Source organism: Sturnira hondurensis, unplaced genomic scaffold, assembly GCF_014824575.4.
Source record: "Sturnira hondurensis isolate 20B ecotype Veracruz unplaced genomic scaffold, ASM1482457v3 Scaffold0022215, whole genome shotgun sequence".
In the NCBI taxonomy this organism is placed as follows: domain Eukaryota; kingdom Metazoa; phylum Chordata; class Mammalia; order Chiroptera; family Phyllostomidae; genus Sturnira; species Sturnira hondurensis.
Window position 1 is genome coordinate 11,442,664 of NW_028094846.1, and position 204,664 is coordinate 11,647,327.

General features: G+C 45.5%; 2 protein-coding genes across 4 annotated transcripts; one reads left to right on the forward strand and one right to left on the reverse strand.

Moving 5' to 3' along the window:
* Window positions 1-1,469: 1,469 nt before the first annotated feature.
* On the reverse strand, window positions 1,470-18,571 carry SHCBP1L (SHC binding and spindle associated 1 like). Of its 3 annotated transcripts, none has more exons than XM_037035128.1 (10): window positions 18,028-18,571; window positions 16,412-16,561; window positions 14,480-14,694; window positions 13,623-13,709; window positions 13,333-13,551; window positions 9,540-9,645; window positions 5,409-5,562; window positions 3,801-4,051; window positions 2,844-2,966; window positions 1,470-2,017 (listed from the first exon to the last, which is right to left on the reverse strand). In XM_037035128.1, exons 1-10 carry the CDS (start codon window positions 18,418-18,420, stop codon window positions 1,769-1,771), a joined length of 1,947 nt encoding a protein of 648 aa, XP_036891023.1. In that variant the 5' UTR covers window positions 18,421-18,571; the 3' UTR covers window positions 1,470-1,768. The 3 variants fall into 3 exon arrangements, with proteins under 3 accessions (XP_036891023.1, XP_036891024.1, XP_036891025.1); XM_037035129.1 differs by having other exon boundaries at window positions 1,755-1,914; XM_037035130.1 differs by having other exon boundaries at window positions 1,856-1,970.
* Window positions 18,572-70,398: 51,827 nt separating this feature from the next.
* LAMC1 (laminin subunit gamma 1) lies at window positions 70,399-182,289 on the forward strand. Its single transcript, XM_037035347.1, has 29 exons — window positions 70,399-71,267; window positions 137,983-138,287; window positions 142,655-142,785; window positions 144,768-144,934; window positions 147,997-148,185; window positions 148,993-149,110; window positions 149,565-149,663; window positions 149,760-149,896; window positions 150,492-150,614; window positions 150,705-150,894; window positions 151,205-151,317; window positions 153,751-153,972; window positions 154,082-154,270; window positions 159,125-159,370; window positions 159,854-160,007; window positions 160,791-160,933; window positions 161,888-162,066; window positions 162,732-162,888; window positions 166,314-166,519; window positions 166,953-167,032; window positions 168,663-168,800; window positions 169,347-169,491; window positions 170,537-170,686; window positions 170,934-171,048; window positions 172,419-172,618; window positions 173,564-173,722; window positions 176,224-176,323; window positions 179,012-181,548; window positions 181,822-182,289. The coding sequence occupies exons 1-28, from the start codon at window positions 70,856-70,858 to the stop codon at window positions 179,266-179,268; spliced, it is 4,824 nt and encodes a 1,607-aa protein (XP_036891242.1). The 5' UTR covers window positions 70,399-70,855; the 3' UTR covers window positions 179,269-181,548; window positions 181,822-182,289.
* The last annotated feature ends 22,375 nt before the right edge of the window (window positions 182,290-204,664 follow it).

Below are 204,664 nucleotides of genomic sequence, written 5' to 3' on the forward strand. Positions count from 1 at the left end.
GGTGATGCAGCAGCCTCTTAGCCGACCTCTGCTGCCCGTAGTCCTGCCTGTCTGCAGCGCATCCTCCACTCGGCTGGAGGACACATTCCCACACCAATCTAATAGCCCCCCCGGCCCTCCTGGCCTAAACCAGTGGCGCCTGTTGCCTCCAGGTAAGGGCTAAACACCTTAGCTTCCACTTCTGCTCTGCACTGTTCCGCTGAACAGCCACGCAACTTCAAGCCTCGTCAGCGGACCTTGCCTTCTCTTATTATTTGTACATGTGGTGAAAACATGTCTTAAGCCTTTGGGAATTTAGAGGCTTCTCTGAGAATATGGTGGAAGCTATGGACTCTACCGAAAGGCATGTAACAAAATTTTCTAATTAAAATTTCGGGTAGTAGAGACTCACGGAACTTGAAACACCTAATTTGGTTCAGTCACTAAAAGTATACGTAGTTTTCTCATTTATCACGTTAATACTTTGGGAAAATTAAGACACCTGTCCTCGGGTTTCCTGCTTTCCTTTTTAACTGTTTAAGACAACATGCATGCACTTCCTGACTTGGGCGGGGGGTGGTTCTTTCTGCTCTAATCATAGCAACAGACAGGCAGAGGACCAGTGAGTGAGTTTGCTCACACGAGGCTGCTGCTTTCTGCTCACTCTCCAAGATCCTGTCTGGTACCTACTGAAGCCCAAACTGGAGGTGGAGGAAGAGGCCTGGAAAGGAAAGTCCCCACTCTTACAGCTCATTAAAATCACTATTGATCATTCTTGGTAAGGCCCCTGTGGACGATCCCTGGAATTAGCATTTGTGTCCCTCAGACTCAGTGAAAACACTGAAGGACAACTAGGCCCCACTCGGCCTCAGGAGATGGCGGCAACGCAGGGTCACTTTTGCTGGGTTACAAAGTCAAAGGCAAATTGAGGAAGGAAAATGTTTATTTCCTTTTATATTTAAAAGTCTACGTTCTACTTTGTGGAAAAGACTTTCTTAGAACTGAGCTCCCACTTACAGAGGACACACGGCCATCCAATTTCAGGATTGTATTTCCTACCTTATTTGCAGTTAGGTGTAGCCGGGTGATTGGACTGCAGCTGTGGAGAGGCGGGAAAGTTGAAACGACGTGTGTGCCACTCTGTGAGAAGGCCCTGTCCCTTCTGCCGAGCTGGAACTTAGACAATGACTTGAAGCCCCATGGCTGTGTTGGGCCGTGCGGTGATTTTGAATGGAAACCATGTAATGGTAAAAATTGCAATGTCTGGCATGGAACACCTCCGGCCAGCCCTGCACTGAGTAGCCACATGGAACATGAGCTAGCCCTCTACTGATGCCTCGGGACTGAATTGAAGGAGAAACACATCTTTAATCGTTCCCCTCTTGATTTTCCTCGTTTCCTGCCTTTGAACCGATCCTGTGTTATATGTATCACGCTCCCTTACTGTCTTCTTCCCATTCTCTACATAGAGAACACCTGATGACAGAGTATTTAAAACCAGGGTTTAAAAGCACATTTGTTTTTGGAATTAGTGATGATGGTGGTGCATCGACCAAAAACATAACTAAATACTAGTGAATTATATATTACACTTAAAAGGATGAATTTTATTGAATTACATTTCAAAACTTAAAAAATCTTAAGGATCATTCTATGAAAAAGCATTAAAATGTTTAAATATTTTTAATAAGTTTTGAATTTCATTAAAACTGCCATTTCTGTGGGAGACGAGATTTCCTGGACAGCTGTCCGTGTGAAACCCAGGACTCGTCACATCAGCCCGGATGCTCTAAACGGTGGCTATTCTGATATCGCCCTTTAGGTTGGCTTCTATTTTATTGTCATTCATCTCCAGGTTCAGATTGTGCATTACTTTGGAGAGCACAGTGTCATCTTTATTATCTCCGGAAGCAGCCCCTTTGTTGAGGGCTTCTTCTACAATAAAAAATTGTTCCGTTGGTTGATTAATGCTTACTCCATAGCCGCTGTTGCTGTAAATATGATTATTAGTCATATTCAATTTGGGTGCAGGAAGAACCTGTTAAAGTAAATTAGTTTTTCAGTTTCTACAAATATAGGAACTCATGAACATGTCTTAAACTCTAGAACTTACTGGGTTTACACAGTTCCTTAAGACAAGAGAATCTCAGTTTTGAACAAGTTCTTTTCCTCACACTGGATTATTATAATATTTACAAAAATGTTTAATGAGGAAACATTAAATGAGGTTTTCAATTTATCAGTTATTGATAACACTGATTCTAGAAGGGGTTACAGCAGTATCCCATGAAGCTGCTTTTAATAACATGAGAAATAGGAAAATATTGAATGATTTCAGATAATTTAAAATGATAAACATACATAATTTCAATTAATAATACATAAACTAGATTTCTGTGGAAAAACTTCATTACACAAGTCTAGAGAGGGACCTAGAAAGGTAGGAATTATAGAAAGTAGGAACAGGAAGGAATTTCACTTATAAGTTATGCTATCAATGTTTTAATTGGCTAGTTATTTTACAAAGTTTGAAGTAAGTAGAAAGTAAGAAAATACTTCTTAATATATTATTCTCTTAATTTGCTTTATTTCACAAAATGTATTATACATCTGCTCAATGAAGAGTCTAAAACATTTTTATAAGAGCTGACTTACCCACTTTCTCATATTCCAACTTACCTGCTAAGGGTTCAAGTTGAAATCAATTATAAAACTAAACTTGTTTCCTATCAACCATCATTTAAACCATATTATAAGTATTTGGGCTATTTTCCAAGGCAATGATAATAACATTTAGACTAAGTTTTAAGACTAAAACTAATATTTTAGTATATAATTCTCTATGAAGATATATACGGGAGTACCTTCACACTAACTCCACCTGAGGTGCTTTTGGAACTGTCACTGGTTCCGAGGGTGTTACAGTGGTGAATTTCATTCCTCTCCAGAACGGCCACGCTCCCAGGATACAGTTCAACACCAGCACCCTGTAAAGAAAAAGCAGTGAAACTATCTGTAAAACACACCTCTAAAGTTTTCTCTAGATTTCAAAGCACTAATGCTATGTTAGCCATGTAAACACATTTAAGTTACGTGAAAACGCACAATAGTGCAAGCAAGTGTATTGTATAGATGTCCTAAAAACGTGCAAAACTAAGTACTGTCTGTTAAGAAACTCAGGCCTAGAAGGAGGGCTGAAGTCATATGGTCATTGCATTGCCGTTGCACCCACATGAAGAAGCCTCTAGAAAGAGAAACTTCTTTAAGCAATTCTCAGTTCCAAAAATTTGCTTAAATGTACTCCGCATCCCTCACAAAGCTGCTAAAGTATTTCCTCACTTTAGTGGAAAGGAAGAAAAGAATCATTCTATTGAAAATCCTCTTATTTTTCTGCTGCTTTTAATCTTGTTTCTCATTCACTTTTCCAGTCCTTTAATGACCTCTGTGACCGTGACCTGAAGACTAGAACTGTTAGGAGTTGTCACAGTACCTGACAGTGATGTCTGACAGCCTGTAAGTCCCGTTTATTAACCATCAGGTAACTGATTCATGATCTGCTTTACAGCCTCTCAGTGTAGATGCCTACACTTTTTTTAAAATTCACAACACAAAGCTAAAAATTCTTTACTTTGAACTCAGGCGGTTCACTTGTCTTAAGTGTACTGTGACATCGTTGTCCTCATTTTGTGTATTTTTGTTCATTTCTAAGCTTGATTATAATTGAATTCAAAGATGAAGTAATCGCCCCCCTTTGTTTGCACGTTAAGGTCACACCAAGTCGTCTACAGTCATAGAAAGCCGTCGTGGTTAAAGTGCAGTACCTGGGCGCCGGTTATCTCACTGTCTGTGAGTGTGAGAGCAGCCCCCGTCAGGACGCACACGCCTGTCCCTTCACATTTTAACACACAGTTCTTTAGAGTCATGTGGCCAGACTCCACCACCACAATGCCGTCGACTGTCCCTTGCTGTATCAAAGACAGATGCATTAATTCCACATTCTCAGCTTTGGACACCACAAAGCTGTCATGAGAAGGCTCAGAAGTAATTCTAATCTCCTCTCTCTTCCCAATTCCTGCATCATAGGAGCAAAGAGACATAGAATTAAATCAGTAATCCCAAAGTTTGAAGCCTTTGGTTATTCAGTAATAATGTTTTTCTTTTCACACAGTTTTAAAAAGTAATGTGTAATTATTCCAGTGCTAACTAATTAGATACCGATAATGTATTCTTTTGTCCTTGTTTTGATGTCAGATTTTTTATTTATACTTAATCTAAATCTACTTATGGTATTTAACATACTCTTTCCGCTGCATATTTCCCTAAATTATATAATCAGCAGTCATGTACAATATGTTAAGACACAAAAAGTACCATATAATAACCTAGTTTTAAAACTCTGGTAGTTTCCCATACTAACAAAGACTGGCAGAGAATCCTGAATTGGGTTACAAGATTAATGTAATCAGCCCTGGCTGGTGTAGCTCAGTGGATTGAGTGCAGGCCTGCGAACCAAAGGGTTGGGGTTCGATTCCCAGTCAGGGCACATGCCTGGGTTGCAGGCTGGTTCCCGGTGAGGGACTCACGAGAGGCAACCATACATTCATATTTCTCTCCCTCTCTCCTTCTCTTCCCCTCTAAAGATAAAGAAAAAATAAAATCTTTAAAAAAATTAATGTAATCATACCCGCAGTTTTGCTATAGAGTGGTCAAAGCAATCATCTCAATGTAACCTCAGCCCGAAAGGGTTGAATCTTTGAGAAGGCTACAAAACTTTTGAATCACCCATATGATCTTATTATCCACATAGTAACAAACAGTAATTACAGTCATCAAAATCTAGTGAAAATTGTGCTGTTTTTGCATAGACAGCCAAAGTTTAAGTTACTTGTTCTTTTCTTTTGCCCAGACAGAGCAGAATTAAGGTTACTAAGTATGTTCAGAACCTTAAGAAAGAGTAAACTATGCTTTTCTACTTCTATTTTAGTAAGTTTTCATGTGAATTAACTTGAGAAAACGCTGAGTACATTTTAATGTAGCCTTGCATTTGGGTTTTCCCACTAAGATGATACGAAGTGCAGTGGGGATAGACAAGGAGAAAGTTATTCAGTAGAAATACAGATGATGCTAACAGGAAATATTATGAGCAGGTTTTTAGTTTTCTGGTTTGGATCTGTTCTGAGAACCTGCTGTATTGTTGGGGGACAAGGGTCTCATGGACACACTCTGGTCCAGCAGGTCCAAACGGGGTATCTGGTGCAGAAAATGGACGCATGAACAGGTGAGAGAAGCCTTATTTGTGAAAGGCACGTAAGGGGTTTTTGTGAAAAATAAACTGTTCTAATTTCTAGTAATCTGATAAACCATGTAATAATAATCGAATTTGTGAGTACACATTGCTATACAAAGATGGCAAAGAACACCCCGCTAACCCTTTATAACGATGTCATCCGTCAGTAAAGCAAGATTTACAGCTTGATATTCTCCTGGAAAAATAACCACAGTGTCTCCACTGTAGCAGCTGTCCAGAGCCAAGTCCAGGTCGTCGTGCTGCTGGAGGAATGTGTCGGAGGACAAGTCCTTCACCTGCAGAGGAGGAATGAGACAGCGTACCTTCAGCAGCAGGTCAGGCCAAAAGGTCATTTTAATCAGTAGCTTCCTGATAACAGCGTGCTTTTCCCAAGATTTACCTGGTACAGGTAGTGCAGTGTAATCATTACACGTATTTACGTTTGTTAAGTGTTCTGAGTATCAGTCCATCATTTCAAGGAGTGATGAAAAGAGATTTCCTTTATGATCACCAATAATTTGACAGCCATTAAACACTGTGCACCAGAAGCCCTACTTTGAACTTGACCTATTATCTCCTAAGCATCGCAACAGTTCTGCGAAGTAAAGTGTTGTTACCTCTTCGAAAGGTTAAGAAATTGGAACGAAGTGAGTTTACCTGGTTTGGGGTTTTGTTTGAGATGACGAAAATGTCTGGGCACTAGAGAGAGATGGCGGTTTGCACAACATTGTGAACGTACTAAATTTCACTGAACAGGCCACTTTAAAATGGTAATTTTATGTGAATTTCACCTCAAGAAAGGGGGAAAAAGATACAAGAAAGAACACATTGTCTTTGAGAAGTCAGGAAGCAACAGACTCAGCAGTACAGATGGAAGGAAAGTAAATTCACCTTTGTACCTGGTACATTGTCAGACAGTTACCCATTTTGTAGCATTACAGGGGAAATCTGAGCAATGATGACACATTATTGGGATATGAACTACGAAACAGTAATAATAGCAGCAGTTGGTATTTTTGTGGTAGGCATTTGCTAAAGGATTTATATAAAATCACGTAAGCCTAACAACCATGCAGGAGAGACCTCATTACTCCCCTTCCCAAATGAGGAAATAAGAGAAAGTTTGTAACTTATCTAATCTCACACATATACGAAGATCTCACACATATACGAAGAAGCAAACCTGACTCAAACCCAGGTTTCTAGTTTCTATTATTCCCAAGTCTGTGTTCTTCACCGCCACACTCGCTCTCTGTCCGCAGCCAGACGAGGACCAGCGGGGACACTGCTGCTTCTCCCAGACCCGTGGGGAGGACGCAGGTCTAACTGTAGTGGAGGCCCTGGAGTGAGTACTCTTGTCCTTGCCAAGAGCGAGTCAGAAGCCAGAGTGGGCCGACACCCAAGGCGAGCCATCCCAATCTGAGACTCTGGGGAACGAGAGGAGGTGCAGCCTGACACCTGATGTGGTTGGCTGGAAGGGTGTTTCTGGCGTTAGAGAATAGGAGAGGACAAGGAAGGGCTGTGTACAAACAGAAGTTCAAAGTCAGAATGGCTGTATGTTAGTAAGATATCCAGGTGAAGATGCTGAGAGGCACCGGTAGTGACGTTGGCCAGCAAAGGATAAAAGCAAGATGAGAAAAGGCAGTAAATTTACTGAAAAACCACTGTGTTAGGCATTGCTAGGGATTTTATACATTTCACGCTCAAAAAACCCTCGAAGGTGGTGGTACTTACTGTGTACTGGGGGCATTATTCTAAGCACATGACAAATATGAACTCATTTAATATTCACAACTCTATAAACAAGGAACAGAGGATTAGCCCCGTATTACAAGTGAGGAGCTAAAGCACCAATGGGCAAATACATAACTTGCCAAAAACCACACAACTAGTAATTGGCAGAGCCAGAATCTGAATCCAGGCAGTTTGGCCCCTGGGCCACGTTCCTAATCGGCCCGGCTCACGGTTTTCACCCTCCTCTTGAAAGCACCCTGCCAGTGCGGAAACTGAGGTGCCAAGGTCGGGCAGCTTGCCGAGATTACAGAGGTGGTAAGTGGTCTCAGAGAGGCTGCGTGAACTCCTGCCTGTGTGACCACAAGTCCATGTCTTAATGCTATTACTGCATGTGAGGGTCACCCACGTGGAGATGATGGGCAAGAGAAAACTGTTGAAGGAGAGAGGGCAGTGGGAGGAACACCGAGGAAAGACTCCTCCAGGTTGAGCAGGTTGCTGGGGGCTACGTACATAGCTGGACCACTACCAGCTGTTCTGTCAAGTGCAAAGGTAAACAGACTCAAAGATCTAAGCGCGTGGGAGTTGGTGGTGTCTTCTCTGGGCAGTCTTCCCCTCATTACCCTGGCCACCCAAGTTCATGGATCTTCCCTTACACAGAAAAGACAGGGCTGCAAAGCACTGAATATAAAGTCAAGGAAACGTCTCATTTTTATGTAGTAGAATAAAGTCAGAAACATATTTAAAACAAAAAAGAAAAAGTAAAAATAAAGATGATAAGGCTGAAGATAAACAAAATCTATCACCTTACTTTTTATAAAGATGTTGCAAAGATAATTGGTAATTAAGTTATTGAATGATCTAATGCAATAGGCAATGAAAAGGAAAGTTAAATTTTGTTGAAAATAGTAAGAATGGGCCCTGGCTGGTGTAGCTGAGTGGATTGAGCGCGGGCCTTCAAACCACACGATCGCGGTTCGATTCCCAGTCAGGGCACATGCCTGGGTTGCAGGCCAGTTCCCAGCAGGGGACTCACAAGAGGCAACCATACATTGATATTTCTCTCCTTCTCTCCTTCCCTTCCCCTCTAAAGATAAATAAATTAAAAATCTTAAAAAAATAAGAAGAATGGGTAGAGCAGCTGACCAGACCCATCCAACAAGTCAGCTGTATGTCTCACCACCTCCTTGCTGGACTTCTCACAGTCCCTCCTACACACCCCACCCCCCGTCGGACATGCACATTGTCAATTCCTCCAAAGCAGTCGGCACCTACTGTGTGCCAGGCAAGTGTCAGGCTAGGTGATGGGTGTACGGTAAATATATACTTTTGCTTATATTCTAGAAAGAGACAGGCATTCAATAGACACCAGCCGAAAGTATTACAGACAGTCCTGATGAAGGCAAAGGGCAGGGTGCTCGCATGGTACCAGCCGTCCCGTGGTTTCTGGAAGGTTGAGAAAGGCTGGGCAGGCTGTGCAGCGGCTGAGTGAGGCCGCAATGCTACACCAGGATGCACGGCAGTGCAGAGGGCAGTGCGGGAGGCAGTGCGCATGTGGAGGTGAGGAGGGACGTGAATGGGAGCATTCTCAGAAAAGTTGTTAGCAGCTGAGTCGATGGTGGTACCATTTACTGGAAGAGGGAACTCTGTAAACAAGTCTGAATAAGATCAGGAATTTAAACGTGGATGTTTGGGCTGAAGTACTTGTGAGATGATCAAGTGGTGATGAGCAAGAGGCAGCTGGACGGACAAGGTCGGGGCTCAACAGAAATCTGGGCCGTGGGTGCACACTTTAGATTTCCAGTATATGTGACTGAAGTCCTGGGTACAGGTCAGAGAGGTTGCTCATGGGGACATTATAGTGCAGAAAAAAGTAACCAGCATTTAGAGCTTAGGAAGGAGAGGGGGAAGCATCTAGAAAGAATGAAGACCAGGAAAGTATAGTAAGGCAACAAAAAAGAATGTTTCAACGTGACAGCTGTGAAGTGTTGCTAAGAGGCTGAGATGAAAATATTTACATTTTGATTTAGAGCATTTTCCCCTCCGGCTGGTTAAATTTAGAGCCTTCCTTCAGGTCTCGACTTGAGTTATTTGTTCCAGCCAGTACTGCGAGAATTGACAATTCTGGCTTATGTGCTCATCGTATGTGCATCCTGGACATGCTCCCATTCGAATCATTCGAGTTGTAATTGCCTGTTTACTTATTCCTATCTCCCCGTATTCAGCCTTGTAGGACGTGCGAGGAAGCAAGACTTCTCCCTCAAATGAACATTGCATCCCCCTCAAATGCCGTCTTTCTCATGCTGGTCTCCCATGCTTTGCATACTGCTAGCAGAGTGCCTGACAACAAAGGTTAGTACTCAGCAAACAATTGCTGGCATTTATTCCTCGACTACTTACTATGCTCCAGTCACTGAGCTGGATGCAGTGGGGGAAATAAGGCATCCATATTGTCGCACAAGAACCCTACCTTCAAAGAGCCGTTTCTCTGACCGTGCGCAGCCAAACTGAAATGAGCAAACAAGAGCAGTGAATTTCTCACCATGTTCGTCGTCATCACTTTGGCCACAATGTGTGTGATAGTCTTTCCAAAATCTCTTTTTCCTTTCCGACGCCTCAGAATTCTTGGGAAAAATGGTCCGTGGACTCTGGAGTTGAAAACATTCAGGATTAACAATGAGAACAGATTCAGCCTGTATTTAGGAAATAAAAACTTGGTACTGAGCATCTCTGACAAGCAGATTTCACTAACTGTAAGCTCTTTGAGAGCAATGAGCAATTTGAGAACAATGAATGATTATAGTAGTTTAGGCAACTGAATGTCCATACCCTTGAACTCTAAAATCTCTTCATTTTAATGGTATGTACCTGAAGTCTGCATGCAGTGAATACCTCAACCCCATCAACTCTTTAATACAGTAGAAAATTTGCCCAACGGTACTTTCATGACCCACTGAACTGCGGAATCACAGAAAGCCAAGGTGGGTTATGCCTGTGATACTGAGCCCTAAGAATGTTTTAGGACACGTCTAATTTTAGATACTATGTTCAGTGTTAGATACAACATTAAAGACCATTCATTAACATAGATACGTAGATACCACGTTAACGGGCTGTTTCAAAGCCCAGGGTCTCATAGAAATGGTTAGCTGTGGGCTCCAGAACAATTCCTGTTTTTCTCTTAGTTGTTTTAGGTTGTTTGCTATTCGGCACTTCTAAATATTTCCAATCTTTCTCTTCTTTCTCCTTTTCTTTACAGTTCCTGTTTTCTAGCTCATACTCATTTCATTGTCCCCAAAAGAACGAACATAAAAATTGAGTGTAACTTTTACTATTACTGTCAGCTGGGGGGGCACTCCTTTTCCAATACAGGTAGATTTACCATGACTCTTCCGGGCTGGACACCTCTGGGTTCTCTGCAGCGCTGTGATTCTGCTGGGTGCTAACTGGGGTGCGGCTTCCGTACCAATACGTTTCATGTTATATTTCAATGCTCAAATATTTTCGTGAAGCTTACATTTTCAGGAAATTGGTTCTAAGAATTTATTTATGCAAGTTATTAAAATTTGAATTCCAACATCTTAGCAATGCCCTCCAAAGCAAAAATTTCATTTAACATTCCAAAATCAAACCCACTTAGCACTTTTAGACCTATTTAATTAAACAAGTGGCTTTGACATTGAGAAAGGGAGCCACTCATATATTACTTTTTCACCACATTACTATCACTCAAAGAGCAAAGACGCATCCTACATTCAGGAAATAACAGCAATCATGCGATCCTAGTTTTAAAATCAAATGTATAGATCAGTGTCTTTTGATCCAGTTTATGAGGATGTAATTTACATAACAGTCACTAATTTTAAGTGAATCATTTCAGGAGGTCTCACAAATATATACACCCATTGAACTCAATTACAAGAATCAAGAGACAGAACATTCCTGTCACACTCAGTGTTGTATCTAAACACCCGTTGCCAAACCCAAGGTCACCTAGGCTTCTGCCTGTGCTTTATTCTAGAAGTCTTACGGTATTGTTTTACATTTAGGCCTGTGGAGCATTTTGAGTTAATTTTGTGGAACCTTTTTTCTTGTAAGCATGGTTAATGATGACTCACAAACTCTTTACATGTTCGAGCTGAATCTGGAAATCCTTGGTTCTTTCTCTAGTTTCCATTCTCTGTTGAGATTTTCCACGTACTGATTACCACGGTGTTTTCCTTTCATTCAGTACCCATGTTTTCCTTTCATCCTTTAAACATATGTACCATAGCTGCTTTGAAGTCTTTGATAAATCCAGTATTTGGGACCCCTCACAATTAGTTTATACTTTTTTCCTAAGTAGGGATCTAACATTCTGGATCCTTTCTGTGTCTAGTAATTTTTGGTCAAACTCTAGAAGTTTTGGGTAATATATTTTAGTAACTTTGGATTGTTATGTTCTTCTGAAGATTGTTATCTTGTATTCTACCAGGCGGTTACAATGCCAACTCCTCCCCTCTTGAGGTGCACGGCAGCTGATATCTTGGCTCAGTTCGCTCAACCTCCAACTTCCTTTTGAGCACGGCCCCCAGCTCTCTGCCCCTCTACGCCAGCACAGTTCATTCAGTGCTCAAGCAGGGACTTGGACCGGCAGAGTGCGTGCTCAGTTCGAGGATCCAGCCTTCCGCATCTCTTTCAGTACATCCCACCTCAATTTCCCAGGGATCTGGCAGCCCTAAACGCTGTCCTTTCTCGCCTAGAAATAGACTTTGCTTGCTTTGCTGCAGGAGCTATGAGAATTGATCAAAAAGCCACAAATTCCCATTTCTTACCCATTCCAAGGATAAACCCACTTCAGGGATAAACTTCCCTTGTTGCTGCCTGCTTTTGGTCATTTCATAGTGCCTTAAAATAGTTGAATACTTTTAATAAATTCTGTCCAGATTTCATAGTTGTTATCGACGGAAGAATTTGGCCAAGTAACTCACTCCACCGCTCCCAGAACTAGATTTGCTGTGATTCTAACTTCTAAGATGGGAGAACTCTGGGTTGCCCTATGCCATTGGAATCTAAAGTCTAGTGATAAAAAGTTATAGTCAAATTCAACTTTTGTTGAAGTTGCCTGTCTAGATATGTGGATTTCAAAAACCGTATCTATATTGATTTCCCAAAGTAACCCCAGGTTTTGTTACACAGGAATCCCAATAACAAGGAAACATCAAAAATAGTCACTAGAATTGGATCCTTAGTGATTGAAAACTAGATCAAATTTGGAAGAAAATACACACAAAAATTTAGGCTCACAGTCAACAGGTAAGTAAAATGTGGCTCAGAATTCCTAAGGCAAAGGATGAGTAAAGGGAGACCAAAAAAGAAAGGGTACAACAATTTAGTATGAAACGATCAGAAGTTATCTGGCTCCATTCCAGATTTTCCACTGATTTGGAGACCATGAGAAAGAATTCTTGTTTCCTCTCTCTTTAAAATGAAGAAAGAAATCTATATTTTACTGCAGAACAATGTAAAAACATCTCAACACATGGAAAGTAGTTTGGAAGAGAATGATGCTGATTAAATCTACATTGTCTTATTTCTCACCAAAAACAATTTATCAATTTATGTTGGTTAAAAAAGCAGAAATTATGAGGCAGCCAAATCAGTCAACTCTCTTTCCTATGCATACTATATGTGGAGGTGTCTACTTCCTTTCTTATGTTTTGGCCATAATCAAGAAAGTAAAGAGGAAAGATAAGAAAAGGACCAGATTTATGAGATTGTTTTTACATTAAAAAAAAAAAGTCCTGGCTGGTGTGGCTCAGTGGATTGAGTACCAGCCTGAGAAATAAAAGGTCATCAGTTCAATTCCCGGTCAGGGCACATGTTTGGCCCCCAGTTGGGGTATGTGAGAGGCAACCAATGAATCACAAATCAGTGGTTCTCTCCCTCTCATTTTCCCTCCCTCCCCCTCTCTCTAAATAAATAAGTATAGTCTTTTTAAAAAAAAAACCTAAAAACTGCAAAGAAAAAACACTGACAAATTTTAAAAAAAGATTGCAGTTAATTCAGCTAATGTAAAAATGATTTTCAGCCCTGGCTGGCGTAGCTCAGTGGATTGAGCGCGGGCCTGCGAACCAGACGATCGAGGTTCGATTCCCAGTCAGGGCACATGCCTGGGTTGCAAACTGGTTCCTTGCAGGCTAACTACCAGCAGGGGATGCACAAAAGGCAACCATACATTGATGTTTCTCTCCCTCTCTCCTTCCCCTCTAAAAATAAATAAATAAAATCTTTAAAAAAAAAAAAGAATAACCATGTCATCTTTTTGTTTCCATTTAAAATACAGCAGTCATTACCGGAGGCGCAAGTCTTCCCACATTTTCAGCAGTCCACAGAGCATCACTATCTCATAGTACTTTTTCCAGCATTCAACGGCCTCTGCTGCCGAGGGGTCTTCTTTAATATTGCTCTGATACTCAATGAGCTCAACGCGCTTGTTTTTATATTTCTCCAAGGTTTTTTTGAAACGCTGCGCAATAGGGCCTGGTATTGTTCCGTCCTGTATATCACACCACCTGCAAAGTGCCGATACAATTACAATGTTTATCTTGTATAATGTGCTGAACAAGCTTTTAAGTGTACTTACAAATTAATCCTTTCTTCAATCAAAGCAGTATAATTCTCAGAATTTTCTTCATCATCCCAGTCTCTCCAGAGGAAGTCATAAAAAAACCTATGATCAAATTAAGATGGAAGTGGTCAAATGCAGTGAGCAACCACATTTAAAATGAGAAAGACATTCCGATGTCAGAATTGTTTATATGAATTTTAACTCTTAAGAAAACATTTTTAAATGATTTCAGAGCTAATATTAGGTAAGGTTTAAAAACCTGATTATCTGGATTCTCTTTTGGTTACTACAGATAAGATAATGTTCTTTGAAGTGGAATTGTAAATGGCAGGTTTCAGATTTCATAGATTTGGGTTATTATTTTGTATACAAAAAGCCCCCTTAAGATATCATCAAATTTGTGTATTGAGGGGAAGAAAGCATTAGAAAAACTAAAAACATGCCCCTAAATGTTCTGTATCAAGTTTATGGGTAGCTTCCCGCACACTGTTCCCCATGGTAAGAAGCAGTCATACTGTGAACATCATCTAGTGTTTGTAATACCCTTCAGTGTGCAAAGTGAATTCTGACATATTTAAGATGCTTAAATATGCACAGAATTTAGTATTACTTATCACTGAAATTCTTAATTCAATTTTTGTAAAATGTAATACTGAAAAATAGCAAACTTTTATTGCCTGTGTATACCACTTCACAAGAGAATATTTTAACTAGAAGTTACAAATGTGTTCATTAAAAATGGACAAACTGGATTCAGCAGTAAGTAAAAATTAATAAATGTTCATGAAGTACTTGTATAAATAAAACTTACATATTAAATCAAAATTTTGGATATGACCATTGAAACTTTCAGAAGGAAGACGCTCTAGTACCTGACAACTTCCAAGGCCAAAGCAATATCACGTATTTCAGAATCTGGGCCTTCAACAGGGTGCACTTCCAAGAGAGGCACACAATGCTCTAGCCCCTCTAAGGTCTCATCCACCAGAGCCCTTGGAATATTCGCAATATTAGAAGAAAAAGGCTCGGCAACCGAAACAGTCACTTTGAAACAAGATGTTGAGCTTTGGTGTGGTGTACAAGTCACCTACAATAAATATTATGAAATTTGTAACTACAAATGAAAATAAACCAAAGTCTTTTTTTCTCATATGTTAGCTGCTTATAAAATTTTTAAAAAAATTTATGACTGCCCTGGCTGGTGTGGCTCAGTGGATTGAGCATTGCCCTGAGAACCAAAGGGTTGCTTGTTCGATTCCCAGTGAGGGTATGTGTCTAGGTTGCAGGCCAGGTCCCCAGTAGGGGGCGTGCGAGAGACAACCACACATTGATGTTTCTCTCCCTCTCTTTTTCCTCCCCCTCTGTCTAAAACTAAAATCTTAAACAAAATGTTATGACTTCTCTAACAAGCAATATATAGGATAATTATAGGTTAATATTAAGTAAAGTATCAACATAATTTTTGAAACCCCACTTCTTAAAGACATTAGTTTTCAAGGTTCATGAGAGGAACTGCATGTCTCCTACATTATTTATTTCTAAGTTTGAGTTGCCAGCCTTTTGGATTTTATAGAACAGTAATATTCAAAGTTTTTGGGGGACTAATTTTGCCATAAAAGAATGTTTTAAAAAATCCTATTTGTATTACATCATTTGTAAAAGGCTATTCAAATACAAAATAAGTAAAAGGACATAATCAAAGAGTAACTCTTTAAGTTGAAAAACAACACACTATGCTGTTTTACTTGGCTCATTTTTTTTAAAGATTTTATTTATTTATCTTTAGAGGGGAAGGGAAGGAGAGAGGGAGAGAATATCAATGTATGGTTGCCTCTCATGGGTCCCCTGCTAGGAACTGGCCTGGTATGTGCCCTGACTGGAAATCAAACCATGATCCTCTGGTTCACAGGCCTGTGCTCAATCCACTGAGCTACACCAGCCAGGGCAACCTGGCTCATTTCACCACAATATAGTGATAACCCCCAGCACTTGCCTGACAAATCAGTGCTTGAGAACCACTGAAGTGACAGTATTATCTTCAAAATAAGTAAGTATCAACACAAAACTTTAAAATTAACAGAAGTTAGCAAAAGGGTACACTTTCCATTGTAAGATGAAAAAGGTTTGAGGATCTAATGTATAACATAGTACCTATGGTTGATAACATCATATTGGATAATTAAAATCTGTTAAGAGAACTTAAATATTCTGCCCCCCTCCACAAAAAGTAAGTATGTGTAGTGATGAATAAGGGAATCAAGTTTATGACATCAGATATGCCACAATATGTAACCTACAGCCATAGAAAAGCAAAACCTTATCAGATGAAGGCTTGGAAGCTGATATATTAAAAAGGGTACTTTTCAGTAAAAAAATTTCAAATTATATTTATAGTTTCCTGATCCATTTTTTTCTTTCCCTATCTGAATGTCATAATTGAGATAAAAGAAGGAAAATGATGGGGAAAAGCTGCAAATTTGTTAAAGCCTAGAAATGATTAATTTTTAAGAAATATACTTTTGTTATTTTTATGTTATTTTATGATATTTGAGTAATTAAAACTAGGCTAATAAATACTACCTGATACTACTGGATTACATTTAATGATGTTATAGGTAAATGTGTGCTAATCTACCCTCTTACCTTCTTTTTACACTAAGTTACTTACAAACTTAAAATATAAGTAAGTTTTTATCAACTTCTGTTTAAGTATAAAAGCCCCAAATTAATAAGGTCACATTTTGGTCTTAAAAAGAACTGATAATTTCACTCAAAAGAATCAAGATCAGGTAAAAATTACTTACCTCAACCAGTATACCAACAAAAGGGATAGAAGCTTCTTCATATTTCACAAAGAATAACTCAGGATTTGTCTTCCAGACCCCAAGCCATCTGTCTTTCAACTTTAATTTTTCTGATAGGTATTTACTCATAGCCTCATCAGCATCTTCTGCCTAGCAAAAACACAGAAGCACAAAAACCATACGTAAAATTATAGGAAATTTCAGATGTGTGTATATGTTTACTGATCTCTATTTTAAACATGGCACCAATAATCTCTTAAATAATGAAAAGCCCGGAAAAGAACAGACTTGAAATGAACCTATATTTAATGGAAAATATGAACATAGTAATTATCAAATTTAAAAAGTTATTTCTTCTGAACTTTAAAGATGTAAAGACTTTAACTATTCAAAACATACGCAGTACATAGAAATTGAAAACAGCACTCCATTCTCTATAACAATGGCATATGTTCAACATTCAATAAATATTTCTCCACTTGATTTTTTAAAATCTAAAAATCCAGCTATCTCAAGGATGACAGTGTAAGTTATTAGGAAACTCAGTCATTAGACCCTGTTTGAATGACACAATAATAATAATCTATATAGATGTTTTCCAATGTCTTTAAGAAGCCTAGCCTTCCCCAACCCTCAATATTAAAGTTAGTCATTAACACTGTCCCAGTTTTATGATAATGGAGTTTTTAAAAATACTCTTCTGGACTATAAAATATGGTTAAGCTACAGAAAAATCTGAAAAATACAAAAAATACAGGGAAAACAAAATCACACCTAGTCTTCGCAGCCAGGATACAACCACTGTTGATAGTTTGGTGTATTTCTTTCCAGTCTTTTTTCTATCCATATATTCATCATACATATGAATCAATGTTTTGTCTGCTCATTTTCCTACTTAATGTTATAGCATAAGCATATCTGTAGTTATTGAAAACATAATTTTCCCAGGTGCACGGTGTTCCATTATACGATGCCACAAGTTTTCACTGCCCCAGTAGTTGGAAACGAGTTTCTAATTTTTAATTATTATAAATATCACTGCAATGAATATCCTGGTACATAAATTCTTCTTCTATAACTTGTTAAACAACAAAACAGGTCAGAAACATACAATATTTGCTCTATTCACTATTACCAGGTGTAAGTATATCTTCAAAACATCATTCCACACCCTCGACTGATGTGTGGGAACCTTCTTAGGGTGTAAACATTTTTAGTATTGTAGGGTAAAACTCAGGGCTACGGACTCTTATCCCTAGGTTTGGGCACAAATTATTAAATGCAAACACTGCGATGGGTACGCGGGCACTGATGAGGCCTAAGTTTTTCAGAAACTCTAGGAAAACCGGAAGAAACGACGAGCGCTGTCCCCTTAACCGACAAATTTTCGGTTTGATGCAAATCGAATGGTCACTCCTTTAGGACAGGGCCTGGGCAAGCCCGATAAGGTGTGAACCGCATAAATGTTGAGTAATGTGATTTTTCCGGAATGCACGTTTCCTTTGGGCCCTCTACGCCCCCATCTCCCTGGGAGGTGGACCCGAATTGCCCTGGTCACCCCCACCTTCCCCTTTGCAAGGAGCCCGTGCTGGATTCCGGCCCCTTCTCACGCTCACCTTACAATCCTGCAGCACCTGGTCGCAATACAACGCCACCTTTTCGTCCCGCCACATGCCCCTCATGGGGGACACGCAGATGGGGGGCAGTGGCCGCGCCTCGGCCTGCGCCTCCTCGGGCGCGGAGGGAAGGGGCTCCCCTTCCTCCTCCGCCGCCCCCTCGCCCGGGCCCTGGGCCTGGGTCATCGGCAGGAGCTGCAGCCGCCGCCGGGCCGCCTCCCGGCCCTCTTTCGCCTTCACTGGTCGAGGGGAGGCCACCACCGACCACGTCTTGCTCTTCGGCGTCCCCGCCGCCGCTCCGTCGCCGCTGGGCGCGGAGACGGCCTTCTCGCCTCGCCTGCCCGGGCTCCCGGTTCGGTCCTCGGGCTCCGCAGCCCTGGCCCCCGATGCCATCTCCGCACCCCGCGGGCCAGCTGCAGCCGTTAGCACCTTTCCCGCCCGGCGCCGCGCCGGCCAATGGGTGAGCTGTGCCCTCGGAGCCCGCAACGAGCGCGGAGGCTCGAGGGGGTCCCGCCGGAGGCGAGCTGGGGCTGGGGTTGCTGGGGCTGGGTGTTGGGGATCGATAGGGATGTTGTGGGGGCGCGGCCCAGCGGGGCGGGGCGGAGTGGAGGGGCGGTTCGAGCGAGGCGTTGGGGCGGGGCTCTAGGGTGGGCGTGACGGCGAGGGGCGGGGCGGAGGCAGGGCTCTAGGGCGGGGCGTGATGGCGAGGGGCGGGGATTCTGAGTGGGGCGTGGTGGCAGGGCGGGGCTTAGGCCTGAGATGTTGAAGGGCGCGGTTCTGGGCAGGTGGGAGGAGTGGGATTAAAGAGTGTTGAGCTCATTGCGGTGTCCCCAGCCCTCTCTCCTGGAAATCACTCAGTGAGAGAATTCTCAGCCCACGGGAGAATTTCTTCGGGTCCCCACACTTTTTGTGGGTGATCGTGAGTCCCCCTACAGGTCATCATGGCCTAACAAACGGGCCACCTACAACTACACACGCCTATCTGCCCAACACAGCCTTAAAGAAAATTTACGTTTATACTGGGCGACCATAGTACTTGGAACCCTCCGGTTATTCCTAGGGGAAGCCCTAGTGACAAATGGAGCGACCTAGAGTTTCCCCAGCCTATTACATGCTTCCCGAAATAAAATGTCCTTTCGTTTGAAACAAGACAGCCACTTCCTGCCAAGAGAGACAGGTTACTCTGTTTTCATGTCTCAGTTGTGTTGCTCAAAGTTCTCACCAAAAAAGAGACTATATTATGTAACTTTAACTAGACCCAAACTTCCAGCTAAAGAGTAATTAATGTGTGCAAACTGTGCACACTTTCACAATAAAAGTCTGCTCCAGATAATACTTTTGGGAGAAGAACCGAGACCACTGGCTTCTGCTTTTTCACTCTCCATGCACAGGGAGCCAATTGAAGTGACTTTTGTTTACTGTCTAGCTGGGAAGTGCTGTCCACCCCCCTCACTAAAGCCCCCACCAGAACTGCCTTGGGAAAACACCTGCCTCCCTCCCTGATCCTTTGGAAGGACAACATGTTAAATTTGGAGTTTATTTTGAGGAAAATATTAGTATTAACATTGTGTAACTCTAGGTCAGGGAATCATGACAACATTCATCATGTTTTGACTCCAAAGTTTTTTCCTTTCGTCAGGAGTCCTGAATGTTCTTTAAAATGATACCTAACTCTAGACTTCACTCACCAAAAGTAGAATCTATTATTCCAGCTTTTTTCAGAAGAGTTTGGTTTTTTTTTTAAATAAACTGTGGGGGTTTTATTCTTAGGTTCAGAATAACAAAGACCCCTTGTCCCTGTCAAAAGTTCAAAAACAACCCCCCCCTCCCCAAAGCAAACAATTATTTGTTAGGAACCTGCCATATGGCAGACAATTCAGAGATGCCAAAGTTATGGCAATAAAAGACAAAAGTCCCGTTTTCATAATCTCAGGGAAGGGTGCCGATGGAGCAACAGATTATTGCACTTAGTAAGGACCATGATAAAAATGATAGACATACTTTAATCCACATTGGGTGGGGTGTGCAGGAGGAGGGGAGGCCCTTTCCCCCCAGGAGAAGGGCCACCTCAGCAGAGACCTGGAGGATCCGCCTTGCTTGCTTCCCTTTGAGAGCTAACCTGACTTCAGGTGAAAAGATGGGATCAGATTCAAGAGGAACTGGGGGATCCCGTGAGGCAAACCATTTGGGCTTCCAAAGTACGGGACAGTTTGTTCATTTTCCAGACATGTATCGAACACCTGCTCTGTGTTGACATGGTATTAGGGGCTGGGGATATAGCAAAACACACAAAAACCTCTGAGATTGCATTCTGGGTGGGGAGACGGACAATCAACATGTTTTTAAGAGTAAAATTGCCAAGAGAAACAAAATCTTATAAATGAATGTTTAGAGCAGCATTATTTATAACAGCCAAGAAGTGGAAAGAACCCAGATGTTCATCAGCCGATAAACAGAAAAAGGAAATGTGGTCTATTCATACAACGGAATATTAAATGGCCATTAAGAGAAATGAGTACTGACCCGTGACCAGTGTCGCGCAGTTGGTTGGGCATCCATGGTCCTGCAAAGCAAAAGATCATGGGTTCGATTTCTGGTCAGGGCACATGCCTGGGTTGTGGACCTGGTCCCTGATTGGGGCATGTGTGAGAGACAACCAATCAATGTTTCTCTCCTTCTCTTTCTCCCCACCTCCCCTCTGTCTAAAAGAAATAAAGTCTTTAAAAAAAGAAAGAAAGAAAAAAATGAAGTATTGATACATGCAACAACATGGAAGAAACTTGAAAACCTGCTAAATGAATGAAGTCATGGAAGTCCACATAACATATGATTCCATTTATATGAAATATCTAGAACTGGCAAATCTAGAGAGACAGGAAGTAGGTGAGTGATTGCCTGGAACAAAGAAGAGTGGAATGTTTTGAGAGGGCATGGGGGCTGACTGGCTAATAGGTTCAGCAGATCTTTCTGGGGTGATAAGAATGTACTACAATTGATCATAGTGATGGTTGTACCAAAAACCACTGAATCGTACACGTGAGATGGGTGAATTGTATGATACATGAATTATGCCTCTATTTGAAAAGGTAAAATTATAGTACATTCAATGGTGGTAAGTGCTATGGAGAATGATTAAAATATGAGGAAGAGTGAGCAGGGCTGGGGGAGTTTTGGAGAGTGGGCTAGGATACAATTGTTTTTATTTTTAAATATATTTTATTGATTATACCATTACAGTTGTTCTGTTCCCCCCTTCATTCCCCTCTATCCGCACACTCCCTCCCCCACCATTCTCCCCCCTTAGTTTATAATCACGTGTCTCAAGTTCTTTAGATTCTATATTTCCCCCACTATTCTCGCCCTCCCCCTTATCTATTTTCTACCTACTGTCTATGGTATTTTCTGTACCTTCTCCCCCCTTCTCCCCCTCCCACCCCCCTGTTTCTAACCCTCCATGTGTTCTTCATTTCTATGGTTCCACTCCTGATCTAGCTGTCCTCTTGGTTTGCTTTTGTTTTAGGTGTGGTTGTTAATAACTGTGAGTTTGCTGTCCATTCACTGTTAATATTTTTCATCTTCTTTTTCTTATATAAGTCCCTTTAGCATTTCATATAATAAGGGCTTGGTGATGATGAACTCCTTGAACTTGACCTTATCTGAGAAGCACTTTATCTGTCCTTCCATTCTAAATGAAAGTTTTGCTGGATAAAGCAATCTTGGCTGTAGGTCTTTGGATTTCATGACTTGGAATACTTCTTTCCAGCCCCTTCTTGCCTGTAAGGTCTCTTTTGAGAAATCCGCTGACAGTCTGATGGGTACTCCTTTGTAGGTGACTGTCCCCTTATCCCTTGCTGCTTCTAGGATTCTCTCCTTCATTTTGGTCTTGGCTAATGTAATTATGATGTGCCTTGGTGTGTTCCTTCTTGGGTCCAACTTCTTTGGCACTCTCTGAGCTTCCTGGATTTCCTGGAAGTCTATTTCCTTTGCCAGACTGGGGAAGTTCTCCTTTATTATTTGTTCAAATACGTTTTCCACTCGTGGCTGTTTCTTTCCCCCTTCTGGTACCCCTATAATCCGGATGTTGGAACGTTTAAAGATGTCCTGGAGGTTCCTAAGCCTCTCCTCATTTTTTTGAATTCTCATTTCTTCATTCCTTTCTGGTGGGATGTTTTGTTCTTCCTTCTGGTCCATTCCATTGATTTGAGTCCCAGTTTCCTTTCCATCACTATTGGTTTCCTGTGCATCTCCCTTCATTTCAATTAGTTTAGCCTTCATATGTTCCTCTAATTTGTGACTATGTTCCTCTAATTTGTGACTATAATCTACCAGTTCTGTGAGCATCCTGATAAACAGTGTCTTGAATTGTGCTTCTGAGAGGCTGGCAATCTCTCGGTCGCTGAGAGTTATCGGCTCTGGGACTTTGAGTTCTTCTTGTGCCATCTTTTGGGCTGTTCGTGTCTGTTACTTAGCAGGATCGGAGTCTTAGGTCTTCACCAGAGCAGGGCAACTCAGTCGCTGGGTCATGACGCTGTATGTGGGGACGGGGTCAAAGAGGAACAATGGCGGCCCGTCTGCCACCTACCGCCTCGGCCCCCACAGGTGCCACAGCTGCCACCGTCACCAGAGCCCGCGCGTTTCGTCCCACTGCACGCGAGTGTGCCACCGCGGTCAGCCCTCCACCACTGGGTTCGCCCCCTGGGGCCTGTGTGGTCCGTCTCACCGTGCGCGAATGTGCGACCACAGTCAGTCTGCCCCGCACCCTGACTGGGTCCTGGCTGCCTGCGTGCCTCGGTTGGGGGATCTTTCCTGCCCGACCCTGCTCCGCTGCTGGTTCCGCCCCTCTTACCGATCCCGGTTGAACGGCTCGTTGTTGTCGGACTTCCGTATAATTCAGTTTTCTGTTCTTTGGCTGTGTCTTTGTTCTCCAAACCTTTGTTGTATTCAAACTTGGCTGTGGGAGAAGGCACAGTGTTTCCACCTATGCCTCCATCTTGGCGGAAGTCCTAGGATACAATTTTTATACAGGGTAGAGAGGGCAGGTGGCGTTTGAGTAAAGATCTAAAGGAGGTCAAGAGGAAAATCTTAGATTTGGACAGTTGCAAGGGAAGGAAAATTTTTTCCATGGACCAGTCATTCCCCGAGGGAAGTTCAGGTATAAGGAGCACAGGTCAATACAGAATAAGTACAGTTTTACAGTGTCCTTAATACTCCTTACAAATTATTTTCCTATTTCCCTACATGGAAAATGTGAGTATTTAAATAAGGCCCATGTTGGTCAGAAAACACTAAAGGAGAGCGTCTGGGGATTCTGGAATTTTAGAAGTTTCGTGTAGTGGAGATTGGGTTTTTGCTGTTTTGGGGGCGCACACACAGAATGCTGTGAAAATGTAGTTGTGTTTGTTTGCCCTTTTGGTTTTCTCAGTTGAACAAATAAGAATTAATAAACACACCAATCTGCCATTTATTCCCAAGTATCTTAGAACACTAATCCTTCCCTTTTCCGTACACTTTGGCTTAGTTTTGTAAACAAATTCTCTGAATGGTGGGTGCACACGTGCAGTGCTCTTGAGAGCATGCATCTCCTCATTTGGACCAGAAGAGGGCACTGGAGAGCTTTGGGGATGTTTAAGCGCCCGGTCCGAAGGGCTGGGTGGAGCCTGAAGCAAGCTTTTACTCCCTCCAGCCCCAGTCTCTGACTCAGAAGCAGACTGCACACCACTCTGCCAAAGGACAAGTTCAGACACATTGTTCTAACGTCTAACACCTTTTTAACCTCAAACATGATGTTCTGCTAAATCTTCAAACTTTGGCTACGTGTGGCAACTCCCTGACACTTGCTTTGTGTTGTTTCTGTTTTCAGAGGAGATGCAAGATTGTAATTTCATTTTTCAAAATCCACACAAAAAAGAATCACCCGACATGGTTCAGGGCACATGAATTCTACCAACACGAGGCAGCACAGGGTCTGAACACGGCACAGCCTAACCCCGCTGACTGGTGGTAAAAAGTTAATAGCCCAAACTTGCCTTAATAACTATCAGAAGTCATACACACTTCTGTCTTGGCAACAAAGGGCACTGGGAATGACAACGGCTAATTAGCCTACCTTTGGAAGTGTGCATAGATACCTACTGCTACAGCAAACATGAATTCTTTTACATTTAAAAAATTTTATTTTTCAATTACAGTTCACATTCAGTATTATCTTGTTTTAGTTTCAGGTGTACAGCATAGTGATTGGACGATGACGGACTTTCTAAAATGACCCCCTCAACATTTCCAGCACCCACCTGGCACCATACACAGGAATTACAGTATCAGTGACCATATTCCCCATGCTGTCCTTTACTTCCCCGCGACTATTTGTGATTACTAATGTGTACTTCTTAACCCTTTCACCCAGTCCCCCAACCCCTCTCCCCTCTGTCAGCCACCAATCTGTTCTCTCTCTGAGTCTGTTTCTATTTTGTTCGCTTCTTTATTGTGTTTGTTAGATTGTACATAAGTGAAATCATGTAGTATTTGTCTTTCTCTGTCTGACTTATTTCACTTGCATATTATCCGCTAGGTCCATCGATGCTGTGGCAAATGGTAAGATTTCATCCTTTTTATGGCTGAGTAATACTCCATTGTGTAGCTATACCACAACTTTTTTATCTACTTGTCTATTGATGGGCACTTGGGTTGCTTCCGTATCTTGGCTATTGTAAACAGCATTGCAATAAACAGAGGGGTGCATATATTATTTTGAGTTAGTGTTTTGGGGTTTTTTAGGTATATACCCAGAAGTGGAATCCTTGGGTCATAAGGCAGTTCCATTTTTAATTATTTGAGGACCTTCCACACTGTTTGAGTCGTTGTGTGTTTATTTTTGTGACTCATTTTTTATTATCAGTCTCAAGGTATCTTCTTTTAAAGATTTTATGTATTTATTTTTAGAGAGAGGGGAAGGGAAGGAGAAAGAGAGGAAGGGAAACATCACTGTGTGGTTCCCTCTCCACTGGGGACCTGGCTTGCAACCCAGGCTTGTGCCCTGACTGGGAATCGAACCAGCAACCCTTTGGTTCCCAGGTCCACACTTAATATACTGAGCTAAACTAGCCAGGGCTCAAGGTATCTTTTGATTTCTTCCTTAATCTCAGTGTTAACTGATTCATTGTTCAGAACCATGCTATTTAGTCTCCATGTGTTTTTCACTTTTTTTTCTTGTAATTTCCAGTTTCATACCATTGTGGTCAGAGAAGATGCTTGATATGATTTCAGTCTTCTTAAATTTACTGAGACTCGTTTTGTGGCCAAACATGTGGTCTATCCTGGAAAATGTTCTGAGTGCCCTTGAACAGAATGCGTATCTTGCGGCTTGGGGTGAAAAGCTCTGAAAAGGTAAATGGAATCCATCTGGTCTCATGTGTCATTTAAGGCCGTGTTTCCTTGTTGCTTTTCTGTCTGGAAGACCTATCCCTCAATGTCAATGGGGTGTGGAAGTTCCCCCTCGGTCTGCATTTAGGGCCTCCTACGCTGGGTATATGAGTACTCACTAGGGTTGTGTCCTCTTGTTGGGTGGATCACTCTATCAGTATGTAGTGTCCTTCTCTGTCTCTTTCTATGGCCTTTGCTTTAAAGTCTATTTGCCTGATACAAGTATTGCTACCCCAGCTTTTCTTTTAAATTTCCATTTGCGTGAAATCTCTTTTCCGTCCCTGTACGTTCCGTCTGTGTGTGTCTCTTGATCTGAAGTGGGTGTCCTGCGTTTGTGTCTGTGTATGAGGTAGCTCTGATACGCCTCCCTTGGCAGGGTGGCCTTAGGAATGTAGTAAATGGCCTGTGGGGCTCAGAGGCACAGTCTCCCTGATCGCCCGAGCTAGGCGCTCCAGAGCACCCCTTGTGTGTGTTGTGTGAGCCCTCCCGCTGTAGTTGAAGATTGGTGTCCGTTGGGCCGTCTGTGGGTGGGGCTGACCCTCAAGCTGGCTCACTGGGAGGCCGACCTTGACCACAGTGCAGGAGCTGCTATATGGGTGCTGACCCGATGAAGCGGGGTTCACCCCCGCGGGGTCTGGTGCCTGCAGAGACCCCGCTCTGGGTGTGCTGCTAGTGGAGCTAATTGAGTCGCGCTCTAATGGGGTCTGAAGCCGGCCACCAGGTGTGTTGGCTCTGGAGCATCTTGGAGGGTGTGGGGGCGACTTTGCCCTCAAGTCCCCCCGTCTGCCACGGATGAAAGTGAACACTACCAAGACATGGTCTGCCTGGAGGGGAGAGGTGGCCAGTTTCTCAGACGAAAAAGGCCAGGAGTCCCTTCCCCCAAGGGCTTTCATTGGGTTGTAATCCACCGGAATACAGGGCAGCAAGGATCAAACAGTAGATAACATTTCAAAGAAGTCTGAGGGCTTAGTCTGAGTCAGAGTCTGTCAGGAAGGGCGTTTGCAGAAACTTCAGGGTTTCCTGCTCGGACCTTTATCATATGAATGAAAACACTCTTAGCAAAGCAGGTTTCACAGGATTTTTAGGAATTCTTTCTGATGCCAGATTTCTCCCCAGATATTGCTCTAGCAAGGCAAGGAGCTGCACCCCTCCCCATCAGGTATTCAGGCTCAAGTGGATTAGAGCCAGGAAGCGCTTCTCCCAGAGGATGTGGGTATTCAGGCTGTGTCACATAGCTGGGGGGCAAGGGTGCATTGCTCACTCTTTATTGCAGCCCCCCGAGTCCTTTCATGATGGCCTCCCAAGTGATCATGTCTGGCTTAGGTTGCCCCTCTTTCTGTGAGGAGTCTTACCTGTCTCTGACTTCCAACTGTGCTTTGGGGGCAGGGGAGGAAGCTGAGGCAGTGTTTGCTACCAGAGACAAGCCTTTTCTCCTGTGGCTCACATTCCAGAGGTCGCTCACTCATTCTTAGCCATGGAGGGTAGTTACAATTTTTGAAACCAGGCAGAGTGGTCCCCAACAGGAGGGACTCCAGTCCAGGTCAATGCCAGAGGCTGCCTGCGGGGTACACTTCTCTGGGGTGCAAAGTGATCCACGTAGCATCTGTGTTGGGTCTGGGGGTAGGTAGGAGGAGTCATGCTGCATACCATGGCCAGCTGCCACCAGCACCAAGCCTGTGGCCAGTCCATAAAAGGTCCAGGGTGCCCCAAGAAATGCTACTGCCTGCCTGCTCTCTATGCATTAGGCTCAGCCACTGAAAGAGCCTCAGATGGCATGAGGCAGGTTCTCATTGAATCACCAGGTAGGAATGAGTTGTGTTCACCAGGTTAATACATATTCAGACTTGGTACCAGTTCTGGGTCTGAGGCCTCTCAGCAAAAAAAAGCCTCTGGTATATTGAGACCAGGAGCCATCTGGGGGCCTGCGGACCTTTGCGGTAGGGAAGGGTCTCAGGGAGTTGTCAGGGCCGAGCCAGTGAAGTTCACTGGGCTAAAACAGATTAAGACTTGGCCTTGTGGAGGGAGGGCTCTGCATAGGAACAGTGGCACTTGTGGGTGCATGGGAAAACGTCCCTTACCTGAAAACCACACAACTCAGTCTCCAGTACCCACCCCCAAGGCAGCCTGGAATTCCAAGAGTGTTTCAGGAAAGACTGCAGCGTAGCCCCAGGCTGGTGGTTAGCTGCAGATCCCAGAGCTGTGTGCAAGCTGGACAGGGCAGGGCTGCAGGGAGCTGGAAGGGTGGGGCTAGTGTAGCCCTCCAGGCTAACTGCTGTGTGGATGGGAGTGTTTGATCCAGGAAAAATGGTATCTGTGGGTGGTGTGGGAGAGGGACTCAATACAGGGACCTTGGCGACTGTCCCTCCAGCCTTGCCTCAAAGCCACATGACTCAGTCTCTTCCTGTAGGACTCTCAGCCCCTCTCCTCTGAGCCACTGTCCCCCACCAGAGTCCCCCACCCCCCCATGGCTGCCTGCAAGTGACATTCTGCATGCTGTCCTTTTAGAGGGTGCCTGAGTTTCCAGCAGTCCTCTAGCAGGGAGGACAGAATGCCTGCTGATTTTCACAGCCAGGTCTGATGCGGGCCCCTCTTCCCGGTTCTGGTGTTCTGGGATGGGGAGCCCAGCATGGGTTGAGGCCCCCTGGCTCCTCAGGAAAGGTCTTTGCCCCTGAGAAGTCCCTCTGGATTCTTGACTGGGCAGCCCTCTTCCCGTCTCTGCCCTTCCTACCATTCTCAATGTAGCTTCTTCTGTGAATCCTTAGTTATGAGACTTCCGTTCAGCGAGTCTTCAGATGGTTCTCCAGGCTGATTGTTCTATAATTTTGTCGTAATTCTGATGTGGTCTGGGAGGAGGTGAGTGTAACTTCCACCTACTCTGGCGCCATCTTGGATCCTTCCTCCCAGCAAACGTATTTAAAACTGATAATGACCAGTATAAACGGGTGCTTTCAGCCACTGTTGATGGACGTGGACATTGTTAGAGACCTTTAGGTAGGTAGGCAACTTAACAGAAACTTTCAAAATTTTCAATGTGTTTAACCCATAATTCCATCTTTAGAAATCGGTCCCCCAGAAATGCGTGTATATATGCTCATGAAGACAGTATGTATACTAATTATAATAATTATGATAATAGACAGCATTTAGCACTTACTTGGTGGCAGACATGGTTGAAGAACTCTACATCTGTTGACTAAATTCTAAAACAAGTTCAGCGACCCCACTTTGTTGATGAGGAAACGGAGGCACAGAAAGGTTAAGTCACAGCGACGCAGGGGAGGAGCCAGATTTTAAATGCAGCCAGTCTGACTCCAAAGTTCATGCTCTCGCCCCCGTGCTCTGCAGTAATGGGCCGTCAGCCTTGGCATTGGTCGTAGAGTGTGAAACTGGGCACAGCCTACCGCTATCGCTGATGCATCCACTTTATCAACAGGAAGTTAATCCAGCTGCCCTGACTCCGAAACAGCCCCAAAGACATACTGTAGAGAAACGGGAGGAAGGGAGAAAAATAATTCTCAGAATAACACACGCTGTGGGACCCCATTTATGGTTTTCAAAATGACACGGTTGCAAGTGGACATACATACAAGCACGGAACCCACAGACACCAAACGGCCGTAGCCACAGCCTTTGGGGAGGAGAGGGGTGCTGGGCATGGGGTGGCCGCCGAAGGGGACTTTTGTGTTTTACCCTGGCTAATTCTGTGTTACTTAAACGTTCCACATCACAATATATTTATGTACTATATATAGTAAACCTTTCAAAGAGAGAAAACGAAATAATGTAAAAAGAGAAGAGAATCTCAGCAAGCCGCAGATGAAGAAGCCAAGGTGGTGGGAACGGCGTGTGCGCTGTCACAGGAACAGGGGCTGAGCCCGGGGAGAGCCCGCCGGCCTCGCGTTGGCCCCAGGGTTCGTGCTGTGACACCAGTGAGCCTTCACCCTGGCGAAGCTTCTGGAAACGAACTATGCACTATCCTCATGTGATTTTACGGCTACATTTTATTTCAGAGAATTCAGTTCCGTGGCCTTTAAAAAGCTTTGGAGGGATATGTCAGCCGTGCAACCATCCTAACTCTGAACACTGCGTCTCTGGAATTCTCGTAGGGAAGGCTTCTCGGAGGGCACTGAATGGAAGTGGGAGGTCTTCTGTCACGTTGCTGGGGAGCATCGAGTGGTGCAGAACTCAGGGGCAAGAACATCAGCAGCTGGTAAAGGCCAGGGGACTGGCCACCCGGCTTTGGAAATCACAGCTGAACCCCCTTGCAGCTATGCCACCTTCAGAAAGGTACTTGCCATTCTGAACTTCAGTGTTGCCACCTGTAAGTGGGACCATGTCTAGGAGTTACCTTACTGGGGTGGTCATGAGAATTGAATGAGAAAAAAGATGGAAAAAGCTTAAAACGGTGGTTGACATATACTTGGGCTTGGTGTATGTTCCCCGCTGCTCAGCGTGGTAGCAGAACCTAATTCTCACTTCCCATCCCCCCAGCCCACCCGCCCCCGCAGCCCACACACATCCAGGCAACCTCACACTAAAAAACACTGGCTGTGTGTACTGTAGGGAAATGTCATGAGAGCTATTTCAGGCAGTCATACAAATCAGCTCATTTACCTAACAATTGGGCTGAAACTAGAAGAACACTATGTATTAAAATATAATAATAAATAACCAATAATGGAAGGACTCTGTACAAAAATGACCATGCAGGAAGAATGCAGGAAGTCTTAGCCCTTGAGTGGCAGGTTCCTAAGAAGTAAAGACTTGGGTGCTCCGGTGACATGTGAGCAGCAAAGAAGGGACCCCCTGGGCATGGACCGTGAGGCTATCCATGGCACCCATGGTGACCTGACCCTGACTCATGGTCCAGCAGCAGAAGTTCGGTGCTTCTGCGCTTTGTCGAAGACTCTGCCTTTGTGTAATAACACAGCACCCACTAGATTTAAAGGCAAGTAAAACAATTCATTAAACCTGCGTTGAAATCATAAGATCATTTTCTGACAAGTAGCCCTAGTGCTGAGAGTCCTCTTGGAACAATAACAACAACAAAAAAAGCCAGCTTGGGTGCAAAGCCCGCACAAGTGAGGACAGAAAGAAAGGCAGAGCCCTGATCCAACCACGCCTGAAGCTTAGAACCACCTCTGGGCTCTTCAATTATATGGGCCAATAAATCCCTATGTTTAAAAAAAAAAACCCTCAATAATGGATAGTTTATATTGTATATATTAGTGAAGCAAAGAGGTATGCAATAGCACAAGTGAGTTTCCTATTCTGGTTTTGAGTCCTAGGAACAAAATTTATGGAGCCGGGAGAGTCACGCCAGAGTTGTAACAGTAGTGCGTTTGTTCCCTATCTCCAGGAATGCCAAGCTCTATTTCTTTTGGAATACTTCTTAACTCAGATTCATTTCATACCTATTAAGAGTCCAAGCCATAGTATGTTTTCCTGGGGAGCTCATTTCATAAGTCAACTTATTGGCTGCAGGTTTGGAAGGCTCACCTCCTGAAGGGATCACTTCTGGCTGAGGGGTGCTGGAGCCCTGGACAACCCGAGGTGTCTGCCAGGCCTGGCTGCCCAAGGGACTCAGGGCCCCAGGGAGCTGTGTGAACAGCCACGTTCCCGGGAGCTGGGCCTCCCTGACCCGTTCGTCTATGGGTTTGTCACTGGAGGGGACACACCACACACTAAGGAAAAGGGAAACGAGCTACATTTTAAATAAGTGACTGCTTGACTTAAACAGAATTTCTCCGTATACTTCTCTTTGATCTCAGAGAGGGAGATAGAGGGAAGAAGCATGCAAGTCATGTCTCTGCCTCATAAATGTTGAAAAACTTGAATTACTGAATACTTGGAGCTGCCTTTCACCGTTTAGACAATAAAAACCACCTCTAGGCAGCCCCGGGGATGAGTAGTAATGGGGGATTGGAAAACCCCAAGTAGGCCAGTTCAAAGCAAGTTGCAAGAGACTCATAAATACAATCCACTTTATCTTATAGCCCTGAAGAGTTAGTATCTCTCTAAAGAACTCACAATCAGAGGGTAAACTAATGGACTAGAAAAAAAAATGCCATGGTTTGGGGTAGAATGGTTGGGAAGGGCGAGGGCACCCTGGTACAGAGCAATTGAAGATTTCGTTGCTTAAACAACAAAACAAACAAGCAAGCAAAATAAAACCAAAGACACTGAAATAGGGAGCAGGCTGACAGGGGCCAGAAGGGAGAGGGGAGGGAGTTTCAGGGAAAAAGGAGAAGAAGGATGTACGGGAGCAAGTATAAAGGACACATGGACAAAAACTAAAGGGGGTGGAAATGGGAGGGAGGTGGGGAGCACTGGGGGGGGTGAGCTGGGATGGGAGTAAAAGACAGAAAACTGTACTTGAACAACAATTAAAATAAATATTAATAGTAAAAAAAAAAAAGCTTTTGTTGCGTTCATGGTCAAGGGCAGCTCCCCAGCCTAGAGTGACAGCACTGCACAAACTGGGCCCTGCTTCCCTTTCCAGCCTCATCTCCTGCTCAGGTTTCTTCATCTCACACGACCCTTGTGACCCTTTTATACCATTTCTTCCCTTTGGGCTTTTGTTCGGGCTGCTCCATTCCAGCTTGAAATGCCCTCCTCCCCCTCCCCCCAGTATCTGCCCATCAACTTTATACTCTTTGTTTAAGGCTTGGCTCAGACCTGGCATACGCAACCCAAGTGACTCACAGGTTCTGGCAGGAAAGGCCGAATATGCTAGCCGCTGTCCGGCATATTTTCATGGTATTTCGTGTATACCGATGTTGTGCACTTTGTTGTCATCTGCCTTGTATCCGTTCTGCATGTGTTTACCTCCTATACTTGGTTTCCAGCTCAGAAGGCCGGGGCCTCTCACCGTTGGGCCCCTACCTGTGAACTGGGCCCACACTGCAGGGCTTACAGACTCAGAGGGTTCGCATTGCCTTCTATTGACGGTACTTCCATGCTTCTCATAATGACAGCTCGCCTCTGTTCATTCAGGCACTGTTTTAAGAGCTCTACAGAGATCTCATTTGGAACACACCACACAACACTGCTATGAGGTAGGTCAGCATTACTATCCACAGTTTACAGTCAAGGGGCTGAGATGTCACCGTAAGTCGCCCCAGGTCACACAGCTAAGGAGCAGGGGAGCTGGGGTCTGAATCCAGAGATTCTGGTCCCACAGTCATGCCCTTAAGACAAAAAAATGTACATAGAGTCACCATTCATCTTTTTTAAAAAATATTTTTCTATAATATCAGAATCTTTGATATTCCTTTTTAAAAGATTTTTAAAAATTTATTTTTAGAGAAAGGGGAAGAAAGGGAGAAAGGTAGGGAGAGAAACATCAATGTACGAGAGAAATATCTATTGATTGCCTCTCGAACGTCCCCAACTGGGGATCCAGCCTGCAACCCAGGCACGTGCCCCAACTGGGAATCAAACTGGCAACCTTTAAGTTCGCAGGCCAGTGCTCAGTCCACTGAGCCACACCAGCCAGGGCAGAGCTGCTGTTCATCTTGATTATTGTATTCTTTGGGGGAAACCAGAGACTTTGATAAGCCACACACTGTATGTGGAATTTTAGAGGTCTGATATCCTAAGAACTAGATTAGGAAAACTTGACTGAACACTGAGTAAATCCACTGAAAATGAAAAGCTGTTGAAATAGACATTGCTTACACTTTTGGGCTGCCCTGCATTTTCTGATCACTCTCGCTATATCTTGGAAGACTGTAGGGGTCCTGCTTCCCCAAGATAGAAATCTAGAAAGCTCAACCCCCTAAGATGCTTTGCAGCTGGTGCATAGGCAGGCGAGGTTTCATTTCGGAAGTTGTGCAAGGGAATCGGACTCTGGAGAGATCCTCCATTTTCGCAGACAAGGGCAGGGGCAGAGGGGATGACTCTGGTAGGTCGAGTTCTCTCTCAGGAGTTGCCTTTGGTGCCGGCCAGGAGTATGGGCACCGTGCAACCAGTTCCTGGCACAGGGGCCCTGGTGTGCCCTGCCTGGTGGGGAGAGTGTGGCCAGGAGCAGCAGGCTCCTCATCGGACTAGTTCAATGTCATGGTTTTCAGTTTTGTCCTTGGAAGTGTAGCCTCGTGCCTGTTCTCTCCAGTCCTCCCATCGCTTCTGTGAGCTTCCCTGGCATACTGTCATGTATAATAAATAAATATTTGGTCTTTGTCCCAATGATGATGGCATTAAAGATGTCTTTTGACCTGTTAATGAGGTGACGTTTGGAAAACCCCTAGGTAACCTAAGCGGGGGTGCTGGTTGCTGGAGGAAGTAACCACATGATTAAAGGGTTAGAGATTTTGGTGTCCCCCAACCCCCAGAGCCCCCTCCACCTCTGGGGAGGGGCGAGGGGTAGAGACTGAGTTCAGTCACCAATGGCCAATGATTTAATCAATCATGCCAATGTAATGAAGCCTCCATAAGAGCCCCAAAAGGATGGGGTTCAGGGGGTGTCCGGGTTGGCGAACACCTGGAGATGTGGGGAGAAATGCCCCCCTCTCCGAGAGCGCGGAAGCTCTGCACCCCTTCCCACACACCTTGCTCTGTGCCCCTCCTCCCCGTGCTGGTTCCTGACTTGTATCCTTCCCCGGCGAACTGGTGACCTGGTTGAGTAAAGTGTTTCCCCACGTCCTGCAAGCCACTCGAGCGGATTACTCAAACCCAAGGAGGGTGTCTTGGGGGCCTCGGATCAGGTGACAACATGGACTTGGGACTGGCGTCTGCAGTGTGTGCATAAGGACAGCTTGTACTTGTAGGACTGAGATCTCAGCCTGTCGGGTTCGACCCTCCGTCCAGGTTAACCGCTTGGCAGTGCTGAACAAAACACACCCTGGACACCCGGGGTCCGCCTTTTTTTTTCTTTTACGGCTTTATTGAGCTATACATACCATCATCTTCACTCAATATCCTTTGAAAGCTTCTTTTAGCAAACTGTTTAAATATCTAGAGTCAGGTTCTGTTTTTGTAACAAAAAACTTTGAGTTGTTCGTAATCCTAAAGTGACATAAACAAAACATCCTTTGGGATGTCTTGTTCCCGCTTCCGTTATCAGCACCGTTAGGTCATTCACGAGTCTCAGTTCATTGCGTTTCTCTGGAACAGTTTACCACACCCACAACACATTTTTAATTTAAGCAATATCATAGAAATGGCTAAGTGAACGTGAATGTAGACTCTCTTTTGAGGCCCTCCCCCTCAGTGACCCGCCTGGTGCCCACAGCACCAGCTCTGTGGCAAAGCCGCTCCGCTCTGCCCCACAGCTTTGTCCTCAGGCCTTTTTGTGTCTGCCTTACTTCCTGCTTCACCCACATGCACTTCGACAACTCAGCAGTTTGACCTTATTCGATTTTACCGAGTGTTTCCAAGGTATTCAACTTCGTTTTCACAGAACTAGTTTTTATATTTAAAAGTCTAAATGAAACTATGTAGCCCTGGCTGGGTGGCACAGTTGGTTAGCGCATCGTCCCGTACACCAAAATGTTTCAGGTTCGATTCCTGGTCAGGAGGCACACCTGGGTTTGGAGTTTGATCCTCGGTCCGGGTGCGCACGGGACACACCACATTAATGTTTCTGCCTCGCATCAGTGTCTTTCTCTGCCTCCCTCCCTCTCTAAAATCAATAAACATATTCTTGGGTGAAGATTAAAAAATAATAAAAATTAAAATATGTAACTAAAGCCCTGGCTGGTGTAGCTCAGTGGATTGAGCTCAGGCCTGCGAATCAGAGGATCGCGGTTCGATTCCCAGTCAGGGCACATGCCTGGGTTGCAGGCCAACTCCCAGCGGGGGACTCATGAGAGGCAACCATACATTGATGTTTCTCTCCCTCTCTCCTTCCCTTCCCCTGTAAAGATAAATAAATAAAATATTTTAAAAAATATTTAAAAAAACAAATAAATAAAATAAAATATGTAACTAGATAAATACAGATGGAAATGTCACAGCGAAATGTTACCAACCAGGAACCCCCCTCTCTGCGGCTGCTCCTGCCTAGGGCCAGCGTGATGCAAGGTGAGGCGCTGCACCCCTCCGAGTCACATGCCAGGACCACTCAGAAGGTGCCTCTTGCTGATCCCCACAAGACCAGCTGAGATGAAAGAATTAAAAATTAACAGACACAGCAAAGGAACGACCAGACTAATATCTAAACAACAGCGGGATTATGTCAGAAAGGAAGGAGCTCCTGGGGTTCTTTTTCCTTTCTTTTTTTCTTCTTTTTAAAACCTGAGGTATTGGGACATGTTAAATATTAAGTCAGTTTGATTAAACGTCTTGCATAAAAGTGGGTTGGGATGAATTCAAAACACAATAAGACATGGATAGCATCTTCAAGTGGTTTTTTTTAGGTAAATCTAGCCATGCCTCTTGAGCATTCAAAATGCAGCCTAAGTCTCTAAGAGAGCCCGGGAGAGAATGGACGCTCTCTGGAAGTTCTGTCTACTCAGAGAGTCAAAACCCTCGAACAGCGGATCCTGGCCGTGGTATTTTTTTGGATCTGAGCTGAATACAGCGAGGCGTGTGACCACACACAATTGCTTCCAGTTCACGAGGAGGTTTGGGGAGGAGCTCCAGTTCACTTTCCCCGCTAGAGCACATTTGGGAGGAAAATCGGTTTCCAAGTTTATTCTTCTCCTTGCAAAGTTTAGCTGAGATTTTTAAGGATACCGTGGCTTCTCCGGGCGTGGAGGCAAAGCATGCGAGTCCCTTTCCCTGTGAGTGACAGGAACGAACCCGTGGTTCTTAGAAACGCATGAAATAAGATTGCCTTTGTTGGCAAGCTATTAGGAATAGACTGTTGACTAGAGAGAGGTCTGATGTGTAACTTCTTGAAGGAAACACCGGCAGGTCATGGTGGCGACAATGTGTAGACCTTCACGCCAGGTGTGGGGCGAAGGCACTCATGGCGCTCTGCACGTCTGACCGAGGTCCTGTGTCAGTCCCCGTGTGGAAGGGTTGAAAGTGAGCTAAACTTTCAATGTCCTCGGCCTCTTAGATTCTACACTATAAATTCATAATAATTTCAAGAAAAATACTTACAACTTCACAATTTCAATAGGAAGCTGTGGCTTTTGAGATGGAAACGTTTGCAGCGGAAAAGCACGAAATCTGTAAAAACACTTCAAGTTTGTTAAATTTCCAGCACACAGTAGGAGCTGAACCATTCTAGTAGTTGCTGGGTTTCTGGAAATAATTACCTGCAGGCAGATGAACGCTCCTCCACTCGTTAGTGGCCCGCTCCACACTATTCTCTGTTGGTAAAGGGGCTATTCATTCAGGAAGTTGGATCCACTCAGCCAAACAAAGAGACTCTTGGGGACTGCGCAAGTGGACCCCAAGCCAAGAAAAAGCAATTCCCTCATTTCCTCGAGACAAACTTTTGATCGCTGCTGCATGGCCAAGCTAAAAAGTTAGAAGGGATTTTAAACAAGGATTAATGGCGTGTTGTAAGTCACTACCCAACATCCTCTGCTAAGGAAGCAAAGTATCAAGATGGATGGAGTCATACAGGAATTTATTAAGGAAATCCACCTCTATTTGTTCAAAGATTTTATTTGCTTATTTTTTTGGAGACAAGGGAAGGAAGAAGGATAGAGAGGGAGAGAAACATCAATCAGTTGCCTCTCACACTCCCCCAACCAGGGACCTGGCCCGAAACCCAGGCACGTGCCCTGACCAGGAATCCAGCCCGAGATCTTTTGCTTTGCAGGCCAGCACGCAGTCCACTGAGTCACACCAGCCGGGGCATCACCTCTGTTATTCCAGCATGTGCAATACTCGTTTGGCATACGTCAATGCTGGCGAATGTTTTACAGATCATTATAAATCATTCACTTGGGCAAGTCCGAGAGTGTGATATGTAGTGTTATTCACAACTATCAAGACTTTAGTGACTAAAATGGGGTGGAGTTTGCAGGAGGCTGGGGTACAACCAAGACTGAAAAAGCACCTGGTCCCAGGGACCTTCTCTTCCAGTACTAGAGATGTAACCAAAATGCAGGTCCAGCTGCCTGCTGACATGGAAGCCAAAACTTGAGAAGCTGGTGCTGATGTAAAGGAGAGTGGTTTTGTTCGCTGCTGCTGGCCACCTGGAAGATGGGGGGCTCGTGTCTCAAAGCCCGTCTTCACATCTCAGAGGCCCAGGTTTTCATGAGGAGGGAGAGGGGAACAGAGCAAAGAGATCAAGGGAGACCAGCACAGTCCATTCCAATAAGGCAAGGGATGCTCCGGTGTGCGTCCTCCCGGTCTAGTCGCCGCGGCTTTATGTCATCCGGGTTCCACAGTTGAAGGTCAGCGAATCTTCCTAAGCTGGGAGGCCTGAAGGTCGAAGCCTGTATCTTTTGCAGTTAGTTCCCAGGATTCTCATTCAAATATTCTGTTCATTTACAAACTACATATTAGTCAGCGTCAGCACTCACAGAAACAATGTCAAAAGAATGGTGGGGTGGGTTACACTTTCCCACCGATACAATTTTCCACTGTTACAGAGACAGACCTTAAACACCTTTGAAAAATAGTGTCAAGCATTGTGACTAGTGTTTTGAAGGAAATGAGATACTGAGAAGGTATGAACAGTAGGGAAGTATCTCAGTAGGATGGTTGGGGAAGTCCTCTCTGACTTGGGGACTTTTAACTTGGGCCTGGAACCATGAGAAGGAGCCATCTAAGGGAAACCTGGCAGAAGGAGCCACGAAGGCAGGAGCGTTGCAAGTAGAAAGGCCCCGCGAGGTCAAGGGGCTGGCAGTGGTCCAAGAACCGACACAAGGCCAGAGTGACGGAAGCATCAGGACCAGAGAGAGTGGCATGAATTGAGGTTGGAGAGAGAGGTGGCTGCAGGTTCTGGAGGAAGCTTTTCTAAAAAAAATTTGACCATAACTCACAGTTAGAAATGTATTTGATATCTCACTGAGCACTGCTAACAAAATGTTGACACAAAACAAAACCTACCCTTGTATGTGTTCACCTTTCTATTGTGTTCCATCATTTCATTTCAAAATGCTCATCATTACCTACGAAATTGATGTCCTGACCAACTAGTGGATGTTTGCGAAAACATCAATAAAGTTCCTTGTCGGCCAGGGTAAAGATTCCGAAAACTTCTTAGAAGTCTTGAAGGAAGAGGCAGCGTGATTTATAAATGGAATCATTTTAGCTGCTGCAGAAACACGAAGGGTTACGCGAACAGAAGTGAGGGGCTCGGTCAGGGTTCTATCGTAGAGGTCCAGGGGGAAGATGGGGGTAGCTCACGCTGGGCTGGTGGCCATCTGGGGGAAGAAACATGTTCAGATTCGGGATATATTTAGAAGTAGGACCAACAGGACAGTGAGGGATTGGATGGGTGGGGTGAAGCATCAAGAGCCTGCCTCGAGCTCCTGGTTTTATAACTGAGAGCCTGGTAGCGATATTTACTGGGGTAAAGACGACTGGAGCAGGACAGGATGTGCAGAGGGGAATACGGAATTCCACTTTAAACACACTGCATTGGAGATGACTCTGAGCCATCTAAGCAGTTAATGATAAACCTGAGATCGAAAGAGGAAAGCCAGGGATCCATAAAATTAGGGTCTACAATAAATAAATGGTATTTAAAGTCGGGGTTGATGGTGAAGGAGTTTACCTAGAGAAAGTATGGATAGAGAGGAAAAAAGAGGGGGCTTAGGAAAGACTTCCAAGGAACCTCAACGATGAGAGGTGAGATCAAGGGGATGAGGAGGAGCCGGCGAGATAGATGGGAAGATGCTGTTGCGGGAATTCGGGCAATGCTGGCAAAGCATGCACCGTCCTGAGAGCCCCCGGGTGGAGTGTTTGAAAGAGGGGAGGCTGGGTTGAGGAACAGGCGCAGTGAGAACAGAAAGTTACCCGCTTGGCACCGTGGGCACCTTTAGTAACTTCGACAAGGATTTTCAGTGTAGTCAAAGGGCCATTAACTAGACTGGACCTGTAACCTAGAAAGCCTACCCCTCGGTTATTGGAAACAAGACACCCTTGCCCAAGTACATGGAGAGACTCACAGGTGGTGGTAACTGCTTTGTTCACTGGAATAAATACCTGGACATCACCCAGGTCTGCATCCTTAGGAGACTAGATACATAAATTGTGGTACAGCCATCGAATGGAGTCGTGTAAAGTAATGAAAGTGAATGTTTCAACATGGGCAAATCCCACAAACTTAATGTTGACAAAAAAGGTCAGAGAAGAACACCTGCGGTATGATTCCATTTGTATAAAATTTTTTTAAAAAATGAAGCACTAAACAATGCATTGTTTAAGGATAGATACATAAAGAAGGGAATGGAAAACACAAAATTCAGAAGGGCTGTGTATTACCTGGAACATATGGGAAGGCTCAAAGATTAAACTGTATATATGTGCTACACCTACATTTTTAGTGTCTATGAAATATTTCATTAAAAATGGCTGCCTAGCCATGGCTCAGTTGGTTGGAGCATCATCCCGTGCACCAAAAGGTTGCGGGTTCACTCAGACGATCGCGGTTCGATTCCCAGTCAGGGCACATGCCTGGGTTGCAGGCCAGTTCCCTGCAGGCCAGTTCCCAGCAGGGGACGCACAAAAGGCAACCACACATTGTTGTTTCTCTCCCTCTCTCCTTCCCTTCCCCTCTAAAGATAAATAAATAAAATCTTTAAATAAATAAATAAATAATTTTAAAAAAGGTTGCGGGTTCAATTCCTGGTCAGGGCACATACCTAGACTGGGGGTGTGATCCCCAATCAACTGATTTATGTTTCTCTCTCACATCAATGTTTCTCTCTTTCTCTCTCTCCCTTCCTTTCTCTCCCTCTAAAGTCAATAAATATATCCTCAGGTGAGAATTAAAAAACAAGGCTGCCTAGCTCTGCCCTCTAAGGAGGCCGAAGTGCATTAGGCAACCCAGCAGCAGTAAGCACGGCAGCCTCTCAGCGTCTGGTTTCTAAGCCTGCGACTGCAAGGAAGGTTTAGGCAAGGGTTGTGTCAAGAAAACTCAAGGCAGCCAGAAGAAAATCCCACTAGCAAAGACGGAAGAGTTTGAGCATAAATGAGGATAAATATTGTGGCGGATTAAAAACATGTCAGATGAACTTACCCTACTGATATAAACTATTACTATTGTTTATCGAAATGGTAAATAAGGGAAGTTCCTCTTAATTGTGTTCCAGAAAATAAACAAAGTAAAAATGAGGAAACATGACCATTTTGCAACTTGTAATAAGTTAATAGATTTCTCAGCAACTGCTGCTGACAATACAAAAAGAGAGAGAATCAGACCTTATGCATCTCCCGATGGAAGAACTCAAGCCAACGGTGATGTCTGGCCAAAAGCAACCAGGCCTGAATCGGATCGGCCTCTAGATGCAGCTGCCGATGAGTAGGAAATGCAGAGGGCAGGGAGCAGCCTCCTGGACTGCACCATGTGGGTGCCATCTGCAAAATCCACACCGTGGGAAGTTCTAAAAGACAAACAACTTGTGTTTTTTTTTTTAACAACAACGATAAAACTGTATTGAAAAAAGCAAAGGAAAATAAAAAGAAAGAGATAGGAGTGGAGCTTATTGATTCAAAGAGATTTAAAAGAGATCTCAACCAGTCTCAATATGTGGTGGGCCTTACCAGCATTCTGACTCACACTATTAAAAATTTCTGACCTGGCTGGTGGAGCTCAGTGGATTGAGCTCGGGCTTGTGAAGCAAAGGATTGCCGGTTCGATTCCCAGTCAGAGCACATGCCTGGGTTTCAGGCCAGGTCCCCAGTAGGGGACACATGAGAGGCAACCACACATTGATGTTTCTCTCCCATTCTTTCTCCTTCCCTTCCCCTCTCTCTAAAAATAAACAAAAAATATATTTTTTTAAATTTCTAAGACGTGTGTGAGACAATGGGAAATTTGAATACTGGCCAGACACTTAGGATAATAAGAAATCATGGACTACTTTCTTTGCGATTAAGGTATTATGGTTATATTTAAACTTTACATTAAAATGAGTTTGGTTTGGAGATGAAATTAATTATAAAAAAGAGCTAAGTGGGGCTGGAGAAAAGAAACATTTAGCTGAAATAGCTGATTAAATGCACTTCTACAGCTGCTTCCTCCTAAACAAACTAAAACGATAGAAAACACTCTATCACTATATATATAAAGTTTATGTGTATATAAAGTTTATATGAAATTTACACACTATATATAAAGTTTATATGTATACACCATAAGGTTTATATGTATATATAAACTTTATTTTTTTAAAATTTTTTTTAAATTTTCTTTTTTAAAAAATATATTTTATTGATTATACCATTACAGTTGTTCTATTCCCCCCCTTCATTCCCCTCCACCCGCACCCGCACACTCCCTCCCCCACCATTCTCCCCCCCTTAGTTTATAACCACGTGTCTCAACTTCTTTAGATTCTATATTTCCCCCACTATTCTCGCCCTCCCCCCTATCTATTTTCTACCTACCGTCTATGCTATTTTCTGTGCCTTCTCCCCCCTTCTCCTCCTCCCACCCCCCTGTTGCTAACCCTCCATGTGTTCTTCATTTCTATGGTTCCACTCCCGATCTAGCTGTCCTCTTGGTTTGCTTTTGTTTTAGGTGTGGTTGTTAATACCTGTGTGTTTGCTGTCCTTTCACTGTTCGTATTATTCATCATCATTTCCTTATATAAGTCCCTTTAGCATTTCATATAATAAGGGCTTGGTGATGATGAACTCCTTGAACTTGACCTTATCTGAGAAGCACTTTACCTGTCCTTCCATTCCAAATGAAAGTTTTGCTGGATAAAGCAATCTTGGCTGTAGGTCTTTGGATTTCATGACTTGGAATACTTCTTTCCAGCCCCTTCTTGCCTGTACGGTCCCTTTCGAGAAATCTGCTGACAGTCTGATGGGTACTCCTTTGTAGGTGACTGTCCCCTTATCCCTTGCTGCTTCTAGGATTCTCTCCTTCATTTTAGTCTTGGCTAATGTAATTTATATATAAACTTTAAAGTCATAAATCTGGAAGTATAAAAGATAGAGGGAGAGGAACAATGGAATTTTGGACTTGGAAAGACGGGGCTGGTGGAGGGAGGGTGGGTACACAGTAACAGTGACAGGGAATTAATCAAAGTGTCCCAGGTCCATCCAGTTTGGAGAATGTTGGTTTTAGCACTTTAATTTTACATTTTCTTGATCAACAGTGAGGTTCATTGTCTTTACTACTGACCACTTCTTTTCTTTCTGTGATTTGGCTGTTTATGTATTTTTCCTATCTTTTTATTGAGTGGTTTGCTTCCAAATATTCTGAATACTATCTTTTCCTTGGTCACATATGTTACAAATATCTTCTCTGAAGTGGCCAATCAAATTTTTAACTCTGTTTATGCTATCTTTTATCGCACAGATATTTTAATTTTTAAGTAGTTCACTTTACTGATATTCCCCTCCATGACTTATGGTTTTTGTGTCTTGCTTAAGAAAGCTTTCCCCTTCTAAGGTTATAGATTTTCTTATATCTTCTTCTAAAAGTTTCACCTTTCTTAAGGTGAAACTTAAGAAAATCATCAAATTTGATGTGTAAATCATCAAATTTGAAGTAGAGATCTGAAAGCTTTTTTTAAAAATGTGAATTACCCGGTTGTCCCAAGATCATTTATTGAGTAGTTCATCATTTCTCCATAACTTCAAATAGCTTTTTTCATCCCGTACCAAATTCCCAAATATTCATGAATCTGTTTTTGGCTTTTCTGTTGCATTTCATGGATCTCCTTGTCCCCTCATCTATGCTTCTTTGTTTGCGTTACTGTAGCATCAAACCACTTCCTGTTACACGGTCGGGCACACAGAATAGGGCATTGCTTTTTTAAAGTGAAATCAAGACACATTAGAAGAGAAAAGAATTGGATTAAGAAAGGGGGGAAAAGCCCGTAAAATGCTACACTTAAAATCATCTGTAATGGCTCGTGGTCATGTTCCGTCTTTGGAGGAGACCTAACCACGTGCTTTTTTACAAGTAGGATTTGTTCTCAAACAAACTGGACATTTGTGTTGCAACGAAAAACAAACAGGTAGTCTATACTAGACAAGACAGGAAATTGCCCCTTTGTGACTAATGTGTTTATGCCTGACTTAATTTTCATCTACATACTGATTAGATACTGGTTTAGCTTTTGTAGGGAATGAACATATTCTGCGTAACGCATCTAAAAATGCTTAAGTACAACTTGCCATAATGAAGCATATACAGCACCAAACTGTGTTTCCAAGAAACAGAGATCATCTGTTTTGAAAGATTTCCAAATCAATAGAATTTATGACTTCCATGAGTGGTTCTTTTAAAAGTTGTCTCACAGGCCCTGGCTGGTGTAGCTCAGTGGATGGAGTGTGGGCTGCAAACCAAAGGGTTGCTGGTTTGATTCCCAGTCAGGGCACAACCTGGGTTGCAGGCCAGGTCCCCAGTAGGAGACATGCAACAGACAACCACACATTGATGTTTCTCTCCCCCTCTTTCTCCTTCCCTTCCCCTCTCTCTAAAAATAAATGAATAAAATATATTTTTAAATTGTCTCACAGAAATCTGAGATATGATCTCTATTTGAAAAAGTAAACCCCATTTATAAGCATAAAATTTTTTGAAGATTTTTATTTATTTATTTTCAGAGAGAGAGGAAAGGTAGGAGAAAGAGAGGGAGAGAAACACCAGTGTGTGGTTGCCTCTCATGCAGCCCCCTGCCGGGGACCTGGCCCACAACCCAGGCATGTGCCCCGACTGGGAACTGAACCATGCCATCTTGGTTTGCAGACCCATGCTCAACCCACTGAGCCACACCAGCTAGGGCCATAAGCATAAATTTTTAAAGGGTAAGGTAGTTTAATGACAAACTAGTATGTCATAAACTGATAACCAAAGTAAAGAAAATTTGGAAAAGCAAAGCCAAAAATAATCACCTACAATTTCAATGCCTTAACACAACCTTTATTATTATTTTAGTGAACAACTTTCAGTATATTTTTCCACCCATATATACTCTACTATTAACTTTTTATTGCATTATACATAGGCGCATAAATGACTATTACGAAGCTAACATATGCTGTAACACCACCCAGGGGCAGAACACTGACAGGCCCTGGAATCCCCATGTTTGTGCCCCTTCCCCCGCCCCACTGGTTAATACCTCCTTTCTCCTGAAAGGAGTCGCTGAGCTGCCTTCTGAAGCCTTAGATGTTTTCATCTATTTTTAACTATGATGTTCCCCTGCTCTGCTCTGTATCACTGGGGATTAAATTTCCCAGGCTCCCTTGCTACCAGCTCGTTAGGTTTATCCCAGTGGAAGGCACTGGCAAAAGACTGGAAGGCGGGAGGAAGGAGACGCCATAGCACCGTGTTCATCCCCATTCTGCTTCAGGTGACACACCCAGGGACCTGTCCCGCCGTCACCGGGCCTTCTCTGTGGCTGCAGCTCCTACCGGATGCCTCTCTCCTCCGGGGTCCCAGCACACACTGGGCACTCCCTAGTAGGGTTCTTCCCCTTGCTAAATGGACTTGACCTCCAGGCTCTGATAAGAGGCCCCCATCCCATTGGCCTTGCTGCTGATGCCTGTGCTGCCCCCCTAGCCCTGTGACTCTTCTCAGGGCTTTCGTCACCTACACACCGATTCTTCATACCAAAGTCCCTTTGTTCATAGGTCTAAGCGTCCCTTTTCCTGAATGAATCCTATTATTATTATTATACTCTGCAAAACACATTTTCTCCACAAGGCACAGTATCAAGAAGATAATACATAGTTATTTTGAAACAAGATCCAAAAAGAGGAATGCAGTAAGGCCCGTGTTAGTTTTAATTCTTAAGAATGGAGTGGGTTGATTTTTGTTTTATTATAAACCTAGGAAACCCCAAATCAGTGTTTGCCAAATAGGAAAAAATAAATACATTGGTATTTAGGGGAAGGAAATGTTATTTTCAAGAGTCTAAGCTACATATTGAAAACAATAGAATGCTTAAAAAAGAAACCCTTAAGAATATATAAAAATAAGCCAGTTTCCTCTGAAATACAGTCAATAACTATTTGTAAAATAAAAATATTCAATTGTGTTTTTAAATCAAGTTTAAATTTATTAAAAATTTTCATTTCAATTAAATAATAAAAAGCGTATGGGGCACCTGCTATGTGCTTGGTAATTACTATGACGCCTACAAACATGAATAAGAAAAAAATACTTCAAAAGACAAAACAGGAAGATGATACAGGTCTGAAGGTGAAGTCCATTATAAGGTGACCCTTTACTTCAGTCAAGTGTAACTCACATGTATATAACATGTATTGTGTTTAATCACCAAGTCAGGACAAAGATTTAATATTAGGTGAGTAGTGACACAATCCTGATTTCATCTTCTACCACCTTCCCTTTTGCTTCCCCCCACTTCCGCTATCCTGGAGTTATCGCTATGCCTTGAACAAGTTAAGCATGCAGTAGAGGCAACGGGAGATAACATATAAACATAAATAATAATACAAAACACAACAACCATATTAACAATAATGGGTGCCAGCTTCCTCATTTTTTTGGAGAAGGTAGTTACCGACATGAGAGAGAAGAAAACTATAATGAACATTTTTGTGTTGGATTAAAATTAGAAGTATTGGTATGAACTCCTGGATTTCAATGTTATAGAGACATGTGGAAAAATAGATGTAAGATACATATATTACCTCACTCTAGTCTAGACCAGCAACCCTCTCAATAGCAGTGAGCACACCAAGTGTCCGGAAGCTGGCTTCTAAATACCATTCACCACTACAAGGAATCAGGACTCCTTTATAAACAGCTGATTTCAGAGTTGGTGCAGGGACATTAAAAGATGAGCCTTGGATAGCTTATTGTGCCAGACCAAAAAATAAATACTCAAAGAATGATGGGGGCATGTCTAAGGGACACAGAAGCCAATTTAAAGAGAGTTCCCATGGGTCAAAATGGGGACTCTCTGAACAACAAGATAATGCTTGTAACGGGATATGAACTCGTGGGTTCGCACTAACATAAACGTAGAAATTGAAAGCTTGATGAAACTTTACATAGTTTCAAAGTACTGCTTTACAAGATACTCATTAATGACAAAGAGAAAAAGGGTGTTATAAAGTGGAGAAGGTGGGCGGACCTCAGCTTAATCAAACGATCAGCGTTAAATGGAACAAATACAAATCCTTCGTGCGTGCACGGGGTGGGATGAGACCAGAGCACTGCCTGCGTGAAGCTCCTGACAAAGGTGCGACCCCTGAACTGGTGAAGAAATCTCGGACAAATCCAGGTTGAAGGACATGCTCCAGACTAAGTTGCCAGTGATTCTTAACAAAATATCAAAGTCATGAAAGTTAAGAGAAGACTAAGGAACTATTTGGTACAGAAGGAATCTAAAGAGATGTAGATGAAATGGGTGATTCTAGATTAAATCTGTTTCCTGTAATGGACATCCTACATGTTAATTTTCTGATTTTGATGATTGTATTATGACTGTGAATTCACAGGTTTGTATGAAATATTGGAAACAAATGAAATATCTTTTGATAGACGATACAGGTTATGATTTTTTGAGAAATGAACACCACAATATTTATGATGCAGGTGTTCTAGGAGGGTCCAGAGGCCCAAGGGTCCGTGACCTACTGTAGGTTCTTGGCTTCTTGCAGGAAAAAAACTTACAAATGAGCCAGAAGTGAGTTTAGAGTGAAAGTGAGTTTATCGGTGAAGCAATGAGTCAGAGAGTGGCTACTCCACAGACAGAGCAGCTCCCCATTAGCAAATTCGCTTCTTTTATTGAGGTCTATTTAATCGGTGGGTGGGAGTATTCAATAAGGGGGAGAAATAGTCAAGATCTTGCTGGGGGGAAGCGGTGGAAATTTCTCAGAGGGCCTCCATATGCCATTTTATGTCCTTTATGGTCTTTCTGTTTCTAGCCATGGTGACTTGGGGTGTGTAGCAGGCTAATGTATTACGAAGAGCCTGTAATGAGGCTCGGGGTTACTGTTAGGTGAAATCAGTCCCCACGTTGGACTGAGCTGGTCTTTGCTGGGTTTAAGCCATAAATTTGGTGGTGGGGGTGGGGGTATGGATTTTCTTCTTGACCGTTTCCGTAGTTTTTATCAACGGCAGCTGTTCCAGCACATACCCTATCTCATTTAGTCTTCCTATCCAGGAACATGATCTTTCTCTCCATGTGTCAGATTGTCTTTTGTGTCTTTGAGCAAACTTTTGTAATCTTCTTCTTTTGGGTTGTGCCCATGTCTTTTTTTTTAAGATTTTATTTATTTAACTTTAGAGGGGAAGGGAAGGAGAGAAGGAGAGAAGTATCAATGTATGGTTGCCTCTCATGAGTCCCCTGCTGGGAACTGGCCTGCAACCCAGGCATGTGCCCTGACTGGGAATTGAACCACGATCGTGTGGTTTGCAGGCCCCTGCTCAATCCACTGAGCTACGCCAGCCAGGGCCCATGTCTTAATAGATTTAATCTTTGGCATTATATAGATTTGGGGATGCTTATTTGGTTTGCCATTATTTATTTTTTCCATTAATTTTGTACATAATTATTACTGGTACATAGTGCTACAAATACAAACCATTTTGTCTATTTCATTTTCAAGTTTACACTTCATTTTTCTTAGCTTATTGCAATGCTTAGCACCTCCAGGGCACTGCCAATACTCTCCATCTTTGCTTTTCCCGATTTGAATGGGATAGCATTTAACATGTCACCTTTAAACTTGATGTTTGCCATAGTCTCATAGATCACTTTTATCAGGATAAAATCCTAGCTTCTAAGGGTATTATTAGACATGGAATTTTTGTTGAATTCTTTTTTCACCTTTTGGGATGATCACTTTTATTTAACTTCAACCTGTTAATGTAGTGAATTATATGCTCAGATTCTGTAAAGTTAATGCATCTTTATATTCCTGTGATAAGCCTAAAAATTAGATAAAAAGTATCAATCTGTTCATACAATGCAGGATCTAATTTGATGGTATTTATTTAGCATTTTTGCCTCATTTTCCATTAGTGAGACTGCTTATCATTTTCTTTCTGGTATGCTATAATCATATTTTAGGATGAAAACCATGGTTATGCCAGATTTATACAATGGGTTGGAAAAAGTTTTCTGAACACATGTTTCTACAACATCAAATTTTTTGAAACTACATGAAGAAATTGTATAAAACTGGTTAATTTTTTTAGAGTGGTCCTTCGACAGATTACAATTTCTACTAAGGTTTTAATGTAGTCATTGTTTTTATCTCTTCTCTGGTCAAAAGTAATATTTATATCATATTTCCTAGAAAACCACCCTTTGCAAACAGTTTGTCATATAAGTTTTTTATACTACTTGACAATTTCATCTGAGAATGTCTAATATTGTGTCCTGTTCTTGTTTTTGATGATGTTTCATGATCTTTACTCATTTTTTCTTGATTAGTCTTACCAAAGGTTTTTTCTATTTTATTGGTGTGTATTATCAATGAAGTAGCTTTTGGTTTTCTCAATTAAGACAATATTTTTAGTTTGGGTTTGGTTCTTATTTATCAGCTCATTTCTTTGTTCTTATTAATTATTTCTTCCTATTTATTTGGCTATAGTTTGTTACAGTTTCCTCCAACTTTCTGTATTTTATGTTAAAAAAATTAAAATTATTATCAAAGTAAATATACAAACAGATAAATTATCAAGTAATATTAGAGGCTCATATTAAGCAAGAGTCTTCCCTCTTTCTACCACCGAATGTAACTCCCTAGGGCAGAGTACTGTACTATCTTCCACTCCTCCCCAATTTTTTATTGCAATAGCTAATTTATATTTGTTCGATTTTGTAAATATGGTTTTCTATGGAACCAAATAGTGTACTCTGGTGATGTGTCCTTTCTGTAAATTTTTTTTATTCTCCAACAAGTAATAATCACCTCCTTTTTAAAAAAAGATTTTATTTATTTATCTGTAGAGGGGAAGGGAAGGAGAGGGGGAGAGAAATATCAATGCATGGTTGCCTCTCCTGCATCCCCTGCTGGAAACTGGCCTGCAAGCCAGGCATGTGCCCTGAGTGGGCATCAATTTGTAATCCTCTGGTTTGCAGGCCCCTGCTCAATCCACTGAGCTACACCAGCCAGGGCTAATTGCCTCCTTTTTTATTTGCTTAGGTTTTTTTTCCATACCTAGCTCCAAGTTTTTTTCCAAACGCTCCTGCCATTAATTTTTTCCAGTCCACCCAGCAGTAATTTTTCCAAATGCTTGACCACTTTAGGTTGTCTGTGAGTTCCGTTTTTATTTTGCTGGATACCTTTGTCCCAAAATCCACCATCTTCCAACTCTGATATGAACTGACTGGCCTCTAGGCTTGGTGTGTAGTCTGAAGATAGAACATTTCTTTATTGTTCTCCTGTGACAGGTCTGTTTTCTAGCTTCCTTGATTGTTATTATAGATTCTCACCCGGTCTAGACAAGATACGGTGGCTAGTGTAAGCCCAAGGGAATTTATTTGACTTATAGGATCATCGAAAGAGCCAAAGTCACGTCACGGAGCCAGGTGGTGGCTGACGCTATCACGATCCAAAAGCCGCTGAGTCAGGAAGCCGTTTCCACAATGGCCGGCACCAGAACCAGGCCACCTCGGCCCCATCAGAAGCCGAGATGTGCATGGGAGGTGAATTGGCGTGCCCACATTGTCTCCTCAGAGTGAGTGAGGGTGTGTGTGTGTGAGTGACCCTGCAATGGAAGGGTGTCCTGCCCAGGGTGGGCTCTGCCTGGTGCCCCCAGGAGGGGCAGCCAGTTTAGGCTCTGGCCACCTGTGATCCTGAATTGGAAGAAGAATGTTGGAAAATCTGTATCTTAACCTATTTTTATTAAGCTTTCTGAAATGTATGCATAGCTCACATTGAGTTCAGTGTTTAATATTAGGAGTGTTTGGATCTTATTTAGAAGTTTGGTGATTTTTTGTAACTCTCATTTACATCAATTAGCTTATGGTAAATGGGTTTTGTTATATATTGTTTTGCTTAAAGTCACAGTTTCTAAGAACCTATCGACAACGCTGAGTGAGGACTTATTGTACTTCCACAACTCATTCCGCGTTCCTTTGGGTCTCAGGCCCTCTGCCGGTACAGGCGGTCACCTGGTAGGGTGACTTAAACCCTTGTTCTTGAGGTGTCTGTGCCTTTGGCAGCCCTTCCTGTACTGAGTTGCTTGTTTTCCCATGAAGTTTTAGCACGAGACATATCCGTATGAGATGTTCCTGAGGGGTCTCCAAGTTCTAAACATGGTTTTCCTTGGCCTAACAGGTAATAATCACGATCAATCACCTCAGCCAATAGAGTAAATCCCCCATTGGCTTATAGCCCAGTGGCACGAAGAGGCCCGAATGGCCAGGGAGGAATCTCGAGGTCCCACTCACTGAAACTGTTGGTGGAGACATTTCCCTTTCTGGCCCTAAGATGTCTAAACCAGCAGGGCCCAGAGTCGTGGGGGTAAGAGGCAAAACTTTTACAAGTGAGTTATTAGGTGTCATACTAAGGGGCTACCATTGTCATTTCTTGGGCTCCTGGGGCCATGTACTTTGGCTGTGGGCGAAGCCACACCACATGCTGACCACTTTTTAGACATACGTGCCCTACGCTTACAAGGCATTGTCTCCTGGCTGGGGAGTAACTGAATCTTAACCAGTCCTCTCCACTGTTCTGTCAGGTCAGCTGCTTTGGAGACATAAATATGCGGGAGATACCTTTTGTCTACCTTAGCAGCTCATTGTCTGCTCCTTTTGCTGTAGAATGAATGATTTGGACAGAGGCAATGTTGTAGGAGCGACCTTGATGGGATTAAGATGTTCTGTAAACCCACAGATAGTATTGCGGGAGAAATCAGCATTCAGAACAGCTGTTCACTTTCACCCTCACTACGGAGGAAAGCATTGCACGTCGGACCCCTGAGCGTGTGCCATTTCGGGGTCCCAGTGCTGAGTTCTGCAGCACTGAGCATGGGCAGGTGCCCTGGTCCCTGAATGTTCTTTGCTTTATCCAGCGATAGAGGGTTTTCTGAGCTGGTCACACGGCTAACCAGGATAAAGACGACCTTTCCCAGCCCCTCTTGCAATTTGACAATGAAGTTAAGTTCTGTCTTGTTTGGTCTAGCACTTTACCAATACCTGTTTCATCATTTTGAAAAGATCCTGCCAGCGACCACGGTACTGCCTGTAAACTTTCATCCTCAAACAACACGTCTGCATCAGGCTGCATTTGGGGCTGTTGTAGTTAAGGGGTTCCACATACAGCTCCAGACGTGACCGCTTTGCTGTGGCTTCTAGTAGAATTGTGCCTAAGCATTCACACACTGAAATAATGAAATAATGCTTTCCTTTTACTTCTTTTTGTTACGGTTAGAATATTATGTTGAGTAAGATAATATATGTAAGTAGGGCATATTAACTATGAACTTAACTTGGGAATAAAGGATGTATTACCAAAAATGATAATAAAAAAGGGGGCATTGAGTCTCACAAGGTTGAGAATCTAATACCAAGGAATTTCTGTTATCTCAACTTAACTAAGAATAGAACACTGTTGAGACTAACAGAACTATTCTCAGTGCTTGGATTAGCTCACCGAATACAGAATCTCTCATGGATACAGGCCAAATGATAAATCCAGCCCAATCTAAAGTCATGTTCCCGCCTCCTGATCTAACATCCTTAGAACTAACGACCACACATGTTCACTCTCCACAGTTCGGACAACGTGCGTCCCCACTTGGAAGCAGCCAGCCGCCTTGCAGTCTGACAGCCTTCACCCCTTGTGGACCCACCCCGCCCCCCACTGAAGATGTATTACAACAGACATGACATTCGCTGAGACCTTGCCTTCCATAGACCTTCCTTCAAGGTCATCACAGGTGCGAATTTAAGTGTTACATCACTGTTGCATGGTCTACTCACGTCCCATCCTTTTCTCATTATTTTCTGATACTGTTTCATAGAGGATATGCCTTGCATTTCCTGGAAGAGGTCAAAAAATGAAAATTTTCTTCTGATTAATGGTCTAGATGATTTTTCAGAATTTCATTTTACCCACTTCCACCCCCTTCCTATGGCATTATCAGTCAACAAATATTTACGGAGAGCCTGCCACACGGGAGGCGTTAGGTAGGTGTCAGGGCTGTAAGACTGACATTGTCCTCATTCCCGTGACATGTTAAAGATACTGTTCCCCTTCTCTTGTTCTGTAAAATACTTTCATGGTCCACACTTAACTTTTAACTCTTAGTAATTATTCATGTATTCTTTTTTTCTCTATGAGGTGAAATCTTTACGGATATTATATTTGTCTTTGTCAATAATGATGACAGCTGAATGGCTCTTTTTATCTGATTTTGGATTATGACTGAGTGTTTTCTAATTTGATTCAAAGAGCAGGCATTTGCTACACACAAAACACTGTGCTGAGAAGTGGGGCCAACAAGAAAGCACACACCATGGGGCATCATAGTTACAGTACCCAACATTAAAGCGAAGGAGAGAATCTCAAAAGCAGCAAGAGAAAAGGAGACAGTTACCTACAAAGGAGTTTCCATCAGATTGGCAGCTGATTTCTCAAAAGAAACCTTATAGGCAAGAAGGGGCTGGACAGAAGTATTCAAAGTCATGAAAGGCAAGGACCTACATCCAAGATTACTCTATCCAGCAAAGCTTTCATTTAGAATGGAAGGGCAGATAAAGCACTTCCCAGACAAGGTCAGGTTAAAGGAGTTCACCATCACCAAGCCCTTATTATAGGAAATGTTAAAGGGACTTACCTAAGAAAAATAAGATGATCAAAAATACAAACAGTAAGACCCTGACTGGTGTAGCTCAGTGGATTGAGTATGGGTCTGTGAACCAGAGTATCACGGTTCGATTCCCAGCCAGGGCACATGCCTGGGTTGCGGGCCAGTTCCCAGCGGGGGATGCATGGAAGGCAACCATGCATTGATATTTCTCTCGCTCTCTCCTTTCCTTCCCCTCTAAAAATAAATAAATAAAAATCTTAAAAAATATAAACAGTAAAAATGAGAACAAACACAACTACCAAAAACTGAACCTAAAAAAAAAAAAAAACAGAAACAAAAAGAAACTAAGCAAACAACTAGAACAGGAACAGAATCACAGAAATGGAGATCACAGGGAGGGTTCTCAGCAGGAAGGGGGTGGGGGGAGAATGGGGAAAATGCACAGGGAATAAGAAGCATAAATGATAGGTACAAAATAGACAGGGGGAGGTTAAGAATACTACAGGAAATGGAGAAGCTGAAGAACTTACATGTTCGACTCATGGACGTGAACTAAGGTGGGGAGATAGTGGTGGGAGGAGGAATGCAGGGTGGAGGGGAATAAAGAGGAGAAAAACACTGGAAAACTGTAATAGTGTAATCAATAAAATATATTTTAAAAATTTAAAAGAATGGAAAAACAAAAAAAGTGTGGCAAAAAGAAAAGAAGCATGGCCAAGAATAACAATAATGATTGCTAGCACTTACTGAATGCTTAATAAGTGGCGATCATTTTTAAGTACTTTCATATATAACTTGTTTAGTTCTCAATGACTCTGTGAGATGTTGCTATTATTACTCCCACTTTACAGATGAAGAAACTAAGGCATTAAGTGGCTTACGAAGCTTGTTCAAGGTCACATGTCAGTAATGAAATAGAGGCGGTCCCCATCCAGGACCAATGTTTTTAACCACTTCCTTGGGATGAATAAGATACAAAGTTGAAAAATATTACTTGCTTCAAACAACTTGACATCAAGGGGAAGCTTCGAAAATTACTACAACTTATTAGTAGTAGAAAAAAGAATCACTGGATAAGATTCCTGAAAATTTTTTTGGAACAGCTCTCTCAGGTAACTTTTTGGTTGATTTTTTTCTTTTACTTTGTTTTTTTAAAAGATTTTATTTATTTTTTAGAGAATGGAAGGGAGGGAGAAAGAGATGGAGAGAAACATCAATGTGTGGTTGCTTCTCGCATGCCCCTAAATGGGGGACCTGGCCTGCAATCTAGGCATGTGCCCTGACTGGGAATCAAACCAGTGACCTTTTGGTTCACAGGGTGGCACTCAATCCACTGAGCCACACCAGCCAGGGCTTACTTTATTTTTTTAGTCTAGTGATTCGCTTGACCATTTATGAAATTGTACTTCTGTATGTTGACTTTTTGATATCTTATTATTTATCTTCTCTAGTAAAATAGAGAATTCCTTGAAGGTAGGAGCCATATATTATTTTTTATCTTCAACACCTAACATACAATAGAGAATCACTGAATATAAGGACTAAGTAGGTGATCCTACTCAAAATAAATAACAGTAAGTAGTCATACTCAGTATTTACAAATACGCTTCATCCATGGGAACAACAATGTTTTAAAGCCTCTGATTGAATAAATCCCAATAATATCCTCATAGGAAAAGTTAAATGTTATTATCCTGCTTCCTAATCAAGGGCCTGATTGTCAAAATGTCCTGAGCCTTACCACAAATTATTAAGTCGGTCAGTAGAGGAAAAAACAGAATCTAAGAGTCATCACAAAAACATCATTCCCCCAAAGTTAAATAAACGTGCATAAGAATACAAAAAAAAAATCATAGCAAACAGAATTTATCAAAACCAAGCAACATTTAAACACAAATGTTACCTTATGTTAACTTTATTTGAGTAAGTTATTTTGAAAAACGATTCTAAAGCTCATGTGCAGAAACTTCTCTCCACGCTATTTTTGTTTTCTACACATTTTTTTAGGCATAAGGGTTATATCCTCCCATGAGATCGCCAGGGCGGATATGAGATAAGCCACGGCCGAGTTAACTTGTTTTGGCAGCGAGAAGGAAACGAGGTGCTCCAGATGCTTCCATGCTCCAGGTGCATCGGGTCCAGGAGGCGGTCGAAACTGGACTGAGACGCAAAGACGGGGCCGGTTTTAGCCCATAACAAAATCGGCCCCCTCAGCGTTTCCATAGACAAGCCCTTGTTTTAAAAGGAAAATATGATGCAACATGTGCATAGATTAGTCCTTGGTGAGCAAACTGCTACAAAGGATGACTTTAAAGTCTTGAATTTGTTCTGATGACTGTGTTTTGCCCACCTCTGTGCATGGCTTTGCCCTCTGCTGAACTGGCCAAGCTGGAGACCCCAGATTCATTCCCCCCAGCTCCTCCTCCCTCACCATCACCTGCCAATGGTTTTCCAAGTCCCGTCCACTTTATCTTCTCAGTAGATACCTCTCCATTGCCTCTTCCACGAGCCTCCTCGCTTCTCCTGCCTTCTCGCCTACCTCCAGTCTCTCCTCCTTCTAGTCATTGTTCCTCACCAAGCTGATGAAGTTATTTATTTGTCTAGAAACAATGGCTCACCCTTGACTACAGGTCAGACTACAACCTCCTGAGAATGATATTTATGCCTTCCCCAATTTTTTATAATCACCTATTTTCTTCTACTTCCTCCCAAACCCTCTATTTTAATTACAAGCTGCTTCTTGCCATTCCCAACACTTGCAAATCTCGAGCTCATTCATGCTCAGGAACACCTTGGGAAAGGTGTTCCCTCCGGCTGCAGAGTCCTTCCTCCATGTTCATCTCAAGGTCCCCCCCCACCCCGAGATTCCCTTCAGGTCCCAGCATAAGGGTGGCCTCCCTGTGAACGATTTCCTGACTCTCCCATATAATTCATCATTCTCATTTCATGTCTGTAGCAGAAGCTCTTGCTTCTCACTGAATAGTCGTTTGGTGCCCACATTTCCCAACTTTTGTCACATAATGAGGTACCTGTGACTTCTTCTGGTCTAAGAGCTGTGAGTGGAACTGAGATGTTCCACTTCCGGTCCAAACACTTAGAGTTGGCATGTGACCCCCCCAACTCTTTCTTCTTGTGGCAGCTTCGGAGGTCCTGTGACAAGGTGACAGAACCACAAGACAGCAGTAGCCTAGACACGCCACACGGGGTGTACTGCTCTGGAAAGTCCTTAGGACCACGGTAGAGTTCATGTAAGCACCATATGAACTTTGGTTGGCTAAGTCACTGAGCTTTGGTGTGTATTCATTACCATGGTGTAACTTCACCTACTTCTACTAATTCAACATCTGTTTAGCCTTTTATTATGCCGAATTATAATAATGTGTTCGTTATTTTTCTCCCATAGTGTGAACCTTTATTTTTCATCTGACAGAGTGTTATAACCTAAACCAAGCTTGTTGAAAATTGAACAGCATCTTTAAACTTGATCCCCAAGCCTTTTCTGCTTCCAGTGTTTCCCATCTCAGGAAATGACATCACCATTAACTAACTCAGCCGCTCGATTCAGAACTCGGGAGTATTTTTCTCCTTGTCTTCTCAACCCTAGAAGGCACTTACTTCGCCTCCATCTGCCGTGAATCTCCATCCCTCATCCATTACGGTTTGTCTCTTGTTGGCACCGTAGGCGATGGGAGAGGGCCCATTGCTCCTTTGTGATTCCTTTTTTCATCTGCAATAAGAGAAGTATGTTTTAAGAATCAAAATATGATCATATTACTTCCATGCTTAAGTAACCTCCAGTTACTTAATTTTTCTTTCAATACCTTTCAATATTGTGTGTATCATATGCCATCTTACTTTATTCTAATTATTATTTTTTAAATGTTTGCCCTCCCCTTAGGGGTGTTCCAAGACACAATTTTCAACATCACAGAGATTCCCTGCACCAACAAACAATTCTCAGGCCCCAGAATTCAACTCAGTTCTGACACCGTCTACCCAGATACCGCAGCAGATTCCACAGGTTAAGGGCTCAGTCCTACAAGGCTGCCCCTACTTCAGACGCCAGTGGCAAGGCCAGGCTGTTACCTGGGCTTCTGACTGACCAGTTACAGACCGGAGGTCCCCACAACCCCTCCTTGGACTTCACACCTCAGTCACAAGCCCAGACGGTGTTTTGTACTTCTGACCAACTGGCTATTAATCAGAGGTCCCGACAACTCCCTCTTCAGGTTTGATGAATTTTTCTATAGCAGCTCACGCTTCCACAGCTTCCCCAAGTGCAAGTGCACCCCTGCCCCAGCACCCCCGCCTGTTCCACACCCCAGACGCTCTCCTAACCCCGGTCCTTTCGGGCTCTTATGGAGACTGCATTCGACAGGCAGGACCGATTAAACTGTTGATCGATGCTGCTGCTTGAACGTTTTCTCCAGCCCCTCCTTCCTACTCCAGAGGTGGGGATGAAGGAATTGGAAGTTCCAACCATCCAATCACATGGTGGTTCCACTATCAACCAGTCTCTCTCCTGAGATGCTTTCCAAAAGTCACTTCACTCACGTAATGAAAGACAATTTTATCGTTCTCAACACTTCAGAAATTCCAAGGGTATTGGATCTGTGAGCCAGGGACTGTGGATGAAGACCAAATGCATATGAGAAATACTTTTGGTCCTGAGAATTTTACATACTTATATTTCTTGTAAGTCACAATATTGCACCTCTCCTTGGATTTCAAGTTTATTCACCTTGAAAGTGTGTTTTGCCTTGTCTTTCACTGTTGTGTTTCTAGCTTCTGACACACAGCAGGCAGTAAAAAATATTTGTTGAATAAGTGAATGAATGAATGAATACTTGATAAATAGAAGCACAATTGACATTTCTTGGATAGAGTAAAAGCCAACTACTCACGTATACTCAAGCAAATATGAATTTCAATGCATTCTAAAATGCTTTATTAGTCCATATTTTAAAAATATTTTAGTTATTTATTTTAGAAGAGAGGAGACAGGAAGGAGAAAGAGAGGGAGAGAAGCATCAATGTGTGGTTGCCTCTCATGTATCCCCTAATGGGGACCTGGCCTGCAACCCAGGCATGTGCCCTGACTGGAAATCGAACCGGCGACCCTTTGCTTCACAGGCCCGTGCTCAGTCCACTGAGCTATACCAGCCAGGCTATTAGTCCATAACTTCCAGTACCTTCTCTTCTTATGCCAGCCCACAGCCCTGCAACCTTTACAATTCTAATTCATGGCTCATTTATTCACTCTTTTATATGGGACGGAGGTTCTTCACACATTAATTCTTATGCATTTATGTATTCGAGCTATGTAACATTTAGAAGTTTGTGTTATTTTGTAAATGTGCTTGAATAACATTTATGTTTATATACTCTATCCTCTAGACTGAATTATAAAGAAACTTAGCATCAAAACCTGAGCGCTGTTCGTTTTGAAACTCTTGCCTCCCCCCACCCCCCTTCCTGGTGCCTAGCACTGCGTTCTGCATAAGAGGATCTCTCAGTAAGTACCAGGGACTGGATGGGCAAGGGTTAGCCTACACGGGCAAAAAGGGGACACGAGAAATGCCCTGCAGGCAGATCATTGGAATGGGTTCCTGGCTTTGCATCAGGGTGAGGCTGATTCCAGGTCTTGGGTCAGAGATACAAGGTACCTGGTATTTATTGTCTTAATTTCATTAGGCTCCATTGCAAGATGCATTTTTTCCAACTCAGTGAATTATGTTTAATGGCCTCATATTAAGTGCAAGACATTTTCAAATCAAGAGGCAGAGAAGAAAATTAAGTTTTCCTAAAGTCCTTTTAAATTTATTGAAAACTTTCTGCCCTGACCAGTGTGGCTCAGTTGGTTGGAGCATTGTCCTATAAACCAAAATTTCGCAGGCTTGATTCCTGGTCAAGGGCATGTGCCTGGGTTGTAGGTTCAGTCCCCAGTTGGGGTACATATGAGAGGCAACCGATCAAAATTTCTGACACTGATGTTTCTCTCCTTCTCTCTCTCCCTCCCTTGCCCTCATAAGCATATCCTTGGGTGAGGATAATAAATAAATAGATAAATACATAAATACATAAATGGCAAACTTGCAATTTCTAAGGTAAACTGCATTTCTTTAGTAGAAATTAGTTAATGTTTAGCTCTAATTTGTCTTTACTTTTTTTTCTTACAACCATCCTTCCATCTCTCATTGGTATCAATCAATAGTTAAAACAAAATGAAACAAACACAAAAACCTTGGTTTTTAATTTCAGGTGACCAGAACACTAAAAGACACATGGGCATGAATGAAAACAGGTCCATGTGTGAATTTATTCTGAGCGTGTCACTGGCCATTGTGTGACAGGTAGTGTGCTCACAGGGACTCTTCCCTTGGCTGTTCTGAGGCTCCGGTGTGCTGTGTAATTAGTATCTCCAGTAAGGGGACACGGCCGGTAGGGAGGGCAGCCTCACGACAGTGATTCTTTTGTGCACTTGACCGACATTCATGTGATTTTTGTAGAGTGAGCTGTCTTAAGGTGGAACTTCCCAAAGAAGAAACACTCCAGTAATTAAGAACAATGCAAAGCTATCCCATTGCTTAGAACAATACAATGTGGGAAATGAGGCATGATCCCAAACATAAAATGAGGGGAAAGTACTTAATTCTTAGTTCTTACACTTCACCCACGTGAAAATGGTAGGATATGACATAGTAAGTGAAGGGAAGTTCACTCCTAAAATCACTGAAATTAAATTTTAAATACTAAAATCATGTAAGCTCTCACAGACCTTAGAGCTACAAGCAGACAGGATTTTGGTTTCTTTGACTACATGAGCTTTACTAAGGAACTAAGGAGTGAGCACTTTTATTGGAATACTTTAGAGGTCACTGGATTTAGACCCCGACACACGTGGGCATGTGAAGATATGACGTGTTCCTATTTGGGGTTCCACAGCTGACCAGGAACAAAAGCACCTTTAGCGCACACACGGAGTCACAATTTCCGAGCTACAGTAGGCTCACTGTGTGTGTGCTGAAACTGAGCGAGGGCGGTTTCTAAGGGCCCGCTCGGGCTGTCGGCACAAACGCCGGAGATGGGGTGGGGACGGCTTTAACAACAGACTTTGATGTTCTCACCGCTTTGGGGGTTTGAAAAGCCAATTTGGTTTCTGGTGAGAGCTCTCTTCTTGTCCTTGCAGACAACTGCCTTCTTGCTGTGGCCGCATGTGGCAGGGAGAGAGGAAGGGCGATGGGAGAGAGGAAGAGGGGGGTGGGGTTGGGAGGGGAAGAGAGAAAGAGAGAGCAGAGGGAGAGAACGCAGGAGTACACGTGCTTGCTCTCTGGTGTCTCATCAGAGCACCGGCCCCATCAGGCCGAGGCCCACCTTCACGACCTCCCAATAACCCTGATAATCTCCCCACAGTCCCATCTCCAGGCCCCGTCACACTGGGATTTAAGGCTTCGACACACGGATTTTGGAGATGGGCACAAACATTCAGACCCATAACAATAATGTAAAGTTTGCTTTTTTTTCTTAAAGCGCTTCTGGCTCTTGGGAGTTGCCATGGTGCCCATTTCTAGAACGTGTTCCTTTTTTTTTTTTTTTCACATTCTGCTAGTTTTTCTTTCCCAGATTTTAGCCATTTGCTTTGACCTTCGCGTGGTGATATACCGAGAAGAATACTTAGGAAGCAATTGTTTTCTTTTTCTGCTTCGGGAGCTAGATGGGATATTTTCCCTGACTTGCCTTGTGCAGTGATTATATTGTGTTCTCGCTTTAGAGCCTGAAGTTTTTCCTTTGTTAAAAGTCGGTGATGTCCCAGAGGTCCCTTGCATGCGGACTGTCCTTTCCACAACTCATTCCAGAATGAGTGACCAATGCTTCCAGTAGCACGACTGTGCGGATGCTATCGAAACAAAACAAGCGTGCCTTATGCCTGAAAAAGCCTTGACATGCCTATAAACGGGACAACCGAAAAGACCATCCGGCTCTTTGAGAGAAAATGGTGTTCTTGGGTGCAGTGACTACTCTGATGTCAAATTACTTCCTGGAGTGACTTTTTCCTAAAATCCGCTCGCGTCGCTGTTAATTCTCGCTTTGCAAAAGCACATCCTGGGTGGTTAGCAAGTGGGTAGAATGAACACACACCAAAGATCAAAGGTGAGAGTTTAGGAAAGAGACCAGTTATGACTTCCATCAAATATGATTGGGGAAAGATTTTAAAGCCCTAGTCCTAAAACCGTGGCATGCTATCACTTAAAAGCGAATTAAGGACTTTAATTACTGTCTAGTTTACCGGACAGTTTAAAAATTATCTCGTGTGGCGAGAGGACTGTGCGGCTCTGCCGTCGGTAAGCTTAGAGGGCTATTCGGGGACTGTGTCTCTGGACTTGAAGGAAAATCGGACCCCGTTCCCCTTCATGTGGCTCTAACGCCACATAAGCCTCGTCACCACAGCACCATCTGTGGAGTCCTCGAGGGGCTTGACGTTAAAGTTTAACTTTTAAACTCTAACGATTCAGGTCAGAGCCATGGAAAACATAACCCGTGTGCGTAACCGAAGGCAAACTGAAGTTTTCTTTCCTTCAGCCGATCTTATCTATAACAGTCATTTCTACTTGTCATAGAACTCAAACTAAAAATATAATCCGTATTTCTGTGCCGTGACACTTGTCCCAAACTTTATGGCTTGCTAGTTATTTCTGTGATGGCTGTGAGTTATGTTTTCAAATGGTAAAAATTAGAAAGAACTTTATGAAGACTTTATTTATGAGCAAAACATTTATTCAGAAATAAATGTCTCATCATTTCTGACATAATTACCCCATCTTCCGTGAGTCAGTTTAGTTCAGGAGGCAGTGCTACCTAATGGTGAAGACAAAGACTCTGCAGCTAAGCTGCCCACGTTTGAGGCTCAGCTCTGTGGCTTTCTAGCTCTGAGATCTGGGGCAAATTACTGAGCCTCCTAGTGCCTCCATTTGCTCATCTGTAAAATGGGATGATAGTTGAAATGCCTACCTCACAGAGGTATTGCAAAGATTACATGAGTTGATCATTCAAGACGTAATTGATACCTAGAAAATTCCAAATAAACATTTGCTCTTAGGCGTAGCAGACAGGAGTGTTGGCTCTAGGAACAGATCTCCTGAGTTTAAATCCAGGCTCCACCAGCTGCTGAATGACCTTGGATACGTTACTTAATATCACATGCCTTCATTTCTTCATCTGAAAATGGGGATAATGACAGAAAGGAGGACTAATTGAAGTAGGAGAGGCAAAATACTTAGAAGAATGCCTGGCACATGGCAAGTAGGGAGTAAATACTAGCAATGGATTTTCTAACCACATTAGAGGCACTAAAGTATATTCATGTCTCTTAAACATCGAGTGAAATATGAATGGAAAATGTTATATCCTGTTTCACGAGCTTTGAGAATCACTTAAGGTCCATATTTTTAGTAGTACTATGGCTCTGAACACTCATCCTGTATATTATGGGAATATCTTTTCTTCTCTGGGTTCCAACCCCCACCCCATGTCATGGTCAAGTCCAGGGACCCAGGGGCTGTTACTCAGTCTTGGGGGTCTGTTCCGACGCCTGTGCTCTGCTTTGTAAAGGCCATTGCCACTTCTGCCGTTCACCTTCATGGACCCGGGTCAGGGAGGTGCTGGTGCCCACCCTGCCCTTCTAATTCACTCAAACGACAGAGTCCTCTTTGTCACCTCCCTAAAGCACAGCAAGGGAAGACTCCAGGACCCAAGGGAGACAGTCGCAATAATGAACAGTATAATTCCTAAGGTCCTAGTTATTTAAGTTTAAATAACAGTATAATAGCAAACAGTATAATAACAATGATAACTAAAAATTCCCCCAATGTTTGGAAATTAGGCAACCCGCTTGTAAATAACCTGTAGGCCAAAGTAGAAATGGCAACAGAAATGACAAAATGTTTTGAGTTGAATAATGATAAGGCATATCAAAACCTCATGGGATGTAACTAAAGTGGCATTTAGGTGGTAATTTTAAAACATATTTTAAGGGGAAAATTGCTGAAATTCATCATCTAATATTTCACCTCATGAAGTTAGAACAGAATATCAAACTCCAAGTTGAAAGAAGAAAAGAATAAAAACCCAAATCAATAACATAGCAAACAAAAAATAGAAAAAATTACAAGGTCCAAAGCTGGTCATTTGTAACAATTAGTTAAACTGATAAAACATAGTAAGAAAAGGAAGAAAGAGAAAATACCAGTTTCAGGAGTGAGTGAAGTTCCTGCCAGCGTTAAAAAGAGAATAAAAGTTAATTATATATGTCTCTCTGCAAACACATTTGAAATTTAGACGAGGTTGACAAATTTCTGGTGAAACACATTATTAAAACTGATTGTAGAGCCCTGGCTGGTGTGGCTCAGTGGATTGAGCACAGGCCTGTGAACCAAAGGATCATGGGATGGATTCCCAGTCAGGGCACATGCCTGGGTTGCAGGCTGGGTCCCCAGGAGGGGGCATGCAAGAGGCCACCACACATTGATGTTTTTCTCCCTCTCTTTCTCCCTCCCTTCCCTTCTCTCTAAAAAATAAATAGTAAAATCTTTAAAAAAACTGATTGTAGAAGAAATAGAAAACTTAAATAGTTCTGTATTTATCTTAAAGTTGAATCTACTATTAACAAGTCTTCTCCTCTTCTTCTGCCCAGGCCCAGATGGCTTCCGGGTGAATTATTTCAATATGTAGAGATGATATAACACTTAAAATAATTATTTCAGAGAATAGTAAAAGAAGGATACTTCCCAACTTGATTTGTAAAGCCAGCTTAATGTTTTTTTAAAGGTTTTATTTATTTCTAGACAGAGGGTGAAGGGAGGGGGAGAAACATTGATCCATCACCTCTCATGCACCCCTTGCTGGGGATCTGGCCTGTAACCCAGGTACGTGCCCTGACCAGGATCCAAACCAGAATCTTTCCTTTTTCAGACCTGCAATCAATCCACTGAGTCACACCAGCCAGGGCAAGCCAGCTTAACCAAATCCTAATAGGCATTTTTAGAAAAGGAATGTACGAAGGCAATTTTGCTCATTTATATAGATGAAAAAAATCCTGAATATTAATACAGTATTAGCAACTGAATTTAGTGATAGATTAAAATAAAATAGCAGAACCAAGTTGGGTTTATTCCAGGAATGCAAGGTTGGTTTAGAATTTAACAATTAATTCAGCCCATGAACAAAATAATAACATACAGTATGTATAGTCGAAAAGTCACATAAACATTTCAATAGATGCTTAAAAATCAGAACCAATTCCAACATTCATTCATAATTTTTAAAAATCTCTTCTCAAATTAGGAGTACAGGGGTGGGCAAAAGTGGGTTTACATTTGTTCGTATGAAAAAATACGACACAAGAATAAATAACAATACAAGAATAAAGTCTGTGTTTCACGTACTCACAATTGTCAACTTACTTTTGCCTACCCACTGTATAAGGGAATTCCCTAATTTGATACAAAGTAAATATACAAGATGTACAACAAACATTATATTTAATGGTGAAATGTTGAAGCGTTTTCCTCTGAGATCTAGAACAAGATGAAGATGTCTACAATTGTGCTGCCTGGGAAGCTCCGTTGGTTAGAGCTTTATCCCGCTGTGCCAGGGTTGAGGGTCCGATCCCCGGGTCAGGCGCCTACAAGAAGCAACCAATGAACACATCAATAAGTGGGATGACAAATCGACGTTCTCCTTTCCTTCCTCTCTCCCTCCTTTCCTCTCCCTTTCTCTAAAAAGAAAAAAATAAACTAAAAAAATGTCTGTTATCATCATTTCTACTCAATAGTATATTAGGCGTCCTAATCAGTACAAACTGAGAAGAAAAAGAGCTAAGAGATATTAAAAAAGAAAAGAAGAAACAAAGTGGATACTGTGCACAGATATCCCAATTTTGTAGATGGAAAATCGAAAGAATTCACAAACTATTGGACATCAGCGAATTTAGCAAGGTTGTTAGAAGTAAGGAGAGATGCTACCTGTAGGGAGAAGGAGGGGGTTCTGATGGCCGAGGGGCGGGATGGGGCTTTGGGTCAGGGTAACATTCTATTTCTGGACCCGCGTGGTGATTACACAAGTGTATGCACTTTGTGATACAAACTATCAAACTATATGCCCTTGGAACTTGTGCATTTTTTTCCTGTAGGCAAACTGTACTTCAGGAAAGGATCTCTATTAAAACAAAAGCATCTTATGGGACAGGAGAGGGAATTCGGATAAAATAAAAAAGTCATGTTAATATAGCAGAATTATGGAAGACATTTTTAAAGTCTTGCTTTAATGTGGTTGTTACAGCCCTGGCTGGTGTAGCTCAGTGGATTGAGCGCGGGCTTACGAACCGAAGCATCGCCAGTTTGATTCCCAGTCAGGGCACATGCCTGGGTTGCAGGCCATGTCCCCAGTATGCAGTGTGCTGGAGGCAACCTTACATTGATGTTTCACTCTCTCTCTTTCTCCCTCTCTTCCCCATCTCTCTAAAATAAATAAATAAAATCTTAAAAAATTCTGGTTGTTACAGTAAACAGCACTTGGGTGGGAGGGTAACGTACTCCAGCTTTAATTGAAGTACATAGATATAAACAGGAGATGCAGGCCCTTGAGTTCTGTGCTGGGACCATACCAATTTCAGCCAGAAAAACTTTTTTAAGCTGGTATAGTAACAGCCTCCTGAAGAGTCTTGCTCAAGGGCTGTGAACTTCTAATTTTGAAAAGTATAATTTCCAGGCACATCCTCAAAAAAAAAAAAAAGAAAAGAAAATACAATAACAACACAAAACCTGTTGCAATTTATATCTAACCAATTGAACGAGATCATGAACCTATTAGGCAATTACATGTTAGGAGAAAACTACCAATAGTAATGACTTTCATTTTGATTTGAAAGAATTACCTCTCCCCCGCTTGTTTTAGAGTTCATTTAAACAAACAAGCAAAAAAACCCCTGAAATATAGCCCTGGCTGATGTAGCTCAGTGGATTGAGCGGGCCTGAGAACCACATGATTGCGGTTCAATTCCCAGTCAGGGCACATGCCTGGGTTGTAGGCCAGTTCCCAGCAGGGGACTCACGAGAGGCAACCATACATTGATATTTCTCTCCTTCTCTCCTTTCCTTTCCCTCTAAAGATAAATAAATAAAATCTTTTTTAAAAATTAAAAAAATAAAAATAAAAAACCTGAAGGTTTTTTATTGGTATAACTGATGGTATAACTGATCTATACCATTAGTTTCAGGTACACATCATAATGATTTGATTTTTGTATCTGTCACCACACATAGTTTAAAACCTTTCTTCTCGTAATGAGAACTTCTTAGCAACTTTCAAATATGCAACACAGTATTATTAACTATAGTCACTAAGCTGTTACCTGCACCCTTCCTAACAATATTTAACCATTCAGGGTCAAAACCTCAGGGCATTCTGAGTTCCCACAGTAAAACTTTGTCACCCAAATGTAAACGATTACCTCTCTCCCTGACTGGACAGCGGGGTGCAGCCCACGTCTGCTTAGGAGAACAGTACGGTTCTGGAGATGTGCAGTGCTCTGTCCTTTCCCTGGGGCTATTTTCAGTCAGGGAGGGGTTGAGCTTTACTCCTCGCTTGGGGAAATAGTTCCTTTTTTATTGTCTTTGTAATAAACCTCCAGTTTAAATTGTATGAATGACTGTATGTGTCGTTTCCTCTCCCTTTTAAAACTAGCACGCTGTGGTCAAGGTGGCTGAAGTTGGGGTGTGCGGGGCTGGGTGGGAAGGAAGGACTTGACCTCATACAAGAGGAACACTGTCTTTCTTTACCTGAGCAAGGCCACTAAAGATATCTTATCTTGTTATGCTTGGCCTTGCACCAAGGACCTAGGCAGGATCTATAAACCTCACACAAAGAATCATGTGTAGTTACTGTCACTTGGAAGACGAGTATTGTAATTCTCTTCCAGTATCACATTAATTTTCACCTAATTACAAATTCCCATTTGATAACCCAAAAACCTGGGAAGCTGGAGGTAGCTCTTCCTTTACCCTCTTCTTCACCATGGCCTTTATACATCAGGAGAGGAAACAGCACTGGACAGGGTGCCAGGAAGGTAGGCTCTCACCTTGACCTTGCTGCTTGCAAGGTTACAGGAATAGTACTCCGTCTCTTTGAGTCTTAGTTTTCTCAACACTACATAGTCGATATCCCCTGCTTCAGAGTTATTACTCTCTGAAAAGTGTGAAACAGAATTAAGGCTGACATCATTATATCATTAGTAGCCATGGCTATCTTTAGTTTGCATTCTAAATATAAAAGATAAAGGATATAGTACAGTGGTGCTTAGGCTCGGGAAGAATACAGGGAAATGAGGTCAGAAAGACTAAGGAATGGAAAAATAAACACATTAGTATTTCTTGAAGCATTAAAAAATAGGTAAAGTTGCAACCTTAAAAGCCCAATGCAACCTTTTAAATTATTTTTCTTTTTTTTTGCATTTTATTTTTTTCCTTTTAAAAAATATATTATTTTTCTAATTATATCACACATCTCACTCTTGATATAGTAGACATCGGTTGTCTTTTTTTCTGCCTTATAACCCACCCTCCTTGGAGCACTGCTTTCCCCAAATTCCATGGTTTTCTGGTGGGTTGCTTCATCATGTTATGAGCGGTGTGTTCAGAAGTGGGATGCCCAGGGCTTTGCAAATGACTCAAACCAGGGAAATCAGCATCCTTCCTTGAAATTGTTCATCTATTTCCTGATGGGGGAAATCTCGTTTCTTTGGAGTTCTAAGTGGGATTTTTTTTTAAATGTGGGGGCTCTTTTGTCTGTGCAATCCCCAGCTACCTCCCTTCACTCTCCCTTCCTGGCTGTGCCGATGCAGTCATGGCTGGGCACCAAGACCATCTTCTGAGGCATTGAATCCGTTTCTCCCACACCTTCACAGCCTTCTTCTAAGCACCCAAGGACGGAGTCTCCCAGCAGTTAAGTACAAGTTCGGGAGGGCTCTGGAATTAGCAACCCGATGCAAAAGAAAATCCCACACACTTTCACTCAAAAAGAAAAAATAGCTCATCAGGTCTATGTGGTCAACAGTGGCATCTCCAGGTAATTAAAATACTTATTTTGTTATCGCCAAATACCTAATTCATGTTCAAATTTCCCTCATGGTCCTGGGATTTTTGTTCTAACCTTTGGTTTGTTTAAATTCTGAAACAATGGAGCAAAGTTGCTTTTTTATTTGTAATCATTCAGCACACTGGCTGGTTACATTTTACTTCTCTTCAGAATAGGTATTTCCTTGTCCCTCTAACTCGTCCCCACAAATGACAGAATTCAGAAATTAATTTAAAATCTTTTTGTGTACTTTCCAAATACCAGATGAGGTTCTGGCAGTGAAATGATGGTGTAGGGAAGCAGGAGCAATGTTTGAAGGTACCCTTGGACAAAACCCAAAAGAGCAATGATGGGCAAACACGTGTTGGTTTTGCAGCCTGTGGGGTCTCCTTGCCTATTCGCAAACGTCCCTGCTATTTGCGAATATCTAGTAAAATACTGAAAAATTGTAAGGCAATGCATTCATATATTTATTTAAAATGTCCGTAGCTTCATTTTCAACAAGCACTCGTATCTTTGTCTTGTAGGCCCTCGTTCATTTTCGAGGACAATCAAGGACCAAATATCACCCCCTCTAGGTATAAATGAATATATTTATTTTGCTTCCACTTAAGCATGAAAGGATGAAAACATTGCTACCGACCGCCCTATAACTTTCTTCTCCCAAAGAGGAGGTGCCAAGGCGTGAAGAGTTAGAGACTTGCAGCCACGCACAATCTCCACGCATGTCGTGAAATAAACGAACAGTGTAAGTGATCCACCCAATTGCTGAACAAGCTCAGCATTTTGACAAACCCTCCGGATCCCTCTCCTCCCCAGTCGGACCATTCGCCTTCAGGTCTCCCGGAGTTAACACTGACCCCACGCGTAGAAACCACCCATTACAGATTTCAATATTTTAGATCCGCACTATCTGTCTGCCAACAGGGGAGTTACTGGGGCCAAAACTGGGTGTGGTTCCCCGCCGCCCCACCGGGTCCAGCCCCGTGTGATCATCGTTCTCATTTTACTATTAAGATCTTGAAATGGTGTGTTTTTAAATCTGTCACAGAGAATCCACTAGGTGCATCCACTAAGCCCGGGCGGCGGCACCCTGCCCTCGCTGCCTTTGCTGAAGGCATCAGCCCGGCCAAGTGCCCGGGTTCTGATTGCGGACAGAACGCATGATCTTTTGGCTCAGGTTCTGTGAACTGAGTCATTCTGGCACGGAAAACATTCCGTGACTCAGCAGGCCCCAAAAGGAGGATGTCAGATCCAGATTATTTCGAGTCTTTTAAAGGCAAACTGGAGAACATAAACAACACAGTGGAAGAATTTCGCAGTGGGTGCGTGCCCAGGGGAAAAAAGTCATTCCATTCCCAGCCTTTCCACTTCCTTCCCTGCCCCTGCTGGACGGCTGGTTACACTTTAATTTAGGTGCAGGAAATCACTCCACAAAACTCATTTCGATGCTGCAATCAGGCCCTGTATTCCCCGGGGACTGGGCCAGCCCCCCTGGACACCCCGGGCCCTCTCCCGGGAAAGGGCTGGAGCGGACCCCGCGCAGCAGGGGGCGTTCTCGCGGCGGCCGGCCGGGGCCAGGAGCCTGCGGGCCGCCCCCACTGTCGGGTCCCTCCTGTGCCGGCCTCCGGGCGCGGCCCCGCCGGATGCGAGGACGGACACCTGGCGGGCGGAGATCCGCGCTTCGGCGGCCCGGGTTGCAGCGGGCCGGAAGGCCGACCCCGAGCGACCTCGCTGACGCGGCGCCGCCCTTTTAAGGCCACTTCCACCGCCCTTCCCCCCACCTGGAGTCCTCCGGGCACCCGGGGTCGGGGGTCCCCGGGGTCCGCCCGGCGCGCGGAGCGAGCTCCCCACGGCCGCCCGGCCCTCCCAGCATGCACCGCCCCGCCGCCCTTCCCTCCCCTCCCCTCCCCTCCCTCCCCTCCCTCCCCTCCCCCCGGCCCCGCCTCCCGCTGCCCCCCACCCCCGCGCCCCTCCCGGCCCCGCCCCTCCAGCCGCGCGCCGCGGGCCCGAGCGCGAGATGCTACCGCCCCCGCCGCCGCCGCGAGTCGCCCGGGCGGACGCGCAGCCCACGGCGCGCCGAGGGCGGGGGAGCAGCGACGGGGCCCGCGGGCGCTGCGGAGAAAAGGCCGGGGTTGGGCTTGTTCCTCGGCCAGACCCCACCCCACCCCGCCGACCCCACCCCCTGCTCCTTCCTCCCGGGGGCGCGCGCGCGGGCTCGCGCTCGGAAGTCAGGGGTCGGCGCGGAGTGCGAACAGTGTCCCGGGTGGGTGAGGGCGGCGCGGAGGTGGAGCGCCGGGCAGCGGTCAGCGAGCCGCAGGGTCCTCTCCAGCGGCGCCCATCGGCCGGTCTTTTCCGCGCGATCCGCCGCCACCGCCCGCCCCGCGAGTCCAGCCCCTGGGCCCCGGAGCTCAGCCCGCAGAGCGGCCTCCGGGGGACGCCGCTGGGCGAGAGGAACGCGCCCTTGCCTCTGCCGTGGCCCAGCGCACGGGCGGCCGGATGAGGGGCAGCGAGCGGGCCGCGCGGACGCTGCGGCCCCGGGGGCGGCTCTGGCCGGTGCTGGCCGTGCTGGCCGCGGCGGCCGGCTGCGCCCGGGCAGCCATGGACGAGTGCGTGGACGAGGGCGGGCGACCGCAGCGCTGCATGCCCGAGTTCGTCAACGCCGCCTTCAACGTGACCGTGGTGGCCACCAACACGTGCGGAACTCCGCCCGAGGAGTACTGTGTGCAGACCGGGGTGACCGGAGTCACCAAGTCCTGTCACCTGTGCGACGCCGGGCAGCCCCACCTGCAGCACGGGGCAGCCTTCCTGACCGACTACAACAACCAGGCCGACACCACCTGGTGGCAAAGTCAGACCATGCTGGCCGGGGTGCAGTACCCCAACTCCATCAACCTCACGCTGCACCTGGGTAAGCGGTGACAGCCCCGTCCCCTACTACTTCTTGCCCGGGGCCACCTTCAGCCCGCAGCCCAGCGCCCGGGCCACCTTCAGCCCTGGCCTAGCCTGTGGGGCCCGCACAGCCGCGTGTTGGCTCTGCTCCCCGGGGTGGGCCACACGGAGACTCCCTTCTCCAACTTCTAGACTTAGATCTAGCAGTTACTGCCCTGCCACGGCCAAGATGCTTCCCGCCAGCACCTCTGTGTGCGCCTTTTTCCCATTTTTTTCTAACTCAACCTGATTCTCGTTCCTTTGATTCTTCATCATTTCGGCTGGTTTGACCCCTGTTTTTCTGAAGCATGAATCAGAAACCGCCCTCCTTGCTTTTCTCTCTTGGATCAGGCAGGAAGGTCCACCTTATGCACTTCTGCCTGGTTGAAATGTCTCTCCAGGCTGGCGGGTGACTGCTGCTTGCTCTGCTGAATAAGCTAGAATGGAAAGGGGCTGAGATTAGGGAACTGGAGGGGAGCAAATGCCTGTACAGACGACACTGCTGTGTGTAACTAGAGTAAATACTCACTTTTAAAGTTACTGTTCTGTACAGTTCTTCAGCTGTGAAGCTCTTTAAGACCACAAAGCTATTTCACTGCTAATCCTAGTCCAGGGGAAAGAAAAGGGAGCGTCTGCACTCGCTGGGCCCGGTGTTGTCCCTGGGTAAAAAGGCTCTCCTTACTGTCTAACCTTTTGCTTTGATGCAAAGCAAGTGTCGGAACACGTACGAGTGACCTTTTAGAAGTCAGGAAAGGGATGTATAGAAAACTCATTGCTGGGAGAGGTGTATGAGGATGGACATGTTTTTCTTAAAGTATCAAACGTCATGTTTGATCTAGGTAAGTTTTCTTCCTTATTGAGATATATAAACAAGCAGAATGATTTGTTACTTTGTGTGACAGAGTAACAAAGGGGTGAGAAACTGGAATTTGATTTGTAGGAACTCTAAGCCCCATTGCACTGTACGTCTTGATTGTTACCGGTAGCTGGGAGTAATGCCGTTCCAGAGAGGATGGGGCACAGGCCATTCCTCTGTCAAAGCAGGACAATTCTGTAAAGCAAATGACATGATTTGGGGGCCTTTGAAAGCAGCTTTTTGTGGGCAGATGGTTCTTTTGGTCCTGGTTCTTTTTCTTTGCACTGCTCTCTGGCACACTGAACTTAATGCAAGTGTCAGGATGTCAGGGAAGGTCTGTGACATACAGAAAGTGCTTTGAAAAGTGCAGTGAAATGACCGTGTACGGAGTTTTAGAAAAGCAGTATTTTAGCACCTGTGGCGTAATAAATACCATTTTTTTTGTAGTGAAGGCAGTAGGAAGATGCAACTTTTTGAATGTAAGTTGATAAGGTGAAACTTTGAGACCCCTGTTTCTCAGAGAATGGAAGAAGGGGACCCTCCTCAGCCCCATTTTTGGAGGTGCTGGACACTCATAGAGACAGCAGTGTCCGGGAACCACGTGTCTTTCCGAAGACACCGAGGGACCCCTGAGACTCCAAGATGGCTTGCTCTCCAGCTGGTTTCTCCTCTGTGTTGTAGCTTTAAATGTGGCCAAGATGACTTTAGAAATTTATATCCAACTATTTTTTGTTTAAGTTTTGACTTGTCAGAGTTTCTGTGTTGAATTTTTGAATGTCCGCAAAATCTTTTTTATCTATTCAAATGTTAAAAATTTTAAAGTCTTGGCCTGAGTTTTCCGCTGTGGGTGCTGTGTAGCAAAAGGTCATTTCAGGTGATTGTAGAGGTGGGTAGATTACTCAGTGATTACTTCTCTCTTACAAAGGCAGCATGGTAGGTAAGACAGTATCAGTCCAGTTGCTAATATTGGGAGGTAGGTATGTGAGCTCCGGGTCTTGGTGATTAAAAGGTCAAAGGAGATTTTAGAGTTCACCTTAATTAGGACTCTAACATGGCCTTTCACTCTAAAAATAGCGTATGTTTGGACTTGTTTTTACTGCATTTTTTTTTAAGTTTTTGATAATATTCTTGGTAAATGCAATTCATAGACTATGGGTTTAAAACTCCCAAGTTAAAATAAAAAGAAAAACAACAGCTACTTAAGATAGTTCCATATGAGTATTGTGATTAACTATGAAGACATTTACTTTAAACTTTTCAGACAGACAGTCTCTGAAAACTTGACCAGAACTTATTGTACTTGTTCTTGGGTTAGAAACGAGGTCCTGGAGGAAATTGTGAATGGTGGGAAGGGGAGGGAGGTTTGTACGTAGTAAGGTTGACATCTCAATCAGTATCTTCCCCCTCCCCCTCTTTCTCTCCCCATTTCTCTCTCCCCTTCCTCCTCCCCCGCTCTTTGTAAATGGCAGGATCTATGTATGCATGCATGTTATGATCTGTAATTTATGGCAAACGGGCGAGGCTTTATGATGTTCAGTGCACTCTCCCTCCCTGACTCCAGTTACTCCATGGGCTCCAGCTAACTAATTATTCCCACGAATTCAAGTACCATGACTGTTTGTGCATCTATTAACCCTCCCCTCCAGTTCGAGTTTCACATACCCTTAAACAAGTGATGCATATTGCGCGCTGCGCTCCCAGAGCCTGTGAAACGCCAAGTGAGCAGTATGAACGAGCTAGTTGTAGCCACCGCTCATCTAGGCTTCCTTTTAATGTCCAACTTCAAACGCAGTGAACTTTAAAATGAGCAGAGGCAGATTGCATTGGAGTTGTCACAGGAAACAGACGTGCTTTGGCACAGACCCCTCAGTCATTTTTTAATGTAAAAGCAACAGGACGTGGTGAATGAAAACAGTGAGTATAGTGGCAAGTGAGTGTCTTCATCTCCTGTTGCTTGGTTGCTGTGGAGACCACCCTGCGTGCTTTCTCATGTAACCTTCCAGACCCTTCATGCACACCCGTGTGTGTGTAAAATCACGGGTCCGTTTGAGCTGGTAACTTTTTGGGGGGAAGGCACGCTTTAACAGATGAGAGTACAAATTAGATCATGGTACAATTATCATCACTTGTACAAAAGCCAGGAAAATCAGCGTGGACGGTGAAAGCAGCTGTGTCTCCAGCAGAATGAACGGTGTTCGAGGGTGCAGGGCAGCGTGCGCGGATAAAATGAGTTCAAGTTGCGGGGGGAACCAGAGCTGCATTTTCTGCTTGTCGTGGAGAGAAATCCCAACCAGCACCCTTTCCTAAAAAGAAGTCTTTTGTTTTTGTGTGTGTGTATATATATATTTGCCTTCAGCTTCTGGATCTTCTCTTCTGACTTCTCCATGGATTATTCAATTATGGTTTCTTTGGCTTTTGTGTTGTATAATAAGTCATAATAGGTTTCATCAGTATCAGGGGGGTAGTTGATAGTAAGACTATAGCTGAGGATCTGCCTTTTATTAAACTGCCTTTTTAATGAACTTGATAGTCCCTGTAGAGGGACACTTGGCAAGCTGGGTCTTTATCTTGGGGGAAGGTAGCTTTCTCTGTTTCTAAAAACAATTAGATTCAGGGAGTGCTTATAAAACCAACTCAATCAAAGTTTATGGAACTCCTAAAATTTACACCAAGACCAGATTTCTTTCCAAGCTCCTCACAAGCTTTAGGAGCAAGTAGTGATTAAATGATGCTCTTTTAGCTTTATCTAAATATCTTTTTTTTGTGTGTCTAACTTAGAGCACTTGATACATAAGGATATTAAAATTTTATTCTGTGTGGTCCTCTGAGTGTATATTTAGCATGAAACAAACAGCGATTTTCTTTCCCCAGGAAAATCTTTGCATGGGAGGCTCTGACTGTGTTGGGGAAAACAGTTCACTCTGGTGACTTCACTATGGTATTTGTGCACCCCGGGGGGACACTGTTTTAGTTTGTCTCACAAAGGCCTGATTTACACTTGGCAGGTTTCAACTTGAGAGGCCGAGGAACTCTTCTTAATGGCCAGGGGTTTGAACACAGTTTTATAAAGCTGTTGTTTTCCGGTTCTGCCATTCACTGCTTTTTCTGTGAGTGCCTTCTCCGTGTTTCTAAAATATTCAGCCAAACAACGTGCACAGTAGGGGAGAAGTTGGATCTCCAGTGGAAGGCACCCACCCCCTCCCTCCCAGTAATTTTGTCATTGGCCGCATTTGTGGGAGGGATAGTGTTTGACTATTTCAATTCTAAATCCTTTTAGGAAGTAGCATATGCCGTCTGCTCTGCGTTCCTGCGCCCTGTGCATACATTCTCGTGTTACTGCCAAAGATTCTGCAAACATTTTTTAAATGCCCACTAAGTACACAGCACAGCACCCCACGGGAAGGTGTGGAAGATCGAAGGCCTGGCCTTCAGAAGTTTATACTCTGTTGGATGGAATCTTTATACTCAGTTGTAATGCCATTACATTAATAAATCAGGAATGCCTCTGTAATGCTTCACAGTTTCTGAAAACCTCTGGGGTCTCACTGATCCGATTTTCACAACTCAGTGCAGGCACAGATGAGGCCCCTGGGGTAGTGATTTGCCAAAAGGCAACTTAGAGAGGTGGATTTCAGCTCCCTGCAGGGTTGTCTAACCCATGGCTCTCGGGCCACATGTCGCCCAGGATGGCTATGAATGCGGCCCAACACAAAATTGGAAATTTACTTAAAACCTTTTTTTTCCTTGCTCATCAGTTTTTGTTAGTGTTGGTGTATTTAATGTGTGGCCCAAGACAACTCTTCCTCTTCCAGTGTGGCCCAGAGATGCCAGGAGGTTGGACACCGCTGGGAAAGGGACTAGCCCCTAAAACTCAGCTTCTCTAACAAATCTCTCAAAAGAATGAGTTTATTCCAGGGCAACTTCACGTACAAGTTCGTGTGCACACTGATTTAGAGATACCAGGCTCCCTTGGTTTTCTCCTAGTACTACTCACTTGTTTCTGGAAACCTTTTTTTTCCCTCCGTGCCACTCACTGTCCCTGTTTATCCCAAGGCTTCATGCACTGTTTGCAAATCGGTAAATTCTAAATTTGTATCTCCAGGCCAGCCATCTTTTTCTCTAGACCTAAGGACGCGCTGGACACGGTCAGTTGGGGATGTCCAGACACCAAGTCCACAGCTATATTCATCCTTCGTCCTCGTCTTAGCCAACTCAAAGCCGTGTCTTAATGAACAGGCACTCATGTTTACCTGTGAGGTTCACGATGAATTTTTTGCCAAGTCTATGCAAGATAACCAGCTTGACAGGCTCTCATGGGTGAAGATTACTCTGTTCGGTGACCAGATGGCCTCCTCTGCGGGGAGGTGGGTCCGTTCTGGCCAGCTGTATCTCCACCCCAACTTTCCCACCCAGCCTTCCTCCCGTCTGCCCAAGACTCCACTCTGGCCTCCCGTATCCAGCCACTGTAGCTCTTGATTCCTTCTGTTACTCTCCGCCTGACTGGAGCTCCCCACTGAGTTTCACCTGGATTCCTGCCCCAGCTTGCAAACTAACGGCCTCCAGGTTTGTCCCTGGTATTCGGACAGGGGCTCCACGACAGACTGAGGGATGGTTCCGAAATGCAAGTCCGATGGTACCATTGCCCAGCTGAAGATTGTGTGATGGTTCCTCAAGCCTGGAGGATAAAGTCCTTGGAGCAAAGGCACTTTGGGACCTTCTTAATCACTAGGCTTACGTTTTGAACTTCTAATGCTCAAAAGGCTGCTGCTTTGGTTTGCAACACTTCTTTCTGGTGCCGCCACCTTTGGGAATCCTTCCCCAGTTTCTCTCTCGCGCTGCTGCTTTCCATCCTGTGCTGCGGCCTGGATGAGCCTGTCCACTCGGGCTCTCTGTCTCCACTCCTAGGCCATGATGTCTTTGAAGGCGGGATCGGAGACGAGTCCTCTTTTCACCTCAGTGCAGCATGATTAACATTGATTAATTGCTTGCTAGGAATAAGGAATTAACCTGCCTCTTATCTCAAATGCTCAGTTTTAAAGGGTAAGGTTTCAGGATGCCCCTCCGGTGCCCTGCCTGCCCAAGCTGCCTGTGCTAAGATGTGAAGGGACCTGCTGAGGTTTGCAGCCATCTCCCTGGGAATTGATCAAGGTAGATGTTTGCTCATTTGGGTTTACATCGACAGCCCACTAAACGGGGCCACCAGAAGCCTCGTTTATAGCAACGTCCCTTAGGTTTTTAGAGCGTCTTGTGCCAGACTGTGGTGACACTAATTACGTGTGTCTGCTTTTCTTTCCATGGGTCCTTCCCGGAGGCCCAGCCTAAAATAACTGGGCCCAGTCAGCCTGGTGCCCTGGGCAGCTACATATTCATGAAATAGAATAAAGCAGACTTATCTCTCCCCGAGACAATGGCCCTCTCAGATCTCTGGTGGGAGGAGAACCTTGCTGCAAGGCTGGGAGATGAATTAGGGGATTTACACGACTCCTCTCAAACTCCAGGAGTTACATCCCCCGGCTTCCTTCTTTTCCTCCGTGTTTCCAGCTGTGTGGCCGCTTCCTGCTGGAGGGAAGGCCCCACTGGATTTTTGTTACATCCTCTTCCTCGGAGTAAATCTTCTTTGGATTATGTAATTCTTTGTTACTTCATCTTCCTTATGTTTTTATTTATGTATTCTTTTATTAGAGAATGAAAGTTGTCTGCATTTATCCCCGACCCCTTCCCCCCTCCCCCACCCTAGCCACCTCCCCCTGCCCTCCCTGCTTCCACTCCTGCTTGGTTTTGTCCATGTGCACCTTCTTTATGTTTTGAAAGTTCCTGGAAATAGTAATCCAAAATCAGCCTCCTTTGCTTTAAAAAAAAAATGCTTGAACTCAGAAATACAAATGGTCTTGTACAGAGTTCGCTGCAGGATGGTAAGTCACAGTGTGTGTGGGGCAGTGTCTGCCTGCCCAGCCAGAATGATTGCCCATGGCGGTGACCAGGGAGGCACCTGCTGCTGGTGTTTTCAGAGTCACCGTTCACGGTCAGTGTTTCCTTCCCTCCTCTCTAGTTCTGTGTGTGCTCTCTCTCCACTTGGGCAGAGGCTTCATGGCCATATGATTATGTGCAGATTCCGAACGGTGTGGTGCTTTTAGTGTGTGCGCACTTCATCGTATGCAAATGAATCTGCAGAATGAAAAATGAAGAAAGCAACCGTGATACAAAGTAGGTGATGTCATTTGTGTGTGTGTGTGTGTGTGTGTGTGTGTGTGTGTGTGGTTTTGGCTTAAAATAGGAGGGCACAGAACCTTCGGTTTAATCATCTAAGATGTATTTTTTTTTTTTGCTGTCTTTCTACTTGTTATCAGCGGTGGCTGGCGTTCATAGGTGTTAACTAACATTTGTTGAGTGACTGGACAAAGAAGTGCACCAGCTGTTTTCAGTTGAGATGCCGGCTGGTTTTCCTGCGAGTACTTGCAGAGTGCTTGCAGAAGAGCGTGCAGGCAGAGTCAGGGAGTGGAGTGTGGGAAGAGTTCTTTTCTCACCTACCTTTAAGCAGGTAATGGTTTTGTTTGATGCTTTGTGGTTTGCAATGATAAGATGGTAAGTCTGTGGTTTTTTCCTGCCCGTAGAGAATTCTCAGAGAATGCCTCTGGGTGGCGTGTGCTTGGTTACGGTACCTGCTTTTTGTATGACTTGTTTAATTTCTATGGTGAAAACGAAATTACTTGTAACTGATGTGAAGACCTCATTCATTTTCTTCCCTTTGACGTGTTCTACGGACATGGTGGCTTGTTCTCATGGAGCCCGTAAGTCTGAAGCTTGAATGGTGTGGCTTTCTGAGAGAAGTTTTGTGACATTTTGTGAAGTATTTACAACTATGTGAGAAGGACTGCCCACTCACAATGGGATGAGCTCAATGGAGTGGGATTCTGACCGGTTAGTGGACAATGGTCTTATGTAAATAAGGCAGCCGGTGAGAAAAAATTTCATTGATGCCCATTGTGGTAGGGAATGCAGGGGTAACAATAGATGTTGAAACATTATATCCTCCAGTAATTTGTAATGTGTTCGAGGAGATGAGACAAACACATTCATGTACAGGAAATCAACGGGACAAGATAAGCACCGTAAAAACAATTGAGCTGAAACTTTTTGACGTGCAGAGGGAATGCAGAGCACTTTGAATGGAACGTGTGGATTGAAGTTAGTCAGGAAAAGCTTCTTGGGTCTTGAAGAAAAGACCCATGTGGACACGGATGGAGGACTTTCCAGGAAGGGCAAGTTGTTGCAATCAAGATGTAAAAGTAACCAGATAATGGCGTAGGCATTATTTGTTTTCCACGGAGTGGTTGAGACTGGTCGGATGGGTTCTGGGGAGACGGGGGATCTTAAACTAGGTGGCAGAAGGAAGTAAATTACCTTCCACTGAGTACCTGCTGGTTACCTCTTTGGGTCCTTCACAGCGACCTTCAGAACCGCTGTTACGTTCCCTGTGGAATAATGCAAACTGATCGTGACTGCTCTGAGGTCAGACAGGCTGAGCTTAGGTAGGAATCCAGACCCGCTGTGGGGAGATTTTGCTCTTGCTACTCTGCCGCGTCAGAACAGACCTCGTAGGTGATAGGAGCTATAGGAAGACCTTTAACTGGGGACTGAAACGAACTTAAGACCAAGGAACTGTGCCTGGTTTCTCCTGCTCGGGGAGATCCGGATTGGGGCTGCTCCTTCTAAAAAGGGCTTTGCACTTCGTTGGCAATGGAAGAATTTTAGGTTCTGGGGGCTAATACTAATATTACACTATCTAGCTGTTAATGCCTGTAGGATTCTCTAAGGAATTTATTGAATTTCAGAATGAGAATCCTGGATTTTGTCAGTGTCTCCTGACAGGGAAGTGAATTGCTGACCCCATTTCCTGAAGGGTGGTCGGAGGAGTGGCCCCTTATCTCCCCGCTCCGTCACCCAGGACGCCTTCCTCGGGTTGAGAATTGCTGAATTTCGCTCAGCCGCGTACCTTATCTGACACCCAGGAAGATAAAGCAGCCGGGTCCATCGCCCAGTTGTGTTTCCTTTCCCCTCTGCTCCAAGAAAATCCTGACTCTCACATGGTTGCTTTTTTTCTTGTTTAAAAGTTTGCTGACTGGCTAGGTCTAATAATAAGCTCTTGTTTATTGATTGGTCAGTAACCACTGTTGTGCTAGGAGGTTTTTGTCCCTGTTGGAAGTGACTCCCTTCTCTTTGATTACTGTATAAGTTACTTGGTAAATTTCTAACTCTATCTAATGTGTCTTATCTATGTGCCTATTTGTTATTTAACGTAGACCTCCTTAGTTTCCCAGAGCATCACTGAGAGAAGGTTCAATCAGAGGACTCTTAGATACATTTTAAAAAGTGTGTGTGTGTGTATGTTTCTTTGTATCTGAAGAACAGGGTCACGTTCCCACTTGGATTTTGGATTTGGGGTTGCCTCCCAACTACAGACCGTCTGCACTTTACACGTGCGAGTTGACGGATTCAATTTTAGGTGTAACTGAATCATCGTTCTGCTTTCTTCATAATCTTGCTTAGTACACATTGCATTTCTGTGATTTCGTCGCATCCTAGTGAGCCGTGATCTTCGAATGTGCATGCTCAGTTTCCTTTCTGATGGGGAGGTCGGGCGGGATGGTGCCCAGTGCTGCGTTTGAGGGATGAGTGTTCCGCTTAAAAGTGCCCCCACCCTTTTATTGCCCGTGGTAAAATAATAGAAGCATAAATATTTTCTTGGGGCTTTTCCATTAGCTCTCTTCAAACAGAATCTCAAAGTCCTAACTATAGAGCCTTAAACCACACGGGTTTGAACTGTGTGGGTCCACTTACATGTGGATTTTTTGTCATCGTACAGTCGGCCCTTTGTACCTGCAGTTGTACATCCTTAGACTCACCCAACCACCAATCAAAAATGGTATTTTTGATTCCTGGTTGGGAATCCAGGGATGGGAACCTGTAGATGCTGAGGACCAGCTGTATGCATTGTTCTAGGCCCCTGCATATGAGGGACTTAAATGCACAAGTATTTTGGTATCTGTGGAGGGGTCCTGGAACCAGTCCCCCCTGCGCCCACCAGATACTGAGGGATGGCTATCGTTTGGTTTTGGGGGAGGCAAAAGTCATACACAGATTTTCAACCATGCAGGGGTTTGCACCCTAATCCCCCCTATTGTTCAAGGGTCACCTGTATTTCCAAGAGAGAAGCTCCCCCATTTTTTAAAAGGGGGCGGCGACAGCTTGACAGAAAAGAGTTGAGAAGTTGGTCTTTGAGCCTCCCACTCACAGGCAGCTGCCTTGGCTCCCGCCTTTCCGTACACCTGAGCCAGGTGCTGCCGTCCTCCCCGTGGTTTCTGCTGGTTGTGAGCCCTGCTCCGATAGGACTGAGACCTCTCCTCTTGTCCTGTGTCACTGAGTTTTCTGGCAGAGATGAACATCCTGGAATTTCCACTGGCACTGTGTGTTGTTTTGGGAGGCGGGGAGAAACGAGGGGCTAAGGATGAAGGTTACGAGGGGAGGGGGCAGTTGGAGGCCGCTGCACAGAGCAGTTGTTGCTTTATTGCCTTGGCCATGTGACTGCCTGCCTCTTCGTGGGAAGAGTTGTGTTCTGTGGGGTTGAGTGTCTCGGATTAACTTTTACAGTGGCCCTGTTCAGATTCGTAGTATTTGAGATAAATTCACGGAATAGAAAGTCTGTTGAAGACTGAATTTCTAAGACTGCACTACAGATTACGAAAGTTTGGGGGGACATCTGTAACGCAGCTGTGATGGAATTTGTTTACTTTACTGGGATTGCTTCAGAGGCTCGAACTGGTTTCTTTGCTGCAGTTTTCAGAGTGTTTGCCGCATGCGGAGAAGTAAGTCAGCATCGACTCCCAGTGGAGTTCGAGTCATTCAGTTTTGTGGTCCTTCTGAGATTTTGGTTTTAAACTCATGCCCACTTGAAAGCTTTCACATCCTGGCACAAGTCACAGCCGGCGAAACTAGGATATCAGAAGATGGCTCATTCTGGAAATTGACGGATTTTCCAGCTGTTCAGAGGCTTGTTGTCTATGCTACTTTTCGTGTGTCCGTGAGTGTGTGTGTCTGTGTTTTTGTAGGAATGCCCCTTGGGGAAGGGAGGATCTGCTTTTTGGATTGGGAAATAAAATAGGTGTTATTTATTTTTTTTTTGCAGAGACTTTTGAGCTGGTATTGCCCTTTCTGTGACAGATCCGTGGGGGAGCTGCTGGGAAGGGTGGGGTTGGGGGAAACTGTGGCGGTAATCAAAAACAGACGCATTCACATCTCCAGTGATTTTCGATTACGAAATGAGCCACTCTAGCTCTGAATCAGCAGCCTTTTAACCATGGCTGACTGCGTAGACCTTGCTTTTGAAATTCACAGCAGTGCCTCCATCCCTGCTGTCTTTTGTCCGTCTTGCTAACACACAGCTGTTTTGTTCATACATCACTTTGTGTCCAGCTGCCTGGCCGCTTCCTCGGGTCCCTTTTATGGTGAATAATGGACACATGGGAGCTTGAACACCCAAGTGTGTGGTTGTTCAAACAGGAAGTCTCAAGGAAGCACAGTAACGTCCTCCCAGGGACAAAAGGTGGCACGGGAAAGGCCGTGCGTGATTCGAGGCCTGGTCCGTCCGAAGGGAAGCAGCTGATGGTTCCCGGTATACAGACATCCTGCAGTTTCAAAATGGGATCCTGTCTTCGGGACGTGTTTTGTTTTTTAAAAAGCGTGTGGAGTCCTCCGCCCTAATCCATAAAGTAGAAATGAAGGTGAAAAAACTCACGGGGAAGCCCTACCTGTGGGGTATGTGTGGACTGTGGGAAAGAAGGTGCAAACTCTTGTTTACTCAGGTAACAGTGACGCTGTGCCCAGGAGCAAGGAAGAGGCGGGGCTTCCCAAGGGCCTCCAAGAGCCGGCGGGGTGGGGTCGAAAGGTTGTCGAGCACCCCAGGAATATGATATAAGGGAGAAAGTGGGTTCCACTGAACAGAAAGAGCATGCATTCTGCTGGGAGAGCAAGAATGTGTTGACCCACCAAACGTAAAGCGTCCTAGAGAAGGATGAAAACCCCATGTGACCGCAAAGCAGATCTGATCACAGCTGATCAAGATAGGTGGCTTCTCCGAAAATTTTACCTGGCGACTTTGTAGATTCCTACCAGCTTTGAGATTCTTTGATTATGTGATAGAGGACTTGTTAGAACGAGTCACATAAACCCTGATTTTAGATTTAAAAGTGAAAAATTAAACCTGTAGGTCAAAGGGAAAGCTTGGGGTTAACAGCAGACAGTTCATATTAGGCAGGTAGGGCCAGTGATTTTCAACCCTTTTCCTCTCATGGCACACAGAAACCGACTGCTTAAATTCTGTGCCACACCAAAAAATGCATTATATTTTTTGCCATTCGGACAAAAAAAATAGGGATAATTTTCATTCCTTCACACCCAACAGGTATTGTGTTGGCTCTTGGTCATTTTTTAGTCGGACAATCTCAGGGAAGAGAGGTCAGTGCCCTGACTAAAGAGTCCAGTATTGCATGGGTTAAATACTCTTGCGGCTCACCCGTTGAACATACTGAAGCAAGGTGATGCAGATACTAAAGAAAAGAATTCAGTCCGGGCTTAGTTAGTGGGAGCAACAGTTGTTCAAATGAAAGGGGTACTGGTGACGTTCACCTCGTGCTTGAAGCTCAGCTGCCAGTCCCAGCGCCAGTAAACACGCTCACCCCACACGGGGGCTGTGTCTCTTCGTGATTCCTTTTCTTTTCTCCTTGTTCGTTTGGTGGCTCCCTCCTCACCCTTCAGAGCCCATGGCAAACTTCAGCTCCAGGAAGATTTTGGAGGTTGCTGATTCCCCCGGGCCCTGCGCAGCACTCGCCATGATGTTGCTTGATATTCGTGTATTCATTCATTTCCAAAAGCCCATATAATAAGCCTAGTGCACGATGCCTGTGATGTAAGCGGTGCCACATTGCATCGTTTTCTGTTTCTGCTGTTAGACTGAGTTCATTGAGAACAGATTGAATGTATGGATTCACCTGACAAACATTTGTTGAGTGCCTGTTATGGAAAAGGCACCACAGAGTGCCAGAGACCAGGCTAGAAAACCTAAAGATTAACGTCTGCGTGAAGAGCATGCAGTGCTGAGGGCCCGTCCCAGGGAGGGTTTTCTTGGCTTTCTTATTTCTCTCAGCTTTGGTATCCCTAGTGTATAGCATGATACCTTTTACATAGGAGCTCAAGAGTTTGTCAAGTGAATGAACCCTATTTCTGTGGGGCTATGGCTACAGAATGCCGATGGAGGTGAGAAAGGGCCCTTGTGTTTAGATTTTCCCCAGGTGGGGTTTGCCATTTCATAGGGTCATCGAAATTAGGCAGGTGGGATGGGGTGGCTCGTGAGTGGCGTGGCCTCCTTACTGCCACTGTTAGGTGGAGACCTGCCACAGCAGCGAAGAGCCCCGACGATAAGGTAGTTCGAAAAGCAGCGACATGTGTTGCTCTTTCACGGGGTGGTGCCGAGGGGGGTGGGCAGGTGGGTAGCTCGACCCACACAGAGGTTCTGGGACCCAGACTCCTCTCGTCTTCACGCGCTGCCACCCCTGAGACGGCAGTTCTTCATGTGCGGTGGAAGCAACAGGCACCTCTGAGTTCCAAATGGGACTCAGATAAGGAGTGTGTGCTCCATTCTTAAGACTAAGACCCGAAAGTGGCACGTCATTGCGTCATCAGCCACCGGAGGGCACTTGGTCACCCGGCCACTTCATGTACGCCGTGGAGGCTGTGCCCAGCCACAAGGTCGTTTTGGTGGCAGAGAAGGAGGTTGATTTTGGCAGGTGGCTCTGGCGTGCCAGCGCTCCCGCTCTGGTGACGTACTTGCCAATTTCGTGCTGCAGAATCCTGCCTCTTCCCAGGTCTGGTCTTCCCGGAGCACCTTCTTCCAGAGGCTCCCATCCTGCTGCTCACAGTTTTAGCGATTGGATGTAGAAAAAACTAGCAAACTCTGTGGACGCTCCCACCCTGGGTCTCCGGGAGAAGAGGCTGTGGAAAGAAGGGGTACACGCTCACCCTGCTCTTCTCGGCACACAGCCTCTGCTTCCTGCCATCGCAGATTCATTTGTTCAGAGACTTGACCAGATTTCATTCCCCCATCCCCTCTTGGCACTGAGACCGCGTACTTCACACTCGCCGCGGCTCTGTGCCAGGTCCGTTTTGGAGGCGCCCCTCCCAGGTGGGGTCTTGACAGAGTTGAGGGTCCCAATCCTGTTTGCCTTCAGCCGGGATGGATCAGTCAAAGCTGTCGGGAAGGCCAGCTGTGTTGTAGATGGAGAATGCCACGTGCGAGAAAACAGTGCCTGTTGCTTGCACCACTTACTGGTCACTTGAATGTACAGTCTTGTTCCAGAATCGTTTTTAGTGTGTCTTTACCTTTGCCTTGAATGTGAGTTCACAGAGGGCAGGAACTGTGTTTAAACAAAGCAGCTGGGAGCTAGGTACCTGGCCTCGGGAACCGTGATACATTTGGTAAAATAGATGTGTGTGCGGAACGCCGCAGTGGCAGCGATGCCCCACGGTGCACACTTCCCTGTCCCTGCAGTGAGGTGCGTTCCCACTTCGGCTGGTTAGAGGCCACTAGTGTCTCCACAGGTGGAGGGTCGTGGGCTTGTCGTACTTACGTAAGTTACAGCACCTCTTCAGATAGCGATAGTAGAACGACTATAGACTATCTCAACTTTGGGCACCCAGTAGGCCTTTGATAGATTGATTATTATCTAACGAGATGAATAAAGCCCTGTGAATAGGAACTTTGATTTCATCAAGAGGATGCATTGTAATAGATATAGAGGATGCACTTTCACAGATATATTTAATTCTATGTCAAATTCTAGATATAGAATTTGAGTGGACGGGTTACTAAATTACAGTAAGAATATTTAGAAGTACAAATAGAGTAAATGTTTAAGAGGAGGAGGAGTGGCTGGACTATAACAAAAATACCTATTCTAAGAAAAAAAAACATTTCTTTGCCTCGTTTTTTGTTTTCGTTTGATTGTTTCTTGTAAAAATGTAATTTCATCTCCAATCTCTATGCATGCTTTTGTTAGGAACCCGGCTGTGCTAAAGCCATTCGTCCAAGATAACTTGAATGGGAAGTTAATTCGGATATTCTCGTTCTCGGAAGCAGGTCACGTCAGTGATGTCTGGGTCCTTACTCCGTCCTCAGTTTATACGTCTCCCTGCCTGCCTGCTTGCCTGCCTGTCACAGCTTTGTTTTTTCTTTCTGTCCAGTTATTTCACACCAGTGATCAGTGTCTTCAGGAATCTTTTTAAAAAAATCACGTGGGTTGAGATGAGCATGTAAATGGTTATTTTAATAAATGATTGCTTTTGCCTGTAGAGTTCTCTCAGCTTGATTTTTGCTTTCTAAAAGGTTGTAGTCTCCTTGAATTCTTAGTTTTTTTTCTTAGTCAAACTCATTGTCTTTATTTGCTCAGAGTCCTTTGCCATCATTCTTTGCCTAACATATGTCATATGCTCTGGGCTTTATTGCTCCAGGTTTTTTTTGGGGGGGGGTGGGGGGGGAGAAGGAATTTGCCTTGTCTGTAAGTCCTTTTCAACAGCCTGGGAGTGTGAGTACAACGGGGCTTATTGTGCCACTCATTGGCCACTTGAGAGCATGCTGTTTTATTCTGGAATCTTTTCCATGTGCCTTCCCTCACACGAGTTCATTGAGGACAGGAAGTACGATTTAAATCACTGGGTCAGCAACTTGGAGCTCGGTGCCTGACTTGTGAAATCACAGGCATTAGAATATTCTCTGGTCGCCTGGGTGAATCAGAAACCTCAGTTCTAAACTGATGGCGAAGCACAGGGCTGAATTGAACAATTGCGTGTGTCCCAAGGTGGCTTTGGAACAGTGTGTGAAGAGGTGTGTTCACTAACCTCTGGAGAGAGGCCACAGTGCTGTTTTTTCAGAGTTTAAGCCATCACCCCCACTGTGGACCAGGATACTGGAAGACCTGCCTGTTTGTTCTGATGGATTTTCTTTTAAGAACAGGAAAAGAGCTGAAACCAACTGTAACATTGTTTCTTTTTGAGAAGCCTCCTCTTCCTTCCCAGGATCCACAACGCCAAGTTAAATACCTTTCTTTTTTTAGGAGAGCGGACTTTCTCAGACCCAGACATGGAGAGTTTCTGTTTCCCTAAGTACAAAGCCCCGTAAAGTAGGTGTTTAAATTCCTCCTTCACGTCGTCGTTCGCACGTTGTTGCTCGGTCACACTTTCCTTGTAAATCCTTAACACTGACGGCCTGCAAACCCGGGGAAGGTTCTCGTGGAAGGAAATCTGTTGTCACCTGGGCCAGTGGGTCCCGAGTGCTCACCAGTGACACATGACTCATCTCTGGAGGTTTTTTGGGTGTGTTTTTTGAAATACGGTATGTGGATTACTGTGAAGTGTTGCTATGTATTTACAGTAAATACGAGATAAAAGAGATAATTACATTGTTTGTGCAACAGGTTGTCAGTCTCGGTGCACAGAAACCAGAGTAGAGTGGAAACTTCTCTCTGAAGTGGGCGAGTAACTGTAGGGGCACTCCTTCCACCCTCATATCCACCACCCCAGATTTTGTGTCTTACTCCCTTGCTTGAAAAAGAAGATAGTTTTATCATCCCTAGGTATGTTGCTTGTCTTTGAGTTTGTAAAGGTGGCTTACTCTGTGTCATCGGGTCTCTGCAACTTGCTCTTGTCACCCAGGACATTTCTAACATGTGGTTGGAATTCATTCATTTGCATCCCCGTGTAGGATTCCGTTAAGTGATTATAGCGCAGGTAGTTTACTGCTTATTGTGCTGATAGACTTTATGTTGTTGTTGTTAGTGCGAATAATGTTTGTGAGCATTCTCACATGTCTCCTGATGCTTGTGTGGGAGAGTCTCTTTCACTGGGTTGCTGGGACATGAGAAGTACTTTCAGTACTTAGGAGATTATGCAAATAGTCTTGCCGAGTGGATGTGCCTGCTGAATGCTCCCCAGCAGTGTGGACAGCCATCGATCCCCACGTGGTATTGTTAGAATTCTTAAATTTTGCCCATCTGATGGTGTGAAATGATATCTCAGTGGTTTAAGTTTCTTTTCACGTGTTCGTTGGTCTTTCATGTTTTTTCTCCTGTAAATTGTCTCACGTTTTTTCCCTTAGTAAGTCTTAGTATTCTTTATGTATTTTGTATACTAATCCTCTGTCAGTGACATATTGTCTGTATCTTCTACCAGTGTGTGATTTATCCTTTTCATATTCTTTATGACATTTTGGGGGGCAGAAGGTCTTCATTTTAACGGGATCAAATGTATCAGTATTTTCTCTGGCACTTAGCTCTTTTGTGTGTCTTCATATATTTTCTCCCAAGGATCTTCTAAAGTTTTAAGAGTTGCCTTTTACAGTTGATTGTGTGTTGTCTTCCTCTCCTCGGGCAAATCCCTTTTTAACTTACCCTCCTGGTCTGGTGATTTCCAGGCTGTCTCTGTGTCTCGGCTCTCCCCCATGCATTTTGGAATTGGGTCATCAAGCTGTTCAGTAACATCTATTTGGATCTTGGTGGAAATTACAGGGACACTATACGTCCATTTGGGTTAAAGCAACATCTTCACAATATTGAGTCTTTCTATCCGTGAACATGGGTAGAAAGTTTAATTTGAGGCCTTCTTTAATGAATTCCAGTAACGTTTTATAATTCCCTCCTTGTGAGCTTTGGCCTTTTCCTGTGCCCAAGAACACATTTTATTTTTTGTTGCTATTACAGTTTTTTTCCTAAAATTACATTTTTCTATCTCTTGTTGCTGGCACATAAAAATGTAACTGATTTTTGTGTTTTGATTTATAATCACTTAGTTCTCTGATTAATTCTGATTTTTTTGTGTTTAGAATCTCTTGGATTTTAGAGTCACCTGTAAATAATTACGATTTTGTTTCTTCTTATCAGTCCTTAACTCTTTTTTAATTTCTTTTTTCTTTTTTTTTGTTGTTGATTAGAACAATATACAAAATTTCTGTTTAAACATTCTCCTTAAATACTGTGAATTCACAAAGCTTTGCTAATTTGAGAGAGGAGAGATGTTTTTATTTTAGGTTGAATTTCTTTTGTAATTGTTGAGGCTATTTTTTTATCCTGTGGCGTAATGTTTATTTCTGTAAGCTACCTCACTTCCTTTTGTCGTAGAGATGTGATAGCTATACAAGAAATATTTTTTAGCTTAGTCCCCAACTTTTTTTGCTATTAAACCACTTTAAGGAATGTTCTGGGCGCAGGTTTCAGTGGATTGAAGTAGCTCTAAAATAGTAACTTTAGTAAATACACATTATTCACCTCCTTGGTAAAAATCAGTGACCAGAGTAGTTTGCTGTCCATATTGTTTGACATGGTAAGTGGTAATCTAGAAAATGAAAACAGTGCTATGTATAAAATTCACCGACGACTTGATTAATACATTTGTCTCCCTAAAACACAAAGCAGACTGTCCCAGTCACTGATACACGGGCCTGGGCTTTATTTTGGTTTCATAACCCAGCCACTCATGATCGCAGAGTGTGATGAATTTCTCAAGCTCCTGAGATGTTTCAGGGCCGCCTTCTTGGTTTCCTATCATGAACGTGGGTCATAGACTTTAAACTTTTTCTTCCTCTTCTCTTTAAAACTTAATACACTCTGAAGTCTTATTCGTATCTGAGAAGAGGATTGAACCTAAAGGTCTCAGAACAAAGAATGGGGAATCTGTGTGACTTTTTAGAAAGATTATCTTGTGTAACGTAACATTTGGTAAATGTGAATAGTTTTAAGTTCTTGGGATAGATAAACCCCACAGAAGTGGTTCTCAAAGGAGTGTGGTAATGTCCTCTTAGGGACATTTGTTGGGGGGGGTGGTTGTTACGGGGAGGGGAGAGGAAGCAGTTCCACTCAACAAATTGCCCGAATCCCGCCCATCTCTGGGATTTCTCAGGGGACATCTGTGCTATTAAAAACCCAATTATAAATATCTGAGCCTAGAATATCACTTTGTCTTCATATATAAACACAGAGGTTGTATAACATAATTTTATTAGACATAATTTCTCATGAATACGAGTAGCATGTCCATAAATATTTTTGAGCTGAGCAAGAGCTCACAGACTGCAAAACTCACTGCACCACCAGCGTCGCCCCCTGCCCCCCCCCCCACCCCGCCGGGTGCTCCAGGGGCCTGTGCAGCACGCACGTAGCTCACTCTCCCTCTCTGGTGCTCACACTCAGAGGGACTGTGTGTGCATTGCACATCTTAGCCTCTTTTCTAAAACACCAGGTGTAAAAGGCAAGTGTTGCAGACATTCCATCAAAATTTTGAAATTTGCCTTCACAGCCTTCCCCACACAGGAATGGTGGTAGCGTGTCTATCCTGCCAACGTTTACTTTTTCTTATGGAGCAATGAAATCACAAAACCGAAGTGCATATTTTGTCAGGAAGCGAGCTGATGCAGTTGGCAGAGGTGGAGCATTCCTCCTCCCGCTCACCGCCGCCNTGTGTGCATTGCACATCTTATCTCTTTTCTAAAACACCACGTGTAAAAGGCAAGTGTTGCAGACATTCCATCAAAATTTTGAAATTTGCCTTCACAGCCTTCCCCACACAGGAATGGTGGTAGCGTGTCTATCCTGCCAACGTTTACTTTTTCTTATGGAGCAATGAAATCACAAAACCGAAGTGCATATTTTGTCAGGAAGCGAGCTGATGCAGTTGGCAGAGGTGGAGCATTCCTCCTCCCGCTCGCCGCCGCCACGGCCCGCAATCTGCCCCGACATGTCACAGCTCCCCGGTGGAGGCCGTGCTGCCTTTACCCGAAAGTGCATGGCTGCTCTGCTCTGCTGTGACACCGACGTGCACGGCGGCGCTCACCTGTGTGTCTGCCCCTTCTGCGCGTCTCGTACAGAACGGCATCCGATCCTTTTCTCTAAATTCAGACCTACTCGTTAGAAGCGAGTAGGTACAGGTTTCCTATGGGTTTGTTACCTTCTACTGTAGTAACCCCCAAGCCTTTATCGATTGTTTTCTTTTAATTCTGCTTTACATCATAGTTAGGGCTACACACACGCGCGCGTGCGTCCACATTTGGAAGTTATATGTATTTTAGATCACATAACTTAGGGATTTTGCTTTGGGACAGTATAGTGGAGGGATTACAAAGTATTTATTAGGAAAAGGGGCAGGAGCCTGGTGGGCTTGAGCCTCATTCTGCAGCGACTCTCCCTCCCATACGTGGTCTGCTGCTTCCTGCCTCGGGGTCCTCCCCCCACCGTGTCACTTCCCCAAGTGTATTGTACCTTGTATTAACTTTCTGGTTAACGTTTGTTCGTGTGGAAAGTAATCCAATAATTAATTAATAACAGAAGAATAAGCTCTGTGTCTCACAGCTGTACACCTACTTCTGCCCCACTCGGTCCAGTGTCTCACCAACGGGCCAGCAGGGGCTGGGTCTTAAATTTCTTTGTATCTCCACCATTAACATCATTCTTTGCAGCTCATGTCTGCTCCGGAAGGATTTGCTGGTACTGTTAGTCTACCTTTCTCCCGTTACGGTGGAAAGTTGGAGAACGTTCTCCACATTTCCTTGCAGCTCTCCCTGGGCACCGCTGCTTTTTGAGTGAGTGTCGGCGGGGAGCGGCACCTGGGGTTTCCGTGGTGGCCGCCGTGCTTTCCGCCCTGGATGGAGAGAAGTCGCTCAGGAATGGAAGGGCCTCAATCCCGGGCTGATTGTGGTTGTGGTGTTAGGGGAAGATGTGGCAAAGGCATTTAAAAATGCTTTACTTTTCAAAAATCTGTTTAACTGTAATAAAGAAGTCTTGGCTTTAACTTTATATGAAAAGGCTATGTGACCATTATGTGGTTGAATTTTGTTTTGATGGCTGTTTTCTCCCATGTGGAGTTTGATTCATTGTGTGAATTTTTGTTTTAATTTCCTGGCGTGTTTTTGGTTTTGTTTCCTGGTGAGAGAGATTGTTTCTTTTGTCTCTAAACGTGCTCTTCCATTCTCCCGAAGTTATTCAAAAGTCATTCTGGACCCTCTGTCCTCTGTGTGAGTCGTGCGACTGTCCCAGCCCGGGCACAGCAGGACCAGGTGGGGCAGTATCTCCAGTCAGAGCTGTCGTGGGTGGCATCTTACGCGTGTTTCTGCGTGTCTTCCAAATTCAGTATCCTTGCCTTGTGGACTTAGCATCGTTTGTGCTGGGAATACCGTTCCCAGTCAAGACAGTGTTATCTACAAGCTGCTCTTTACCCATCAAACTTCAAAGTTGCTATTGATCAGACCAGAGCGTAGGGTTTTATTAACTATTGACTCTCCCCATGGACTTTAGTACGTTGTTTTATCTTCTCTTAAAAGAGGTTTTTGTTTATATGCATAGATTTGCCCCGCCCCTTGTTAGAAATGCAGATCATGTCTGCCCTGTGAGTATTGTAAATAGAGCTGTGATGTGTGTATCTGCCTAACTCGATGTGTCTCACTGGCGTTGAGTTCAAACACACATGTGTTTGGAAGGCCCTAGGTGTTTCAGCCTCAAACTCTGCTCTGGAATTTCGCCTCTTCTCCTCTCCTTTTAATGCGAGGTCGTCAAATGAATTTTTCTCCACCCGAGTTTTTACATTTTCAGTATTCAGTAATTAGCAAATCGTGGTTACCTTGGGTGCAGCGCTGGTTTTGGCTGTTACAGTGGGTGCAGGTGGCCACCAGCGCTCTGACACTGTGCCCTTGGCCCTTGGCCCTTGGCCTGGGACCGCTGGGACCCGCATGGGTAGCAGATGGGATGACGTGCCAGTTCCAGGCTTCCGCCTTGGTCTCCTGGAGCGTCACGGAGAAGTCCGACTGTCCTGCGGCCACCAGGCCTGAGAGGACGTGGGCAGGCGCTCTGGTGGGTATTCCCGCTGTGTCCAGCCTCCCACCCATCCCCACCACGGCGCCATGCGTGACCCCCCAGCTGCCTGATAAATACCACCAAGCAACTTCAGTCAACAGCGTGCGGAGCACACAAGTCACCCAGCCAAGCTCTTCTCGAAACCATGAGACACAAAAGTGGTTGTTGCTGTAGACCACCAGGCTCTGAAGTCGCCCGCCATGTAGCAGGAGACAGGGGGCAGCTGCTGGGTCTCTGGGCAGTTGCCGGGTTGGAGGGCCTACGCTCTCCTTCCCCAGGGGAGGTCAGCCTTTGCTCCTCCTTGGAATGGGGGCTGGAAAAGAACCTGTGGACGCCCTCGCAGCAGAGCTCGCACTCCTTGGCTCCAGCTGGAGCGCAGCGGGAAGGGAGCCAGGGCTGTCCCGAGGCTGTGCATTTTTGCGTGAGAACTGAAGCTTAGCTGAAGCTTCAGACCGAGTCGCTGCCACTGGGGTCTTAGTCGAGAGAACAGGCTCTTCCCTGGTCAGCATCTTTCTGTCTTTGCCCAGTGGGAGGCCAGTGTAGGGACCGCCCTTGAGATGGTCACCACTGAACCCTTCACCCTGCCTCCCACTGTGTCCCCGAAGGAGTCCCCCCCCAGCTACTGGCCCAGCTTTGTGTGGCACTCGTGTTCCTTTCTGGCTGTTCTGCTTCAGAGGCACCCCACTGTCCCCCTCATCCCGTCTCTCCCAGACACTGCCCATCAATAACTCTTCGCACTCAAAGGCAGATTCCAGAGGCTTTCTGTTTCTCAGAGTCTTTCACTTCTTTATTCTACCTGCTCGTGTCCCACCCTCTCCCCCAGCTTGAGCACAGTCCTTGTGGCTTCAGTGGGTGTTGGCCATCGACCTCTCAGTAAGGTATAAACAGTCTGAGGACAGAGAGGACCTCATTTATGATACAACAGAGTGTGCATTGAGTTATTTGCGGTAGGTGAGAAACCTTTTCTCTATTTGCATTTTCTTCTCTCTTACTCCAAGAAACTGTTTGCGAGTTCTCTCGAGGTCAGTGGCTAGAACTTTCGGAGTTGTTGTCTTGAGAGCACGTGGGTTTCCTTACGGAAACACGAGTGAGTGAGGCGGAGGCTTGCTCAGGGCTCGCTCCCGTCTTCCTAGCGTTGGCTGTGGTTGTCCGCAGCTCTTGTTTCCTGCTCAGGGAAGGACACTCGGGAAGGTACCTTTGGGTTTACGACACAGGAATGTTACAAGCCAGATTGCTCGTTGGGCTTTAGAGCGCGTTAACTGTAAAAGCTCGACAAATGGACTTCCTTGTCCCTTTTCAGTGGTCAGATCAGTTTCCCCAGGTATCTTTGACGGTAGCCTGTTAAGTGAAATACATTTTACATTCCTGCCTAGTCGGCACATATAACTGAAACAGGTTTCTCAAAACCTGTCGCACCCATTATTTCATCTATTGTACCAAGATATTTTCTCTTCTGCTCTAAGGGTACTGCTTTTAATGCTGATCCTGACTGAACTTTTATTTTTTCATTTCAAACTAGTGCATTGTTTTAAAAATGCTGAGATAATCAATGCTTGAATAGCAAGGGTCTAATACTGAGGCTCATCAGCTTCCCCGAGGAAGTGAATGTTTTTAAAGATCGCGCTGTGATGGACCCAATTATAAGGAACTCATAGAATTCAAAGCCTGCCTTGCACGAGCACCCGCCCTCACTGAGCCTGGTGTATGTGGTGTTCAACAGACAAGCATCCCATCTTTCAAGCCTGACTTGTTCTGTCTTTATTCTTGGGGTGTCTTCACTGCCCACCCCCCCACCCCCCAGCTCATCCCTCTCACCCTCCCTCCTGAACTCGTTAGGACCACTTTTAAAGGCACCTCCCAGACTTCAGAAGTCGTGGCCCGGGCACACCCACTTCTCAGGAGAAGAAACTGAGATCCAGGGAAGGAGTGATTGCCTAAGATCAGGCTTCCCACTTCTGGGCTGTCCTCTCTCCGCTACTCTGTGCGCCATCTCAGTTTCCGAGCCGCTTTTAAAAACAGCCAAAAAGCCAGGGTAGGAGGGCGTGTACGCAGACCCGTGCCTCCTGGGACAGAGGGCCGCCTCCAAGTGGACATCCTGCTCCAGTCTGTGCATCTCTTTTAGTTAGATGGTAGGTACAGTATTTGAGTCATTCTGTCTTATTTAAAATTGCACCATAGGATACATTATGAAGCACCTGCTATGTGCAAAGCTTTGAGGACTGTGAGCTTTGTAAGAGATTCTCTGGAGAGCTCACAGCCTACTGGGCTGTTAGCAAGCTGTGGGGATGAAGAGGATTCTGAAGCACGCCTGAATGTTCTTGAACTTGCTAAGGAGTTGTTTTTTTCACAGGACAGATACAGAGAGAGAGAGACACAGACCAGTGCTTGCCTAGTTCTCTCTGCTTCTCCAGGAGAGGGTGTTTGGTGGTGGCAGGTGTGGGTCAGAGCCACAGTGGCTTCCACTTCGTAGCTTTCTGGGTGCTGCCAGGCGCTGGATGTGGTCAGCACGCATTTCTTACCCCTCCTTAGCTACCTCTGATGGGTGAGTGCGTTTCAAGATACAGGCTGATACCCAGTTTGACTAGGTCGCCTATCTCCCTGGAAACTTCCTAGACCATCCCAAACCATGTAGAAATGTATTTAAATATTTTTAACAGCTTTTGAAACTGTTCCCTAAGCTGGAGGGGTTGAGAAGTTGAAAACATACATATGTATCACCCTCATTTAGTCTCTGTTAAAGTGTTTCTTTGTTTCTCCTCCCGCATAGAGACTGTGTGTCCTGTCTCAATGTTACCATAGTGATATTTTTATGTGCATTTGGACACCTACAAAGTAACTGGCTCGGAAGTGAAAGTCACCTTTAGGATTCGCTCTTGTTTAGCCAATATTAGCAGATCTCATCGCTTTCCAAATAAAAACTGTCAGTTTATGTCACTGAGTATATTTGACCATCCTAAAAACAGGCGTTCGCTCATTCTGACATGGGAGGACGTTTATTTATTTTTGTCTCCGATGTCGCTTTCCAAAACTTGGTCACTGTTGGCAGCTTCAGCGATCCTAAATTTAGTCAGTTCTTGGAAATATACTGAAAGACACAATTTAAAGGTGTTGTCTCAAGCTTGCCGATTGTGTGATTGAGTGAATGCGAGTTTATGTCTATTGTATATTATACCGATATCATAGGGATATTGGGGGTGACTGAATTTTATAATGCTTTGCAATTTTTACATCTTTTATGTCTTGAAATGAGGACAATAGTTTTTTGTGTGGTGAAGAATCCTCTGGTTATTTTAGTTTGTTTGGCTGGTGTAAATTTAACTCTGGTCTTGTCTCTTGTCTGCATTTATTATAATAGATATAATAGATAACAGTGAGCTATATTGTGGGGGTTTTTGTTCCCAGAAAACACTCATTGACAAGAAGAAAGATGGATTTGGTGATTTGAGAGTCTGGTGTGTAAGTGAATCATTGGAAAACACATCTTAAAGGGTTTGAGGTGAAGTTTTGCTGTTCTTACATATCTTTTCCATTTTCCTGTAACGTTTTCTTATGTCTCAATATGTCAGTATTTTCTTTTTATTTATATTAAGGTTTCTTGTTAACCAAGTTATCACCTAAGACTGTTTATATAGACTTGAAGTGCTTTTTTTAAATGTCTCGGGTGTGGGTGTTCTAAGTACGTCCCAGAAAACCTCCAGGAATTTTTGCCCACCTACTTGGTTTCCCTGGAGGGTGAAAGAAGGTGATTAATGAAGGAGGAAAAAAAAAAGCTACTAACCAAAAAAGACTTACATGTTTATTAAAGATAAAACCCATCAGCTCCAATCTCAGCAGCCAAGCGTTCGTCAAGTAAGGTAATAGCTATAAATGGTTCTGTTTTTATAACACACAACATTTTCTTTCCTTGGAATAAAGTCTCAAAAGATTTTCTCGAGAGATAGGTGCAGCAGGACAGGGTCTGTTTTGTTCTGTGTCCTCGTTTGGGGGAAGTTTAAGGTAGGTAATCGCCCCTGTCATGTTCCCTGCAGCTTATTGCCTACCTGTGACTTTTCCGGCATCGCCCTCTAGTAAGTGACCTCTCAGTCAGGCCTCCACAAGCAAAGCGTCCATGCCTGGGGAAGGCAGTTTCAAAATAAGAAACTTGTCCACAGGTGAGCGGGGCATGATTTTGCATGATTTTGTTAACTCGGGCTTGGCTTTCTGGTTTGAGAGATGTTCTGCATAAAGTTTGGTGGATGGACTACTCATAAGATCTGTCACCGTGGACCCCGGCGTCTCTGTCTCTCAGCCCAGGGACCCTGTTACACACCAGCATTTGTGGTGTGTATCAACCCCACGTGTGCGGTAGGAGAGAGTGAAGTGATCTGAGGGACCCCCTGGTCTGATTCTTCATTTAACCAAGGAAACGAGCCAGGGCAAATGACCCGCCCAGGGCCAGTCAGCAACCAGTGTGTGACAGCCCTAGGCGGAGAACCCAGTTCCTGCAGCAATTGCAGGACGGTGAAAAGAGGACACGTAGGAGTGAAGTGGGGAGAGGACAGGCGAGTGCGTGCAGTTCAGAGCTGCGTTCCGAGTGGCACAGTGGATGCAGACCACAGACTCTGGGGTTAGGTTTGAATGGCACCGACCACTGATACGCTGTGTGATACTTGGACAGGAAACTTGAGTGTTCTGGTTCTGAGTTCCTCTATCTTAGAGGTGTTGTGGGGAGTCAATAGGGTGGTGGTACAAGGAGTCAGGGACAGTGCATGGGACCTAGCGGTGTCCCAGGGTGGCCACTAGTGTTGTTCCAGGAGTTCGAGGGGGCGCAAGGAGAGAAGTGTGAGCGGTGCGGTAGCAGGGGGAAGTGCTCGGGCTCTCCACAGTGGGGAGAGTACGTACACGAACGAAGAGCTTTGTTAGGAGAAATGGGCTCACGCGACTATGGAGGCTGAGCACTCCCGAGACCTGCTGCCTGCTGGGATTCCCGTCTGATCCAGAGGCCCCAGACCCAGGAGCCAGTGCTGTTAACTAACCCCAATCCAGGGGCAGGAGGAGACACGTGGCAGCAGGCAGACAGGAAGGAACGAGCGGTGGGTTCTTCCTTCCTCTGCCTCTTTCCCCGAAGGCCTCGGTGGGTTGGATGATGCCCACCCATCCTGGGGAGGGCTTCAGAGTAATCAGTGTGTCAGTGAGTCCACCGGCTCAAATGCTGGCGTCGTCTGGAAACACCCTCACAGACGCTCCCAGGGGTAGTTTTACTCTGAGCCCCTGCTGGTCCAGACAGGCCGACTCAAAGCTACCCACCCCGAGGAGGTTCTGTTGATGTGGAAGGGAGCATGTTTTCGGAGCAAGCCCTTAGAAGCCTCACATCTGGTCATCTCACTGTCTACAACTCGGCCTTGGCTCCTCATCACGTATCTAGTAGTTTGAGTCTACGTGAATGTACCTTCCAGCTTTACTTCTTGTACTTTGTCATGCCAACTCTGGCAGTCCCTGGAACGTGGTTAAGCACTTGCATTGTTTTTCGTAAGTGGTTGTCCCTTTATCCTGACCCACCGCGCCCCGTTAGTCAGCCTTCAAGACTTCATGCACATTCCATTTCTCGAACCCTGGTTTCCTCGTCTCTCCTACCTTCCTTTATGGTGAGTCATTACCTCCATTGCGTTTCCATAGTAGCCTGTACACAGTGTTACAGCCGTTACTCAACTGTGTCCTAATGATATGCATCCATGTCTGACTCACTAAATAATCATTACGTTCCCTGAGGTCAAGGACCAGGCTTAGTCATCTTTGTCTCCATAGCAGCAGATCTGTGCCAGACTTGTAGTAGATTCTCATTAGGTGCTTGTACAAATGAATGAATGAATGAATGAATACACAAACTACCATAATTAGAGGTTATCCTAAGCTGATAGAATAGCCTGAGCAAAAACAAGGATGGAAAACTAGCATTATTTTGATGGGAAGCGTGAGACAGTTTAATTGGAAAGAAGGATTTGTGCTGGGAAGAGGGCTGTTGGAAACGAGAAGATACAATCACTTCATTTGGAAGATTTTAACACCAGGCAGAAGAATTGAGATGTCTGACGGAAGGGGGCCATTTTAGGGTTTTCATCAGAGGAGTTGGGTACCCAGTAGAATTATGGGAAAATCCGTCTAGGGGCGGGATGGTTTGGAATGAGGGAAAGTTTGGATCCCAGAATACTGGTTGAGTTATTGTAGCAATCCAGATGTGAGTTAACGAGGGCTGAGAAAGGCAAGAGTAGAGACTATCAAAACAACGGACCTCAAAACCCTGGCAGACTAGTTCATTTTGAGATTTCTCACGTTTTGGTTTGCCAGGGTGTTATTTTTTTCTTTCCCTCTTCCCTTCAAAAGGAAAGTCCTTTCTAGTTTTGTCTTTGGCATTAGTGACTAAAAACTCCACCTAAATCTGAAACTCTACGCTCTTGAGTTTTCAGAGGAACCAACGTTTTTTCTCTAATAACTCCTGTCTTTAGGGTTTAAGACAATTTATTTTAAATTTGTCTTCATTTCAGTCTAGGCTCATCTCTGCTGGGCTGTAGGCCCAGAAGGAAGCTTGGGAAATAATTTATCTGTTCCTTCGCCCTCGCAAGATGTTCCTATAGTCTCCTTATTACAGCACGGCTTCCGGACACTTTGTCATCGCTGTCGTTGACAGGGATAGCTGGAAGACAGCACCCAAACCTTTCTTTCTTTTTTTAAAGTGTCTGTGTCTTTTAAGTTTTAGGTTTGTTTGAAATATTTCTGTGAGGTCTTTTTTTAGGGGATTATGAAAAACGTCAACAGGAATTCTAATCAGAAGTCGGTTTTGTTCTGTGAACTTGTTCACTGAGAAATAGATGATCTAACCAAGAAACTTCTGTCTCCCACCCCCCGTTTTGCTGAGGAGGCAGACACACCCAGGCCGTCAGGAAGGGCAGGCCCGCCCCAGCCCAGGGCTTCACTGACTGTGCTGCATGCTCACGAGACCTGGTAGAGTAAGTGTCGCTAATGTAGTTTCCTAAGGAAATTCGGCTTTGGGCAGTTAAATGGGGTCACGGTGCATAACTGGGAAGTGGTGGAGAAGAAAGACCCATCTTTTTGAATATGCCCAGTTGACCCTGAACATGGGCAAACTTCCTTAATAATAGGACTCTTTATCCAATGAGATCGAACCCCTGACACCAGAGAGTGGATGAGGAAAGTGTTGTCATTTACACCGATTTCCATTAGGATACTAAATTTTATGTTGAGAGTTATGTTTCAGTCTTTAGTCTGTTTTGTCTTTAACTTATTCTGATATGTATTTTGCAAAGTAAGCATTCAAAGTCACATGGATAATTAATTCTAATAGCTTTTTTTTTTTGCTGCATCAGTATTTTTATTGTTTTTCTTGTCATAAAATGTTAAAAATTACTATGTGGATCTTTATTTTATTTTTAAAGATTTTATTTATTTATTTTTAGACAGAGGAGAAGGGAGAGAGAAAGAGAGGGAGAGAAACATCAGTGTGCTGCTGCTTCTCACACACCCTGAAACCCAGGCATGGGCCCCAACTGGGAATCGAACCAGCAACCCGTTGGTGCACAGGCCAGTGCTCAATCCACTGAGCCACACCGGCCAGGGCAGTCTGTGGATCTTTAAACCGATAGCTTCTTCAGTAGTGTGCCTGGCAGTGTCGGAAAACTCAAAGGAGAAATAGTGGGCATTTTGTTTTCAAGTTGAGCCACCAATGGTATGTCGTGATGTTCATGGTACTTATCAGTTCGGTTCACTGCAGGAAAGGCCCGGGGAGTTGGTGAACGCCTCCGAATCCAGTTTCATTGCTCGTCATCTGGTGGGAAGTGGTTTTCGAATAGACCTTGTATCACTCTGAGATGTTCACGGGTACTCCAGAAAAATCGAAGCCTGTCAGCTTTTCACTCACCGTTTCAGAGTAGTCACATTTATTTTGTTTTTGCTTGCGGAGTGCAAACTAACTCTCACCTGCGGTCCTTGGCGTAGTGAGATCGGCCCTTTTTCGGCAGGGCGGGCAAGTTGTTTAACGCAGACACGTTTCATTTCGGAGAGAGTTAATTTGTAGAATTTACCAGCCGAAAGGGGATTTTTACACATCTCATTAGAAATGTCCAAATCAGCCCACCACTCCAGAGCAAATGGCAAGCTGGAGTGTGAAGAAAAGTTGAAATTGCTGGGGGTGAGTTTAGACACCCCAGAAAAGGAGTGTTTCCATGGTGGCGCGGGGAGACGGACAGCTCTAGTGACCTGGTGGTGGCTGCCGCGGGGGTGCTGGGGGGGTGCTGGCATCTGGCGCATACTGACGACCACTCGGACAGGGCTTAGCCTGTGCTTTCCTGGGGGCCCTGCTCCTCTGAGGCCTCTTCTGTCACCGCCTTAAATGGGGCAGTGTAATGACCTGTCCGTCTTCTTTATATTTTTTTTTCTGCAGAAATGTGTTACAAAACCAAGAAAGACAGAGACACGTCTGTTTCATAAAATTCAGTTGTTATAAAGAGTTTAGCCAATTTCAGCCATGGAGTAAACTTGTCATATGCAAAGGATGTTCTTGCTTGCAATCTTCCCTGGGTGGTATTCTAAAATAAGGCTATTGATTTTATTTCCGTCATAGCGTGGTCATCCATCAAACTTGATGCTGAATTTTTTTCTTACTCCTCCTCCTCCTTCTTTGTCTTCTATTTTTAGATAATGTTTGCCTCTCGCATAGCTCATTTCTGTCATACGGTAATGGACTTGGAATGATAAAGTTCTTAAGTTTTTGTTGTCAGGTTATAACTGTAAAAGACAGTGAGATTTAAAAAAGTAAAATAAAAAGAGAGTAAGAACCTGACACTTTATATCAGTTTTGAAGTATTATGAAACAAAGTGGGTAACGTCTTTATTATTGTAGAGCCGACTCTCCCGCTGTGGCAGGTGCGGGGGCCCCAGGCGACTTTAGGGGCAGGCGACTTTGGGCTTCCCTGGGTTCTCAGTGTGGCACACAGGGCAGTGACCATGTGCGTGCTCTAAAAATCCTGCAGAAACGGACAAGCCCAAAAAGGAATTCCCGTGAAGACAGAGCAGAACTATAACCAGCCTAATTAAAGGCACACGTGTAAAACTTCAAATGCATCACGAAGACGGAGGAGAGTTTTTTCAGTGTTTGCACGAAAACAAATTGACTTGTCTGCACGCGTGAGTGCGTTTGGTGGTTAAAATTATGTATGTAATACATCTAAGTGCACATATAAGGCAGAGTTCTCCAGAGAGACAGAACCAGCTGGAGGTGGATATACATACACATACACAAACATGTCATTTGCATGTGTGTGCATAAATCAATCTATAGTAAGTACACATATGCATAAATATCTCCCCCCCATATATATATAAACTTATTTTAAGGACTTGACTTACATGTTTGTGGGGACTGGCAAGCTTGAACAAATCTGTAGGGCAGGCCAGCAGGCTGGAAATCGAGTTAAGGGTTTGTATTACAGTCTTGAATCCAAAAGCTGGAAACTCAGCCAGAATTTCTATGATGCAGTTTGGAGGCAAAATTCCTTCTTCTTTAGGGAGCTTGAGTCTTTGTTCTTAAGGCCTTCAACTGATTGGATGAGGCCCTTCCTTGTTAAGGAGGGTAATCTACGTTACTCAGAGTCTACTGATATAAAAATTAATTGCATCTAAAAATTACCTACACAGCAACACCTGGAGTGGTGCTCGACCAACCAGCTGGGTACCATAGAGTAGCCAGGACGACACATGAAATTAACCATCCCTGTGTGTATCTTCTTTTTTTTTAAGATTGTATTTCTTTATTTTTAGAGAGAGGGGGAGGGAAGGAGAAAAGGAGGGAGAGAAACACTGATGTGCGAGAGAAACATCGATCATTGCCTCTCATCTGTGCCCTGATTGAGGACAGACCCAAAACCCAGGCTTGTGCCGTGACTGAGAACCAAACGTGTGAGTGACCCTTCGCTTTACAGGATGACACCCAACCCACTGAGCCACACTGGCCAGGGCCACAGTGTGTATCTTTAATAGTAAGCTTTATAACATTATAAATATGTTAAAGTTTTTAAATCTTGTTCAGTGCGAGTACTTCTTCAAAAGCCAGCGCTCTGACAAGGTTTAGAAGTACTTGACTCTGAGAGGCAGCATGGTAAGAGCTAAGGGTTGGAGCTGGGCAGCCTGGGTTCAAATCCCAGTTCTGCCATTTATTATTTGTGTGATGTGGTCAAGTTTCTTAAACTTGAGTTTTGGTTTTTTCAGGTGTAAAATAAGGTGTTACTTCATCAGACAGCTTTGATAATTAGAGCAGAGAATGCTTATAAAACTCCCAGTAAAGTGATGGGTATACAGTCCATGATAACTTACCGTTATCATTGTGATGGTTACTACAGACTCACATTTGTATTTCATTTTAAAGTTTCAAATTTCCCTTCGTATCCTGTACATGGTAGCCTTATACACAAGTGTCCTGTTGAGTGTACTGTTGGGATCACTTTTGAGGAAAATGGAATAAAAATCTGGCATCTCTTTTTTTTTTAGGGATTTTATTTATTTATTTATCTTTAGAGGGGAAGGAGGGAGGGAGAGAAACATCAGTGTATGGTTGCCTTTCGTGCATCCCCTGCTGGGAACTGGCCTGCAGGGAACCAGCCTGCAACCCAGGCATGTGCCCTGACTGGGAATCGAACCGTGATCTGGTTCGCAGGCTCGCGATCAATCCATTGAGCTACACCAGCCAGGGCCAAAAGCTGGCATCTCTTAATTTTATCATTAATTTTTTTAATTTTAATTTTATTTTTTAAAATATTTATTTATTTTTAGAGAGAGGGGACAGGAAGGAGAAAGAGAGGGAGAGAAACATCGATGTGTAGTTGTCTCTCATGTGTCCCCCACTGGGGACCTGGCCTGCAACCCAGGCATGTGCCCTGACTGGGAATCAAACCAGCAACCCTTTGCTTCACAAGCCCGAGCTCAATCCACTGAGCTACACCAGCCAGGGCTCATTTTTTAAAAAAAATAAAGAATATTATAACTGAACAAAGGAAAAGAGAGAGTGACCTACAAAGGCCTTCCCATAATGACATTTGCTGCTTCTCAAAAGAAATCTTGCAGGCAAGAAGGGGCTAGACAGAAGTATTCAAAGTCATGAGAGGCAAGGATCTACATCCAGGATTACTCTCTCTAGCAAAGCTTTTATTTAGAATGGAAGGGCAGATAAAGTGCTTCCAAGATGAGGTCGAGTTCAAGAAGTTCATTATCACCAAGTCCTTATTATATGAAATGTTAAAGGGACTTACCTAAGAAAAAAAAAGAAGATCAAAACTACAAACAGTAAAATGACAACAAACTCAGGACTATCAACAGCCAAACCTAAGAAAACGGAAACAAAAACAAACTAAGTGAACAACTAGAACAGGAACAGAATCACAGAAATGGAGATCCCATGGAAGGTTACCAGTGGGGAAGGGAGGGGGATAATGGGGGGAAAGGCAGGGAATAAGTAGCGTAAATGGTGGGTCCAAAATAGGCAGGGGGAGGTTGAGAATAGTATGGGAAATGGAGAAGCCAGAGAACTTACCTGTACGACCCATGGACATGAACTAAGCGGGCAGGGAATGGTGGTGGGAGGGGGCTACCGGGTGGGAGGCGATAAACGGGCGGAATAAACATGGGACAATGGAGTAGCATAATCAATAAAAAATACTTAAAAAAGGTAAATGACATGGTCTTAAAGTGTCGTATGATGATAATCTGAGGCATCCTTAGGAGGATGTGCTGCAGAGCTGGGGACAGCAAGTTTTGTTTATTGCATCTTTTAGTCGGTGGTATATAATTTTTCTGAAGGCATAGGTTACATTTAAGTAAATTCCAGGAGTGCATCCAAAACTGAATTTTTTGTTTTGATACTAGAGTTCATTGTCTAGAAAATCTTTAAAGCAGGTCGTACTCTGAGAGATTTCACGCCGAGGACCCTGTTTAACTATTGCTGACGTACTGAACAGTGCTGGGGTTTTCCTCAGAATTCAGAATTAGTCTTGGATCTATAAAATTTGTGATTTTGTTTGGAATGCTTTTTTTGGTTAGTGCCTTCTTTGAGTCATGAAAGCACTCTCCTTCCGATTTGGACAGAACGAGCGGGGCGCTTCCTCCTGGAGGTGGCTGCGCGGCCGCAAACGTGTTCTGTCAACTTCCTGTCGCTGGCGTTCCATGCCGAGTGCTCTGCGGCTCGTCCACGTTGACCCCAGTGGTAATGGTGTCGGGAGTATCATGATGGAAGAGAGGACTTTGGAAAGATCTGTTATTGGGGTTTCGCATGGGTGATAAAATGAATGGGGGGAAAGAAACTGAACTGTGTGTTGTGACTTATTGAGCTTGAGACTAAATGCATCTCTACCCCACCCTGTAGGTGAGATGGTATTATCATCATCATCATCGTCGTCTCAAGTTCAGAGCAGTGGAATGTCATGTCCAAGGTCAGACGGCCTTTAAATGAGAAACGCTGGGGTGAAGCCCAGGTTATCCAGCTTTGGTGCCTCAGACAAACCCTCAGTATTTGCAGATGCAAAGGCAGGAGGGAGCTGTTGGAACGACAGTTGTTTAGTCTTGGGTGGAGGTGCAGTGTGAGGACTAGGGTCTAGAACGTGATATTCTCAAGGGCGGACTCAACGGCCGTCTTCCCTTTTGGGAACACTGTGATTCAGAACTGTGGCAGCTCGGTAAAGTTGTGACAGGTGGTGATGGACTCCCCATCTGGTGCGGCTGGGATGCTTCTGAGGGTCTGAACACTTGCGCCAGGGGTCACGCCAGAGCGTTGAGAAACTGCATCCCCACAAGACCCCCGCCAGGATGGCCTTGGGCCACACCACCAGCCGGAAGAACAGGCCACGGCTGAGACTTTTTAGAAAGTGGGAAGTGGTGGTAAGTTCAGTGGTGTGGCCAGCACCAAAATGCACCCAAACAAATGTGCCACTCTCGGCATACGAATAACCAAGGCAGACTTCATCATTTGAATGCGCACTTGTGCCAGGCAAACAGCATCTTCAAAAAGCGAGCCCTCCAGACAAATGGACCATTCCGAACCCGCTGAAGTCTCTGGATACAGATTACTGCAGGGCGCTGGCAAGCTCAACCTACGGGCAGCCTGATGCACAGTGTTGACTCCCAAACACACCAGACTCTCGGGCATCCCGACTTTCTTGTCCGAATAACGCTAGCATGTATGAGGAGTCAGGTGCCCACTTCGCTTAGGTAGGGGGAAGGGAGCCAGACTGGAATTTCTTTGAAGCCGTGTCAGACCAATTTATAAACTCTTTATTTTCTAAGGGATATAGCAGACATTTTATTTGTTTCAAGAAATGAAAGAATTGACCCACTTCCAAAGAGTTAGGCATCCCCGTGTTGAAACAGGTGGGTGGATCACCACCCTGGAGATGCGTTCTAGTCCATACCCACAGTCCCATGAACAGCTGGTGTGTCCTCCTAGACCCCAGAGAGCCGCAGGATGGCGGAGGGTCCGGGGAACAGTTCTCTCGGTTATGCGCCCCCCACCGGAACGAGTTCCGCACCGGCTCCTCCTCAGTTTTCGAGATCATCCACACGCCCATTGGGTGACGCTGAGGATGTTGTATTCCTGGGGGGAGGGGCTGCGTCCTTCCCCCGTGGGCTGCCCTGGTCCCCCCCCCTCCTTCCTCCCAGAGCAGTTCCATGCGATCTTAGGGTTGGCTTGTCCTCCCCCTCCCTCCCAGGATGGGAGGGTCTTTTGGTGGGAGTTTTCTCCTTTTCCTTTCCCTCCCTAAGGGTCTCAGCCTGGCGTTGGGAGACTGTCAGGCCTCCGTTCTGTTCACTCACATAGTGTTAACTCTATCAGGCTGAGACGAAGGGACCAGCTCCTGGGCCTTCCAAGGTCTCTGTACCATGGCTGCTGGCCATCTCCCCTCCTGCATCCACACTCACACCGCCCTTGGGTGTCACTGCCGCTGGCCCCGGTCCTGCCCCCTGGTCAGGCCCTGCTGGTGCCATGGTTAGGACAGATAGTGTGTCCCTGAGCACAGAGTATTTGCATGAAGCGTGCTGTTGGACACCTTCCCCACCAGCATAAGCAAGAGGTGGCCCCAAGACACTTCAGCGAACAGGGGGAAGCTCCTGGTGCTGAACTTAGTTCCCTTCTCTGTGGAGCTCGGCCTGTGCCAAGAGGAGAAATGGGGGAGTAGAGAAGAAAATGCGTAAGACTAGAAAGGGCTGTCACCTGTCTTCAAGAGCTTATGATTAGGAGGACCCTCGAAGTCACCACTGCAGTCTCCCAGTGGGTGCAGGAACCCCCCTGCGGCACGCCCACAAGGGTCGCTGCAGCTTTGCTCTGACAGTCCCAGGGCTGGGCAAGGCACGAGTGAGATTCACCAGGATTAACCACACTTTTACATTAGGCTCTTGTCTCGGCACATCTACAAAACAGATCCCCAAAGGGAGACCGTGGTCAAGAGTGATGTCCATTTTACATTCTGACAGCTACCACCAACCGTGCACCTGTGAGCAAAGCACGCAGCAGCGCCGCGGGCTTATGCAAAAATCCGTGCGTGGCTCAAATAAGGGAAGGGCTTTCTCGTAGTTAAAAATGCCCCACAGCAGGTCAGACTGCCTGAGTCGACAGGAGCACGTAAGTGTTCCAGAACAGCCTGGACGGTCAGGATGCTGGTAACGGCTCCACGGCATCGGGTAGGGGCCAGAGGGGCTGAGGTCTGAGGGGCCTCCCCAGTGCCGGGGCCTCCACACAGGGGCTTGTCTGGCCTGAGCCCTTCCTTCCACGGCAGCGTGTCCCCCATCAGCCCAGGGGAGCAGCCTGGGAGCCTCGGGCCCGCCTCTAAGAGTCTCTGGGAAACCTTACCGCTAGGCTCTGCCTGTCCTCTGCCTCCAGCACAGCTGTGCCCATCCCATCACAAGCTGGTACGGTGAGGGTACTGCTGTGGGCCTTGACTGGCAGTCTCAGGAAGAACACCAGGTCTCCCCAGGGTGCAAAGAGTTCTGCATCAGAAAGGGGGCATAACTGGGTAAAAGAGGGCCCATGGCCAGCTTCAAGGGGAGCTGTTTTCACTCAAGACCAAAGACCGACAACTTTATAGACTTAAGTGGGAGCAGCCTGGTCAACTCCAAGCTCCTCTCTGACTTGAGTCCCCTTCCCAGGATGTGGCCGTCATGTTTGGCACTGACCACACAGCTGACAGTCGGTGATGCCGGCAGCATGATATGAGACGTTGTGAGGTCAGGGCTGGTGTACGCGACGCCCACAGGGACCATTTGCACACTGCTGTGCACATCGGTCACTTTTGCTGATCTGGATGAAGTCGCTCTCAAACGCAGGAATGCTCCTGAACAGGGCGAACTCGCCCTCGCATGGCTGTCGCCGTGGCGTCCCATGGAGCCACGTGGCCGCTCTGGGCGCTGCCCCGCCAGAGACTTACTGCTGCCTGCGTCTCTCTCATTAAGAGCATGCACATCCTCCCTGAACCTCTGCTTCGGGCTGAACCACAGCCCCCCACGGGGGCTGCCTTTAGGCTTTTGCTGGCCATCGCGACCTGCAGTCAGCTGTCACACATAGCACTGTGCCCTCCGCCCCACAGCTGCCCCCGCAGGCAGGGGCAGCGTCCTGCTGCACACAGCCACCCCACAAGGGCGTGGAGAGGACCATATTCTCCTGTGTGTGCCATTCGAAACACAGGTGTGCTCCCTCAAGGCCCTCGTTTCCATAGGCAGTCACGGGAAAACGATCTTTTATTCATCTAGGAAGGCGATACGAGTAGGTGGCGGATCCTTAAGACTTTATAAGAACTCGATGTATTTTTGACCTTTTGCTTGTTTTCTTTTATCGTTATCCCAGGGTATCTGAGAAACATGACCTTCAGTCACCAGGTTGGAAGTTAAGGATGTGGGTGAAGGTTTGACAGGGAAGGCTTTTCTGAGAATCTCCTCATCCTTCTCAAACCTGCCGAGTTCTCGGTGTCTGTCAGCTGCGTTCTCCTAAGTTCACTTATTGGGCTGCTTCATTTTCTCCCCCCTGGAAATACTGAGTTTGCTGTTTGTTGCCTACCAGAGAACAAATAACTAAACTGCATTAACTAAACTGAGTGTGTGGAGTTAAACTGGAATTAATACATTGTGCAAGGTCAGTTCTGCCTTTACGTTTCAATAAAATGCTTCTATCTCAGAAAAAGAAGTCTTAGTGAGTATGTTTGCTCAGTTTCTTGTTAGGATGTTTTCAAAACTGTTTCAGTATTTCGGGTATTGACCTATGGGGAGAAATACACCCAAGGGCATAGAGACAGAGGGTAGATTAACGTAGCCAGGAGGTGGGGAGGAGGGAGTGGGGAGTGACCGCCAGTGGGTCCAGGTTTCTTTTGGGAGCTTTGAAGGGTTTTGGAATTGGACACTGGTGATGGTTGCACAGCCTTGTGAATGTACTAAAACTCACTGAATTATATACTAAAATGGGTGAATTTTGCAGTGTGTAAATTATGTATCAGTGAAAATTATGTATCAGTGTTCTCAGAGAGCACACCAGATATATTGCACTTGGCACACTCACCTAAATCTCTTGGTCTTTGTACATTTTTCGGTTTTTATAGTAAGTGTTGAGTTAATTCAGTTACGGTGTCCAGGGGATGGAGAAGTAGAAGGTGGAGAGGGCGTGCCAGGTGGACGGAGGAGCATGGGCAAAGGCACCGCGTCTGTCGAGAGAATGACCCACTTGAGTGGTTGTAAGTAGTGTGGGATGGCCCGGTGCCCGGCGCAGAGTAGACCGCTCGTAAGTAACTACCCAGAACGATGGCGTGTGGACGGATGAGTGACTGTGCAGGATGCGAGGTGTGTGCAGACGTAGGTAAGGGATAGGTAGACTTGGCCGCGAACGTCTTTGTGCCCTGTGTTCAGGAGCTTTTTGGAGTCCAGAGTGCATTGGGAAATGATGGGAAGATCTGAACAAGGGGATGAAGTGACCAGATTCGTATTTTATAAAATGTGGGTGATTTCATTGCCTAATAAATTGTCCTTCCATAGCCTTCCCACGAGGCACATGCAGAGTCTTGCTGTTCGATCCGTGATTCAGCCCCAGGTCATCTGATCGCTGGGCCTGTGTCCTCACCTGCGAATGAGGCAGTCAGACTTGGGAACGCTTCGTGCCTTCCACCTGAGGCCCTCTGTGATTTTAAGTAGAGGGACAGGGACCAGGCCTTCTGTGGGGCTTCAGAGTGGAGCTCCTCCCGTTTGGGCTCTTGGTCCTGGCTCTCAGCGTCACTCGGGCCTGCGGAAGAGTTCAGGGGACCAAGATGCTCCGTGGATGCTCAGCTGTTCCAGGGGTGCTTCCAGTTTGGGGGTGATGGTAACATATGTGTGCTCCTCCTCTGCCGTCTGGGTCATGATCTCATGTGTGTGCCACCATTTGTATTTATTTGGACATTTTGATCTTTGGGGTAGTGAGGCAAAAGCTCCTGTTAGATTTTTCTAAGTAGAGTAAATGCTCTAATTAGTAATTAGGGAACCCTTACTCTCTGGAGGTGGTTAGAGGACAGGAGTGTAACAATCACTGTAGAATATTAGTATTACATTTTTTTATTTGGGGCATAAGGAGAAGATATGCTTCTTGTTTAGAGAATTTGGAATTACTATTATTAGTTAAGAATTGGGAGTTTTTCCCAGACTTATTCAGTGGATTCTTACTGATTGTGATGTCCCCCTTGGTGAGTTTCTTCTGTTAACGTGGGAAGAACCGCGTGGAAAGAATCGCCGGCCAGGTGAAAGGGCAGCTGAGAGGTGGGCCGGGTGAGCGAGGGGAGGGGGGTCCCCCAGATGGTGGCGGGTTGGGGGGTGAAGATGTGACCTTGTGTGCGGATGAATCCCCTGCGGTGGTCTGCGGGTGTGTGGGGGTGACATCTGTTCTCATTTCCTGCCTCATCACACCCTGCCACCTGCCGTGTCGCTATACAAAGTAACAGGACTGTTCGATATCCCTCCTTAGGAAATCGTGTCGTACATGTCAGGAAGCCCGTGTTTCTGTTGTTGTTCCACAAAAGGCTGATCCAGGAAGTGTCTCTGAAGGCTCTAAATTTGACACTTGACGTGTGTGTGTGTGTGTGCAAACACGTTGTCACATTAGGGAGCTGGTGACGGATGGCAGAGGAGACTTGTGCCGGTATAGATGTTTTGTCTGCACGCGGGTGGAGGAACTTTCCCTTGTGTGCTATAGCTGTTATCCTGTGGGGTTCGCTCTTGAAAGTTGAAACTGTATCCAGATATGGCTGTGATTGGAAAAAATAATAGGGGTAGCACAGTCAGTATTTTTTTTCTAGACGCTGGGAAGACAGAGACCACACCTGTGCTGCTGTTTTGCTACAGGTGTAGACTCTGTATGGTCCGTCCTCACTATTCACGGGTTTGGTGTTTGCAGAGTTGCCTGCTCACTATTTTGTAACCCCAAATCAAGATCCATGGCATCTTTGCAGTTGTTCGGGGACGTGTGCAGAGTGGTGAAAAATGCGAGTGCCCTGATACACACGTCAGCTGAAGTTGCAGGGGACCACTCTCTGCCTTCTTTGTTCAGTTCCCATCCTACAAATGTGTCCTTTCCGTGGTCTGCAGAGTGTCATGGTTTGCACATCTTCATGCTTTTTGTTGCATTTGCTACCTAACATGGCCCTCAGGTATCTGGTGTCCCTAAGCATAAGAAGGCTTTAATCTGGGAGAAAATACATGTGTTAGATTAGCTTTGTTCAGGCATGAGTTTATAGCAACGTTGGACATGAGTTCAATGTTAATCAATAATATATATTAAATGAGGTATCCTAGAACAGAAACAGACATAAGACAAGGTTATGTATTGATCTATTGACATAATGTGACCAGAAGCTTGTAAGAATCTGATCCTGTATTTCTCCTAGGAGTAATGCTTCTGTATTTGTTAATTCAGTGTTTGTAGCAACTTGAGAGAACGTAACCACCAAGAGTAGTGAGAATTGATTATGTTTAGAGTATAAACTTATTGTTCCTGCTTACTCATGGTTCAGATATCTGAGTGAACATGGGGTACTTTTATGCTTTTTAAAAGATAAAACTATCTTAAAAATTAAAGGGAACTGTTTCATCTGGAGCTAAGAACAAATAACACACAGGTAAAGTCTGATTTCCTGAAATCTGTTATTTGGGGGCACCATCTGTGATAATGCGAACATGGTGAGCTTCTGAATGCAGATGAAATATTGCTACAAAGCATTCCAAAGGCTATGCATGAAGGCTTGGGGCAGTTAATTCATGGGGTCCTTGCAGGGTCCCCAGACAACTCTGTGCCTACCTTGGACTCCAAAGCGCACTGTGTTTTATCTCTGCTTCACCAGAGGTCCTGAGTGGAAAGCCAGGGAACCCCTTTCCAGTGGTTTTCAAGCACCACATTCCTTTTACAGAGACCAGGGATAAGCCCAACTTGGACACAATGCAGTGTCTTTTTTCCATGTTACCAAAGAGGAGCGACTGCTTTTGCCTCTGATAGTTCTCAGCTAGGTTGTTTCTTTTCCCCAGCACTTTTTTCTGAAGGGCAAAAACATCTCAGTGCTGACAAAATAGGTAAGAATTTCTGTGTATAAATTTAAGAAAAGGCAGGAATCACAGCAATAAGCCTGGAGGGCACTTTCCCATCTGAAAGAACTAGATGCAAAACAAAGGTTTTGGCAGCCTTGCAAGGAAAAGGGGGACAGTCAAAATTTAGGACCTATCAAAGGTAGGCTGTCTGATGACCCTCCCACACTTTGCAGCTGGTTCCCTGGGAGACTTTCATCTTCTGGGCAAAGGGACACGGAAATATACCATTCCGTGAAAAGACTTGAATCGCCTGGGCAATCGACAGGCATTTGAGCCTTGAACTTGGGTTATGGTTGAGCCACTTTGGTGTCACCCCAGGTGTCTGGCATAAGCAGTTGAACTTCCTTTTGTAGGAAGATACTAGGTCTCAAATTAGTCATACGTGTGTGTATGTGTGTGTGTGTGTGTATTTTTAAACACAATGTCTAACACATAGTCAAAGATAACTAGGCATGTAAGAAAATAGGAGATAATGAAAGAAAACCAGCAAAATAACAGGCAAGAGAAGCAGACTCATACATTTCCAATACTGAAATGGTTAGGCACAGTCTATAAAATATGATGTTTACTCAGATAAACATTTGAAGGTTTCTTCTGAGTGTGGGAACCAACAAAGAAAATGCAAGATTAGAAAACAATCACATAATTTTAGAACCAAATGAATGCATTGTTGGCTTGAATTTGCCGGGTGTTCTACATCTGTTCATAAGTGATAGCAGCCTGTCATTTTTCTTACTCATCCTGGCCCCATACGAGTTAGTATCAAAATTATACTAGTTTTATAAGATGAGTCGAGAAGTATTCTTTCCTGTTTTCTGGAAGTTTTCTAAAGAAGATTCAACTACACTAATTATGAAATTACTTAAATCAGATGCATAGTAACATTAGGCACGTGTCTTTTATAGACTTCCCGGTTATGGCCATTGAGGATGCTCAAATCTCTCTCGTTTACGTAGTGTTTTAATAAAGGAAAACGACTCATTTCATTGTGCTCCTTATGCTCTTACTCTTTTAAGCTCTGCAGATTTGCAAGTAAGAAACGACTGAGTATTCAGAGTCCAGGAATGACATTTGCATGTAGGACACTCTGGCTGCTGACTAAAAAGTGCACTCCTCCAAGTTTACCATCCAGTGTGTGGCTCACTCTTCGGTCACCGTGACAGGGCGGACATATGTCAAGCCACCTGAGCAGGGTGTAGGGCATTCCTTCAGTCTTCTCAGGGTCCGGGTTCCAAGTTGGCACCGTCTGGTTGGGAAAGGCTCCCGTGCACAGGGACCTCGAGGAGACAGGGTGTTTTCGGTGCGGACGTGGTTCTGCAACGCTGTGCACCCTGAGAAACGAGGTTCATCCTGAGCCACATGTGTTATCAGTGAAGAGGAGGCTCAGCCCTGGCCCACGAAGAGCTGAGCATTCGACTTCTCTTCCATCTTCTCCATTGTGGAGATTTGGACACTTTCTATATTTGAAAAAATTCTCTTTCACATTCCGATTGCACTTTATATTTTAATTCATGATCAGATCGGAGTCTACAAGCAAAAGAACCTTGGAAATTACCTATTCAGTGCTACAAGAGGGAAAGGTCAAACTTGACTTAAATATCAGGCAGCCAAACAGAAAGAATGAAAACCTCTTTCGTTAATCTGCCTTTGGATATACAGGTTGGACTTGGTCTCATTTAGTTTTTAAAAAAATTTTATTTCCTCTAAAATTCAAACACAATATCAATCCTACTGAAGTCCAGAAGAATTTTACCTGAAATAAGTTTTGTCTGTTGCTTCTATTTTTCTTGTCTCACGGAATGTATTTTCCAAAACAGGTTGTTAAAATTATAAGTACATTTGAACAAGAGTGAAAGGAATTTAAAATGAAGACCTGGACTCTCAGATTATCTCAAAGTCCCTCCACAAGCATGGGCTTTAGGGGCTGTCTGGCCCTAGGGTCTCTAAACTCTTTGGATCCAGCACACGAGGAATAAAATAGCTCTTGGCGTAGACCCATAATACATGTATATCAATTTATTTATAAATGATACACATATGTACCATTGTAATATATGTGTTGCAAGTATAACAAATGGCAAATTTAGGAAGCTAAGAGTAAGTATAAACAGAGTTTCTAGTTTTTTTCCCCACGCGTCCCAGTGGACCATCCTGGCTGCTTGGATAGCAGGGAGCTGGCCGCCCCTGTCTTCCCCAGAGACAGAGAATTTACAGCCTCTAGAGTTAGCCCGTTTCGGGTACGGCAGTGGTTTGTGTAGTACAGGGATTGGAATGAGTAGCTGCAAGGATTTGGCAGAGAATTCTCCTATCCTTGGAGAGTTTTGAATTTTAAAAAAGATTTTATTAAAGATTTTTATTTATTTTTAGGCCGAGGGCAAGGGAGGAAGAAAGGGGAGGAGAGAAACATCAGTGTGTGGTTGCCTCGGGGGGCCCCCCACCTGTCTGGCCCACAACCCAGGCATGTGCTCTGACTGGGCATCGAACCCGTGACCCCAGCGACCCTTTGGTTTGCAGGCTAGCACTCAGTCCACTGAGCCAAAGCAGCCAGGGCCCCTTGGGGAGTTTTTAATACTACATTTCCTTTAAAACAAATCCTCAGATTCTGAAATGTTTGGCTTGTGACTCCCAGCTGCCTCCTGTGGGACAGGAACGGGAAGAGGCAGGATGGTTACAGTGTCGCAATTGCTCAGCGCACCGGCTCCGTGTGAAACCAGTGCACTGAGCATCGTGGTGTCTGGCCAGCTCCCGTGAATGTTTCTGCAGCTGTCATAAACAATGTATCACAAAACCTCTTTCTGTCACTTTACCAGATCTTATAGCTATTACAAAGAGAGAACTTGCTTTCCTCGGCCAGTCCTTTCCAACAGCAAGTCTATAAATAGGTCTCCGCGGTGGTAAGAAGGAGGGGAATGAGGACGCTATTCACTAGGTAAAAGGCCACGTGCTTTTCAAGCCTCTTTGTGCTTGTCAGGCGCTCCTCCCAGTGATGCCTTCTGCTCCCTGGCATTCACTTCTATCCCAAGTAAGGAAGAAGGACATCTTGTCCAACCGAGCTTTGCCATTTTTCTTTTTTAGCAGTAAGGAGCAAAAGAATGCTGCTGTGGGACTTTGGATGAAAAATGAGAAACATGAGAAAAAACACCTCAGTTACATTGCATTCCACCCCCGTGTCCCAAGACTCCATTCACTTGTTCATCATGCTTTGCCACCTGTCCGTCAAACTAGGGGCCGTGGAGCCAAGCTGGGAGTCGGGGCGGGAAGGCAGAGGGGTTAACCTCCCTTCCTTCCTCCCTTGATCTGGGGTGGCTAAGAACCCGCCTTCACACATCAGCCTGTCCTTTGCCGACCTCCGGGATGAGACAGGGCACCTGGGCCAGGCGTCCTCTGTCCCACCTCAGAGCGAGGTCCCTCTCCACTCGTTTTTCTTCGTTTGCTGCCATCTCAGTTGTGAACTGATCATGTGGATGTACACTAACTAATGTTGTGAGTTTGCTCACTGGTTATTACAGCTTTGATAGAAATTTTCCCAGAAAATCATCTGGCATTCACAACATGTGTGTGCGTGCGAGAAATCACAAAGCTTTCCTGTTAGAGACCCCAATATGTTCCTCCCTGAAGCCTGTTGTAAATACTTAAATAAAGAAAATAATTTTAACCACATACCCAATGAGTTAATGAGGGGCCTGCTGATTTTAGTTGTTACCTAGTGACTGGCTTTTTCACTGTAGCTTCTTGAAGTACCGTGAAAGGCCGAGACTGGGCTTTTCATGAGTTCGTTTCAATAACTGGTGTAATTAAGAGGCACTTTGGGGAACATTGTGGGTTGCTTTTCTCCTAATTTAGAGAGAACAGAGGAAAGGACCTAACAATGCAAACAGACTTAAACCCAACTTGCCCCTCCGTTCATTTCTTCCTTCCTTCCACCACCCCCTGTTCTTTCTTTTGAAAAGCTGGTACCATTGCTAAAGTTTGGGGGAAGTGGGAATTCCTTTGAAGTACCTGGCCAAATAATTCTATAGCTTTTTTTTACATAGTGATCCCAGAGATAATCCGGTTGGGTCACTTTGAACTCGGCTCGCTGGAGATTGTGGAGCGGCCGACTCTGTGCGGGAATGCGGTTCCCTGGGTCGCCTCCTCGCCCGTCCTCTCTGCTCGCAGTACTGGTACTTGTGCAGACTAGCTCCGGCCAGTTGGCTCTCTGAGCCCTTTGCAGGTTAACTTGTTTGGGCCATAAAATTCTCTCGTAGGTTCAACTCCAGTGCTATTTTTTTTCTTCACCTTTAAAAGTTGCTTTGCTTTTTTGTTCATTTGCTTATGTCTTTGTACGTATATTTTCCTTGGTATTTTTGATATAGATTAAAATTGTGAAAGATACTGGTTCAGAAAGATGGTTCTTTTCAGGAACTTTATCACATTGTTTTTTACTAGCGGTGGATCCTATGAATTTTTGCATATGGAGACGGCACTAAATGGGAAAATAGGTATCACATTAGAATGCTAATTGTGTTTTTAAGTGTTTTTTAGTCTGAAAGCTCCAGCAATGAGATAAGATCCTCAAAGGGCCTAATCTGGAGTCAGGGTGAGAGAACTAAACCTTTAATACATGGAGTCATTTTAGCTCATTTTTATGACACAGGTAAAGGCAACATGGTGAGATTAAGGGGATCATGACTTGTAATTCATGTAAGAATCATAATAACAGAAGCTTTGGTGACGTGTAAGGGGTATTGTGAAAAGAGACATGAAGAGCGAACATTTCAACCAGTGTCCCATTCTCTGGGAGAGAGAGTGCCCTGATTTTTGGGCAGCTAAAAAGGTTCTCAGCCTTTCCCGAGAACCACCTCTGCACTAGAGGGGATGGTCTCCCTGATAGAACCGCCGCCCAGGCGTGTTCAGCTCCCGTTCGCCCCAGTTCCCTGCTCACCAGCAACCCCTGCTGTCTGATCTGGCCGTCCGTAAGGACACGCCCTGTGCAGGGTAGCTGCTCCTGCTGTTTTGACTGAATAGCTTTCATCAAAAATGAGCATGTGGTGGTTTATGGAATGTAAGTCCCTTTGGCTGAACTTGGTTAGCACAAGTCAGTTCCCAGGAGTCTAATCAGCGTTTGATGGACTGATAAATATTATATTTCTGGGTTTGAAAAGCTACAGATCAGATGATTTTTCTTGAAAAGCTAGCCAGCGTGACCCATCTTCAGAATAGATTCTGTGGAGTTCTACCGAACAGAAACATAAATATTTTTACTACTGTTGTCATCTTACAGTGGAGGAATATCTTACTGAGTAATGGCAGCACCATGAACATGCAGAAATCAAAACATTTTTTCATCGTATTGGCTGTTTTTTCCCCACAGGAGATATTTAAGGTACCAAGATCTTTTCCATAGTTTCTAGGCCGTAGCCTTCATCTTTGCTAATCCATCTCCAGAGAGCACTGCAGTGAATCGTGATAAAATGTACCTGGGTGAAGTGTGGAGTTTTTAGAGGATCAGCCCACCTTCCACCATCCCAGTGTCTTGCCCTGGCCCTCCCCACGAAAGCTAATGTCTCCCTGTTCCCTCCTTCCTTAGACTGTAGCCTTGGGACCTAGGAGCCTTGAGAAGACTCCTGACTATACTGGGGGTCATGGGTTAAGTCAGACCTCCTGGGGATCAGAGATTTTATTTCTCCCTGTTTTGTTTTTTTCCAAATTCAGTTGCTAGTATGTTAAATCTCAACCATTAAAGTTTGATGCTGGTGTTTTTAATACTGCAATTTAAGTAGAGAAATTTATGTTGCTCGCTGGTGTAATTTTATTAGTGTTATTTATGTTGTTAGATGGGCAAAATTTTATTTTTTAACACAATTTTGGCCTTGGCTTGCTTGGTCTTAAACTGGCCTCAGGACAACTTTTTGACAGAACAAATGGTCTACAATTGTAATACTTTTGGATGAAAACTGCTTTTGAAAGGATATGACAATGTTTATTTGGTTTCTAAAATAAGACTTTTAAATGAAATTTAGTAATGCTCTTCTTTTTTTTTTTTTAAATTAATGGGCTTTATTTTTAGAGCCATTTTAGGTTAGCAGCAAAATGAGCGGAAAGTAAAATACAGAGATTTTCCATGTATTCCCCACCCCACCCCCACCAGCCTGTGCACACACGGCCTCACCCACTGTCAGAGTTCTGTGCCGGAGCGGCGCATTCGTCATGATCGACAAAACAGCGTCGGCACATCCATGTCCATCAGAGTTTCTGCACAGTCTGCACTAGGGTCTGCTCTTGGTGTTGTGTTGTGTTGTGTTGTGTGGTGTATTCTGTGGGTTTGCTCATTGTTTGATGCCATGTGACTGTCATACAGGTCAGTTTTCCTGCTCTTCTCCGTGCCCTACTTATTCATCCCTCTCTTCTCTCAGATTCTTGGCAGCAACCGACCTTTTTACCCTCATCGTTGTTTCTTCCAGAATGTCCTGTAGTCGGAGCCGTACGGTCTGTAGCCTTTTCAAATGGGCTTATTACCTCATTTAGTAATAGGCGTGTAAGGTTCCTCCATGTCCTGTGGTTTGATAGCTCATTTCTTTTTATTGCCGAACAGTATTTCATTGTCTGGATGTACTACGGTTTGTTTATTAATTTACCTGTTGGAGGACATCTTAGTTACTTCCAAGTTTTGGCAATTATGAATAAGTCTGTTATAAATACCCATGTGCAGGTGTTTGTGTGGACAGGAGTTTCACCTCATTTAGTGTTAAACACCAAGGAGTATGATTACTGGATCATGGGGTAAGCGTGGGTTCAATTCCATAAGAAACTACCAAACTGTCTTTCAAAGTGACTATACTCCCACTAACAATGAATGAGCGCAGTAATGCTCTTTAATCCTAAAGAAATTGGTATGCTAAATGTAGGTGTGATGACTTCCTCGTGAGGATGTCACTTGGCAAACAGCTGTGCCGTTTGAAGGGTGAGGGCGCGGGCCGTGCGCACGTGCACGCCGGTGCCCAAGAAGGGGAGGCGAAGGACAAGGACTTCACATCGTCTTTGGTGTTACAAATTACCGCTGGCCCTCCAGGGGCTTCGGGTTACGTTTTGGAATTGCTTCTGGAAATACAGTCATGTGCTAATGTGGTTACAGTACTGTTGCCCCCATCCCATTAGTGCGGATGAACGCATCTGTGGCATTTTGGGGGTCTGTTGGGATCAGGGCCAACGGAATCCTACTGCTGGGAGTTGGAGCGAGAACTGCGACCTTGGACAGGGCCCTTTAGAGTTAGGGTAGTTTCCTGGCGAGGTTTCCCCAGCTGGAGCCTTGATGGCGGACAGTGTCATCATTTGTCCTGTTGGTGACCTCGTGGAGCAAGGGCTCTCTGGCCTTGGATGGCATGGCTCGTGCACCGCCAGACGCTCAAATGCCGGTGTGCCGGCTGTCCAGGCTATCGATTCTTCCAACGTTTTCGGCTTTCACCGTGACCCATGTGGGTGGGAGGACTTCAGAGGAGGCCAAGAAAAGTGACCATTTTTGAATGGGTGCACGGCTAGTGAGAGAAAGCGAAGGCTTTTTCCCTCTCTGTGTTGTTCTGTTACCGTTAAGGGCGCCTTCCACACTACCGTTTTCTCCTGAGCTCTGTGCTGTGTTCTTTCATTGTTGGTCACGATTGATCTGGTGTTCTTTCGTTGTGTCAGTGTTGGTGACGATTGATCTGCCCCTAAAGTTGGCTTTTCTTTCAAAGTCGGGATAAACTGGGAGGGGATGGAAGAGTCTGCAGCAGGGTATCCTTCCACTCGGGTGACTTGTGGCTTCTGTGTGGGAACATGCAGGGATTGTACCAGGACCAGTGGCCGGCCTGCCACCCACGTGCTGCCAGACCTGTCGGGGTGGCCAGGGACAGACACCGGTGTGGGTGCTGCTGTGTCCCTATTGAAGAGTTAGCGCAGAGACTCCTCCTGGAGGCTGCCAACCTCGTTCCTTTTGCGTTATAATAGCATGAGTTCACCGGACGTGTTAAAGACAACCGAGGAGATTAAGCTATTTCTTATTTTCCCATTTAGAAGATTTTTAAAAAACGATTTTTGCCAACTTGATGATGTAAACACTTTAGGGATCTAGGCAAAATAATCAGAGGTCTGTTTAAAATAATTGATTAATTTATGCGTTTTAGTAAAATAAAACATTAGGGTTGTGTTCCACATTCTTACATCTCATGGCACCGTCTTATCCTGATTCTTTACCTACGTCTCTGACTTTGGTGGTGGTTCCAGTCGCTTTGAAGCCATCGGCAATTTTCCAGATCATATTACGTACACTCATTTCCATGAATAAATTGTTTACTTTTAAAATGTGTGTGAGATTACTATCGGGGAAATTTGAACTTAAGCCATGTACACCGATTCATGTAACGTCAGTGTATACCTTTTCCGTTGTTTCCTATTCGGGATCGTTGCAATATAGCCGCTGACTCTGCTGCCGGTAAAGCATCCTTTAAAAGGCTTATTATTTACAGTATTCAGCACTTTTAGTTTCAAAGCCATATGGTTAGTTTCTATGCCTCTTGAAAAACAAACAAAAAACCTTCTATCCTGAATTCTTTTATAAACTTCCAAAACTTGCATTGTTTGAGGTCATTATAATCTAATTTGATTTCCCCACAGTAATCTGTGGTCTAAAGTAAGGTAATTGGGAGATGTAGAAAGAACTGGAATACAAAGCAGTCCTCCCTTTTCTGAAAGGAGAATTTAGGGGAGAAATTCTTTTATTTTTTTCCAGACCTGTGTTAGAATCAGTCTCTGCCCAGTGCATTCATTCAAGTTCTCTGTGGCTTCCTTTTAAAAATCCCGTCGTTGGGAGTGACCAGCCAGGCATTCTACTCAGTGTGATAGTCGTAAAATTCATACACTGAAATCTCTGGAAAAACACTGAAAGAAAATGCCAGGGAGGGTGTATATTATATGGATTGGTCTATGGTGCCCAAAACGCCCATTGTATTTTATCAGTTACTCAGAAAAAGAAATCTCAATTTATGCATAATTACTTTGTAAAAGTTCAGGAAGCCATCCGTGTGGGATCCGCCCGCCCCGTTTATGCCTTTGCGGAACCTGAACTCATCCTGCTCTGGGTGGTGCTTTGATTTGGGGTTCCACTGGACTGGGGACTTCTGGAAGGTGGAGAACACACCCTTACATGTTCTGTTCTGGCGGACATTCAGAACATGCTTGGAAAGTGATTCAGACAGTTGGTGCCACTATAAAATGTTTATAAACTTGCTGTATCAATTCCAGAGATACGGAAAACTGGTGAAAATTGATTTACACTTGTACTCTCCTTTCATCCTTGTTTTCTCCCACTTTTTCCCATTCTCATACACCTTTCGTTTTTCATACTAATTTTTCCTTTTCGTTTCTGACTGGACACTTAAGAACTTGAGATGTTTTGATCCTTAGCATGTGTCCACTTAGTCTTGCCTTTTAAAGGAGTTCTAAAAAGATTTGGAAACAGTGCTAAGCATAAGCAGGCAGGTTAAAAACATGTAATGCCCACATCTCTTTTAAAATACACAGACAGGCCCTGGCCGGTGGCTCGGTTGGTTGGAGCATCATCCCGTACACCAAAGTGGGTTGCAGGTTCAATCCCCGGTCCGCCTGGATGCATATTGGAGGCAACTGATCAGTGGGTGTTTCTCTCTCACGTCACTGTTTCGCTTTCTCCCCCTTCCTCTCTCTTCGAAATCAATAAAAACATATCCTTAGGTGAGGATTTAGAGTTTTAAATTAAAGTGCAAAGACAGGCCTGTTTCATGCTGAACAACGCATTCATATGAGGTGGAGGTCTTGCCATTGAATTGCTGTGGAAAGAAGGAAAGCGGGGAGAAATCCAGGGAAGGCTCCTTGACTTCCCCGGGGAATCGCTGTGAGCAGTGTGCTCCAGCACTGCGTGGCAATTCTAATCCGCCTACGAGCGGAAGTCAATGGGGCCTTTGTTCTAGGCTCGAGGAAGAGTGCAGGAGCCAAGCAGTGGTGGGAATGCAGTTTAGTTCCACGGTTGTGTGGACCGGGCTGATTTTCAAAGGGCTCCAGACATTTACTTTTACTGGGGAGAGACAAAAGAGTAGAAACTCCATTTATTTTCTTGCTGCTGAAGAACTTACTGGAGCACATCATGTGTCATCGGTTCCCTGTGGCCGGATGCAGACAGAGGCGTTCAGTTACTTGTCTAGAGCCTGGAGGTCAAACAGCTTCATCTTTGGTGCAGATAGAAACCAAAAGTCATCTTTTTCTCATCCAAAGATGAAGCAACCATTTGAGAACCTTGAGATCAGTCATTAGAAAAGTTTTACCCTTGAAAATGGAACTTTAAATTTCTGCTGTACTTTCTAGATTATTCAGTGTAAGCTCACCGGCAGCTGGCAGTGTAGGACTTGACCGGGCACGGAATGTTGGAAGAGCGTTGTGTGGGTTCAGAAAACTGCTTAAGTCCTGAAAGAACTGAAGGTGATTGGAAACCAGCTAATATTTTGTGCCTCTGATGTCATTCGTCTTTGTGAAGTCACGTCCTATGGCATGTCTCTGGAATGGACTCATAAGAAAAAGGATTTCGGATCTAGGGAGGGAGACATCCTTACAAATGTCACTGACACATCAGACTGCAGAGTCGAGCTTCTTGGAATTAGGTTTTAAAGCTCATTTTGTCAGAACTGCTTTATGGATGAGAACGTCCACACGTGGTCGCTCCTCACCCCCCAGTGTAGTTCTGCTCTCACTTTGTGTTTTAATCACTTGTGTCTTCCGTTGTAGATCAGATGGAATGCTTTCAGGACAAGGGTTGACCCTGGTTTTATCCATGTACCTTCAGGGCGTACCCCGATGGACATGCGGTGCATTTCAGCCTTGTGCTGCAGAATGAATCAGTCAGCGGATGAACACACCAGACTTACCTTGGTCCCTCTCTTTGTCCTATAGGGTTGCTGCTCATTTTATAAGTTAAATACTTCTCTTCCTTTAAAAGGCACCAACAAAAATGTACCTCAAAGTCAAAGGACAGCAGGAGACAAGTCCAGGTCCTCTTTACCTTCTCGAGTATATGTGTGTGGAGGGGGAGTGGGAGGGTATAAACCAAAGATGCAAACAATGAATGAGATGATTCCAGGTATCGAGAATTCAGTTAAAAAAGTGCCCTGAGCACGAGGCATGGAGCGCTGAGTTTCTCAGTAAATACCCGAATGTCTTCTCTTTAGTCGAAATCTCACCCTGCCCCCGGCCCTGGGCATCAGTGCATCCTTGCCGCTGCCCTGAAGGCGAATGCGTGGCAGGCTCCTGGTTGAGGGACTTTGGAACCAGAACTGCTAAACAGAACTTCTCTGGAAGGACTGGGTCGGGCAGGCTTGGTGGCTCCTGCCCCCCTAGGGGTGCCATCCTGATGAAGGGGGTTTTTGCCTTTTAGCTTTTGGAAAGGTTTTTTTTTTTTCTTTGATCTGGTTGGAGGCTGCCAGTTACAAAGGCTCCTTTCTCAATTGCTCTGTTTTTTAAATAATTAGAAGAAGGTCTTAAAAGCTATCACCTTAGACGTTGTCAGTTTCCAGGAAACATTGTTTTGTCGTAGACTTCTGACCTGCTGTAGGTAGCAGGGTATTCACCCTACAGTAAACAAACGTTTGCTGGTCACCTGTGTGGTGCCCAGAGCAGTGCTGGAGAGACTGCAGGGTAGTGCTTTCCGACTGTGGGTCAACAACTTCCTAGTCATAAAAGCCCCGTAGCGAGCCCTGACTAATATCTTCTAACAAATGAAAGGGGCACTAGAGTAGAATATCAGATTGGATCATGCTGTTGCATTGTTTGATCAAACCTGAGTTCCAGTGTGTGTGTATGTGTGTGTGCATGTGTGTTTGGGGTTACAAGGTCAAGTTTCTTTTTTACTGTGTGTCATGCTTGGAAAAGCTTGAAAAGAACCATTTTAGAGAATATCCGAAAAGTGTAGATAGGTTTCTTGCTTTTGGATAAGTTAAACTCTTGTAGGGGAAAAAAAACTTCCACAAAGCAGTAAATACTCAAACACGGAATTCGGGTAGTATGTGCTGTGCATGCTGAAGAGTTGAGAGGATGACGGAGATGACACCGGTTGGACATGTCGTGGGGACCGTGGCACCTGAACTAAACCTGGAAGGCTGGGTGGGGCTTGGAAGGAGGGAAGGCTAGAGAATGGCTTAGAAGTAAGACATGGGATGTGAATAAAAAGATGGCGAGACGGGCACAGAGGTCCAGGTTTTGTCGGAGTGTTCTGCAATCTGGTCTGGAGGTGGGGCGTGGAGCACGGTGTTTCCGAGTGTGGACACCCCACAATCCCACGCCTGGGGGGTTTGCACGGGTCGGGTGGCCTGCACAGGTTTGGGCACTGGGGCGTGTGGGCGTGTGGGCTTGGAGAATATTTTCCAACTCCTTCCCCACTCCTCTTCAGTTGTAGAGCTCCTGCGGGAATTTCTTCTAGGTGGGTGTGGGATACCGAGCCTCTGGCATCAGATCAAAGAGACCTGGGAAGGACTTTGGCTGCCGTCCAGAATGTAAATAGAAAGGTAGAGCGAGTCCCATTGTGGTGCCTTGGAAGCCCTCCCGTGGGTGAGAGCTGCCGCACTGTCTGTTTGAAATATGGAGAAGGATGGACTCGAAGAATGTTTCTTCTGATAGCGCCGCTAAATGTTTGCTCTCGGTGGAGAAGGAGAGAGCAGATAAGAGAGGAGGCCCCTGGTTTTGAAGTGCCGGGAACCTGACCCGCCTACCTGGGAGATGCCGTTCGAGTAATTTGCCATGATCTTCTCTTTGCCCTCAACGTCCCCTCACTGGACGGGGTATGTACCTAAGTTATAAAACAGTTGGGGGAGGGGTCCCACGAAGTTTTCTCCTCTCTGAAAAGGGGCGTTGAAACTTTTTGCTATCTTCCTTTTTTTTTTTTGTTTTTTGGGGCTTTTTTGAGAAAAGAAAACCTCCTCTACTAATTTAAAACACACAAGTTTCTGAAGCTTAATGTACATTAAAGGGAAAGTGACTTAAACTAAAGAAAAGGTGGCTTTAAACATGACTAATTAGAAAAAGTGTATTTAAACACAACTATTTTATCTGTGACAATAAATATATTGATCAATTCGGTTGACTTCTGGTTGGGGGTTTTGATTGTTTGTTGTAGTGGATTATCAGATGTTCTAAACTGAGGCTGTACCAGAGGGTATTCAGTGTGTAATTAGAGTCCTTAGGAGGAAAACTACACAGCCCCTTTCCTCTGGGCGTGCAGGACGGCTTACAGAAAACAGGGAGATCGCAGACGTCTCGGCCCTTTGGTGGGGGCATGATTTAATCAGCCGTGCGCCAGCAGGTCCGGGCGCAGCCCACGAGAGGTTGAAGGCATGCAAAGGACAGACTCTGGTTTCTAAAACATACTGTGTAGCGTGTGTGCTCCTATTCCTCTGCACAGAGCGGGGATGAATGAAAAATGCCAAAGAGGCTGTGTTCGTTTATACTTATCTCATGACATAAGGCATCTGCTCACAATCAGTCGCTTGTGGACAGAGTGACAGTTGGCAGCAGAGTCTCCATGCAAAACGTCCATCCGCTGAGAAGAGCAGAAGCACAAGGCAGCCTGTGTGAAGGACTGAATTCCTTCCTGCCCCGAGGACAAGGGAGGGAGGTTCTCTCTCTCAGAGATCTGAGTGCCGTCTTGCATTTTCCACTTTGTGGGTGGTGTTCAGCATGTCATTTTTCCTGCTACCCGAGTTTCTGAGGGCTGTTTGAATTGATTCATTGGGTTCCTTCCTTTCACTGCTCGTTACTGCTTTTGGGGCAGGGGTGAGAGGTGCACCACTGGAAAAACAGTGTGACTTCATTCAAGTGTCATTTTCCTTGTCTTTCTACTTGACAGCTTCATTTTTGTGGGCCACATAAGAGCTAAAGGTTATGATGACAGATTCGATTTTGGAAGTGAATTTGAATGTCCATCCACTCACCTTTTAACTGCTAATCTTTTTGCCTGTTCACTTACCTCTCTTCTGCAGGGCAGACCATTTTAAAATTTGGGCCGAGGAAATCAGAATTTTTCCTCCATTGTCACAAAAAATATGGAAAAAGGAGGAAGCACGCTCAGGAATTTTACAAGATTTATAACAATTCAAATACACTTGGTACCTAGAATTACCTATTATTTCATAGGTGCAGTTCGCCAGCCTTAGGTTCAGAACCATCAACAGTGTGTCCGAAGGCTCAAATCTGGAAGAAGACGCACCCAGGGACCTCAAAGTATTCCTAACATGAAAAATAAAAGGCCACTCTATAGGTCCGATGTGAAAGTTGTGAGAGAATTTAAAACCCAGACTATCGAGTCTGGCCTTTTGTTCTTCTGATCCTTTAATCAATCAGTCTTCCCTCTTCTCTTCCCTCCCCTGGGTCTTCCCCTCGGCTTCCGCTTCACCCCCTCTCTAATATCAGTATGAATGTCTGGTACTTGGCTCTTAAGCCTGTATGTATATATTTTTAAAATACATACCTGAAATTTCTTTTCTAAAAAGTAAATATCTCTACATCAGTCTTTAAGCGGCAGCATGTAGCACCCTCCCAGAAAATGCCAACACTCCCCGACGACAGACAGATTAAACAAGTCTCAGCTTCTAGACAAAGGAGAAAAAGTGCTTTCTTATCTTTTTGAGAGTGCCGAAGCAGAAGTTAACTCTTTGCTCCCGGACTAGTCCCCTGCCATTGAGAACTGCTTGTTTGTCTGGTGTCGTTTTTTGAAATATCAGTAATTGTTGGGAGGAGGTAGGAAGGAAAGGAACCAGAAGGGACCCAGACATTTGGTTGATAGAGAATCGTGACCATTGTCAGCTTGAAAAGAGCAGTAACACCCTCAAAACCTCCAGCAGCAGGTAGGTTTTCTCCAGACCAAACGTCTATTTCTACTTGCCTGGGAAATGGAGCCTTGAGGATACGAGTTGAATGACAGACGAAACTGGCGTGGAGAAAAATGGTGGAGAGTTTGGGTTCAGTTGGCGCAGTCACCCCGAGCCTCCTTGAATATGGAGTGAGCAGCCGCTGTGGAGTTTAACATCTGTGTGTGTCTTAAAGAAGATGAACTGCTGTTATCCTGGGTCACGGCTCTGGCCCGCGCAGTCAACACTTGCAGTAAATTTTACCTGGAGCTCCATGGCGTGTGAAAGTCAAAGTCGCCATTCGTGAGTGCCTCGGCTCATTCTGCAGTGAAACTAGCACCAGCCTCCAAAGCCTTTTCCTACTCGAATCTTCAAAGGGCGAGAGGCAGTGTGAAGAGTTTGCAGTAGGGCAGTATTTCTCAAATGCACATAAAAATCACCTGGAGTGCTTTTTCAAACACAGATTTGGGGAACTCCTCCAGACACTTCTGGGGGATCAGGCGCAGCCGTTGGCATTTCTTTCAGAAGCTCTCCATGTGGTCCTAACAGCCAGGCTGGATCCTTACCTTGGGCGGCATTATGGGAACCAGGGTAGCAGGGAAGCCCCAACCTGAGCTGGTCTACTGGAGAGGCACCCTGCAGCGCCTGTGGGTTTGAGCTGTTTTGGTACCAGATAACTTTTCAATCCAGATACTTAGGTAATCCTGCTAATTCCTTCCTTTTTGTTAATTCTATTATTCCTTTTTTTCCTTGAAGGAGGTCTTTGGGAAGGCTCTCTCAGAGAACTTCATCGTGGACCAGAGTGGGTCTCTTTTACCACCTGTTAATCCATGTGCACTGCCAGAGAAGATGCCCCCCGTCCGGTGCCGCACTGGACCTCCCCGCCGATGAAACACGTGCTGTCTCCCCACCTTTAGAGGCCGTCTCTCCTTGAACTCCCTCTTCTCCCCTCCATCCACCATCTCGTTTCTTTATGGAAAAATTACCAGGAAAGGTGTCTTTGTCAGCAGTCTCCAATCTCTGCCTTCCTCCCCCTACCCCCTCCCAAACATTCTCTGGCTTTGACCCCTCTCATTCTACCCAACCAGTCGCCAAGTAACCTCCAGGCTGTTGAATCCAGCGGCCAGTGCTCAGTCTTCATCTTTCACAACCTTTCGGGAGAATTGGACTCAGTCACTCATTCTCTCCTAGAAAAAAATTGTAACACTTGGCTTCTAGAATTCAACTCTGTTGACTCCCTGCTTTAGTGGCTATTTCTCTGGAGTCTCCTTTGCTGAGTATCCCTCTCTCGCCCCCCTGCCAATCTCTAAAACTTGGCCTGTCTCAAGACCCAGCTCGGGACCCCTCCCTCATCTGCGTTCCTCCCCTAGGTGTTTTCATCTAGTCCCGCGGCCTCTGGTTCCGTCTGAATGCTGATGGCTTCCAGATTTCCTTCTCCTCCTTGGACCGCTCCCCGACATCCAGACTTCATCGCCTACTCGACAGTTTCGTGAGCATCTCAAACTGGAATGTCCAGAGTTGAATTCCCAGTTTGCTTTTCCATCCCCACCCCCGTTCCTCCGTGTCCTTCACTATCTCAGTAAACAGCAGCTGCTTCTTTCTAGTTGCTTATGAAACAGCTTACACCTTACATCCATCCATCAGTAGCAGCGGTTTTCTTTACCCTCAAAATATGGCCAGAATCTGATCACTGCTCCCAGCTTCTGCCCTGGACCAAGCTACCTTTATCTCGTGTCTGGATGATTGCAAAAGACCCCTGACCAGGCTTCTTGTCTCTGGTCTTCTGGGTCGTCTTTTGTCAATAAAGCAGCCAGAGCAATCCTTTTAAAATACAAGTCAGATCATGTTCCTGCCTTGTAACAGAATCCTCCAGTGGGTGTTCATCTCACTCAGAGTAGAAGCCAGTCTTACAAGGGCCCATAAGGCCTATGGGATGGGCAGGCCCTGCTCCCCTCGGCTTCTCTGACCTTATCCCAATACATTTTGCCCCACCGGCCCCGTCACCTTCCCTGGAACTTGCCTGCAGGCTCCTGCCTCGTGGTGGTTGCATTTGTCCTTCCTGGAATGCGCTTCTCCCAGACGTGTTTCACTTCTGCCTGGTTCTTCTCAGGTGTCCTTGTCTACCCCAGGCCATCCCTGGAGACACTGGATTAAATGGCATTCTTGCCCCTTGGTTTCCATCCCCAATTTGCTCTTCACCGGGTCATTTACCATGTGACACACAACATTTTTGGTTTTGGTTTTGGTTTTGCTTTCTATCCATCCCTTCCCCACCTCCGTTCCTCCCTGTACCCTAAGCTCTACGACGTTGGGACCTTGTTTGTGTGATTCTCTACTGTAGCCCCAGTGCCTAGAACAGTGTCATAGTAGGTGCTCAATAAACGTTTGTTGAATGAATGAAAAAATTGGACTCGGAATTATAAAGACTAGTTACGGCTGTTAACCTTGCTTGACTTAATGGGTGGCTGTGGTAAGAAATTAAGCAATTGTGAAAGCTGAGAAAGACGTTTTAGTATTTAAGGCATTTTATGGTATTTGTAGTGATAGGATCTAGGGAAATAAGGGGCCAGGTCTGTTAGGAGTTAAAGAAACTGGGGAGTAAAAGGCATCCTAAGCAAAATGAAGAGCGGACTATTCTAAATAGCATGTCATGGTGGACTTTGGCTTAAATTTACGTAACACGTAAATAAATAAAAGCACACTATTGTTCAACTCTCTGGGGCTTCGCATGTGTGTGTGGATGGGACGGTTTATTAGAATTCACCTTAGTCTATTATCGCATCATTACATATAAGAATCTCTTTTTTCCTAGTAAGATTTTTCTCACTATTTTATGTTATTTACTTTTCTACTATGGATGAAAATCCACGTACAGCCATTCTTGATCGCATATGGGTGTTGCAGAAGACATAGTTTTTCATAAAATTGTAGTGCCTCTTTTCTTCTTACAGCTAACCAGTTTTCCATTTTTTTTGAAGTATGGGTTATAATTTTGCAGCTTATATTCCATTGCCTCTTTTTTCCTATAGTTTATTGCCTTGGTGTTGTGATTAACTTCTTTGCTTCCTTGAGGACTCCGCTGTATCCCACGTGTCGGTCAGTTCTCTGTTCTGCAGAGCGGGTTTCTTGCCTCAGCTCGGATGAGTGGGAGTGCGTGCTGGCTTCCTTCCTTTAGCTCCGCTCAAGGGCCTCAGGCATGCTCGTGACCTACTGGCCTGAATCAGGGCTGGTAGTGAGTCTTGAACGCATGAGGTCTGGGCTGAGAAGCTGTGCGCCCTGTTCTTGGCTTGGCATTTCATTTGGAAATCTTGTCTTTTCTGGTGGAGGTTTCAAGTAAAATGACAGAGGTCTACAAAGGAGGACAAACTTACTTTATGTTTTGATAGTGGACAATATCCGCAGCCTCTAACAGTAACATCCACTTTATGAAATCACTCTTTCAGGAGTGTGTGGTGTTCTGGCAGTTAGTTAAGAATTCACTCTGTTCCATAAGCTGTCTGATGGTCTTGTATTGAAGCAGTGTGTTTACCCAAATCAGTTTTGACCCTCCCGTTTGCTGAAGAGTATGTGGCATTTCTGCGTGCTGCCTTTGGGCAATACAGGGGAAAGATTTTATGTTTTTTAGGTTTGTGTCACGCTGCACTAGGTGACTGCCATGTCCTTCCCCGGGGATAGCACCACCTGGGAGTTTTGAGAAATGAGGGGCGAACTGTCTTCTTGGGCTTAACTTTAAATTTGGTGCTTTACGGAAAAACCTGGTTTCCCTAAGAGGTCACGGGTGTGTCCTCCCCGAATCATGCCAACCTACTCCCCTATGCCCTTCGTCACCGCCGTGCCATTATCTTTGACAGTCTGTGGTTTGAACGACATTCCAATGGTTCTCTTCACTGCTCTTTCTCTACCTGCTCTGTTACGTCCCAGCGGGGAGGCTTGGCATTGAAATGCTCCACACGCCAGCACCACTCACCTCAGCGCGTCTTTCTGTCACAACAGTGACAGGTGTGGCAGGAAGTGCCCACCGCGTGTGTTCAGGGAGTGCAAACCACTGAATCCTTTTGTTTATTCATTGGATGCGTTCTCAAATCGCAAATTCCATTGTATTTGTTTCAGTGAAAAGGACTATTTTATACCAAACTATAAAGGCTACTTTTCCTCATTTGTACGTTGTGTTGATTTAGACAGGTGTCCTATGGGATCGTGCCCTGGTACTGTTGGCATTTCGCCAACTGGGGGAGAGGCCATGATAAAGGGGATGTACAGGGAAGGGCCCGGGAGAGTAACTTTTCAAAAACAAGGGATTTTGAAGATGAGTTTTAGGCAGCAGTCACCAGCCTTTAACAGGCAAGTAGGACTGAGTTTCCTGGCAGTTGGATGACCCTCGGTGCCCAGATCACTGCGTGCGCTCAGCCATTCCCTCCCTCCCCGCCCATCTGTGTCTACTTAAGGATCCCACACTCGGCATTAACTTGGCCCTTGGTCATCTTGATTGGCGAGGCTGTATTTGGACAATCTGTCTGCCGAGGTGAAGTGAGAACAGCTGGAACACAGCTGTGCATGTCTTCCTGGGGGTGCTTCCTCGGCCAGCAGTTACGCTCACAGAGTGGAAAACAGTTTTGAGTGGTTGCTGTTGGTGACTACTGTGTGTGTTAATTGTTTGGAGGATCCCATTTCGCAGGCTAGACATCTGTCATCTCCATGGACTCTGCATACTGCAACCTTATTAAGGTTTTTATATTCCGGAGATTCACCTCTGACTGCAAGGAAAACAGTCATCTTATGACTCCAAGGAGTTTGCCCTTAGGAGCGATAGGGATTCACCGAGGCCTCGTTTCAGACTTCAGAGTGAAATCACTTTCTTTGTCTAATTCAGGCCCCTGGAGGGCATTTTGAAGTTTTGTGAAACTCTGGATGGCCACTGTCGTTCATTACTTCATTGTGAAGAGGGCGATTTTACAAGAAGCTCATGGAATTCTCCTGAGCTACGCACAACAGAGAGCCATTTATGTTCCCCAGAAGTCAGTCCTTGAATGCAGTTCTAAGACAGGAAGGGTTTCTTCCCTACTCAGCAATTAGAAATCCTTCACCACGTGGGAGGCTTAAGCGGAATTCTTGGGCTTGGCCCCGTGTGAACAAAGGCTGATTCTCATTGTGCTGGTGGCCCCCTCCCCTCCTCTCATTCCCTCACCAGCATGAGTTCAGAGCAGGAAGTATTAGTTAATTTTGTGTGCTTCCTTCTAAACATCTGCGCTTGAGGCTTTTTGTTTGTGGGAGGAATGTGGCAGGGGGAAGGGGAGGCAGTAGAACGTTCGGAAGCTAAACATTTTCTTGAGGGTGTGGGTGTCCGTGGTCAGTCTCCGTGCACGTGCGTGCGAGGGGAGGGGTACAGAGGTCCTGGTTGTGCCGTTGCTGGAATTCTCCTTAGACGTGTACTCATTGTTTTCTTCATTGTTTGCGTGGCCTCTCTACCTGTCTGCTTTGACGACCTCTCAGTGTGAAGGTAGTAAGGTAGCTGCCAGTGATGGGATATCAGGAAACCTGGCCGTGTTTTCTGTTTCCTACTCATCGGCCATTTAACGAGGTCTTCGTGCTTTGCCCGCTGTGAAATGAGGACGGACAAAGAGCTAGGAAGGGCAGTGTGGCGAGAGAGCACAGGCTGGGTCTGTTTAATGGGATAAAAAGTATCCCCTAGCTTTCCAGTTCTTCATTATCCGTGGTTGCAGGTAATTCTGGGTAGCACAGAGAACTAAGCCTTGACTCTTCCGCTTTATTTTCTCTATTTGCTTCCATATTCATTCAGAATCGATTCCAAGTTTCCTGAAGTAACGTTAGTCCCCTTATTTTGTCCCTCCATGGTACCCATAAAGGAGGTGCCAAGTGCAGCTGTAGGTAATCACACCCGCACAAAGGTGTCCGTGTGACGTCATGACCTCCGCCCTCTTCTGCAGTCTCATCTCTGCCCAGCAAGCTTTCTTCATCTCTAGTCGGCTTCCTTTGCTAGTCTGTCCAGTGGGTTTTAGGAACTTTGTACACTCTCTTCACATACCCCCGGCCCAACATGCTGCAGCCCCTGAGCAGATGCCCTTGATGTCCACTGCATGGAAATAAAAGGTCATCGGTTAGGATCCTTTCAAACTCCCCTCCCTTAAAACCTGCATGGTCGCTTCCATTGGTGCCCCGGTGGGAAACAAGGATGAGAGTTTCCTCCTTCCTGCAGGCGGTCTCTGCAGGGCACTCAGGCCCGCTCCTGTGTCCCTGCCCCGGCCTCACATTCCGTCTTTCCCTCTCTGCAGACTCAGTACAGCAGCAGGCAATGTGATCTCTTATCTTCCATTGGCAAGTCCCTAGAGAAAGAGAAACATCTCTCGAGCACACACTTCTGTCAACTGTCATCCTCTCCTCATTCTCCTTCCCCTTCCCTTTAGCCGGATGTCCACAGTCACTGTGTCCCCTGTCCCCCTATTTTCTACCATTCATGCTCCATGTCACCCATCTTGTCTTGCCCGTGGGACCACTCCCACCAAGAGCAGCAGTGATCTTTGTGGCTTGAAGACAGTGGGTGCTTCTGAGTCGCCTTGCTTGCCCCTCTGAGCAGATTGTAGACCATTCTGTCCTCTTTAGAAGTGTCCTCTTGGCATCTGTGGTATTTACACTCTTTCACTTGTTCTCTCCCTCTAGTGGTCACGGTTTCCTCTGTGTCTCACCTTCCGTCTGTGCTTCAGATGGTGATACTCCTCCGCATAAACTCAAACGTCTTCTCACTTAATACACTTGCCTCAGTGGTCTTGACCAGCCGAGTCTTCGTTATCTGTCTGCATACTAATGAATTCCACACCTATTCACCTAGCTCAGACATCTCTCTAGAACCCCTAGACCACGCATATCCAACTCCCTGATAGATGTCTCCTCTTGTCTGGGTGACCCGCAGACCCCTCAAAACCAGTGTGTCCAAAACTGAACTCATCCCCCCATCCTGCCCTCCGCCCCTGCCTCCAGTCCCGCTGAACCTCCTCTGTTCTCTGTTTCAGTGGGTGTTACTACTCTTCATTTAGTTTGTTTTAAATTAGAAAACTAAGTGCTATTTTTAATCCTCCCACCTTATGGAATGAGGAAAAGATTTGACCATGCAACAGAATGTCAACATGGTCAAAACAGAGGAGGCTCCCAGAAGTGGAGCCCGCTCCCCATCACCCTCCATCAGTTACCAAGTTACTGTTGATGTCTGCTGCCTACGTCTCACCCACATCCATTCGTTTGTTTCCATTCCCGCTGCCCCTACTCCTAGTTCAGTCAGTGTCATCTCTCCAGGATCACCGCCACATCTGACCCCTAGTCCTGTCCCTTCCATCCTAGGCCCCACACAGTGGCCAGAGTGATCTTTCTAGAAATCAAACCAGATCATGTATTTCCCGACATAAATCCCCCAGTGGCTTGCCATTGTCCTTAACCCAAAGTTGCTCTTTAGCTTGGGTTCTGGCCTGGCCTGTTCTGCCTCCTCCTTAGCTCACCTCCAGCTGCTCTCTCCAGTTCTAGCCGCACTCCCCCACTGTGATTCTTGCAGTGACCGCTCATTCCTCTGTCCTCTGGGCTTTCACACACGCCCTTGTGTCTGCCTGGACCACTGATCCCCGTTGGCTTAGCTGCCTCCTCTGCATTCCTCAGGTCTTGGATTTAGGTGTCATGTCCTCACAAGTCTGGATTGTGACTTTCCTCCATGCCCCCAAAACATGATGCGCTCCCATCACATGGAATCGCAGTGGTCTGGCCACCGCCGGCCTGCTTGCCACTCAGCGGGCAGTGCACGTGGCTGCCTCGTGGTGTGTGTGGCGAGTGCACAGATTGCCACAGTGGCTTTTCCTCCTCCCACTGTGGCTACAGGTTAGGATGAGAAAGGCGGCTCTGAAAACAAGGCTTGGGGAGGGAAGGCCAGGGCCAGCAAGCTGGGCTGCCTCCAAGTTCAGTGCTAGCCAAGTTGCTTCGCCAAAGGTGCCAGCAGTGAGTGACCACTGCTGTCCATTTCTTTCAGGGTGTGGCTTTGTGCTGCAGATGTTGGTCTGGAACCCAGGACACCTTGATCCATCTTACCTTCTCTCCTTTGACCCAGATTCCTGCCAGTTGGGTTGCTAAAGAGATGTCAGAAATGTAGACAGAGAGAGTAGAAAAGTGAGACTGATCTGTAGTCTAGAGATGAGTGAATACGCCCTTGGACATCCCAAGCCACCTGCTCCTGAGAAATGCTGAGTTGGTTTGCCACTCTAGAATGGCTTAGATAAGTGTAAGTCTCTGGACTCTCCTAGATACTGTATTATAACCTTGCTCTCATTCAAAGGTGACTTGACATTTTTTGCATAGTAAAGAGACAGGTTGAATTTGCGTTCTTTTAACAGGAGTGTTGTAAACTGTATTTCCATGGCCTGTGTCCAGGCGAAATGGTGTACCTCCTCCAAGGTAGAAGACCTAGGCTGGACTCACGCCCTCTGGCACTGTACCCGGTGGTCCTGGGACAGCCAGGCCCTTGTGTGTGCTGTGCAGGTATCCAGGATCATAGGTCAGGGATTTTCTTTTAAACTCTATTGTGTTAATACCTTGTATTTGTGTAGAGTTCTACAATTAATCAAATATGTACAAGATCTTAGTTTGACCTTGTAACTACTCTTTAGCAGTACTGGCTCAGGGAATAGCATCCTTATTTTTACAGAGGGGAAATAGGAGAGCAGAAGCCACACGGCCAGTCACTGAGTGGGGGCAGGGCCTGAACTCAGGTCTCACGACGCCCAGTGCTGTGTTCTTCCCACCATGCCACATGCCTTTGTGTGTTTCATGTACGTGAGGGACAGTTAATTAAGGCTCTCTTTTAAGATCAGGACCAGTTGAAAAGCAGTCAGATACGGCTCATCACAGCAGTTTTATTGTAAGTAGGCTGGATCGAAGAACAGATCCTAGACACCCAGCTTACGTGGACTTCCTGCTCTTACTCTGTGCCTCCTCTCCGCCCCCGCCCCTGCCCCGAACTCACCCACTAAGTCCCAGAGCCGTACTGGGACAGCGGCAGGCCTTCCCTGCATGGGGGCAGAGGTCCTGTCTCTCAGCGAGGAGTGCAGGAGGGAAGACGGACTCAGACAGGCAGCTGGAGAGGGAGCTGAGCCGTTTCCAGGCCGTCCGTGAGCGCCACCCCTGGGAATGAGTGGGCACAGGAAGTGGGAGGAGGGCAGGCGTCCGTCCTTGGCCCTTCAGGGTGCAGGGTCTCCTCTCCCGTGGGCTGTGTAGGGGAGGAGTAGGATGGGTCTTCTCGTGCAGTGGACTCACTTGGAGAGTACAAGGACCTCTGATGTCCAGCACATCCTGTCCCCGAACGTGTGTAGCGGGGGACTGAGCTTGTGGTCACGCCCAACAAATACTCATTGGCCAAATTGTGAGTTTCATTCCAGCACAGAGATAGCAAAGTAAAGACAGTGTCCGAGGTAGAAAGACCCAGTGTATGGATGAATGGTGATGGAAACCCGTTGCCCATGACCTCTGTTACCCACCTGAAGGCACGCTGGCTGGCAGGCAGCCACGGCGCCCTGGCTGTCAGACCTGGCTCTGGCAGTCAGACTTCACTCTGGCAGCTGCCGTGAGCTGCTGACCTGGTGCCGGGTGGCTCTTCTCCGGGAGGGTTGGCAGGCCACTGACTCCTCCCTTTGTCACCCTTCCCGATCGGAGCTCACCGCTCACGTATCCTCTTTTGAACCTGTTGAAACAGCTTCTGGAAGCCAACGTTCCCCGTTTTTCTTTCTGTTTCCCTGTCTTCGTTCAGCCGCTGGGAGAACCTTTTCCATCTTTTCTGCTCTACCCCTCACCCCGTGTCTCAGTCACTGTCCTTCTCCCTGTCTCAGATTTCTCTTTCTCGGCCTGGTAGAACCATAGCATCCTAGTGCTCATGATATTCTTCCTGCATCAAGAAACAATGTTGTGGTTAATACGGAATACGTTTAAAATTTTTTTGAAAGTACCCAGAATACCCATTTAGAAAGTCAAAATATGTTTTCTATCTTTTAATAAGCTTTTGCCGAGGCACCAGCATTAAGAATAAATGTGATTTTTAAGTCAGTTTTATTTTTAATAGTGTAAATACAGTATTAATATATGCTACAATTTTCATGGCAAACAACTTATGTCAAAAGTAGGCTTTTATGAGCTAACTTAGCACTGAACTATCACTCGTTATTTCTGTGGGGAGGCGTGCACTCCTCCAGGTTTAGAATAGCCTATGGGGCACAGCCAGTGTGTTGTGTGTTCTGGAACCTTCTTAGCCCAGTGTGCACAGGGTGACTTGTACACTCTTTCTCTGTCGAGAACCAAACCACACTAGGAAGAGAGGGGATTTCCTGGCTTCACACCTGACGTGAGAACTTTGATGTGCTTGTCCCACAGGAAAAGCTTTTGATATCACATACGTGCGCCTCAAGTTCCACACCAGCCGGCCGGAGAGCTTCGCCATTTACAAGCGCACGCGAGAGGACGGGCCCTGGACCCCCTACCAGTACTACAGTGGCTCCTGCCAGAACACCTACTTCAAGGCCAACCGCGGCTTCATCAGGACAGGGGAGGACGAGCAGCAGGCCTTGTGCACAGACGAGTTCAGTGACATCTCCCCTCTCACCGGGGGCAACGTGGCCTTCTCCACCCTGGAAGGGCGACCCAGCGCCTACAACTTTGACAACAGCCCTGTGCTGCAGGTAGGCGTCCAGAGGTTGGCTTTGGAGCTGCCTGGCTCTTCCATGTGCAGGATGAGGAAGACTGTGATAATGGGGACCTTGTGGTCCCACCTCTGAGGTTGGGGGTACACGTAGAGTCTACCCCAGCAAGACAGACAGCTCGACTCTGTTTTGCCTTCCTGTGCACTCTCACTAAGTAAAGGAAAGCAGTTTTGTTCCCGTTCCGAAGTTCATGTTTGTTCTTATGTTCTCATGCACTTGCTAATATGTCCTGGTTGATATAAACTTTACAGTTTTTTAAAAAGTTGGACAGGTTTAACTTTTGTGTTTGTACGTGAGGTGGAAACAGTTTGCTTCTGACCTTTTGAAAAGGGTATTTGAACAAATCTACCCAGTTTTTTTGCATCCTTATCTTTTCTTTGATTGGACAGAATAAAAAAGTTTTGGGTTGGCCAAAAAGTCGTATGTTTTTTTCCCATAAAATAAAAGACATGTATTTCATTTTCACCAATAACTTTATTGCTGTGGATATTTTGGGTATGGTAGCTATCTCCCCACAGTATAATATTGATTGTTCTCAATTAATGTCTCGATTTGATCGCTATCAACTTCAACTGGTCTACCCGTCTGTGGAGCATCGTTCAGCAAGAAATCTCCAGCAAGCCACTTTTGGCATGTTCGATCAGTCGCAGCACCTTCTCCATACACTGCACAAATCTTTTTTTTTTTTTTTGCATTTCAGTTGCATTTTTCTCTTTCTTGAAATAATAAGCATAATATGCCAAAAACGTTGCCTATTTTCTTCCCTCTTCACTATTAAAATGGCTGTACAAAAATTCGCCAATCTTGGACGTTCCTTTTAAACTCATGCTGATGTGGCAGCTGTCACAGTACAATCTGACGGAATTGTTTCGAACCAAGGAAAAGACAGCGAAGCGCTACTAGAGCGTCTCCATCTTACGGGAATAACCAAGTGAACTTTTTGGCCACCCCCATATTTTATTAGTAAGAGGGAACAGTGGAAGCAGGACAGTTAAGAGTGCCACCTCCCTTATTATTGTGCAGGGCAATTCTGACCGGGGCTTTTCTGGCACTGTCGTCAATCGTGAAAACTCGTCTCCTGAAGGCACTGGGGTTTGCGACACCATAAAAATTTAGATACCCCGGTCTAGTGCTCAAGCCTTATCGTAGAAACTGTTCTCTATTTAGCAATAGATAGTATTAAGATTCCTTTTTCCTCAAACTCTTTGTACGTATGTGGTGTCTTTCTGTGTTGCTTAGATTTCTGTGAGTTTTTTTTATGTTCTGGCTGCTTAATCATGGAGAGACTGGTGAGCCTCACACTGTACTCAGCACATTAAGCCAGAATTGGACACACTCCTGTCACATGGCCGAAAGTCACCCCTAAACGGGGGCATCCTGTATCCATCGACTGAAACGAGGAATGCCGGATGTGGGTTTGCAAACGCCATGTGCATTTTATGAAAAGCTGTCTCGATTTCGCAGTAGGGAATCCCCCACTTGGGGGAGGGGCTTCGTGCTTCTGTCTCTTCTCATTCTTTCTCTCTGGGACTTAGGATGTTCAAGACTCTTTTTCTGATTTGGGTGTGTGGTCTTGGACGGTGGCCAAAGATGAGCATATATTTCTCTGAGTCCCGTTCTTCCCTTCCATTGTATTTCTGGGAGCTGCTGCCTGGGAGATTACAAATCTTGATTCTGGTGAGCTTTGAGGTTACAGTGAGCAGTGAATATGTTTGCAGTGGTCTTTCAGGAAAGCGTTTCTTGCGTCGGCAAGAAGAGACATTGGAAGTAAAGGGCAGGAACAAGAGCCGACTTGGGTAGGTGCAAGATCAGGAGACTGCGTGCCTGGGAGAGAAGGGTCTGCACAGACTCTTTGAGTTGATCCCGCAAACATTGGCTTCGCTGCTTCCTACACACAGCTCTGGCTCCGAGATCCAGTTGCCAGTGGGGTTTAGCCAATGTGCCTTTCAGCTGAGCTGACAGTGAGGAGAGAAGCCAAGTGTCCTTCCCTCCTCTGTCCCCATGCTGCCTGCTGGAAGCTGTGGTCTCCCGTCCGGGAGAGGAGACCCCTCCTGGTTTCACTCTATATGAGTATTACTGGGCATGCATTGATTTAGGATAATACCGTGATTAGCATTTACTACAGCACTCAACTGTAATGTGCCGCAATGCTACAAGCATTGTTCTAAGCCCCTTAGATATATTAGGGTTTTTTTTTTAAGATTTTATTTATTTTTAGAGAGAATGGAAGGGACAGAAAAAGGGAGAGAAACATCAATAGGTTGCTTCTTGAATGCACCCCGACTGGGGACCAAACCCACAACCTTGGCATGTACCTGGATCAGGAATCAAACTGATGAACTTTCGCTTTGCAGGATGAAGCCCAACCCACTGAACCACACCAGTCCAGGCGATGTATTACATAAATTTACTCAGTTAACTCTCACAACAACTCTGTAAAGCAGACACTTTTATTATCTTCATTTCACAGATGAGCAATCAGAGAACCCAGAAAGGATAAAATACCCTGCCCCAAACCGAACCGCTGTAAGTGGCCAAGCTGGGGTTCAGAACTAGAAAGCCTTACTCCCGAGTCTGCTCTGTGGAAGGGCCCCACTGTGAAAGAACAGCCAGACAGCTTAGACTCAGCCCTGAGAAGCTGTCATTCGGGAGCGCTGTGATTAAGGGGGTGGCTGTAGGAGACACAGTAAGCGTGACACGCAGAGATAGGTTTAGCTGTTTACGTCACAGATGACGCAAAGGTTCCTAACCTTGTGGCCACGAGTGGGAGTTGTTATCGGAGTTCCAAGTTTGGGTGAACTCATCATCTCTTCTCCTCTAATTCTACTCGGAGGCCTCGTGGGGAAGAGCCTTCCTGAGCTCCCTGTGTTGTCCTGTCTGCCAGGTGTTTGGCGCGGTTTGAGCGGTGGCTCCTATCAGGGGTGTGCCTCCGTTGCCCGGGGAGCCTTCCCAGAGCACAGACCCCCCAGCTCTGCACTAGCTTGATACGCCTTTAGAGGGGATTCCCAGGTGCGTTCCCAGGAGGGGCTGGAAGGGGAGTGGTGTCTTTGGGTGGTTGTACGTCACGCGCCACTCCAAATGTAAGCGTTTTAAACAGCCACGAGCTGTTATTCCTCGCTCATTCTGTGTAGCCCTGGGCTTGCTCCTGGCAGGTGAGCTCGAAGCTGGGTTTCTCAATACCTGCCCCTGGCATCCTTTAAGATGCCGGACGAGGCTTCTGCATGGAACGGTGGGATGATTCCAAGAGGACAAGTCCCACACAAGTCCCTTGGTGTGCCTACCAAGCCTCTGCTGGTGTCACATTTGCTGACGTCCCCTCAGCTAAAGCAGGTCACGCGCCCAGGCCCAGCATCGGCGTGGAACAGGGCTACGCAGGGTGTGGGCACCGGCAGTCACGATTGCTCGGCGGTGTTATCATAACAGCCTACCCCAGATGTAAACATCTGTCTAACACTGGCTCAGTGAAAGGGCATTTATTATAAGGGCTTCGATCTCCTAAAACCCCGGGGAAAACTGCAGCCTCCATCCCTCCCCTTGGCCATCATGGTGCGCCTACCAAGTCACTCAGTCGGGGTTTCCTCAGATCCGTTCCTTTGCTCGGCAGATGTTATTTGAGCACCTCCTATGCTAGAGAAGCTGCAGTGAACAGAACAAAAACTTCCTGCTTGTGTGGGGCGTACAGTTTGCTGGTGATGGTGGCGGAAGCAGATGCTAGACATAAAATAAGGGAAATAGGGAGCTTGGGGGCTGTTAGCAATTTTAGATAGGGTGGCCAGGGAAGGCCTCAGGGAGAATTGGCATTGTGGGGAAGAGCAAGACAAGACCGACTCTGGTTGGTCGGGGCCACCGTGATGTCTTCCCCAGATCTGTCATGGTGGATTGGGTGTGGAGTGGGGGAAAGATGGTACCCAACGGGGAGGAGGAGACAACAGCCAGTGTGTCTCGCACGAGTGCGGCATCGCGTGGGCTGTGTGCTCGCATCTCTGACTGGGTCTGGGGCGTGGATGCAGGCTGGGGAGAAGGGGCACGTGTGTCAAGCGCCTGGTATACGCCAGGCATTTAGAAGTACGTTTCATTTAAGCCTCACAACAGCCTGTGAAGAGACTGGTTTTATTCCTGCTTGTGGGACTCTGAGCGGTAAAGTAGCAACAAAGATCGAAAAAAGGAAGAGTCAAGAAAGAAAAAATTCTTAAGAAACCAAAGGAACCCTCGAGGATTACAACGGATGCGATGCTGGAAGAGGACACGAGTTCAACGCCACATGAACTGTTCAGAAAACACTGTCGCATTCATGCCTCGTATCTTCAGCCCCTGACTTTTCTGATTTTGTTTTTGTTTCCTGACAGGAATGGGTAACGGCCACTGACATCAGAGTGGCTCTCAATCGCCTGAACACCTTTGGAGATGAAGTGTTCAACGACCCCAAAGTTCTCAAGTCCTATTATTACGCGATCTCTGACTTCGCCGTAGGTGGTAGGTAAGTAATCTGTTAAAAACTCTGAAAGTGATTGGGGCTTTGGTTGAGAAGTAAATGCAGCAACTGCTGAGAGTTATATTAATAATGTTGTTAGAACTCATTATCGTGGAAACAAAGTACATAATTAGGTTTTCTGAAACCTTTCTCAAATCAACACACTTAGCTAATTCTCACTGACAATTTAAGTACAAAGTTCTGTAATAGGCACTGTGAAGCCGTCAGGGAAGTGTAAGACTGACATGCACCTAACCGAGAAGAACTTGACCTTCCAGGATCCTACAAATGCCTGGGCAGGCAATGTGTGAACATGGGAAGAGCTAAACACTGGTATCGTCCCATGCGTTAGATGACAAGATTCCATATGCCCGAGAACACCACACAGCTGGCAGACTAGAGAAGCAAGTGGGCTGTCAGCTGGGTCTTGAGGGACAGGTGGGATTTGGCTGAGTGGGGAGGGTGACTGGGTCGAGTACAGGAGAGCGGGCGTGTCGTGAACAAAAGCTTAGAGTTGGGACAGTGTAAACCTGCTTGACTTAAGGAAAAGCTCTTACATGAACTTGTAGAGCCGTGAACCAGAGAGGGGGTTTGGTAGCCAGAGACCTGCCACAGCAGGAGAGAATCTTGGACTTGCATCCCCTGCATGGAACTATGAGGCCTCAAGAGTGGAAACATCACTTTTGTACGCGGCGTTCCTGGTGCAGACTGACGCTCAGAGTTGATGGAAGCTGCTGCCATGAGAAGTGACGTTGCGTTTTGCAGTCGGGCTGTGGTATCAAAACAGTGGATTAGAAAGGTTCCTGTGGGCATGTACGTAAGAGCAGAATGTGCGTGAGAGAATTTCTACTCTCGCTCTGATGCTGTGTGAGTGAGGAGGCGGGGGACATCAGGGTGGTGACTGTAGAACGGAGAGGGACATTTAGATGCATTGAGTTGTGAAGGAGGAGTCACCAGGATGTAGTCAACGGTGACCGTAAGGGTTAGTGAGCAGGAGAATGGTACCAAAGCAGATGAAGAAGATGAGTCCATTAGGGGAGGTCATGAGTTTGGTTGTAAACATGTGAAATTTAGACATAAACATCTAACTCTGTGCAGCGGTTCAGGAGTGTGGAAGAAAATGAGAGCTGGAGATGTCAGTCTGTGACTCATCCTGGTTGTGCTGTCGACGTTTCAGAAGTGTTTGGGTGTATTTTTAAGTGGTAGTTGGAGCTCGGGAACCGACTGCTGTCTCGAAGGGAGCAAGTGAGGGAAACGCCAGCGTCCCGGAGCACGCGCTACTTACTCCTGGGGGTCTCCACGAGTCCTGCGTCGATCGTTTCACCTGCAGCTAGGGGGTCCTTCAGGGATCCTTCCCCCAGCCCACCCGTGGGGATAGCAGGCTGCCAGAGACCCATCTGGTAGTGAGGAATCCAGTGACTCTTGGCGACCTTCTGATCGGAATACGTTAAAATCATTATGGCAGATAATTGCTGACCTAATTATTTACCTGCTATGTGCCCACACAACCCTGGGCACATACGTAAAGCAAATTCTTGATCCTCCCAGTAACCTTATGAAATAAAGGTCATCCTCATCCATATTTTACAGCTAAGTTGCAGGGCGGGGCTCGAAAACCAGGCCGCCTGGCTTCTGAATCCAAGTTCTTAACCAGTACGCTCTGCTGCTTTTTGACACACACACACTTGACCTTGGGAAGCAATTCTGCAGACGTCCTCAGACATCGTTAGGGGCTCTCTTCTCCTGTCTGGTTTATGCCCTGTCCCCTGTTAAGTAGACCTGCCTCTTTCGTCTCCCTGTTTAATTTTTCCTCACACCCGAAAGCTCAAGCGGCCCTTACTTGATGTTGCTCAGCTCCTCAGGTCCCAGTTTCGATTCATAAGTGCACGCCGAGGTTGTTGTGAGTCCCCCGTGTGTGTCCTTTTCCTGCATCCATTTCTGGGACTTGGGAGCGGTTTCCTATTTCTGAGCGTGTCTTCCCTCCGCAGGTGCAAATGTAACGGGCACGCCAGCGAGTGTGTGAAGAATGAGTTTGACAAGCTGGTGTGCAGTTGCAAACACAACACGTACGGAGTGGACTGCGAGAAGTGCCTTCCTTTCTTCAACGACCGGCCGTGGAGGCGGGCGACCGCCGAGAGCGCCAGCGAGTGCCTGCGTGAGTGCCCGTGGCGTCGGTCCGCTCGGTTACCGTGAGAACTTGCAGAGGTGGAAGAGGGCACGGGTGACTTCCACTTCTGTCCCCTTGAAAGGAAAACTCTGAAAGGCTGTGCTTCCTCCATGACTTGAGGACGTAGGGCCGTCAACCACATGCCTGTCAGAGGCACGTCATAGAGGAGGGCGGTTGGCTGTTAACATAAACTGTGCTGGTCGTGTATTTCCTTCCTGAATACACACCAGGATGGGCACTAATCTGCAAGGCCTGGCGCTTTGCTCAGGTCCAGATACTGGGCCGCTGTGGCCTGCTCTCATGTAACGGTCTTTCTGGTTTTTTTCCTTGGTGCCCTTTAAAATATTCGTCTTCCTACAATGCTCATTGACTCCAGAGCCAAGGTCATTGACTCACGTGTGTCAGCTACAGTGAGTTCTAGACTGAGACTACCCTTCAGAAGCTTATTTGTCAAAATTATTTTTCCTGAATCTCAGTAAAGGGCACAATGGCGAGAATTTTTTGACTCCTCTCATGCAGAGGTGGGTGGCTTTGGGCAGAAAAGTAGAAACTAGTGTTCCGTGGAAAAGATAACACACTGTTTATTCCTTCATTGTCTTTGTTTATTCCGAACAGATAGAGAAGGAATCTCAGGAGAAAGAAACTGCGAAAACATGTGATTATGACTTCCCAAGGTCCTAAGAAATTTTAAAACAGCTGTTAATTTTTTCATGTCCTACAAATATGCCTTATCATATTCTCTTGGGAATAAAGGGAATTAGAAGGAAGACACGCTGAACTGCTCTTAAGAAATTTTAAAACAGCTGTAATGTTTTTTATGTCCGTAATATGATAAATATTCCTTATCATATTCTCTTGGGGATAAAGGGAATTAGAAAGAAGGCACTCTGAACTTGCAGGAATTGCTGGCAGAAACCTTGAGAAAGAATTGATATCTTGGCTTATGACTATTTCCATTAGCTGCCCCGAGCAGATTTTCTTATTCATCTTTTCTTTCCTTTAACTAATCCGAGATTTGCAGATGGATCTTACAGCCTCCCCCAGCATTCCTAAGCAGTTGCTTGAGCCCATTTAATTTTTTCACTGACCCGTAACATCCAGTGTTGGAAGCTACGTGGCCGAGGCTGGCAAAAGAAAGAAGGAAATACTCCTAAGATGTGCCATCTAAATAAATGTACACATGTGTTTGCGGCGCATTCTCTTTAACGATGCGGTCCCATTTAGAGGCTGTCCGGGAACATTTTGGGAACACCCAGTGCGCTCTGTCACCCGCTTACCACTAGCAAATGAGCCGCATGTGGTAGCTGACGGCCTTTAATGAGGAGCGGAGTCAGTTTGCTTTCCTCTCTGTCCTTTCGGCACTGTGGCCCCTCAGAGAATGAAGTTTTTGGAGGTTGTGACAGGACACCAGTATTTTCCAGGTTCTCGAGCNTGTACACATGTGTTTGCGGCGCATTCTCTTTAACGATGCGGTCCCATTTAGAGGTTGTCCGGGAACATTTTGGGAACACCCAGTGCGCTCTGTCACCCACTTACCACTAGCAAATGAGCCGCATGTGGTAGCTGACGGCCTTTAATGAGGAGCGGAGTCAGTTTGCTTTCCTCTCTGTCCTTTCGGCACTGTGGCCCCTCAGAGAATGAAGTTTTTGGAGGTTGTGACAGGACACCAGTATTTTCCAGGTTCTCGAGCCGTGGAAGAGAAAATGACAGCTGCCTTCTCTCGTACCAGCTGCTGCTGAGGGTGCTGCAGCCTGTGCTGTAGCTGTGGGTTGGAACAGTGGGGACCAGGAATGTTCTGGCTCGTGGTCTCCAAGCACCAGACTCGTTTGGTGGGGGTGGCTGGGTGATGGCGGGATAATCTGGGGAGAATTGAGGGGAAAGAAGCAGCAACTAAAGAAGGGAAAGGAAGATAGAGAAGTTACTTAACACAGCTCTAAGTTTATTGCCAGTGATTCCAGTGTACACAAAATTTTCAGGGCAATACCGTAAAAGAACTGATTGTAAATGATGGAAGAAAAGAAAAAGAGAATATGTATAGTCAGATATTTTAAAACAACAACTTCCTGATCTCTCCGAAATCAAGGAAAGCTTTATTTTTAATTAGTGCTCAAGATACCACCTGTACTTTGGGCAGAATCAGTCATTCTGAGAACATCGTCTGACTATAAACACGATAAAGAATTTCTGTGACTACAGATACTTGGTCTTCAAGTATGGTTGTGCCCTGTAGGGGGCACCGTCGGTTACATCACAGATGACCCAGTCAGCACTGTGGCTGGCTCCCCAGTGGATGCACGGACCTGCTGGGTCCCCTTTAATTCTGCTCACATCTGCACAGGCACTGATTTTAATGCATGTGTCTCAGGCTAGCCCTGTCTGGATGTACACATAATCTCTCATTTGAAAGGTAGTATCTTACCGTATTTGGATCATCTGAGGCCTGAAATGTTAGGGTAAATTGAAGCCTGCCTACACACTGGCACCTTACCTTGTTCTTGAGGTTGGGATAAGGATGAAGGAAAAAGATTCAGAAACACTGTGACTTGGCTTTTGCTTGTGTAGGAACAGTGGCCGGGAGGTGCCTTTTATGGTAGTGCTGTTTCCGATAAGGATGAACGTTTCCTAGCATGCTGGCAACCTGGCTCTATAAGGCTTGTATTGACATACTGTTTTTCTTTTCTTTCTTTTTTTAATGAACAGTGCATCTGGTAGCCAACATGGGGGGAGGGGAGGGGAGGGAGGGAGAAAGAGAGGAAGACAAATACCAATTGGTTGCTTTTCATAAATGCCCTGGCAGAGGACTGAACCCACAGGCTTACGCATGTGCTTCCTGACCAGGAATCGAACCAGCAACCTTCTGCTTTGTAGAATGATGCTCGACCAACCCAGCTCCACCAGTCAGGGCTCCGGTGGTCTTCTTACTCCAACACCACCTGTCACAGATGTGGGAAATTATGATTTGGGTTTTTTTTTGTTTTGTTTTGAGTCTTGTAAAAACACTCTTTACGTAGGAACATGGGTCTCACTTAACGTGTGTGTTTGCCTGACAGCCTGTAACTGCAATGGCCGAGCGCAAGAATGCTACTTTGACCCTGAACTCTACCGTTCCACCGGCCATGGTGGCCACTGCACCAACTGCCAGGATAACACCGACGGGCCCAACTGTGAGAGGTGCCGGGAGAATTTCTTCCGCCTTGGGAGCACGGAGGCCTGCTCTCCATGCCACTGCAGTCCAGTCGGTGAGTGACGGGCGGCGTCTGCTTCGGCCCGATGGGGTGAAAGCCGATGGGGGAGCAGTCCCTTTATTATCTCCAGGTGATAAAGCAGCCTCCTAGGCAAGTGCACAGGCTCAGTGTGGAAGTGCGGACGTTACTGTGCTATGTAAACGATTCAGGATCTGCCTGTACCCCCACCTCCACTCTCTTGAATCCCATTGTCGGACTTTCTGATGGTTTTCTGGGATGTATAAAACTGGAGTTGGCCTGAGTAATGGTTTGGAAAGAATTAGCAGCCAGATCTTAGAGAACTATTTGAACTCGACTGTAAAATGTTAGCTGCTCCGTGAGTTCTTCTTTGTTAATGACTTTGTTTAGTCTGAAATCCTTAGTGTGCTGAACTTTTTTCATGTCAGTGTATATTCATAGCTGTCACGTGCTCTTAGTCCATTCTGTTCATTCAGGAGTTTGACCTTTGTATTTGGTGTTCGTGCCGGTACAGACTTAAATTCTGGACATGACCCTCAAGGAGCGGTGCTTTCTCACAGAGAAGGGACAGGCCTTACATGGCTAGTTTACCACTGGGTGCGGAGTGCCCTGTTAGTGTTCTCAGCCTTGATCAGTAGGGTTGCGTCTGGAAAGGTAAAATGGGGTGGCTTAAGAAGGTTCGGTTTCGAGAGAATTCTGATTTAAAATGTGATCTTTGGTCTCAGTTCCCATCTAGAGATTACAGGTTGGTGTTCTGGCATTGTCTTTAGTTACCGATTGCTTTTCTTTGACATACTAATGTTGCTTACCCATCTGGTGGCTGACATGCCTTTTAAATCGCAGGTTCCCTCAGCACGCAGTGTGACAGCTACGGCCGATGCAGCTGTAAGCCAGGAGTGATGGGCGACAAGTGTGACCGCTGCCAGCCTGGGTTCCATTCTCTCACTGAGGCAGGATGCAGGTGAGACTTTTCCAAAAGTCTGAAGGTAGAATCTGAAGGTAGTTCCCTTCGTAATAAGGATCTGCCTGTACCCCCACCTCCACTCTCTGAAGTGGAGGGGGCAGAATCTGAAGGTAGTTCCCTTCGTAATAAGAGGTCTTGTGGTTTATCTGCAGCAATGTAAACATTTTTTCCCAAAGTAATTGTCGGCAAGATTCAAGACTCCTGGCTATGACGACGACCCAGGGTTGTTTGTACAGAGATGGAGCAGAGTTTGAAAATGTAAATGGGATGGGCATCCTTGATTGAAACCAGGTCTAAATCCAAAAATGAGACTAATACTCGTTTTGCTGTATTATGTTTTTCCTTTAAAAAAAAGTATTGACAAGTAAAGCCAAAGGTTGACTGTAAGAGTGTCGTTTCTCTCCTCCTGTCCCTCCTTCTCACATCGCTCCATCCGCTCTCCCTCCATCAGGCCGTGCGCGTGCGACCCTTCTGGCAGCACAGAGGAGTGTAACCTCGAAACAGGAAGGTGTGTGTGCAAAGACAACGTCGAAGGCTTCAACTGTGAGAGGTAGCTCGTTCTTTCTCCGCCTGGGTTGTGTCTTCTCCGTTACCCTGTCTCAGGCACCAAAAAAATAGCACCTGATGGTCCCTTAATCTTTTTCAGATGCAAACCTGGATTTTTTAATCTGGAATCATCAAATCCCAGGGGGTGCACACCTTGCTTTTGCTTTGGCCATTCCTCTGTCTGCACCAACGCCGTCGGCCACAGCGTCTACTCTATAAGCTCTACTTTTCAGATCGGTAATGTAGACCTTCCGTCCCCTAGAAGTGTGTGACTAGACTTCGGGCATTAAAAAAAAATCGGTAACTGTTTGAGGATCTTTTTGAGGGTGGCAACACTTCATGTTTTCTAATGAACGTGATTCTTCTTATTTGGCTTTTTTGCTGCTTTGTTTTTGGGTTTGTTTTTAACCATCCTATGTAATTCATTTTTGTGCTTAGTCATTATTTTTTAACTTCTCATGTTTCAATTACAGTTGGCAGACAATATCCTATTCGTTTCAAGTGTGTGGCACAGTGATTGGACCTCAGTAAATCTAGCGCCCCTCTGTCACCACACATGGTTACTACAGTGTTGTTGACTGTATTCCCTGTGCTGTACTTTATGAAGACATGTGTGTGGTTTTTTAAATTTAGCATAGTTAAATGTTACCTACAGTAAAGCCAAAGGTAAACCGAAAGGTACAGCGTGGACAGGTGCCGCTGTAGGATTCATTTCTTTGGAAGCTTTCACTGATGTCCTTCTCTATACTCTCTGTACTTCCGTGGCACTCAGAGAGGTGAACCCAAGGTGTTTCCCCATAACAGTGCTTGTGTTTCCTTCCTCTGCTTGCAGATGAGGACGGGTGGCGTGCGGAGCAAAGGGACGGCTCTGAAGCGTCCCTGGACTGGTCCTCCGAGAGGCAAGACATCGCCGTCATCTCAGACAGCTACTTTCCTAGGTACTTCATCGCTCCTGGTAAGTGAGGCTGGCGAGCATTGGGGGGTGGGGGGGGCGCTTCTCCGGAGTCTCATTCTCACGTTCCTGCCCCGTGTGTCTGCATTCCAGCCAAGTTCTTGGGCAAGCAGGTGTTCAGTTACGGGCAGAACCTCTCCTTCTCCTTTCGAGTGGACAGGCGGGACACTCGCCTCTCTGCGGAAGACCTGGTGCTCGAGGGGGCTGGCCTGAGAGTGTCTGTGCCCTTGATCGCGCAGGGCAACTCCTACCCAAGTGAGACCACTGTGAAATACGTCTTCCGGTAAGACCTCATCACTGTACAGTCTGACTTGGCCAGAATTATAGAAGTAGTTTCTTTACCTGAGCTTATCAGGCCTCGAGGTGGATGTTGGAAAGAAACTTCAGGGTTCTGAGGGGGTCTTTGTAAAAGGGAGCCTCCCCCTGGTCTCCTACGTCCTTGCCGACTGCACTGTCAGACCAGCAAACTGGTGTCTGACTCGCTCACACTGTCGGAGCATTGCGTTGTTGGTGGCCCAAATGAGTAGGAAGTGCTTTCTTGGACCCCAGATTTGTCCTTACAGAAGTTAATGTGGCCTCCCCTTTCTTTCCAGGCTCCATGAAGCAACAGATTACCCTTGGAGGCCTACTCTTACTGCCTTTGAATTTCAGAAGCTCCTTAACAACTTGACCTCTATCAAGATCCGTGGGACATACAGTGAAAGAAGTAAGCTATGATATGAGTGAGGAGAGCTGTTTAACAAGATGATTGGGTAGAAGGAGTCGTAATATGCAAAAGGGTATCTCTAAAGTCCTGATACTATAACTCTGATGCCAAAGAAGTGGTATAAACCACGTCATTGTACATGAGTTATGTATAAGAAAATGTATTTTTTAACAACTCCTAAGAATTTGGAGAAAACTTATTAAGATTAGGAAATACTATTGTTTTATAATGGATAAACCTATTGTGATTGATTATATGTAAATAGATTGTTCTATTTCAGAAATTAAATTCAGAAAATTTCTGAATATAATTTTACTGACTCACAGGTCTTCACCTTTATTTATTGCTCTGTAATTATCAGGCCTCTTAACCACCAGGTAAATTATGAAAAAGAAAAAAATTACTGAATGAACATTGACTATAATTTTAGATAAACAAAGCCATTTTAAGTATGCCTTTTACATTTTCTTCCCGTAAATTTTTTATTGTAATGAAGCCCTTTCTGGAGAGAGGCAGGACCGGGGCAGTGGAGTCAGAGCGGCTTTGGGAGTGGCGTCAGCAGCTGGGAGGTGTTGGTTTCTTTTTTAATAGAGGTGTAATGGGCAGACACCGTTGTATGAGTTTCGCGTGTACAACATAATGATTTGGTATTTGTATATACTGTGAAATAATGGCCACAGTAAGTATAGGTAACCTCTATCACCGTACAGAGTTACAGAATTTTTCCCCTTGTGATGAGAACTATCCACAGTTACTCTCTCAGCAACTTCCAAATATGCAGTATTAACTGTAGTTGCCACAATGGGCCGCACCCCCCGGTGATTGATTTGGTTTATACCTGGAAGTTTGTGAACCGCCAGTCTCTGTTGTCCATAGCTATGAGTTAAGTGCTTTTATGTTTCTTTTTAAAGATTCCAGGTATAAGTGAGATCTTACAGGTTCTGCTTGCTCTGACTTATGTCACTTAGCATCTTGCCCTCAGGGCCTTGGATGTGCTGGTTTCTGAGATGCCTTGCGTGACTACCCAGATGAAAATGTCTTATAGGCACCGTAGTTAGAAATACGAATCTGGAGCTTAGGACTGGAGATCTAGAATTAAAAGATTGTCAGTATATGGGCAGTAGTTTTTAAACTTGGAAACTTGGAAGAGAGAAGAGAACATGCAATTCTGGAAACATAGTTATTTAAGGACCATGCCCTGAGCCTCCAGAGAGAAAAAGAATTTTAAAGAGGAGAAACAATTAACAAGTTTAAGGGGATAAGCCCACTGGGTTTTGGACTGGGTGACTAAGGAGCTGCTGGTTAGGGGGTTTTTTTGTTTAAGAAGTATTGAAACTACAGTGCTTTGATAAATGATTTGAAGGTCAAGAAGTAAAGACTGTTCTTTTAAGAAATTTGCCTACAAGGGAAGGGAAAGAGATGGAAGATTTAGGGACAAGATGGAAGGAGGAATATTTTCAGGATGGGGAGACTTAAATGTGTAGTGTTGGCAGAACATTAGCCAATGGGAATGTCTCTCATGATCTGATTGTTGGGAAAACTCACTAACATATTTAAAGTTAACTAAGTTCAAGGCAGTGATAGGAGAGATGTCCTTCAGCCTCAGGTTATCAAGTTCTAAGAAGTATATAAGCAGCAAATGATACGTGATAACATAGGGAAGTACCCTTGAAAGACAGGCTGCCAGAGACAGGAGTGGGACGGAAGTGAACGGGAAACGTGATCCAGGCCTTCCACCTCCATGGCGCGCTCCTGCTGTGGGGTTGGAAGAACCATTGGTCTAAGGCAGCATAAGGCTGCTTCTGTTTTTACTACTTTTTTTTCTGGAGATGGGAAAGTATTGTGATACACGACGATTATAATTGCTTTGGAAGAATTGCTTACTCTCTGAAGTAGCCCTGAGTATTAGAACTCGTTTGCTTATTTTTGCTGTTCAATTCAGGACAAAAAAATATAATTGAGTGGTACTTGCTGACAGGTGCTTTGCCCGCTTTCCTATCCTTGAACTCTACGATGAGTGTCTGCTTTTGTCACAAAAGAACAAAAACACTGCTTTGTGACTACAGACCGAAACTCTTCTTATCCTCTGTGTTCTTGCTCTTACATCTCATCTTGCCCCAGATTATGGTCCAATTGATGCTTTTCATTGCTAATATTGGTGATTGGGAGAACTGTAAAATCTACTAATCTTGGGGGAATGTGTGCATGTGTGTGAAAACCTAAGTTTGCTATGCTGTTATTCAGACATAGCACCAGCTACCACATGGTTGCTCTGAATGCTATTTTCTGCTTATCTTCTCCAATAAATGAACGTACTAATGGTTGATTGTCTCTGGAATTTGGGGTCTGGTCGCTCTTTGATAGTACTGACTTTTCACGAGCCTTTGGAAAACAGAAGCAGTTTAGGGATTCTCTTTCCCACACAACATGCAGGTGCTGGATATTTGGATGATGTCACCCTGGCAAGTGCTCGCCCTGGACCCGGGGTCCCTGCAACCTGGGTGGAGACCTGCACCTGCCCCGTGGGGTACGGAGGGCAGTTTTGTGAATTGTGCCTCCCGGGTTACAGAAGAGAAACTCCGAGTCTCGGGCCGTATAGTCCGTGTGTGCTTTGTACCTGCAATGGACACAGTGAGACCTGCGACCCCGAGACAGGTAAGCAGAAGCTCCTTGGGGGCTGCTAGGCCTGAGTCCTCCGTAGCAGGTGGGGAGGAGATGCTCATTGTCCTATCGGCCTGTCATCTCACGCCCGCTCTCCACGTAGGTGTTTGTCACTGCAGAGACAATACCGCAGGCCCCCACTGTGAGAAGTGCAGTGACGGCTACTACGGAGACTCAACGGCAGGCACCTCCTCCGACTGCCAGCCCTGTCCGTGTCCTGGGGGCTCCAGTTGTGCTGTCGTGCCTAAGACTCAGGAGGTGGTGTGCACCAACTGCCCCACCGGTACCACTGGTGAGTCTGCTCCTCCCGTCGGCCTGCAGGGTTCTCTCCTCCGAAAACTTCTTGGGAGAAGGGCTTTGGGGTGTCCACATTTTTGTTTGTTTGTTTGGCTTGATGATGGCAATTTTCCTAGTAGGCCAGGTATTGCAGAACACAGGTTTATCGTAGATTTATCAAATGCGTATCAGGTGCTTTTAATAGCTAACATATTTATGACCAGGTACTTCCCTGCTTCATGAATCCTCACGGCCTTGTGAGGTGGGTTCTGCTCCCACGCCCACTTTCCAGCTGAGGAAACTGAGGCACAGAGATGGGCAGTTACGTGGCCAAGCCCGTGCTCAGGCCAGGCCTGGAAGCAGCCAGCATTTCAACCCAGGCGTGACACTCCCCGGGCCACTGCAGTGCCCTCCCCCTCACGAGATGAGAGCCCAAACTTGGCTTTTAGTTTTGTGGGGCTATTATCCTGGGTGTCTTGATATAAGGTGGTAATGAAAAAATTTGTTTACATTCTTTCTCAGAACAGTTTTTCCAGAGTATCAGAGCCCATCACATGTAGTTGGGAAAATGCGTTCTTTTTTGTGTGTGTGTGTAGCTTTGGATAGGCCAGTGTTTCCATTCTCTGAGTTTCTTTCTTTTTGATAAGAACATAGAACTAGATCTTTCCCAGCTACTCAAGGAGCTGCCCCCCGGCCACCCGGGGCTGGCTGACCTAGGGGACGGAGGTTCACTGCTGCGGTCTGACCCCTTCCATCCACTTCAGCCTTTGCTCCCTGGGAGGTGCTGGCCGGGTTTCTGATACAGCCTTTGACTGCATCACGAACCTTTTGTTCCAGTGATGTTGCTACAGAGCGTAGAAATAAGTGAAAAAACAAATAAAACACCGAGCTAGTAATCTGTATCTCTTGTGTTCCATCCAAACATTCTTTGTTCATTGGGCAGCATCCAAACACGCCATCATCCTTCCACCGACCCCTCCTGAGCACGGGGCATTGCAACACAGGGACTCCATCATTTGCTTCGGACGGTTGAGAAAATAAGGAGAGGACATTAGTCTAGAATTTCATATTTTTGACTCTTTCCGGCCCTTGTTTTGTTTTAAACAGGGGCCCGACAGAGTCTCGCGCAGACAGACTTCTCTGGCCTCATTCTCCACCACCCGCTCGCACACACAGCTCCACCCATCCTGGGCTTCTTGTCATCCTGCCGATGGGCCAGACTCTGTGGCCTGTGATGTTCTCTTTCAGAGCGCCTTCCCCACTCTCTCCATCCAGACCTCCCTTTCCTTGGCCAACTCCTGTTTCTCCTGTGGGATTGGGTTGAAACATCACCTTCCCAGGAAGGCTTTCCCATGGACCCTCCCTGCACTCCTACCCGGATGCTAGGTTCTTGGGGCCATTTAAATGGCTGCCACAGCAGCTAGTGAGTGTCCCACTTACAGCAGCTACTCTTGGAAAAGTTTCGTACGACGTTTGGTGGTAGATCCCCTTACTCACTTTGTTATTTCACTAGACAGATGGCGATTGCAGGATGAAACAGTTAAGCACAGTAGGATCATTCTCATATCTATACAAAATATTACCATTGGTGGGTTGAGACTATTTTGGGGATGCTTAATGGAGAGATGGCATATAATGTAGGAAATGAATAGTTGGTCACTAATCAGATGTTTCTCACACAAAGCCTGTGGAATATATTTGTTTTATTAGTTACCACCTGGCTTGAAGGGAATGATCTATAGCAGTTCTTGAGGGTGTTAATTAGGGCGTAGATATCCATAAAAACAGCATGCTGTAAAAAATACTCTCATTGGTCTTTATCATGCTTTATGTTTTGCATAGTAGTCTTTATTTGATATTTTTATATTTATTTGTTTATTGTCTATCTTCCCCTCCTACTCCTCCACGCCCCACTTAAGTTCCCTAAGAGCAGAAACCTGTAACTATTTTACACACTTTTGATTTGCTAATGCTCAGAATAGTGTTTAGCATACGTGTTTGTTCCATGAATACAAATATTTATTGACTAAAGGAATAGAGATTGCAGCCCTGGCTGGTGTAGCTCAGTGGATTGAGCACGGGCCTGCGAACCAGATGATCGCGGTTCGATTCCCAGTCAGGGCACATGCCTGGGTTGCAGGCCAGTTCCCGGCAGGGGACACACGATACATTGTGTGTCCTCNCACTTAAGTTCCCTAAGAGCAGAAACCTGTAACTATTTTACACACTTTTGATTTGCTAATGCTCAGAATAGTGTTCGGCATACGTGTTTGTTCCATGAATACAAATATTTATTGACTAAAGGAATAGAGATTGCAGAAACAAGGTAAGATTTCTCCATTTAGAAGACTTAAAGAATGTAAATAACCTGATAGTCACTGAGATCTAAAACATGGTTTGCATTTACACTTAATCTTTAAAACCTTTGAGGTAAATTAATAACAACAGTCTTTTTTTAACCACTTTTTGAGCGCACGGTGTTGGGAATATAAAAACGATTAAGGGATGGTCCTGACTTTTTAGGGGCTCAGAGAGTGTGGAGGGAGCAGGGATCATTGAATACAGTGTGGTTAGTTCACATAGAGGGGTGCCCACAGCAGGCGAAAGGGGAGGGAAGAAGCATGCCCCTCCCACTGAGGGGTGACCAGGGGAGGAAAACTAAGGCCCAAAGCCGTAGACCCCTGCAAGGCCATACAAGTTGTACAGCCAGGGCCTTAACCCACATCCTAGACTGGAAGGCAAGAGGGTAAACGAACTGTAGCTGCCAGGAAATATTTTGGAGTGAGGGCCTTTCATGCCCTACCATGTAGCTGTGTTTCAGGTTTTTTACCCAGATTTTTTAAATTAAGCATTATTCAAAACAGGTGTCAGGACATTTTAAATGTGGATACTATCTAGAATAGCTAAATTATCTGATGAGAGAGCAGGACTGAACTGCTGTCTTCATGCTGATCTGGCCAGGGGTCTTGGGTGAGGGTCTGGTAACTTTACAGTGGAGACGAGCGGGCCCCCTGCTTCCTCTCTCCTCTTAGCATCTTGTTTCTACACCGCCCGCCACCCCTGTGCCGCCCCAGCCACGTTTTCTGGTTGCCGGTAGCCGACGGCGGGGTCAGTTCCAGTCCTCATCTGACCCAGTCTCTGCAACGCTGGACACTATGGGCTGCTTGGCTTGCTCCAGACCTTTTCTCCTCTTGCCTTTTTTGACACTCCCCTCCCCCGGGTTTCCTCCTACCTCTCTCCGTTTGGGTCTCCTTCTATCACATCTGATTCTCAGCCTAAGGCTTTCATGTCAACTTGACGATGCTCTCCCCGTAGCCGAGCAGACCCCATCTTCAGGCCTCGAAGCCTCTCTGTGCTACAGGCTGTCAAATCTGCCCCTCAGCCCTGACCTCCCTCTCCGGAGCGCTGGCTGTCCACTCACCAGCTCCACGTGGGTGGCGGGCTGGAAGCCTTCTGCACACCCCTCCTTGTCCACTCGTCATCTGTGTTCACGCTGACGAGACCTGCACACACCGAGTCAGCCAGCAGCCTCCCTGGCGAGGGCAGAGAATCCATTCCAAGGCTCCCTGTCTGTAGGATCCTCGTGGTTTGGTGACCTTAACCCAGGCTCGCAGCTCCTGGCAGATGGCCTCCTCCAAAGCAGTTCTTTCCAGCCAAGTTAGACACTGTTAGGTACTGGTAGTGGTGCCCTCCACCTACCCACTGTGGCCCTGGTTACAGAGCCCACCAACCCTGTGGCTTCTGTCAAAATGCTCCACCCTCCTGCGCTCTCCTGCACTCTGCCCACACTCTGTGGATAGTGTCTCTACTAAACGCTCCTCAAGCCTTGCTAATTTGAACGAGCCAGTTCTTTTCTGCCGTGATCTTGATTCAGGTGGTAAAGGAATCTCAAATTTCAGCAAAATCCAAGCTTAAATCTTTGATTTGCTCTTTTTCCTCTCTCAGCCCTGTTCCATCCCCAGTTTCTTGCATCTCAGTAAAAACACTCCCACCCACCTGGCAGCTGAAGCTCAAACGCTAGGCATTGCCTTGTTCTTCTTTCATTTCCCAAAAGTGACCAGCCAGCAACTGCGACTGGTTCTACCTCAAGTCTGACCACTTTTCACTCCTTCCGCTGCCACCCGCCTGGTCCGCACCACTCCGCTGTCTCCCTGCTTCACCGAGTACTGAGCTTAGTACGGTGGGAAGGGCCCTGGGCTCTGGCTCTGTCTCCCTCACTGTCTGTCAGCTGTTCGGTTGTGGGCAAGTTCCTTAACCTCTGTCCCCTTAGCTGTGACAGAGTGGGTGGGTGGCAAATGACCATCTCCAGGTTCCCTTGTAGAATGTTCCGAGTCTGCTAGTTGATGCTGCTCAAGCAGGATTAGCATGAGCCTTTTAGTTTTTAAAAGAATGATCCTCTGTACCCTGCTGTATGGGAGAGCCGTGGTACCAAAACTCACTTTCCATCGTTCTTGACATCAGCAAAAACGAACGAACGAACGAACCTGTGTGAACGTGCCGTCCCTTGGGGCCGGAGCCCGGCTCACTCACACAGCACTTCCAGTGGGTGACTTCAGGTGATCCTCACACCAGCTGGCGTGAAGTGGGCCAACCACGTGCCACTTTCCAATAAGGAAACGGAGCTGTGCCCCGGGTCACTCTGGGGTTTGGCACAGTGCCAGGACCGCAGCCCAGGTTCTCTGCTCTCCTGGGCTGGTGCCCTGTGCGCTGCACCATGTGGCTTCCCACACTAGGGAAGTGTGGGAAGCTGATGGCCACACTAGGCTGCCTGCCTGTCACCATGGTCATTTGTGAGCAGACTCCTCGTAACCAGCAGCGCCAGAAGTACCGAAGGCCTCCCTTTCCCAACACCGGGTTGTTCCATTCCCAGGTAAAAGATGCGAGCTCTGTGACGACGGCTACTTCGGAGACCCGCTGGGGAGACAGGGCCCCGTGCGGCTCTGCCGCCTCTGCCAGTGCAACGACAACATCGACCCCAACGCAGTCGGGAACTGCAACCGCCTGACGGGGGAGTGCCTGAAATGCATCTACAACACTGCCGGCTTCTACTGCGACCGCTGCAAGGACGGCTTCTTCGGGAATCCGCGGGCTCCCAACCCAGCAGACAAATGCAAAGGTGACCTGCTGTCCGCCAGGGTCTGTCACAGCCGTTCCCTGTCTTTGAGAACGTGCTGTGTGGTCTCTTTAAATACTTAGGGTCGTTTGGCATGTAACAACACTGCCCAGTCAAATAGGTGTACATGACTTATGTCACTTCAATTTTTCTAGTAGAGATGTTGACATGAAAAGAACCAGGTGAAATTAATTTTAATAATCTATTGTATTTAACCTAATATGTCTAACGTCGCCATTTCAGCGAGCAACCAGGAATATGTTATTAGGGTGTATGTCCCCGCCCCCCCAAGTCTTCAGGGTCTGGCGTGTATTTCACCTCTTCAGCAGCATTCAGAGCAGCTGCACTCCAGGTGCTCAGTAGTGACAGGCGACCCATGGCTGCTGCGTTGGACAACACACGTCCAAAGAGCCTATTTGAATGGCTTGGGTTTCAGTATTTCTCTCGGGTGATTTGCCTCTTTCGCTGTCTTGTCTCCCGCCTTAGCCTGCAGCTGCAACCCCTACGGGACCACGCGGCAGCAGGGCACCTGCAGCCCTGTGACCGGGCAGTGCGAGTGTCTGCCCCACGTCACCGGCCGGGACTGCGGCGAGTGTGAGCCCGGGTTCTACCACCTGCACAGCGGGAAAGGCTGTGAGAGGTGAGGCGGCGGGTGCCTTTGGTAGGAGCAGCTGTACTTTCCTTATCGTAAGAGATGCATTTTTCCAAGTTACCATTGGCTTGGCTTTGTTCCGGAATCATTTGAGCGCCTTGTAGAGGCTAGGTGCCCGTGGAGCAATGCCTGCCAGTTGGGATTGAGCTAATGGGAGGAGAGAGTGGAATGCAGCGGCCCCAGCTGTGTCGGAATCACCTGAGCAACATTAAAGAAAAACAACAGCACAGCACCGGCTGGTGTGGCTCAGTGGATTGAGCTCTGGCCTGTGAACCAAGGGGTTGCTGGTTCGATTCCCAGTCAGGGCACGTGCCTGGGCTGCAGGCCAGGTCCCCAGTTGGGGCCGCGTGAAGGGCAACCACACGCTGATGTTTTTCTCCATCTCTTTCTCCCTCCCTTTCTCTAAAGATAAAATATTTCTTAAAAATTAAAAAAATACACAAATTGTAAGGTCCTTTCAGAGATGCTTAGAATTAGACCTTCCAGAGTGGCGGGTGGGGAATTCTGGTTTTCACAGTGCCTGGCCGGTGCCTGTGTGGTGCCAGCTTGGAGAGCCACAGGTAGTGGGTCACACAGACACTGCTGTTTAAACACTGTAAAAACTGTGTGTAACGTTAGAAAAAGGGGAACTTTTGTGAGTAGAACTGAACCTCAGGGGGCCCAGTAGCCCTTAATATTGTTTTCTATCACAAATTACACCAGTCCTATGCTGAAAGGAGGGAGAAAAGTTTGCTTAAAATCTGCTTTTCTTACCTGTCGTATTCATTCCAGATGTGACTGCCATGCTCTGGGTTCCACCAATGGACAGTGTGACATCCGCACTGGCCAGTGTGAGTGCCAGCCCGGCATCACCGGCCAGCACTGCGAGCGCTGCGAGGTCAACCACTTCGGGTTCGGACCCGAAGGCTGCAAACGTAAGGGCTGTTGCCACACGGAACCCTAGTCTCCCCTGATTACGGGCAGAGCCACAGATAGGTCCCAAGGGGACGCGGACAGCCTCAGGCCACAGAGGTCACCGCCGGGCTGTCCCTAAATCATCGTTGATGCTTGATTCGCTGACTATTACCCTGTTCTACAACTCTGGGAATTGAGAGCTTCCCCCGTTTCTTTGCAACTTTCTTATTTATGTCTTCTTCTATAGTGTTTCTGGTTCTTCCTTCTGTCAGTCTTTTATTTTCCCAGAGAAAAGTGCCCCTTTGATTGCCTAGTCGTTCTACTGTGCTTGGTAAAACTTTTTATTGATTGCATTCTTAGCACAGATAATGAAACAGCAAGAGACTCGGCTCAGAGCGGGTTTGTTGACGTGCTGGCTGCAGTTGCTGGCTGCTTCCCACCCTCAGGGCTCCTTTGGGGCGGTTACATGTAAACAGCTGCTGCTCCTTGGCACACACACGTGCCTGGAATTAGGCCGCAGAGCAGCTTGGGGCTTTGCTCTCTGAATTCCTTCGTTTCTCCCGTGGAACGTAGCATAAGTCGTTGACTCAGTTCCGAGAACAAAGTAATAGGCAAACTATAAAATAACATAAAGTAAGCATTAGCGTTTGGGCTTTCTAGTTCCTTAGTAAGAGGAATAATGTTAAACGGCAGAGGGCACTGACTTGTTTCATAGACTGATGTCTGTAATTATCAGTAACATGATGGGTAACCCTCCCTCCAAAAGATGCACATTTCAGTTTAAAATTTACTTTTACTGGAAACATTTTTGTGTTCTTAGCTAAGCAGACTTAACCACTAAAATTCTTGTAAATCAGCCTTTAAAAAAAAAGTCTGCTTATGAAGATTGTCCAGTGAGCTTACTGGTGGCCTGAGTTAAAAGAAAACGTGCTCTTCTTTCCCGGATTATGCCCTCTTTCCCCTTCCTCCTGCAGCCTGTGACTGTCACCCTGAGGGCTCCCTGTCGCTTCAGTGCAAAGACAATGGCCGCTGTGAATGCCGGGAGGGCTTTGTGGGAAGTCGCTGCGACCAGTGCGAAGAGAACTATTTCTACAACCGGTCTTGGCCTGGCTGCCAGGAGTGTCCAGCGTGTTACCGGCTGGTAAAGGATAAGGTGAGCTGTCAGCAGTGCAGACATTCGCTCATTTAATAGCGCAGACATCGATGGCCTATCCCTGTGCCCCAGGCTCTGGAGAAACCACGGTGGACGAGGTAGGCACAGTCCCTGTTCTCAGAGATGCGTGTTGAGATGCCTATCAGAGAGCCGGGTGGAGGTATCAGGACGGTAATCTGAAATGCAAGGGAGAGGTCAGAACTGGAGAGTCATCCGCACGTAGTGTTCAAAGTCAAAGGAATGAAGTAGAGCACAGGGAATATAGTCCGTACGGCAATAACTATGCACAGTGCCTGCTGGGTACAGAAATATTGGGGGGACCACTTTGTAAAGTACATGACTGTCTAACCACTCTGCCGTGCACCTGAAACTCATACAAAATAATATTGAATGTAAACTGTAATTCAAAAATAGAAGTGAAAATGAAGTCAATGGAATGGGCTCGACACTTTTTTTTTTCCGAAGCCAGAGGAGTCAAGACCGACTACCGGGCTGTCTGTGCACTTAGGCGTGCATGGAGTGTCCAGACCCGCATTTTGTAGAATTAATGTGTGGTTGCCTCTCGTGTGTCCCCTCTGAGCGTCCTTCCTGCAGGAAGCAGCACTGAGTTCTTCGGGAATGCACGTATGGCCCACCTTTTCCTTTTCTCCCTTTATTATGTTTAGGTTGCAGACCATCGGGTGAAACTGCAGGAATTAGAGGATCTTGTAGCGAACCTCGGAGCTGGGGGTGAGGTGGTGACGGACAAAGCCTTTGAGGACCGACTGAAGGAAGCAGAGAAAGAGGTGATGGCGCTCCTTCGCGAGGCCCAGGATGCCAAAGGTACACAGGACCCGGCCATGGGCAACTTCCTCGAGGCAAGCCAGTCATTAGAGGTCGCTCCTAACTCAGGGTGCATTAGCACGGCTCTATAAGATTGTTTCTCGGTTTTTCAGCTGCACATACAGGCTATGAGTTACTTTTTAAACCATATATGAAAATACAAGACCCCCATCCACTTAATGTTTTAAGAAACAGTAAGCATAAAAAACTCTCCCATAAAAACAGTATTAGATGGTAAAATTCCAGCTGTTTCATAATTTTTTTAAAAGTGTTCCAAGTAGTTTTTTAAAATCATTGGAGGCGTGTATCATTTTAAGGAGAAAATTTTAACATCGATTTTCTGTTGTGGTGAGTAAGAATTTACATTAGGCACTGCTTTATTTCCTTAGCAAGGACTCTCATAAGGAAAATTGCGGTCTTCGTGTATTGACAGAACAGCTATTGAATGTGTGACACTTAGTGTTTGCAAAAGTAAAATTAGAAATTAATGCCTGCTTGTGAAATTTTCTGTTTTATATAGAGCAAGCAAATGTGCTAGTATGTACAAAAGTATGTATTTTTATATACTACATGTATATGTAATATCATTTGTGATTTGGTACATTCTCTGTACAGTACCTGATGAGACTGATGACAGGCAGAAGAGAGACTGACCTAAGATTTAGAAAAGAGTTTATTTTGAAATATTTTATTGACTTCAAGAGAAACAGTTCTGAAACTTCTAAAGTAAAGAAATGTTAAACAGTGTACTTGCTTTTTAAGTCCCTTTAGACTTTGATTTTTGTTTCTTATTCTCTGACTTAAGCTTTTCCCTATATGTGGACAGGTCCTTTCCCACATTTACGGAGTGCCTATAGTGTGCCAGGCACTGTGCTAAAAAAACAGTGCTCAAAAGATGAGTAAGACATTGGTGCTTCTGTCGGGGTGCTCACCGCATGGCTGAGGTCACTTTGATTTGGGGCATTGGATCACTGAGACAGTGTCCCCAGGCACTCAAAGTAAATGCACTAGCGTTACTTCACACTTAGACCACGTGGTGGACTTCCCTGGTGAGTGTCTACATTTGTGTCTATTCGGGATTAGAAAAGTCTTCCTGTTAAAATACAGGTCGACAAAAACTAAGCACACTGCTGATTTGTTGTTGTAAACATCTCTAGCATCTGGAATTTTCATTTATAAAGTTATCAACACAGAAGGAAGTCATTGGGAATGTCTACCTCTGGCCAGCTTAATTTTTATGTGAGAATCCAGAATGTGTCCTATGAGGTAAATCTTTAAAAGTTGAAATATAAAAGGAGAGGGCAATAGCTCATGTCCACTGTAGGTGTTCGTCTTTTGTTTTGATTGTAACCTGTGGAGTATTAAGCATACATTAAGAGGAATTAAATGTTTCCTGTTCTTTATAAACAAAAGCGGTGTTAGGATATCCATTCCCCAGCAACAATGGGTGACACGTGTTTTGCCCTAAATGCATTGTTTTGTAACAACAACTTCCCCTCTCTCCTGCCATATGGTTGAAGGATCGAATGTGGGGTCGTCGTTCTGAAGTGGCAACCAGCCCACCTGTGAGGCGGGGTTTGCACACACTCCGGCGGCGGCAGCACCGGCGCATGCGAGAGGTCCGGGGGCAAGAAAGGGGGGTCACCCAGCACTACCCCTCGTCTAAGGTCTTGTCTCAGCGCAGCCCCAGCTGTGTCTAGCTCCCTTCCGCCACAGTGCCTACCTACCTCTTCTGCCAAGCTGGTGACTCTGTTGGACACGGGCTCTGATAGGACATGCCCCTCTTGAGCCATCTGAAAGGTGGGGGACGAAATGAGCAGCTGCCCCTGAGAGCTCTGGGAGTATCGTAGCGAGGCTGCGGTTAAAATCCACCCCCACTTAGGCCTTATTCGTGGAGCTCCTGGCTGACCTTCCTCCTCGGGTCCAAACGAGCCAAAAATAAAAATACCTTTGCAGCGATTTATCTCTCCAGTCTGTCCCTAAGTAGCCATTTGTAGTTTCGACATTGTGTTTATTCTGCAGCTTTAAGAGGCGATTTTATGGTGCCTTTAGGTCTTGTAGTTAGAGACGTGGAATTGGAAGGCTTTTGAAGTGATTCTACCAGTTGGGCTATCTGTTCTCTCATCAGCGTCTTTGTTTCTCTGAAGAACTGGGCATGGGGATTGCCATCTGTTACATTCTTGAAGATAGAGCAGGGGTGTCCAGCCTTTTGGCATCTCCAGGAAGAAAAGGAGCTGCCGTGGGCGACACACTAAATACACTGCAACACATACTCACAAAAAAAATCTCACCGTGTTTTAAGTACATTTGTGATTTTGTGTTGGGCCGCATTCATAGCCGTCCTGAGCATACGCAGCCTGAGGGCTGCAGGTTGGGCGCCCTTGGGGGAAGGGGCTTCCGTAACTTCGCTGGCTGCTTACGCCTCCTAAATTAAACGATCTTCAGTGGCTTCAGCTTGTTTTTATCTCTTATACTTTCTTTAAAATCTTTAGCTTAGGCAAGACTTGTTTAAGTAAGCTTCTAAGCAGGACCACTGGGGTGGAGTTAGGCAAAAGGTGTGCAACAGAGCAACGTTGCACGTGGATTTTGTTGGCCCTGCTTACAAGTCGCCATCGTCCAAACCTGTAATTTATCTTCATTGATCTTAACTTTGACCTCTCCTCTTTTGCACATTCCTTGGAACATTTAGGTGCCAACACTGAGCTTCATGCTGGCAATAAGAGCTGGTCAGTTTTGAATAGGACCTACCTATTGGTTCTTGAATATTAATAGAGTCTCACGATGTGAGAATTTTAAAAATGACAGAATTATATTCGTAGGGGCTTATATTTATCTTTTGACATATCAGGACCCAGGTATGAGGCTTCAGTTGAATGGGCTGAATTAATAAAGAACAATGTGAAGAACTATTCAAAAGCAGAAATCGGTTTTTTACACAAATATGCCAGCAGTAGGGAGTGACAGCAAGTGTCTGTTTAGTTTAAAACAAAAAATGAATTTAACCACACTTGCCACACTTCAACATCTGAATCTACTTGTTTCCTACTTTAAAAAAAAACGTCCAGCTCCCAGGGCCTGGGGGTGCTTTTAACAGTGTTTCTACGATGAACTCTGGCATGTGCTGGACTATGAAAACCTTTTCTTCATCAGACACCTCTTAGAGGTCTTCTCTTTGCCAGTCACTGTGTGAAACTTGGGCTATTACAGTGGTGAGTAAGAACGACGAGCTCACGGTCAAGTGTGGGAAAGCAGACCGCACGATGGATGTAACCGGGCACCTTAGTGACTGGCCTCCCAGCTCCGCTGACAGGCTTAGGGGAGATTTGTCAGAAAGATGGTGTGTTTGCTCGGATTCCACGGAAGGTGCCGTGCCCTGCTCGCCCTTCGGGTAATTTCATGCCCCTTCTTCTGCGTTGCCATTGCAGATGTGGACCAGAACTTGTTGGATCGCCTCCAGCGAGTGAATAACACCTTGTCCAGCCAAATTAGCCGTTTACAGAATATCCGGAATACCATCGAAGAGACTGGAAACTTGGCTGAACAAGCACGTGCCCGGGTAGAAAGCACAGAGCAGTTGATTGAAATCGTGTCCAAAGAACTTGAGAAAGCCAAGGTTGCCGTTGCCAATGTGGTGAGTGATCGTGAGGCTCCGAGGTGGGGGTGAGGGTGGGGGCAGGGACATCCCTTGGTAATTGGCAGGAGGTATAGTGGAGTACTCCTTCAGCTAAATTGTCTCCTTGTGTCCTTTTGTTTGTTTCTAAGCTTGGAGCAAGAAAGCTCATAGCAGTCATGCAGTTATTATCAGGAACTGGATGAAAACCAAAGGGTCCTTTCTCTAGCTCTGTTCTTTCTATAGCACTAGGCAATTTTAGCTTCTTTTACCCCTTACTGAAGGTAGAAGTCATAAACTGCAGTCAGGGATGCTGAGGTTGAAGGTCTCTGAAATCAGGAGAGGCGTTCTTTTTGCTAAATGACACTATAAAAACTTAATTTTGAGAACTTGCTTGATTGACGTGAAATAATCCAGTCCTTTAAAACTAGTGCTTCGTGTATTCTCTCTTCAGTCGATCACTCAGCCGGAGTCTACGGGAGACCCCAACAACATGACCCTTTTGGCAGAAGAGGCTCGAAAGCTGGCTGAGCGGTAATCTCCGGATCCCTGTTTACCAGCTTCTCCTGCGCTGTGGCGGCGCCCTCCCGCCCTGGGCCCCAAGGCGGCCCCTTTCCCATAATCCACTCCTGCAAAGCTTGCTCCCTACTCTGAGATGTCATCAGCTATGTCTTTTCTTCCCTTTAATTCCAAATTAGGATGTTTACCTTGAGTATTCGAGTTTGATGACTTGAAGGGAAATTATATTTGCACATCTGAAAAAACATATAACATTTTTAGATGTTTCATTTTAAAACCTTAAGTTCATAGGTGATTAAGAAGCTCAATAGAATTTAGTTGTTTAAAAATTTTTTAAATGTTTAATAAAAATGTTTGATTTTCAATAGTTCATAGGTGATTAAGAAGCTCAATAGAATTTAGTTGTTTAAAAATTTTTTAAATGTTTAATAAAAATGTTTGATTTTCAATAGAAAAGATTTACTAAGCCATAGCACGTGTGAAAATCGGCCAAAGAAAACAGACTATTTCATTCTTGATTTTTAAAAAAAAATAAGTGTCATGTAATTTCTTAAGACTTTGAATTATACAGGGCATCAAGTTAAAAAAAATTTTCTAATGAAATTGCTAGAATGTAAGCTTCGTGAGGCATTTCTGTGTTTTATTCACTGCTGAAGTCCTAAATGCCTGAAACAGTGCCTGGCATACGGTAAGCACTCAGCGAGTGTTCACTGACTGCGTTGCAGAGCAGCCTGGAGGCCTCATGGGTATACAGGGAGGGCATGAAGAAGCCTGATGTGGGACTTTCAGCCTCTGTGTCGGGAGCAGTTACACTGGCATCTTGCTTAGACCTGGGCTCTCTTTCTGTGATCTGTGACTGTGTGAGCTGTGCAGTGCAGTTCATAGGACATTCGTGGTTTCATGGCTGGGTTTTCTGGTTACAAGGAGACAGCTGAAAACAGGATGGAAGGCTCGCAAGCAAGTTAGGCTCTTGGAGATGAGTTCATTTCAGTGCACTTCATACATGGAACTTGAGGGAAAGTTTGTCATCCCCAAAGAGTGGCCACTTACTGCAGTGTGACAATATAATATAAAATTTTAGAGCTAAAAAGCCTCAGTGGTTATGCAGCTAAAATGCATTATTTGCCCGGAGTGCCTGTTGATATGTTTTTTGCCGTTTGGGGTTGAGTTGCTTTTCTGGGCCAGTAATTGGGTTGCCTGTGAGAAACCCGAATAGCCAAAGCTATTTCAAGACTCTGTAGTAACGGAACCAGAGTAGTGACTAAACAGGCTTAGTCTGGGATTTATGTTTATGGGTAGATATGGGATTTGTTGCTAGCATACATGGCTTCATATATACGGATTACCCCTAAATAATTATAAGTGAGTTTTTGAAGCGATGTAAGCATTTGTTCCTTTAAATTTTATACCATTAATTTCCTTGGAAAATACTATGTTTCTCAAATTACAGAATGCTATTTATACACTCAGGCCCCCCTGAAATGATTACAGAATTCCAAGTTTGTAAGATTTTCTGATACCTGTGGTTGTATACATGCATTCGTGTATGGACATGTAATAATAAGGTTATCGTTGCCTAAGTTCTGCTTCTTTCCCCGTTAGATGGTTCTGTTTCACAGGCCATTTCCCCTTGTGTGTTATTCAGCCATAAGCAGGAAGCTGATGACATCGTCCGAGTGGCAAACACAGCCAGTGACACATCCACCGAGGCATATAACCTGCTTCTGAGGACGCTGGCAGGAGAAAATCAGACCGCGCTGGAGATTGAAGAGCTTAACAGAAAGTGAGTGAAGTTGAAAGGCGGCCGAGAGGCGCTCGGTTGTTCTTGCAAAGGAACACCGGTTCGGTGAGAAATTCAATGCTGGTGCGTTCGGGGCATGTGTTCGCGAAGCAAGAGTTCTTTTGTGAATCGTGCTTTTCAGATGGATTCCTAATTAGAGCAGGGGATGGAGAGCGATGGAGGTTTTATTTGATCCAGTTACTTGGGCTGCAGAAAATGGTAACAAGACTAGTCATGATACTTAAACTTCTACATCAATGGAAATAGAAGAGAAAAAGAATCATGACAGAGAGAAAATTTACTTGAGCGGTAAATATTTAAAGGGTGTCCAAAATGAGAGAAGCATAAGGTAAACCCTGGGTTATGAATAGAAGAGATGAGATGAAATACAAATTTCAGCTACGTCAATATTAGTAGCATTTTAACGTGTCATTTTCTTTGAGGTTTTGGAAATACTGTCATAGTGATTTCAACTAAAATGAATCCAGTTAATACTAAGATGCCAAAACCAACTGAGTTTTTCACCAGACCCCATCTCTTACTGCTCAGGTACGAACAGGCGAAGAACATCTCACAGGATCTAGAGAAGCAAGCTGCCCGGGTGCACGAGGAGGCCAAGAGGGCTGGTGACAAAGCAGTGGAGATCTATGCCAGCGTGGCCCAGCTGACACCCGTGGACTCGGAGGCCCTGGAGGTATGGGCTGGACACCCTGTTTGCACGGGGCTTTGGTTGTTACTGCCATTACCCACCCGCAGTTCCCCCCTCCCCACTCCCCTCGCCCCCCCTCCCCCCACACACACACACACAGTCGGGGTTAGAGCTGTTCTGCCAGCCCTGCGGCTGTCCCCTGCGGCTGTCGTGGGACCTGCCTCTGCAGTCCGCCCACTAACGGTAAAGTGCTGTTTTAGGGACATGATAGAACTGATTGGAGTAGAGAGTCCTGTGCATACAAGCATTAAAAAGCAAAGACTACGTTAGTGATATGAGTAGTCCCTGCTAAGTTTTTAATACAAGTCCAGATTATAATACATTTGCATTAATTAAAGCAGAGGACACCTGGACCATTAACTTCTAGGCACCATCTGGTGAGAATGAGAGAGAAATAAAAGAGAATGGTTTAAATGAAAAAAATATATATGTATCAGCATGCTCTGGGCCAGGTAAAACATTTTGGGATTGGTAAAATATACTGGGAAATATTTTATTTCACCTGTACTCTCATCATGAATCCTCTTACCAGGCTCTGGATAAATGGTGTATTTCAACATTAAACTTGAAACTTACTGTAAGTCTTACCTCTTACATCCAAGGTGTTGACTTGATTTTTGCCATAAAGGTGTAGGCCTCTTTAGACATTTACGTATGTATGGTTCGACACACAGTAGGCAAAGCTCATTAGTGAGGATAAAAACCAGACCAGTGAGCTGCATTGTGGGAAAGGTGGGTGTGGAAATTGACTGGAAAGAGAAACAAGGGAATTTCCTGGGATGGAAATATTCTGTATCCTGATTGGGGTGTTGGTGACAGGTGAATGTATTTGTCCAGATTCATCAAACTAAGTGTCATGCATGTCACCGAGTGTAAAGTGTACGTCACTTTCTACAATGAAGTGTGTATCTTAACCAGTGCTGTTCTTTTAAAAATACCTATTGAGGAGTAAGTATTGTTGAGTTACTAAGCCTACCTGCTCACCTGTCTGCTTTGTCTTCACTGTAATGATCTTATTTGCTTTTCACAGAACGAGGCAAATAAAATAAAGAAGGAAGCTGAGGACCTGGACCGTCTGATTGACCAGAAGTTGAAAGATTACGAGGACCTCAGAGATGACATGAGGGAGAAGGAATATGAAGTGAAGAAACTTCTGGAGAGCGGAAAGGTCGAACAGCAGGTTGGTTGGATTGGCAGGTTGCGTCACTGCTTGGGGCAAAATTGGAAACCGTCCACATGTTAACTGTGTCCAGAATGCTACCAGAGTGGCAGAGGCAGCAAACCACGAGGCATTCAGAGAGGGCCTTACGCGTGGGACACCCAGGCCGGTCTCAGGGTGGTGGCCTGGTGGCTTGGTGGCCTGATCAGTCAGGAGAGAGGTGGTCAGCCTTGGCCGGGCTGTCCTCTGATCTGCCCCGTGTTCGCAGACTGCCGACCAACTCCTTGCTCGAGCTGACGCTGCCAAGGCTCTTGCAGAAGAAGCTGCCAAAAGGGGAAGAAACACGTTACAAGAAGCCAATGACATTCTCAACAACCTGAAAGGTATGAAAGGGTCAGATAAAGGGCTCCTTTGTATGCTTCCTCCACAAGGGCAAGTTCCTTTTTCTTCCTTTCTTTTTTTACAAAAAAATGTTACTGTATTTTTCTCCATTACCATTTAGTCCCCCTTTAGTCTCTGATCATACACAGTATGAAAGGTGACATAGTCATCGCCCCTTCTCCGCAGGAGAATACATTCCAAGACCCCCAGTGGATGCTTAAAGCCATGGATATATACCTACCTATGATCAAGTTTAATTTATAAATCAGGCACAGTAGTAGATTGACAACAATGACTAGTCATGAAATAGAACAATTATAACCATGTGCGATGATAAAAGGAATGCAATCTCTCAAAATCTTATTGTAGCCTATATATCCTATATGGTTATGGTGCGCCATATTAAAAGTAATGAATTGTTTCCGAAATTCCCTATTTAATATTTGCGGACTGTGGTTGACCACGGATAACTGAAACTGTGGAAGGAAAAACCACAGATAAGGGGGACTACTGTGGTGTACATAATAAACCCCATGTACCTGTCACCCGCATTCAACAGTTAGGATTTTTGCTGTACTTGCTTCATCCCCCAACACCCAGCTCACGTTGTCACTGAAGTGTTTCAGAGAAGAATCCCAGAGCTCATGCCATCTCACCCCTGCGTACCTCGTAAGGAAAAAAAAGGAAATTTTCTCATGGTGGGATAAGACGCATAACCCAGCTGTGCCTATTGGCTGACCTCTTCTGGTGAATTTACCTTCAGTTTTCTCTGCCAATGACATTTCAGTCTTTGTGTCTTTTTTTTATCACCCAGGTGAAAAGGAAATGCTCTGAATTCACTGTGTAGCCCCGGACTTGTCTCTGATAAAGTAGCCACAGGATCTGTAAATGTGGGTGAAAGTAGGGTCCTGGGCTCAGTGGGCTAGAGTTGGAATCCCCGTCCCTGTCTTCCTGGGAATCCTTGGGGAAATTGTCTACCTCTCTGATCCTCAGTTTTCTCCCGTGTAAAAATGATAACAGTGCCTGCGTCATAGGCAGACAGAGCCCTTAACTCAGCACTGAACACGTAGTGAACACAGGTAAACTGCAGTTGCTAACATTGGTTCAAGGGTAGTAGTGGCGTACTCAGAACCCTGCATGAAAGTAAACTTTCAGGTAGGAACTTGCTTTCCAGGATCAGGTGTTCATTCCTGCGACTCTGCCATGTAGAACTCTGGGCTTTGTTCTTCGGAGACCTCAGTCCCTCCTCTTTCTCATTTTTCTCCCCTGACTATCATTGTTTGTAACGTGAAATCCAGTGGCAGCTCCCCGAAAGGACCCCTTTGGGCTTGTTGAGAGCTTGGTTCAAATGCATTTCTTGAACTTGTTTCAGACTTTGATAGGAGAGTGAATGATAACAAGACCGCTGCGGAGGAAGCACTAAAGAGAATCCCTGCCATCAACCAGACCATAACTGAAGCCAACGAAAAGACGAGGGAGGCACAGCTGGCCCTGGGCAACGCGGCCGCGGATGCCACCGAGGCCAAGAACAAGGCCCACGAGGCGGAGAGGATCGCCAGCGCGGTCCAGAAGGTGTGCACGTGCCTCTTCCCAAGACAAAAGCTTTGCTGGTGGATTTCTCCAGTCGTTTTCCAGTTTCTTTCAGACCCCTGAGAGCCATCTTAAATCTTTCCCTTGACTTCAGTACAGTGATCTTAAACAGACCTTGTTCCCCCCCATCCAGGCATTAGAGTAGGTAACCACACTGCCCGAGGAGGCAGAATCATGGAAAAGGGTCTGTGACGCCAACATTTCTGCTGTTTCAGGGGCAGTGTCCGGGCTGTGAGGAGGTGGATGGCTTCAGGGACCTGTAGAGCCCCTCCTACAAAAAAACTAGAGTCTTTTAAAATAAACATGTTCTTTGACTTGGACAGCTGGCATCTTTTCTTCAATCTTGTATAAAGTATCGAGTCAGTACAACTTTCAGGCTGCTCATTCAAGCATGGTACTGGGTCTCAGCCCCGCCTATTGAGAATTTTGGGGATTCCTTTACCCACTGTAAAGAATACTTGGCTTTTTCCCTACTTGCAGGCCAGTCTGTTTATTTTACTGAAAGGAGAGATTGGTGCTGATTTTAAAATTACATACTTGAGAATCACACTTTTTTCTTTAAGTTTCTTTGAAATGGTCCATTTCTGATTGTACTGTATAAAGTACTCGTATTTCAGAATTATGGTCTGTGGTACATACTGCCAAGTAGAACAAGACCAGCTTTAAATTTAAAATTCATCCAAGCAAGTCTGACTCGTATGATATGGTGGAAAATGTCCCTCTTTTGAATGTTGAGCATTTGCCAGCTGTGTGACCCCAGCTAGAAACGGAAGTCACAGAACATGAACTTTTCAGGGTTAAGCAGAGACGGAAATAAATTATAACATACATCAACATACAGTGTAGATTACTGCCCTGTTCTCTTGAGCCGCCGGGCGGATTAAGGAAAGGGAAAACCTTTTAAACCGTTCCTTATGTTGTGCCCAGAATGCCACCAGCACCAAGGCGGAAGCGGAGAGGGCTTTTGCAGACGTCACCGACCTGGACAACGAGGTGAACAATATGCTGAAGCAGCTCCAGGAGGCAGAAGAGGAGCTGAAGCGGAAACAAGACGAGGCTGACCAGGATATGATGATGGCGGGGATGGTAAGCGCGGCGACGCACTTGCCCACGGGCAGGCCGTGGGGGGTGTTTCATGCAGGAGGAGTCTCTTTCCTGGGGACTGGTGTTTTTCATTGTGTTTTTATTGTCAAGGACTGGGTTAGTAAGTTACATAGAAGACAAAGAATTTGGACCTCCTGCCAGGTTCTTGGTCCTGTCCCGAAGCTGCTCTCCGTTAAAATCGAAACATTGTTCTGCACATCTGAGGTTTGGGGATATTTAAGAGTAGGCATTTATTATTTTGAATGGGTGATTCACAGAGAGTAGAAGATCAGAAAGGAACTAAGAAGGATGCAATGAAAAGTTAATTTCCTTCCTGCTCTTGTTCTCCCAGCTAACTTGCTCCCTAGAGCCAGAGATCAGTTTCTTGTGTAAGAAGACATTTTTGAAGCCGACAGAATTTGCCCTGACCAGAGTGGCGCAGTTGTTTGGGCGTTGTCCCACAAAGCAAAATGTTGCTGGATCGATCCCTGGATAGGGCACATGCTAAACGACAGGCCTTTTGCTGCGGGTCATTTTCACCTTGGGATGGGAAGGAGAAATACTAGCCAGTTATTATAGGTAAAGAAGACTTTTAGGACGTGGTAACAGGAAGCATCCCTGTGCAAACACCCCATTTTATTATGCTTTTTTCCCCTGGATTGTCCTCATTTCCGTACCAAGGTGTGGCTCCAGTGGAAATTCCCACATAGTAAAAATGCGTATTTCTCATATTTGCTGATGGTCTGTGGATTTCATCTGCAGTCTGGTAGTAGAAACATTTGTTTTAGAGCCTGTTGAAAGACGAAAGCTGTGTTCTTCATAAGCTTCAAAAAAAGGTGCAGACTCAATTCAAAGGGTAGAAAGAAGGCCCAGTTTTTGTTCCTTTTGGTGAATAACCTCTAAAGGGCACAAAGCATCGTCACACAGTCTATCCCCTGTGTGTTCATCAGTCCTGAACGGCCCGCACTGGACCAGTGTTTGAGCCTGTCACAGGGTTTGTTTGGCTTTTTTAGCAAAAGACCGCGGGCTCGGGGTTGTTGCTGGGCGAGGGGCGGCAGGGCCAGCGTGGCCGTACTGTGCTCGGCACGTCCTGGCGGGGTCCTTGCGTGCCCAGAAAAGCCAGAGAGGCCCCGTAGGAGTGCCTGGCTGTGACCCGAACAGAGGTTAAGCATTGACTTGGGAAGGCCTTCACCCCCTTGCTTTCTCTTTCTGTTTAAAATTCTGACACCGTTCCTATCCCAAAGTATTGCCTTGCCTTGACCCCCAAACTAGGAAAAACAGTTACGCGGCAGGGAGCTCGAAGCCGCCCGTTTGGGTCCCGGCTGGGTTTGTTTGTGAGAGCATCTGCGTTCTGACTTCCTCTTCCCTGGCCATCGCCTGTGACTCGCTCACAAGTGTATTTATTCGGGTTTCGTGGAATTTTCCCAAATATATTTACCTTGGGTCTGTTCTTAAAACGTCAAGTGTTTTGCTCCAGTGTGTGTGTCTGTGTGCACACCTGCACACACAGGCCAGGGACACGGTTGTAGTGGAGTGTCACATGATTATAAAAGTTCTCTGAGAATAGGACATTTCCCTTTATTATTATTNTGGTTTGTGAGAGCATCTGCGTTCTGACTTCCTCTGCCCTGGCCGTCGCCTGTGACTCGCTCACAAGTGTATTTATTCGGGTTTCGTGGAATTTTCCCAAATATATTTACCTTGGGTCTGTTCTTAAAACGTCAAGTGTTTTGCTCCAGTGTGTGTGTCTGTGTGCACACCTGCACACACAGGCCAGGGACACGGTTGTAGTGGAGTGTCACATGATTATAAAAGTTCTCTGAGAATAGGACATTTCCCTTTATTATTATTATTATTATTATTAATCCTCACCCAACTATATGTTTATTGACTTTAGAGAGAGAGGAAGGGGAAAGAAGAGAGAGAGAGACATGGATGTGTGAAACGTCCACCAGTTGCCTCCCGTACACGCCCCACCTGGGGCTCGAACCTGCAACCTTTCGGTGTTGAGGATGATGTTCCAACCAGCTGAGCCACCTGACTGGGGCTCAGAATAGGACACGCTCAATAATCAGGTCCCAAAGAGTCTTCTGAAGGACGTCTATGGGGTCTAACACATAGTTCTTATCTCATTCTTTAAAAATAACCTGTTTGTGGTTGATGGGTTTTATTGTCAATAACCTCCATGTATTCTTGAGTGAGAATGAGATAAAAGGACATAATTTTGATCTTTGAAATACAAACACGGCTAACGTATACATAACAAGTGCCTATTCATGAGTGTTATATGAATTAAAAGTAACAACATCCTCAACATAAAGATAGGACCTGCCCCCCCAACCCCCCTCCGCCAAAAAGAACCCCTAACTGAGAGACTGTGGCTCTATGAGTTAGGAAAGGGGAAAGCGTCTGCAGTCCGTTGGCTCCCTGGGAAAAGACTGTCTCAAGAAGATGGAAACAGACCATCAGGACCACGTGCATCATCTGTGGTTTCCCCCATACAGGCCTCTCAGGCTGCCCAGGAAGCCGAGATCAATGCCAGGAAGGCCAAGAACTCCGTTACCAGCCTCCTCAACCTCGTTAATGACCTCTTGGAGCAGCTGGGTGAGTAGCCATGGAGTCCTTTTAGGCCTCCTCCGGTTCTGGGTACTGCTCTTGGGACCTGATCTAGTTGACTCCAAATAGATTTTATATATAAGGTGAGTATGTGTGAATTGAATCGACGTTAGGCTGTATTAATTCAAGAAGGACTTACATGGTCCTTCCGTGGAATCTGACCTCAGTATTGCAGTCTGGCTGTGGTCCGGGGACGCACAAAATTTTGGAGATGGGCTGCCAGTAAGGGTGACCCACCTCTGGTCGAGGCTTCTGATGCCACTGAACAGTGATTATTCTTACCGCAGCCTGCTGACAGAGTGTCTTTAAAGGGTTTCAGCGATGGGGTAAAAGAACACTTTCAACGGGTCATGACTCCACTGCCTGGAATTCTCATTTGCCAGTCCGAGGATGATCTGATGACTTGATCGATACTGATATGCCCAGAGAAAGAAAAGGCTTGCTTTTTCCAGGAAACCGTCTTTTAATCCAATTTGATAGGGAGCAGACGTCACTACAAGACAGAAGTATTTTGCCACCAGCCTTCGTTATAAAGCGGGACTACTCCAGTCAGTCCACCCTTGAGGCTGGGCAGCACCCATTAATTTCCCAGCCTTTAAAGTTTGGTCAGTGTTTCTTTTGGGAGATCTGTCACACATTTCAAGAATAATGAATTAGGTGCTAGCAGATGGNCCCCCCCCCACCCCCCTCCGCCAAAAAGAACCCCTAACTGAGAGACTGTGGCTCTATGAGTTAGGAAAGGGGAAAGCGTCTGCAGTCCGTTGGCTCCCTGGGAAAAGACTGTCTCAAGAAGATGGAAACAGACCATCAGGACCACGTGCATCATCTGTGGTTTCCCCCATACAGGCCTCTCAGGCTGCCCAGGAAGCCGAGATCAATGCCAGGAAGGCCAAGAACTCCGTTACCAGCCTCCTCAACCTCGTTAATGACCTCTTGGAGCAGCTGGGTGAGTAGCCGTGGAGTCCTTTTAGGCCTCCTCCGGTTCTGGGTACTGCTCTTGGGACCTGATCTAGTTGACTCCAAGTAGATTTTATATATAAGGTGAGTATGTGTGAATTGAATCGACGTTAGGCTGTATTAATTCAAGAAGGACTTACATGGTCCTTCCGTGGAATCTGACCTCAGTATTGCAGTCTGGCTGTGGTCCGGGGACGCACAAAATTTTGGAGATGGGCTGCCAGTAAGGGTGACCCACCTCTGGTCGAGGCTTCTGATGCCACTGAACAGTGATTATTCTTACCGCAGCCTGCTGACAGAGTGTCTTTAAAGGGTTTCAGCGATGGGGTAAAAGAACACTTTCAACGGGTCATGACTCCACTGCCTGGAATTCTCATTTGCCAGTCCGAGGATGATCTGATGACTTGATCGATACTGATATGCCCAGAGAAAGAAAAGGCTTGCTTTTTCCAGGAAACCGTCTTTTAATCCAATTTGATAGGGAGCAGACGTCACTACAAGACAGAAGTATTTTGCCACCAGCCTTCGTTATAAAGCGGGACTACTCCAGTCAGTCCACCCTTGAGGCTGGGCAGCACCCATTAATTTCCCAGCCTTTAAAGTTTGGTCAGTGTTTCTTTTGGGAGATCTGTCACACATTTCAAGAATAATGAATTAGGTGCTAGCAGATGGGTTTTAAATCAGACAGCAAGCTAAAAGAGGTCGCTTTTCGTGGCCGAAGGAGCTGGATTGAAAGTTCGTCAGACTTGGGCTGGGACCTTTGCTTTGTGGTGTGTAAGCTGTGTGAACTTGGGCGGACTGCTGAGCGTCCAAGGGTCAAGGCCGTGTGAGAAACTGTCAAGTGTGGGGTGTGTCAGGTGCTGATTTCCTTGCAGCCGTTTGCTTTCGTTTGTTGCCGAAGCAGTTTCTTTCAAAAGAGCCTCTTTTGTCGCTCATTTTATGGTTTCCTTTTCCTTTTTTAAAGATTTTATTTATTTATTTTTAGAGAGTGGAAGGGAAACATCAGTGTGGTTGCCTCTCACATGCACCCAACCAATGGCCCACAACCCAGGCATGTGCACTGACTGGGAATCCAAGCAGCGACCCTTTGGTTCGCAGGCTGGTGCTCGGTCCACTGAGCCACGCCAGCCAGGGCTTTCTCGCTCACTTTAAAATGAACCGTTGCCAAAATGACTTCAGCATTTTAACCCTGGCCATTTTCCATAGGAAGGCCCCTGATAGGGTCCACCTCGTGGGAACAGGACCTGACTCCCAGAACCAGCCCAGCTTCCCCAGCGTCTGCACACTGCGGGCTTCGGGTTCTAGCACACAAGCTTTTGTATACGTTAGATGGCTCTAACATGACACACAGATTACGTCTATGAACATGGAAAAGGCATTGTATGTCACCAGATGACCTTCAAAACCACAAATGAGGTTTAAGGTCTAGAACACGGTAGCCATGTGTTTAGAAAACATTTCACAAAAGCCATTTCTCAGAAGAGCACGGCCAGCCCACTAGTCATTCCATGTCCGTGCTGTTCCTGCCGGCCTGGGCCAGCGTGGGTGCTTGGTTGGCATTGCACACACCCTCAGTCAGTGAGAACAATCCACGTCTGCAGGCTGCCTCCTCATAATGGCCGCTGTGGGCTTTATACAAAGGGGGGGGTGCCCGGGGGGCAAAGTTACGATTCTCGCTGATCGCGCCTGTTCTCTTCGGTGTCCTCTCTGACTCTACAGGGCAGCTGGACACAGTGGACTTGAACAAGCTCAATGAGATCGAAGGCACCCTGAACAAAGCCAAAGACGAAATGAAAGTCAGCGATCTGGACAGGAAAGTGTCTGACCTGGAGAACGAGGCCAGGAAGCAGGAAGCTGCCATCATGGACTACAACAGAGACATCGAGGAGATCTTGAAGGACATCCGCAACCTGGAGGACATCAGGAAGACCTTGCCGTCCGGCTGCTTCAACACCCCGTCCATCGAGAAGCCTTAGGAGTGTCTTCCTTCAGGGCTAGAAGGCAGCGCTCCCCGCCGGGGAGCCCTCGGGAGGCCATACGGTGCCTTAACACAGAGATTACATTTTCAGACCCCCGCTTCTCTGCTGCTCTCCACCACTGTCCTTCTGAACCAGGAAAAGTCACAAAGTTTAAAGAGAAGCAAATTAAAAACATCGTGAATCGGGAACAAAGGGTTTTATCTAATAAAGTCTCTCTTCCACTTAACGGTGCTCCCTTACCCACACTTCCCCTTCCAAGTCCCGTAAGGGCATGGCTTCCTGCGTTGTTGTTCGGCGGCGTAAGCACTTCGTGGGAACCGGCGTCTGCCGGGGCTGACCAGGTAGCCCTCCCTTGCTCACCGACACCCACAGGACCCCCTCCGTCTCAGCACTCGTGTTTCTATGAAGGAAAAGTTTGGCTGCTCATGGTGGCATCGAGGTGGCCAGCACATCGAGTCCGTAGATAAAGAAAAGGCATCTCCATCTCCCACCCCGCCTCCTCTTAAGCAAAAGTAACTAAAACATCCTGTGCCAAAAGTATTGGTCCTTTAGAATGTCGAGAGCCATCACCGGTTGTAGCTACTTTGAGTATAGGCCACTGTACCATCCGTGGGTAAGGATGCAGTTATTTATGACAGTCTCCTATGGCAAGAATTGACTAGAGAGACCCACTTCTTTCAGGTCTGTGGGCAGCTGATAATTTAAATCTGGATGGGCAGCTGGTCCTCACCAACAGACATCTTTTGGTATTTCCATCAGTGGAATTTATGCAAAAGAAATAGGGATATGATAACCACTAAAGTTTTCCTCTCGAAATCTAGTCCTTAGAGCTTTGTTAGTAGCTTAGGATGGGAACTCATCTTGTTATCTGGCAGAGAACAGGAGATGGTCCCTAAGATCTTGACAAACAGAACAAAAGGAAAACAAGCCCTAGTCTTTTCCGGCAAAGGGATGAAACTTAGGCGCAACTTCTGTCGTTGGGATCCCATGCGTCCATGTTCCTGCTTTTGGGAGGAGATGACACTTTTGACCCTTAGCCTCAGTTTTCTTCCGATATCCCCACCTTCTAGAATCCCCCCAAACACAGGGTTTGCCAAATCCAGGTGGCAGACGACTTGCACTCAGTAGCTCCCGCAGCTGCCAGCACCACCATCTAGTTCCTGCACTTGGTGGTTCAAACCCACCCTGACCCTTCCCTCTGACGTGTCAAGGGAAGACCCCGACGCGGAGTTTCCTAGTGGGCTTCTCAACTTTGGATCCCAGCTCTGTGGTTTCTGTTACGATCACAGTGTGATAGTTCCCTGCCACACGACCCCTTCCTCCTTCCACCCTGCCTTTGAGATTCATATATAGCCTTTAACACTATGCAACTTTGTACTTTGCGTAGCGGGGGAAAGAAACTATTATCTGACACACTGGTGCTATTAATTATTTCAAATTTATATTTTTGTGTGAATGTTTTTTTTTTGTTTGTTTATCATGACTATAGAGTAAGGAATTTATGTAAATATACGTGCTCCTCTTTCTAGAATGGCACTGTCTGTTCACTTCACTCTTCCTCTTCCCCAGCACGATGTGTCTGGTTACCTCCTCCCCTTCCGTCTGCGGTTCTTTGGATTGCGCCTGTTCCCCGCTGCTGTGCCCTTCACCTTGTGTTTGCAGCGGCCCGTTCTGCAGCATTAACATCAGCCTGCGTTCCTCCACACACAGCCCGGGTCCCAAAAGACCTAGACCCCCATTCCACTGCGGTCCCGGTGACCCTAACGACGGCACGACGCTGTGCTTCATGCCCGCTCCATCCAGAGCAGGAGTGCCGGGCTGCTGGAGTGTGGTGGGGTGAGGACATTGTGCAGAAGGGTATCTCCCAGCCAGGCATGCGCTAACAAGACCCTTTCTGCAGTGGTTTGGGCCAGATGGGTCGGTTTTGTGAGAGACCGCATGATTACCTGGAGCGTGTGTCATCAGGGATAGTGCTACAGGTAGAGAGGGAGAGCCGTGCAGCTCAGTTCTGCCCCTTCCCATCTGCCCTTGCGCCCCAGAGCAGACTTCATATGCCTTCACCTGTCAGACCCCAAGCTTTCTCTTGCTTCTCTCAGGTCTCTTCCACGAGCCCAGGAGGCGTGGCTTGCTCTTGCCAAGTTGTCACATCAGTGTTTACTAGCTAGTTCCTCTTATCAAGTGCCGTTTCCTACCAGACACTGGTCAAGGTCACAGGGAAAGGACTGAAGAGACTGCTAGGGTAGTTTTCCACCTAGCCTATGGGTCAGGTTCACTCCAGTTAAGTCTTAGGCCATGGTGAAATTTTTAGAATTTGTTGGCTTTTGGGGTTTTNCCTGCCAGACCCCAAGCTTTCTCTTGCTTCTCTCAGGTCTCTTCCACGAGCCCAGAAGGCGTGGCTTGCTCTTGCCAAGTTGTCACATCAGTGTTTACTAGCTAGTTCCTCTTGTCAAGTGCCGTTTCCTACCAGACACTGGTCAAGGTCACAGGGAAAGGACTGAAGAGACTGCTAGGGTAGTTTTCCACCTAGCCTATGGGTCAGGTTCACTCCAGTTAAGTCTTAGGCCATGGTGAAATTTTTAGAATTTGTTGGCTTTTGGGGTTTTCTCTCTCTCTTTTTTTTTTTCAGCTTTTCTCCTCCGTTTGTGTGGTGTATTTTTAAACAGAATTTTATTTTTAAATGAAAGTTCTTTATAAGATGATACCTTGATTACACTTCTGCAATATAGCCATTGTTTCATTGTATGATTCCAGTGACCTGTATTTGACACTAATACAGTTGACAGGGTGGCCGCTGCGGACTGCTGGGTGTCACGGGCACCAACAGCCGCTCTCCGGGAATGTGCTTTTTCAAAATTCCACCTGTGGCCCTTGGACATGTGCCTTTGCTTAAGCTGTTTGGCTTCATTTCTGCAGTCTTGCTCTCCAGGATGGTGAATAAAATGCAACACTTGGCATTTTTTATGTTTAAAAGAACCAGTATTTTATTTATAATAAAATCTGAATATTTGTAACCCTTCATATTTGGTGTGGCTTGAGTACTGGGGGACCCGAGGTGTTTTAAGAGGTCTGATGAAGGTAAACTACTTGTTTTCTTTGGGTTGCCTTTTCTCCTGAGCACAGTCCCGTGGGTATGTGTGAAATTTTTATCTTTGCCCCTTCTCAGATTGGGGTGTTTGGGTATAGCCCAGAGGTTGGCACGTATTTATTTGAGATTTTGCAGGTGGTACAGTATCTGTTACAACACCTTGCTACTGTAGGAGAAGCAGATTTGGACAACCTGTGATCAAAAAAGCGCGTGGCTGTGTCCCAATGAGACTGCAAACACAGGCCGTGGGCCTGCCAGCTGCAGCTTACCACCCAGTGTGATCTCAAAGCTTGATCAGTGACCACTGAGGACCATTTTTAACTCCTTTGGGCTTTCTAAATTAGCAACCACGTGAAAAAAGTTGTTTCACCTTTTAAATACACACGTCATAGCTAAAGGTGGTTTCTTCAGATGACGAGAAACTCTCAGGCATATAAAGGGATAAAAAGGGAAGGTGAGCCCTGGCCGGCGTAGCTCAGTGGATTGAGTGCGAGCCTGTGAACCAGAGGATCGTGGTTCAATTCCCAGTCAGGGAATCATTCCCACATGCCTGGGTTGCAGGCCAGTTCCCAGGAGTGAATGCACAAGAGGCAACCATACATTGATATTTCTCTCCCTCTCTCCTTCCCTTCCTCTCTAAAGATAAATGAATAAAATCTTCCAAAAAAAAAAAAAAAAGAGGTGAGTAAGAATGTGCTGAATGAGCAGGCCATCGCAGGGTTGGGGCAGTAGGCGACATCTGAGCCCAGGTGAGCGGAGCTGGCACCACAGACAACAGAAGGGCTTCACCTCGTTCTCCTGATCATAGTCCCGTGTCCCTGTGGGTGACATGCCACCTTCCCGTCGTATAAATCCTGTCACTGTGTAATCTGTAAAGAAAAACCTGAACTCTTCCATTCAACTTCCTCCAAGAGAGCTTTAGAGGGCACTAGTTACTAACGTCTTAAATGCCTCTTTGCAGGATCCAACTCAAATGCAAACACGTCCTTTCTAGTTACCTGGTCAGAGTGGTGGGTGGGATTTTAAAAACTTGCTCCTATAGCCCTGGCTGGTGTAGCTCAGTGGATTTAGCGCGGGCCTGCGAACCACATGACCGTGGTTCGATTCCCAGTCAGGGCACATGCCTGGGTTGCAGGCCAGTTCCCAGCAGGGGACCCACGAGAAGCAACCATACAGTGACATTTCTCTCTCCCTCTCTCCTTCCCTTCCCCTCTAAAAATAAATAGATAAAATCCTTAAAAAAAAAACTTGCTCCTATAATTCGGATGTTAGAACGTTTAAAGGTGTCCTGGAGGTTCCTAAGCCTCTCCTCATTTTTTTGAATTCTCGTTTCTTCAGTCTTTTCTGGTTGGATGTTTCATTCTTCCTCCTGGCCCATTCCATTGACTTGAGTCCCAGTTTCCTTTCCATCGCTATTGGTTTCCTGTGCATTTCCCTTTATTTCAATTAGTTTAGCCTTCATATGTTCCTCTAATTTGTGACTATAATCAACCAGTTCTGTGAACATCCTGACCACCAGTGTTTTGAACTGTGCAACATCCGAATTATAGGGATACCAGAAGGGGAAAAGAAACAGCCACGAGTGGAAAACTTATTTGGACAAATAATAAAGGAGAACTTGCCCAGTCTGGCAAAGGAAACAGACTTCCAGGAAATCCAGGAAGCTCAGAGAGTCCCAAAGAAGTTGGACCCAAGAAGGAACACATCAAGACACATCATAATTACATTAGCCAAGATTAAAATGAAGGAGAGAATCCTAGAAGCAGCAAGAGATAAGGGGACAGTCACCTACAAAGGAGTTCCCATCAGACTGTCAGCGGATTTCTCAAAAGAGACCTTACAGGCAAGAAGGGGCTGGAAAGAAGTATTCCAAGTCATGAAATCCAAAGACCTACAGCCAAGATTGCTTTATCCAGCAAAGCTTTCATTTAGAATGGAAGGACAGATAAAGTGCTTCTCAGATAAGGTCAAGTTCAAGGAGTTCATCATCACCAAGCCCTTACTATATGAAATGTTAAAGGGACTTATCTAAGAAAAAGAAGATGAAAAATATTAACAGTGAAAGGACAGCAAACTCACAGTTATTAACAACCATACCTAAAACAAAAGCAAACCAAGAGGACAGCTAGATCAGGAGTGGAACCATAGAAATGAAGAACACATGGAGGGTTAGCAACAGGGGAGAGGGAGGAGGAAAAGGGGGGAGAAGGTACAGAAAATAGCATAGACAGTAGGTAGAAAATAGGTAGGGGGGAGGGCAAGAATAGTAGGGGAAATATAGAATCTAAAGAACTCAAGACACGTGGTTATAAACTAAGGGGGGGAGAATGGTGCGGGAGGGGGTGTGCGGGGTAGAGGGGAGTGAAGGGGGGGAATAGAACAACTGTAATGGTATAATCAATATAATAAATAAATAAAAACTTGCTCCTACTCCTTTGGTTTCAGGGTCAGCGATATCCCAAAAGTTGGTACCAGCATAACAAAAAAGTCCCCAAGGCTTAATCCTTAAATAAGCATTGTAGCCCCAGATAAATTTGAATTCACCAACTCCACCCCATTAAGCTCAAAGTGGAATGCCTGGAGAAGTCCCCTGGAGCCAAGGACAGTCATGAGGTAGAAAAGTAGGTGGCACCTTCTTAAGGCGAGGAAAAACCCAGCCCTGGGGAACATCAAGTCTCTCCAGGCCCATAGCTGATGGAGACAAATGACCCAATTGTACATGGTAGGTAGTGTTGCCCATTCACACTACACAGGTTTGAATGAAGTGAGTATTAATAGTTGGAGTGGAAAATATGAGACTTTGTAGTTAGTACTCTGTCTCCGAGGCTCCACTGGTTCAGCAGTCACCAGCCAGAGTGCCTTATGTTTGTACTGGGTCTCCCAGAAGGGTTATACCTGCTCTGAATGAATGAATAAAACTCTAAGTAGAAATCAAATGCATGCTTCAGAAAGCGGAACATTCAATATTTAGCAGAAGTCCAAAGAAAAGCTTAAAAGTCTTTGACTTGCAACTCAAATGCAAGATAATCCAGCATTTCAAGTGTTATAAAACCTCCCTCCATCTTTGTTTTCACTTTTCTTTCTGCCTAGAGTGTCCTTCCCCTCCCCCATTACCAGAAAGTCACCTGCTCTGTTGAAACTAGCTAGCCCTGTGCCTACTGCCCCTCCCAGCCTTGGACTGGCTTCCAGCATGGCCCTTGGACACGTGTTTTTGATCAGGTGTCTCACCCAGGTCTACCTCCCACGCCCTCCCACTCCCCCAGACACAGGTGCCCGGCCACACCTGCTCAGGGCTGACGAGGCCTAGCAGTCACTCAGGTCATCTTAAATGAGGTGAAGGAGATCAAGCTTCGTCATCTGCCTTTTCTCCAATTCCTGGTACATTTTCCCTGCTGTGAGCAGAGAGGGAGGCTTATGGATGCGTACTGACCCAACTTGCTCACCTAAGCAGGGATTTGCAGGAAGAGAAGCAAAACCGCTGTTTCACCAAATGGCACTGCACGCACCACGCACCGGGCTATGCAGTCAGAGACCCAGTCTGCCAGGCCCCTCCATCCCCTGCCTCCCTGCCTCCCCATAGCCACTCCTGGCATCCCTGGCTTCTGGCCCTAGTTACAACACTAATTCCCCTTCTTTTTCTCTAGCTCCTCAGAAGGCCTTGTGATGGAAGCCGCAGTGGCGTGGCTCGTGATTAGTTCAGGACAGTTTGCGTTTATTTCTATAAAAAGTTGAGCATCACGTTGTGGTCAACAGTGTAACCCTCTGGGACAGCACTGTTCCCACGAGAGTGCCGAGTCAATCTAAGTGACTTTCTGTGAGTTGTACCTACTCATACCTCTGAGGACCACCCTTCCGCCCTCCCATAGTCCATCCCTTTTTACCCTGGCTAGTAACAAGAAAGTCTACTGGAGGAGCCTCCGACTGGTATTTTGTGGGCCCATCCCTGGTGCCTGGAGATCCTTTGTCACTGCAGCAACTAACTGCGAGCATCCAATTTTGTGCCACAGCGACTGAGGTTTAAGAACTTCTAGGGCAATTTCTTCCTGAATATTCAGTGCCTGCCTTCAAGGATGCGCAATCCTGATTTTCCTGGCTCTTTTCTGTCCCTCAGTCCACACCATCTCTTCCATGGGTGCATCTTTCCTCCTGAGCCTGGTTTCTAAGTTGAGGTTTGTGCAATGCAAGCACAATCCAGCCTCAGCAGAGCTGTCTGGGGTGGATTACACCCTCCAGGGTTGCTGAGCCAGCATCCGAGATAAAGGCCCGGGACAGACAGCTGCGATTTTCCTGATTACAGGTTTAGCCTGGTCAGGGAAGCTTGTGTTAGAACCTGCTGATGCCTCTTGGCTCAGACTGTCTGCCCTCCATGCCGTCTCCGTCTGGCTGATACAGAGGCTCAGAACTGGCCAGAGACGTGAGGTTCACCACGTAGACTGCAGATGGGCTGCCCTCTGTAATTAAGTTTCTAGGGACTTTGGAAGGACTGGCGCTATCAAGATGGCTTGCACTGTATGCCAGGTTTGAAAAGGCATCTTTGTAATTATTTTTCCCCATTTGCCCCTCATTGGATTAGGGTTTCCATTTGCCCAATGAGGAACTTTGAACGTGGTGTTCTGCTCCACCATCCTAACCACTGTTTTAGCCTGTTGCCCTATTCTGTCTCATCATTGTGATCTATTTCCCCTCTAAGAACCTCTGCTATACACATATATTTTATTATAAGATTCCGCAAATCCCTTTTTTTAATTAATAATAATAATGATGATAGTGGCTTGATTATGGAGTCTGACCACTTGGATTGAATTCTGGCTCTGCTTCTTTTTTTTTAAAGATTTTATTTATTTATTTATTTTTAAAGGGGAAGGAGAGAGGAAGAGAAACATCAATGTATGGTTGCCCTTTGTGCATCCCCTGCTGGTAGTTAGCCTGCAAGGAACCGGTTTGCAACCCAGGCATGTGCCCTGACTGGGAATCGAACCGCGATTGTCTGGTTCGCAGGCCCGCGCTCAATCCACTGAGCTACGCCAGCCAGGTGCAAGTCCCTTTTTTTTTCTGAAAGATCAACGCAGAATTTAAATACAAAGGTAGGGCAAAAGTAGGTTTACAGTTGTAAGTACATGAAACACACTTTACTCTTGTATTAATATTGATTAATGATTATATTTTTTATTTGTATTACAACTGTAAGCCTACTTTTGCCCACCCCTGTATATTAGTAACAATACTAGGGAAACGGTTAGTGGCATCATGACTTGGAACCTGGTTATCCTCAAGCAGCCTGGGCCACATACCCCACCCAGCTCACACCCCTCTCCTGCGGCTCTTAGCGTGCCCCTCCCTTTCTCTTCCCCCTTGTTAGGTTCAGGGATAAGGAGTGTAAAGCTGGCTCACCTATCTCGACCTTCACCTAGCTTCCTCTAATGTGAACCTGGGATCGAACCACAGTACGTTTATCAAAACTAAGAAATTGACATTGCTAGAATTCTCTTAACTACAGTCTTTTGGCTGCTTTTAAACACAGTCTTGTCCAAGACCCCCATTTTAAAAAGTAATCCTGAATTTTAAAACAGAAACAGAATACTCAACATTAATGCCCAAGCTATGGGACAACAGGAGGGTGGAGCCTGAAATAATTGATTTCACTCTCCTAATACACGTAAGACTTGCCAATGTATAACAGATTCACAGTAAATTGCAAATGACATCATTGAGCAAATTGCTAAAATGTTCTTAAAGCTTCAAAAGATAATTTTTTAAAAGATTATTTATTTATTTGTCTTTATAAGGGAAGGGAAGGAGAGAAGGAGAGAAATATCAATGTATGGTTGCTTCTCATGTGTACCCTGCTGGAAATTGGCCTACAACCCAGGCATGTGCCCTGACTGGGAATTGAACCACGATGCTTTGGTTCACAGGCCCATGCTCAATCCACTGAGCTACGCCAGCCAGGACTCAAAAAGAGAATTTTAAAGATCCATCAACGTGAACATGTCATCCCTAATAATATGTGACAAATTTAAGTATTCATTAGAAATGGGAGATTTACTCACAACAAAGATTACATGAACACTTTTCATCATTGCATATTTTCACACTTACAGAAAAACTGCAGGAATAGTACAAAGCAGGTTTTGACACTATTTGCCCAGATTCCCTCAATGGTAATATTTTACTATATTTACTATTCTGCTGCTCTCACTCTTGCTCTCTGTGGAGAGAAGGAGGGAGGGAGAGAGACTGTCTTAAATTGCAGGCATGCTGCCCCTTTACCTATAAATACTTCATTGTTTATTTCCTAATGACAGGGAACTTTCTTACAGGACCTCAGCACAGTTGTCCAAATCAGGAAATTACCACTGTTACACTGCTATTACCTTACCTACAGCCTTTATTCAGGTTGTACCATTTGTGGTAGGCCAAATAACAGGCCCCTGATGATATCCACACGCTAATCCCTACGACCCGTGAATGGGTTAGATTGTACAGCAAAGAGGAATTTAAACTGATCTTAGAGAGAACATTTTGGCTATCTTGTGGACCAATATCATCCCAAGGATTCTCAGCATTGGAAGAGCCAGACAGACAGGAAAAGAAGTACAAGTGATGGAGGAAGGGGTCAGGAGCCAGGACCAGGCACAAGGCAGTTTCCAGGAGAGGGAAAAGGCGCGAATGGATTCTCCCCTGGAGCCATTCACAAGGGGAACAAACCCTGCAGACCCCTTGATTTTGGCCCTGGGAGACCCCAATCGGACTTCTCGCCAAAAGAATAAAAGATAATACAGTTGTGTTGTTTTAAGCCACTCAATTTAGGGTAATTTGCTACCCAGCCACAGACAACGAACACGCCATGTATTTCAATAGCGTCCCTTATAGAAAAAGAAAATCTGAACTCATGAGCTGTGTTCAGTTGTCCCGTCTTTTTCCTTTAATCCGGAACCATTCCTGACCCTTTGTATTTTATGTCGACATTTTTGAAAAATGTCAGTTACAGTTATTTTGTAGCATATTCTTTGATTTGGTTCGCGCAATATTTTCTCTTGATTGGATTCAGGTTATGTGCTTTTGGCAAGGAAATCATAGAAATGATGCTACATATTTTTCAATACATTACATTGGGAGGCACGTAAGTCATTCCCGGCAAATGTTAACATTTGATTGGGGCGGTCTCTTCTAGCTTTCTCCATCGTGCAGGTACTGTTATCCTTTGTAATTAATAAGCATCTTATGGGGAAATAGTTTGAGACTATACACAGGTCCTGTCACTCCTCATACTTTTGCCCACCAGTTTCAGTATTCGTTGATCATCTGTTTGGCTGTCAAACAGACATTTCCTACGTCCATCCTTCTACCTATATTGAATAATCAGCATTCTACTGTGAGACAGAGCTTTGCCTTCTCCCCATTTCATATATACATTTATATCATTTACGTCATTTTAGAGTCATGGGTTCCTTTCTAATTTAATGAGTTACAATATGTTCTTGATTTTTATTTTAATTCTTGTTTTACTTTTTTAAATTTTTCGTTGAATGTATCGGGATGACATTAGTTAATAAACTTGTATGCTTCAAGTGTACAATTCTATAATACATCATCTATATATTATACTGTGTGTTCACCACCAAAAGTCAAGCCTCCTTCCATCACCATTTGTCCCCCCTGTACCCTCTTCTACCTCCCTGAACCCCCTTTCCCTCTGGTAATCACCATGCTGTTGTCTATGTCCATGGTTTTTTCCCCGTAATCCTTTCACCGTTTTCACCCAGCTCTCCCAACACCCATCTCTGACAGCATCCGTCCTTTTACCTTGATTCTCACGTGTCCCTTAGTTGGCCAGTGAGAAAACCTTCAAATACCTTGAGGCTGACCCCTGTGACCTTTTGCTATGTCCCGTCTGTTTGAGCACCGTCTTACTTTTGGCACATGGAGACATTTCAGATGTATCTTCTCCTTTCTCTGCCCTAGTTCTGAAATTAGCTGCTTCTCAAAGGAGGAAAATTAGGTTTTGTTCCCAAAATGTCAATAACCAAAAGCAGCAACAAAAGCAGACTACCAGATGTGTGCAAAAACTCTCAAAATGACTTTTTTTTCAAAAATATTTTTATTTAGCTTTAGAGGGGAAGGGAAGGAGAGAGGGAAAGAAATATCAATGTATGGTTGCCTCTGCCGAGGACACACAATGTATCGTGTGTCCCCTGCCGGGAACTGGCCTGCAACCCAGGTATGTGCCCTGACTGGGAATCGAACCGCAAGCCTCTGGTTCGCAGGCCTGTGCTCAATCCACTGAGCTACACCAGCCAGGGCTCAAAATGACTTTTAAAACCAATTGTTCGTCAGGCCGCGTGGCTCTCGGCGCTATGGCCTGTTCTCTGCCACAGATGACTCCTGCCTTCCGATGCAGCCCGGACAGATGTTCCTGGCGCACCCACTGCTCATGTGGCCAGAGGTTAGAGCTGGTACTCACGGGTGTTAGGGTGTGGCAAAGGCCATTAGTCTTGCTCTGAGGAATGTACTTAAACAGACAAAAAAAAAAAAACAAGACAAAACATAAAAATAGCACAAGCAAAAATGGAAGAACACATATCTCTATAAAGTAAAAATATTGGCGAATAGATGCCTAGGGGTATTATATGCATATTTTATGTTTACAGATTATATGACATATACAATGTGAAATATATAATCTATAATAATACTTTACATTTTACATATATTTTTATATATTTCTAAAAATATCAGTACAATATGTATTTATGTATAATATGCATTTATTTGTATGTATAATAAGTGAGTGCTCAGGACCATTCATTTTGGGAAGTCTTTGGAGAACAAATTACACTTGTCTGACAGGATATATTTTCAGCTGTGCTGGAGAGAATACGACCTGGAAATGGGCTTGGGGACGTTGACCCGGACAGATACGAAAGCATGTAGACAGAGACTTCCACGATGTGAACAGAATAGTTTGGTTTCCCTCCCATCCACTGCTCCCTGTATATTGAAAGTGTTCTGGAACCCCGGCCCTGTGGTCTCTCCTCCCAGGGAGAACCCCTGTGCTCTAGGTGCTCATTTTCCAGCTTCCGGCTTTTGATTGATCGTGCTTGGCTCCTCTGGTGGGTGTGACGTCATCATCTCACGAGACCTACGACAACATGGCAAATTATTTGGTTATTTCACACTGTCACTGCTTCACGGAGGCTCCCAAGGAGTGCCTGGTCATTCATCCTGGCCCAAACCAGAAAGACCATGTTGAGATCAACAAAGGGAGTTACCAAACTGCTGATAGGCTACTGGTGTCTCCTTGGATTCTAAGAAAGGCTGGCAAAAACCGCTGTGGGCTTTACCGTGCTCTTGCACAGAGCCTCAATAGAGGCGGATATGCAGTAAAGTGAAGTTTGTATTCACCTAGGACTGCGGACTCCGAATATCTCCTAGAGCAGTGGTTCTCCAAGTCAAGCCCCCGGACCAGCAATACCTGCCTCACCAGGCAACCTCTGAGGTGTGCACATGCTCAGCCCCACCCCAGACCTGTAGAATCAGAAATTCAGGGCTTGGGGGGTGCAATCTCTATGTTAACAAGCCTCCTGCAGGGGATTCTGATGCCGTTTCGAGCATCAGAGAGTGCTATATAGAGTCCTTAATAATTCTCCCCCTCATGTTCGCCTTCATTTCTGGTATATTTTCTGTGTCTGCAATACCAGACTTCACCAGGCAGCATCTACACTGTTCACACTTGCTAGGAAACAGGTTGTAACTTCTTTGAATTGGGAAGGAAGGAGTTCAGAGAGTGCCTGTGCTAATCACAGTATTAGCTGCAATCAATACTAATTCTTCTCTGTGCTTCTTAAAACGACAAAGAAACCCTAAGTATTTCGTAAACAGCCAGTTGGTTCCATATTGAAGACATTCCTCCAAGGAGTACAAAAGCCTTCACAAAAAGTAGGTGGAGACTGACACATCTATTTTCAAGATCTTTTAATCTTGGGATTTTTCATTGCCAATTGATGCTCCACTTTCCACAATATCTTTTAAATAATCATTTCTTTCCACTAGCTGTGAGCAGACCGATCACAGGATAGAGGGGCCTTTTTATGACTCATCATTCCTACCTAAGGCCGTGAATCTGGCGAGCTCGTCCTGAATGGTTCCTCAAGCATAAAATGAAAGTGAGCCAAGTCATTTCATGTGGGCAGTGCGTTTGAAAACAAGATAACCAACGAGTACACTGAAAGGCATCAAAAGAAGTTCAAAGGAAACCTCAGGCCCTACGGAATGGCCAGAGTTCACGGACGAGTTATTGGCGTGCCCTCAGCTAAGTCAGCTTTTCCTGCATTCCCTGGAAATGGGGCCAGTGCAACCTTAGAGAGCTGTTCGTGTGAATGGGTAAGTGTGTGAAACGACACAGAATTTAGTGTAGCCAGGTAAACCAAGTTATTTTAGGGCCCGAAGCTTGTCTGACCTGGGGCCTTCTTTAAAAACAGTATATGAAATCACAAACGCAAAACTCAGCACAGGGCTGGGAAGGGGCCCGCGCACTCCATCACCCCCACGCGGGAGACCCAGCAGCGGTGGTGATGTGATACTGTATTTATTTCAAGCCGGGGAAGACAGAGAGCACTTGCCGCCTTCATGTCACTTTGTCACTGGGCGTGTGCGTGACTGTACTTCCTTTGTGCTGCAGACACCTCAGCAGCCGTCTGGCCAGGAGAACCTGTTTGCTGTGCTCAGTGCATGACAACGTGGGTGCGGCTCCCCGGGGAGTGCCCGGCCTGCAGAATGTGCCCAGAGGCTGCCGAATCAGACTTCTGCCCGGGGAAGAAAGGGCGCCCCAAGGTGCGCATTCACAGGGGCCACTGGGCATGGCTGGACCAGGCAGAGCTTTCACTAGCTTCTCCGTTCATCTTTTTATCTCAGACGGGGAAGAAGCCAAACTGACTTCTTAACGATCATTTCTTAATATGGACCTCCATCCACTTCTATCCCTGGAAAACTGCATAGCAGAGACAGCCCAGTACTGGGGCTGCTTTGAGGTGCTCTCAGGACCCAGCCCGCTGCTCTAAGTACACCTCATACTTTGCCCGTGAACTCTGAGCAGGAACAGCCTAGACCCTGACCTTCAGCCAGGACTTAGTGATAGGTGTATTTTTATTAAAACAGAATGGCAACCATAATAGAAATAAGGCTGTTTCACTGAGTTAAAGGATCTGAACTCTTTTTCTTTTTTTAAGATTTCATTTATTTATCTTTAGAGGGGAAGGGAAGGAGAGAGGGAGAGAAATATCAATGTATGGTTGCTTCTCTCATGTGTCCCCTGCTGGGAACTGGCCCTGCAACCCAGGCATGTGCCCTGACTGGGAATTGAATCGTGATCGTGTAGTTCGCAGGCCCGCGCTCAATCCACTGAGCTATGCCAGCCAGGCAAGGATCTGAACTCTTAAGCTTACCCTTCTGAGTCTATTTTTCCAGCGCCTGTCAGATGGTCCAGGATGATAATAGTGTCTTTTATTTGGGGGCCCCATTTCACTGGGGACCCCAGAGGACCCTCGGGATATCGGCTGTCTTCAGGCGCACTGCAAAAAATATTCTAGTCAGAAAATAGTGACAGGAGCTTTCACGTAGAAGTGGCATACCTCGGTGAGTTCCCTTGTGTCAGAGGGAAATGACAGTTGATGGTCAGCGATCTAGCGATACAGCCATGCATGCCCACCCGGCAGGCCGAGAGTCTATCCCGTGACTTCCTGAGATAACCGGGAGAGAGACTCGCCAGCCATGGCTGATTAACACCCATGCATCTAGGCCCGTGCCGACGTCGGCACGAGGGGACTCAGACTTCCGTTCTTGTGTACATCATCCCAGTAAGCAGTTTTCTAGGCAGTGTTTCTTAGTGACCCTTGAGAGGAGAAAGTCTGACGAACTGCCATTCTCCAGCTGTACACTGAGAAGCTCCGTGCGAGGCCCGGGCCTGTGTGGTGGGGGACAGAGCAGTGTACGTGACAGACAAAGCCCTGCCCTGATAGCATTTACCTCTCCGTGGAGGAGGCGTAACAAACCAAAGGTGGATGAAACATGTAAGCTAATTATGTGGCCTGCACTGTGTTTCAGAGGCTGTTCTAAGAACTTAATACTGAGCCTACAAGCTGATGGGGTGAGTACTATTATTCTTATTCCCATGTTGTGGATGGGAAAAATAGAGAACAGAGAGATTCTATCTTGACTCCCTGGAAAGTGACACAGCCAGGCTTGGAACTCAGGTAGATGGTTGTCAGCCCCTACCTGTATCTTACCCCCCACATCAAAACGCCTCCAAGTAGCTCACCAGCGTCTAGCAGGGCAGAAAGTTCTATGGAGAGAAATACAGCAGGGAAGGGGAAAGATCATGTTTGGGGCATGGGGTGGAGCTTTCAGGGTTTATACCAAGTGGTCAAGAAAGACCTCCCTGGGAAGGTGGCATTCAAGTAGAGACCTGCACCACATGGAGAGCAAACTCCCACAGTGCAAGCAGACACGTGGCTGGGTGAGCAAAGGGAGGGCAGAGAGGGAAATAAGGATCAGAGGTCCTACACAGTGTAGGGTATTGAGGCTCTTACAAGGACCTTGGATTTTATACAGAGTGAGGTGTAATGCCATCAGAAGCTTTTGTAATGAAGCGTGATGCGAGCTGACTGAGGCTGTAACAGGAGAGGTCTGGTGGCTGTGTTAAGGCAGACTAAAGAGGGCCGAGGGCAAAAGCAGAGAGCTGAAACAGGAAATCTATTGCCGTCATCCATGCCGAAGATGAGGGGGACTTAGATTAAGGCAATTACAGTGGGACTGATGAGAAGGGGTCCAATTCGGATGAGACCTGAAGGTAGAATGAGATGGCAAGATTCTCTGGGAGAGAAACGAGGCAGAAAAGGCATAGAGGGCAGAATATCAGGGGCTCAGCGTTGCATATATTACATCGCAGAAATTAATTACCCACCCACATGGAGATTCCAACTAGGCAGTTGAACACGATCGTAAGGGTTCGGGGGAGCCGTGCAAGCGGATGAAAGATATAAACCTAAAAGTCATCAGCAGACATGCTTAAAGCTGTGAGACAAGTGAGAAAATCATGGGAGTGAATATAGAAGGAAAGGAGATGAGGTCCAAGGCCTGAGCCTTGGGTGGCTTTTTTGTACCAAAAGCGCACTTCTATGAGGTCAGAGAGATGAGTAGACCAAGAAGCGTTGACTTGTAAGGTAGGAGAAAAACCACATGAGCACACAACATCCTGGAAACAAACAAACAAACAGTGTTTTACAGAGAAAGGAATGATCCATTGTGAATGATAATGCTGACAGATCCCAGAAGATGAGGCTGAGGATTGGGTTCCATAGCATGGCCATTCTGACGGCCTTGGCGGGGACCGTTTCAAGGAGGTGGTGGGGATGGAGGTTAAAGGCAGGAGTTGGTGGAGTTTCTTAAAACTGAACCACACAGTTTCAAGAGAAACTGAGAGGAAAGGAACCAGAGAACACAAGTATTGGCACCTCTTTCGTGGTTCATAAGGGGGAGAAGGCTAAAAGGGAGCAGAAAAACAGGGAAGAAGCTAATGAGCAACCTGGGCTCAAGAGGTTGCCCTTGTTTTTTAAGATGAGAAAAACTGAGAAGAGGAAAAAAAGGCCGTGATGCTGGAGAAAGGATGAAGAATCCTTCTTCAGAGGTGGGACGCTGTCCTTGACAAAGGGATGGGGTGAGACCCTGGAATGGCAAGACTGACATGTGATTGCAGGAGCGAGTAGCTGGTGATCAGTGTGTGTTGCCTAATTGTTTAGCTGGTTAAGCGGTNAGAACACAAGTATTGGCACCTCTTTCGTGGTTCATAAGGGGGAGAAGGCTAAAAGGGAGCAGAAAAACAGGGCAGAAGCTAATGAGCAACATGGGCTCAAGAGGTTGCCCTTGTTTTTTAAGATGGGAAAAACTGAGAAGAGAAAAAAAAGGCCATGATGCTGGAGAAAGGATGAAGAATCCTTCTTCAGAGGGTGGGACGCTGTCCTTGACAAAGGGATGGGGTGAGACCCTGGAATGGCAAGACTGACATGTGATTGCAGGAGCGAGTAGCTGGTGATCAGTGTGTGTTGCCTAATTGTTTAGCTGGTTAAGCGGTCACATTTTTCTCTTGCAGCTCTGTGCCTATTGAAGTTACCTTCATAAATTGTCCAAAGTCTTAGTTCTCAAACGAAGCCCAACGAGATCCTGGTTCAGGGGCGGCCCATAAGTCATGGATGACCCATCATGACTCACGGATGTCCGGGCTCTCTGCATCCTGCACACAGACATATGACTGGGACATTTGAGGAGAGTTCGTGATGGAAAGGGATGGGTTTGAATTCCGTATAAACATTAGCAAGCGTATATATTAGGGTTGATGAAGTACACTTGAGTAATTTCTGTAAAGCCAATGGTTTATGATGGAATCCTTGATCTGCCCTAACCAAATATCAGATTACTGCGTTTCCCTTTGTGGTTGCCAGGAGCTTCCTGCAAATCAACCTTTCAAATGTACCTCTCCAGGCGAAGAGTGTGTAAACCATTCACCTAGCAATTCTGAATCAGAACCCTTCATTTGACTGGATGTTTCTCAGCAATGGAGTTAACTGAAAAGAAAACTATCTCAAGAATATAAAGTTATATCAATGATCTCACTGAAAAAAATGACAAAGAACTATCCAAAATTTTGAAGCGAGGGTGGGCAAAAATTCAGCTCATATTGTCTCTGTCAACTATATTGCTGGAGGGTAAAAATAATGGTTAAGAATGAACAAGATCCCAAATATTCCAGAAAGATGACAGTAATCACGCTTTAGAGCATGTGGGGGCCACAGAGAGGACCCCTAATTTGTTAAGTGGAGGCATGGAAACTTCAGTTTGGAAAGCGGAGTGCCATCCTGTAGGGACAAATTGTTGACAGGAGTTTAATTAGCCAGAAACCATATTCAACCCCAACAGTGTCTGTCCTGGACTTTCTGTTTAATCTGGGATTCTCCTTTTGTTTTGTTTGTAGGAAGAGGAGACCGAGGAGATTCTGACCTGGCCAGAGTCATTCCTTTAAGAAATCTTTAGCTAGGGTACACTGAGCTGGTCAGAGGCTTTTGTCCATCTGCTCACTGCAGTGACCTGAGACACCAGATCAAAATGAAGGCCCGTTCTCAGGAGCTTGTGAGAGCCCAGAACTGGAACAGACAGCAGTTCACCACGGGGCGGGGGGGAAGAGGCTTCCATGCACCGTGCAGTGGGTGGGTTTCCATGGAAACATCTCAGAACCACTGTGGCATGGGGCAACTGGGGGCTCACCTGATGGGGAGTGAAAGGGACGCGCAGCGCACACGAAAGGTCACTCTGTTTGGGGGTGAACCTTGAAGAAATGATCAAACACTCACCTACTTCTGTTAGCCAATGCTTGACAAATTTTCAATTGCTTTAAGTGAAAAAAAAAAATCCTGATAAAATGAGAACAATGGTCACTAAAGTTTGAGCCGACCAGACAAAATGTAGAAATCTGATAGGCTGAGCCAACAAGACTCAGCCCCTATTTTCTTTGAAGACAAACCCCCAAATTTTACGAACCCCAACATTTCATGAACCCCAGGTTTCTTTGAAATGAACTCCAAATGTGCACCGTATTTTTCAGACTATAAGACATACTCCCCCCAAAATTTGGAAGGAAAAGGAGGGTGCATCTTATAGTCCAAATGTAGCTTACCTGGCTCACTTTGCAGGGGTGGCGGTGGAATGGGGTCACAAATTATTAAATATTTTGCCACATTTTTTGCTTCAAAAAAACTTTTTTCCTATTTTCCTCCTCTAAAACCTAGGTGCGTCTTATGGTCCGGTGTGTCTTCCAGTCCTAAAAATACAGTACTTAGCTTTACAAGAAATCTTCCTAAGGAAACGTCCAAGTGGATTTTTAGCTACCCAGCCAGTTATTCTCATTGTAATTATTTCAATTCTAAGACCGAGGATGTATTCTCAAGTCGTGTGGCGGGTGTGTGTGTGTGTGTGTGTGTGAGCTTTAAGAGCATGTCAGTCAATGCTGGAGCACGCTACCGGCGTGAGTCTCAGGAGAGCCAGGGAGGTGGCTTCCTTTCTGAGGAGGGGCAGGATTACGGCTACAGAAGGAACCAAGTGGCCTGGACACCGAAAGCTCATTTGCAGAACGCGCTGAGGGAACCAGTTTAAACTTGCCAAGGGATTCTTTTCCACCTGGCTCACAGCTTTTCATTCATATTGGTTTTTGACTATCCCACTTGTTTTATTTTTAATTCTTTATTCATGTCCAGGCCTTTCCATATAAGGGTTAACAAGGAGCTGCTAAGCCCGTTGCTGGCATTGGGTAACTCATGTTTGAGAAATCTTGTTTTTGTTGCATTTCCCCCATGCCCAGCTTAAGAACGCTCCCAAGTATTAATGCTTCATTATACAGAAAGGGGTGCGTGTCAAGGACACCAATTTGGGAGAAGTTGGCTATAGACTATTTTTCAGTGGTGGTTGGTAAAAATGAAATAATTCATTCAAGCAAGGATTAGACAAGAACAGTTACTTGAGGAGAAAAGGCAAGTCTCCCACACAGAAAGATTCTGAATAACTTACACAGATATTCTGCTCTCAAGGAAGTAGAGGGCAACTCGCTACTCCTAAATTGCGGGCAGTGTATGGTGACTTCCTCCCAAAGAGTCAGATGTGGGAAGAGGGGAAAAGAGAAACCTCACAGGGGAGAAACCCGGCAAACACAACTTCAACCAGGTGGTCAAGGTCAATATCAATGGCAATATGTGTTGATAATCATGTTCTTTTCACATGATGAAACAAAAATGGTGCTTACCTTTGTGGTCTTCTGCCCCAAACCCCTCGTTTAATGATGAGAAAAATATCAGACAAAGCCCACCTGAGGGACCTTCTACAAAACAGTGACCAGGACTCCTCAAAATTGTCAAGGTCATCAGAAATGGGAACAGTCTGAGAAAGCGTCAGTCAAGAGCAGCCTAAGAAACCATGACAATAAATAATGTGGTAGGCTGAGTGCGATCTTGGGACAGGAAAGGGACATTAGATTAAAAACCAAGGGATCCCGGATAAAATACGAATGATAGTTAATAATAATGTATCAGTGTTGGTTCATTAATCATAACAAGTATATCATTCTGATGTACAATGTCGAGGAAAAAGTGGATGTGGATATGTTGAAATTCTCTTTACTATCAACTCAGTTTTTCTCTAAATCTATAGTTTTTCTAAAAACTAAAATCTATTTTTTGACTAAAATCTATTTTTAAAAAATGTACTTGAGCCCTGGCCTGTGTGCCTTGGTCAGAGCATTGTCCAGTAACTAGAAGGTTGTGGGTTCGATTCCTGGTGTTGGCACATGCCTGGGGTGCAGGTTCGATCCCTGGTCCAGCGCTTATGGGAGGCAACCAATCAATGCTTTTCCCTTGCGTCGATGTTTCTCTCTCTCCCTTCCTCTTTCCCTTTCGCTTTCTCTTAAAGCAATAAAAAAATGTCCTTGGGTGAGGATAAAAAATAAATAAACTTTATTTGACTGAAAAGTAAACTCTACTGCTATCAGAGTCAGTCTGATGCAGAAAGCCTGATCATGAATTGGGCAGCTCTGGGTCCTCAGAGCCCTGTAACTATGGACCACGCGGGCAGGCAACTCTGTGAAGAGAAGTATGTTCCAGAACTCCCAGCTCTCTCACTCTGGATCCTTTCCCCCACATAAAAACAAGAGTCCAGGCTTACATAGGACATCGTGCTGAGTTTTTAGCCCATTTATTGCCTTTCACCTTCACAGCAGCCAACACTATGAAGTAGGTGAGTGTTATTGGGTCGTTATTTCATCCTTGAAGAAAATCAGGCCGAGGGAGTTTCAGGAGCCAAGATCAGTCTGCCTGTCGCAGTGAGGCTGGAGTACATACCTGGGCAGTACATACCTGGGCAGCCTGGGCCCACGGTCAGTGTTCTTGTAACCTCCATCATTTGTGTGCTTTCCTCCCCTGCCCACCCCTCTTCCAGGCCTTCAGAACCTCCTGCTCTCTTCGGCAGGAATTATCCTTACGACGTGCATGGCCAGAGTTCTTTGGGCCCATGACCTCAGCTGGATCCTGTGTGGACCCTGCAGAGCAGCAATGGTGGTGGGGTGGGTGCTGTGAGCCGGGTGGGAAAGCGCCCCCCTCTGGAGTCCCGCCTGCATTCTAATCACGACATTTGTTGGTCCCAATACCATTCTCAGATCCCCACGGGCACTTGGAATGACGTTGAACCCCCTCCTGTAGCTGATTGTAGCCCTAAACCTAAGTTGTACCCATCTGATGTCTTGGGAACCGCCCAACCCTGGAGCATTTTAAAGTGGTTTCTATAATGAGCATGAGCAAACCCACAGGTGTGCCTAAATGAGGACGTGTGAGGCTGAGCAGAGCTTCCCAACCCTGTACGTCAGAAAGGTGGCTCCCTTCTATTTACCAAAGAAGGTGAAATGGTACATGCCAGCCCAAAGGGAGAGAAGCAGGTTCTCTTTCATGTCTGCAAAAGATGGACGTGAGGCCCCAAGAAAACAATCGGAAACAGCAACTTCTCCAACTCTGCCCTTTTCCAAATATGGTCAGAAAGCTCCCAGCTTGCCAAAGATGCTCCGGAAGGCTAGTCAAAGAAGAGACCCATTCGGTAACTTTCTCAATACAGGGGGTTGCAAAATCATCTATTCCATTACCACTTCCCGCTGGAGAAGCTAAAGCTCGTTGAGTTCACTTGGAGGGAAGACTGCACCTCTGGAACACGCCGCAGCATGTTTTAAAAGTGCCCTGGGGTGTGGGATGGTGACAAGTTTTCTTTCTTCTTTCCTCTTTGGTTATCTGTGTTTTCTAACGTTTCCACGGTGGACAAGGACTGCATCTGTCATAAGAGACATAAACAAGAAAAGCTACGGAAAAAGAAAGGTCAGACGGCTGTGTGGGCAGGAAATCGCTCCCCTAGAAAAGCATGACGCAGACGTGGGCAGGAGTGGTTCTTCCTGGGACTGACCAGGCTGGCAAAGCCCTGGTTTGCGGGAGATTTCGTCTATGACTGCGGCAGGTCTCTGGGGAATTCCGAGTAAATGCTCTTGGTGGGTTGGAGATCTGGAAGAAAGTTCGAGTAGCCTGGTTTCCTGAAATTCACAACTAACTTGAAGATGATTCAGACAATAAAAAAAAAAAATAAGTAAACAAAAAACCCAAACAAAGAACCTTACAGCCAAGGTTGGAACACAGATCGGTGTGAGAAACTGCTATCAATGAATCTGGAAGAAAGAAGTCAAGGGACTTCAAAAACTAAGGCTTTCATTCTGAGGCTGGTGCATTCGTCTGTTTTGAGTACGACTCAAGAAAAAAACCTACTTAGGCTGGCATGCGGAGGACTTCCACGGACCCCACCACCGAGTCCAACTTTCTCTCACTGTGTAGCGCACCATGATTAGGGGACTGAACTCAGCTTCAAAGCGGGCCCACGTTGACCCAAACCAGGGATTGGAGAACCTTTTACAGTTCTGAACTATCTGGACATTTACAGATAGTTACTACCTGTAAACGTCCAGATAGTAACTATTTGAGGATTTCTGGGCCCTGTGGTCTCTGTTAGCAATGACTGAACTCTGCCATCTTTGTGCAGAAGCAGCCACAGATAGTGGGTGCGGCGTGACTGTGTTCTACAAAGACTCGACCGGGGCAGCGAGTGGGCGGGATTAGGCCCACAGCCTTGTCCGTTGGCCTCTGGCTTAAGCCAATCACAGTTCTCCTGAAACTCTTGCCAGTGATTATGGTATTTAGGTGTAAACCAATCAGCATAAAGCATTTTCCTAGTATAGTTACTGGTTCAGAGACAGGCATGTAACCTAAATTGGCCCCATAAAGAGGAAAGATTTTTGTTTGAAGTTTGGGGGAGAGGGCTTTGATGTCTTCCTGCCTATGTAAATAAGGAAGCATATAACCCTAATTGTATTTAACTGGTCACCAGTCTACAGCTATGAGAGCAACCAGCCTTCACATGGAGTGTTCTCTGAGTGATGGAAGAAAACTTGTGTCCTTGATGGTATCATTGGACCCCAGGATGATATAACCCCATGTCCCACCTAACCTCTGGATTTTCCATCATTTGAGCCTGTTGGTTTGCTTATTGTAAAAACCACTTTGAGCTGGGACTTCTATTACTTGCAACTAAATGCATCCTAGCTGACAGAAAACTTAAAAAGACGTTTATGACTCTCAACACGTGTAAAGCCTAAAAAGAGTGGACACCTGTTTCTATAAAGGTTCCTTTCCACCATTAAAAAAATATGGATGAAACTAAAATAGCTTTTTATTTTTTATTTTTATTTTATTTATTTATCTTTAGAGGGAGAGGGAAGGAGAGAGGGAGAGAAATATCAATGTATGGTTGCCTCTCATGAGTCCCCTGCTGGGAACTGGCCTGCAACCCAGGCATGTGCCCTGACTGGGAATCAAACCGCGATCGTGTGGTTCGCAGGCCCGCGCTCAATCCACTGAGCTACACCAGCCAGGGTTAGAATAGCTTTTTAAAATTACTTAGATTGGTGAGTGTGGGCCTTCCAGGGGGCAGCGAAGGTTTGATTAAGTGACCTTTAATTTATGAAATGTTGGGGTTGGGGGTACTTTCTCTGAGATGAGATTGAGAATGTGGGTGCAGAGACGTGGAGGATACAGACCCCCTCCCTCTCTTCTGTTAACACGTCTTAACCGCAGGTCTCTTCCTTTCATCATCTCCAAGCTCTATATGTAAGAAAGTAGCTGTCAAAAGCATATTTAAAACTGAAAGGATGAAAACAATTTTAAACCTTTTGTCTTAATAAAAGAGAAGAAAATAATAAACCACTTATAAAATGTTTTTAAAAACACTTTCATAAGGAACATCTCAGGTTGAAGTATGTTGCTCATTCTTTCAGATTTATTTCAGTCTCTCTTAGTTGTAGGAATTTATAGCTTTGGTGATATATCCAATTGTTTTAACAAAATAAGAGAATTTGAGTTTTAGAACTATTTTTCTTCCAGTCAGGCTCAACCTCACCTTTCTGTATCTCAGTTCAAATATTTATGTGACGGGAATGATACACCTTATCTAAATTTCCCCAAAGGATGTGAGGAAAATGACTGCAAGCTGAGCACCTTCCAGTGAAAGAATCTTCCACAGTTGAGTCTCTTTGCGAAGACACTCATAAGAAAGCTTAGAAACATCCTAAAAAGAGCGACCAAAATCAACACCAGGGCCGGCTGCTAGATGAATCTAAAAATGGGGGTTTTCGGCCAGAAAGGCAACGGGACATGTAGATAAAGCTTGCAAAGTCATGAAGTATTAGAAAATGGTGAAATATACTCTTGTTTAGCAAATCCTAAAGTTCTAGAACCAAGGACAATTAAGAGGCTGTTTTAATATAACAAAGTTTATGTTTATAGCCAATCCAAAGTTTTTAGAAAGTCCTGACTGCTGTAGCTCAATGAAGTGAGTGCGAGCTGCGAACCAAAGGGTCACCAGTTCGATTCCCAGTCAGGGCACATGCCTGGGTTGCGGGCCAGGTCCCCAGTGGGGGCCACGTGAGAGGCAACCACGCATTGATGTTTCTCTCTCTCTTTCTCCCTTCCTTCCCCTCTCTCTTTAAATAAATAAATAAATAAATAAAATCTTTTTTAAAGTTCCTAGGAAATATAGGTGTTTTTAAAAGAGAGTTCCTTAAATGTACAAACGATAATTCTATAATATGCTCAGAAGTAAATTTTAGGATATTTTGAGCTGTTTTCCTAAACGTTTAAGGTTAGTGTCCTGGACACCACCCACCCCCAAGACACCCGCTGGTGTTCCGGCAGGACAGCCTCCTTCTGGGTGAGGCTGCGCTGGTCGAGTGGGTGCACCTTCGTGTGTGGTCCCCCTTTTGTCTCCGTCTGTGACCCGGAGGGAAACATCAGCGCTGTGCTTGACTAGACAGACAAGATCTGGCTCTGAAAGGAAGTTCATTAAGTTCAATTGTATGAATATACATTTATTGATAAAGTTAATAATTCATCAGAAACGTTCAGCAGGAGAGATTAGAATGTTGATAACATCGGTGCAGTTATCTGTAAAATGGGTTTTCCATCAGGCCCTGAGGGTCAGAATGTTTGGAATTGCTCCCCACCCCCCTTTTGTTTAATTTCCTCCCAAAGTTTCATGAATGTATGTGTCCTGCCCCATAATACTTTAAAATTTTTTATTTTTCAATTACAGTTGACAATACAATATTATACTATACAGCCCAGTGATTAAACATCT

What these genes read in the sequence shown, in the direction of transcription:
- SHCBP1L (XM_037035128.1), bottom strand. Translation starts at nt 18,420, where the DNA reads ATGGCATCGGGGGCCAGGGCTGCGGAGCCCGAGGACCGAACCGGGAGC. An exon ending in TTGTTGGTATACTGGTTGAG is followed by an intron (nt 14,695 to 16,411) that starts GTAAGTAATTTT and finishes TATTTATTGTAG; the next exon opens with GTGACTTGTACACCACACCA. An exon ending in CAGGTGGAGTTAGTGTGAAG is followed by an intron (nt 2,018 to 2,843) that starts GTACTCCCGTAT and finishes TTACTTTAACAG; the next exon opens with GTTCTTCCTGCACCCAAATT.
- LAMC1 (XM_037035347.1), top strand. Translation starts at nt 70,856, where the DNA reads ATGAGGGGCAGCGAGCGGGCCGCGCGGACGCTGCGGCCCCGGGGGCGG. An exon ending in GACCTGCGACCCCGAGACAG is followed by an intron (nt 153,973 to 154,081) that starts GTAAGCAGAAGC and finishes CTCTCCACGTAG; the next exon opens with GTGTTTGTCACTGCAGAGAC. An exon ending in GCGGAAAGGTCGAACAGCAG is followed by an intron (nt 170,687 to 170,933) that starts GTTGGTTGGATT and finishes CCGTGTTCGCAG; the next exon opens with ACTGCCGACCAACTCCTTGC.